At 36.6% G+C, this 288,358-nt stretch overlaps 8 protein-coding genes across 14 annotated transcripts in view; 5 read left to right on the top strand and 3 right to left on the bottom strand.

The window, feature by feature from the left end:
* LOC121422556 (tectonin beta-propeller repeat-containing protein 1-like) overlaps positions 1–23,211 on the bottom strand; it is a 45,114-nt gene extending 21,903 nt beyond the window's left edge. Inside the window, exons 1-10 of the mRNA XM_041617700.1 lie at positions 22,886–23,211; positions 19,720–19,908; positions 18,486–18,614; positions 17,305–17,427; positions 10,959–11,139; positions 9,553–9,650; positions 8,136–8,258; positions 3,421–4,702; positions 2,384–2,517; positions 1,838–1,993 (exon numbers count right to left, since the gene is read on the bottom strand). Of these exons, the coding sequence (XP_041473634.1) occupies positions 1,838–1,993; positions 2,384–2,517; positions 3,421–4,702; positions 8,136–8,258; positions 9,553–9,650; positions 10,959–11,139; positions 17,305–17,427; positions 18,486–18,614; positions 19,720–19,908; positions 22,886–23,125 (2,655 nt within the window). The 5' untranslated portion in view covers positions 23,126–23,211. The remainder of the gene's footprint in view (positions 1–1,837; positions 1,994–2,383; positions 2,518–3,420; positions 4,703–8,135; positions 8,259–9,552; positions 9,651–10,958; positions 11,140–17,304; positions 17,428–18,485; positions 18,615–19,719; positions 19,909–22,885) is intronic.
* A 9,876-nt stretch (positions 23,212–33,087) lies between these two features.
* Positions 33,088–38,171, top strand: LOC121422756 (brain protein I3-like). 2 transcript variants are annotated; one of them, XM_041617934.1, is made up of 3 exons: positions 33,088–33,191; positions 35,998–36,129; positions 37,447–38,171. In XM_041617934.1, exons 2-3 carry the CDS (start codon positions 36,027–36,029, stop codon positions 37,761–37,763), a joined length of 420 nt encoding a protein of 139 aa, XP_041473868.1. In that variant the 5' UTR covers positions 33,088–33,191; positions 35,998–36,026; the 3' UTR covers positions 37,764–38,171. The 2 variants fall into 2 exon arrangements, with proteins under 2 accessions (XP_041473868.1, XP_041473869.1); XM_041617935.1 differs by lacking the exon at positions 33,088–33,191 and adding an exon at positions 35,791–35,873.
* A 14,675-nt stretch (positions 38,172–52,846) lies between these two features.
* On the top strand, positions 52,847–178,487 carry LOC121422843 (SH3 domain-containing protein C23A1.17-like). Of its 4 annotated transcripts, XM_041618054.1 has the most exons (21): positions 52,847–53,945; positions 83,928–83,979; positions 85,433–85,536; positions 99,875–100,020; positions 110,394–110,614; positions 117,668–117,776; positions 119,581–119,689; positions 128,126–128,220; positions 130,042–130,159; positions 157,710–157,865; positions 160,192–160,328; positions 160,863–160,998; positions 162,943–163,115; positions 164,418–164,556; positions 165,832–165,908; positions 166,435–166,545; positions 169,967–170,068; positions 171,440–171,578; positions 172,128–176,243; positions 176,637–176,832; positions 177,660–178,487. In XM_041618054.1, the coding sequence occupies exons 1-21, from the start codon at positions 53,855–53,857 to the stop codon at positions 177,751–177,753; spliced, it is 6,621 nt and encodes a 2,206-aa protein (XP_041473988.1). In that variant the 5' UTR covers positions 52,847–53,854; the 3' UTR covers positions 177,754–178,487. The 4 variants fall into 4 exon arrangements, with proteins under 4 accessions (XP_041473988.1, XP_041473989.1, XP_041473990.1 ...); XM_041618055.1 differs by lacking the exons at positions 52,847–53,945; positions 83,928–83,979; positions 85,433–85,536; ... (4 more) ...; positions 128,126–128,220; positions 130,042–130,159 and adding an exon at positions 143,833–145,072; XM_041618056.1 differs by lacking the exons at positions 52,847–53,945; positions 83,928–83,979; positions 85,433–85,536; ... (4 more) ...; positions 128,126–128,220; positions 130,042–130,159 and adding an exon at positions 143,833–145,172.
* An 11,292-nt stretch (positions 178,488–189,779) lies between these two features.
* On the bottom strand, positions 189,780–191,957 carry LOC121423107. Its single transcript, XM_041618397.1, has 2 exons — positions 191,891–191,957; positions 189,780–190,461 (listed from the first exon to the last, which is right to left on the bottom strand). Exons 1-2 carry the CDS (start codon positions 191,918–191,920, stop codon positions 189,823–189,825), a joined length of 669 nt encoding a protein of 222 aa, XP_041474331.1. The 5' UTR covers positions 191,921–191,957; the 3' UTR covers positions 189,780–189,822.
* A 507-nt stretch (positions 191,958–192,464) lies between these two features.
* Positions 192,465–224,685, top strand: LOC121422784. Its single transcript, XM_041617972.1, has 25 exons — positions 192,465–192,657; positions 195,293–195,323; positions 196,358–196,474; positions 197,274–197,391; positions 198,183–198,248; positions 198,792–198,857; positions 200,223–200,364; positions 201,100–201,139; positions 202,076–202,226; positions 202,977–203,134; positions 204,108–204,312; positions 205,575–205,636; positions 207,624–207,683; positions 208,407–208,518; positions 209,868–210,026; positions 211,273–211,317; positions 213,108–214,124; positions 214,676–214,798; positions 217,715–217,832; positions 220,010–220,163; positions 220,549–220,611; positions 222,837–222,909; positions 223,218–223,271; positions 223,618–223,833; positions 224,058–224,685. Exons 1-24 carry the CDS (start codon positions 192,471–192,473, stop codon positions 223,780–223,782), a joined length of 3,486 nt encoding a protein of 1,161 aa, XP_041473906.1. The 5' UTR covers positions 192,465–192,470; the 3' UTR covers positions 223,783–223,833; positions 224,058–224,685.
* A 5,353-nt stretch (positions 224,686–230,038) lies between these two features.
* Positions 230,039–232,986, top strand: LOC121422237 (hematopoietic prostaglandin D synthase-like). The gene is made up of 5 exons (XM_041617145.1): positions 230,039–230,343; positions 230,838–230,942; positions 231,338–231,453; positions 231,933–232,034; positions 232,701–232,986. The coding sequence occupies exons 1-5, from the start codon at positions 230,202–230,204 to the stop codon at positions 232,866–232,868; spliced, it is 633 nt and encodes a 210-aa protein (XP_041473079.1). The 5' UTR covers positions 230,039–230,201; the 3' UTR covers positions 232,869–232,986.
* Positions 232,987–237,294: 4,308 nt separating this feature from the next.
* Positions 237,295–245,092, bottom strand: LOC121422861. Of its 2 annotated transcripts, none has more exons than XM_041618083.1 (6): positions 244,908–245,092; positions 243,951–244,176; positions 243,143–243,532; positions 242,129–242,227; positions 240,825–240,946; positions 237,295–240,157 (listed from the first exon to the last, which is right to left on the bottom strand). In XM_041618083.1, the coding sequence occupies exons 2-6, from the start codon at positions 244,171–244,173 to the stop codon at positions 239,990–239,992; spliced, it is 1,002 nt and encodes a 333-aa protein (XP_041474017.1). In that variant the 5' UTR covers positions 244,174–244,176; positions 244,908–245,092; the 3' UTR covers positions 237,295–239,989. The 2 variants fall into 2 exon arrangements, with proteins under 2 accessions (XP_041474017.1, XP_041474016.1); XM_041618082.1 differs by lacking the exon at positions 244,908–245,092 and adding an exon at positions 244,622–244,703.
* A 213-nt stretch (positions 245,093–245,305) lies between these two features.
* Positions 245,306–266,996, top strand: LOC121422830 (DNA polymerase delta subunit 2-like). 2 transcript variants are annotated; one of them, XM_041618043.1, is made up of 11 exons: positions 245,306–245,384; positions 252,557–252,750; positions 255,528–255,649; positions 257,049–257,172; positions 258,338–258,452; positions 260,647–260,842; positions 262,487–262,567; positions 263,156–263,313; positions 263,925–264,052; positions 265,585–265,689; positions 266,794–266,996. In XM_041618043.1, the coding sequence occupies exons 2-11, from the start codon at positions 252,561–252,563 to the stop codon at positions 266,922–266,924; spliced, it is 1,350 nt and encodes a 449-aa protein (XP_041473977.1). In that variant the 5' UTR covers positions 245,306–245,384; positions 252,557–252,560; the 3' UTR covers positions 266,925–266,996. The 2 variants fall into 2 exon arrangements, with proteins under 2 accessions (XP_041473977.1, XP_041473976.1); XM_041618042.1 differs by having other exon boundaries at positions 245,306–245,393.
* Positions 266,997–288,358: the final 21,362 nt, after the last annotated feature.

The following is a 288,358-nucleotide window of genomic DNA, read 5'->3' as shown; positions in this document are numbered from 1 at the left end:
GCAGAGCTTCTCAGCCAATCAAAAGCAAGGATTTCACTGAAATAGTCAGCATTGACAATTTAGATGGTGCTGACAACTTTCATGAAACACCCCCCCCCAGATCTCTTACAAGTAAATTTAATTAATGTGGTCCAAACTGTGTTGCTTTCTTTTTATGAAGCGAATTTGTATCAAAATATTCTTCACCCAACAGCAATTCTTTGTTCAGATGTGACTCACATAATATGAGATCTCACAATATAGCTGAATAAGGGCGATCCTTTCTTCTTTTTTTACATCAACATGTGCAAGTTTTATACAAATATTGAGGGCTTGAAACTACATGTATAACATGCAAACAAGTTTCAATAGCAGCCTGGTAATATAACACTAATACACAAACAGGAAAAGACATGAAAATATTGAAGACCGAGGTTTCCTTCTCTAAGACACAAATGTTATTTTGACTATACAGTGCGTCCCACAAAAAACAAATTTAGCAATGATTTATCATAACTTAATCATAAATACAATACACAAATGACCTGCCATTGTAAAGCTTAGAATCTCCTCTTTCGTCTGATATTACTTAGATTATCTGTAAAATGTTAATCTGTAAAAAGTGGAATGCCTCTGGCCGTCTCACCTGCATCACGTGATTCAATATAGCAGCAGTGCTGACTCTGACAACTACTATAACTCGCACAAGATGTTCAGTGGTACTTAGTTACTCTCATGTCCACGTTTTATGAACTAGACCAATTACACTTACAGAGATGTATGACGGTAATTCAACAAATACCCCCAACATGGCCAAAGTTCATTGACCTTACATGACCTTTGACCTTGATCATGTGACCTGAAACTTGCACAGGATGTTCAGTGATACCTGATTACTCTTATGTCCAAGTTTCATGAGTCAGATTGATAAACTTTCAAAGTTATGATGGTAATTCAACAGATACCCCATTATAGCCAAAGTTCATTGACATTTGACCATGGTCATGTGACCTGAAATGTGCACAAGATGTTCAGTGATACTTGATTACTCTAATGTCCAAGTTATTTTAACTAGACCAATATACTTTCAAAGTTATGATGGTAATTAAACAAATACCCCCAATTTGGCCAAAGTTCATTGACCCTAAATGACCTTTGACCTTGGACATGTGATGTGAAACTCATGCAGGATGTTCAGTGATACTTGATTAACTTTATGTCTAAGTTTCATGAACTAGGTCCATATATTTTCTAAGTTATGATGACATTTCAAAAACTTAACCTTAGGTTAAAATTTAATGTTGACGCCGTCGCCGTTGGAAAAGCAGCGCCTATAGTCTCACTCTGGTATGCAGGTGAGACAAAAACCACCTCTGTAAATTCAGGACAATCTGTTTCATACTCAGGGAGCCTTTAGTTCAAATTTATTAAGAATAAAGAATGGAGTACCCTATCAAGAGGCAGATCCAAGAAAGAAAAATGTGAATATTTTTGGAAAAAGACAACAGAGAGTCATTAACAAAAATGACAAAAATGGGCCACTTGCAACCCCCACCCAACTTTCTACTGCTCAATCCTGGATCTGGGCCCCACCTTCCAAAGGGATATGATTGATCCAATCAATCATAACTCTATGGAAATCCATCAGTGTCATAATTTTTTCTCCAGTAAATTTGCAAAATGTCCATTGTAAAGAAAAGTGAACACACCAAATTGTCAAGAAAACAATGAATTTATGAATATACGTATCTAGAAAACATTTTGAACATGCATTTTGGATATAGGCATTGCTGGCTTTCCATAGTTGTGGCTGACCGAATCTATCAAAACTCTTTGTAAGACGGGGTGCTGGTCTTACCTTCTGTTTACCAAACGACTGATAATGAAGGGAGAATCTACTCTGCTGCCTCCCTGTACCATCAACACCCCTCTCAAGCTCAATGGTACAGTCCATCCATTGACGTCTCCTCCCTTCACTGTACCATTGGAGGCGACCTACTTTAGCCCAGGAACTCTGCATTTGAACCATGGGTATGCGTAATAAGTAATCCTATTGTGATATATTATTCATTTATTTTGGAATGATGAAAACCTATAATTCATGATCAAACTTAAAACGAAATGGCCTGAAGTCTTTAATATCCTAACGCAGACCATTCACTGCTGATCTACATACAGTATTTGTTAGACAAAACATATATAATACACTATAATGGCTAAAGACATAATGACACCACAAACTATATATAGGAAAGCCACATTAAGTTGATAATGTCCAAAAAATACAAGTTCTTCTGTACACACACCAAAAAAAATTATGGTCTGAAAATACATTGCTATACGGTAAATAAAGGTTTTTGCCAGAAAAAAATTACATTCAACTATTACTGGATTGAAGTCTTACCCTTTCAACTGCATTAGGATAGTGCTCAAATGACATGGCCTCTTCTTCCCTACGTCGCCTCAAAGAATTGAGGATTAAACTACGCCAAGGCCCTTCTTGTAAGCGATGACGGAAGCTCTGTTGACTAAGGGTTGCTATATGGTATATAAAACAAATCATATTAATAGATAGAAATATTTCTTTCCATCCAAGAGCTGGAAGACAGACAAGAAATTTATCTGTGCATCTATCTTAGAGTCTGCTTACATAAAATATAATTATTTGTAGCTATTAATGATTACACATGAATTATTTGTTAAGGGCCTATCCACAACAAGCTTTTGCTTTACTTTAGGTCCATCCACTTAGAATCTGCTTTTATATTGTAATTATTCATACTATTTCGGAATGAGTTGTATGTTTTTCTTTGTATTTTGATTGATTTGTGGAAAATAAAATGAAATGAAATAAAACTGGTTTCTTGAAAGAAATCAATAAAATGTGTTTAACGGTGCTTGGAATTTATTTCAATGTAATATATTTAAAACAAGAATTACATCTTTCATAAATAAAACTTATTGCATGATGGAAATAATCTATAACCCAATTTTCACTAAGTTAACAAATTTAAATGTATATCTTATCATCTAGAGTCCGTCCCTCACAAACGATTTGCAAAATATTACAATCAATTTGATTTTATTTAATCTGTACAGAAAATATCAAAGATGCAAAGTGAATTGAATAAAAATTATTTCAATTATCTCAATAAAACCCTCTTAGGGGGTGTTGCAAGAAAATATTTGCGATCAATTGCAAGTATTCTGTTGCAATTTAACAACTGATAGATCAATTTTAACTGTAGCAAATGAGATTACACTCCATGTTTCAAGGAGCAGATTAGCAATCAATCACGGACTTGCAATTAAATGCAAGACATATGATTGATTTGGGGACCAAAAATAGACTTGCGATTGATCGCAAGTTTCTTGCAACAGTCTTTGCCCATACCTTGGGTCCATGCTTAGAGATATGAAATAAAGAGAAGGGTAAGATACCTTGGAAAAACCATTTTGGGAGTGATGTCGGCTCTACTACACACCCTCCACCACTGACCCACATCCAGAGCGGTTCCTCTTCCTCCGTCTCATCTCCTGCTTGACATAGCTCTGCCATGCTGTCATTACGGATAGGCAAAGATGAATCGGCTGTCCTAGAGAAGGAGTGTGTGACAACCCGCGGCCGCGCGTGTAATAGCGGTCTACGCCTGCTATCAAAGTCATCAACTGTAATGGAAGGTGTAGTCCTTAATTCACTGTCGCTAACGGATCCAGAGTCGATCTTATGTTCCTTGTCATTTAAACTGAATTTCACGCTGCCAAAAGAATGTGTACGATTGTCTACTAGGTATTTATGTCTCTTGTCTTCCTGCTCCACACAGTCTGGGATTCCTGTCGTAGATGTTGACTGGTTGTTCTGCAGTTGCAATTGCCTCACCAGGTCCACTGTGATATCTGGACCAACTAGCCCACCTTGGTGAAGGTTAATGCAGTCTGGTAGAGTTTCTGTTTGCGTACCTTTCTCGCTTCCACTATCTTGCAAATTCTCACAAGAGTCTTCCTCGTTGAAGTCTGTGATGTAGTCAATGGTGTTGTCTGAGACATCTGTGTGATAGCTTGGCTGCCTGGTGATAGGGTGTGCAGGCATTGTTACAGGAGTCAGGTTATGAATGTCTTCCACTGTTAAACCCTTTGCTGGGTCAGATTCTGATGGAGGATCGTCTTCGGGAAAAACTAACACCAGTTCTTCGACATCAGGCACATTCAAAGGACTCGAAGACACAAGTTCTGGGACATCTGGTACATTCACAGGACTGGCAGAAGCTGATCTACCAACACTGCCCCCGTCCACTGGCAGGAAGGTCGAGTTCATGCTATCTTCAAAACCCGAGTTAAGGGCCCCGGAACTGTTTGCCTTGGATATATCAACCGTCTGTGCACACATTGTCCTCATCAACTTCCCATTGTGCATGAACTCATCTCCTAGAACTGAAGGCATACTAGCATCGTACCCCATGACTGACAACGCAGACGGTTCACTGGCACTCCTCATGAAGCGGCAATCGGCATCAAGCAAATGCTGGGTTTTAGCGCAGATGCTGACAGAGTTTGAAACCATACTGTCTGCCACACTGATAGTATCAATTGGTTGGTACATGTACCTCTGATCGTTCTTCTCAATGATAATCACTGCTTTCCATTCCCTTCCGCTAAGCTCTTCATACGAAACACCGGATCTGAAAACAATAGAACGGCCTTCCTCTGCAGTCAGAGCCCAAACCTAGAATTCCATATCAAATGTAAACAAAAATATGCTTTATAGGTTTTACCAATGGTATCTTTGTTTAGTGGATGCATAAAAAAGCAAATTGCACTGAACACACAACTAGACTTGTTCATAACATGATAGGAATGGTCAAGATATCCTAAATTGATCTGGATACTAATGATTTTGCTGTGATAATAAATATTCAAGTAAAAAAAAAGACATGCAGAGAATCCAACAATTTATTTGTACACGTGATCCTTGACAAACTAAATGGACATATTCATAAATTGTAGTCACAAATTGGAAACCTTATCTATAGGACTATCCATATACAGATAAAATAGGATCTGTGTAAGTCAAATGTTAGAAATCTGTTTGACTTTACAGAAGATGTACATTAAACTTGATAAGTGATTACGAGACTTAGGCAGGCCATCAAAAATCCCTTAATATATATGCATTGTCATTCATCTCTCCTTGTAGCTTCCTGGTAGAGTATGTTAGCTTTTTTTTGTTCAGCTGAGGTAAATATTGATTGGGTTTCAGGACGCATTGCAACAGCCCAATTAACAGTACAAATCCAATAAAACGCAACCTGGTTGCGAGGCTCGCCACTTCAGCTGTACTGAGGTGGAAGCGCGTGGTGTAGTGGTTCTGACTCTCGCCTTGTAATCAGAGGGTCATGTGTTCGAATCCCACCATGGCATGGCACCCTTTGGCAAGGCATCAATCCACACTTTGCCACTCTCACCCAGGTACTAATTGGGTACCGGTAGGAAACAACCATCATTGTGGTTGGTTTAGCAAGTTTGCGCCTAACACACTGCTTGGAATGCTATGAATCCAGTGACCGGGTAATAATTGTGAAGCACTTTGAACAGTGGAAAAAGCGCAATATAAATCCAATTATTAATATTATTATCATTGTTATCATTATTATCATTATCATCATCATTATTATCATTATTATTACTGAAAATCTGTCTTTGATCAGGAAGAAAGCAGTAGCAGGTGTTGTCAAGCATAGGTCCATTCTTTTCTTTTCTTTCATGAATCCTTTTTGGTTTATGTATTTCCTTCTCTGTCTGTTTATATTACGTTAATAACAATATTCTTCTAAAATATTTTTCCCTTTCTGACTTTGTTGGGAAGTTATATATACTAGATTTCTTTCAGGATATTAAGAGTTTGTTCTGCTGCAAGGTATAAAAGATTAATTAGAGTTTGCGGCTCAAACAAATTTCAGAATATTTTCCAACTGATCAAGAATTAATTTGAACAAACAGCCATTTCTATTATGCAAGAGTGAAGTATGCCTCGGAGATGGCTTCGAAGATAGGGAACCAGGCATTTGTGTACTCGGTGGACAACATACCACCTTGGCCATCAATAGACAAATTCAGCTTGGGTATCACTTCTCGACCAACGATGAACCCAATTACGACAACCATGACTTTCCAGTACCTGGTTATCTGCTGACTCCATTGGGCTACCTATTATGGAGCCAACGCAGTCACTGGACTTGGATCAGCTTGGAAGAGAGAGGTATGGGTAATTTAATTACTTAATGGGTAATTTAAATACCTAACTTTCAGATTGCAACCAACAGCCATTATTACCTTGTAGTTTAATTATTGCCACTGTTACAGTCATTTGTGCCTCAGAAAAAAAAAATTACTGCTGTTTCTGTACAACAAAACCTTTCATGGAAGAAAATGAGAACTACATGTAAAAAATATCTTGCTCCAGTGAAAGAGACGGCAAACTTTCCTCATTAAATCAAATGCAGTTAAATCATAGAATTTACTACAACTTTATTACAAATATATACAACTCTGCAGTTTTCTCAGAAATTTATATTAAAATAGTGAGAGTTTTCATACGCCAATGTCATGCTTAATGGCTATCATATTAACAATTAAATAATGTAAAATAATTCCTGATATAATAATGGTCAAAACAATTTTGATTTATATGCAGTGTAGATTAAATCGCAGAACTTGAAATTGACAGCTTTTCTTTTCTCTATTTATTAATTACAGAATGCCCATCAAGACGACATCGACAATAGTGTGCTGTGGACCCCATTCAGGGATGAACTCCTTCCTCGATATCAGCCAGTTCAAGTTCTACGTTCTGCTCTCAATCTCTTCTTTCTCGATCTCATACCTCTTACAAACAATACGGTCAGCGTTCTTTCTCTTATGCAGCTTCATTTATTTGGAACAATCTCCCCCTACAAATTAGCAATGCTAACAGTGTTAATACATTTAAAGTTATGCTTAAAACCTTTTAATCTTTTTAAATCTTAAATTGATCATATCATATGTTTATTGGCCCATTTAATGGTATTTCTTTATTCATGATCTGGTGAAAAAGTTGTAAATTGTAATATTAGTAGTGATAAATTTTGTTCTGCAAAGCATTTCTATTTCTATTTCCTTTATACTTCATTTTCCTTTCTCTTAACCGCTTGAAGGCAATTTTGCAGTAAATAAAATTTTTATTATTATGAACATCACTGCACACCTCAATGATCTCAACAACCATTGTAACAATCCAGCTGCCATCCAATGCAGAAAACGTTCTCCTTGTAGATGGTGGTCCATATGAAACGTCAACCATGACATCGACGAGCTGTACTATGGATGCTTTTTCAAGTACTCTTGCCTGGATGCTCTGTTGGTAACATCATATTGTCCCAGTGACTGGGAATTGGATCCTGTGGAACATTTGTAGGGGCCATGCACTAAGGCACTCAAGGGAGTTTATCTACCATCAACGCTGCCAGGAGAGGACAGACCACCAGTTCAGCAACCGAGACTCTCTGAAGGGGAGAAGTTGGTTAAAGAACACCAAGTCCTCAAAAAGGCGATGAGAAGTGTGAAAGAGGCCTAATGGAAAGACCTTCAGTTTGCCGGTGGTGTGGTTACCAAGGTGGGGCTAAATAGAGAATGTACACTCGTGCCTGATCTAACAACTTGTGCGTGAGCAGCTTGGGACAAGAGCAACATGTACTATTATATAAGTATACTTCACACAACCTTGATATTTTCAGCAGTTCTATCGATCCATCATTATTATTTGTGACAAGGCTAGACTCTCCAATTAGCGAGTCGGCAACATAAGAGGATGCAAAGGGATGGGATGTCAACCAAAATGAATGGGAAAAGGGGGGTCGGCGTGTTGTGTTGGCTCTCGTCACTCCGTCTGGAATCATACCTGGATACTGAGATTCCATTGAGCCAGGTCACATTGCACAAAGGATTTTTGATGGCCTGCCCTAGAATATGTGAATAACGTTTTACGTTTTGCATATTCTAGTCTGGAAAAATGCTTTGACAGTTGATTATTTAATTTAGGGAAGTGTGACTTGTGCAGACTCATGTATCAATTCTAATTACCAATGATTAAAAATGACCATAATGAAGTAAAATCAGACTACCTGATCATTGGGTCCAACAGAGAGTTGGGCCACCTGACCACACATTTCAATCCAGCTAGTCCCTGCTCGATTGCTTCTATTCTCCTTCATATCAGTCGACATATAACCTTTCCTGAACCAAACCTACAACAAAGAACAGGGATCATGACAGAAAGAGAGAAATGATTATGATGATACGTGTCAGCCTTAAAGGTCAAGTCCACCCCAGAAAAATGTCAAAAAAGTCAAACTAGCATAACCCTGAAAATTTCATCAAAATCAGGTGTAAAATGAAAAATGTATGGAATTTTAAAGCTTCACTTATGTTTCACAAAACTGTGATATGCACAATTAGGTGAGTCAGTCGATGATGTCTATCACTCACTTTATCTTTTGTTTTTTATTGTTTGAATTATGCAATTTTTCATTTTTACAGATTTGACAATAAGGACCAACTTGACTGAACCATATAGTATAAAACAATGCTATCTCCACATGTTCAGGGAGGAATTAATCATTGTTTCACTTGACAATGAGGAGAAAATTAGAATATTTCATATTTCATATAATAAAATACGAATGAAATAGTGAGTGGATGACATCATCAGTCTCCTCATTTGCATACCGAACAGGATGTAATAGAACTGTTTTGTGAAATTAAGCAAAACTTTAAAATGTCATAACTTTCTTATCTTACATCCGATTTTGACGAAATTTTCAGTCTCATGCTTCTTGGATTTTTCTCTTTTTATTCAAATCAACTTTTTGTTGGGGGACTTGTCCTTTAATTAAACTAATCTGATTTACAGCTTGATATCACTAATAAGCAAGTCTGTTTTGAGTACATCAAATCGATTCTGAAAGGTGTTATACAAGAATTTTATGAATATATTAAGATTAGAAAATGAGGGTCGAATAAAAAGATTAATTTCATCTTGATATATTTAATCGAAATTTTTATTCCCACAGCATGCGGGTCAGAACCGCAAGCCATTGTAAAAACCTGAAATGATACGCACACCAACAATATACGTCATAATAAAGACAACGCTGGATCCGTGCACTTACAATTACATCACAATGGTAAATGAAATGTATATCAATTGCCGATGCAGAATCGGCTTTCTGTTTACACGTAGTAAAGAAAGCCGATTCTGCATCGGCTCGCGGTTCTGAAACTACTACTTTGGTGGTGCAAAATTGCCGGTTCTGAACCGCTAGCCGATGCAAGTTAATCGCGTTTACACGCTATGAAAAAGCCGATTAAGTGTAAACACGGTATTAGTTGCCATGTAATCATTGTATGTTCTATTCTATTACAAACCAAGATTGTAGAATACAAATAATGTGCAACATACCGGCTATCAAACAATGATAGAATTAGCTGGTGCACACATTGTGCTATAGGTCTAAGATCTGATTGATCGAATGTTGATACCTTTTGATCTCTTGTAATCGCCCATACCACATTGTTACCCACGGTAACACTAGTTAGGAGAGACTTCTCAGGTGGATTCACATACGTCCAATTGGTCCCTGGTCAAAAGAAATAAAAATAGAATAGAATGTCTGATTACTCACAACATACAGTGTACACATACTTTTGCATCAGGGCCCCGTCATTCAAGGAGTTGCAACTGACCGGATTGCTCTCATCTATGAAAAGCAAGTGACCAAAATATCTACTATGCATATTTTTTTTTTCAAATATGATATATAGTCAAGCATGCATCTTTGTCATGTTGAATCAGTGTGCTCATCATCGTTTGCAAAAGGATTTGAAGTAAATTTTCCATATGATAATAATGAAATTGATAGATTTCCATAGTTAAGTCTGGTCTGATTATTCATAACTTTTGGTAAGACGGGGCCCAGAGATATGTCCAAGGCTGGTCTATTTCTGAGATCTAGGGTCCTGAAAAAAAGGTTGATTACATATGATATGCTATGCTATTTACACATGAGTGATGCCTGGTGGGTGTTTCATAAAGCTGTTTGTAAAGTTATGCAAAATTTAACGCACGACTGGAACATGTTCTTGGGTCATAAATCAATTATATAGGGATATCACATAGCACAAAAAAGGATCACCAGTCGTGCGTAAAGTCATTCGTATCTTACGAACAACTTTATGAAACACCCACCGGGACTTGAAGAAGGGTCCTTGAATTCAGACGTAGAGAGATCTTTCTCCATGTAACTAACAGTAGTAAAAGAATAGGAAAGTCATAAATGACAGTTCCCTTTATACTAACAAGATAATACATGTATACTTGTATTCATGATATAACACCCTGTCCATCCCAAACACACCCCACACCACTCCTGGAGGTCCTACAGACAGCTGGACAAGACCCTAGCATTTAGAGGTGGGACCCTGTCATTGAGGACTTTTACTTACCTAGAGGATGATCCCTTGACACTCCCATTTGTATCACACCTTGGCCGTCCCATGTCACACCCCACACCACTCCTGTAGGTCCTACAGATAGCTGGACAAGACCCTTGCCTTCAGAGGTGGGACCTGTCACAGAAGACTTACTTACCTAGAGGATGATTCCTTGACACTCCCATTTGTATCACACCTTGGACATCCCATGTCACACCCCACACCACTCCTGTAGGTCCTACAGATAGCTGGACAAGACCCTTGCCTTCAGAGGTGGAAACCTTGTCATTGAGGAGTTTTACTTACCTAGAGGATGATCCCTTGACACTCCCATTCGTATCACACCTTGGCCATCCCATGTCACACCCCACACCACTCCTGTAGGTCCTACAGATAGCTGGACAAGACCCTTGCCTTCAGAGGTGGAAACCTTGTCATTGAGGACTTTTACTTACCTAGAGGATGATCCCTTGACACTCCCATTCGTATCACACCTTGGCCATCCCATGTCACACCCCACACCACTCCTGTAGGTCCTACAGATAGCTGGACAAGACCCTTGCCTTCAGAGGTGAACACCTCCCTCCAGAGGGAACCTTCAGGGTTCTTCCTTGACACACCTACTCGGAAGAATACCTACAAAGTACAAACAGAGAAGGCTTATCAAAGTTGCTGCAGCATTATAACAAGTAAATTCAATTATGCGGTACATCAATGACCAAGAGCAGGACTCCATGTTTTAATATTGGCAATTATCACCCGTATCAGACATCTGAGCTGGTCATTTACAAAACCATATTGCCCTACAATTTCTCAATATCGGGAAGGGATAGGTATATTGTTTGTATTTTCCTTGGTCTCAATGCGCTTATTGGCTTTGCATGCAGAGACGACGCAAAATATACCTTTGTATTTTCCCAGGTCTCACATCAGGGCTTTTGAGGATGTATATGAAGAGATTCGCTTCGTAATGCTGAGCGCACCACCAATCTAAGTCATAATAAAGGCAACGCTGGATCTGGGGGCTTGCAAGTACGTCATTATGCTAAAGTGCAGAGCCTAGACCCTGATATTACCATGACATAATAGAACTCTAGTATTAAATATGTTGTTCAGTAGTGAACACCATATCTACGAAGTAGCCATACTTACCTATTCCCTTAAATGCCATTCGATCGCCACGCTCGAATACACCCGGCAAAAATTTCTCCTATAAAAGGAGAAAAAGTCTGCAACGCAGACTAGAGCCCTGCACGACAAGGAGGGAAACCCCGCCCTATACTATAAGTACCTTGCGTGCGTGGCTCACTTCCTCTTTCTTAGGCAAACGAACCTCAGATACAGAAAGAGGGGAGGTGGGAGGGTAGCATAGGTAAGTATGGCTACTTCGTAGATATGGTGTTCACTACTGAACAACATAATCTACTTCAGATACGCCATACTTACCTATTCCCTTAAATGCCAGATTCCCACGGAAACAACTATGGGAGGTGGTCAGGCCAAAGGTCAAAGCCAAGAGGCCCTACAGATCAATTCTATTATACAAGATACTAATGACAAGCTTGTAAAGTTAAACTCATACCTTGGATTAGCGATGGGGACCGGACAGGGTGGCCCTCGCAAACTTGGATTCATCACCGAGGACATCCGAGAGGTAGCAGGATGTGAATGTATTAGCGTTGGACCAATATGCCGCTTTCATTATATCCTCCATGGGTACGCCCTTGAATAAGGCCCAGGAAGCAGCCAATCCTCTTGTGTCATGGGCTCTAATTTTCTGGTGAATGGTGAATGATGACTGGATCACCAGCAGACTTCACTGCCTCCACAATCCGAGAGATAGTATCCGGCGAGACAGCCCTGTGAGGGGGAATGAAACTAACAAAAAGTTGATCGGAAGCACGAAATTGTTTAGTCTTATCAAGATACCATTTTAAAGGTAAATGCTAGTTTTGGTAACGATATCAAAATGAGTTCGTACAGAATCCAATGAAATGACCACCAAAGTGTCTGTTTGTATAAATAAAACGCATGTGCCAAAGAATTCTGGAAGAAATTGTGAAATTTCTGAGAAATCAGCAAAAAAGCACAGGAATCGGGTAGGGCGTCGGGCCCGACGCCCTAAGCAATAATTATAAATTGTCCCACGTGCGCTTATCTGTGTTGGGGATCTTCGGTGTGAACATTTTTCAGCGTAAATTTAAAGATTTCACAAAGTTCAGTTAATGTAACTGTACCAGATCTAGATCCTCGGTGATATACTGACAATTAAGCCTTGTTTTACAGACTGTCTCATGAAATCAGTGTTTACTGCAACTACTGGAATTTCTCTTTAATGCTCTTACCGGGCACCAAAATCTATCCTCCCTAACTGAAGAAAAGGAACTTATGGATGGTAGAACAATTTCAAGAGGGAGAGAGGACTCCCGTTGGTTCTTAGCAAGAAAACGGCCATGAGGAATAAGTCTAATCTTGTTTTTCTCCCAACGAATATGCCCAGGAGCTGTGGTAAGAGCATGGATAGAGCTACGCCTCTGACCAGAAGCCGCTGCCAGAAGGAAAACAGTTTTTATGGTTAAATCCCGCAAAGATGCATTATGCATTGGCTCAAAAGGGGGCTGACTGAGGGAGACTAACACCTGGGGAAGGCTCCAAGCAGGAGCAAGAAGCCTTCTACTGGGTCTGTTAAGAAAGGACCTTAATAACCGTGACAGAAAAATAGACGAGGAAACAGATTCACCATTGTCAAAGCCTTCGTGTAGGACAGCTATGGCAGACCTGTAACCCCGAATAGTATTACATGCCAAATTCTTGTCATACAAAGATATAAAAAATTCAGCAATCTCACCTACAGATGCCCTGCATGGATTAGTCTTAGGCTGCCGACACCATCTCACATAGTGACTGAGTCTGGAGTCGTAGGTTGATCGTGTGGAAGACCGTAAACGTTCTGCTGAGAAATTGGCAGCCCGTTCAGAAAGTCCAGCCTTGATTGCTGCTGCCCTGTAATGGGCCACAGTGTGAGCCTCAGTTTGTTGGGCTCGGGGTAGTAGTGCTGGGTCCCTGGTAGTGTTGAGGCAAATAGATCTATCTGTGGGTTGCCGAAATGATTGAATATCTCCCTGGCCACAGCCTCGTGGAGCATCCATTCCGAGGGGAGATAGCGCCCCCTCGAAAAGAAGTCTGCTATGTGATATGTTACCACCGTCTGGTTGTCTGACTTTATCAGGACACACTTTTCCACTATCTCGGATGCAAAGTGTTGGAGGGCTAACTGCACCGCAATCATCTCCAAACTGTTTATGTGAAAATTCATCCTCAGTCTGCAAGGGGGAACTGTATTCACTAAGCTTGCTAAGAGTCCCAGAAAAATCTGCCAAGTCTTCGCAGTCGAGAGACGACTGGACAGGAGTTGCTCCGCGACTGCTCTCATTCTCTGAACCCGGTGGGGAAGGGGGGCTGCCACCTGACGCGGGATGTCTATAAATGCTCCAAGGAAATCCGGAGTCTGAGTTGGAGTCAATCTTGATTTTTCCCAGTTTATGAGAAGGCCTAAAGGGAGGGCCTGGTACTGGTAAGTGTCCCCTCCTATTGCGAAACCTAGGAGATGCTGAGAGGACCTTGCTATTGGAACGTGAAGATACGCGTCCGATAAGTCTATAGATGCCGCCCACTCGTGGGGGCGAAGCAGGGGCAGGATCTTGGAGAGGCATTCCATCTTGAATGGCTCGTTTTCGATGAACCTGTTTAGTTTCTTTAGATTCAGGATCATCCTGAATTTTCCGGACCGTTTCCGAATTAGGAAGACATTTGACAAAACAATCTTTCGGCTGGAGGGCACCTTGGAAATTGCACGCTTTCTCTCCAGTTCGTTGATTTCCCTTAAAAGAGCCTCTCTCGTTTCGAGAGAGTGGGGGAGGGCAGAGGTGGTTAATTGTGCGAACGCATCCCGATAATCTGGGTCGATCTCGACCCAATATCCCTCCCACACTATCCTGAGAATTAATTTGTCTCTTGTTATGAGGCTCCAATTTTTTGCAAAGAAAATGAGCCTTCCTCCTACGGGGGCGTGTAAGTCTGGGGAAAACGGTCCGGCCAAGGAGTCACAAGTGTTTAGGGGGGTACTGAGAACCGCGGGACAATCTGCGTCGACCCCGAAAGGGTGTAGGGGTCCTTTGATTGGTCTGGGGGCTCCTATCCCTGACCTCGCGTTGTGGGGGGCCTTGTGGTTGCTGGTTACTCGGCCCAGAGGCCTGCTGACGTGAGGAGGAACGTTGGCCATAAGAATGTGAAGACAACCTGTACACTGTCTTATCAGCCGTGGAAGAGGCAGATATGGAAGATTCTAAAACTTCCTGAAAACGACCACTGAAAAGGTCATCCCCCCAGGCTGGCAGTCTTTCGAGTAGTCGAGTAGCATTTTTTTCAATCTGAAGTAGGTCAATGACCTGTGAACGTCTTGCTCTCGTGCAAAGTATGGCCGTTCTCGACGCCTGTTCAAACTGGTATTCTGCAATCTTCAGAACACACTCCCATATGTCTCTGCGATCCTCTGGGGAGATACCTAGTCTCTCAGATTCCCGAAAGGCTGTCAAAAGATATGTGTGATAGGTTGCTAGGCGCATAGATGCCCTGGCTGCCTGGTCAATAGAGGTCAACTGACTCTCCATACGCTTAAATCTACGTGACCCGAGTGGATTCTGATTAGAGTAGCGCGATCTCTTAGCCTTAGCATCACCAACACAAAAGGCTGCATCTGGGACTGTGGGAGTCTTGAAAGCGTGCTTAAAGTCTCGTTCCCCAAAGCGAAAATGCTTCTTAACCACTCTGTTGGTAGGGCGTAAGTCCCTTCCCCTGTCATTAAGGTAATTCAGGCAGGATGAGAAGGGTTTGTCAAGCTTCACCGCAGCTGAGTTGACAGATTGTCTCCCAAGCTCCGAATCGAGACAGAAAATAGGCTTAGATTCCTCTGAGTCGGTAGTCTCTGCCTTAAGCTGGGGGCAGTATTTCGTAATCAAATCTGCAGCCGAAACAGGCTTGCTTTCTACGCTATCATGGCGAGAGCTGGGTCTGGAAGCAAAAATAGCTGAAGAAAAACCCTCACTAATCACTGAAACCCCCTCCTTCTCATAACGACCGCTAGCAATGCTCTGTCTCTCTGATCCTGAAGTGGAAAGTTGAGACAGCAAAGAGTCTGCCCATTTTCGCTTGCGGGATGCTATGGGCCGATGGTAGCCATATTCAGAGTTTGAATCATCCTCATTTATATCAATAGAGGGAGCATGCGGGTACTCGGGCTTCTCCCCCGAGTACGGCTTTCAATGTCCCGTTGTCCTGGCCGTGGCCGCTTCGCCGGTACTCCGTCACGCCTCAGCGGCCCGTCCGGCGTCGGGGCGCCTGGGCTGTCGGGCCGAGTTTTGGTCTGCGCCGCTGCTCTGGTAGGGGCGCTGGTGTCGCCTGCAATCGGCTGATTCGACAAGTTCATACATTTTTGCGCCGCCTGGAACATCTTCATGAACCATGCCGCCGAGGTAATGTCCGTGTCGTCAGGGGGATGAAAACCCGTTTTTACGTCCTTCCCTGATTCCCCCATCTTCGCTTTCTTGGTGACGGGAATCGTCTCGAATTTATCCGAGTCGTCCAAAGAAAACTCGGCCCCCTTAACCTTCGGTATCTTTCCCAGTAAGGTGACGGACGTCCCGAGGGTTAATTCGTCCGAAGTAGGGGTTTTAGCTGTCTTCCCCTTGGGTTTGGCCTGGGAGGGGGTCTTGACTTTTCCTTTGAGGGGGATTTTGAACCCTGTACCTCGTTTAGACCTGGCTATATTGGGGGTTTTCTTTCCTCCATCATCTTTCATAGCTCCATCCTCTTTCGTATTGTTCTGGGAAGTGTTATTACTGGCTTGATTGGGGCCCTGACGGGGAGAGTCTTTCGATCCAGTTGTTTGGCTCATTATGGTGGATAATATAGACGTGGGGCCTGAAACGTACCTCCGTCTGGTTATGGCTGTGGGATCGGATGAGGCGTGGGTACCGAGACCTCTGCCTACTTCTGTGATGAGACGTGGGTTCTGAGACCTCTGTCTACTTTTGTAATGAGACGTGGGTTCTGAGACCTCTGTCTACTTTTTGTCATGAGACGTGGGTTCTGAGACCTCTGTCTACTTTTTGTCCCGAGACGTGGGTTCTGAGACCTCTGTCTACTTTTGGGAAAAGTCTTTTACTGTTTGGGTGTATAGAAACTCTAACTGAGCGTAAGCGCCACACAACCGTTAGGTTCGGGCGCCGGCAAAAGAAAGAGGAAGTGAGCCACGCACGCAAGGTACTTATAGTATAGGGCGGGGTTTCCCTCCTTGTCGTGCAGGGCTCTAGTCTGCGTTGCAGACTTTTTCTCCTTTTATAGGAGAAATTTTTGCCGGGTGTATTCGAGCGTGGCGATCGAATGGCATTTAAGGGAATAGGTAAGTATGGCGTATCTGAAGTAGATAGAAATATCACCATTATCATGATTTTTGCTCTAGATATCTGATTTTGATGATAATACAAATATTGACTGGCTCTTCTTTCAGGGAACATCAAATGTATTGCCCTTAAAAGACCCATATTGCACTTGTCTAAAGACTCGGGCCAATATGATTTTTTTTTGCTGGCAATATATTTGATGTTCCCCTCAAGGCCAGTCAATATCTTATAAATATTGTGACATTGAAACTTCATATTGTGCAGCCCTGAACATAAGAGCAGAATGATCAAGGCTCAACTCTCCATTCTGTTACATTTTGATCGTTCTGTACATGCTCACCTTTCCTAATGCTGATATAGCCCAAACTGAAAGATATCCCTCCTGTTGACCAGGAAGTTCATGGCCACCTATAGACAACTCCATCAATGGTTCTTCAAGAGGATCAGCATTGATACTTTGTACCTGTCAATCAACAATCAATAGAGAATTAAAGAATGAGTGGACGAAAATGGCATAAAAATCCACGTCCACTGATCACGCATGTTAATGTCATTGACTGTCCCTGTTCATCTCAATATTTTGTCTTTTCAAACTTTCATTGAGCTAACCGGTGTGTTGGCTCAGTTGGTAGAGCATCCGTCTCACAAATGGGAGGTCAGGAGTTCAAACCTCGGCTGCGTCAGAACAAAAGACGTAAAAAGATGGGAGTTGCTTTTACCCTGTTTGGCGTTCAACAATTCAAGGGATACAGCTACACTGATCTGGCGGTGCACAGTGGCTGCCGGCCGGGCCCACGATCAATTGGGCAAAACAAATTTTCTGACTATATCTATTTCAGACTTCATTTTGAACAATAATATATAGATTTTCAACATTTCAATTTACAAACTCTATCCTGAATGCCAAATGGGCTGTCATTTATCTCATGAGGTGGTCTAATTTCAACTTAATCTACTTATTTTGGATTTTTTTTCAAAATGAAACTTTGAGATACAAACAGTTCATCTAATTGTACAAAATTAGACCACGTGGACATTGGATGCAAAACGGGTAATGGAATAACCTAAGTGGAAAATAAACAAATGACATTATGGCAATAAATCCAAATGGTTTAGTAGACAAACTGGTTGAAGACAAATTATGAAAAGATCATGTGAGATGCGACTAAACAGGAAGAAGACAGAAGTAAAGACCAAATTGCAATTCACTAATTTCTCTACCGGTGAAGAAAAAATAGTAATATAAGTTTCAATAAATTCAAACTATTATGTGCTTCCAAATTTTCACTGCATGGAAATTATACTAATACAATCATCAAAATGATTAAAATGACTGAGATTGGCAGGGAACCCAATCTCTACTTTCATTCAACAAATCCCATCACAATTACAATGAATACATCTTACGCACATAATAGATAAAACCCAAATGTAATTTCACAGATTGAAAGATGCATAAATGATTTCAATACAATCATAGTAGCATTTTTTAATCCCTAAAAGATGATTTGTGCAGATCACCTGTGCCCAAGCATCAGTAGCAATATATTTCCTGTATCGAATCCATTTTCTCCTCCGAACGCAAGAGTTCCATTTCTTCTCAGATGTATAACTCTCATTTGTATTGAAGTTCACTGCATACTGCCATCCCTATAAACAAGTAATATGAGACACAAATAATCACATAGGCCCATTATCTGAAGTCGGGTTTAACTTAAACACTGGTTTAAAGTTGTGGTTTAAGTATGGATAGCCAATTGTTACATAAATCACTAACAATAGAGATATCATATTTCAGCTCATTTGGCTCTGAAATCATTCATAATTGTCTAGGAAGTACAGATAGGTGATTGTCTTCACCATCGATGAATAAGGAAAGAGCACAGTAAACATAAGAAATATACAACTCAACAAAAATTTTGACACTTGGCTTTCCATAATTTTAGCACAGAGTTAGACCATGGCCTAAGTTAAACCTGACTTCAGAATATGGGCCATAGGGGATAAAATATACAAGTGTGTAGAACAAATAGCAGTACATGTCAGTTTTTCATTTTATAATTTGAAGATAACATTTACCGTAGTATACTCGCTAGTGTTAACTGTTATTACCATGTAGACAAATTTTGACATATTCAGTGATGATGATATCATGTGCAATCCATCAAAATGGTGATATTTATTGAAAAGACACAGCAATACCCAAGTCATCAGATTCTGGATGTTCTTGGCTGAATCTCTGATAGTGATGCTTCATGTTTTCAGGATATATATTCTTTATCATTTTAATTTTCATAATTGTTTTTTAGAAGTTTCTCAAAACTTGTTTGTAATGGTTTTCGTTTTTATTTATATTGCCAAATTTAAGTGCTTTCCAAATATAAAACATGATATGTCACAACATATTACTTTGCTTTCTTCATTTTCATTCTCTTTCTGATCGTTAAAAATGATCATCAATATTCAGGTTCTTAGAAAATTAAATCATTTGTGATGGTTCAACAATCTGCATTAACATCATCAATTACCACCACCATCATTATTGCCATTCCTTAAAAAGCTGTGTGTGCTATGAACGCCTAGCTTAGCCGGGTAATATAGGAGTGCCTTGAGCACCTAACAAGGTGGATATGTGTGCAATATAGATACCTCATATTATTATCAACATCATTCATTATCATTGCTAAACAAGATTTGTAATTTTATAAGGTTAGAAAAATTCCAGTATCATTCTCATCATCTAGGAGTAACTTACCTCTTTTCCAGTGGGTTGTCCTTTATAGTTCTCATCTACATGCCAGTCTGATTCCCACTTCCAATGTTTGTTTGGAAGTCTAACATCCCGAGGTCTAGGGAACACCCTACTACCCTTCTCATCGCTCCAAGGAGAACGGTCAGAGAAGATGAGACTCTTATCAGAGTAGCCTCTCACTGGTCCCCATCTCTGAGAAAAAAGAACAGTATAAATAGACTGAGAAACAAAACGGTAGGACCAAAGAACAGCATAGACTCTGAGAGAACAGTCGAAACAAAGAACAGTATTAGACTCTGAGAGAACAGTAGGACCAAAGAACAGTATAGACTCTGAGAGAACAGTAGGACCAAGAACAGTATAGACTCTGAGAGAACAGTAGGACCAAAGAACAGTATAGACTCTGAGAGAACAGTAGGACCAAAGAATAGTAGAGACTCTGAGAGAACAGTAGGACCAAAGAACACCATAGACTCTGAGAGACAGAACAGTAGGACCAAAGAACAGCATAGACTCTGAGAGAACAGTAGGAACAAAGAACATACTCTGAGAGAACAGTAGGACCAAAGAACAGCATAGACTCTGAGCTGAACAGTAGGACCAAAGAACACCATAGATTCTGAGACAGAACAGGGGGACCAAAGAACAATTTAGAATTTTAGAAACAGAACAGTAGGACCAAAGAACAGTAGAGACTCTGAGAGAACAGTAGGACCAAAGAACAGTACAGACTCTGAGAGAACAGTAGGACCAAATAACAGTATAGACTCTGAGAGAATTCATTCATTCATTTCATGGTTTATTTATTTCCAGTAAAACAATCATACACATACTGCAGCTAAAAAAGCTGAAATGTATGTATTTACAAAGGTATTACAATTGAACATGTATAGCATAAAACAATAGTGTAATAATGATAAAATAGTACATTAAAAAATACAGTATACAATGAAATTACAATGAAAATATACACTTTACGAGTTATTAAGGAGGTTAATAAAATATGGTATTGCACTTCGTTTAAAACGGGAGGTCCTTCATTTGTATTGCATATACTTTTGTTTATTGCGTAAATTCATGCCAACAACGTTCCTTTCCGGAAACCATTTTTTACAATGTTGATTTTTGCTTATAGAGACTGCAAAATCAGTGCATAATTGTTGACGTCTATCTTTAAGTGTATCCAGTTTGCATCGTTTTAAAGCATCTTTATATTAAAGTTGAATAACTTTGACCTAAGATGATTTTACAATAGTAGGTTAAAAAAAACGGCATAGACACTGAGAGACAGAACAGTAGGACCAAATAGCAGTTTAGACTTTGAGAGACAGAACAGTAGGACCAAAGAACATTATATACTCTGAGTCTGAGAGACAGAACAGTAGGACCAAAGAACACCATAGACTCTGAGAGACAGAACAGGAGGACCAAAGAACAGTATAGACACTGAGAGAACAGTAGGACCAAATAACAGTATAGACTCTGAGAGAACAGTAGAAAAAAAAACAGCATAGACACTGAGAGAACAGTAGGACCAAAGAATAGTATAGACTCTAAGAGACAGAACAGTAGGACCAAAGAATAGTATAGACTCTGAGAAACAGAACAGTAGGACCAAAGAACATTATACACTCTGAGAGACAGAACAGTAGGACCAAAGAACAGTTTAGACCTTGAGAAACAGAACAACAGGACCAAAGAACAGTTTAGACTTTGAGAGACAGAACAGTAGGACCAAAGAACACCATAGACTCTGAGAGACAGAACAGTAGGACCAAAGAACAGCATAGACTCTGAGAGAACAGTAGGAACAAAGAACATACTCTGAGAGAACAGTAGGACCAAAGAACAGCATAGACCAAAGAATAGTATAGACTCTGAGAAACAGAACAGTAGGACCAAAGAACATTATATACTCTGAGTCTGAGAGACAGAACAGTAGGACCAAAGAACACCATAGACTCTGAGAGACAGAACAGTAGGACCAAAGAACAGTATAGACACTGAGAGAACAGTAGGACCAAATAACAGTATAGACTCTGAGAGAACAGTAGGGAAAAAAAACAGCATAGACACTGAGAGAACAGTAGGACCAAAGAATAGTATAGACTCTAAGAGACAGAACAGTAGGACCAAAGAATAGTATAGACTCTGAGAAACAGAACAGTAGGACCAAAGAACATTATATACTCTGAGAGACAGAACAGTATGACCAAAGAACACCATAGACTCTGAGAGACAGAACAGTAGGACCACATAACAGTTTAGACTTTGAGAGACAGAACAGTAGGACCAAAGAACAGCATAGGCTTTGAGAGACAGAACAGTAGGACCAAAGAACAGCATAGACTCTGAGAGAACAGTAGGACCAAAGAACAGCATAGACTCTGAGAGAAAGAACAGTAGGACCAAAGACCAGTATAGACTCTGAGAAATGCATACGAATATTTAAACCAAAATTCAACAAAATAGGGAAATCTTGGAAAGTATCAATTCTCCGACACTTTTTTAATTTGATATTATCAAGTCTGATATTTTTAAGACATTCAACCAATTACTAAGCCATTTATATTTCCTTAATGGGTAAATTTCTGAACAAAGGTAGTTCTTGACAACTGAAAGGCACTTAAATAGATACAAAGTTTTGTAGTATATAATAGCCAGGTCAAAGGAATACTTAATTATTTGGCTTCCACTAAAGAAACCATTTATTAAATGAGTCAGTCATTCAATCAATCAAATTGTTGTGCTTCTATATGAATGATATTGATGTATTAGTACATGTAAGTCAAAGTTGAGATTTAATCATTTTTTTATCCTGAAGCTCTACTGGTCTGTATACTACATGTACATGTCACACAACAGCATAGATAACATGTGGTTCATAAGCTACGACCCGTCTCAGATTTTCTGAGTTTTTTTTTCTTAGTGTTTCTCTTTCTCATACATATGTCACTTCACATTCATATATACATGTACATACTGATGTTAACAAAGTTCTATGAAGTTCTTTTCACTACATTCTATTTCAATGTTTTAAATATTTCATTTTAAACTGTGTTTTTTAGCAGTTTCTATTTTAATTAGAAATAAATCTGATAGATCATTCAATACTATATCTACATGTAGGGACCTTAAAGCATGCATGCTTTACCGGATTATGACCTACCTGGTTTTCGTAAGTGTATTCCAAGTATCGAATTGGCACATCCATACCAAACACATAGATATAGGGTTGCTGATTATAGGCCAAACCCCAGACGACGTGCTTGGATGCCGAAATCCTCTTAAAGCCGAGAACCCGTTTGACATTGAATTCCATGCTGCGAAGCTCCCATATCTGATTATCTGTGGACATGGCATAGGCCCGGCCCTGGTTGCCGATGGCCCACAGGTATGTGGCTGGCATGGTGGTACCCTTAAAGCCTTTATGAATAGACCACGTACCTCAGATAAGATCAACTTGAAAAAACTTCTCACACATTGTAGAAGAACACACCTTTATGAGCAGAGGAAAGAAAAGATCAAAGAATAAAACAGAACTAAATGGTATTTGACAAAATGTGTGACGATTTCCAATTATAGATCTGTAGACTTGTTTTGATGATAGTGGCACTTGCACACCGCGACTTTCAAAACATGTGCAGTTCAATTAGAAGTCATCTTGCATTTTGCTAATTGTTTTCTGTACAGAAATATAAAATAATTTCTAAAAAGAATATTGTAAAATGGAATGAAAAAAATGTGGTGATAAATTTATTTTTAAAAAAGATTTTTTTCCCAGTATTTCAATGATCGCAGAGCTGTCACCAACCGGCCTTCAAACATGTCCAGTCACCCCTGTGAAATGTGGTGATAAATGAAACGACTAAGAAAAGATTGAGATAAAAATAATCAAAATTATTGTAGCATTGAAATCCCATAGCCATAGACTCCAGCCCGAGAAAACTCACAATATGACATGTAGCAGGGTGCTACATCAGCACTTGCTCGATTGCCCAGAGCAAGTAAAATTTAGAGTTGGGCAAGTGTTTTGAAGTAAAGACCACAAATTGGGCAAGCAGAATTCTCAGAGTAGAATGACCAAAATTAGGGTCGATTACAATAAGGTAGATCAGGTCAAAAGAGAGAAAAAGGTCAATGGTTTATAAAACCGCAATGATTTCTTTTGAAGAGGTGAAACTTTTTTTAAATGATTTTTTTCGGGCAAGTGATATAGATTTTTGGGCAAGAATATTTGAACTGTTTAAAAAAAATTTACTTGCCTGACTGGGCAAGTGCTTCTAAAAAGTTTTGCAGCGCCCTGATATAGCCTTCAGACAGTCACGTGTCTAAGAAATGACAACAATTGAATAAGGGGTTTTCCTGTCTCATTCAGAATAACATTCACCATTGAGACTATTGTCTACTGCTTTTATTGGGAAAACAAAATGTTTGATTTTCAACGATCCGTCGAATAGGTTGAAATCAAGCATGTTTCCACGCAACTTATTCTCGACCATGCTCCATTCATATGCATAAGGTCTCATATGAATGAGGAAAAGATAGATATTCGAGTTATGAAATTTGTTTTCAGAAAAGCAGTAAAAGCCATAAAAACCCACTTAAAAATATAATTTGCTAAGTGTAAATGAAAATTTGGTAACACCACTTTCCATTGTTCTAACTCAATCATGCGTGCATTATGAACAATCAGATGAGCTTTCAATAAAAAAGGGGAAAGCAAATATATCTTTACATTGTAGAGGTGTTGTGGCTTAGTGGATAAGTCTTTGGAATTTGAACCACAGGGTCCAGGGTTCATATCTCACTGCAGCACTAGCATCCTTTGGCAAGGCATTTATCTACATTTGCCACTCTCGACCAAGGAGTAGTAAATGGGTACCCAGTAGGAAGGAATTCCTTGAATGCTTGATGCGCCTGATCAGGGTAGCCGTGCTAAAGCTGGGGTAATAGCATACAGCACTTAGAAACATTTGTATTAAGCGCTATATAAATGTTGCATAGTATTCTATCTCATGAAGCAAATTTACGATTTATGGTGGCAAAAAATTACACTAAACAACAGTTTTCCTAGAAACACTGTATAGGAAAAAGAAATGTTCCATACTGGATTCCATGTATTCAAAGCAAATTGTCAGGATATTAATGTCCATTGAATCACTAGGTTAAAGGTCAAGTCCACCTCAGAAAAATGTTGATTTGATGTAATAGAGAAAAATCAGACAAGCACAATGCTGAAAATTTCATCAAAATCGGATGTAACATAAGAAAGTTAGACATTTCAAAGTTTCGCTTATTTTGAACAAAACAGTTACATCCAAATGAGAGAGTCGATGATGTCACTCACTATTTATTCTGTTTTATATTGTTTGAATTATACAATGTTTCAATTTTTATGAACTTGACGATTAGGACCTCCTTCCCTGAAGCACAAAATGTAATGGAATTCCACGTGTTCAGGGAGGAAGGAAACTTCATTTCACATGACAATGACGACAAAATAAAAATATTTTATATACATGTAATAAAATACAAAAGAAATAGTGAGTGATGTCATCAGTTCCTCATTTGACTACCGACCGAGATGTGCATATAACTTTTTTGTGAAATGAAGCCATAACTTTCTTATTTCATATCCGATTTTTATGAAATTTTCAGTATTATGCTTGTTGGATTTTTATCTTTTTATTCAAATCAGGTGTTTGTTGGGGTGGACTTGTCCTTTAAAGACCAAATCTGACCCTGGAAAGACGGGGGAGTGTGTGAAACGTTATGAAGAACAAAAAGCACTGTTCATTTCAAGAGCTCACATGCACCTTGAAAAATGCATATTCCTTAGACCAATCCATCTCATCTATTTTTGGACACCCCTCTCCCATTAAAATAGATAGATGAAAAAACATCTTCTTTACCCCATCTAGCCAATTCACTTGTAATATACATGTACATGGAAATTAGAAAACAGAAACAATTATTAACACATAACATACATGTAGGTGAAAAATTTTACAAATCATGAAAGCGTATTTAGATTCATGAAATTAAGTACATAGTTTCCTCCCATGACATAACACGTTTTAATTAGATTGATGTTTTGACAAATTTGAATGCTGGAACGTGGATAAATAAATTGAAAAATCGTAAGTGCAGTTATTTTGTATTTCAGTTATAGTTAAAGGTCAAGTCCACCTCAGAAAAATGTTGATTTGAATAAAAAGAGAAAAATCAAACGAGCAAAACGCTGAAAATTTCATCATAATCGGATGTAAAAGAAGAAAGTTATGACATTTTAAAGTTTTTCTTATTTTTCACCAAACAGTTATGTGCACACAACTCAAATGAGACAGTCGATGATGTCCCACACTCACTATTTCTTTTGTTTTTTATTATGAAATATTTCATTTTTTATAGATTTGACAATAAGGACCAACATGACTGAAGCATATATCATTAAACAATGCTCATTCCACATGTTCAGGGAGGAATTAATTGTTGTTTCACTCGACAATGAGGAGAAAAATAGAATATTTCCTATTTCATATAGTAAAATACAAAAGAAATGGATGACGTCATCAGTCTCCTCATTTGCATACCCACCAGGATGTGCATGTAACTGTAAAATTGTAATTGTGAAATTAAGCAAAATTTTAAAATGTCATGACTTTCTTACTTTACATTCAATTTTGGTAAAATTTTCAGAGTTATGCTTGTTGGATTTTTCTCTTTTTATTCAAATCAACTTTTTGTTGGGGTGGACTTGTCCTTTAAAGGTCAAGTCCACCCCAGAATTTTTTTTATTTGAATTGATAGAGAAAAATCAAACAAGCATAATGCTGAAAATTCCATTAAAATCGGATGTAAATCAGAAAGCTAAGACATCCTTAAGTTTTGCTTATTTTTCACAAAAAACATTTCTATATGCAAATGAAAGTCAATGATGTCCCTCACTCACTTTTTCTTGTTTTTTATTGTTATGACTTTATTTTAATTTTTACAGATTTGACAATAAGGACCGACTTAACCATAAACTTTTAAAATAATGGCAATTCCACATGTTCTGTTTTACATAAGGAGAAAATCATAATTTTTCATATTTCATATCATAAAATACAAAAGAAATAGTAAGTGGGTGACATCATCAGTTTGCTCATTTGAAAATTGACCAGAATGTTCATTTAACTGATTTGTGAATTAAGCAATACTATAAAATGTCATAACTTTATTGTTTTACATCCGATTCTGAAAAAAATTCTTTGCTTGTTGAATTTTTTCCTTTTATTCAAATCAACATTTTTGGGGGTGGACTTGTCCTTTAAGTGCATGCTAAAGAAATCAAATTGAACAGCAAAATTTGCCTTTTAATTGTTGATCAACATTGTCAATCAATTTCACATGAAATCAAACCTAAAATACTTATATATGATGCACCACGCCGTACACCGGGGTACCGTAGTACCCCGGGGTACGGCGTTGTGCAGCGCCATCTTGTGTTGTAATAGTGTACAGTTACATTGTTGTCATTGTGATAGGGGAGAGATCAGTGTTGTGATCACGGTCGTACGATCGGTGCGACAATCATGACAATGATGGGGACAATGATCACAAAGCCTATTTCCTTTCTTTGATACAATCTTATGCCAATAATAGTAAACAAATAGAATAAAGTTATCATTTGCATGCATTAATTGTTACATAAGATCACTAAAAAGAAAAAAAAATCTGTACAAAACATTAAAATATACTTGTACACATTTTTGGTAACCCAGGGTACAGCGCAAAAAATAAAATAAATAATTCAACAAAATGGCGGATTATCATTTGGTACCCCAGGGTACCAAATACTGCATCATATTCCAATGATAACTACAGAGACTGCCAGGAAAACATTTCTTTTCATGATTAATCAAGCTCGTAGCTTTAGGACCCCTTCTACATCAGGCAGCGCGAGGTGTTCAGAAAACATGGCAGGATTCTTGTTTTAGGGATTTTTTTTATATTTCTTCTTGGTCAATGATCTTACTTTAATTACAAATTATAGCAAGAAAATATGTTGATTTATTGCTTGTAAACAAAGTGCCATCATGCTTTGTATAATTGTAGCAACTCAGTCCAAGACTCAGTGAATTAATTTGAACTATAGGGCCTATGCTCAAATTCTTTCTTTTCATTCTTTCTGTCTTTGCAGATCCTACTCAAAAACAAAACAAGGTGCCAGCTGCTGAACCCATATAAGCCAAGGCTAGCTCCATCCTGCTGACTCGGCTTTCATGGCTTTGCCTTCAGACAGAGCAATGTTTTATACATAGCAATGTTTTCCCGGCTTTCACTTTTTCAGCCAGGAGCCCCGCATTTAGCGGGGAGCTAAACTCCTTACTTGAAACTAAACTTACTAAGTAAGAAGACAGTAAAACTAGTCGAAAACATCTGTCTGATTCATTTTTATTCAAATTTACTACCTAAATATGTTCAGATGGTATTTTAAAAATGGTATTGTTAAATTCTGATTTCGACTCGCCGTAGAGGGTCCGCCGGCGGAGGAGCAAATGTGACTGGTAATTACTCACATCTGGCAGGCCAAACTCGAGTCGAACTCATTCTCATTGGCCCAGCCATTGTATACTTCTGTTCTTTCCAAATTATTCTTTTCTCCTTTCGAAAAAAGGTGATACTCACCTGTGAATTCCTCAGTACCACAACTGATCACTGTACCATGAATTGAAGACAATAGATCATAGCCGAAAATACATTCTTGTTGGCGATGTGCGCTAATTGACTTTCAGGAGTTATCCGGTTCTCCATTCATTCAATGCCTCACAATTCATTTGCACACAATATATATTTTGCTTCCTATGGATCTATCTATGGCAAGCCATTTATGGCGAGCGGTACTGGACATAATTGTACAGGGTGTTTAAAAAAAGAGTTCAAAGGTCAGCTTTACATGTTTAGGTCTGGCACCCAGCAAGATAATTATTTTGATGTGTATACTACAATACAAGCATTATTTGCATCACCATTCACCTTTGTTTTATATCACAAATACACTGATGGGGGCTAGCTATATGGCCAGACAAATTCAAGAAGAAAAAGGGAAAATGGAAAGAAAAACTGTGAAATATATTATTTTATAAATATCATTTGTAAAATAATATTAATAATAGTATTACAAAATACAATTTTTGTATTAAAAAAGTACAAACAAAATCAATCGCTCTCTTCACTCACTCACATTTTTTTAGAAATTGTGCCCTATATGTCATTTTACGCCACTGATCAGGATCAATTGAAGCTTTATATGGTCATTTTTTTTCCCAAATATTTCTTCGCGTTAGCATAAGTTAGATACAACACTAAGAATGTCTTGTGTGTTTTTTGTTGTTGTTGTCAGGGACCTGTCCACGGAGGATTATACCCTCGAGTAACCGTTAAAAAAAACCTCCCGGCGTGGACAGGTCCACTTGTTTGTAAGTATTTTTTTTCTAAATCTAAACCAACACATAAAGTTAGCTTTGAGCTCGCAAAATAAAAAGAGAGAAACGTTTTTTTTTTCTTCACAACCTTTCTTCATGTTAAACAATGTTTATTCAATTTTGTGATTAAAACTAGCTCGCATTATCCATTCGCACTTTTTGAAAAGTGAAATTCATTATCTTCAGGAGTCTGTGAAAAGAGTTGTTTAAATCAGGGGCATATAGCTTTAGGGGGCTTAGGGGCACGTTTCCCCACAAATTTTGTGTGCCCCCTTTATGTTCCCTCACAAGGAAGCAAATAGGGTAAGAGAAAACAAACGAAGAAGAAAGGGATAAGTGGATTTTTTTAAAAGGAAAGATAAGAATGAAATTAGGGGCAGGGAATAATAAGAAAATAGATATCTTATAAAAATTTCACTTGCCCTTCGCGCTCTGTTCAATGAGATAGGCCTATATATAGTATCCTGGTCAGAAGCAAAGGTATACCGTGATGGGTCACGGCAATGGGGGCAAAAGCAAAAAATTTTAGTCACTTAGTGGGTGCGCGAAGCGTGCTCAATTGCCAGGTATATTTACCTAAAGGTGCTTTCACAATTGCTCGTGAGATCGTTTGCGTTCATTTGGTCACAATTATGTTGCAGCACAGAATCATATCAGTTGTAAACAGTCGCACCGCTATTGTGAAAGGGACTTAATAGAGACATATTAAGGACTGTGCCTTTGAACGGATATGTATCTCACTGATCAAATAATGCGAGAGCGAAGCGCGAGCTGAAAATTTGTGATATTCAGACAAAAAAAGGACATTTTAAGTAAATTTTCAGCATTTTGCTCTGTGAATTTTACTCTATTTGTTGATATATGAATATCATCAGCCTGGAGTTTCCCTTTACATTGTCCCTTTTGGAGATCAATATATTATATTTTAAAATTCAGCTCGCGCTTCGAGCTCGCATTGTTTGCTTAGTGTTCATTTTCTATATTAATGAATCTTTAATTATGTGAAAGATTTTGATATGATATTCAGCAAATAACTCTTTTTCATGGCCATGGAACTTTTGAGGGGGCATTTCCCCAAACCCCCATCTGTACGCGATTGATATCCATAAGCGAAGGCTCCTCCCACCCCCCCCCCCCCGAGAGTTTTTCTTTATAATAATTGGATTTATATAGCGCCTTTTCCAGAGGATACAAAGCGCTGTCGATGGCAAATTAGGTTTTATGGTGATATAGAGGTCAAGAGAAGAGAGGATTCGAAGAGATGAAGGGACTTTGTTCCAAAGACGAGGGGGAAGGGGGCAAGAGATTGAAAGCAGTTGAAACCAGCCTGTTTTCCCAGGCTGGATTTTGGGATGACATAGATCTTTGTTGCTGAAATAAATATGTAAGAAAGTAGAGTGGTTGACAGAGATTTATAGGTTTGAACAAGTATTCGATAATGTATTCTTTCAGAAACAGGTTGCCAGCATGACACCATTTTGGTTTTTGAAGCATAGTATTTGGTTCTAGATTAAAGCCCCAAGTATGGTTCTAGAATCTAGAACCATACTTGGGGCTTTGCATGTTTAGGAGAATAAATTCCTAAGGGTGACGATTTTTTTCTGGGGGTGCCGTTTGTCAGGACCCCCTTCCCAAGTTTACGGCTTTCCCATATTATGTTCTTCCTCCCCCGCCCCTTCCCCCTCAACCGCCCTTCCACCATCCCCTTCCCAACCCCACCCAACCACCACCGATTAGCCCCTTTCTGCATCTGCATTCAGAAGTTTTGGTGCATCAGGGTTTCAGCACAAACAAAATATATCTTCAAAAGGATCTGAAGTTGGAGATTAAAAACATGGGGATAACATATATTGCCATTGACTTTTGCATTACGCTAGTCTTCGAAGTCAGACACCTTGGCCTTGAGATTTATAATTTTTATTTGTTGCATCTGATCCGCACCACAAAAAAGTCTGGTATTATTTTCCAATTACGTACAAGACAGTACCCCTACAGATTTCATGAGGTTTCCTCTTCTGCTATAGGCTAGCCTTTATTTCTTTTTTTTTGGGGGGGGGTCCTTTTCATGGCCACGGCGAAACTGACTACCAACGACAAGCCAGACTATATTGCTACGAAGATAAAAATTTGAAAGTTATTTTCGCTAGGTACAGACACTGCTGGCTCCCGGACTCACCATCCGCGTCAAGAGGGAACAATCGAAAATGGTTTCAGTTACCCGAGTCATCACCTCTTGGGCTTTTTCTTGTCTTATATAGATAATGCACTCGAACAATTAAGGGGCTATATAGACGTGCATGCGGGTTTTATCCGGGCGTCATTTGCATGAATTGGGACAATTAACTGGGGGCCCTAGATTGTGTACGGCATGATGCCTACTTCCTTTAATTCTTTTCATAGAAAAATTCCACTTTAAAGTGGTGCTGCTACGACCCTTGTCTATTATAGTTTGCATCTGCCGAAAACTGTACTCCTTGATTTGATGGGGATTTATTTAGTTTTGCAGATTTCACCTTTAGGCAATGTGAGCAGGGGCGGAGATCCTGGGGGGACGGGGGGGCACAGTGCACCCCCCACACACACACTTTTTGAAGCACTAAAAAGTGCCCTTTTTACGCAAGAAAAATGCCCCCTCATGTACACGTACTGTGCCTTTTTCACCTGAGAAGGATTAGGTGTTACCAAGTGCCCTTTCTCGTACAAGTGCCAATTTTTAACAGAACATTCCCCCCTCGATCGTGTTCTCAACCACTTACACCTGTGGACACTTTTTATAGCAAGTGCCCTTTCTCCTATCAGTGGCGATCTTTAACAAAATGCCCCCTCTCTAATTTGTTCTGTGTCCCTTTCACCTGAGAAGGGGCCGTTTTATAGTGAGCAAGTCCCGGAGCAAGTGCCTCCTTGCCTTCTTGTAAGTGCCTTTTCTCGAATCAGTGCCTCTTTTTACCCCCCCCCCAAATAAAAATGCCCCTCACAAACGTGCTCTGTGCCTCTTTAACCTATGAAGGACCCGTTTTGTGTGTTAAGAAGTGCCCCTTTGAACAAAAAAACAATATTTCATATTTAGATGTTATTACTTATGAAGGAAAGAACTTTGTAAGAATAATCCTACGTGCCTTAATTAAGTCATGTGAGTGGAGTAAATAAGTGGCGTACAGATGTGAGTTCTAACCCCCCCCCCCCAATTTTTCACGACCAAGAAGGGTGAAATACGATGTCATTTTCTGAATATTATGTCAAAATCTATCACAAAATTGGATTTTTATTTTTAAAATGTCAAATTTTTGCTCATTTCCTTGGGCTCACTCGATTCGCTCTCTCGCAGCTTCTTTTTCATGATACAACAAATCCACTCTCACGTATTGTGAGGTTAGTATTAGAATACTGACAACATATCTAGCCCCTCAAATTTTTTTGCTCATTACACCACTGTAGATAAGTTTATTATTTTTTTTTTAAGATAGTGCCCTTTATGGAAGAAAAAGTGCCCTTTTAAAATGCCCCCCACTTTCAAATTCACTCCGCCGCGCCTGAATGTGAGTGAGACCCTTAAATTTCCTTTTGTTTCGGAAAATTTGTGTCTGTGTGTGTGTGTCGGGGGGGTCTTTTTCTATTTTTACTTGGCAATGTATTTTAAAACAACCAAAATGAATCAATTTATCTTTTCAGAGAATTTTAAATTTCTATTTTTTATTATCATTTTTTTGTTTGTTTGTGCCATGAAAAATTGACATGTCGAGTAATCTTTAACGTTTTCTTATAAAAAGAAATTTCAAAAAAGTAATTCTGTGCCTTTATTTTTTCGAAACTGGAACATTTGACGGTCCTCAAATAATTCGTTTTCAACAGTGGAAGAATTGCGTTCCATAATCAATCATTACGTCATCATTGACATCGACATCGTAAACATCTCGTGACATATCTGCCGAGTCTGACTCCGAATTTGATAATTTCTTCTGAATTTATTGACAGCTGTTTTGTCATTGAGATTTTTTCCTGGTGGTGAGTGATTAATTTTTTTTCCTAAAATGAAGGTTTACATATTGTAATGTTTACATTTATCAAACTAATTTTACCTACATCGTGTTACCCGTCTTTGCTCTCGTCGGGGCCAGGCCGGGCCGAGCTGTGCCTGTGTCTGTGACTGGGTCAGTTGTATCGGCTATGCACGACTTGGCCCGGTGTTCCCTGCGCGGCGGCGGTGGAGTTCCGTGATTCCGCTGCATGCACAGTTGCAAGAGCCAGAGGACTCAGCTCCGCCGCCCTTCACCGGCGCGGCGCCGGTGGAGCCCAGCCAAGCACACAAACTAAGTCTAAGAATTGTGGGGCAAGCATCATATTATGACATATTATTGTGTCCTTGTCTGGTTTACGAAAAAAAGGGAAAGGAAAGAAGCACCCTCCTCGAGCTCGACGATTCTATTTACGAGTCATCAAATCTTTAATCAAGCTCAATCTTTTTCTCGAAGAAAAAGAGAAAAACTAAAAGAAAAGATTGGCATTAATTTGGTCAAACTGGTCAACTATTTACACTGGATGCACATGCGTGAGACACGTTTGTATATGTTTGTATATATCATATTCATAACCTGGCCTTTTTCGTAGAATGAGAGGAGTCGATCAAGAATTGTTTTGAAGTAAAGACCTAAATCATGTAAATAGACCAAAAGCTTCGGTCTCTGTTTTGTTGGTTGTTCCACTGAACTCCGTTGGCTCCACTCACCAAATACAGAGACCGAAGTTCTCGATCGTACGGGGACTCAATGGCCATATTATGCACTCATCCAATGAACAAGGTTATGATATAACCTTTTTCTCGGTTACATCTCCATGTGTGGCAATGTTTGGCTTATTTACTTTTAGTATATAGAACAAATGCTTGATTTTCTTACACTGTCAGTTTTCATTACATCTATTAATCATATAACTTGGCTTTTATGTAAATTTAATCCTTTAAATTATTTTTTCTTAATTAAAAATAGAGATTGAAAAATGAAAATTTTCTTGCCATTTTACTTTCCACCAATAGAGGGCGTACACAAAAATATGCCCAAAATTCAAGATTTTGAGCGCTCTAGTGAATACAAAAATTATTCCCAAGTTGCTATTGAAAAATAAATTGCAACTGTATGGAAATGAGTAATTTTGGTCACAAAAGTGATATTTTAATTGATTTTTTTAAAGTGTGTGCTAACAGCATTGGCATACCATAGTCCTACCTGTAGATTCTCCACAGGTAGGATGGTAGCAGTGAACAAGTGATATTATGCACAGTGACAAATTTTGTACAACGGATAGCGGAGAGTGAATGCTAGCGGTCGTGTACATTTTGGGGATTTGACCCTAATTGTAATCGCTTGAATTGTGAGACTTGATGAATGCAATGTAGTTCAGTATTGTTGCATATTTGCCTTTAAATTAATATGTGTTATCCTTGAAAGCACAATTTGAATCATTCTTTCTCTATTTCTTGTGATCTTTATTTCTAAATGAATAAAAAACATGACACTAAAATTATGCCTCACAAACGAACAGTTTACTTGATAGATAGAGCTATTACAGAAGGAGGACTGACTCTTTCGAACGCTTTGCACCATGCGTGGCACCGCTATTCCCCTCACGGCAGGGTGGTCCATCACGGCACTTTCACACTTACAGGCGCAGGCCGCCCGTATATCAGCCCTAAATCAGATAGGGAAAGTTGACCGAATGCAATTTAAAATGCCGTCATTTGGACCCAATGGGTAATATTAATATAAATAAAATTTACAGATCATAATCAACGAAATATGAAAGTTAGGTCTAGATCTATCTCTTCAAATGTGTCAGTTCAAATATTTTTCCGAAAAGGTCCGGAGCTGAGGCCTGTACTGTGTGAATGAGCTAAGCGCGCGAGCTCAGAGCTCCGGCATCACACTCGCCTTTAACTTACACAAATAGGAGTACGTGAGGCACCGGAGGATAGTTGACGATGCATCAATCGATGTAGAAATGCCCCGTAGATTCGTCGTTATATTTTCAAGGCAAACATGACCAAACAAATAATCTTACCATCGAAATCAAGTTTGAAGTACCGGTATGCGTTTCCCCCTCATTGTAATTTTTAAGACGGGCGCACAGGAAAAGGTTTAAATAACGCAAGACAGACATACATAAATGACTAATATCCAACTTTCTCCATACGTACCGTGGCTGGGTTGAATCAGATTGTATTTGGTATGTATGCAAAGGGGATCATCTCAGAAGTTCAACCATACATCAAAGACGTACATCAGGAATCTGTACGAAGCGATATGGATGTTGAAAGTACAGCAAGTCTTGTTTTGATTTTGGAAAAAAACAGAGCTTGAAGGGAAGTTATGTGAAAGAACGTTGTTTACGGCGGTGCCTCGCAGGGACCTTCAAAAAATCACTGACCTCAAATTTTACGAGCGGGCTTATTGCGTTACGTAAGCAGGCTCTTTATTTCACCTGGCAGCATGCCGATTGATGTTAGATATCATTTCTTCGCCAGAGGGAGCAATAACAAAGGATTAACAGAGGAATTGGAAGAAGGATCTCCTTCTGTAATAACTCTGTTAGTTTGATACTCCCTTAGACATCTCATACAGGAAGCTACATTGTTACACTGGGATGATGAATAAAGTGAGCCACTGGAAGGAGTGTCATGAAATGCAGATAATGGTGATCGATTACATTGTTTTACATTCATTTCTAATACCGTACATCTTTTATGTGATGAATGAATGGTTTACCTTCTTAATGAAAAAAAGTTTTTAATCGTGAAAAAAACTTCTTTTCTTTGTAGATCTTGATATCGAGCTCCACAAGTCAAGTATGTCAGCTCCACCTCTATATGCTGGAACAACAAGTAAACCACCTCCATATACTCAACTAAAAGATGAAGGTCCTCCTTCGTATGGATCAATTGCTCAACATCGTAAGTATCTTCTCATAGCAGTACTTTTAATCAGTGGGTCAGGTCTATGGAAATTAGCAATTGCCAACCAACGCAAGCAATACAATTTCAAAGAAAATATGGGAAATTATGGCTCCATTAATAAAAAGGCATATACAGGTGGGGGTAAAAAGAAGATACAAAAGGTGAGATTTGTGCATTTTTGGTTGAAGGGGTTTTTAAAACTATTCCCCCCCCCCCCCGGCCCCCCATAAGTGAACCGTTAATGCCTGTTCATTAATAGAGTTTGAATATTTTTCCAAATAAACGTAAGGACTCAGTCCAAATGTGAAATTTTTGATAGATCTAGATGTGGAAATGAATGCCTGAAAAGTGGTTGATATTCATAGTCTTTTGGTGACACTTAATTTCTATTTTGGTGGTGGCTAGTCTCCGCCGAAAAAAAATCATGGGCAGTCTGTTGTAAAAAACATGAGATGACTCAGGCCTAGTTATGCCCATATCACTTTTTGAAAGTTGTGATTTAAATTAAAAATCAAACATCTGTGTGTCAGGGACCATTTAATCAATGAACACCTGCAATCTTGTACAGTAAAGTTAGTAGATCATTTAGTGTTTATTCTATAGATTCCATTAGATGTACCATCATGTACATTTGATTGCTAGTTTAGTTATGTCAGAAATCATGCCATATCCATGAAATCTTCAGAATATTGAAATCCTGTTGACCTTGATCATAACACGAAGCACAGTGGCACTGCTATTATTCATAATACTTTATAGATTGGAATATAATTCTTGCGCTTTGGAATTCATTATTCAATGAAATAAAAAGCAAAAAACTTTTCACAAAATCATGCTATGAAGGAAATGAAAATTTTACTGTCAGAGTGAATGAAGATAAACCACATTATACAGATGAATGTGGTTTCTAGCAAGCATGTGGTAAATGGTCACAGGTGATGGTTGTTTTTTATTTTCATGTATGACATATTTCCAATCTATCATGATGTATATACATGTATATTTTCTCAGGAATTGAACATCACAAGCTCTTATAGGCATCAAATTTTCATTTTTTTGGCAAGAAGTATCGTTACCTACTGTACATGTATTACATGATATATTGATTTACGAAAAAGCTCATTTTGATATGTTATTCATTTATTTGATTGATTTATCAGTTATGTATTAGTTATTCTACTGTCTATTTTTCTAATGGAAATAGATGAATTCAATGAGGATTTTATTTTTAAGATCAGTTACATTTCACTTCTTTATGATAAAACAATCAGACTAGTCCTTAGAAAACATCCTGATCCTTTCTGTCTGACACAGCTAGTTACCCAGGAGGACAACCACCTGCTACCGGCTACCCCCCACAGGCAGGTTACCCACCCCAAGGTGGTCCCCCGCCCCCACCCAATGGATCTCAGTACTACCCACCCCAACAACCTGTAGTAGCTCGACAGACCACCTACACAACACAAGTAGTGGTGGTTGGGGGTTGCCCCGCATGTCGGGTCGGTACCCTGGAGGATGACTTCACGCTTCTTGGTGTCTGCTGTGCCATTGTCTTCTTCCCTCTCGGTATCCTTTGCTGTTTGGCCATGAGACAAAGAAGGTGCCCTAACTGCGGTGCCACGTTTGGATGATGCAGTTTTGCAGAACTTCGAATGAAACCTGTAATTGTCGTTGATTGATCAAATCTTGTATTAAATCAACATCACTCTTCAGCTTTATTGAAATGTCAGATTTGGTTTATATTGAAAACTGAAAACAAAATTGATGTTTTTATTTTTTTAAATATGTGTACATTGTGGGCCCTACTGCAAGCAAGTTTTGAACGTTTGTGCATGTATGTATGTTTGAGGAGTGAAACTTATTCATTAAACAACAAGTTCATAATTTGTGTAATTTACTTTTACATTTTACATTTATAAATATATAATCACTATTGATAAATAGCCTGGGGGAGGCCACTTGCATTGACGAGTGGATACCATATGCGCAACCAAAAAACATGTAAAAAGGACGTACATAATGTAATAAGGGTGTCAAAAACACTAATATAATTTTTAAAAGGGTATCTATTTCGCTCGGAAAGCTTCGTGTTGAGGGTCAAATTTGCGAGGATATACAAGACAAAAATGTTTTATAAAGGATGTACTTTTTGCCAGAAATAAAGGAGAAGTCCAACCACAAAGAAAATTTATTTGCAGTAAAAGAGCAAAATCAAAGAAGCATAATGCTGAAAGTTTTATACTTTCATTGAAATTTGAAAAAAAAAAAATTAAAAAAATTGATGAGTTGTGTCAGTTATTTTTCCACATATATGGAGATCACAGTGATATTTTTGTTTTGGGGGACTTCCACTTCAACTGGGGAACGTTGAACTATAGCCAGTGTGTTACTTTGAGAGTCTCATCTGTAGCTTTAAAATGAAATCCCTTTTTAATCCCCTTCTTAGTCCACTCTTCCTGTCTTGACACAATAGCAGTGGACCCTGAAAGAAGCCTTGGTCCATGATGTAATCCACTGGTCTAATCCATAGAGTCTTTGTAGAAGTCTCATACTTCAATAACTTCAGAAAGACAAGATACCAGTGTACTATTCTTCCCTTTTTTCATAAGTGGATACAAATTTTCATCTGGATCAGACAAAACAATACAAATAAATATTGTAGAAGAATCAAGTGCAAAGAATAGGGACTACAGCAACATGTACCGTATATATTTTTCTTACGCATACCTCATAAAATCTTGGAGGTTGTTGGTAATTCTGTCCAAGTTCAAACAGCTAACGGTTGTGGTAACACCATGTAACACCAAACTCTACAATAATAAAGTACTCTGATTGCATCAAATTTCAGGGTACACCAGTGATGTTTGATAGCCTCTTAGACCTGTGCTTGATAAAGCATTTCAGGGGCAATATCCAAAGACAGTAGGTGGTTTCAAACCGCCTCGATCACAAGAATCCCCGTTAAATTACGAGAACTTTTTAAGGCTAAAAAATACCCGTTAATTATTCCTGCATTCACACCGCCCCGAAACACATCCTTCGGGATGAGTTCCCGAAGTTACGAGCATGCGCAGTGTGGTCTGATAAGCAGGCAAGGCGCGAGATTCAAAATCACTAGCCCAGCAGCCACCCACGCCGCCGCGCCCAACGACACGTGGGGCTAAAAGTTCCCGTAATTTGCTTTCACATCGCCAAATTACCTGCGACCTTGGAAAAATCCCACGAAAGTTCTCGTAATTTCGCCAAGTACCTATTTAGCGGGTATTTTCTTTCAGGGAAATTACGCGTAGTTTGCTTTCACATTACCAAAATACCTGGTATTTTCTGATCGGGGTAAATTTCCCGATCAGAGAATACCTGGAACTGGCGAACTTCGAGGCGGTCTGAAACCACCTATTGATGTACACGTACTGCCCCAGATTAAACAATAGCAGTACACAACTTTCATCACATCATGATTAATCTCATTTCTGATTCTCAAATTGTCAACTATTCTTTATTTCCGAACGATTGATTTTCATACATTGAAAAAACAAATACGTCGATATACACGGTATCATGGGTCTACATTCAAATGACTAATAAAATCATTTGGTTGCCATGATGATTGTGGACATCAATGGAAAAACCAGACGGGTTGAATTAATCACTTGACAACTCATCATGATCATGGAGATAAACTTTACAACCGAAATCACAAAGAGGGTTTAGAATTTGTAGCCAGAAACCATTGTTTATGCAGATTTCATGCACTTGCTACTAAGATCACACAGCATTAATGAGCTAACCATTTAGTCATCTCATCAAGTCAAAACAGTGGACTTACCGGTATTCATGATGCAACTTTAATAACAAGCATAATTAAAGTTGCATCATGAGTTACCCTTCCTGGTGGAGGACTTCAGGGAATGGAACTACAAGGTACAAGATGTCTATATAGGCCCATATTCTGAAGTCAGGTTGAACTTAAACCACAGTCTAAAACTGTTGAAATTATGGGAAGCCAAAAGTTAAAAAATTCTATTTATATTGTATATTTCTTATGTTTATTATTTTGTTTCCTTTTGCTTTCATGATGAAGAAAAATACTTCAGTTATTATTCCCAGACAATTATGAACCATCTGGGTATTGGGTGTCATAATCCATTGAATGTTTATTCTTAGGGATTTGTGCTCCAATTGGCTATCCATAGCTAAACCACAAATTTAAACCAGGGTTTAATTTAAACCCGAGTTCAGAATATGGGCCCTTGAGTAAAAATGAATAAACTCTTTTATCACAGTGGGCTAAAATGATCGATTTAGCACACTGTGATCATGAAAGCGTGCAATTTAGTGTGCTGTGATGAAAACATGTATTCATTGTTACTCTTTATAGACATCTTGAATTATGCGTAACCAATGCATGTAATTCTACATAATGTATTGTTTCAACCAAAAGATTTAAAAACCACCTTTGTGAATTTGGGTCTTTGTGGATATCTCTATGTCTAGTTAATGACTGTGCAATAGATAAAGTTCAGGCTGTTGTATGAAAAGAATTATTATTCTACATTGATGTAGATAAGCCTGTACTATGACAAAGATTGTAATTCTACATAGATATACTATGAAAAAAGATTATAATTCTGTATAGATCAGGCTGTACTATGAAAAAAAATATAATTTTACAAACCACTAGTATACATGTAGATCAAACTATTATTTTCTCGAAATTAAGGTCCTGTAGGCCTATATACCTGTAGTATAGGTTATTTATATATAACACTGAAATTATTATTTGTTGGACGTTTGATCCGAGCTCTGAATCACAAAAGAGATGTAATAAACGTTTTTGTAACTTTATTTTGCATTATTCAATAGACTTTTAATAAGATATCCTTAATTGTACATAACTGATGTTGTTTACCTGGTTCAGGTCTAATTATACATGTATTAGGCCATCAGTCATTGTTGTAGTGCTCAGTGCTAATATACAAATCAAGCAGCTTTTTTTTTTCATTGTTAATAAACCACCTGTTTTATTCACCATTTTGTATTTTACTCTTCTATACATGTAGTTGCATTTAGAACATTTTACTCAGGATAACAAAGTTCTCTTGCTAAAAGATTCCTTTTCAAGATTGTATTATTTCATTTATTAGTTAGAGATATTATACAGTCATAATTGTTAGGAATGGGAATGAGATTTAAAAGTGGGAAAATAAGAAGGTTTGAAAGCAGCAAATTTACAAGACCTACGACCGATAAAGGCTACATGTACTATTAATGTAAGACTTGGTCTAAAAAGCTGAAAATAGCCTACAATAGTCTAGCTATCATCTATAGATGTTCATCATTTATGTAACTGCCACATGTATGACAGCATTCATTTTTATTCAATATAAAATAAACAAGGCTCCACAGTCCACACTAACCTTTTCATCTTGGTGGCCCGGTCATTCCACCAAAATCTTCAATTTCATATTTTGGTGATGGCCTGCAAAACAAATTTGGTGGCCCTAAAACAATAGAAAACATAACGATTTATCAAAACTTTGGGAGCCCACCCGGGCCACCTAGTGTGGGCTTCTACAGAATTTTGGTGGCCCGAGTCTCATTTTGGTCACCTTAGGCCACTGCTAATGTCGAGCCCTGGTATATATATATATATATATATATATATTTATACCGTATATACATGTATCACTTTGGATGTGGGGTGAGTTCTGTTCATTAATAATGAATTTAAATTTCACACATTTATTTTTCACATCCGAATGAAATGTCAAATTGTATCGTTAACTTATCACAATTGTTTTTGTTTTTTGCTAAAGTTGCATTCCATTTTCATAATGCCTTTTAATGTATGTTATATTGTCGAAACATTAAGAATAAGAATAATGAGCACATATAAAATAATGAGCACATATACTTTGTATGTAGAGGAAATTGTAAATAAGATTATCTTTCTCTAATACATTCATATATTTTTGTGTCATACTTTTTCAATTTATAGATTCAAGATGGCACGTTGACAACAAGATATTTTATATTCATGGAATTTGTTCTAGTTACATATACTGATGTACATGTCTATTTCATGAGAATAGGGCTAGTTGGGGGATTGATTTTTATATTTCCATAATTCTCAATGGTATTTAGTTTAGTGGGAAAACAAATTGCTTTGTTTTAAAGGCAATTAGAACTTGTTAATAAAATTATTTGAGTGAGAGCATACAAGACAAAATGTGACTATGAAAATTTGAAAGAACTTTAACTAGTAGTAAGAAAGTAAGCATGTTTGAAATAAAACATCAACTAAATATCTGTAAGTCTAATGGGGAGATACGGGAAACATATAGGGAATTGCTCTTAAGGCCTTGGATATCTGGAATATCACTTGATTTTGAATTAAATTTGAATTTTCAAATTGTTATACCCCATAATATTGCTTATTTGGTTTATTGACTGTGATAAATGCTAAGGGCATCCCTCATTTTGTTATTTGTTTGCATTTTTCTTAAAGTGTGTCAAAATTCTTCATCTGTTTTTATTGGTCATAAAAAAAATCCTTAGTAAACATTTGTTGATCCTATACAAAGCCTATCAAATTGACAGAATATAGTATTCAGTGGGTTAAAATGGCAACATTTGAGTCATTTTGTGGATTCGAACTTGTTTTGAAGTTACGTCACTTCATTTGGCTAACTTGAAAAACTCCTGTGTAGAGTTAATACAAAAGAGAAAAATAATGAAATTGGTGTTTGAGACCTGATTTCATTCAAATTTTCATTTATTACACGGTAATTCATGCCATTATGGTGGTTGAAAAACCTAAACTTGATGCACTTAAAAGAAAGTAGACCCTTGTTGTGTATATTAAAATCAGTATTACCAACTTAACTACAGCCTAGGCAATAATGTGATACAATGTTTTTAAGTGCAGAAGAGTATATGTTTATACATGTAGTTGCTGTGCTACATAAAGGTACCACCTATTACCATTGAGCTCTGTGTTTGATCCATGCTATTACCATTCAATTATACGTATGTAGTTTATGTGATTGATTTGGGGCATCTTGATAAGGTTGAAAGGAATCGGGTGTAAAACACAGGAAAACTTGACCATTGCCGGATCATCATTTTAATCTAAACTAGTGACTGATGTTTTTAGGATGATAAACCCCTCAAAAAAAGTTATGCAACTCAAGTTTGAGTGCTAATAAATTTCTTAGTGTGCCATCATCATATGGAAAAGTGGTATCATTGGAAAGTATGATTATTCCTCTTTACGATCATGCGTCATTTGTAATGCTAGTGTTATCATGAAATATACAGACATGATAAATATGCAGCAATGTAAAAAATGAAATGTTGCAAAATTCGTTGCCATGTCATGTTTGAGTTCTGCAACTCAAACAATAAATTTCTTAATGTGCCATCATCATGTGTAAAAGTGATATCTTTAGAAAGCATGATTATTCTTCTTTACAATCATGTGTCATTTGTTATGCTAGTGTTATCATGAAATACACAGACATGATAATACGCAGCAATGTTAGAAATGAAATGTTGCAAAATGCGTCGTTTCCAATAGCGAATTTCCAATTGTTTCGAGGATGGACCGAGTGCATTCACTGTCACCTGCATGGTGGAAATTCTATAGAAATGGAGACTCTTGTTAGAAATCAATGCATTTTGCAACATTTCACTTCTGAGTTTTCTCAATGTTCAGGATGACTGCATATTCCATGATTACATAATCGCAGCAAATGGCATGTCATTGTCAAGAGGAATAATTCAGCTTTCCAATGATACCAGTTTCATCTTTTATACTTCATTAACCAAAAAGATATCGTCCCCCAGAACTGAGTTGCAAAACTTTTTTTGAGGGGTTTAGATAAATTGAAATTTATGTTTGTACTCTGATTATGATAATTACAGGAAATAAGTACTAATTGCATATTCCATGATTACATAATCACAGCAAATGGCATGTCATTGTAAAGAGGAATAATTCAGCTTTCCAATGATACCAGTTTCATCTTTTATACTTCATTAACCAAAAAGATATCATCCCCCAAAACTGAGTTGCAAAACTTTTTTTGAGGGGTTTAGATAAATTGAAATTTATGTTTGTACTCTGATTATAATTACAGGAAATAAGTACTAATTGATGTTCAGTGCACAATGGTCAGTTCATGATTTATATTTATTAATCGTTGCATCACGTGTAATATACTCTGCTTTATTAAAGTAATTAAATTTGGTAAATTGTAGTAAATGTGTTTTTCATTGTGTCAGAAAGCTGTGCCAGAAAGAGTGAGAGTAAAGAAAGTTAAAAGGTAGTTCAGCCTTGTGATAGGTTGGTTTGAATAACAGAAAAAAAACGTAGAAAGATTATATTTCCAACAGAAATGACATAAATAATGGTACAAACCATTGTCATTATTATATTCAACAACATCAATAATGATTAACGTATAAAGATATATACAAAATATGGTACATTTTGTAGACAAATTGAAATATATGATTTAAATAGAAAAAAATGGGTATCTGTGGAAATGGGAGATTCATTAATTGTTAAAATCCATCAAAGAATAAGAAAAGATATATTTTGGTAATTTTATTTTTTATTCTTGACATTGTACACAGATGGCTACCCCATGTTTCATATAATATAAATTCCATTTTATTTTTTTTATGCAACATGATGAATAAATTTCTTATAGAAGGGGCTTTTAAATGTGTCAACTGATATATCCCTATCACAACTCCATCACTTTCAAATTATTCGATTTTTTTTTTGGGGGGGGATCTACATTACATGACATAATGGAGGATCTGCTGTGACGTCACAAATCCTCACTTAAAATATCATAACTTGGTTATTCTTTGACACGGGCATTTTCATCAAACCTTCACCAATGTTTTCCTTTATTTTTATATCTCTATTTTTATTAAAACCAACTATCACCTTCATGAATTTCTCCTTTGAAATATGGAGGAAGGATATATTTCATTTTTAAAAAAAAGGTTAAATAGGACTACCTTGTAGGAATGATTCGCATGGAGTTTCTCATAAAGGCATAAAGCTAAACTGGAATAATTATAACGTGCAACATGTTGGCAGTGTGCATATTTGCGACAGCAAGGAGTTTGAAGAATAAGAAAGAGATGAGAGGATGATACAGAGAGAAGAGGGGGAAGGGTAGGAGCGATGAAGAGACGGATAAATGTGTAAGATTTGGGGAATAATTATATAGAGGGAAGGACAATATAGTAATACAAGGTTACAAAAATCCAGTGATTTATAAGAAAGGATGTATGAAGGTTTGCATGGTGTTATAGAAAATCACGGAAGTGGTTTAAAAATGTGGTGAGCCTTAGAAAGGCCGAGGAAAAGTATATAGATAGGGGTGAATAAGACAGTGGAGGTTAGAAAGTAGAGTATCTTTCGGAAATGAGTGGAGGCCTGCAGGGGCGGATCCGGCCTTCGCCAATAGGGGGGCCCGGAAGTTTTTTTCAGCCATATTTTCTCCGTTCGGCCGCTCGAAGATGATTTTTGGTTTCTTTGAAGGGGTAGTCCTAATAGTCAATTCTTAGCTTTATTCTTAAGGATAAATATGTAATATCATAATCCTTATTTATATAATGCGAGCTAAAAAAGAATTTAAATCTCATGTTTATTTTTTCTAAGATTTTGAACATTCTGGGCAATGTTTGTTATCTTGAAAAAGGTGTGTATGCAAATGAATAATTACAACGAACGTGATGCGCGAGCAGAAATAAACTGATGGAAAAGGTACCTGTTATAGACTGCTGAAGACCTTAAATATTTAAAAAATCAAATGATGCGAGCGCGAAGCGCGATCTGATTTTTTTTTTACATTTATACCTAAGGAATGGAAATTCTAAGCACTTTTTGAAACAGAATAGCTATATCACTAAACAATTGATGCGAGCAAAAAAATTCGAGATTTAGACCTACTGAACGAGACAATTCAAGTTTTGTAATTCATGAAAAGGATGATTAAGTGGGGATCTTTCTGAAATTGATAATGCGAGCATAGAAAACTTTTATATACGTTTTGAACTGATCGAAAAGGCACCAGTTAAGGAATACTTCTTAGCCATGAAGACGTTACATATTTCAACAATCAAATAATGCGAGCGCGAAGCGCGAGCTGAAAAGTTTTGAAATTTCTACATAAAGAATGTAAAATTATAATCAATATATTTGATCGTAAACAGGATAGGTATATAACTTAACAACGAGAGGAAAAAACAATCGTGATTTAGACCTAAAAAGGGGACACTCTATTCATGTTTTGTAATTCATGAAAATAATGAGTAATAAGGAATCTTCCTACATTAATAATGCGAGCACAAAGCGCTAGCAGAACATTTTTGATATTGTGATCGAAAACTGGATAATGGTTTAAATAGAGAACAAGTTGACTATCTGAATAAACATGCGCGTGCGCGTTTAATAGACCTAGAATTTAGGCATGCTAAATACATCTTTTATAATGAAAATCAAAGCGAGCGCGAAGCGCGAGCTTAAACTATTGATATTCCGATCTGAAAAAAGTCAATTTCAGCTCTATATTTCAAGCACTTTGTAGGAAAATTGCGAGGTTGGTATAGCTGATGTTTTTTTTAATTATTATTAATTTGAGTTTGAACATATGACCGGGACATTCTTAGGACATGCATAATGAAAGTGACTATTTTCCTATTCCTCTTGCTAAGCGCGAGATGAAACAAAAGGGACAATTTGATTATTTATTAATGCTAATGAGGGCGCGAAATCTGATGACATTATGACCTGAAAACTGGACATTCCAAGCACTTTTGTAATTACAAATAGGATGCATCAGTTAATATATTTAACCATTCATGCGAGCGCAAATCGCGAGCCAAAATTTTTGATTAACTGTCATGAAAAGGGTTTGTTGTATAATCAATTTTGAGACATACATAACTCGCCAATCAAAATGCGAGCGTGCAGCGCTAGCTGACACGTTTGGACAATCAGACCTGAAAAGGGATATTTTGAAAACTTTATGGAATACGCGAAAATAATAGGTACATGACAAATCAAACTTTGCGAGCGCGCGTAGTAGGAGGAGTAGTAGAAGTAGTAGTAGTAGAGTAGTAGTAGTAGTAGTATTACATGTAGTAGTAGCAGCAGCAGCAGTAGTAGCATTACTAGTATAGTAGTAGTAGTAGTAGTATAGTAGTAGTAGTAGTAGTATAGTAGTAGTATAGTAGTAGTAGCAGCAGTAGCAGTATTCAGTAGCAGCAGTAGCAGCAGCAGCAGCAGCAGCAGTAGTAGTAGTAGTAGTAGTAGTATAGTAGTAGTAGATTCTGTTCAGGCTCGCAATCGCTAAATTCAGACAAAACAGTTTCGATATATAGCGCCATCTTTAGCCAGAGTGAAATCACTGTTCTCAATCACTGATCTGTATTGCTCACGATATTGGTCGCATTTTCATAATTGACTTTCGATATTCGTCAATCAAAACTAACTCCCATTAGACACCGCAAGTCAATCGTGAAAGGATTAAAACTTTCTTTACATCCAAGGGTTTAAACGGTATCATGTGCATCATCGATACTCGATAGGCAGTTTTGTTAAAGTTTAAACTTCGAATTTGATATCAGGCATGTATTCCCCCCCTTTTTTAATATGAAACATGGCCTATCATTTTCATATGAAATTTAAATAGTCTACATGCCCATTGGCGGCGGAAGCCAAAAATTAGGAGGGGACAAGCAAAAAAAAAAGGTATTCAACCCAAAAATTTTAGGGGGGACGTAGGAAAATGAATTGACAAGCAAAAAAAAAAAAAAAAAAAAGGGCATCAACAACAAATTTAGGGGGACCGTCCCCCCCTCCTCAAATTTAGGGGGCACGTCCCCCTGTCCCCCCCCCCCGCTTCCACCGCCTACGTACATGCCTGTGCAATATATGCCAATGTAGCCATTGTGCAGTAAAAATGTATCATGCTACCAATATATATGATTATTTTAACTTTATATAAGCCTGTCAAAAGGAAGGAAAATAAGGGCCAATTAGGGCACTTTTTAGCATTCTTTGGGTTTACTTCTTTTGCAATAGCATTTGACAATGTCGGGTGTAAAAAGAAACAAACTGCTTATAATCAGGAGCTTACAAATAATTTGCAAATTTTATAAACATGTTTAAAAGCACACACACACACATCCATCCTAAATGATTTTCGGTTAAAAAAATTACTATTATACGTATTATAAGAATGCCTATTTTCGTCAGGCTATAACGGCCATCTTTTTTTAATTAAAAAATTGCACAAATTAATAATTACCAAGAATGTATATAGCATTTCCATTTATTTAAATGCAGGATAAAGTAAATCGATTAAATGCCTAGCTCTAGTGCATATAGGTGCCGTACGTGACCGGGGATCGAACCCCGGAATTTCAAATGTGTAGTCAGAGGCCTTAGACACTCAACCACGGCACCCCCATTTTACGGTCATCTTGCAATTTTTCATTGTAGCAAGAATGGTCATACGTGCGATTGCCGGCACTCATATGCAGTTACGAATATGTACCTGCGCCTTATAATACGAGCAAGGGCGAAAATCTCTCACCCAAAAAGTAAGGTCATCTTGTCCAAAATACAGGTTTTTTCGATTTGGAATGATGTATTTCTGTCCATCATAAAAAGACCAAAAATAATAGGGGGACATTAGATATTGTGTCTCCCCTACTATTTTGGGTAGGGGGGACACGTCCCCCTGTCCCCCTGGGATTTCCGCCCATGCTTACGAGTACATTACGAGTCCGTTATACAATCGCATAACAAACGCAAAGAGTCGTTTGTAAGGCGCCGTACGAATTTCGGTTCGTTGGGCTTTCTTATAAACGCCGTAAGAGCCCTCGATGACACGGGCGTAAATCCCGGGGGCCTGTGTGGGATACATCCCCCCTCACACACACACTTTTCATAGAGAAGGGTGGCATGTACAATCATCCCCCACTTTTCAAGACAGAAACAATATTTTTTTTAAATCATCAAATTAGTAATTATCTGCGATCAAAGTGCTTAAAGGACAAGTCCACCCCAACAAAAACTTGATTTGAATAAAAAGAGAAAAATTCAACAAGCATAACACTGAAAATTTCATCAAAATCGGATGTAAAATAAGAAAGTTATGACATTTTAAAGTTTCGCTTCATTTCACAAAACAGTGATATGCACATCTCGGTCGGTATGCAAAATTAATGAGGGAACTAATGACATCACTCACTCACTAGTTCTTTTGTATTTTATTATATGAAATATGAAATAGTTTTATTTTCTCGTCATTGTCATGTGAAATGAAGTTTCATTCCTCCCTGAACACGTGGAATTCCATTATTTTAACATTTTGTACTTCAAGCAAGGAGGTCCTAATCATCAAATTCGTAAAAATTGATATACTGTATAATTCAAACAATAAAAACAAAAGAAATAGTGAGTGAGTGACGTCATCAACTCTCTCATTTGGATGTAACAGGCTCGTTCATATAGCTATTTTTTTTTAAATAAGCGAAACTTTGAAATGTCATAACTTTCTTATTTTACATCCGATTTTGATGAAATATTCAGCATTGGGCTTGTCTGATTTTACTCTATTGATTCAGATCAACATTTTTCTAATTTGTAAGTGCAAATGGCAATGGAATTTTGAATATTTATTTTTCGATCTCGAGGGATTTAAATTTTAGAATGAATCTTTAGCATGTTTATGATTCAAACTAACTCCAAAATTTGATTGGTTATTATGTAGGCTATATAGTCCACTTGAATTTACTTTAAATCTGTTAAATACAGGGATGAATTGCAAACCAAACCCCTCCTTCTCAGCACGAGCATATAACTTCAACATGGAGTTTGAAACATATTATTAAGGTCATTGCGTAATTTCCTTCGGCAAGAAATGTATCCACATTGTGCTGTACTCGACCCAGGTGAGGTGAATGGGTACCCGGTAGGAGTTATTCCTTGAACCCTTATTAGCGCTTTAGCACCTATTAATACGGCGGCTCAGATACAACCCGTGGTATGATACCAATCAAAGCGCAGTTGAGTATATGCACATAAAAACTGCGCTATATAAATAGAATATTATTATTATTATTATCATATGTGTATCATGCCCTTTTCCTATGCTAGTTCGTATCAAAAATATATGTCCACCATATATACATTACTGATATTACCCCGGCTGAGCTAGTCTACTGACATGACTGATAGTCACAGCTTTTTTGGTGAATTACTTATTGCCGGTACCCATTTGCCTCACCAGCGTGTGTGTGTGTATTTGAGTTTTGTCAGACGTGTATCAATATCAATCAGATATAATTATTTACGTCTGGGACCGACCTTAAATGTCACCGTCCGAAAGACGTGACCAGTACATCTGCATCAATTTGTAACTTCCCTCGCCACAGTGTTGAGTGTAACAGAATTTTAGTAAATTTCTTGCTGAATGGAAACACGCTGGGAATCGAACCCAGTGCACGTCCCTCGGATTGATAAACGAGAGTCTTAACCACTACACCACGACGCCTCCATCATCATCATCATCATCATCATCATCATCATCATCATCATCATCATCACATCATCATCATCATCATCACCATCATCATCATCTGATCATCATCACCATCATCATTATCATCACCACCACCACCACCACCATCATCATCATGATCATCATCGTCATCAATCATATCATATCATCACCATCATCATCGTCTTGTCATTATCATTATGATGAAGACTATAGCAATGACCATTGGTGTCATAGTCAAATTTTATTCTCATGGTTACTCTGATGATCATCAAGGCCGACATCATCATCCTCATCATCACCATCATCATCACCACCACCACCACCATCATCACCATCATCATCATCATCATTATCATTATCATGATCATCATCATGATCATCACCATCATCTTCATTACCATCATGATCATCACCATCATCATCATCACCATAATGATCATCATCATCATCACCACCACCACGACCACCATCATCACCATCATCATCATCATCACCATAATGATCATCATCACCACCACCACCACTACCACCACCATGATCCCCATCATCATCATGATCATCATCATCATCATCATAATGATCATCATGATCATCATGATCATTATTACCATGATGATGATGATGATCATCATCATCATCGTCATCATCATCATCATCATCCGTCATCAACGTCGTCATAAGATATACAAATGAGTGAATCAATTTAGTGATTCATATTCTCTAGATTTAAACCATATTTTGGTGTGATTTACATGATTTAAAGGACAAGAAGGGTCACTTTAGTTCGTAATCATGGTAAGAGTCACGATCAATGTTGTGGAGGTAGTAAAACTTTTTCTTTATCACCCTTGAGGCTCGGATAATTAATTTATGTATCTATTATTATTTCATTTATTCATTTTAATTTATTCATCTTTTGTTGGGGGGCGGGGCAGTTAATCATAGCTATTATGATTGATATTCATATTTTGAAGAGCTCAGTTACAAAAGGGATTATAGATCAATTTTTCATCAAATTTGATTTTTTTTCTCAATGTATAGACTTTTAGTAGCTATATAAGATAATATCAAAGAAAAGTTGAAGTTCTCATTAAAAAGTAAACAAAATGGGTAAAAACCCCCACTTTTTGTTAAAAAAAGGGTTAGGTGCATTTCAGTTTGGTTGCAATTTTTTTTTTGAAAAGAAAATTAAAAAATATGAAGACAGGTAGATTTATTTTTATCCCCAATATTTTGTTTACATGGTAGGGTATCATGAAAATTTAGTTTCGCATAAGAATATTGCAATATCGATGGGAGAATAAAAAAAAAAGATTTTCTTGGAGTGGCCCTAACCCTTTTTGCATCCAAACTCTCTTGGAAAGCTCATTTGTCAAAAGGGGTTAGATCCATTAACCTGTAGGTTTTTAGTCGCTCTGACGTAAAGAAAATTTGAAATTTACATTAAAAAACGTGAATAAAAGTGGCAAAGTAAAACATTTTTTTTCATTCAAAAGAGATTGGATTCATTACAGTTTACTTGCAAAAGGAGGGGGGGGGGTTGATTAGATCCACAATGACAATTTTAGAAAAAATATATATATAGAAAAAAATTGAAGACAGGACGGTAGATTTCTTTTGTACCCAGTTTTATGTTCACGCGATAGGGTAGTACGTCATCATGACAATTTAGTTTCTCATAAGAATATTGCAATGAGTGAGAATAAAAAACATGATTTTTCTGGGAATGGTCCAAAATGGACCTAACCCCTTTTGCAAACAAACTCTTCATTTGCTATTTATGCTTTATAACGTTTAACGCTGTGAATAAATACGGAGACAAAAACTTTTGCTATACGCAGCATACTGAACCCCCGAGCCAACTCTCATGATCCTGGTTCTCTGTGCCGCGTAGTCGCGTACTATACAATTTCATGAGAAAATAGGGAAAATGAATCGAAATGAGAAAAAATGTAATGACAAACAAAGATAACACCAATTCAAAAATTACAAATATTATACAAGAACTGACAATATAGGGCCGATGCCAAAAACTTATTGGGGCCGAAATATTAGGTGGAGCCAAACTTCAGTAAACGAGTCGTCTAGAATCCCAGGGTAATCAATCGCATCAATTTGGTGTGATGGATGGATGAAAAGGGCCCGGTACAGGTGCATACGTTCAGGATTCTTATCTTCTGGGTGTTTAGCTTACATTAATTTATCGTGGATTGTATAGACAACTTCCTTTATGACACTACTCTGCTCATCTTAATTTGATGAAAAAGTCCTTTGGAAATATTCGAGGAGTTATTGGTACTTTCTTGTTGTACCGCTTGCTTGGTTTACTTCAGTTCGTCAAGTGCGGAGAAGATTTGGAGAAGGGTGTGTTACGTCGGCCAGCGCCAGGCATTGCAAGGGGCACGAACGGCGCGGGATTAGAGCCAATTCAATGAACACTCGATCGCGTATGAATGCATCGCTGGAAGTGCCGATGAATTGAGTGATCCTGCGATTGTTGTGGTTTCTATTCGTGTTTCATGCCCGCCTACAGCGGGTCCTAGGCCATAGTGCTGGATCACCGGTCAGCAATGTTGTCACCCTTCTCACGAGGTTGAGTAGAACTTGTTGTTTAGCTTTGCTTTGTGGAAGGGGTATTTTCAGACTCAGTCAGAGATGTGTTTTACTTAGGCCTAATTTCAAAACAATGGATAAACAGAGTAACAGTGGAGGCTAACTTCAAAATTTAATCTTTCAATCGATTCATTCACTTTACACAACGGCAAGGACAAGGTCATGAAGATCAGAATGGAATGTGGTGGTAGTTTATACAGTGCGACATATTAATGAATTTGTGAAAATTGTACTAATTATAATTATTGAGAGAGAGAGAGAAAGAAACATGAACTGAGAGCTATAAAACATTGACAAGATTAAGAACGAGTCGACCAGTGACAGTGACATCTCCAAGGCAATTGGATTTTAATTTCCTTGGATTCTTGGAAGTTGTAAATTTGACAAGCTTTGGAATAGATTCAACTCCAGATAAATGTAGTACTTGGTGGATATAAAGCAGACTTTTGTTGCAAACTCGTACTGCAGCAGCATCATCATCAGCCAGTTGTCTGTTAACACGCTTTAACATGGGGAAGGAAAGTGAGCTGGTTCAGGCTGTAAAGACTGACGATCTTCTCTCGGTCCAAAGGATTATTACCAAATTAAGATCCAAACACCGTAAGTTAATTATTTAAATTTCTATGTGTAATATTTATTTCTGTGATGTGTTTGTTATATGTTCTTGTATCCCATGCCAAGGGGTTGTGAAATTACATCAACTAGTAGGCCCTACAGTAGTATTAATTTAATAGATCTGGTAGATTTTATTATTTTTTAATATTTTATTTTATATTAGTCTAGTTTTGATAATGTGTTATTTGTTGCATTGTCAAAAAAAATCAATGGTACATAATGAAGGGGAAGAAAATGAAGAAGGGAAAGAAGAGAAGATGGCAGTGATGTGGATGAAAGTCAGTCAAATTGAATGTACAGGTTGTATGGTATTGAATGTACGATTGTACAGTACATGATCGTGTGTAAACTGTAACTTACAGTAGATCTGGTAATAATAAGGTAATATAAATTAAATGCTGTGATTACCTACATGTATTACCAGTTTTAATGGAAAATGCATGTTTTTGCAGTGCAGTCAAATTTCAAGGTCTGTCTACGTTAGTCTTAGATTGATTCCTGTTCTGTGTGTTATGTCTATAATGCTGTGATATTTTGCTCTAAATTTATGATTTTCATCATGGCATGCTTTCAAGGCACTCTCAAATTTATCTGATCTTTATAATTACATGTATTAGTGATTAGCAATGGATGCTTATAGATTGCCATGTTGTTGATAATATGAGTCTCATGAAAATCATCTGTCACTCAGTTTTTACTCTTGATTTCCATTTACCAGATGAAGATGATCTACAAAATGTCAACTGAATTTTTTTGTAGTACAGTACACTGTATTACTAGTGTATGACATGTTTACATACCTATCCTGAATTCAAGTATCTGGAGTTCTCTTGAGACTCATTTGCAACTGAAAACCGATTGAGACAAAATGCACCAATATAATAATTATCGATGAAGCGGAATGTACAGTTACTACAGTAGAAGGGTTGAGTATCATTTGCAAATCTTGTACATGTACATGCATGCATGCATAATTCACTGTCAACTCATGCGAATGTGCACATTGTGCGTGATAGAACTGTTAATCCCAGTCTAGTTAATGGTTATCAGCTTAGTCCACTGTCTGCTTATTAACTTTAAATCTGCTTATCATTCTGAATACATTGTACAGTGTATTGAGATATATATGTGTCGAGATCTACATGTAGGTGAAAGATACATGGATTGGCATGTTCACAATGTACATCTTCCTTTGTATTCATCATCTACAGTACTGCTATTTGATATCTTGGTACACAGAAAAGGGTTTTATTTGTTTAATTAGTCATTGGATGTACATTGTAGTTGATAAAGGATGAATAGTATTTAATACACACAGAACTGTGCAAGCTGGAGGTTGCAGTTGCATTCAGTTGCTTCTTATTCATCAGAGCTCTAAAGCTGGATATTAAAGACAAGATTTACAAAATTGGCTGTAAATTTCAGAGTTTGTTGGATTTTCATTTTTCAAAGAATGTCAAAATGTTATTCCCCCCAATTTTTACAGGCATTTCAAATCAAAGATTTTGTTAGCTGCACTCCTGCAGGACAGTATGCAGATGCACCTTTAAATATAATACAATGTACTTCACATGTATTGTGCTTGAGATAATGTTTAATGTTTATGAAGATATTTTATATATTTCTTTTGAGGGGGGGGGGGGATGTTTTGCCATTGTATAAATTTCTTGTTGTATTTAGGCCAATCGCAGTTTCGAAGGGTTGCATTACTTGCATACGTTCTGTAGGCCTTCATGTACATGTGCAATATACTCAACACTCTTCTGGAGAAGATAGACCTGTACCTGAATGGTACATATTTGAATTTTGAAACTACATCCTTGATTAGAGGTTTATTTCAGCAGACATGATTTAGCATCTCTCCACTGTGCCATTTGATCAGAAAAGTTTATTCCAATTTTCATGGGAGGGTGGGTAAAACAAACACTAACAGGACCTTTAAAGTCCAGTGCTTCTCGTGCAAACACGAAGGAAGGGTCAAGTATGGGGCATCAGGCATTCTTGACAATATGTGACGACTGAAGTGGGATATCCTGGTCGTGCTGTATAGCACAGTCCATTTGCCAAATGCCCAACTTCAATCTCACCGATGACAAACATCGTAGGCTAGGATGGGATGCGGCGGCAAGATGTGTAAATTGGCTGAGCATCTGGTTAGGGTGCCGTGAGCGGATCTGAGGGATTTGTGCATACATTGATCGGGGCATCCTTCCGGCAACATTGTCTTCATAATGAATGCCGTGAATTGGATGAGATGGAGTCACGCTATATATCCAAGGCCGTTTGGCTTGAAATCGCAATATAAAGGGACATGTCTTGCATTTTATTGGTGATTCTAATATGCTGTGGTAGCCTACAGATGAAAGATCAATTTCCCACGTACATGTATATCCTCGACCAGTGTGATTAGGCAAAATCTGATCCTGAATGAATATTGAATGGAGCGTAGGTGAATGAAATTTGAGACATTTGGTCAGAGCCTCAGAGGCAGATTGTAAACTATTGATTTTCATAGATGGGTTGGTAAGGGTTGTAATAGAAGTGTAAATCAATACACCAGGGAACACACTTGGCTAAATTTGACTTTTTTCAAACAAATACATGTACATTTCTGACCAGACAGATGATGTCTGATCGAGTAGTTGGGTCATTTTTATTTTTTTTCTACTTTAAGTACACATTATAGGCTACACTGTATTATACATGTATGCAAATAGTTTTTGTCTCACCTGCATAGCAGAGTGAGACTATAGGCGCCGCTTTTCCGACGGCGGCGGCGTCAACATCAAATCTTAACCTGAGGTTAAGTTTTTGAAATGACATCATAACTTAGAAAGTATATGGACCTAGTTCATGAAACTTGGCCATATGGTTAATCAAGTATTACTGAACATCCTACATGTACATGAAGCCAGTGTTAGGGTAAATCATACTTTCTTTCTACAATGTACATGTATATTTTCTTCATTTTCAATCTCTAATTAAACTTTTGCAATTTATTGATTTGAACGTTGGGATTCATGAATATGAATACATACTGTGAATATGCTATTAAAAGTGTCTCGTATTGCTTAGTATTTGATGGGTTTATGAAAAGGTTTGAAAAAGAATGGAATGAACCAACCCTCTTAAAAATGGATTCTGGTAGAATGGCCGCGGCTCATTCCACAAATAGCCCATAAGAGTAAGATAGCCGACAGCAATCGTTCCTTGAGTCATCTACATCCATTTAGAAGGGGAGGCTACCAAACAAATCTGTCTTCAGCAGCTGTATAGCCAAAACAGAGTTAAGAAAACGAGAGGGACAATGGTATTCTCGTTTCAAATTGAACAGGATTGAAAGCAAATGTTTTGTGGCAACATTCAATTCAACCCCAAAGAATTTATTGATGGGGTGCTTTTCTCTCCATTTTGTTAGGGTGGAATAAAATGGTTGAAAGGTAAAAAGGTGAAGAAAATTCATGCTTCATGACTAATTCACCTGCATACTGTACATGTACCATTTACATGTATTCAAGAGTACTCTTTATTTTACAAATCGAGGTATTCCCAATCATTGCTATCTCTCAGTACGACTGGATTGCTGTTCTGTTCATACTGGTTTTGGGAACCCCTCTAGTCATTATGCATCAATAGAGGATTGTCACCTTTTGCCATGAAATCTGATTTGAAAGCATTTTAAGAGTAGTGCCACTGATAGAAAAATCCGTTTTTCAAATTAAACCTTCACAGGATTTTTTAACCATTTAGGGGTGTAGAGCTCTGTATCTATTGTACAGTACTATTCACCTGCTCAGTTTGCGTTGTTCCCTTCTCTGTGAATAGAGGCTCATCTATAATGGAAGAATGTGTTGTAAAGCTTTTTAAATGGCAGATATTTTATAATCCTTTTCTGTTTGGAAGCCTACATGTACAGTGTACATGGATAATTTGTATATTTTCAACATCAGTTTTTAATAGATCTATGTAAAAGGTGATGGGGGGGGGATATCATAGGGGATCAGGAAGGTGGGGGAATCATGGACCTACATGTACTTTTGGTTGAATCGTACTTGGTAATTAGACAAGTGCTACGTGTACATGTTTTATGATAAGCAATAGTACAGTAGACATTTTGCAAACTTGTTTTAAAATCTTTTCTTTTGGTTCGTGCTCTTTTTCTTCGCTCTTCATTATGCATGCTTGATAACAATAATCATGTCACTATGTACATGTACATGTATAGATGATTAAATTTCATAAGAAAATACCTACAGAAATTTCTTTCCTTTTTTTGCTCAAAATTGATATGTTGATTTATGTACATAATGTATTATTGTTTTCTGTTATTTGTTCAAATTCAGGTTGGTTTTTTGAACAAGTAGGCCTACATGTATGTGATTTCTGTTCAAGTTTAATCTTCAAATATTCATTTTGACAGCAAACATAGACAATGCGTTGACTTTACAGTATAATTTAGGCTTACTGTACATACATGCATTGTAGATTGTACACATTGACATTTTGTACATGTACATGTAGCGCCTTTCACATGGTAAAAAAAAAATTGTAATTTGAATGATGATTCCAGTGCAAAATAAGGCTAATGACCAATATTTAGCACGTGTGAAACCAAACTAAAACATGATTAGAATCACAAAGCTAATCACAGTCACGATTATAATAGCAATCATCATTACAACGATGATTCAAGATTCATGTGTGAAAAGGCCCATAGTTTAAATGTAGGCATTAATTTCTCTCTCTTATTTTGGAAAACTATTCTAGGTGATACATACAGGTTACAGTATAGATGCATTTGTATTTATCTGTATTGTGAACATGATATTCCAAACGCAATACCTGAGAAGCTTAAACACACATTTAGTTGCACAAAAGGCCATTCCGATTGGAGAGAGAGGGTTCAAGTTATCAAAGGCCTCGGGTCATCTAAGGGTGCGTTTATGCGCCACCTTTTTTTTAAAAAGTAGAATAATTTTGAAACATGTTTTAAAACATATTTCTGCTGAATCATGTTTGTGCTCAACGTTCTCGTTACCACGCGTCACGCTTGGCGGGCGCCGACAAATTTCAAATCACAAATCAGAAAGATTCAAAGGTTTGAAAATTCTGTAGTTTAATGGAGGCGCACATGTGGGCATAAACATAAATATTGTAGACATTCATGTGATACATACTGTACGTTATGAATCTTGCCTAGAAAATCCATCCTTTGGCAGACTTTGCTCTGTCCATGGACCTACTAGTGCTCTGTCCCTCTACATGTATTTTATTCTGTATGTTGCATCTAGGTTGTGGCCAAGCAGCTAATATTCATTTTATTAGAAGATACATATATGGCAAGTCATATTGAGAATAAAAAAGTGCAGATATTGTTTATTCTGGGGCCCGTTTCATAAAGGACTTGCAACTGTTGTAACTTTGCCATTACATGTATGGCAATTACCATGGTAACAGGGCTCAGCAGCCAATCAGAATCAAGGTTACCATGGTAGTTGCCATAAAGGCAAAGTTACAACAGTTTCAAGTCCTTTATGAAACGGGGCCCCTGGTAGACCATGATGATTGGAGATGTGATGATTGTCAAATGTGAACACAGCTAGAAGATGAAGAATTGGAGGAACTGTATCCCCTTAGAGGGACAGGTGCAGTACACAGTAAAGCTAAAGAGAGGAATTCTTTAGAGGGATTGTGAGGTATGATGTATCAATGGCTAAAGATCTATAAAGAGATGGGGGCAGAAATACTCTAACATTGCATGGAATTACATCAACACATCCATGGCAGTGAATTTTGAGTGCCCACACACTTTAAATTGGATGAGATGAAGAGGACAAGATGATTTGAGTAATTTTTGAGAATCTCAGCACTGATGTGATTGATTAAAATAGAATAAATTGAAAGTTTATCATGTACATGTATCTACATGTATGTAAATGCTTTTCACACTGCATTTCTTAAAAAAAATCCATACTATCCTCAATCCCGGACTATCCTTAACCCCCCATACTATTTTTTTTTTTTTGGGGGGGGGTTTCAAACTGTTTTTCTTAACCCCATACTATTTTCTTTGTTACAGCCGGGGGTAACGCTTTAACCCCTGATCATTGCACAGCTCATGAATTTGGATGATTTTGCCACACAGATTATGATTAACGTGCAATTTCTACTCCTGTGATTGGCTAATTCTTAACCCCGCTTTTCCTAAAGGCCTGGTCACACCGCCCGAGCATTGTTGGAGCGGTCGTGGAGCGGTAGGGAGAGAGGGTCGAATTTTGCTCACAAAATTGGGGAAAAAATCGAAAAAAAAAAATCGAAAGTGGTGAATGGTAGCGAGCGGTGATGATTTTTTCTCCCCCCGCTCCACGACCACTCCAGCAATGCTCGGGCGGTGTGACCAACCAAGCCTTTAGCCACAGTTTTGATTCATACTGCATCTCAAAGCATCACAATTGTACCCGGCCTTTTTTGCAGATAGTACCGTACTATTTACCGTGCTAGACCATAAACATAGTGTGAAAATGAAATGGGCTTTATAGCCTAACCCGGGAAATCGGTCGGACTAAGACCCCCCCCAACATGGAAATGGAAAAATGAAGAAAAGGCAATATGAAAAGTGATTTATACTGTAGTTTGCTACTTTGCGTACATGTACATGTACAATGAACATGTACACTCACTGTGAACCCTCCAAACACAATAATAGTAAAGTCTGTATCTTGATGGTGGATGAAAAGTTGAAGTGTGACCTACATGTACATTTGTATTGATCAATAAAACAAAGTTCATCAAAGTACATAGCCTACTTAAAGGTATTTGACTAGCTCCATTAACCTTTAAAATTGTACAATGTACACATTCAACATAGAGCATACATGTACATGTACAGTATATTGGCATAAATACTGCAGTTATAATGTCTTTATTCGTGGCTCTTGGGCTTAGCGTTCAAAACAGTTTTAATAAAGAATACAATGTAAAATTAGAATTTGAAAAGATATATATACCCCTGTACCCAATACTATGTCACCAAGGTAATAGTTTGGTATTATTAAACAAGCTAACAATTTGAGAGTGATGCGCACACCTATTAAAATTACTACAGTGGTACAGTACAACGATAACATTTCTAGATATTATATTAAGAGATAGATTTGCATTATGAATCACAGTAAACAACATACATAATGTACAGTTACAATCAGGGGTGGGGCCATAGTGGGGGGGGGGGGAGCAGAACTACTATACCCCATAATTTTCAAGTAAAAAGAAATAGAGCAAGGGGGGGGTATAGACAAGAGGTAAATAACAAATATACATGTACAATATAGGCACACATGAAGAAGAGTATTATTACTAGAGATATCTGGGTGGTGTAATAAGTAAATAACAAAAAAAGTTGGTAATTTTTAGAGTTATCTTGCTTCCCATATCAGAATAACCACCACCCCTGTTTACAGAACTATCTACATGTACATTATTGCCTTGACAATCATGCCAGAGAGGTACATGTAGGGACTAACTACATGTACATGTACATGAAACTTATCTTTTGGTGTGAGACTTTGTTTCCCTTTAATCAATAGTAGAAGTGTATCTTCCTATATGGCCACCAGCAAGGCAAAGACCTCACTTGCAGATCTACAGTACAGACAATTTCAGTCAATCAGGCAGATGCTGTCATCAGAACATTGGGGGTATTCAAGTAATTGAGTTCCTCGGAGGATTGCATGTTTTATGAATCAGTTTATCAAGTATGACAGGCCAGGCATTCTCATAAATCAGATATCAGAGATGAGGATAAAATGTGCTCTTGCTTGAAAGGTCTCACTGTCACATTTCTTCCTTTCTTTTACCCTCTTCTAAATGGCAGCGACATTGTGAGAGGATTGGTTTCAGACCGCCTCGAAGTTCATCAGTTTCAGGTATTCTCTGATTGGGAAATTTACCCCGATCAAAAATACCAGGTATTTTGGTAATGTGAAAGCAAACTACGCGTCATCTCCCCGAAAGAAAATACCCGCTAATAGTAGGTTCAATGTACTTGGCAAAATAACGAGAACTTTCGCGGGGATTTTCCAAGGTCGCAGGTATTTTGGCAATGTGAAAGCAATTTACGGGAACTTTTAGCCAAGTGTGCCGTTGGGCACGGCGCCGTGGGTGGCTGATGAGCTGTAGTGATTTTGAATCTCGCATCTTGCCTGCTTATCAGACCATACTGCGCATGCTCGTAACCTCAGGAACTTATCCCGAAGGGTATGTTTTGGGGCGGTGTGAATGCAGGAATGATTAATGGGTATTTTTTTTAGCCTAAAAAAGTTCTCGTAATTTAACAGGGATTCTTATGATCGAGGCGGTTTGAAACCATCTAGGGATACTGTACATGTATGTTCTTGCCTTTGATAAAATACTCAATCCATGCACGTAAATAAGATATTGGTTTGATAACTTTCCTTCTTGTACTTGATCGGGTCATTTTTGATTGCCCTGTCCCAGTTACTTGAGATTTGTTGGCCTAGATTAGGCAATTGACTTGTTAACGAGGATGTTTTGACATTCAAATTGAATTCAGGAAGAAATTGCTCCTGCAACAATGTTATCAGTTTGTCTTCACTAATACTCCTGTAAATCATGTGCCTTCAGAACTCTATCAGTTTGTACTTTTTAAACCCAGTCCACTATGATTGTACTTTAGTCTTAGTTGGATGTCACTACATTTTTTTTCTATTCCTCCAAGAATGCTCCAGTCAATATTATCAGAATTCACAACCCTGTACATGTTACATTTGCTGGTTTTTCTATAAAATTGGGTTCATTATCATACATGTACATGTATACATGTATGTTTTGAAGCCCAGCTAGCCCACTCAATATGTACTGTACATGTATGTAGATCTGCCCAAGTCTATGCCATCAGTAATCTAAAAGTTCAACTTGCTTGCTTTAATTTATTTGCACGCTCTCTGCGTTTTTTTTGTGATTCACATATTTCCTGTACAAGTATAGCATGTGATCATAAACACATTGGCTTCCTACTTGAAGACCAGCATACATGTATGAATCTATTGTACATTGAACTGAGGGACCTTTGCTCTAAACTTTCATTGGTAAATTTTAAAGTGGAAGTTCTTTGGTGATAACCTGGTTTTAATAATGAAAGCAGAAATGTGACATAAGGATAAACGTAAAAAAAATCTTTTATTTTTGATGTATTTTCATGAAACCTTCACCAATGTTTTTCTCTATTTTGTTTTATTATCATCTGATCACCTACGTAGGTGAACTTCATGGATTTCTTTCAATCACACTCTACATGTACATATGTGAAAGGAAAGCATCCAGGTGGGTGTTTCATAAAGCTGTTCGTAAGATAAGAATGGCTTTAAGAACGACTGGTGATCCTTTCTTTTGGTACATTGTAAATGGTATACACCATAGGCGATGGTTTAGCGCGTAAGAAAGGATCACCAGTCGTTCTTTAAGTCACTCTTAACTTACGAACAGCTTTATGAAACAGCCCCCAGGCATATCTGATTCAAGATGGTGGGATGTGAGTAGAATAGCGCATCCCATTTAAGTATTGAGGGATGGAAATGTAGCACTCTAAACAAATATCCGCTTTGGTTGATGAGCTTAATTAGAATAACCTTACATGAGGCTTGCCCCACTCATTGAAAACCTGAATGGACAACGACTTGTGTAATTTGGCAGTGAATCTTTCCCTCCACTGGAGTATAATCCAGTACTGGATGAGAAAACACACAGAGACTGTTCACACTGACTGAATGTAGACAATCATTCAACGTTTATGCTCATTTGTTTGATTGCTATTCATTTGTATTTAATAATGAACATGACATTGGTTGTGACGTGATTTTTTTTTCTTCTCTTGTTTCTTGTAGATGTAGAGTAGACCACCTTTGGTGCATATTTGGACTTTGTACTTGACATTGTAGGGCCTACATGTACATACATTACATGTAAATGCTTAATAATTTATTTGATTTATAAATTACAATATGACATATATTTATTTTACTCTACAACAAATTTGACTGGACATACATGTAAATATGGGACCAACATTTGCGTCCTTTCCGATGGATAGAGTGTTTTCCAACTGCATTCACACCCACACTGAACACTGCGGTAAGGCACGTTAACACACAACGCTAGCATAAGATTTTTTTGTTAGACGTTTTTCGGCATGCTGCGGGACTCGAACCCACTCACGTTGAGATCTACGATCTTATCCAGAACAGACGCTCTAACCGACTACGCTGCCTCAAAGTGGAAGCCTACACAAACAGGTGCCGGAACTGACCTCTCTTGTGATGGCCCATAAAGCTGTGCGTACGAAAGTGGGAAATTTAAAGATGATCAACATATAAACGGCTTTATATCTTTGTGCGCTGTTTTAGAATCGAGTGTTCAATCACGATTCATGTTGCCATTTAATTTTGAAAATCCGACATAGAACACACCCCTACTTACTCTCCCATGTGTATTTCTAGTTTGCACATCTCAATCAAGAACTGTACGTGACTATACACACCCCTGTAGAGCCCTGCTAACGACTTTGCAGGCAATTGCATCACGTCTAAAGGCACTCCACGAAGCTGACAGCCTGACAAGACTGGCCTGCAAATACTATCATCCAAATTTAGGTTGCTGGGATACGGGGAATCAAGATGGGTTTGGGACCTTCACAATCTTGTACTTGGTACAAGGTGCAAGTCATGGAAGTTCATAATCACTGTAACAACATCTGTGCCATGATGTAGCTCTTCTTGTTGAAGAACCCCTGCATCATGCTATGTACTTTTTTAAGTTGTCTCTGATCATGGTATTAGTAGGGAGGGGTCCATGTTATTCTTAAAGTTGAATTGGAAAGGGCCTTGGTTCTTGGATTATTTGCACTTCAGGTTTCAATGTCCCCCTTTTCATATATGTATACACTGTACATGTACATGTATGTTCCCCTTTCATGGTGAGCTCTTTCGCTCAAACTCACCGCCTAACTTCACGAGCACACGTTTTTTACTGGCAAATTATTAAAGTTTCTCCTTTTTGTACGGCATTCTCTTCGCTGAAGACTGCAAGATGTTTGATGGAGCTCACTGGAAGTGGAAAGGGTGAATTTGCAAAATCTTATTCCAGGGAGGCACTGAGTTGATTTAACCTCTGACCTCATTAAGCAGGGAAACTTGTAGCATCCCTTTCATGCTGCCAGTTCAACCTCTTTATACCCACGTTAACATAATGTAGTATCATCACCTCTTCCCCACCTTGTTAAAAGGAGCTACATGTATTCTCAGCTTAAGGATGTGTTCAATGTCGAGTTTCAAATTTAAACAGAAACATGAATCGTGATTGGAAATTCAATTACAAAACACCGAACACAAACATGATCAGCAGTGCACTGTTTAGTGTTGAAAATATAAAGCTGTTTCTTCATGTAGTGTACATGTGTGTTGATCGTCTTGCTTTCTTTAGGAGTTTAGCGCAGCTTTATTATGCAGTTCGACCCATCACAAGAAAGATCAATTTGGCACCTGCTTGTGTAGGCTTACACTGAGAGCAAGTTCAAAGACATTCCAAAACTCAACCATGTTCAATGTCGCATTCGCGATGCTGAAGGTCATAAAAAATCAGAGGTGATCACGTTTACAAATTTATGCATCTTTTTTGACATTTAAAGTGTCCTCTGAATCGTGATTTGAAAGACGTTTACTTTTACGACAGCGAACGGAGGACATTGAACACACTCTTTGTTTCTCGTATCTGCATTTTGTGATCATGTTTCCAATCACGATTCATGTTGCTTTTTAAATTTGGAAACTGACATTGAGTTGTGGAGTTTTTACCTGTTCCGTTCATACCGCTTCTCACCACCTTTCCACTGGGAAGAGCTGTATACAATGGAAGGGGTACATGTATCAGTCCTCTGGCTGCTAAACCTCCAATTTAATGGGTGATTTCAAGTTTAATGTTGCCTTTTTTTGCATTTTGGTGATCATCAATTTCACACCAGCACAACACCACACTTTCATCACATTGAGGATACAAACAGATAACCTTTCTGGGCTCTGATAAGTATTAAATGATAAAATTTATGAATATTGAATGAACACACACATGTTACTACAGGTACCTTCATTAAGAAAGGGAATCTTCATACATGTAGATATGGGTTATTGGTCTTATATTGATTAAAAATAACAGCGAAGAGACTCACATTACATACAAGGTAGATGTAGTCATCCTTATGGCATCATTTTGTTTGGTACATGTACTGTACATGTACTTCAATAATCAGTTATACATGTACTTTACCCTTTATTTTTTAAAAAATTGTTTATAATTCTTTATGATTTTGAATGCAAGAAAGTCATCTATTTTGTACAATGTTTGTAGTTTTTGTTCATATACAGGTAATTGTTTTTGTTATTAAGAGTGTTAGAAGACTTGTTGAATCAAAGAAAATTGAATGAGTATTGGTGTGATATGTACATGTAGGCCTACATTTAGATGTGTATGTTAATTGGTATATGAGAGATATTTGTGGCAGTGTGAATGAAGCTGTTGTTTGTCATTCCTTGCGTGTGGAGTTCCTTCATGGTAAACATCCCTGATTTATGGTGTGCCAAACATGAAAAGGTTATCCAAACCAGTTACCCATCTTCCGCTGATACTCTACTTTCACGTTTGATAGAGTCCTCTTGATTGTAGCTCAGTCATACCTGAACATAGATTATGAACAAGAGTACATGGACTCAACTGCGCTTTTATACTTACAATTTCATATTATTACCCCGGCTCCTACCTGGTACCCATTCACCTCACCTGGGTATATACATGTACATGTACACCAGCACTACTGTATGTGGATAAATTTCTTGCCGAAGGAAATCCCGTCATGGCTAGGATTCGAACCCACGACCCTCTGTTTCAAGGTCTGGAGACTAATCTACTGGGCCACAACGCTCCACAGATGCATTGCATGGAACTGGGATAGAACAGAAATTTGACAAAGCATCTTATATTTCATTATGTTTTATTTCAGAGCAAGGTCAATTTTCAATAGATCACATAGAGCACAAATAGTACAAATAAAAAAAGGGCGAAATATAATAAAACAAAAATGGTGAAAAGAACGTGGAGGCCAATAAATAGGCCACCTGAGACCATGTACATGTAAGTCCTGCATTTTTACATTAAATTCCAACACCCATCATTCTATTTATGAGTAATCTGAATGTACATGTACACACCTTATTAATGTTTACATGTAGTATATTATTTTCAATTTCATCATTCACAAAGAAAAAAAAGTCTTTCCACATTGAAGCTATCCTTGTGTACAGACCAATTCATACAGAATTTGACACCCGTATTAAACTATCTATTTTAGAGTATTGCTTTTTCCTTTGGGTAAAGACAACATGATATGTTTATTCTAGAGAATTTGATTGAAAAAAAAATGCGGCTGGCACTGGACATGTTTTATCTATGCTGGTATTGAATATGTTTTTGTAAATGAAATTGTAGAAGACTATTGGCTTTATCCTCGGGGGATCACTTGCGCTGCATACTGCCGTGTCGCGAGGGGGCCCCTGAAGTATGCTTTGGCATCTGCAATTCAGAGCAGAAGATAGCCCCAAAATACCCTCAGATGGAGAGAGAGAGATAAGCTTGACTGATGTTCAAGTCGCCTGGATGACTCCATGAAAAAAAAAGGAAATCTTTTGCAAAGTATGTAGACGGAGAAAAATGCCTGCAAGCACATGCGATTACCCTGCCTAATGTGCACATTTTGAGTTGTTTGGAATGGTTATCATTTGCTCATGATGCGAAGTAATTTATATCAGTACATGCATGCATGCTGTCCCCAACAGACATCTTGTGTAGGGTGAGGAGGGGGGGGGGGGTATGTTTTTGTATTTATGAATGTTTGCACATGTACTGTAGCCAAGTGACTGAGTTTGATGGTAAATATTCTTGACACAATAATGCTAGTTTAACAAAAGAAAAGAGCAAATATGACGTATGTATGTAAATCAGAGTGAATGAGCGGTACATGTACATGTAGTAGTTTAGAACTTCTTCCATACACTCTTCATCATGTACTTGTAGGCTTGTATTTTCTTTCAGAGCAAACATTGTTTCATTACATTCCAAATTGAAGATTTTTTTTGCAGAGGTTTAAATTGTCATATTTTCACTTGGAAATCTCTGTATCATTATTGGGGGGGGGGGGGGGTGAAGCTGATGTTGCAATCATGTCATAGGGCCTACATCTGCATGGAACTCATTTTGAATTTTTCCCCATCTAGTCATTTGAGAACTTCTTGGCTTTACATGTACATGTTGTTTTGCCCGAGTATTCCTATGAGTATGCATGCATTATACCAGAAACAGAATGCAATAGAAATCAGAATGTAATATTGAAGCCAGTCGTGAGTTGTACATGTACATGTAGTATGCCTAAAGGATTAAATTCAGCTCCGTTTGACCACATTGTGGTGAACCAAATACATTACTATGGGCAGGCAGCACGGTGACAGAAAACCAAATGGCATCATCCCTCTGCCTTTTTCGAGTTTCCAATTAAAAAGGTAGAATGTCACATATAGCCCGCATGATTGGATTTGACGTTTAACATTCATGTTCATGAGCTGCATGCCTCCTGTGTAGCACATTTAAACCCTGTAGCAACAGATACCCGTTTTCTTTATCATGAACCTGTCAGATTAAATCCTGCGCCAGTTCCATACACAACTCATCCCGAAATACAAGAGAGTGCAAAGTCGTGATTTTGCCAGCATACGACTGAGTGGAGATTGAACACCGTGTGACAACTGGGAATATTGAATCTGTCCTCTCTTCCCCTCTCTCTCTTTCTCTTTCTTCTTGACACTGATTCTGCCAGCCTAATAATCCAATTCACCGAGATGACTGAAGATGAGGCATTACGCTAATGAGTCAAATTGCTCTTTGCTTGGTATAGAGGGCGATGGATTGAACGTAATTAAAAGCACTCTTGGATGAAGGGGTGCGAGTGCGGAGCGACACAGTAGGCATGATAGATTCTTTATGCTAAATTTAGTAATGATTGATTTTGGTTTAATACCAAACTTTAATACTTGGCCAAGGGATACATTATACATGTATCATGTGTGTGAGAGGAAATTTGAATACATTTATAATGCATCTATTTTTATGCATGCATACATGTACACTGTACATGTTTACAAGTATTTGGATCATGTATTGGGTGAATCGTTAGTACTAAAAATTCCAATTTGTGGACTCATTGATATCAGGAAACCTATTTATAGGCCTATATATGGGTTCAGATTTGGAAATGACATTTATTGACATTTTTGATGATTAGCCTGAACAGTATTAGAATGGCCCTGCTGACAGTGTTGAGAGTGTTACTTTGGTGATAGATCTGGAGATACGGAAATGGAATCAATGAATACTGAGAAAAAAAGATGTGGAAATATATTATCTCTGGAACTATTTTTTATTTATTAGAACATTTTTAATCAGGTACAAAAGATCAGCAAAAACTGTGACCTGATGAAAACATACAGATTATAGAACAACAACATAATAATAATAATAGGCATTTGTATAGCGCCATCTATCTAGAAATATTCTATTCCGAGGCACGTTATTGTTATTATTATTATTACCCCGGCTTTAGCTCGAGCTGCCTTTCAGCGCTCGTGCATTCAAGGAATTAATCCTTAACATAAATCATCATATCATACATGAAAATGAAGTAAAAATCTAAGTCAAAGATAACAATACTTAGTAATGTAAATAAACAAATATTGTTACTTAAATGATAATATCATAATATGAATCAAATTAACTTAAATGTTATTTGGAACATTATTCTTACATTAATCTTACATTATTCAGAATAACTACAGTCATAAATGCTCATGTATATAATCATTTAAAGCTCATCAGAGGGGTTTTACAAGTTGCCAGAGGTGCACAAAATAATCGCTGTGGGAGTGTGAGACATGAACTTGTAATTCAGTTGAGATGGCTCATTAAAGCAATATGAAGCTTTCGCCAAGTCACTCTTTTCCATGGATATGAATGAAGCTCTATAAATGTTAATAAAAGTCATTGAAAACTGTGATACATTTGGACATTAATGATGGATTGTATGTCGGGATATTGAACAGGCGATTGTAGAGACTGATTTTCTGTTTCATAAAATGGTCTTTTCCCGTTTCTGAAAATCTGTAATTCTGTTTCAACTTGATCTAAAAATGGAAGTTCTGTTTTATCACTGAAAATGTACACAGCAAAAACCTGAATTCCATTTTGCAAAGTTGAAGTCCATGAATTTTACATTTAACAAACAGAATTTCCGTTTTCTTTACTGGTAAATCACTGTCCCTATGATTGGTCTACACCCCATCATGTGACCAAAGATGGTTCCAACCAAAGTCACAAATTTGGTAAAGATGCCATGAATCCTGACGTTTTCACAAACATTTGTCGTTTCGAAAAGCCGTTCCGAGGACCCTCCTCTTTACAATAAGCCCTCCCCAAGGCCCCGTTTTTTGTCTTGTACTTGATTACATATTCTAAAACATTTTCAGGTTGAAAATTGTACAAGTTTGAAAATTCTTTCATCTCTACATGCCTTTCTGTTTTTTTTTTCTTCCCTTTAACACAATTTTTCACAAGGGTAGGTTTTCTCTTTTAAACAGGCTTTCCGCCCATATTGCATTGTATGATAATGGCTCATGGGGTGCCATCACCAAAATGAAAGTCTCCCCTAGCAAGAGGCATACTGTCCATTCACTACTGGTGAACCATTTTACATACATTGGTGTATTGATGCGCTTAGTTTCTATAGCGCACAAGTGCTTGAGGTACCTATAGTCACACACACACGCTCACTCTTTATGACGACTTACTTGCCTACTGGCATTTTATAAAGGGATTAAAATCTTTCTTTACATACAGACTGCCAAAGTGAAGAAAAAAAAAGATATGTCCTGTGGATTTGGAGGCAATGCTTCCCAGTTTTGTAGTATGGTTGCATGAGTCCTATGCAAGTATCTTTTCAATTTGTAGGCCCACCTGAAGTGATTGATATTTCATAATGCTTGATGTGCCAATGGACCGGTTCAAAAGATGGATTAATTGGATTGATTTGAAGGTTTTTCATTAAAGAGAACTTGCATGTCAAATGTCATGCCTGCCACTTTACATACAATGGATTGTTAAGTTATTATAACCTAGTCTTTAGAAAAGATTCATTGTGCCATTAAAGTGCAAATGTACGTAGCTAATTGCATTAGTACCTCGACTCCTTTTCTCCCCTTTCATACTATACCATTTTATTTTTCTCGGATTCCACCCTTTTGCTCTCTTTCTCTTTATTCATCTCTCTATATATACATGTATAATCAGTACATTTGGGATGGCGTTGCCATTGACACAATTAACCATGGATTTTGTTTTGGAAAGATCTTGTTAATGTTCTGGAATTTTTATTAAGACTTCATTTTCTGTTTGTTTATTTAAGATAATATATTTGTTGATTTGTTATTCATTTGAATTATTCATTCATTGTAAAAATAGCCTATTTATTTCTTATTTTTTGGTTTATTTTTATTTCCATTATTTGTTGAATCAACAATCAATTATATATTGATATTATCATTTCAATACAAATATTTGTCTTCTATTTATTTTCTTATTTTTATTAACCTATAATTTCAAATTTTGTGTCTGCACATTATTGCCAAAGTTCAAGCAATTTTTCAGACCAGATTTTGCAAAGCATTTAGGGCTATACATAGGCCTATATGACTATGAATACAATTTCTATTGTAACTTTCCTGCCTAGGAAGACAGCGTTTTATATATCAAAAGCAAAACTCTGTCTGAAGTTGTGGTGAAAGTGAAACATTCTTTCACCAACCTACTGCATTCCTTTCCTGTATGCTTTTACTCTGTGGGCCTCTAAACCCTTTCCGGTTTCTTACTTCATTGAAAGTCCTAGCTTTCCTTTGGAAAAGAGACGGCAATTAGTGGTCCAATGTGACATTTCTATAAAGCATCCAGACACAGAACTGCTTTAAAAATCATTTAAGCAACTAATCCAGGGAAATATTTGGGAAGAAATGAAGCAAATCATACTTTCTAAAAAGACCAAGAAGTAGAACTAATCCTACCCTCAAAGTCATGGGACTTGAAAATTTCCCTGTCTCCACTCAGCTTTCAGCCATTATGAACTAAGTTAGGAATGTCTTCTTGATTTTACCAAATAGGTGGTACATGTACATGTGTAAAGGGCCTTGATTGAATGGTTTTGGTCTAATCAAGGAGGTGCTGGTAACTCCTTGGTCTAATAAAGCTTCATGCAATTTGCAAAGAAGTGTTTTGAAGATCAGATGGTCAACGAATCTTGAAAGAAGACCTATCTTGTTTTTAGAAGATGAAAAGTGGTGTTACAATTTACATCTGTTAAGTAAATATTTTGGAAATGCTTGTGCAAATTTTGCCCTTGTTATTCAAAAGTTTGTATAACTTTGTGAACAGGAGTGTGAGCATACTGAATTTCAGTGCATGAGGTTCTAATGAAGAGTTAGAACCAGGGGCAGATCCAGCATTTTCCAAGGGTGGGGAAGTATTTTGGTTCAGCATGGACCTATTACGAATGGGTTCAGCAACACTTTGACAAGTAAAAAAGGTCTTCATTCCCCAATGTACAGTGTATGTGATTTATGTTGCTAAATATTTGACCAGAAAAAAAAAGTCTTCACTTGTGTATGCACTATGTTTTCCATTTAAAAATACAGCTTTCAAAGAGAGGGGGGGGGGGGGGGCATGACCCCACCTGGATCCATGCACCACTGGTTAGATCATAATGTATTAAAGGGGAAGTTCACCCTGAAGAAAACTTTGTTGTAAAAATAGCAGAAAAAAAAGTAAAAAATATTGGTGAAGGTTTGAGGAAAATCTGTTAGAAAGTTAGAGTAAGAAAGTTATTATACATGTAGTTCAAAGTTTTGGATTTGTGACGTCATTAACGAGCAGTTGCCCCTTGTTGCCCCGCAATATTTTTAATTATTTTTTCTGCTATTTTTACAATAAACTTTTTCTCAGGGTGAACTTCCCCTTTAAACACAACAAGTTGGCCTACCACCATGTACAGAAGAATATTTTTGAGTGGTTTCATTTTCACCAATTTGCAACCAAACGCAGTTTCATAAAATTTTGCAACCAACTGCAAAAACGTTCATTCCCGATGTGCATGTACACATAAGATGGTTTCAGACTGCCTCAAAGTTCGTCAGTTCCAGGTATTTTGGTAATGTGAAAGCAAACTACGCGAAATTTCCCCGGAAAGAAAATGCCCGCTAAATAGTAGGTACTTGGTGAAATTACAAGAACTTTCACGGGGATTTTTTTCCAAGGTACATGTACATGTAGCAGGTATTTTGGCAATGTGAAAGCAATTTATGGGAAATTTTAGCCCAGCGTGTCGTTGGGCGCGAGTGCCGTGGGTGGCTGCTGGGCTAGTGATTTTGAATCTCACGCCTTGCCCTTGCCTGCTTATCAGACCATACTGTGCATGCTCGTAACTTCAGGAACTTATTCCCGAAGGGTATGTTTCGGGGTGGTGTGAATGCAGGAATAATTAATGGGTATTTCTTAGCCTAAAAAAGTTCTCGTAATTTAACCGGCCGGTTTGAAACCACCTACATGTACATGTATACTGTGTGTGGAAACTGGAAAATTAATGGAAAAAAAAGGACTCCAGTCAACTAGGAAATACTCTCATAATAAAACTTAATGAAAGAAGAAAAGTTTGTGAAAAAAACATGAAACATGGATAAGAGAGAGAGAAGGGGGGGGGGTCATCTCGCTCATTGCAACAGTACATCATACTGTCATCGCCATGGTAACCACCCTCATCACCATCATCCTCATCAATCCTGCCTTCCCCAATTTACAAATTGAGTGAATATTTATCTTCACCTTTGCCCTGTACAAACAATCCCGATGTAATACAAATGTCACATCATCCTTGGTTCCCTACTCTGTGCACCTGTTGTTAGGTGCTTCTAGACTGTCTGTGACCTCACATGACCTCTGCTTCCTTCTACATGCAGAGTTTCTCACCATAATCATATTATATATTACTTCCTGTATTTCATCTCGAGTTATCTCTCTTGTACTATCTAACCTTCTCCATATTGGTCCATGTCATAAAGCCTAGCAATTGATTGTATTTATTGATTGAACTCTGTAGTTATCAAAAGCCATGTGAACATGTATAATCGAGCTTGACAATCTGAACTGTAACCAGTACATTTATTTGTTTATTATTATAAACTTTGTAATTCTATGTTGCCTACTACTGTACTTGTAGGTCTACATGAACACCTGACTTGAGTGATATCACTTTTTCTGTTATGCACCATTGAACAGTTACATTTCGTAATTCCGAAGGATCGTAATTCTGAAGGTTCTATATTCCGAAGGTTCGTAATTCCGAAACACGTAAATTGCCTATACCTCGATGTTCGTTAATCCGAAAACATAAAAGGGTTCATTAATCCTAACATTTGTGGCGTTATTCCGAAGGTTTGAAAATGCGAAAACGAAATAAGGTTCGTTAGTCCGAAAACGAAATAAGGTTCGTCAGTCCGAAAACGAAATAAGGTTCGTTGTTCTGAAGGTTCGTTAATCCGAAAACAAAATAAGGTTCAATGTTCCGAAGGTTTGTTAGTCCGAAAAAATAATCATTACGTTTTCGGACTAACGAACCTTCGGAATTATGAACCTCTTCGTTTTTGGACTTACGAACCTTCGGAAATACGAACCTTCGGAATTACGAATGTATGCGCCATTGAACATGATGGGAATATAAATGTCAGGGAAGTTGACTACGATTCCTCATGATATACTGAAACTGTTACTGTATGTGTTCTTTGCAATCTTCACAATTTGGTCATTTCTCATTACTTTAATGAATTGCTGTGCTGATGTGTACCAGTAGAAAACAGTTGTTTAACTTGTTCGAGAAACTCCATGAATCCTGATCAATAGGCCTTTATGATCATTTTCTTCCTTTTCTCTTCAGTACAAAGTTGGACTAATGTGAGATTTGTATGAAAAGCATGATTACTTGTGACATATTTTGAGCATGATGTTTTTGATAACTTACTGTCTATGTTTCGGTAAATTGTCCATTACTTTAATGAATTGCCATGTGCACAAGATATACCAGGGAGGGAGATGTTTCACAAAAATTCAAGTTTGACTAAAAATCAAACTTAAATAACAAGTTGCATGTGATATATATTGCACGGCGGTTACACTTCGTATTTCCGAAGCTTCGTAATTCCGAAGGTTCTTTATTCCGAAGGTTCGTAATTCCGAAACACGTAAATTGCCTATACCTCGATGTTCGTTAATCCGAAAACGAAAAAGGGTTCGTTAATCCGAACATTTGTGGCGTAATTCCGACGATTCGTTATTCCGAAGGTTCGATAATCCGAAAACGAAATAAGGTTCGTTGTTCCGAAGGTTCGTTAATCCGAAAACGAAATAAGGTTCGTTGTTCCGAAGGTTCGTTAATCCGAAAACGAAAAAAGGTTCGTTATTCCGAAGGTTCGTTGATCCGAAAACGAAATAAGGTTCGTTTTTCCGAAGGTTCGTTAATCCGAAAACGAAATAAGGTTCGTAATTCCGAAGGTTCGTTAATCCGAAAACGAAATAAGGTTCGTTAATCCGAAAACGAAATAAGGTTCGTTAATCCGAAAACGAAATAAGGTTCGTTAATCCGAAAATTAAATAAGGTTCGTATTTCCGGAAATGAAAATAATTCATTTTGGTAACAAAAGCTCTGATAAGCTCTGATCTGATCTAAAGGGGACATTTTAAGAACTTTTTGCAGTTAGCCATGAAGACGATGCGTGTTTTAGCCAATGGCGGCGGAACGTATTTTTTTTTTTTGGGGGGGGGGCAAAGTAAAAAAAACAGGGGCCAATTTGGTGCAAACGGATATTTTCATCATTAGATTATCATCTGTGTAAAGAGGTTGTGTGTTTTTGTAGTAACTAAATTGAGCACAATTTTTTAAGTGATCACTAAACATGCTAAAGTTATATATTTACGTTTCATTTCTGCGAGCGTAGAGAGCAAGCGGTTTGGGGGAAAAGTCAAATCTGAAGATGTTAAATTCACCTTTTTGGTCAATACTGTGAAAAGGGCATCCTTGTGAGATGTTGCGAGCGAATCACGTGCTCAAACTTTTGGAAATTTCATTTGGGCCTAGAATGATGATATTGATAAAGATATCATTTACCCAGGGAAGCCACTTCAGTTCTGAAAACTATTCTCCCAGCTATTATTATTTTTTTTACAAGAATGCTATAGAATGTCCAGTTTTCAGGTTAGCCCACGTTTCTCGCTCGCATCAGGTATTGTTTATTGAGGAACTCATTCTATTCCTGGTTACAAAAAAGAAGTATGAAATGTCCAGTTTTCAGGTTGGAATATCACAAATTTTAAGCTTGCGGTTCGCGCTCTCATTATTTAGCTCGTGAGATATATATTCTATTCATGAGTCACTAAATGCAGTCCTTAAAAGATTACTTTCTGAAGCCTGTTGCATAAAACTTTTTACCTGAGAAAACTCTGGTAAAAACTGAAAACTAAGGTTAGTCTGATTTCCGCCAATTACTTTAGCACAGGGCAAAAACTCCTGTAAAAACAACCTGAGTTTTCTCAGGTAAAAAGTTTCATGCAACGGGCCCCAGGTCAGTATATAAACAAATTACAACTTGCCCTCGCATTAATTCTTTAGAAAGATACACATCTTTCTCACGATTACAAAAAATGCTCCGAATGCTCACTTCACGTCTTGTTACATGACATGTCTACTAGTTTCAGCTTGCGATTCGCGCTTTAAACATCTCACAAGGATCATTATTAGTATTATTTTTATTTTTATTACCAGCAGAAGCTGTTATTAAAAATGACATCCCCTCCAATACAAATCCTATTATCTAGAGGTTGCTCGCACGCTTCCAACACACTTGATCCCCTGCATCTTTAATTAAACCGTTTGCTTATAGGCAGCAATTGCTCAGATAAAATCGAAATTAGCCTATGCTTGATCAGGGCGCCATTCTTAATGAAATACATGCTTTGGCCCCAACACACATCATCGATCGTTATTACTATCATTGCATAATATCGTGTAATCTTGTAATGACAACATCGTTTTTGTTACCAAAATGAATTATTTTCATTTTCGGAAATACGAACCTTATTTAATTTTCGGATTAACGAACCTTATTTCGTTTTCGGATTAACGAACCTTATTTCGTTTTCGGATTAACGAACCTTATTTCGTTTTCGGATTAACGAACCTTCGGAATTACGAACCTTATTTCGTTTTCGGATTAACGAACCTTCGGAATTACGAACCTTATTTTGTTTTCGGATTAACGAACCTTCGGAATTACGAACCTTATTTCGTTTTCGGATTAACGAACCTTCGGAATTACGAACCTTATTTCGTTTTCGGATTGACGAACCTTCGGAATTACGAACCTTCGGAAATACGAACCTTCGGAATAACCGAACCTTCGGAATTACGAAGCTTCGGAATTACGAATGTATGCGTTGCACGTTACTGCATCGGCATGACTTTAAACAGGGTGCTTTAAAGTTGGACTTCAATCTTTGTAAGCCACCATCCTAACAGTTACCTGTTCCAGGTGGGTGTTTCATAACGCTGTTCTTGAGTTAATAGCGACTTTAAGAATGACTGGTGATCCTTTCTTGTGGTAAATGGTACACACCATTGGCGATTGTTTAGCATGTAATAAAAGATCACCAGTCGGTCTTAAAGTCGTTCTTAACTTACGAACAGCTTTATGAAACGGTCCACAGATGTATTGGTTCCTCTAAATCGGCAAATTAATCTCACAGAAACAAGGACTTTATTTGTTGCATTCTTTTGGAAGAAATGTAACTTCTCTACTGAACTGCATTTGCTATTTGTCCGTTTATGAACTTTATCTATCCCTGATTTTGTCTTGTTTTGACGTAGGCAACATTCAAATCTCTCGGCTATTCTCTCTCATTACAATGCACGTCTTGGTGTCTAGAATGGAAACTTGAGTAGTTTGAAAAGTTGTTTTGAGAGGAATGATTTAATTTTGATGTTGTTTGCTGGTGGCATAACCCCTTAGAGGACATCTATGGCAGCACTTATCATGGATGTTTTATTCCACGCACATGTCCTCCCTCAATTCATGCAATCTTCACCCATCCTTCATTCAGACTACAAATAATAAGGATACACATGTAGCTACACATGGAGCTCCTCTAAGCAAGAGCGATCGACGTGCGTTTTAATACTACAGTATTGGTTATCTAGAGATCTTTTTCCCTTCAAAATGTGAAGGTCTAGACTATAGATAAATTGCACATGTCAGTCAATTTTCCTATTCTATACCACATATTCCGCAAGACCAAAATTTGTAATGTTTTTCACCAACAAGTTTTAAAAAATATCTGTGGTTTGAACAGGCTGTATTGGGTATCCCCCTTGAACTTGCATGATTATTCATAGCCATACCCTGCCTGCTGTGTGATCCTACCTATTCCTTTGGCCACCTGAGGTCAATTGCCTATTTTCTTTACAATCTAGTCTCAAATTCAGACACTTTAACTTGTTTACATCATTCGTGACTTTGAGCTTGACATTTTAAAAAGAAACCCCAACTTGGCTCCAAAATCTGTCTGTGTATGATATTGATTAGAACAGAGAAAAATAAAGTTACATTTGCATGATGAGTGCAGCAGCATCCATTGGAATTTGACTGAAAAACATTTGGAGGGAAACCATTTCAGTAATTCTTTCATTCATTACCCTGTATTCTCCCTCATGTCAATCCATCTTATGTATGTTTTCATGATTGTCGGATTTCTAGTAGTATATAGATCTATATGTTAGAAGGGGCATCTACCCTTGGTGCCTAAGGGTGCAAAAAAGTATTGGATTAAAAAAAAATTCAACAAATTCACGCAAAGAGGCACTGTGAACGATGGAAGGGGGCGATTTTGCTCCTGAAGGAGTTCAGTATATGCTTTATGCAAGCATGATTTATGTTGAAAGAAGCACTTTCATGTTTGCCCCAGGCAGTTTTTTTCTTCAACCCCTAAAACAATTGGTAAGATATCTTTAGATAATGTTATGAAGTTCATCAGTTTATGGTGGTTACATTCTCATGGTCTACAGGGCTAGGGGTTCTCACCTGTCTCTTTCAATCAGTGGGCCATAAGTTTGATACCCAGCCAGGGTGTGTTAGGCTGCACTCAACCCAGGTGAGGTGAATGGGAGGGAACCTGGCAGGATTAATATCTTGAATGCGCTGAGCGCTGGAAGGCAGCTTGTGCTTAAAGGGGAATGAAACCTTTGGAACAAGTAGGCTTGTGTCAAAACAGAAAAATCAAAGAATAAGAACAAAGTTTAAAAAAAATGGGACAAATAATGAGAAAGTTATGAGCATTTGAATATTGCAATCACTAATGATATGGAGATCCTCCATTGGCAATGCGACAAGGATGTGTGATGTCACATAGCATTAGTGATTGCAATATTCAAATGCTCATAACTTTCTCATTATTTGTCTGATTTTTCTCAAACTTTCGTTGATCTGTTTCTTTGATTTTTCTGTTGTCACACAAGCTATCTTGTTCAAGGTTTCATTCTCCTTTCAGCTGGGGCATATTGATTCTAGATAGATGACACTGCAAATGCCTCTTACAAAGGAGTTGTAACTCCTTGTTATTACTTGTTCTTTTGTGTGTAATAGAACCATTTTATATTATTTTATTTATAAAGAAAAAAGTTTTGATTTAGATTGGTTAAAAATTCTTATTATTTTAGACAAATCTACTGCAGTATCATGCTAGTTCTTAATCATCATACGTACATGTTGAGAAAAAAATTAGGCTGAAATATTTCAGACTAATCTTCTTCGGCGGCATCACTGCATCAGAAAGTGGGTCCAGGTAGCTTGTATACAGCTCAAAAAACAGCCTTACTTGATTTGTTTTTAGACTTGAAATAGAGACGTGTGGGAAAAAATCCAATTCAATTGTGGAGCGGAGAATTGGCAAAAAGGATTTACAGTCTTATATGGGCAAAGAGGAGGGGGTCCAGCTTTTAGATTGTTTATTGTGGAATCAGTGGTTGTGTATTTTATGCCAACTGCAGAAAAAATGTTCCATTCAACTGGGGGAATTGAAGCTGGACCTCCCCTCTCGTTTCGCGAAACCAAGGAACATGGAATGTGGATTTATTAGTCATCCCTATAGTGAATGGTGCAATAAGTATAACTTTGAAAATTACAGGTATTTAGGAATGTGCTGGGTTATTGTTGCTGTTTGATGGAAAAGGAAATGTTGCCATTTGCTTGTAGGCATTGGGAAAAATGCATTCGAGAATAGGTGTTCGTACATTTTTGTTATGCCATGCATATATTGGAAACTGGTGGGGAACTGGTTTATGGCTTGTTCGTGTTCATGATTGACTGCTGCACTTGTGAAATGAGCTTGCCATGTTGAATGGAAGCACATGTCGAATTCCAGGTGCGTTACACTATGTTCTTGTACATGTAAACTCCATCAAGACATGAATTACATACATGTATGTCATATAAGTTGGGGCTCTGAAAATAAAATGATCCCAAAACTTGAGCTAAATTTTTGAGAAAAATTATCCCCGAAACAGGTGCAGTTTGAATTGGAGACCATTTAGAACCCTGGAGGTTTCAGGGGGCCCTAGTATGGACCCCGGCTGAAAGGGACTTTGCGCTTCCCGCTCGTGATGTGTGCAAAGCGCACATTATTTACCTTCCGAAAAATTTCAAGCCCTGGGACCAATTGCCACTGGCATCCCTGACTGTAACTAGCTTCCACTAAACTAAACTAGTTTTAGGACAGTGACGAGAATGGGGTCTTAGCCCTTGATAGGCAAGGATATTTTGTTTATGATTTAGTCAGTAGAAATTACTGACTATATAATTAAATTCTCCCCAGAAGATACATTAGATATAAAAGAAGATATGTGGAAAAAAATGCATGTTTAATTAATTAGGAGACAACATTAAAGAGAAATTCCAGTAGTTGCAGTTAACACTGATTTCATGAGAAAGTCTGTAAAACAAGGCTTAATTGCAAGTATATCATCGAGGATCTAGATCTGGTACAGTTACATTAACTGGACTTTGTGAAATCTTGAAATCTACGCTGAAAAATGTTCACACCGAAAATCCCCAACACAGATAAGCGCACGTGGGACAATGTATAATTATTGCTCAGGGCGTCGGGCCCGACGCCCTACCCGAATCCCGTGCTTATTTGCTGATTTCTCAGCAATTACACAATTTCTTCCAGAATCCTTTGGCACATGCGTTTTATTTATACAAACAGACACTTTAGTGGTCATTTCATTGGATTCTGTACGAACTCATTTTGATATCGTTACCAAAACTAGCATTTACCTTTAAGAAGCCCAGATAAGTTGTGGTTTTCTCGGGTCACAGAAATGATTTATGAGGGATGCAAATATCAAACAGGAGACAAATCCAACATTTGCATTTTATAGTCCAAACATTTGTTGAACATAAGCTTGGGGGTGAAAAGTTCAGCTGAATTAAGAAAGAAAATGTAAAACACTTTTGTGAACAGTTCCTGAATTTCTTGAACAGCAACTATCAATGCTTCCAAACCTTTACCAAATGCTAGCAATCCTTTTTTCACATTCTTTCACTTATAAAGAGAAATGCCAGTAGTTGCAGTAAACACTGATTTCATGAGAAAGTCTGTAAAACCAGGCTTAATTGCCAGTATATCATCGAGGATCTAGATCTGGTACAGTTACATGTATAAAACTGAACTTTGTGAAATCTTGAAATCTACGCTGAAAAATGTTCACACTGAAGATCACCAACACAGATAAGCGCACGTGGGACAGTGTATTATTATTGCTTTGAATGTCGTGCCCGACGCTTGACCCGAATCCTGTGCTTATTTGCTAATTTCTCAGCAATTACACAATTTCTTCCAGAATCCTTTGGCACATATTTTTTATTTATACAAACAGACACTTTGGTGGTCATTTCATTAGATTCTGAGTGAACTCATTTTGATATCATTACCAAAACTGGCATTTACCTTTAATAGTTGTGTGCATGAAAACTGCACTTTACGATTTATACAGGCAGCTGGGGTGAAAATGATAGAGAAATTGCATGTTTATGATGAAAAGATGAAATGGACATGAGAGAAAAGGAGAGAGAAGAAGGGAGGAAGAAGGCAAGAAATAAAAGAGAACGAGTGAATTCATTTTGAATACATCTCTGTTGTATCATTGACATGCCTCAATTTACTGCTCATGATTTGATAATAACTGCTTTATCCTGCCAGGGCCTAGGGAATAAATTGAAGAGACGAGGGGCCAAATTTTTGTGAGATGATTTTTGAATGACCAGAGAGTGTGTTTTTTATGATGCACTCATTATTTTGCAATGATTTTCAATTTAGTTGAGGCCATGTGGTCATTAGTGAAAGGATGAAGAAAGTATGATTGCCTGATTTTGATTTGTACTGTGAAGTCAATGCGCCGCAGTAGCCTGTATGTTTGAGGGAAAGATATAAGACCCAGTTAACAATGCAGGGCTGGGTCGAGCCCGGGCTGAATTTTGGTACTCGGCCTATTTTGTGCGTTTACTGTGGCGGGCTTGGCCTGGGCTAAATTTCAGCCTTTCAATTCTTTGTTGTAGTGGCGCTCTACATGTAAACAAAAGATTATTTTGTGGTATGCCGGGGTCATGCTGGACAAAATTGCGAAACGTGAAGCTAGAAGTCATTTCCTATAATGTAACGATACTTTCACTTCAGGAGTCGCGTGTAGTACTGCATTTGGCCCTGCATGCATTTAAAGTGAAAAAAGGCTGTGCCAAGCCGCGACAAAGACAGCCTCCAGAGCTGGGCCAAATGCGCGGCCGCTTTTGGTACTGCATTTGGCTTTTTGAGCATTAACAGTGAATTTTAAGCCGGGCTCGGCTGCGACTTGGCCCGGCCTTTTTCTCATTGTAAACAGGGTCTAAGAATAATGGGGTTTGTGACTGGGAATTGCAATTCAGTGAGAGAGGTGCAATCGAGGGATATGTAGGGATGGGGTGTATGGGGATAGAACAAGTTGCTTTATTTCATTTTGCATGGTAATACTGGTGTCATTATCATTGCAGTGCAGATTCAGGTGGGGGCACAAGGGATGTGCACCCCTGTGAATTTTAAGGATCACCCTTGATTGAATTAAGCAGTATATAGCTAAATCAAAGAAAATTGTTATCTGGAAAGTTCGATTTTCAAATCAGTTCCTTCTGCCCCAATTAAAGAAATCCTGGAGAACTGTACATTTGAATGAAAAAGTTGATTCATGTATTCTCATATTTCATAAAGATAGAAACAAGGTAGGCCTACATAAATTCTGAATTATGATTGAGGGTGACGAGGGGGTCATTGGGGACAGGAATAGCGATAATATGATCAAATGGGCAGAGAATCATGCTGTCTGATGTCCAAGAGTTTGATTTTCATTTGGAAAATTCATGCCTCGCGATCATCATCACTCTTCTGTTGTACAGTAGTTGTATATCATAAAATTTTAGAGATGAAATGGCTGTTTACGACTTATTTTATAAGAATAATTGTTATTGTCGCTATGAATCCCTCCCCCCCACAAAAACTGTCCATCATTTGTCATACTGTATGACATCATTTATTTGTCAATTCATTTTACAAATTACAGGAATTTTGATTGTCAAAATAATAATGATGTTTCAAAATTATCAACAATGCTCTTGTTGTTTTTCTCTTCAGGAAAAAGTGTGTCTTCCAAGAAATCGCCTCTCAACTTCCAAGATGACGTTGGGTAAGCAAACATTCCCTTCTAATTCAGCCAAGCATCAATACAATTTTACCGATTGGATGTGAATTGACGGCAGTTGCAATTTTTCATGCTCAAGTCGATAAAGTGACAAAGGAAAAGTAAAGTAAACAACGAATTCATGAAGAAAATCCCTGACGAAATATGAAAAAAGGTTGATAATAGTTGAAGTTCAAGGATTATTTGAATTGCTGATACAAGGGATTTTAGAAGCTGAAAAGGATGAATAATAGAAAAATAGAAATGACAGCTTCGGTTTGCAAACCTTTTTATAGTATGGTGTCTGGGCCCAGCATGAATAGTTTCTTTGAGTGCATGCAGTTGTTCATAAGGGCTGTCAAAAATTTGCTCTTCAAAACATGCCTAAACAACACTTGAAAGAACCTGAATTATTTCACTTTAATATGAATTTGGAAGAATACAATATACATGTAGAACCTCTATTATACATAATTGTTATGCCATATCGGTTTCCAATTTTTCGCTTTGTGCGTGCCATTCCTTCTTTTTTGCTTTATTTGCATGTGATAATTTTCATAAATCCTTGAGAAATTAATGATTCTGATTTTTTCCCTACTAGTTGTAATCCTTTTTACATGAACAAAACTGCTCTTTTCTGCCATTGAATATAAAAACAATGTACATTGATGATAAAGGAACATTGCTGCTGTGATGGCACTTTGGTTTATTTGAATGATTAATTACCTTTGCATAATTAGGCCAATATCATAAAAGATAGTTATTGAAAGTACATGTAACACATTTGACTTGTGCATGTGAACAACCTGTAAATTTGCCCTTTTTAAAGGGGGTGGGGGTGTCGTTTAGGAGAATATGTGAAAGAGAATGTTATGTCTACAAAACTAGAATAAGAAATGAATAGTTTTGAAGGGAAATTGCTCAGAATGGGCTGAATACAATTCTATGCTGATTATTTTCTGGTTTTATCCATAAGTTGCCCTCCGGTCATGTAATTTGTATTGTGCTATTATCAATAGGGGTTTTACATGTATGCTATTCATGCATTACATGTAGGTGTCGTACTGGTTATATTCAAACAGGTATGGTTGTGGTTTACAGATCACAAGAAATACTAACATAAATTTGTGCAACAAAATAAAATCGGATGTGTTTAATAAATTGAAGCTGTAGTGAAAATGTATCAGATACTTTGTTAATATGAAACTTGCATGTTAATCCCCCAAAGACACATCACCTATATATTGATATGTTCTTTAACATTTTCAGATTCTGTGCATAAATGTTTGTATGTTGCATGTGTTTTGTGTATTTCTTGTGTATGTAAAAATTGTCATTTATCTGCTATAAAGTGTCAGTTCCATCTAATACTACATACTTTTCTCTCACTCCTATTTTTTGTCTTTAATTGCATTTTTAACAAATCAAAATAATTATACTTTGATCTCTTCTTGTTTAGCTTCTCTGCGCTTCACCATGCTGCCCTCAACGGCAACTGCGGCATCCTGGGAACCCTCCTGGACAATCACCATCACATCATCGTGGATCTCAAAGACAACAAAGGTGAGAGGAGACCAATCTCCTGCAATGGAAGTGGGAGATGGGGGTCATTAAGGCCATTCGGGGAAAGATAAATGGCATCATTTGGAAGTATCCATACTGATGTCTTCACTCCTATGGGGATTATATTGGTATGATAATGGGTAATGGATCATATGTGTCTAATACCCTTTTTACACGGGCTAAAATTTTCATAACCCCGTACTATAGGTGGGGCTAAATTGCCATTTAGCCCCACCTATAGTACGGGGTTAAGCTTTGCCCACTTTCTTTTTACACAGCATTTTTGCAAAGTGGGCTAACCCCACCTTTAGTACGGGATTATTTGGCCCTGCAAAAAAGCAGGGTTATCCCACCAATTGCGGTGCTAAGAGCGATAGTACGGGGTTAAGATCGCTAGTGTAAAACGAAAGTGGGCTAAGCTTAATCCCGTACTATAGGTGGGGCTAAATAGCAATTTAGCCCCACCTATAGTACGGGGTTAAGGAAATTTTAGCGTGTGTAAAAAGTGTACGAGTGAAGTACTTGTACTATGAATGATCGACAAAAACCACTAGTCCGGGGTTAGCGAGTTTCGTATGTAAAAAGCAAGCATTCCTTATCCGGGGTTAGCAATAACAATTTGGCATGTGTGAAAAGGAAAAAAAATAGTACGGGGTTAAGGATAGTACAGGGTTAGCGATAGTCCGGGGTTAAGAAAATCCTGTGTAAAAAGGGTATAATGGTACTTTAGCTATTCCCTCATCCCCAAGATTCTGTGTGATTTACTGCCCCATGTATCATTTTAATGGAGGCTGAAATTTAATCACAAATGATTCTTCCTGTATGGGATTATATTTTCTACACTACTTTGTATGAATAGAATATTGAATGGGAAGGTAATGGGATAATGATTGCCCACTTTTTCTTTTATACAGTTCTTCTCTGAGCTAGTGGGACTTCAATATTTAGCACACACAAAGAGTTCAACTGCAAAATGTCCATATTTGGTTTGAAATACAGTTTACAAAAACTTCTTATTTTCACATTTAAGTATTTTGAATAATTTCCTTAAACAACCCAATTTTGAGTTAATGGGAATGAAACACTTGATCACACACTCAGATTCACATTTTACTTTTTAATAGTGATGATTTTAAAAAAATCACACATTTTTGCTTCACAAATCACAAATTGCTTCACAAATTTCTTCACAAGTCACAGTTGCTTCACAATATCACAGTAAAAAAAAGTCAAAAAAAGTCACAAAATCACAAGTCATTTGAATAAACCATAATATGGATTTCTATTCAATGTGTGGCAAACATGAATGTCAAGAGCAATAGGGCCGTCTGCACCATCCCGAGTTTTCAAATTAGCGCGCTATTTCTGATCCGGCAAATTGCCCCGATCTGAACAACCTCAAGAATATTTGCAATGGAGACGCAATTATCGCGCTAGTTCGCTAGATTAATCTCGAGATTGCAATCCCAAGTCAACTTGGGATTATTTGCAAAATAGCGCGCTATTTTACAAATTATCGCGCTAATTCGTCGGTGCAGACGCACTCAGGTTTATTTATTCACGGCGTCAGACCATAATGCTCGATGCCTCGCTCGAGCAGGAATCGCTCTTCTTGCGATGGTGGAGACGGGGTTTCTTGAATCTCGAGATTAATCGCGAAGAGGGCCGATCGGTCTAAAATCTTGAGATTGAGCAAACTCGGGATGGTGCAGCTCCGCCTAATGTGAGGCAAACCTGAATTTCAAGAGCAATGAGTGTAGCTGCATGTAAACATTGATATGAGGCATTGTAAAATAACTGCCTTGGATAGTTAACCACAATCCCTTCCCTATTGTTGATAAGCTTCTCAAACCAATTTGTCAGATTTACCTTCAAATCGGGTAATAGATGGTGATCCCTGTATTTCTTCTACATGTACATCAAAAAATCAATTGGATTTTAATTCTTTGTGTTGGAAAAGAACATTTTTTTTTAATCTTCTTTCTTTTATTCTGTAGATATGTAAGTTATATTGTAATATGATAATTCTTATAAGAACACAATTTTAGTTTTCATAAGGATTATATAATTTCATCTCTATTTAAAGTGATTGGTTATCATTGGTTTGACTTATAAAAAATCTGAGCTAGAAGGTCACACTTGTCACCTGTGTCTGCGATATGTTACAAAAATGAAGCCCAGAAAAAATTGCGTTCGAAAATAATTATTTGGTGCTTCAAAAATTGAAATATAAAGTGACCAGAAACACCATCTTAATTTCATCCCATACACTTATGTGTACTATTTAGGTGTCTATAAGACGCCTATTTACATAATCAGGGTTTGCCTTGTAGTTTTAGCTTTTCATTCTCAATAATGGTTGTTTTCAGGGTTTATTAGTTCTAATACATGCACTTGTACACATGTTTCATCTTGGTTTGAGAATTTTTTTAAATTGACTGCTCACAAAGTTTAACAATACCTTAAAAGCATATATGTAGATACATATACATCTCTGCTGAAAATGTTGCTTATGAGATGCAGTATAAAATTAAGATGTGACAAATTCAAATGAATGGCAAGATATTGTGAGATGCAGTATAATCTATATCAAGTCTGTAAAAAGTATATAATACTATATTATATACATTATAGAACTATATTTTTTTTTAAATCTGTAATTCCATTTCAAACTTGATCTAAATGTATATCCTCTGTTGTCATAAAAAATGTACACAGCAAGAAAATGAATTCCATTTTGCAAAGGTAAATTAATGAATTTTCTCATGAAAAGTAAAGAAACAAAGTGGCTTTTCAATTTTTTGATTTAATATCGATAAACGAAAAAATTGCTGTCCCTACATTTTACAGAATTCAAACATAAGAAATATTGAAAGAAGCTGCTCTGACAAACTATGAGTCTCGTCAAAGTATGTAGTACTCGGCATCGTGCTTGGAATACAACTTGTAAGACTTCATGTATTTTTTTGGAAAGGTCACGTTATTATTATTTGAACTCCTTGGGGATTAATTGACCTGCATGCACACCTTGAAGGAGAAGCTTGAGTTTGACACGTGTTCACATGGCAATTTATCAACTAAAAGTATCAGCTTGTGCAGGACAGGGTGCTACATAACTTTTGAATAAAAGCACTTGCCTGGTCGGGCAAGTAATTTTTGAATAGTTCAAATATTCTTGCCCAAAAATCGATTGCACTTGCCCGGAAAAATCATTGAAATTTTTTTTTACCTCTTCTAAAGAAAGTATTGCGGTTTTAATATAAACCATTGACCTTTTTTCTCTCTTTTGACCTGATCTACCTTGTTATTGCCATCGACCCTAATTTTGGTCATTCTACTGTGAGAATTTTGCTTGCCCAATTTGGGCAAGTAGTTTTGGTCTTTATTCCAAAACACTTGCCCGACCAAGTTCAGGAGATCAAATTCAGGATTATTGTTGAGTATATCTGTGTGCTGAGAAATAGTAATTTTATCATGATAAGTAAGTTTCTTTGACTTTATTAATGAAAAGAAATGATTTTTCCACATGTTTAGCTATCAAATGCAGAGTATTAACATTAGTTTTATATTTTCAGTCAAGGTTTAATGTTGTGTAAAGATCGAAATCAAATTCCATGGGAACTTTAGTGTACAACATGTTTTTTTTATTGAATAGATTGTGAGAATAGTCATTTTTCCCATACCTGATAAGAAATATCAGTGGGCCAAACCATTCATTTACCTCGATACAATTTTAAAGGCACTATTCAGATCTCAATCTTGATTTTTATCACTTAACAGGGACATGTAACAAATTATTCACTAGAACACTTAAAACTCTTTTTGGGTTGTTTTCGACTTTTGGCCAATAGTTGGTGCTTGAAGTTACCTTTTTTTTATAATTTCAATAGCATTGCCTTCAGCCAGAGCGGAAGTTTGATCAACAAACCATCCAATCTCTATTCATTAACACAATGAAAGCAAACAATCAAATCAAATTGTAATTTGGTACTGGGAGAAGGGGGCAAAAGGTTGGATGGAATGGGAAACCATCTTCAGTGGTATATTATTATTTGTTGAGGTTGATTTTGAACTTTACTCTCATGGGGTTTGACTTCAAATTGTTCCCCCACAAAGGCTAATTTGTTGTTTTTCAGACTCATAATAGGATGAATAAATGTAAACAGAGATGGATAATGAACAGGGAGACAAGTCTGCTTGATATTTTTGTAGATTGAACAGTTATATAGAATGATCAACATTCATACGGACTATGTTGTCATTGACTGGTATCTGTCTGTAGCAAGGATGTGATTGTAATTAATATCACTGGTGCCATTGCTTTTGTGGGTGGGCATGGGTGCAGCCATTTTGTTGTGTTTGTGATTTCTTGTTAAAAGGGGCAGTAGCAGTGGAGTAACTAAGATCACAAACAAACATACAATGGAACTAATTGGCTGCACCCATGCACCATGATTTTTACATTTTGAACCAATAAATTAATTCAAGAAAACTGAGAAATCCTGCTCAGTACTATTAATTTTATAGAACTTTCTACTTGGTTAATTAAGTGTTTGGGAATCATGTAAAGGTTTTAATATGTCTAGATAAGGAAATAAATAAGAATAATAGACAGTTCTTGAATAGCGCATATAACGTTATGAGTAACGTCCCTATGCGCTTCCAAAGAACTTGGATATCAATCCCCGGGTGTAGCTCAAGCAGCCTTTCAGAGCTCAGTGCATTTCAAGGAGTAAATTCCTGCCAGGTACCCATTCACCTCACCTGGGTTGAGTGCAGGACAATGTGGATAAATTTCTTGCTGAAGGAAACTACACCATGGCTGGGATTTGAACCCACATCCCACTGTTTCAAAGTCCGAAAACTAATAGTTGATATTTCATAGTCTTTGGTTACACTGGATTTCTGATATATATTTTTTATTTTGGGGGTCCACCTGTCTTCGTCAAAAAAGTCACTAGTTAAAAAAAAACCCAGGATGACTCAGGTCTAGTTATTTATGAAGTGCAGGCCATCCATTTGTCACGCTTTTATCACAACCATTCCAATATTTGTAATCATTTACTATATAGGCGCCTTTGAAGAGCAGTTTTGCATAACTGAACAGGTCTACCCTGCAGTGTAAAATATAGAAAACAAGTAAATAAATAAAATCATTTACTGCAGAATTTTCTGGCGAATGCTGTGCTGGGATTTAGTATAGAGTTTTTCCCCATTTAATAATAAAACCAACTCATTTTTTTATGCAATGAACTTGAAACTCAATAATGGTCAAATGTTCTTCAGTGAGCGTGCACACACCATCCAAGGTCATTCATGGCATGAGCTTAGCAACAAATATGATATTATGGAATAACTGAATTTATTTCTTGGAATTAGGTTTCCTTTAACTTGGTATTAATGTAATATCAACGTGCTTCTGGCTCCAAACGACGGATTCTCCTGGACATATTGGGTGTGAAACCAAGGATCAGTAAGCATCGCCAACCTTGAAGCATGTCATTCAAGCGGAATGAACAGATGAAGTAGGCATAGCACAGAGATACTCATCCCATAGACCTATTAATCGACCAATGGAACATATACAAGCCTTATATAGGCCTTCCTCGTACTTCTGGCTCTACATGTGTTTCCCCCAAAGCATCTATTGCTCGATGTTCTTTTTATATCCTTTTCACTTATTAATAGCTGAAGGACCATATGGCATTCCATATGATAATGGCACGTTTTCAACAACAAAAAAAGAAAAGATGTGCAGCACATATATGAACTATTATCAGCTCTGTACTTGTTCATGATTATAATATATGGAATATTTTTTCCATCAAGACTGAAAATGAATTAAGTGATAAAGATGGTATTGTTAATGGAGATATAAAACTTGATCGGGTGATCTAAAACGACTTAAGAGGAATATTTATTTTCCATCCTAAAGGTTAAAGTTGACCCAATCAACAATTTGATTTGAATATTGAAAAATCTAAGAAGCACAACACTGAAAATTTCATCGAAATTGGATGAGAAATATGAAAGCTATAACATTTCAATTTTTACACTTTTCTCAAAACGGCTACATCTATGTATGTATGTATGTATATTGTATGTATGTACATTTGGATTATCTGTACATCATGTGCAACTGTGAAAGCTGTGATGTTTATGTCCTCACTTTTTCATTTGTATTGTACTAATGGTAGAGAATACATTAATTTTGTAGATTTGGCAATAAGGAAGCTCTTAATTGAATTACAATAGATTTCATAATGGCAATTCCATATATTTTTTAGGTATAAAATATATTGCATAGTTTTATAGCATCTGGTCTTTTACTACATGTAGCCATTTATATTTGTCGAAACTTGAAATCTATATTGTGTAGGTGTTTATAAAAGTTTATTGAACTTCACATGAAGATGTGTGTTGTTTGTAGTACACAGAGGCGTGGTATCATGTTTATTTGAATGTCTACCCACCATTTAGAGGAGCGGTTAGATTAGAAATGTTCACACTAAAGTCCTTGAACTTAAAAATCAGTTTGTGGTTTTAATATTCATGGTCATCATGGTATATTTAATCTCAAAACATTGCAATGTTGATAAAACTATAAAATTTGTTAAAATATGCCATTCATTTATCCCTTTTTTACTAATTAGATGAAATATGCTAATATTTAACTACAATGTAAGAAAATAAGAAATAAATGTTTCATATACATGTAAATATAAACGTAAAGAAAGCATTCATATCTTGGTATACAAAAGGCTTTTACGGACCTAATTTTAAATCATCACTGAAAATTAGATGATGTAAATTGTAAAGTGAGCAATATCTGTCATTTTTGTTTTGATCAGATGATCGTTACCCTTGTATTTCTAAATTTCAATTGATCTTCTTTAAATATGTTTACTGTACAGTATGTTAAGGCTTGTGCAAATTTGCACTTTAAACTTGTACTTGAAGCAAATGAATATGTGTGTACTACATACTAAACTATCGTAGCTCAGATACAGACCCCTCATACATGTATGAACATAGTCATTCAAAACCAATAGATCTCTGAACGAGAGAGCTCAAGAAGCTGTGAGCCTATAAAGTGCAGTAGAATATGTTTTGAATGGTCTTCTCCCTCTGATGTTCTTATTGAACTGCTCGGTATGTCAAGTATTAATGAGTACCTATTAAGTGTCTCACTGTGGACAATTTACAAGCTTGTTGTATGAGTAGATGTATCTGTAGTCTCAATTCCAGAAAAGAATGCAGTCAATTTTGTATTGATTGACATACATGTACTATCATATGAATACAATGATATATTGGTAATAAGCTCCGAGTATCACCTTCAGGAGTCAAAGTGAAAATACATTTTCATGATGTTTAAGAATCTTTGTATAACCTGGAGGTTCCCGTACGTCTTTCATCATTCTCGCTACAGTAAATGCGACTGACATTGATTCAAAGTCTGAGATTGTAGACTACTACCATATTGATTTGTAGAGGATCATTAATTGATGAAGGATTAGGAAAGTCAATTCAGTTTAACATGCTCATGAAGGAATGAGATGTTTGCATTCCGACAAACTGAGGAGTGGCTCATGACAGACCTCTGCCATGCATCTGAAAATTAATGATTCAAGATTTATTAAAACAAGTGATTGCAGCTTAAAAGCTGCATTGACTGATGATTTACAAATAAAAAGAAACATCTGAAATTAACAAATAAACAATATTACAAAAAGAATAAAGAAATTACAAAACAACAACAAAATAACAATTACAATGTAAATTCAAAATATTATGCTATATACCATATGCAATATAATAATGGTAATGTGAGATACGATTTGAAAAGCTATTAAGCGAAGATTTTTTTTTTTTTTTTATTTTTTTTTATTTATTCATTTTCCAACACATGGGCTGGATAGCCCTCTTCAGCCTAGCGGCTGTTCTTCTGAGGGGTCCAGATATTAAAAACATACAAAGTAGATAGATTACAAATGAAAAATACTTTACATACGTGAAAAATACATTGTAGCAAACAATAAAATACAAAAACGCATAACAAAAATCATCAAATTATTACCATTAAAAAAAAAAAAAAAAAAAAAAAAAAAAAAAAAAAAAATGGGGAAAGGGGGAGGGGGGGGGGGAGCATGCAAACAGGGAAGTTAATCCTTGAGGTCATTTAGTACGTTTGATAGGCCTAGAGTGTTTATTTTCCGTCTAAATGTATTTAATGGGGTTTCGAATGGAATGTGTTTTGCAAGGGAATTCCACACCTTTGCACCTCGGAAAAGGAAACGTCTTTTTCCGAATTCGGTTTTGGGCAAATTTAATGTTAACTGCATATTACCGGATCTGGAATTATAATTGGATTTACGGTAAACAAATATCTCTTTTAAATAATTGGGACCTAAATCATGTAACAATTTATACATTACTATTGCCAGCTGTTTAGTTCGGCGAATCTCTAAGTCGTCAATGTTTAAAGTTGAAAAAATAGATTTAGTTGGAAATAAATAGTGAACTTGTAGAACGGTTCTTAGAGCCCTATTTTGTAAGGTTTGTAATCTTTTACAATTAGTCTTTGAGGTATTTCCCCATACAGAGGCACAATAGTCAAAATATGATTGAATGACCGATTTATAAAATACCATTGAAATTGTTTTACTGATGTAAGGTCTTATCCTCTTAAGAAGATATAAACTTTTTACAGCTTTTGCCTTAACATGCTCTATTTGCTTATTCCAACTAAGATTCTCATCGATGAATACACCGAGGTATTTGCAAACACTTACTTTCTTAATAACCTTTCCATCAATTTTAATGGTAGGATTTTCGATTTCTTGATTCCACTTGCAAAGTCTCTGTTTACTGCCAATTACAATAGTTTCAGATTTATTAATATTAAGTGCTAGTTTGTTGCGTTTTAACCACAACGAGATGATATTCAAATCTTTATTGATTTTTTCATAAACTTGATAAGGGTTAGTACCTGTGTGAAATAAGCAGGTATCATCGGCGTAAAGAGCCAACTGAGTATTTTTCAGTGAGTTAGGTAAATCATTTGTGTACAAACAGAAGAGAATCGGGCCTAATAATGTACCCTGGGGTACACCGCAGGTTACATTTCTAAGGCTGGAAGATACACCATTGACTTGAGTATATTGTTGTCTTTCGACATGTAAATAATTTTCAAACCATTTCAGGGCAATTCTATCAAAGCCATACATTTCCAATTTTTTAAACAAAATAGAGTGATCTACACTGTCGAATGCCTTTTTTAGGTCAATCATCACAACTCCTACGATTTCTCCCTTATCAATAGCAGACATCCATTTATCAGTAACATTCAAAAGGGCACTCTTTTTGTAGACTTTGTTCTTAGATTTGATAGACTGTGAAGGTTGAGCAGTAATTCAATATGAAATTGTAATGATGCCATATGTATGAGGGGTGAACATTCATTTGCCATATATTTTGCCTACGTTCCTTCCTAACTTACCACTTTAAGAAATATTCATACCCTTTTCTCATGAGCAAGTACATGTAAGCCCCACCTATAGTCCAGGGATAACCTGAGTCCACTTTCTTTTCTCATGACACTTTTGCAAAGTGGGCTAACCCCACTTGCTGTAAGGGACTATCTGGCCCTGCAAAATAACAGGGTTAAGCGGGTGTTAAAGGGATGGTCCAGGCTGAAAGTATTTATGCCTTAATAAATAGAGTAGAATTCACTGAGCAAAATGCCGAAAATTTCATCAAAATCGGATAACAAATAAAGTTATTGAAGTTTAAAGTTCAGCGATATTTTGTGAAAACGGTCGTCATGAATATTCATTAGGTGGGCTGATGATGTCACATTTCCACTTTCTGTTTTCTTATGTTATTACATAAAATCATATTTTTTTCATTATTTCATACTTGTGCGACTGCCCGCCCCTGACGAGTCACAACCCCTGATGAGTCACAACCGATCCCTGACGAGCCACTAGTGGCCCTCTCCTCTTGAAGACCTTTTTTTTTTAATCTGGTACAAAATCCTTTATTTGTGGTTGAAGACCTTTTTTTTTGCTTGTCAAATTTTTTAGCAGAAGAATTTGCCCCCCCCCCTTGGAAAATTCAAGGTATGCCACTGGTTACAGCGCTTTGCATAAATGTAGCATCTCAATGAACAGATCGTCAATCATCCGCTCTGGAGCCGTGGGACGTTGACAGTATGTACTGCATCTAGCAGTAACTCTGTATCAATAGCGCATCAAACTGTGTGGGATTTTTTACAAGTTTTTGAGCTCAGCAAATAATCTTTGCACTTTAATATTTTTCCTGAATTTGGAAAAAAATTTGGATGTGTTATGAAATACACATGCTTTTTCTGCGGAGTTACTCGGCACGAATACATCACAGTGATTTGATACAGCATATTATGCAGCATGTTAATCCAGTGTAAATACGGTCCAAGAATCGACTTTGAGGCATTAACTTGGGAAAGTGGATGCGTAAAAAACTGATCAAACCAAGGAGCTTCTTGATCAAACAAAGATGTCTTATGCTTTGAAACCCTGTCTCATTACGAATCCACCACTCCATCATGAACCTAAGAATGTGGCAGGTAAAGCACTTAGTGAAAGAGTGATGAGAAAGGATTCTCCATTGATCTGCAGTCAGCTATATCCTTTGCATGGCTGTCCAACCAGAACGCTGTATGAGTGAAGGTATTATTATAAGGAAGACCATAACAATACCTTTTATTTATAAATGGGGTATGGATTATACTGACCTTAGCTGGTTTTGCATTTCTTGCTGAAGCTCTGGATTGAAATACCTGTGCTAAGATGAGATGTAATCGTTCTTACATGGTACTGCTCATTTGCCAAGTGTCAAAGGTCAATAGCTTTGATGGTCAGTATGAAAGCTTTACCTTCAGACTTTCCCAGACTCGTTTACAGATGCAAACAGATGCATGTATCTAGGATATGAAATTGCAAACTTAAAGCTTATTTCAAGTTTTTGTAATCTCTCCCCCAAACCCCCCCAAAGGAATGGTACTTTTCCAGTTCATATCTGAATGTGTATGTCCTAAACATGATTTGAAAGAGATATATCTCTCATTTTATGAATTCAGTGATTTTACCTGTTGGTTTACACTCTAAAAAATGGAATGTTAAATCAACATTTTGAAAGGTTGGAGGAGTGACAACCTTTTCTAAATGTTGCATTTACCACTTTAAATGGTTCTACCAAACACTTAAAATGTTGGATTTAGCTTTATACAAAGTTGGATGTAACATTTGGAAAGGTTGTCACTCCTCCAACCTTTCAAATGTTGATTTAACATTCCATTTTGTACAGTTTATATCGATTGGTGCTCAATCTTCAAATAATTTAATGATAGAAATTCTGATATAAAATCACTTCTCATGCATGTACTTGGCTGAAAAAAAAATAGGTTAAAATTTCGTAGATTTCTGATATCTAATCTTTAAAGATAAGTGCTCAAAGTAACATTTTTAAAGAAAAATAAAAACATTTCTTGAGAGGAAACAATTGATACTTAAAAATAAAAGTTCATATAACTTCAGAAATGACGCACCTCACCTGTTTCAATCTGACATGAATTGAGAGCTGGAATAGAAAATACTTCTTCCAGTTATTTAATAATTTTTGCTATCTTACATGTACACCATGTATTTTTGTTTGAAAAGAAAAAAAAGTTTTCAGTATTCAGATACAGGCTGTATTGTATGTCATTGCCGTGTAAATCCCCTCATATCTCAGAAACTAAAATAAATTGCTGCCTAGAAATTTAGATATGAATAGAATAGGACTTGTACTTTCCCTTTCTGCAAAAAATCTCAAAATTGATTTTTGGACCAAAATTGACTAATACGCCGGTTCGGATGAACACCGATAGATGTGGGATGAGATCAAATATAAAGTAGATAAATCAGGTGTAAACCAAGACTGGTAATTATCTGATTGATACACGTACAGTAGCTGTATTTCATGCATGCATTGGAAATATCTTTTTCTGTCAATAGGGCCATCTGTACCATCCCGAGTTTTCAAATTAGCGCGCTATTCCTGATCCGGCAAATTATCCTGATCTGAACAATCTCAAGATTATTTGCAATGGAGAGGCAGTTATCGTGCTAGATAGTAGGATTAATCTCGAGATTGCAATCCCAAGTCAACTTGGGATTATTTGCAAATTAGCGTGCTATTTTACGAATTATTGCGCTAATTCATAGGTGCGGGATTGTTTATTCACGGTATCAGACTATAATGCATCGATGCCTCGCTCAAGCAGGAATCGCTCTTCTTGCAATGGTGGAGACAGGGTTCTTTGAATCTTGAGATTAATTGCGAAGAGGGTCGATCTGGCTAAAATCTAGAGATTGGGCAAACTCCGGATGGTGCAGCACAGCCTAATATTCTCTCATTCATCTGTCATTCAACACTTGAAACTCAAGGCAATATAGCCTCAGTAAAGGCAGGTGGTCACACCGTTCAACTTCAAAATTTTCTGAGTCAAGAGCGGTCAATCACTTGCTGGCCAATGGCCTGAATTATCCAACCATAATTCACACCTGTAAAAGGCATCATCCACTAATGTGCCAATAATGGCAGTCTCTTGTGTGCGTTTGTTATGTCATGTGAGCAGTTGCCAAATTGTTCTTGTGTACACATTCAGAAATATGTTTTGGCATTCCAATGTCACACTTTTTCAAAATATGTCCCTTTCTGTAGGTTTTGTTTTGATGAAGTAAATAGTGATATTTTGTTGTTGCAAATAAGCACATATTCACATGAATTCTAGTTGTTTATGAAAACGAAATGGAGGTCTAAAACTAAATTCCATAAATTTGCAACCTTGCAGGGAGGGTCTTTGTGAAATGTTCTAAATTTGGCAGTAAGAAATGGAACAGTTTAGTGTAATACTGCTGACAAAAGCTCAGAAAATGTGAGTTTCTATTCAAGCTTGCGTTAGGGTTCAGAAGTTCAACCATTTTCCATTGAAGAGGGATGTAAATATGGTGTGGCTCAAAGATTATTTTCACTCAAACGGATTTATTTGGATCAAGAGCTCAATGTGCCAAATACCTATGGATGGGACTACACACAATAAGTCATGTTTTCAAACTCGTAATATGAAAAAACCTTTTTTCATATAGTACCTTCATCTCTTTCAATGTTTTTCTTTCATATACATTGATCATGGATTGTATGCTAGCTTTAAAAATGAAATTGATATGTTCTGATGAAAATTAAAGCTAAATGTTCATGTATACCAGGTAGTACTCCCATCCTGCATGACAAGGTCTTTTGAGAGTTAGAAATGCATAACTAGCAGATTTGAAATTGACAATAAAAGCTTATTGAAGGCTTCTGCATAGAGTGTATATAGGCAGATGATTGAAAATGAATCAAAAACACATTTTGATCCTTCAATTGTTTGCTGTTGTATTTTAAGATAGGTTCATGAACATTTTAATATAAAGTTTGCTCAGCAAATAGGTTTATTGACATTATGTGAAGTCAACCATGCTTCCTGGTTTTCCCTGTTTTAATGTGGCTTTTTTGTGGTAAGGTTAACAAATGGTAGAAAAAAAACAAATGTTTTAACTGTTGAGCTCTACTGAATTTGACTCGAAAAGGCGATTGTTTTACAAATGCTCAAATTCTTATACTGAAAAGTCTCAACCAAATTTGAATGTGGGGGTAATTTTCATTTATTGCTTAATACTTAGGCCTATTTCTTAAGAGAATTGATATATTTGTGAATTTACATGTATTCAGATTCTTGCCTGGTTCAATAGTCTTGTTTTTAGTAATTTACCAATTACTTACCAATTACTTCAAGTTCCGATTATTAAGATGAGAATTGATATTGAACCAGTTGGAAATTGACTGGTTGTTGTTAGATATCAATCCACCACCCAGGAAAATAATGAAATAGATAAAAAAAAATAATTGAATAAATAAATGAATCATGAAAGTTTGACAATGATCAAGTTTTTGTTTCCTTGGTTTTGTTTGACTGTTGAGTATTGTTACCATGGTAATTACATTTAGAAAGCAAAGTTACCACAGTTGTACTTACTTTTATACAATGAGCCCTGGGATCCGTTGCAGAAAGAGTTGCAAGTAAAAAAATCAATCGCAAGTCCAAAATACGCGCTGTTGATTGGTTGAAAATCAAGTTGCGCATGATTTTTAGAGTTGATTGATTGCAATTTTTTTTCTGCAACAGGCCCCTGATTTTTTTAGTAATTAAACCTCTGTGCTGTATTAAAAAAATAAATATTTATTTTGAACTTTTTGAGGTTGCTTTGATTAGGAATGAGACCTGTTCACTATGCAGCATGGCAAGGAAAATTAGAACCAGTGAGATTACTACTACAGGCTGGAGCTAATCCTAATGAGATGTCCTTAGATTCAGAGACACCTCTACACCTTGCATCACAGTATGGTAGCTACTCAGTGGTAAGTTCTATGCCAGAGAAGCTGCTAAGCAAGACTGGTTTTCATAAAAGAAAGTATCATGGAGGTGCGATAGCTCAGTCCGTAAAGCGGGGGTTTTGGATTCCGTTGACCCGGTTTTGATTCCCAAGTGGTGCGCTGGTGCCCTTTGGTAAGGCATTTATCCTCATTACCAGGTCCGTCGGAGAGGACCTTAAGCCGTTGGTCCCCTGGTTGCTTGCTTACAGGCATTCGTGCTTTCTTAGCAGTCAGGTAAAAAACCTTGGTATGAATGATAACCTACCCCATGGGGGGGGGAGAGGCAGACCACTGCCTACAAGTTGGAAACCATGCTCATACCCAAAAGCAAGTACATTTTTTTTGTATGGTCAAGCGATGTACAAGAGCTGAAAAGGGTATGTACATCTTGGGGAAAAGAGTATATTTTTCAACTTTGGATAGGCTTATCATGAAAATGGAATATTTGAGGCATTATTAATAGTGGGGCTAAAGATACTTAGTGGCATTTACACCCTCCGAGACCCCTCTTTGACCTCTCTTGATTGAGAAATGATACTTGTCAAGGGTTCATTTTGAAAGTCCATGTATTACCATGGTGTCCACTTTGCAATGGCAGTACTCCCCCTTCCCTTCCCCTCCCCATTCCAGAATTCCCCGTGTTCCTGAAGAAAATCCACTGGAATCACTAGTGGCACGCTTTCTCTTTAGCTAAATATTGCAGGCACAACTTTTGCTTTTAACCATGTTTATCGAACAACACTTCTCTTTCCTCCAGCCTAGAGAGGCTGACTCGTGGTGTTCTCTTTCCATCAAGATAATGTTTCATTTGCCGTCTTCTCCCATCCCCTAAACCTCATCAAATGGAGAGGCATCTACGAAAAGTAGTCTGGGGTCGCTCGCATTCCATCCATTGACATGGTTTCATGTGGATGTGTTTTGTGCTTGGACGGACACTTGAGGTCCATGTTACAAAATGGTTGCATCCTCAAGGAGGCAACACGATCTTCGTCGCTCTCACGGCGCTGTCTCTCGGAGAAGATGGTAGCGCAATAATAGATGCAGACGGGGTATCGTTGATGGGATAGGGGTGTTGAGGATCAGTTTAAATGTGGAATTATGTAGAAGTGATTGGATTGACTGTCGTCTGGGATTGGTGGTGTTGTTATGTGTGGGCCGAGCCCACCCCCTCAGTGTAAAGAAGGGTCATGCCTGAAGTCATGGCTGGAGCTTAGACAGACTCAACATAGGGCTTGTTCACACTGGTTTTTTGTCGGATGACACTACATGGTGCCATCAGAATAGGGAAATTCTGGCCTTGTTCATACCTGAAATAGACAGTCTGCAGAGCAGCTTTTAAAACTCAATTTACTTCAATGCCTTTTCTAGTAGTTACCTCAATGCATTTTACTAGTAAGCCTATATTCCTTGTTCCCCCAGTTGTCTTTTATATTTTGTACACATTATATTGGGATGACATTGCCTTAAAGAGAAATGCCAGTAGTTACAGTAAATACTATTTCATGAGAAAGTTTGTAAAACCAGGCTTAATTGTCAGTATATCATCAAGGATCTAGATCTGATACAGTTACATAAACTAAACTTTGTGAAATCTTGAAATCTGCGCTGAAAAATGGTCACACTGAAGATCACCAACACAGATGAGCGCACGTGGGACAGTGTATTGCTTTGAATGTCAGCCCGACACTTGACCCGAATCCTGTGCTTATTTGCTGATTTCTCAGCAATTACACAATTTCTTCCAGAATCTGTTGGCACATATGTGTTATTTATACAAACAGACTCTTTGGTGGTCATTTTATTGGATTCTGTTCGAACTCATTTTGAAATAGTTACCACAACTGGCATTTACCTTTATTCCCTGTTTACCTTCTATTGAAAAGCTAGAACCATATTAAACCAACAAATTGAAAAGATATCATTAAAAAATAAGAAATGACATAGTACATGTAAATGTGACATGGACCGATAACAATTATCCGTAACCGGTCATATACTGTACATTCAGACTGCTATACCCTGTTCTAATCTACTTTCTTAAACCAGTAAACTATTGTAACATTCAATAGGAAATATTTCTGTGTAAAGTACACACGGTGGATAGATACTATGCTGCGTTTTCTAATTTTTGTGCGAAAAATGTTACCTCACTGAGAGTGTTCCCATAGCAACTGGAAACCAGTTCAGGAGATGGTGATGAGAATGCCAATGAAGTGAAGTGTTTAAAGGAAACCAGTTCAAGAAAGTGAATGTGAATGGGGTCTTGCCAGTTAAACATAATAATAATAGGTCCATTTATATAGCGCAGTTACTATGTGCATATACTCTACTGCGCTTTGATAATTGGTATCATATTATTACCCCGGCTGTAGCTGAGCCGCCATATTGATAGGCGCTAAAGCGTTCAAGGAAAAATCCTACCGGGTACCCATTCACCTCACCTCACCTCACCTGGGTCGAGTGCAGCACAATGTGGATAAATTTCTTGCTGAAGGAAATTACGCCATGGCTGGGATTCGAACCCACGACCCTCTGTTTCAAAGTCCGAAGACTAATCCACTGGGCCACAACGCTCCACAACGCTCCATAACATGACATGAATACAGTTACCTCAGACTGATGTGTTAAAAGATACCAGTTGTGGTACACAGCAAAAACTGTGGTGTTAACCCATGTACATAGAGGACCACACCAGTTATTTTACACCGGTGTTAAATTGGTGGTGTTAGTTTTACACCTATAGGTGTTATTACAACACCTATGGTTGTTACATTTACACTCTTTGGTGTAATGTTCAATCTCTAGGGTGTTACTTTAACACCTCAGGGTGTGGTCCTCTTTTAACACCAATTGGTGTCAGTTTTAACACCACAGTTTTTACAGTGTATGATCTTAAAATGAGTTTGATTTAAACAGAATCCAATGGAATTACCACCATAGTGTTTGTATAAAAAAAAAAAAATATGTGCCAAACAGCTCTGGAAGAAAATGCGAAATTGCTGAGAAATGAGCAAGATGAGCATGCAATGCTATCAAATTTCGGGTAGTGTTCGAAGCAATATTAATACACTGTCCCGCATATGCTTTTCTGTGTTAGCGATCATCAGAATTATCGATTTTGAGCTAAAGATTTCATGATTTTACATTAATAAATCAGATCTAGATGTATGATAATATTTTGACAATTTCTCATGAAACAATTGTTTTGCTGCAAGTACTGTCTTTTGCCTTTAAATAGAAATCGTCCTTTAATCATAAACATGAATTAAATTGAGTTGAATCACAACTGGAAAGTAGTTTGTCTAATATAAAACTTCAAAGCTCTCTCGTGGCTCACAAATGCAATATGGTTCTTTTAGAGATTGATTGTATTTGTCAGATAGAACATAAAAAGTCAAATGTAGAGGATCAAAATACCTTGACAGGATAAGCCCAGATTGCTTATTTCCTTAGCACCTAACAGATGACAAGTAAAATAAACTTTAAAAAAAGCACAGCTTCAAATGACTTTGAATTGATTTCTTATTTAAAAGTAATTATCAAAATCAACATGGTATCGAAAATGAAGATGAAAATATAACAAATCTTCATGGATCACAAAAATATTTACAAAGTGAAGTATGTGCATTGCATACTGTTGAATTGTAAAGGATTTGTCAAAGTGCATCTTTGATCGTGAGAACAGACAAAAAGGGCTTGGTTGTAGGTCGAGGGTCAGGATCAAAGCTCCGGATAATAAGAAGCAAATGAGGTGAAGTTGAGGCAAGGACTTCCAGATTTGTGTAAACACGATCTTTAAACTTTTTTAAAGTGCCAAGAGGTTGGAGGAAGTGGAAGAGGAGGGTCCCTAGTTCCACCCATATCCGCAGGGCCCAAGTTCTAAGACCTGTAGTCTAGTCTGGTCCTTCTGCAGGTGGAACTGTGTAGTCTAGTCTTTGACAGACTTGTGCAGTTTGATATAACTGCTGCTGTTACTGGTAATAAATAGGTCAGGGTTGTTATGTCTGAGATTGCCATAATGATGTCATGTGACACCTGTTTATGGTGGAGGAGAAGAGAGAAATATGAAGCAAAAAATAATATCATTTTTCAGTCACTCCATTCCGTTTTGTTGACTTGAAAAAAAATGATTGAAAGATCAGTTTATATCATTGACATACATTTTCATCTTGTCATTGGAAAGTTTGATAACCTGAAAGAACATCAACATGCATGTGAATAAAATTGATATGTAATAATAATCACTTCATTGAAAACCTATTATCGTTGGTGTGATATCTTTGATTATATTAATATAACTGTTTTATTTGAAATAAGGTGAACGCTCAACATAAAAAAAACATTTATTAGGATCTCAATCTCCTAAGAATTTGGTAGATTCCATCAAATTATACATAGAAGAAATTACAAGTATCATTTTGTCAGCTTATTGAATAAATCTAAGAATAAATATGTAAATGAATGGATGGATGGATGTATGGATGATGGATGGATGGATGATGGATGGGTGAATAGATAGATCCATAAATGAGTAATTAGAATCTATTGCAATGTTGGAATCTACATTTTTATTTATAAATTGATTACAGTCTAAGCCACCGGTTGATTTAGATCCTCATAGAGGGAACATTATGCTAACAATCAAGAATAGAAATGTTATTTGTTTCGACTCAAAGAGTTCATGAACTCGTGGGGATGGTGAGGTAGACATCAATATTGTTTAATTTAGACAAAAGTCAATGTGAATGAGTACAGAGTGTTGCTCTGCAATATTTATTTGTTATTATACAAATAAGTGTTCTTTAAAGCTGTAGACCCAATCAAAGCTATTAACAAGGTTTTTTTCTTCTAAATCCATTTTCTTTATGTTAATGTTAAAAAATAAAACATATTGCAGAAAGCAATGATACATCACAGTTGAGACCCAATGGTGTGATACCTTATTATTTTCAATGCAGTTTTTGTTCATCAGTCAAGTAATAATCATTTTAATTTTGTTTAGTTGTATGTTGATTTATACTGCTGATGACTATCTCCACCAAGTCTGGCTTAGCTATTGGTGCCATGAGCCTAATTACATCAGGAGGGCTCAAGATATTCGTTCGACCCAACCCATTCAAATTTTTTTCAATTTGATGTTGCTGATTGACAAAACTGTATGAATATGATTCAAAATCTAACACTGATTCTAGAAATGGTAACTACTGAACTTCCTTCGACCAAATTGAGAAGATAAAAAAGTGACTTGGAACTATTTTTTTGACTGGCGGACTAATTAGGGCTATTTTACCGTTTGAGTCGATAAATTTGATCCATTCATAGTTATCTTCATAAATGGCAATTTATTTTTAAAATGAGCTGGCTACGCTACCCTTTCCTGGTCAGATATGGAATGCCAGATATATATCCTATCCAATGGTAGTAAACATTCCACCCTCTAATTTCACATTTATTTTTTATGAATTTTTCAAAAGTGCCATTTTAACACACAAGTCTATGGGGAATGTTTTACGCGCGTGGCACCTATAAGTAATATGGGAAATCCCTAGTAGTGGATGGAATTCCTGGCCAAACTCTTCAGTAGCAAACAATTTCTCACTGATATCAATATGTTTAGTCATCAAGAGGTGCAAAGAATTGATTTAATGGCTAGCAAGGCCATATCAGCTAAAGTTAGTAGGTCTGTGTATATGTAAGCCTATATGTAGACTGGTCAATGTATAGAGCGTCTATGCCTCTTTTTGTTCTGATTCATCATTGGTTTGTGTTAGTGTACATCACATACTTAATATTAGAAAGACCTTTACAAATTGCTCATGTAAAAGGAAGGGGGTAGAGAGGAGCTTTGAGAACTTTACTGAAGAGAACTAGAGTGGTACCTTCAAGAAGGTATTTAGAAAAAGGCACAGAGTAAGGTAAGGTATCTAAGGGCTAATAGTGCTCAACTAAGGAGGGATGGGGGGTGGCTGTGTGCTCCAATCTTAGTCTACCCCCCCCCCTCTTTGTAAGCCATGCCATCTATGAAATTATCTTTCTTTCTTTCTTTCTCTCTTTTTTTTCTCTCTCTCTTCTATCTAATTTTATGTATCTCTTCCTTCTTACATCTGAGAGGCAATAGCCCTAGGAAAATTTTGATATAATAGGTCAAATGCAAATGTACTAAAGTAGTATGTTCTTATACTTTGATTGTTTCCTCATTCAATCTCATGTATATCTGGTAATTTTGTTTGAGGCAGTTCTGGTATCCTGATATCTACACAAAATTTAATACACCTTTATATTACAATTAGTAGGGACCTATTGTCATTACATTCACTGCTGGGCTGTATGCAGGCAGGATATGTATGCATCCAAATAGTGAATATAACATGTATGAGTAATACATTAAAATGGGTCATTGCATAGAAAATAGGCATTTCCAATGCATTTCTTTGTGCTAGTGTGAGTGTACAGATATGAAAGAATAACAAAGTAGCTATTCAATAAAATAAAATTCATAGGTCATATAATATAGGTGCCATGAGCCTAATTACATCAGGAGGGCTCAAGATATTCGTTCGACCCAACCCATTCAAATTTTTTTCAATTTGATGTTGCTGATTGACAAAACTGTATGAATATGATTCAAAATCTAACACTGATTCTAGAAATGGTAACTACTGAACTTCCTTAGACCAAATTGAGAAGATAAAAAAGTGACTTGAAACTATTTTCTTGACTGGCGGACTAATTAGGGCTATTTTACCGTTTGAGTCGATAAATTTGATCCATTCATAGTTATCTTCATAAATGGCAATTTATTTTTAAAATGAGCTGGCTACGCTACCCTTTCCTGGTCAGATATGGAATGCCAGATATATATCCTATCCAATGGTAGTAAACATTCCACCCTCTAATTTCACAGTTATTTTTTATGAATTTTTCAAAAGTGCCATTTTAACACACAAGTCTATGGGGAATGTTTTACGCGCGTGGCACCTATTAGCAATGGTGACAATGTAGTGTCAGTGAACTGTCACGCTGCTATTTGTTGATAATTACATCATAATCATCAAGAATGTTTGTGCATTTCAGCACAATATAGGTGGTTTCAGACTGCCTCGAAGTTCGTCAGTTCCAGGTATTTTCTGATAGAGAAATTTACCCTATCAGAAAATACCAGTTAATATTGGTGATGTGAAAGCAAATTACGCATAATATCCCTGAAAGAAAATACCCACTAAATATTAGGTACTTGGCAAAATTACGAGAACTTTTGCGGGGATTTTTCCAAGGTCGCAGGTATTTTGGCAATGTGAAAGCAAATTACACGTAATATCCCTGAAAGAAAATACCCACTAAATAGTAGGTACCTCGCAAAATTACGAGAACTTTCACGGGGATTTTTCCAAGGTGGCAGGTATTTTGGCAATGTGAAGGCAATTTACGGGAACTTTTAGCCTAGCATGTAGTTGGGCGTGGGCACCGTGGGTGGCTGCTGAGTTGTTTTGAATTTCGCGCCTTGCCTGTTTATCAGACCATACTGCGCATGCTCTTAATTTCAGGAATTTATCTCGAAGGGTATGTTTCGGGGCGGTGTGAATGCAGGAATAATTAATGGGTATTTTTTAGCCTAAAAAAGTTCTTGTAATTTAACAGGTATTCTCATGATCGAGGCGGTTTGAACCACCTTATGTTGAACTGAAAACCAGACATTTGGATGAGGATTCTCAAATGCATTTATTATGAATGCAGTATGTTGAAATTCTAGCTTGCAGGTCTGTTAAAAATGATCTCAATTTCTGTTTGTGTAATGCTATTTTTCACCTGAAGTTCGGCAGAGATCTAGTGATCATTTTTCCAGTTAGTTTGTTTTTTATAGAGTTTTGGTCTGTTACAAAAAATGTTAAGTTTTTGTTCAACTTTGTTCATAGTCGACATGCTTGTGAGTGACATCATTTCAACTGCTCAAGCTCAGCATTAATATCGATCTTTCCCTTTTAAAACACAGTTTTCAGTGACTTTTCACAAAATTAATGTAAGGTGTACAATGCATTATGTTTATCAAAAATGCTTTCTGATCACCAAAATATATATCGATATATATCCTAACTCACGCAAAAAGGAATCAAAGCAAGTGAAAGGGCAAGTATGCACAAGTTGCACCTTGGCATCACCCAATCGGGTCACCAGGCGATGGTACGCCAGATCTTTCTGGTCGAGCAACTGGTCATGACTCGCTGGTTATCGCGCTGTTTCACATGGATATACTACGTAAAAGTAGAGTGAAATCTTAAGTATTCGCATCTGTAGTGAACAAGGGCAGATGACGACGTTGACTCAAATGATCAGATGACTGCTACGTCGTTCTCTGCTCCTTAAACTCTTTATTAATCTAGAGCATTGTTCACATGATTGTTCACATATCTTTTTCTCACCTGCTTGCTCTCTTTGCTCCTTGCATTACCTTTCAGAGGCAAAATTCATAGTTTTGTCTTAACCCTACTTTTTCAAGTCAGCTACTTTCATTCCTACCTAGCAAGAATACCAGTAACCATTCTGAATTGAACAGCTGGCTCTTGACATATTCTAAAACTTTGGGGGATTCCGAATGCCACAGTTGTTCTGGGACAAGTAAATTGGTTCCAGAAACGATTGATATTCAGACCGTAACCAAAGCGACCACACAGGAAAGTAGTTCATTTCCCTATTTCCTATTTATTCTTGGTAATATCCAACTCAAAGACGTTTGTGAGAACAGACTTCTTTCCACATTTTTTCTCACAACTCTCAGAGGTTCACAAGGCTACGAGTCCTCTGGAGAAATCCAGCATTAATTTTGAACTCTGATTGTGGAATGAAACAAAATACACTGTTTATTCTCTTGTTGTACATTCATTTGGGGATCATTTGTCACTGTTTAGGTGAAACATAAGATTGTATTTGTCTGTTTTCTTTGCAGAGGGTTACCTGTAAATGACCTGAATTGATATCATAAAGTCATTTGTTTCTTTAATCGCCTGGGAATTGGAGCATTTGGGAAATTGAACATTAGACCCCAGATAATTGTACAGTTAGCCTTAAATTGGAAAGGGGTGGCAATAGGAAATTCGGGACATGATCCAGTATGATAGTGTGGGCATGCTACATGATTTTAATCTGTACTTTGCACTTAGTTTGAAAAAAAGTCACACAGACAATCTATGTTACCATCTATTGAAATTCATGGATATGGTCCTTGTCTAATACTTTCTTTCATTGCTTTATTGATGATTGATTGCTACTTTTAGGGGTGGGTTGTTACAAAAGTGAGAAAGAGGCATCATAATTCAAAACTAATAATGTTTCTAGGGACAAGTAATGACAGGCATCTCCAAAATGCTGCAGTGAATGTTCGGGGGGGGGGGGGGGGGGGGTAAATATGAGGTGACCAATGAGGGGCAGTTTGATATAGTCAAATTCAAAATCAGGGATGGGTGTGAATGTATTTAATAAAAATATTCTCTTTTCCTGAATATTACAAATGATGTTTTATGAGAACAAAACCTGCTATAGGACCTGAGGTGTAGCATCTAGTATTGTACTTGGTTTGATTCAAAGAGTAAGCGTAAACCAGACCCCATTGCTTGTGTTCAAAGGTTAATAAGTCGGTGAAGGTTAGTTGTACCCGAATGGGAATGGTAGTAGGATTGATTGATTCTCAAGTGGGAGTGACCTAGTGCACTCTTTGACTGTAGAGGGCACCGCTTAGTCAAGGCTCTCAACACTTCCATATTACACATCTATCTGATGAAACCTAAAATTTTGACAGACAAAACTTCAATGTTAATTTTTCGGTCCTTTTTTTTTAAACCCTTTTACAATCTATGTAGACCCTATGTCTTTGAAGACTTTTCAAGAGAAGGTCTGTACACTACTTTAACCTTGGACAAAATTCTTCATTAGGTTTTGTAATATCTGATACTAGTTTGATTTGATTTTCATCTAAAAAAGTGAACTCCTTTGAGATTCAAGCTTCTTAATTTTAAGATATTTGTTTCACTTACACCTGTATACAGGTGCGTTGGCTCAGTTGGTAGAGCGTCCATCTCACAACCAGGAGGTCGGGGGTTAAAACCCCGGCCGCGTCAGACCAAAAAAAAGGTAAAAGATAGAAGTTGCTGCTACCCTGTTTAGCGTTCAACAATTAAAGGGATAGAGCCTCGTCGATCTGGCATGCACAGCGGCTGCCGGGCCCCACGATCAATTGGGCAAAGCAAATTTTCGGAGTATTTCATTTCATGTCTATTTCGAACAATAAATTATGGATTTATCATTTATTCATCATTTATCATATCTTTTTCTTGAATATTGTTTGTTTTCATCCTGTTTTTTTTTAGGTTGAAGCATTACTTCAGTACGATGCTGACCCTACTGCCAAGAACAAGCAAGGAAAGACACCCTTGGATCTAGCAGCAGAGTTTGGGAAAGGAAGCGTGGCAGAGCTGCTGCTGAAAGGAAGGCACTGCACCACTCTTATAGCAAACACGTCACACACGGGTGTTACCATGCATACACCTCTACACCTTGCAGCTAAGAATGGCCATAGTGATGTCATAAGGTAGGTAATTCATGTTGGTAAATTTGTTTTCACCTGCTTCATCTACTCTATTTCGTCCCATCCCTCAGGGTTCAATCCCAGTCCGCCTCTAAAACCAATCGTCTAATTGCAATTTAGCCCATTTTGTTGATTTTCCAATTGGACTTCCCAATTTCAACTAATATTCACTTGGTTTTACAAAACTCAGTCTATATTATGGTTAGATGAACTTTTTATGAGCCAAATTTTCATTCAATGCAGTGCAAATTGATAAGTGGGAAATAGACCAACTGGGCACAAGACTAAATTGGAATTAGACTTGGTACTAGAGAAAGGGTAGTATCTAGACCAAAAAGTAATTGGTCCAAATTGACCAAGTAGACCAAATGGCCTGCATTCTGAAGTCAGGTTTAACTTAGACCATGGTTTAACTCTGTGATAAAATTATGGGAAGCCAAAAGTCTCAAAATTTTTAATATTTTTATGTCTCAAAGTTGTATGTTTCTTATTTTTACTGTGCTCTTTCCGGATTCATCGATGGTGAAGACAATCATCTATTTATACTTCCTACACAATTATGAATGAGAGCCAAATGAGCCAAAATTTGATATCCCTACCGTTAGTGATTTATGTAACAATTGGCTATCCATACTTAAACCACAACTTTAAACCTGAGTTTAAGTTAAACCCGACTTCAGAATGTTTTGCCAATGTGGTATTAGACTATCTGAAAACTATACCAACTGCTTGAAGACCTAGTGATTAAACCTTGCAGTGTTAGTTGGTTTAACTCTATCTCTTAAGGACAAGTCCACCCCAACTAAAAGTTGATTTGAATAAACAGAGACAAATCCAACTAGCATGACACTAAAAATCTCATTTTCATCAAAATCAGACATAATATAAGGAAAGTTATGACATTTTAGAGTTAATTTCACAAAAGAGTCATATGCACATCCTGGTTTCTACGCAAATGAGGGAGATTTTTTTTGTCTGGGGTGGACTTGACCTTTTAAAAATATGACTCCGATTTGTATTCATGGAGCAACTATCAACAGAGTAGAACTTGATCAATATAGATACCTACTTAATTGAAGTTATTCATGAAGCTTTGTTTGCATTAAAAATGCATCAGAGATCCTAATAACTATATAATGAGGTTATTAAACCCTAATCACTCGCTCAATAATTCAGATTCGTCTACACTCATCGGCTCTACAACTTCCATCGCAATCTTCAAAAGTGATTTTCATTTTAAAGGGAGATTATAGGTCAACAAGAAATTAGATACACACATCTGGTAAGATTAAAATAGATCCTCCTCCTTCATAATTCTTAACAAGCAATTATTCAGATAGTTTGTGAACTTTGTAATATGACCTACTTTCTGGAATCAGATCCTTTCTTCAGATTTCTTGAAATTTAACCCTCAAATTAGTACCTAGATAAAATTAGTCATTTCTACTTCTTGGACAGGGTTTTAATTTCAATTTTGTCAGGGAAAGGTCACTTTTCTATTGGGCACATTTCTATATTACAGCAGAAATTTAATAAAAAAGGGGGCACAACACACCTCCAGGGATAATAAGAATGATAATAATGAAAATATTTCTATTGGGCCTTTTCTTAAAAAGATGCAAAGTGCATATGAGAGGGGCATGGAGGCCAATCAAAAGAACATCCACAGACAAGATCTACTGAATTAAGTGAAATTTAATTCGGTAATTGTTTCAAAGAAGATTTCAAGAGTGCCCCAAGAAATAAAAGAGAATGAAAATTCAAGTACCGTTTTGCTGTATTCATATTAAGTAAGATGATTGTTTTCTGGAATGAATAATATCAACACTTGAAAGAATTTGATAGATCCAGGGTCTGCACATAGTAGGGGAGACCGGGGTTAGTTGGAACATTGGCCCGGGGGGGGGGGGCACTTACATTGACGAGTGGATACCATGCGCGACCAAAAAACCACGTAAAAAGGATGTCCTTTTCACGCTAGGGTAACGTGATAAGGGTGTCAAAAACACAAAAATAATGAAAAAAGGGTATCTATTTCGCTAGGAAAATTACGTGTTTAGGGTCGAATTTGCAGGAATGATAAAACAAAATTAAAATGTTTTATAAAGGATGTCGTTTTTGCCCCAACTGTTCGTGTTTAGAGTACGATTTGCGCGAGGTATAGAAGGTGGGGTCGTACTAAACCCAAATAAGGTAAAGCCGACCACCGAAGGACCCGTAACAATAATACATTCCTGTACTTGTTTAGGGGTTCATTTCAGGGAATATTTGCCAAGAGTATCGTTTTGTTTCCAATACTTGTTAAGGGTATGGTTTCACACGCCAATACTTGTTAAGGGGTGCATTTTCAGAATATGGAAATTACGTGTTTAGGGTGCTTTTCGAGACCCCATGGTCGCGCATGGTATCCACTCGTGAATGGAAGAGCCCCCCCCCCCCCCCCCCGGGAACATGGGGTAAGTTGAAACATTGTTATTTTCTTTAGAGCCTGTAAAATAAATTTATGCAATAATTTCCACAATTTATTGCTATTAATGAAACAACAGTGTTGAATTATTATTGAAATAAATTGAGGGCAGTATTGCATAAATTTATTTTGCAGGCGTTAAAGAAAATTACAATGTGTCAACTTACCCCATGTTCCAACTAACCCCGGTCTCCCCTACTGTCTCAAGCAATATTTGTGCACGCATGGCGGCTTGTAGTTTGCATTTTTCATCTCATTTGGTTCTCCATTGATGAGATGCAGTATGTCTCTACCGTACATTGCAAGCAAACATCAACATGCTACACAGAGTGTAATCATATGTTACATAAACGTTGTAGCAACTGGCGGGTATCCTCATAACCCTGAAGGATGGTGACATCTGGCTTGCGTTTCTTGTTATCTGTAGATAGTTATGATTGATGACATACCAATCACAGACAGCTGAACTTCATATCACTATATTATATAGACTTCTGTGGCAATCGCAGGGATGCAGCTCCTTTCATGTATACCTTCTCTTGAGTAGGATATTTTGGTGCTTCAGGGATGACTGATCTATTTGTAGTTAAAGGGTGCATTTATGCGCCACTGTTTTTTACCCTAGAATCATGATTTGAATCATGATTCAAATCATAATTCTGCAGAATCAGAATTGCGTTATGAAGTCAAAAGTGGAAATAAACATCATTCAAATCACAAACATGAAACACGGAAAAAGGGGCATTTGGAAAGACGTTTTTGTAGGATCATGAACGAAAAAGTTCATATAAATGCAATCGTAATTTGAATCACGATTGTATGACGTCACTGTGTCAGGCTTCTTATGGTTTGACTCTTTGCCAAACTCCACACTGTGATGTGCACTGGATTGGCCTGAATCCGAAGAGACAGTATTAAAATGAAGGTCGTCCAAACGCTGATTCTGTGGTATTGTGATTCATGTTTGTGTTTTGAATCATGATTCAAATCATGATTCTGGCTTGAGGTCGCATAAACGCAGCTAAAGTTTCAGGATTGTATAAAAAAAAAAATATGGTTACAATAGATATCCAAATAAAGAGTCTTACTATTGACAGACACAGTTTTCATTATACCTTCTAAAACTAGTTTACTGGAAATTGGTTCAGGAAATCCAGTTTGGAAGATCGCTTCGTGAGCGTTCCCATTTGATCGGCCGAAAGTGGTTTTCAAAACCACTTCACGTAAAGTGGCCTTGTTGCCATGGGAATGCTTTCAGTGGGTTGACATGTTTCACATGAAATTTGAAACTGTAGCGTAGACATTCTATACACAGTGTGTGGAGTAGCGCACTCAAAGTGTGCGAAGTGCTTCCCGAAGATCGGTTGTGTTCTCACTTACGCTAAATCCAGCTAAACGAGGCAAAACTACATCGTGAGGTGGTTTTTCCGAACTGGTTTGGAAGATCGCTTCCAAGACTGCTTCGACCAGTCTCATTACACGTTAAACTAGTTTCCACTAAAACTAGTTTCTAGTAAACCAGTTTTAGGGCGGTAATGAGAATGGGGGTCGTAGATAGATGATGGCAATTTGATGAGTTTGTGTTTGGTGCATTCGATATTGGTTTATGCTGGATGACTACTCTATAGCAGTCCTATCCCAAATTTGAAATCCGCTAAATGGCTTCAATATGATGTACAGCATTGAATCACTCCATTTGCTTTAAAAAAATTTCTGAAGCCTTTTGGCTGAAATTTACAATTCATTTCTGAATATTTGCCATAATAGTGTGGACATACAAGGCAGCCAAGCAATGTGGCTGTTCACATTAGGTCTATATACATGTATGTTCCTGATATGCAGGAGAAAAGAGATGCATCAGGGTTGTCATGGTGATGACTCTCATGACGATACTGCCATAGGGTCTAGATCGATCATCCATTAAAAGAATACATTGCTTTATGTAAGGAAAATTGATTGCAATGTGAGATGTGATAGATGCTGGGCAGTTATCTCAAATGAAATAGATGAAATGATACAAGTATTCTTAACCCGTTTTGTCCTATTCCCAAGATGACTCAATCTGGAGTCTATGGAAAATATAACAGTTCACTTGACTATAATGGTAGTAAATTAAAATTTACATTGAGAATTCTAACTGAGAAGATTGAATTAAAGTCTAGTGTTTATGTAGATAGTTTAAAGCTTTTATTTGGCATGTTCTATGACCATCAAATAAAGTGGCATTTATAATAGGTTTGACAAAAAGATGTAGAGTCCGCAAATATTTGAAATATTCATATGCAAGCATTAAGCAACTCATCTGCTCTATGTGTAGTGATATTTAATCGCAATGCTCACCCTTGCTTGAGTGTTTGTTATTTCTGATAATGTACAGTGTTTGATTATAGTTTGACATAATGATATACTTGTCCGGGGAAACCTGATGGCTGATAAACCAGTATCACTTCGGACAGTTCACTTAAAGGACTAGTCCACCCCAACAAAAACTTGATTTGAATAAAAAAATAAAAATGACACTGAAAATTTCATCAAAATCGGATGTAAAATAAGAAAGTTTCGCTTCATTTCACAAAACAATTACATGTATATGCACTTCTCGGTCGATATGGCAATGAGGAACTGATGACATCTCTCACTCACTATTTCTTTTGTATTTTATTATATGAAATATTTTTATTTTCTCGTCATTGTCATGTGAAGTGAAGTTTCATTCCTCCCTGAACACATGGAATTCCATTATTTTAACATTTTGTAGTGATATTTAGTTTATTTTAAAGATATTTTAAATGCAAATCCTATTCTATTTGATGGATTTTTTTTCCCTGGGTTTCATTATGTTTGAAATTTAGGTAACTCAAAATATACTATCAAGTTTGTGTACCATATTCTTACAAATTACATGTTGGCCTACTACACTTTTACTACATGATTGACCCTATCAGGGCTTATGTATTCCATTGCATAAATATTGTGAATACTGGTAACAAGTTTAAAATTTAGAATATACATGTAAAAAAGTAACATTTTGTTAAAGAATTCTTATTAAACAGAACTCTGTTTTATAATAAATATTGGTTTAAAAATTTTAATGAAAATGTAAAGTTTGCTCTGAGCCAGCTAGATTTGAATGAATCTATGTCCTAGCTATGAATAGACAATATTTAAAGTAAACTATGATTTTAATGTACTATATCAGACATTTTTGAGGAGCGCGATCGCGCCGGCGCTCCTACCGCACTCCTAAAGAAAAATAAGGAGAGCAAAAAAATCGCGCTCCTCAAAAAAAAAAAATTGAAAAAAAAAAATTGCTAAAATTTCACATTTCACATCTTTAAATCCATGAAATTGCCTTCTTTTTTCCTTAATTCCTTGAAATTACTTTGATTTAGTTGAAATCTATCAGAAAAATGAAGGATATTAATCTCTTTCCTGACTCTGATTTTAATTTAATCTCGGTAAATATTGCAGCCTCATGTAGTCCCATATGTAGATTTTCATGGCAACACCATGGAAGTCTACATGTGGGACTACAATATTTACCGAGGTAAGTTCAAATCAGAGTCGGGAAAGTGGTGAATATTCTTCATTTTTCTGATAGTTTTCAACTAAAAGTAATTTCAAGGAATTATGGAAAAAAGGCCATTTCATGGATTTATAGATGTAAAATGTGAAATTTTAGCAATCTTTTTTTTCAATTTTTGTTGTTTTTTTTTTGAGGAGCGCGTATGACATCTTGTAAACGTATTGAAGTGACACAGGCCAAGTTTCACCACAGATTAATAATAGCTAACACAGCTATTACATATATACGATGTTAAGAAAAATCTACAATTTATCATACATGTATTGTAATGAATTGATTTGACTCCTCACGGAGAGCGATTCTTAGTAGCTCAATTGAGCTCCTCAAAAAAATAAGGAGAGCGATTTATTGAGCTCCACGAAATTCTAAACGTGAAGGACTGCTATATACTATACTGCTCAAGTTCTCATTTGTTTTGATATATTGCAAGTAGTGTTTCATTTTATGTAGTTTCATTTTAAGTTTTTACCCACTGTATTTGTTAACAAGTGCTTTATATGGAAGAAATATTATTATCATTACTTTACAGTTTATTTTCACAAGCAGTGGGTCCTGTTTCATATTGCCATCCTTTGTGACCATGTCCAACAGTCAAGGATTCCATGAAGGTTTCCAGTAAAATTTGAAATATATTTGAAATTTTGTTAACCACTTTGATTAAAAAATACAAATGTGGAAAAATGGAATATTTCATATAATTACATATGTGAGAAAATTTACAAGAACAGTGGTAGGGTCATCAAGAAGTTACTATTAAAAACTTAATTGATGATTCCGAAATTATTTTGGAACAAGACAATAACCATTGGAATAGAACAGTTACATGTAGTTTTATGCAATAAAATGAACTGACTGATTAAATGACACAAATGAGTCAGATCTTATAATTGTGAGACAGAATTTACTTGTCTTCACTGCTGAGTACCGCATGGTCTCCAAATCCACCCTGAAGCAGTTTCATTTATTAAGAATACCATTTATTTCTGATTTGTTTTCATATAAGAACCCTCATTGATGCCGGGATCGACTTAAACAGAGAAACGCCTAACGGGACAGCCCTCCACGAAGCTGCACTTGCAGGCAAATCAGAAGTTGTCCGTTTATTGATTATGGTGAGTAGAGCCCCCTGTAAGGTGTCGGATGTCATGGTCGAGTGGTTGGGGTACTTGATGTTTAATTCTTAGGTCATGGGTTCAAGCACTTGGCAGTTCCGTTCATCCTTGAGAATGGCATTCACAATAGAGTTTAACATGCCAGTGCCTTGTGGGGACATACTGAATGAGCGGGATGATTGAATGGATCTACTAGTTACCTGAGGCAGACACTTAAAGCATTTTTCTTACTGGATAGTATCATAAAGTTTGCTTTGATGACTTCACTAGTATTTTTTTGTTGTATTATGGTAACCTGTCTAGACTAATACCAATTAAGTTTGTCATCAGAATCTGAATCTTTAAAAAAATGCTGAAAAATAAGAAGTGCATGGTATTGCCACTGCTCATGCTTTTTTTAAAATACATTTGTTTACTGCTATTAATTTTACTGCCACTTATATTTACTACATTTAGAATTGAGTTTTTGCAATTGTGTTCGATATGATAATTTTGAAAATTACCTAGCTTTGAGTTTGACATGAAATGATTGCATGTTTATTGCTAATATTAGGGTAGTGATCAGCATACAATATTTAGATTTATTTTCTCTGACATTTCTTTTATTCCTTCATTTTGCCTGTCTGCCTGTTTTCTGAAAATATCTCGTTTATGAGCAAGTAAATAAATCAAATTTTTTTAGAGTTGTGTCAAAAAATTTGATTCATTTTTTACTGGATATTGTCATAGTTAGCCTCAAGGCATGATTTGAAAAAAATATTTCAGTGGCAAGTGTTTGATACCAGCATTCAAATTTGAGAAAAACTTTGAATAGTTTATAGGTATTGCATGCAATCAATGAGTGAGACCTTTGCATTGATACAAGAAGATGTGAAATAATAGTTGTTTACCAACATGTAGGCGAACATCTTTCTTACTTTGGTGAACGTAAGTGACGCCCAACTGAGTCTCTCACGCTTTTTTATTCTCAAAGATGAGCATGAATGAGCTGACCTCTCAATCACAATATTTTCAAAGTAGAAGTTTTTGACAATAATGGTAGCAAACTCGATTGCATTAGATTAAAAAAGAAGCTTATGTTTATGAAGTGATTATATCTGCATTGCGATGATTGGAAGGATCTCTTATTCATTTTAGTGTAATTTGCCCTTGACTTTAAACTGACATGTTTCTTCCATTGTAAAAGATCCTTCATGTGACAACTACATTATTTACATACTGATATGATGTAAATATGCAGTTTGCAGAATTTTATGCAATGTATCATTTACACTATTGATTTACTCAGTAGTAATGTAGTAGCATTATGTTCAATCATATTGTTGCAGGTGACGTAGTATTGGCTTATTTACTTTTGACTGTGACGCACATGTATGACCACATTGAATGATTTCTTTTCTTATTGAAATTTCAAAAGAGGTTTACTTCGGAACACCACACTGGTATTTTTCTTCATAAAGATATAGCATGAGGTGAAATTTTAAGATGTAACACCATTAATGATAAAAAGAAAAGTAATTCATATCACTGAATATTGATATGAAAGCTGTGGAATCATTTAGCTTCTAAATGAGGAATTAATTATTTGTTCAATACTGTATCATTTTTTGTGAGTATGACATGGAATAACAGATATAAACTGGATCTGATCAAGCAAAGATTGTAAACATAGTAACTATAGAAACCCACATTTACCTAATTATCAGATCCAATCCAGTCAAAGCCTTATAAGCCTCAATGATTTTTTATTAACATATTCATATTTTTGTTTGTTTTCTCCACTTCCTTCTCTTTGTTTCTGCAGAGTGGCATTGATGTACATAAAAAGAATTCCCACAGCCAAACAGCATTAGACATCGTCAATAAATTCACTCCAACAAGAGCTGCACAGGATATTAAACAGATACTAAGAGGTAAAGAAGATGCAATACTCTCATCCACTTTTATGCTTTTCACACTGCACTTTTTGTCCTTAACCCTGGGAAATTGATGGGGCTAAGGGGGGGGGGTTTCAGCCCCACCAATTTCCCCGGGGGTAAGCTTAGCCCACTTCGTTTTCACACTACGTTTTAGCAAAGTGGGCTAGCACGGTAAATAGTACGGTACTATCTGGCCCTGCAAAAAAGCAGGGTTAGCCGGCTAATTGCGGTGCTAAGAGATGCAGTGTGAAAACGAAACAGGGCTAAGGAAAGTGGGGCTAAGCATTAGCCAATCACATTTGGTCCACTATGTGGACCAAATGGATTTAGCCATGATGGTGTTAGAAGACAATCTGAGAATTAGGTTATCTGCGAAATAGAATGTGCAAAGATCGCTTCCTGAAGAACGGTCGTGTTCTCACGCTAAAACCAGTTTAATAGGCAAACCGGTTCATAAAACTAACTCGCGATGTAGTTTTCAAGATCGCTTTGCCTCGTTAAACTGGTTTTAGCGTGAGGACACAACGCTAAGATCCAAGATCGCTTCGACCGTTCTCATTACATGTTAAACTAGTTTCCAGTATTCAAACTAGTTTTAGGAAGGTAATGAGAACGGTGTCCATGTATGGCTTGCCCCAGTGCAGGCATGAGTCACAAATGCAAACAAACTCCAGTTGACCCTTTCCTCTTTATTCAAAAGCAAGGTTTTCTGGCTGGAAAAAAAAAATTGTCAAAGCCCAAATTGGGCATAATGCTTGGTGATTATCAGCATTACAAATGGATCCAGGGTAATATATTTTTCTTTATTTTTGTATTTCATCTATTTATTCCATCGAAATAAAGGCCTTTTATCATTAAAGTCAATTTGTAAGACATGCATCTTTGATTCCTTTGTTATGTACAAGCTCACTGGGCCTTTGAAGGTCATTAAAGGTCACTTGAAAATACGAGGTTCATCTCCACCAACCAAAGTTTTTCAAATTATCTCACTGTTTGTCATCCAGTAAATCATCCAGATCAGAACGTAGACACAATTATCAAAATGTTTTGTTGGGCTTAATCTCAACGTTGCAATCCCAATATTTGCGATAAATATTTTAAAAATAAATTATGTAGATAAATTACAGGCAGTGATGTACTTTGGTTTTGGCTTGGGTTATTTTAATCATGCTGGTGACATACACTCTCATGATGCCTAGGGATGGTCTGGGCTGAAAGTATTTATAGCTTAATAAATAGAGCAGAATTCACTGAGCAAAATGCCGAAAATTTCATCAAAATTGGATAACAAATAACAAAGTTGTTGAATTTTAAAGTTTAGCAATGTTTTGTGAAAGAGTCATCATGAATATTCATTACGTGGGCTGATGATGTCACATCTCCACTTGTTCTTTTGTATTTTATTATATGAAATTAGGTTTATTCAAACTTTTTCCTCCAAGAACTAGAAAAATTGGATTGACAACTGATTTAGTGCATTAGCTATTTATTGCTGCAACTTATTTCATTATAAAGGAGACATATTATTCACTCAAGTATGAAATAATTAAATAATTATGATTTTATGTAATAACATAAGAAACGGAAAGTGGGGATGTGACATCATCAGCTGACCAAGTGAATATTCATGACGTCTCTTTCACAAAACATTACTAAACTTTAAAGTTCAATAACTTTATTATTTGTTATCCGATTTAGATGAAATTTTCAGCGTTTTGCTCAGTGAATTCTACTCTATAAGTTATAAATATTTTCAGCTCGGACCATCCCTTTAATGCTCATCAGCCTAATATCGCTTTCCACTAGATAAAGATTGGTTTCTAGAATCATTAAGACAAGGATAGAGTCTCGGGCCCTTAATATGAGGTCCAGTTTACGCCATGGTCTAATTCTATGTCAAAATAAAAGAAAGTTTTTCAAAATTGCATTTAAATCGCATTTGAATTAATTATTCAAAATCAAACAGATTCTGTCACTGCAATGGAAGCATAAACACACAATCCATCGTACTCATGAGAAAAGTGGGAGGACCACAAACAGAACTTATATTTTATTTAGGACTCATGAGTCAGGGTGGGGGGATAACATAAAACAAATAGTCAATGATATTTGGTTGCATATTTGTTATAACCTACTGAGCAAATTTGTCAATGACTTTCACCCACAAAATGCTTGATGAAACGCTGAGAATGTCGTCAGATTAGAGCTATGACTCAGATGATAACAGCATGGTGTGAGCATAATCGTGACAATTTATAATCCATTAATAGTCTGCCAAAGAAGTACAAATTGCATTAATAAGGTTCATAAACATATAAACAAAACAATAGGAAGGGAGGACAGTGGTGTATAATTGGTCTAAAGAACTGAAAATAACAGGAGTGTGTGAGTATGTACATTATTTATGAATGTGGGAAAGCGTTAACATGATGATGACGAAACTCTGAATCCTGCGACGAGAGTTGTTGTATATACCAGGAGCGATGCTCCCATAAATGAGAATTTCATTACCTGGGCCCCTGTTACATGATGCTTTGCAATTAATCGTAGGGCTGGTTTCTATGATTGATTGCTTTGATCATTGTGTGTGATGAATCGAAAAAAATCAACCTCATGATCAATTGCTAAGCTTTATGTTATACGGGCCCTGGATGTGTCGCCAGCTATCTCTTTCGGATCAAGGTATCGAGAGATGCGTGATACCTATTATTACCTTTGATGATAGTGGCCTCCTGAAAGTGCATTGGGTTTGGCGTTTGACCCTGATAAAGGGAATATAACCAGGCTGAGAGCAGGAAACTCCTCCTATTAACAGCTTTCCTGTCTCGCTAAGCCCCTCTTTTTTAATCAAAATCCCAGCGATTATGTTGGATCTGTCAATATGCTGATGTTGTTGAAGTATTGTTGTTTATTGTCTCTGCCCAGTAGTAATAGATGAAGCATGGGTGTTGTCATAAAAAACGTTTGTCGATACATCTTCAGCATTGAACGAACAAGCTATGTCTTAATTCATAACGGGAGTGTTTTATAAAGCAAACAGTAGTTACACTGAATTTATTTGTTTTCAGCTAATTAGATGCAATGATTTTAGTAGCTTATAACATTAGTTGTCAGTGAAAATCAATATTTATATCATGAATTGCTCTCCAGAATGTTACCTTCTCATTGAAGTTGAGGAGAACTTTTTGAATTGTCAATTAAAAAATGGCCGCTACCTCTCAGGTAGCGATTCTGATTCAGAAACAATTGTTAACAAATCCAAATTAGGTTCCTAAAGGCCCTGTGACTGAGCTCAAAATCCTCGCACTCGGCTTTTTGCAAACCTTCTTTTCCAGTTGATAGATATGTGATATAAATATCACAACAGACACTGGGCCTTGTTTAAAGGCAATTGTTGGCTTTGGTATCAGTTGTGCTTCAATATTTAGCTATGTTATTGTATTATGATAAACAACAATAATTTTGGGCTTTTATTTTAGTACTTATGACATGGGAAAATGTCTCTAAGCATTTTACAGATCTGTATTCTTACCCTAATAAAAAGAACACAGTTTTATATTGGTCATGCTCTGTTCGTTTAGGGTGTGTATTGAGGTGTAGGTTGAGTTAAGGTAGGTTTAGGTCCCGGGGGGGGGGGGGGGGGGCACTCAGTATATAATTGGGTATGTTCCAAGGCATAGCATTTTTGTCTTATTGAGAAGAAGAACAAAGAAAGCCGCTCCAAGGCATAGCATTTTCTTCTTGTTGAGAAAAAATCCGCTCCAAAGCCTCGCATAATTTTCGTTATGCCGTTCCGATCGCATTTATCTGCTACAGAGCTGCAATTTTTCGCTGTCCTACCATCGCCTCAGCTCTCTGTGAGCACACCCAGCTGAGGCCGCACTAGCTGCACCATGCACACATGACCGTTTCATAGGGATACATACGCACTTACACGCTGGCGATCCATTCCAAGGACCCCCGTTTTTTCACAAACATTTGTAGTTCCAACACCGTTCCAAGGACCCTCCTTTTTACAACAAGCCTGTTCCAAGGCCCCCGTTTTTGTCTCGCCGGCAGCACACCCCCACCATTTTTTTTGGTCGAGTCCCCCCCATGGTTTAGGTGTAGGTGTGTAGGCATACATGTAGTTGAAGGTGTAGGGGAAGGGTGAAGAAGGTATTAAAGGATAAAGTTTATGCTTTGGAGTAGGTTTAGAATATGATCCCAAACTGAAGTAAAACAATGTTAGTATGTGTAAAATATTAGCCAAATAGCTTCTTCATTGCACCAGACCCTTGGGGGTGTTTTCACAAAGATTTAAACGTTTACAGTCACACTTTATTTCAGTGCATGCCTAATGTAACACATCACCACATAGTTCAGATCATGCGCAATGGTGTGTGCACTACCATGTATCAATGGATCAGATTACATGTTAAATAAGATGTGCTTGCATTTAAAAATGATTTTAAGTCACATTTGTGAAACCCCCAGGTTTTCCAAAGTTAATTCATTTCATATGGGTAAGAAGGAATACTTTAAAGTTTTTGGTTGTCTCTAAAGTCATCTTGTTCTCATCATTTTGCTCATATAAACATCATACACACATAAAAAGAAATGCATTAGTTCCTGATACAAGCAGCTAGTTGAATTTCATTCAAATGTCCACTATTAGAGGATCAATCTCATGTGTTCTCTTGATGTATCTGTTGTATTCACAGCAATGGTGCAGGTATCACCGGAAGCGAAATATGGTTGACTAGAGATGTATAACTTTGATAAAGAATGATAGTCATGGGAGGGGGGGGGGGGGATGAATCAGGATTAATTCTTACGAGATCTTTTTTTTGATGAGTCAAAATTTTTTTGGTTTTTATTATCGATAATGGGATAATCGCCTCCAGGAATTAAAAAATCCATTCTTTGCTGTGATCTTTCCCCTCTTCATGTACTCTATCAGTCATGTGTATCAGCTGAAGATCATGCTAAGTATGTCATCACATGACTAACATTTCAAGAATGTATTTGGCAGACTGTAATGACATCCATTTAACCACCTAGTATCATTGGTCTGGCTGTTATAACTAGTTTTAATGTGCCATTATCGGTGATGGATCATTAATGAGTTTAAATTGACAGTAGTTTTAATCACTCCATTAAAATTTGATGGTTGGACATCCAGTGGTCCATAGGAAGAACAATACTTGGGGCAAATGCTGGAATGGTTCCACTTCAGTTTATTAATGATAAAATGACACTCTATCCAAAAATCAATGCTCGGATAAGAGCTAGAATTTCAACCCTTTTAACAATTCAGGCTTCAGATGAATGCAGAGAGTACAGAATTCAGCCACTAGACTACTTGCAAATCATCATTCTTGTGAGTCTGTCACTCCACTGTTGAGGGAGCTTCACATGCTGAGGGTCCAGGAACAAGTTGATTTTAAGATCCTTTTGCTGACTTTTCAATGCTTGACAAAATCAGCTCCAGTTTATCTGTTGGTCCGTTACATATCTTGTGCATCAAACTACTTCCTAAATCTTTAACAAATGTTTGTGAAATTCTGAATTCGCATATGTTGAAAATTATGTTGCCATGGTAACATTATATTACGGCAAAAATCTTGAGATTCAAATTATTTCCTCAGTTTTTAAGCAATTCTCATGAAATTTGGCACACACATTGGTCTTGAGGTAAAGATGTGCAAGGTAAATTTTCTTTGTGTATCAGAAATAATGTTGCCATGGTAACCTATGGTGAAAATTAGGTAAAAACCTGATTCAAACTTCTTCGTTGGTTTTCAACAAATTACATGAAATTTGGCACACACACTAATCTTGAGGCAAAGATTGCAAGACTTTTTTTTTCATTTGTCAGAAATTGCGTTGCCATAGTAACCACATCATAGCCCAAAATCCAGGAAAACTCCTGTGGATCAAACTACTTCCCTAGTTTTTAGTCATGAAAGTTGACACAAATATTTGTCTTGGGGTAAAGACATGCAAGATCTATTTTCTAAATGTGTTCAAACCTGCATTACCATGGCAATTCCATAAGGTGAAGATTTTAATCACCTTCAGTAATATTTCTAGTTCATATAACATGAACAGAATGAATTTGAACTGAGCATAGTAGTAGTTAATTTCCTTGGTGCTCTGTGCAGTATTGTTGATGTTGCCATTTTACCATCTCACATGGTTAATACCTTGCCCTTATTTGTCATTTCATATTATTTTATGACTCTTAAGTGAATGCTATAAAATGTAATATAATTTAAGTAAAGAAAAGTGAATGGAAAGTATACTTACTGCAATTAATGATCTGTATTCTTTTTGCAGATTAGAATTAAAACAAAATTAGTTGCAAATCCATTGGATATAATTCCAACCCCCATATCCATCGTGTGATTATGGAATTTTGTCTGAGATTATTATTTCATGGTACATTCTTTTTTAATTAAAGTTGATTACCAATGATTATAATGAAGGAATTATGTTCCATAAGAAATTGCATTTGAGATACTGTGTTAGCATAGCTAGTGAGTTTTACCATAGCTCAAGTAAGTTTATGTTTATGTTCGAGTGCGTGTAGCGATGCGTGGAGTTCATGACATTATGTTTACATCGGCATGAATGTGATAGTAATTGGCTCCCTCTGGAGTTTGACTGCGCAGCTGAATGCGAGGACCATAAAATTAATCACACGATGGATATGGGGGGTGGAATGCTCGGCCCCAGCGGGACACCCCTCCGCTCTTACAAGCGTACTCTAAGGTGTAAATATTGTCCTCCCCAGTTAGGATTATTACCGGGGTGTTGAAATAGGAAATTACTGTGTGGCCTGTTAATAGAGATTATTATTCTTACGTCTCTCTCTATAAGTGCAATTATCACACGATAGAAAATTAAGATCAAATGGAAATATTTGCATATTTGTTCATGAAAGTTCTTGAATTACTTTATTTGGAGAATGAGTACGATGGTGACAATAATATGCACCTAACAATATTACAATATGCAGGGTGCTACATAAGCACTTGCCCGATTGCCCGGGGCAAGTAAAAGTTAGAGTCGGGCAAGTGTTTTGAAGTAAAGACCAAAACTACTTGCCCGAATTAGGCAAGAAAAATTCTCACAGTAGAATTACCCAAATTAGGAACAATATGATATATTGACCCTTATTTTGGTCATGGTAGGCAAGATAAAATCACTTTGGAAAAAGAAATGCAATAAAGTAGATCACTTCATGTCAACATAGAGAAAAAGGTCAATGGTTTATAATACCACAAAACTTTCTTTTGAAGAGGTAAAAAAAATTTAATGATCTTTTCAGGCAAGTGAAATAGATTTTTGGGCAAGTATATTCCAACTATTTAAAACTCTATTTTCCCGACCAGGCAAGTGCTTCTAAAAAGTTTTGTAGCACCCTGCAATATGAAAATGTATAAACTTGAAAGTTAGGAGCAGAGTATTTTGCGGAAAAGGATACGTTTAGTAGAAATAAAGTTTACATTTATCAGAGATCTCATTTAAGGGATGCGTTAGATTGTTTCCAATAAATGACATTGCTAACCAATGAATGATTGATACATGAAGATACTCCAGGGCCCAGTCTTACAAAGAGCTACGATTGATCCAATTAATCTCAACTGAATGGAAATCCATCCATACCATAATTTTTTTCTACAAGAACTTTGCACAATCTCCGTAGTAAACAAAGAGAATCACACTGAATCTTCAAGAGAATGAAGAATGTATATCATCTCTAGAAAATATTTTGGAAAAAATTTGCATTTTATATGTTTACATTGCTGGCCATCCAAAGTTGTGATTGATCGGATCAATCGTAACACGTTGCAAGACGGGACCCTGGATTCATATTTAACATGAGAGTGGCAGTCAGAAGCAAAACTTATATTGACCGATCAAAATTATTCTTGTATACTATCTTCATAATACTAACCAGTAAAGCATTCAGAATTTAGTTTGCAATTAAATCACAAGCCTTTGTGTTATGGGGTGCAAAGTTTCTATTGATCAAAGATGCAGTGTTTATCAAAATTAGGATTGCACTTCAGTGTAATCAAAATGATATTTCATGTTTGAATAGAGAGATATATAATGAGATATATATCACTTAAGATGAAGGGATTATTAGGTTCATTATATTCAGACTTATCCATACTATGTATGCACATAATCCATTCTCTTGGGAGCAATCAAATGATTAGCCATTTTTAACACGCTCACAAATAGCATACCACTTTCCAATGGATGCTCGATCGTGGTATGATATGAAAGAGCTCTTGACTGCTACATCAGGATAAGGTACTCATTAGTTATTATGGTGTTCAAATTATAACCTATGTTTCAATGATTGTACCTTGACCGATGCAAAGTATTGGATCTATTAAAGTATTGTTGATGTTTTTATTGTTGTAATTACAGAAGCGATAGGAGGCTGTCAAGCTCAAGCGATCAAGGACTATTCACGCATCCATGACAGGTCAGCCATTTCATTCAAGGCTGGGGACATACTAACGGTAAGTAATATCAAGGAGTTCTAGATGAGAAGACATTTAATTACTTGTCTCATGTTAGGCTCAGTTGCTTTATGATATTAGTTGTAATCTATTATAAAATGAAGAGGAATATAGACCATGGGCAGTGATGATTTTATTAAAACAATTTTGATTGCCTGTGGCAGATATTGATTAATTGAAAAATGATATTTTGTTGCTTAGTATACTCATCCATATTTTTTCAGTCACTCATTAATGGTGTGATGAGGGATGCTGAAACATGCCTCTCTGTTTCAATATATCCTACTGGTAGAAGGGGTGCCACAGGGACATGTCTTTGGTCTCTGTCATGTGGACATTTTCTACATGTTAAGAAGTGTTATTCTCCATTTTCACATCATACTTCATTATATTTCCTGTAACTGTGAAAAAAGAATGTGGTAAAGAGAACATAATTAACTTCATTTTTTTCATTCGCATGGAGTACAAAATATCACCCAAAGTTTACAAAATTATTACTAACCAAACTAAACACAAAAACTGGTTTCGTAGGAGATTCCAACTTGTTACAAGGACCTCCATTACTTTTCTACAATGGAAAAGTTAATCATATAGATAGATGTCTATCTTCTTTTAGATGCATCTTGTGACACAGCACACACACAGGGTCATTCTCTCTCCAATGCTGCTGGACTGGTGCTAGATTTGATAAATATTGCCATCTACCCTTTCCCTTGTGATATTGAAAGTTTGTTTAATCGCCGTTTAATCTAGTGTAAGCAAATCAGATGTATGAAAAAGAGCCTTGTTTATTGTTGTTTTTATAGATAGTGTTTAGTGACCTGAAAACATTCAGATGTATCTAGCTCCTGGAGGCATAATATGAACTTGTTTGACATCAATATTTTTACTTCATCCCTCCATGTTATGTTAGCAAAATTTCAGAGTTTCAGAGTCCCTTTCACAACTGGTCGTAGGATTATTTGGGACCATTGTGATTGTGTGCAAAATTGTCTTGTATCAGCTCAAACAGGAGTCAATCTTCACAAAATAATTACAAACGACATGTGAACTTATTGAAAAATATGCAGTAGCATGCGTGTGCTAAGCATAAATTGACCAATACGGCGATGCCTTTTATACCGTACGCAACTGGGAATTTAAGCGAGACTATAAGTCAGATTTATATCTTTGTGAAACACCCCCCTGATTACTCAGTAAATTGTGTATATTATAAATGTTGTTTAAGAGTGTGTCAAACTGTGGTTGTGAAACATTTGCATTACTTTCTTCAACTAATCTGGAATGGATACTTTCTTAAAAACTTCCTCTGCATTTCCCAGGCTAAAAAAGCGGTACTGCACCATCCCAAGTTTGCTCGATCTCGAGATTTTATCCCGATTGGCCCTCTTCGCGATTAATCTAGAGATTCAAGAAGCCCCGTCTCTACCATCGCAAGAAGAGCGATTTCTGCTCGAGCGAGGCATCGATGCATTATAGTCTGACACCGTGAATAAATAATCCAGAGTGGGTCTGCACCAACAAATTAGCGTGATCATTCGTAAAATAGTGCTCTATTTTGTAAATAATCCCAAATTGACTTGGAATCTCGAGATTAATCCTACGAACTAGCGCGATAATTGCGTCTCCACTGCAAATAATCTCGAGATTGTTCAGATCGGGATAATTTGCTGGATCAGAAATAGCGCGCTAATTTGAAAACTCGGGATGGTGCAGACGGCCCTATGAGTTCATCTTGTCAGTTTCAAACACTTCTAGATCATGCTCTGTCATTTAGAATTGATAACACGAGGATGGGAAATCCCCTTTGTTCTCCCCCAGGTTTTAGAGAGACATCCTGATGGGAGATGGAAAGGATCTATCATGAAAGGAGGTACAGAATCTATAGGATACTTCCCTGGTGACTATGTACAACTTATCAGTAGACCGCCCTCTGAAGGTAAGAACTCACATATAAAATGCACATTCTGAGAAAGAGTCTTGTCACACTTTACATTGAGAATGAGAGCAAAGGTTGAATAAAAGACGATGGTTTAGTTTAATGGTCTCGCTACTGTGCTAGTAATGCCATTCATGTTAGAATGAATACTGTAACTTGTAAGGTTATTCTGACACATGGAATTTGAGCTGTGTAAACTTTTCAAGAATTCAAATTTCAAAGTAGGGATTTTCCCTGTTATACAACGTTGTTGAATTGGAAGCAGAACTACATTTTGTAGTGTACAAAGCAAATATTCTGCAAGAAATTGTAAACAAGTGTAAAGGTTGCTGCAGCTGATGAAGATAATGATGATGTTGATGATGATGATGATAACAATGATGAGGATTATTATGATAGGGTGACAACGATGATGATAATGATGATTATGATGACTATGCTGATGGTGGTGGCTGTGTGATGTTTTGTCACTTTTCAGATACAACTCACCCTACTTATAAAGCATACACTTAAATATATTACTCCACTTTCTGATCTTTACAGCAAGTTGATGGTTTGTTGAAACATGACAAATCATACAAATATTCCATTAAAAATGAGCAACAATAGATTATACCCAAATAGTTGAAATTATCTTTGATCACGTCTATGATCTGAAATAGGACACTTTACGCCTAGCTTGGCCTGATAAAAGAAATTCTTAGAAGTTTGTTTTGACCTAAATGTATTTCTGATGTGTTTGAATGGAAGCTGTTCATTTGTAAAGAAAAGGTGTAGGTGAAAATTCTTGAAAAAAATCAGGAAATGCTTCTTTTCTTTGATTTTTATTTTGTTCATGTTTTGTTTCTATAGTGATGGGTTGAGTTGAAACACTGGCACAGCTCATTTGTATGAACATGGAAACATTCTTTTTTTTGTTGTGTTCAAACTTCACACTTGTCAGCCAGTATTTGTCGATGGAAGCATGCGTGCATGCATAGTCATTGCGCTTGTTTGCTCAAGTTCATGCCTGTATGCGTTCATTAACGGATCTGTGAATGAGTAGGTGGTTGTCTACCTGTTTGTCTGCTTGAGTTATCGTTCATGCTAATGTTGTGATTGGCTTCATTTGGATCTTGCTCATTCCTCGCCCCTGAAAGCCAACCTTTAGAAAGGTGAGAGGCACATGCATTTTAAAGTAAAATTGGTGTAAGGTCTATGAATTTATATATATACCTGCACCCCTTGGAATAGTATGTTGGGAAATAATGAAAAAGAAATAAAGTTGCTATTTTCAAATATTTTGACAATCTGAGTATATTTCATTTGAAGCGAAAGATTTCATGAAAATTTTGTTTATAACTGGAATTGCTGATAAATGAATATTTGAATAATTTAACAGTGCATTCAGTGTTCTTTAACTATGTTTGAAAAAAACTGTTTTGTCTTATGATAATGATACAATCAACTTGGGTTAAAAAGAATCGCTTGATAGAAATTAAGATACCAAGAAATCTCGGATAGGAATAATTGTTTCAGGAGTAAATGCCTGGCCATTCTGTTACCACATGGGATTATTTCACGAAACAAATATCGGTTTGTACTGACTTGTTATAAGCTACTAAAATCCTTACATTTGATTTTTATCAAATTTGCAATGTTTTATATATCTGATTTTTCCTTATCTGTTCAAATAATATTTATATTTTCAGCCCAGGGAACCCCTTTGTAATATGAATGGGGGTGATTGTACTAGTGTATTTTCTAATAATAATAATAAACAGTTCTTGTTTAGCACATATCACAATTATAAATAGTGTCTCTATGCGCTTCCAAAGGACTTGGATATTATTATTCCAGCTGTAGCGTGGCAGCCGTAATTACTAAGATGACAGCACACACGCATTTCAAGGAATAAATTCCTGTCAGGTACCTATTCACCTCACCTGGGTTGAGTGCAGCACAATGCGGATAAATTTCTTGCCGAAGGAAATTACGCCATGGCTGGGATTCGAACCGACGACCCTCTGTTTCAAAGTCTGGAGACTAGTCCACTGGGCCACAACGCTTCACCTTTCCACCACCTAGGTTTCTAGGATTCTATTTAACATAATGAGAACCAGGTCATTATGTTCAGGCATGCATTCTCTACTTTCTGATCTTCCATTTTGTTTATTATTATTTTTTTTTAGATCTGTATCATTTTATTCCTGGTATTGAGAATGTGGGTCATTGTATTCAGGTTTATATTCTGTACTACCATGTTGTGATCTGTGCATATATGACCTGAAGGATCATGCCATATTGACATTCTCAACTGATGAAAGATGTTGGCTCCAAGCAAAGCATGATATAGACCCTGTTCTCATTACGTTTTCTAAAACTAGTTTTCTGGAAACCGGTTCAGGAAACAAGTTTGGAAGATCGCTTTGCTAGCGTTTCCACTTGATCACCAGAAAGTGGTTTTCAAAATCACTTCATGTAAAGCGATCTTGTTGCTACAGGAACGCTCTCAGTGTGGTGACATGTTTTGTGTAAACTTCGAAACCGCAGCGTAGGCATTCTACACACACTGTGTGGAGTAGCGCGCTCAAAATTGCGAAGATTGCCTCCTGAAGAACGATTGTGTCCTGACGCTAAAACCAGTTTAACGAGGCAAAGTGATCTTGAAAACTACATCGCGAGGTGGTTTTATGAACTGGTTTGGAAGATTGCTTCCAAGATCGCTTTGACTGTTCTCAATACACGTTAAACTAGTTTAACTAGTTGATGTTGGAAATTGTTGTTTTGGGGACTAACCAATTTGTGTCAAATCTATGTGCATTGATGAACCTATTTTCACACTTGTTTTCCTGCTTAGTAAATGAATGATAAAGTATTTATGATGTAGTGAATATTCATGACCAAATCATCCTAGAATTATCATAATATGTTATATCTTGTGCTCATCATCAACACGAAATGACAGAGAATGTATCGGGTCTCGCATTAGAAATTATTAGCGATCGTGGAGATTATGTTTGAACATCAACACTCACTGATACTTCCTTTTGTAAATCAGACCGGATAGTTCCTAATGACTTTTTCTGTAAGTTATTCCGCAGAGAATCCTTGAACATTGTGTAATTCATATCATAAGTACTCGCAGTATGCCCAGATCTTTGTCTCAATAGGCGGTTTCAAACCGCCTCGATCACAAGAATCCCCGTTAAATTACGAGAACTTTTTAAGGCTAAAAAATACCCGTTAATTATTCCTGCATTCACACCGCCCCGAAACACATCCTTCGGGATAAGTTCCCGAAGTTACGAGCATGCGCAGTATGGTCTGATAAGCAGGAAAGGCGCGAGATTCAAAATCACTAGCCCAGCAGCCACCCACGCCGCCGCGCCCAACGACACGCTGGGCTAAAAGTTCCCGTAATTTGCTTTCACATCGCCAAAATACCTGCGACCTTGGAAAAATCCCCACGAAAGTTCTCGTAATTTCGCCAAGTACCCACTATTTAGCGGGTATTTTCTTTCGGGGAAATTACGCGTAGTTTGCTTTCACATTACCAAAATACCTGGTATTTTCTGATCGGGGTAAATTTCCCGATCAGAGAATACCTGGAACTGGCGAACTTCGAGGCGGTCTGAAACCACCTTCTGTGTGTGGTTTAGTTTGGCTGTATGCCATCTTGTACACTGATGTTTAAAACAAACACACTGATTAATTCCTTGATTAATCCCACAATGCAATTCAGGCAAACGTAAAGGAGGGTTGGACTTTCTCTCACTTTTAGTCACCAGCAGATACTTAACCAATAAGTGGAGAAGGATACTAAGCTCTCTTATTTCTACCGAACTCTCGGTTTCTGGTGAAGATCACGTTATGTTGTGGTGATATTGACTCGGAGATTATTGGAAAAAGATTCTTGGATTCTATAGTTTTGGTTGCATTAATCTTATGATATTATAAAGTGCTTATTGAGCACTAAGGCTTTATCACAATCAGTCCTGTTTGCCAATTGATTGGAGAAGGTACATTGCCCTTCGTTCATGGAAGTTTATTCTGTCCATCATCTGGGGAGCTTTTCATGAAACAAATAGTGATGTTTATTGACAATTGTTGCAAGCTACTGAAATCCTTGCAGCTGATTGGCGCAGAGCAAATTTGACGATTTCTGATGGATTACTTTGATTAATGAATTTGACTCTACAGCACTTCTAAATAGGAATATGGGGTAAGTTGTATTACTTCCTTAATTTGATGTATGTATTACTTAATATGCGTATACAATGAGTATTGGTGGATTCATTCCATCACTTATTGATTGTTTAATACACAGTTGGTGATCAAATTAGTAATGGATTTACAAGTTATTGATTGGATTACATTGAGAATGTAAGTTTCCTTTAATTGAAACATTGTCTCTACTACATGTAGGAAATGGAGCAGAAAATTATATACGGACTTCTAAAATATCATTTGATTCAGGAAATCGGTATAGGAGAAAGTTTGTTTTATTTCATACATTTTTTTTTGAAAATTCACTGTTGTTAGTGAATGAATAAGATATGTGGTTAAAAAGGGAAGATCCTAACCTCAATTTTATTTAGATACATGTACTTAGCAATAGCAAATGCATTGTATATATACAGGAACAGAAAAATATCCAACATATGAAAGGGATAATTCAACCTGACAATATTTGTTTTAATAAAAACAGAAAAAATAAAGAAAATATTGGTGAATTTTCAATGGAAATCCAGCTAAGAATGAGAAAGTTTTGAATTTATATATTGTTTTATTTGTGATGTCAAATGCGAGCAGGTTCCCCATATGATTTGATATCAATTTCAACTTTTTAATAGAATATGTTTGATACAATTTTTACAAATATTTTTTCTTAATGAAGGGGGTATGAAATGATATGCCTGATGACTTATCACTAGCAAAAATAAAATCACTTTTATTTTTTAAAGAACATTGCATTTCGGGTAATATACCATATGACATATGAAGAAGCTGCTTGTCTCCGATGTCACAAAATAACTAAAAAGTAAAAATTCATAAACTTATTCTGTATTATTTTGTGTTAGATTTCCATCAAACCTTCCCCAATATTTTCCTCTGTTTTTTCTTTTATCAAAACCAACTTATCATTATGATGAACTTCCCCTTTGAGGAAACTTTGATAAATGTCCATCAAATTATAATAACGTAAAAGTTACCAATTTTAATGGTTTATGATGAATCAATGGATCATGTTCATACCTGTGTGTAAGGGTAATATATATGAAGATTTATTTGACGTACGGATAAACCAAGTTTATTATTAAGTTTGAATGTGGACTTCAAGTTTATCTTGTCATGAATAGAATCTTTCAACCAATCAATTTGAATTGCTTTATTCTTTTTTTGTATTTATATGTTTTATTGGGTCAACACTGACCAAAAATAAACAAAAATAACAAATCAAACATAATTAGAATATTTACAAGTGATCATGACATCATTAGGGAAAAAAACATATATAATAATAAAAAGAATAAATAAGAAAAAATAAATAAGAAAAAATAAATAATAAAGAAAAAAAGAGCGGAAAGATTTATGCAATGGCACAGATGTGATATTTTTTTTGAATTGCTGTATTCTTATGTACAGGTCCACCTTTCATTGCTCATTGAGCTCCAAGAAAATATACATGAACAAAAATTGAAAATGAAATAGAAAAAGAAAGAGAAAAGAAATGTGAATTCTCCTGAACACAACACATTATTTTTAATGGGAGAGGAACAAATACGTTTTCAGTCGGGACTTAAAATGTTTTTGGCATAATTGGATAGGCAGATGATTCCAGCAAATGGTATTCTGTGATTGACTTTATTACGACCAGGAACTTGCACTTTATAAATGGTAAGCAATGTTTTTTAGTGTTACGGTATGGTTTTATGGATTCTGGTGGTGTACATGCAGAATAGTGGCCTTATATAATACAGTAATCATTCTGGAATTTTTTTATTTGGATGCTGGTTGTTCATACGAAAATTAAATTAATGTGTTTTTGTGATTTTTCACCATCATGAGAAGCAGAAGTTAATTTTCAGACAAGATTCCTTCAACAATCTATACAGATGAGAATCATGGAATGTAATATAATATTTAATATATAAGCACTTCCTTGAAAATAGATCAACTTAACATCTCACCATAATGCTGGTGATCTGGACAGAATGAAAAATTGAAACATGATATATTGAGACCTTGAATATGTTATTTTATGGTCTATGTTTGTTAGTTTGCTCAAAGAAGCAACACTTCAAATATATACCATTTAAATCATAACAAACAAATAGGCATGAATGCAAACATCATAGAATGCTCTGGACATATGGATAAACAGAACATGCAGGACGTTGTAAATGAGAATAAGACACTGTTCTCACTATGTTCCTAAAACTAGTGTACTGGAAACTTTTTTAGTTGAAACCAGTTTAACGCATAGTGAGAACAGTTGAAGCGGTCTTGGAAGCGATCTTCCAAACCGGTTCAGAAAACCACCTCGCGATGTAGTTTTCAAGATCGCTTTGCCTTGTTAAACTGGTTTTAGCATGCGGACACAACCGTACTTCCGAAGCGATCTTCGCACATTTTGAATGCGCTACTCCACGCGATATGTGTAGAATGCCTACGCTGCGTTTTCAAATTTTCGCACAAAATGTGTCACTCCACTAAGAGCATTTCCATAGCAACAAGATCGTTTTACATGAAGTGATTTTTAAAACCACTTTCGTGTGATTAAGTGGGAATGCTAGCAAAGCGATCTTCCAAACTGGTTTCCTGAATCGGTTTCCAGTATACTAGTTATAGAAAGCTTACTGAGAACGGCCTATAACATATCAATTGGCACCGTATATTTTAAACTTTAAAAGAATCCAAAGTATTTGAGCAAGTGTGAACAAAACCTCTAATTTTGCATTGATCATCTGTGAGTAGAACTTTAAAATACACATTTTCTGATATGGTAAGTGCTGAAAGATAATGAAATAGATGGACTCACAAATTAGGAAGTAGGCCTCCACTATACACATTTGCAAGATTTGCATTTTTTACTTGAAATGTTTCAGTGCTAATCGTTTGTGGTGTATGTATGTGTGTGTTTGTCGGGGGGGGGGGGGGGAAGCTTTTATCCAGACAAACAACTTATTATCCACAGTGTCATTCAAAGTATTTCAAGTGCTGTCAATGTATATCAACTTATGATATTATCAGTAATTTATGTTGGTACAAAGCAATTGTCTATTGTCACCTTTGAAACCGAGTTCAGTGATTTTTATCTTGATGCTGTAATTGTCTTTTGATGACGTTAAAAGAATATGATAATCATTAAATGATGTGCTCGTAATGTGCATGTGATAATGTATGCTGCCAGTGTTTGTTGATGTCTTTGAGAACATGAAGGGTATTTGTTGAGGTTTTGGAGAGAATTATTCTTGCGCTGTAATCGCTGCAGCAAGGGTAGCTTTAGAGCTATCTGTCGATGGAATGATGTTAGCCTGTGTTAGATGTTTATTATCGTTGATTCATGTTCACAATTATCTTGTGTGCTTTTAATGTTGTATTAAGTATTTGATTAACTTTTCATAATTGACAATATTTTGGTCATATCGTGTTGCTTCTACATACATGTATAGGCCTATCAACATAATCATAAAACCATTATGCAATATTTTATGGATTTTTCTTGAAGTTTTCCTATAAACCAATTTAATTCATTTATTTTGTTTGCCATTAAACTTTAGGAAAAAACATGGTGATAATTTCCATATTAAAGAATCATAAGTAGACCTAAGTGAGAACCCCAAAATGTATAAGTGTTGACTTGCCTAGTAGGCCTACATCCATACTGTAGAACACATACAATACAGGGGTAGCTTTTTATGTGAATATTTCTCAATTACAAAGAGTCCTCATTTTATTTATTTCTTTTTTGTTGTTAAAGGAGGACCTTTTGTAGCAATTTAGGATTTAAATGCATGAAATCTCTGGGGAATGGTTATATTGTGCAGTAAGATACATTCTGTTCCCATGGGCTTTTGATCAGTATAGAAGCAATTACCGGTATTATTCATGATTCAACCTCTATCTGTGGGAATTCATTCTGATCTGCTAGTAGGTTTTTACCAATTTTATCCTGATTCTTAGGGTTACCAGTCCACCCTATCTAAATTTAATAATTTAGGATGTGTCTTTTTCTTGAGCCTCATATTATTACCATCCTTTGGTGTCCTTCCTTTTCCCATTAAGTGGTTAGATTGTTAGTAGGAGAGAAGGCACTTTGGTTTATTACACTACTTTTGTCAGCTGGAAATAAATTGAGTATATATCACAATCTTGAATGACTACTCAGTGGTGGATCTTAGGTAGTCTGCAGGCACAGACCCTCATTGGAACTTTGATCAACAAGTTGTGCCTCCACGCAAAGACTAGCACATACAAAACTTGCTGTTCCAATATAGGAGCCTTCGGTACACAAGGCATGAGTAGGCTGCACATTCAGACCCTTATTTCGAGTGAAGGGTTTGCCAAGCAGACTAGATCTTAGGGGGGGAGGTAGGGGTTTAAACCCCCACCTCGGGATCCCTTATAAAATGATCTGAAAAATGGAGTGTGGGATCAAACTCAAACACCCCTTCCCTGTTTACAAGGATCCTGCAAGCAAAACACCAGTGGATCTATTTGTCAAACCCCCCTCTCAGCAAAAAGCCAGATCTGCCACTGCTACTTATGTTTTAAATATATGCAGAATTTAATCCAGAAATAGTTGAAATATATAGATACATGTATATAAATTATAAACATGAACTGTTGTCTCTCTTTGCATCAGCATTGTTTAAATTACTAAAATACCAGCACACATAACTACTGGTATAAGAGGAATTCCACTTGCTCATCTGTACAACTCAGCTGCGGTAATCGGAACGGTCGTATCAGACATACAACCGTGCAAACCCATCTCAGAGAAAACCGACTTCTAAGTTTACTGTAATTTTCACACTTAGTTCCCCAGCCTTCAATACAACATAGTCATTGCTAGAAAAATAAATGGTTGGAAATACCATGACGATTGCTTGACATTGGTATCTTTATTTTTACACAAAACCGAGGTTCAGAGAAAATATCGCAAAGCAGCTACATGCTTGTAATTTCGGTTTGAGCGGTTTAGATTTTCCCTGTACAAAAACACCATAAGGGATACAACAACCCTCACCGCGATTTCAATATGTGGTCATTTTCAAACGTGAGTGACACGACAATCGGAGAGGTTTAAGGGCTCATATCTTCAAACTTAAAGGTTATGAATCAATCATGACTACTATATTATATACAATGTAGGACTGGCATGGGCCACTACGAGTTTGATTTGAATTCAACAATTCGTTTAGTAGATATGATTAAAAAACGGTGCGTGAGTGACACGACAAATTTTGGACATGGGTTTCTGACCACTAACACATATGGTTGGATTCGTGCCCAAGTAGTTGTCACGGAGTACTGTGAGTACCAGTAAATGGACATAAATAGTGTACCTATCTAACACATATAGCCAAAATCAATCAAACCTTCTCTATGGAAAATGGTACCCTCCTATATACCGTGAGTGACACGACATCCAAAACGTGAGTGACACGACAAGTGCAAAAATACAACATTTATCTCAACATTGAAAGTATTTTTTGCATGATGTAGAAGAGTAAAATACCATTAACCAAAAAACAATCTTAATTACATAACTGATTTCTTTTAAGTTCATAATATGTCATCCTGATGTTTTATTCTTGGTTTATGGTCATATTTGCCCATCAACTCACATTCCCTATACCATACCACATTGTCACACTAGGGCTTCTACCACTCTCCTCTTTAGAGGAGGAGGGGGCACTTGAAGGAGGTGTTATGAGGTCTTGGCATTGACATCAACTCGAACATTCTTTTTGTGGCCTGATATCATTCAAAACTTTAACTCTTTCTCCCTATCTGTATATGAAAGTTTTATACAGGTTTATACAATTCAGCATCCACAACGGATGGAATAATTTTTCCTTGTAAGAAAGGTATTCTGAATAGTCACATCATCTGGCATGGTCTGGTAGCCAATGATGTCATGTATGACTCCCTTTTCTTGAAATATTGGATTACAATATTATTCTCCTTTAATATTTTTATAGGCATTGTCCAAATAGGACATGGCAGTTTAAATGTCTTTTTTGGTACCAAACCACAATCACGTTGCTGCACACTTCAGATGGACTATCAGCAAATCGCCTTGAGAAAATTGGAAATTCAACTCAACAAGCATAGGTTTTCTCCTGAACACTGCTTGTATGTGGACCCTCCCAAATCAGTACATGTAGGCACTGTACCAAAATTCAGAGCTATGCTTTTTGCTGGAATTTGTAAGCGCCTTTTCATTGCTAATTATTTGATCATATACCATACCATGGGAATCCAGGGAAAGCCACAAGGTGAAAGACGCAGTCAGTACCTGATTCTTGCAGTCTGCTACTATTACATAACAACTACAAGTCATTAGCCTTTCCTTTTCTAAGCCCTTGGATGTCACACTAAAATCCAATTCAACATCCCAATCAGGCTCCCTTTATACCTCAATAGCTTTTTCCCCTGGAGGTCCAGCTCTGTTCTTATCAGGGTTCCCCCCACCAAAAAAAAAAAAAAAATGATCTACTGGTACATGGCAACCCATCCAAAGTTGCTGAAATCAAAATGCGGTCTCGGTTGGGACTTGTTGGGACCTACATGAACATGCATCATTTTGTTGTAATGACTATGTGTAAATGCAAATCTGCTCTGAACACACATCGGCCCACTTACGGTAGTTTGCTGTTCAGACCCTACATGTAGTTAATCACTAGCGGTATGAATGGTGGCCGAACAAATAATGATTTTGAACTTGGCATGTAGCTGCTTCAAGCAATATCCAAAATGTTTGTTTTCTTGCAAATTTGTTTATTTCATGTCCTGGAATACAAGCTTTATGGCAAATGAAAAGGTTGATTTAATCAATCAGAAGGAAAAGAAAAGTATTTTCTTTTCCGAATTTGAAAAAATGTTTGGTGTTCATGGTGATCTCTTATATCTCATGTACACTACTTTACCACTAAAATTTCTGCAAATTTCAAAAAAGGATCCGTGACTTTTCTAGCTGAGTATTACATGTATAACAAAGAAATAACATTACTCAAAAGAAAGGTGAACTTTCTGCTTATTTCTGTAAATGGAGACAGAGAATGTTTGAGTAATACCTAGGTATGACTTGAACCATCACCATCACCAACCCTTTATGCATTGTAAATATGTCCATTGCTTAAGTATAGTGGTTTTTCTCTTGATACATTCATAATTTTGTGTTGATTGATTATGTTGTTATATTCTTAATCACAGTACATTCACCAAAATATGAATTAGGATCTGAGTCTTCACACCAATGAAAAATTGTCAGGATTTTTTAAACCAAGGCAACCACGGAGAGGAGAGAAAATAGATGAACTCAATGTCAAATTCAATATTTCCATAAAAAGGAGTAAAATTAGGAAAATGGAGGAAATTATTAGCCTAGAATAGGCCTAAATGATGTCAGGAACAACATTTTGACTGTATCCCTGGTAAAACGCTTCAAAAATTACTTGATGTCCTTTTTTATACACAATATAATACCGTGAGTGACACGACATTTCGTGAGTGACACGACATTGTGAGTGACACGACGCAACTTTGACAGTTAATTTTAGCTTTACCTTAACACATTGGACCAAGTTACTTTATATACAATAAGGTACAGATAAACTGTATTTGCTCCAGTACTGGGACAAATTAATTTTCAGAATACACAGCTCTAGAAAACTTTTTGCATTTAAAACGTGAGTGACACGACAACCAGTTTTGAAAACTTCGAAACCCAATTTTTTTCAGAAAAACACTTCACAGAATATTTTTTTGCTTTTTAGGAGTTAGATACAATACACAGCTTGTATCTTGCCAACAAATGTGCTTCTAATACAAATTTTATATTGTGATAGGCAATATGTGAATTTTAATGCAAAAATCAACATTTTGTAACATTTAATTTCCCTTGCATTAAATTCACTGTATCTCAAGACATAATTAATAATTTTATGTAAATGAAATGGAAAAATATACTTTAAGATGTCTAGTTTCAAAAAACATTGAAGCCTAATGATTTCTAGCAAGTTTTAATTTTCACCCCCATGTCCACTTTTGTTTGAAAATGACCATGTGCGATCAGTCAAAACGTTGTATCGTTTTTTATGTGCAAAGTCAATGCAGTGCAGATATAACGTTTTACTGACCGCGCATTTGCATATCGTGTGCACGCAGCTGTTGTTTGCTTTACTACAGTACATGTTTCCTATGAGATATGCGCATTTTATCATCAATTTGCATGGCATTGCTGTGAAAATCCCCTCATACATCAGAAACTAAACTAAATTGCTGCCTAGAAAGTTAGTTAATGAATAGAATAGGACTTGTACTTTCATTTTCTGCAAAAATCTTTAAATCTAGTTTTTTTTACCAATATTGACTGGCTGATACGACGGTTCAGATGGGCACCGACGAACTGAAGTACTGTGTGTTTGAATGCTGAGCTTGTAGGCAAGAAGGCATCTCTCACTCGGTTTGTCTGTTATATTGCGCTTCTTGTTGACATATATCCAGAATTCATGGAAAGAATGTCACACAAATTCAAATACATATCCTCCGTGTTTACACATTGACTCGGCTCGGGTGTTGAATCCGCGAGCCGGGTTGAACACTGCGAAGAAGGGATCAGAGATCGCGTTTATACGTACATATAAAAAGGCGAGTTCAACACGGCTCGCGGATCTCGAACGGAAGAAGAATTATGACGTCGCAAATTAAACGAGGGAAATTCACCGCCGGAATCGAATCTTGTCGGTGCGAACAACAACAATGCCAAAAGTGAAAGCGCGCGCAGTGACCTGGTCAAGAGAGTTCGACACGGCTTTCTGTTTACACACGAAAAAATTGCCGAGTCTGACTCGGCTCGCGGGTTGAAACCTACGATTTTGGCGGATCAAAAAAGCCGTGTTCGACACGGCTCACGGATCACACTGATCGCGTTTACACAGCATAAAATTGCCGTGTTGAGCACGGCTCGCGTGTCGAACCCCCGAGCCGTGTCACTGTGTAAACACGGTAATCTTCTAAGAGGCCCTAGGTGTAGATTACAATGAGAGTACTTGGAGCAGGATGTACCACTACTCATCTATCCCTTTAAAGAGAAATTCCAGCAGTTGCAGTAAACTCTGATTTCATTAGAAAGTCTGTAAAACAAGGCTTAATTGTCAGTATATCATCGAGGATCTAGATCTGGTACAGTTATATTAACTGAACTTTGTGAAATCTTGAAATCTACGCTGAAAAATGTTCACACCGAAGATCCCCAACTCAGATAAGCGCACGTGGGACAATGTATAATTATTGCTTAGAGCATCGGGCCCAACGCTCTACCCGAATCCTGTGCTTATTTGCTGATTTCTCAGCAATTACACAATTTCTTCAAGAATCCTTTGGCACATGCGTTTTATTTATACAAACTGACACTTTGGTGGTCATTTCATTGGATTCTGTATGAACTCATTTTGATATCGTTACCAAAACTAGCATTTACCTTTAAAGATTGAAACTCCTCTCTCAATTTTTGAAAACCAATTTTTTTTATTCATATCATTCATACATATGTAGGCCTATATTACATTGTAGTGACACCTTTTCTTCATTTTTTCTGTGAAACTGGAAATGATAATTTTTCTACAATAGTTTGAAGAACAATGCATTGAGAATCTTGTCAGTCCACATACATACATGTACCATGACTAACAAATTTTTCACGCTGATTGAGAAACTTGGAATGTTGTTTAACACCAATATTTCCATGAAAGAATGTTACTTTGCATTGTTTTGATCTACTGAATAGGGAAGCATGTGAGTAAAATTCATATTGCAGAGGTTATATAAACAACTCCCGGTTTGAATAAAGTGAAGGTTAAATCACAAAGTCGTCAAAAATCTTTTCCCAAGATTGCCCATCCAATTGAAATACAAAGTTGTCCTTTGAATCGTTTTGAATGATTTTGTCACAACTTCTATGTCAACCTTTTTTTCTCCTACGATTTGACCACACAGGCTTGTAGCGGTAAATTTGTGCATTCTTTATTGAATCAAAGTGAAAATGAAACCAGAAAATGAAGTTAGAGTCCACTCAAGCAGCTGATAATTGCTCCCTTCGCCTATCTGGGACATCCTTTTCAATCTGGTCACTCTACTCATGCACAGACTATGCTCTTTGTTAGTCTTTGTATCAGACTCTTTATTGGTATACACTGAATCACAAGAGACTACTCATCTAATATAGAGATGGGTGACTTGATAACTAACCTGCGGTAGATGAATTGAAGAGCGCTCGTGTTTTGATAAATCACTCAAGCACTCGTCTTATCTAGAATCGAAATGAGAAGTTATTTTCTGATCAGATAAAGGTACCACGGGTCTGCATATGCAGGCTAAATATGGAAAATGTACCATGCTCTCGAGAGCCAAGCCAATGTAGAGAGACTGTGTATAAACAGCGTATTATGTGTATGTGTGTGTTTACAGGTCAGATTGGAGGCTTTGTCACTGCTTGAATGCAATGAATATCAGTGGTCTTTTCATATGATTTTAAAACATGGTGTGGTGCTGAATCGGAAAAGAGTGTGGTTGGTGGACCGATGGCTCTTGGATCTAAAAAGTGGATGTGTGTTTCATGCTTTGCGCAGTGTTTCACCTGGTTAATTTGATTTGTTCTGTGGTCAGACACGTGTCTACAGAAGGATATACTATACCCAGGTAATAACTTTGTATATGGATGAATCAGCCGCTACCACCACCATCATGATCATGGAATATATCTCTCTCTGCCGCATAGTATTATGGTTCTGATATTTGGGTAACTTCTACTTTTTATAATCTGACCTTCTGTGTCTGCCTTTACCAATACCATGCACTGTTATATATCTCATCAGTGTAATATTTGGTAACTGGAATATATGTAATGATATACTTGTCTGTTACTAATAGGGTTAGGGCCTATTCTCATTTTGCTGCATATTTTGAAAATATTTTAAGTCATGACAAATTCTATATCTTGTCAATATTGTGATGATACGCCATGTATACTACAAGGGAAACCATATTTTTGTCTGTTGTGATATGCGTGTGGAACCATATATATGAATGGACTGGTTGTTGTACAGACATACAGGGGTAAATGCATACAGCCCAGGGGGTGTATTTTATCCCTCTCCAAACCTCCCAACAATGGAGCTATATATTTGGTTTCATTGTGCTCGCTGTACTTTAGAACAGGTAGACATGATAGATCGGGGCCCCGTCTTACAAAGAGTTACGATTGATCCGATCAATCATAACTATGGAAAGCCAGCAAAGTCAACAGATAAAATGCATGTTGGTTCAAACAAATTCTAGACATGAATGTACATACATAAATTCATTGATTTCCTGACAATTTGGTGTGTTCTCCTTTGTTTACAAAGGATATTTTGCAAATTTCCTGTAGAAAAATTATGACACTGATGGATTTCCATAGAGTTACGATTGATTGGATCAATCGTAACTCTTTGTAAGACGGGCCCTGATGTCATGCTTGGATTCTAGGGTTTGGATTGCAATATATTCAGCTTTGAAGATATTTTAGTGTATAGTAGGCCCCCTCTTTATATGTACTTATTCCCTGATTATATAGGCATATCGCAATTATAATGGATTAATAAAGTACATAAACTATTCAACAAAGTATAGGCCTACATGTACATTCTACTGCGCTATAAAAATTACAAGAACTCGTGATATACTTATTAAACTGCGTGAGTTACAAAAACTTGACACCTTAGAAATCCCCAATTTAGGGAAAAAACATGTCATGAACACATAATCATTATATATGACCTGAAAGATTATGTTTTCCCAAATAATTTGATAGCATATTTATGTGGTATGTGTTAAAGCTTGGATGACCAGGAGGTATTGTATTTGCAGTGATGTAAATTTTAAATTGCGCCAAAGTAAGCCATCACAAATCACAAATTCTACACTTTCATCCAATTCAAATTAATTCTTCCTTGGCCATCACTGTATTAAATTTAAAGTGTAATAGATCTCATTTGGTCTCTTCATTCATTTCTACATTTAGTATGGTCAGTGGAGACTTTCTTGGTGCAGAATTGTGAGCAATTTAGATTTGCCCTGCCTTCTTTTATAGAGTGTACCTGTACGATAAATGGTGACGGGAGTCATTTGAAGTGCTTCTCAGTGAATAGATCCTGAGTGATTGTCAGTAGAGACACACTATTCTACCAATTCTTTCCTTTCACATTGTAGCTCTCAGATTGAAACTGCCATGAAACTCAGGTTTTTTTTTTTTGGGGGGGGGGAGTGGTGTAGTGTAGGCCTATTGAACATTGAAAGTTGCATGTAGGCAGTGATTACATGCATGTCTCCCCTTGTTATTGATAGATCACATTGTCTGGGTTGCACTACGTAAACATTCTTACCTAACTCATAAACATTGTATTATGGTCATGTAAATAGTGTTATATAACAGTTGTAGAAATGGACATGGGTGGTAAAGCCAGAGGTGATTTGTAACATCATGTTTCACTGATCTGATAAAAGTTACACACCTCATCATAGGGATGACTTGCTCTGTGTGCAAGAAACCATTCAAATGATTGATATGAAATAGATGCACGGGGTCATCAATACATTCTTGCACAAATCTTGTGTACGTCATGGGTTTGGGTCGCAGGGTCATTCAGTTAAAAAGCAAAAGAACCCCTATAATGATATTTCATCTTAAAGGTAAATGCCAGTTGTGGTAATGATATCAAAATGAGTTCGTACAGAATCCAATGAAATGACCACCAAAGTGTCTTTTTGTATATATAAAAATATGTGCCAAAGGATTCTGGAAGAAATTGTGTAATTGATGAGAAATTAGCAAATAAGCACACGATTCATACAAGCGTTGGGCCGACATTCAGAGCAATAATAATACACTGTCCCAGTGTCCCACGTGCGCTTATCTGTGTTGGTGATCTTCAGTGTGAACATTTTTAAGCGTAGATATCAAGATTTCACAAAGTTCAGTTTATGTAACTGTACCAGATCTAGATCCTCGATGATAAAATGACAATTAAGCCTCGTTTTACAGACTTTCTCATGAAATCAGTGTTTACTGCAACTACTGGTATTTCTCTTTAAACTGCCTAATTAGGTGGTTTCAGACCGCCTCGAAGTTCGCCAGTTCCAGGTATTCTCTGATCGGGAAATTTACCCCGATCAGAAAATACCAGGTATTTTGGTAATGTGAAAGTAAACTACGCGTAATCTCCCCGAAAGAAAATACCCGCTAAATAGTAGGTACTTGGCGAAATTACGAGAACTTTCGTGGGGATTTTTCCAAGGTCGCAGGTATTTTGGCGATGTGAAAGCAAATTACGGGAACTTTTATCCCAGCGTGTCGTTGGGCGCGGCGGCGTGGGTGGCTGCTGGGCTAGAGATTTTGAATCTCCCGCCTTGCCTGCTTATCAGACCACACTGCGCATGCTCGTAACTTCGGGAACTTATCCCGAAGGATGTGTTTCGGGGCGGTGTGAATGCAGGAATAATTAACGGGTATTTTTTAGCCTTAAAAAGTTCTCGTAATTTAACGGGGATTCTTGTGATCGAGGCGGTTTGAAACCGCCTAATGATAGAGTTCATATGCTGGCCCATGCAACATCTACCTCAATTGAAAGTAAACATATCTAGATAGGCCTATATGTCAGGCTGATTTCCCACAGGAAGCTAGCAGACAGGTACTTATACTAATCAGTATGCAAGATTTTTTTAAAAACAGAATAGGCCTATAGGTCTAAATTTATGTCTTTTTACGAACCAACTCTATGGTGAAAAACTACTGAACTTGATTTGTTTAAAAAGCCATCAAATTCAGTATTTCAGAAAGCTGTATGTATTGTTGGACCATATGGGTCTGTATACATCTGCCATGCTGCTGCATTAGTATATTGCGTGAGCTTTGTGGACTTGTATTGTGTTATGACATTGGAAGTTGACATCGCATGCTGTTATGACATGGCGCCGTCATATTTACATCAATTGTTTTCATTGTAATATCAGTTGTTCCTTGTGAAAGGAAATTCCCAGGCTCCCCGTAGATATGACAATCTTTTCCTTTTATTTCTACATAATAGGATGTAGGTCTATAATAGGATGCATTGTACGCCTATTAGTGTCACCAAGTAGCCCATTTTTGTTGATTTAGTAAAGGCATGGAGGTTTAAAATCTCCTTGGTAAAAGTAGTTGTTCTTTGTCTGAATTCATCTACATGTGAGACCTGCCAACCAGTACGTTTTTGGCGAATGTAGTACCTTACATTTTTGCAACCAAAATTGATGTTTTTTCTTTAAAAATGTATTTGTAAAAAAACAAACATTTTTTTGGTGAAAAATATAGTTTTTTTTTAATCACAGAATACAGTTTTTCTTTCCCAGAGGTTGGCAGGTTTGACATGTCATGTAGTTGAATTATCTACCTGTAGTTACAAAAATGATTTCTAAATTCATTGGGTCTGACAAACAAGGGAAACCCTTTTGAAATAATTGATTTAGAACAAAATTAGCAATAGAATGATTGATATATTGCTTCTTTCATCTTGTGTAGCTTGGAACTTGAATTTGAATTTGAAATGAAATCAAAGTAATCAACCAAATCATTTTTAGACTATAGATGCTGCTTGTACATTAATATGTAGGCCTACTACATATACAATAGTTGTTTTCTTAGAAAAGGATCTGGTGATGGATTTCAGGTCAAAGATCAAAAGTCAATGTCCGCAGTCCACTCAAACAATACAGTATCATTTCAATCAGAAGGTAAACCAATACTTATTTAGACTATCCAAACAGTTGGTTTTGTATGGAGTGAATATATTGTGGAGCCTGAAGATGTCTCTAGAAACCATCAGAATTTTCCTGTGATGAATTTAGGAATGGCTATGATCTTAAAAAGTAGTTTGCTAGAATTTTAGCATTTAATAATCCTCGAAAATAGTAGTGGTCACTTGAATCTATTCCATTTTATTTCAGTATTCCAGAATGATGAAATTATTCCATTTAGGGTGCGTTTATGCGCCACTTTTTTACCCTAGAATCATGATCTCAATCATGATTCAAATCATGATTCTGCAGAATCTCAATTGCATTTTAGTCAAAAGTTAAAATATTCAAATATGGAACACGGAAAAAAAGGTTGTTTGGAAAGATGTTTCTGTAAAAGAATCATGAACGAAAAATATAAAAAAGTGTAAACACATAAACCGCAATTTGAATCATGATTCTATGACGTCACTGTGTCGGGCTACTTCTGGCTCGACCCTTACCAAGTTCAAGGCACATGATTAAAGTTAGTTGGAGAAATTCGTATAATTTCACCATATCAGATGCAAAATTAAACAACACACACGATCATGTGACATAATACTGTAATGAACTAGAAGAGTGACACACACTTCAGGGGTAATTACTGAAACTTGATATAGGCTTGATTTTCCCAAAAAAACTTGGTACCCACCCTTTCTCTAATACTGTTTAAACTTTCAAGATTTATAATGAACAGACGATCCCACTCTCTTAAATGGAGGCGTGGGCTGGGAAATGCTTCGAAGATATGATATGATGGATAAATGACAGATGAAATATGTGAATGTGAGAGGATAGATGGTGATAGCGGGATTAGCCAGGATTAGAATGAAATCAGTATACCTCCCACATGTTGTCTAGACATGGACATACTGAAATGGAATGGTTTGAAATAAAACAACATCTGTTTAAAGGCCCCGTCCCACTGCACTTATGCATGCAAAGGGGATGTAAAACATTTTTAAAAATCTTGCCATCCGTTGGAAAACCCTATGCATCCATTGTGTACTCCTTGCATACATGTATGCGTTTCATGTGCTCTATCCATCAAGCATCGGTCCACTGTGATTTCATTCGCGCAAAAAGTTTTGAGATGCATAAACTTTTAGAATGGAAAGTGACATAACATTGAGAATCATGATTTTGTAACTGGGAATATCTCCCAAGATTCTAACTCCAAATCCTTTTGAACTTTCATCCTTGATGAAATATTTTGAATTTTATCTCTCTTTTTAAAGTCATACTTGTTTAAATGTCATGTGAAAGTTTTAAGAGTTCAAGGAAGTGCCCAAACAAGGAAGAAAATTGATGAGGAAAAAATAACAAACAGAAAGTAGACGGCAAGTTCCTCTCTTTTAATGCAGTGTAGAAAATTGTAACTGGATTTGAAACAATGACTTAGTACATGTCAACTTTATTAAATAAAAAAATATGAAATAAAGGATTTCAGTTAAAAGGGATTGGGGATGCTTTCTATTAAGTGAAGTACCTGTAGGTAGGCCATACATCTAATCTAACAAATAAGATTTTTTTTAGGTTCTGACTCTGAAATATCCCAAAATGTGTGTATTTGATTCTTCTTGAGATATATATTACTATGCTAACTGCAGTATGAGTATGTTGTTGTTAGCCCATGTACCTAGTACGTATAGGTCCATGGTTAGCCTTATCTTCTAACAATCTGCCAATGATTCCAGCTATTCAACAAAATAGGTGGTGCTGCACCATCCAGAGTTTGCTCAATCTTGAGATTTTAGATTAGATTTTAGATCTTGAGATTAATCTTCACGATTAATTTCAAGATTCAAGAAACCCCGTCTCCACCATCGCAATAAGAGCGATTCCTGCTCGAGCGAGGCATCCATGCATTATGGTCTGAGGCCGTGAATAAATATTCCAGAGTGCGTCTGCACCTACGAATTAGCGCGATAATTTGTAAAATAGCGCGCTATTTTGCAAAAAATCCCAAGTTGACTTTGGATTGCAATCTCGACATAATTCTACGAACTAGCGCGATAATAGCATCTCCATTGCAAATAATCTCGAGATTGGTCAGATCGGGATAATTTGCCGGATCAGAAATAGCACGCTAATTTGAAAACTCGAGATGGTGCAGATAGCCCCATTGTCTTATTCTAATGGGTGCCTTATGATATATGGTACCTGTGGGAATTGAAGAGGGCAACATAAGCCAAACTTTTTATGGGGTAATATGATCCCCTGCCTATAGGACATTGATCCTGTACTCCCAAACTTTGACCTTTGATGACCTTTTGTGAGTAGTTTTAAATGACATGATTTGGAAAAAAAATCAAACTTGTCATGAAGAGTTTGGGTATGAAGCCCAGGCAAGAAGCATCAAAATATTGTTGCATTCTTGTTGGTATATGGTCATGCTGATAGTGATAGAAGATCAGTTCTTCTATTCTCCTTTTCTTGTCTTCAAGATGTTTTTTACATGGCTCTCTTAGACCAGTTTCATACTGACAACCGAAACTTATTTAAAAGGTGGATTGCTATTTTCCATTTTCAAGTTGTTGGTGCTAAATAATACAATAGATTCCCTTCCCTGACTAAGACATCTAAATTACTTAATTCTAAAGGTGTTTTCATACTGAAGGAGAAGTGGAGTTACTCCGGATTGAGTTGATACACTTGTACTGCGGACCGACATTGCACCCCTTTCAAACGGGCAAACTCTGCAGCGGTGTATCCGCAGTCTTTTCCATGGTTTCCAAGCGAGTCCGCGCCATATGTGTGGCGAGCGGAATCTCCCCCATGCGGTAATAAATGAAGTTACGTGCGAGATAGGCAATAACGCCCTTCTGGTGCAGACTAACTCTGTTTGTAACCTTCTTCTCGAAATAGGTTGAGTACTCCGCCTTGAATCCGGATCGAAATAATCCTAGAATTTTCATACTGCCCTCCAAAGTGGATTAACTCCTTCTGGACTCCGGAATAACTCCACTTTGTCAGTATGAAGTAGTTTAATGAGTGCATGAGAATATTTCAAATCAAATTATTGAAAGCTTGTGAGATCTATGGAGAACCTATTTCAAATGCTATCCATTAATATAACTATTGAATTTGAGGAGTGAGGACCATCAACAGATTTATGGAATAGAGATGCTTTGGTTATTTTTTTGTCTATCAAAGGGAATAATTTTGATAATGCATTTAGGCCTATATCACACATATAAGTTTGTTGCAAATACTGATGAGAATCCTATTGCAATTAGCTCAAGTAATCTCATCATTCTCATTCTTAGATTTATCTGTTTTCTTGCAATCTAACCTGTTCCATCGGTTTCACCATGGATCTGTGTTATCGCCATGGTTTCACCCACTCCCTTATGTTAATGAACCATAGCAAAAAATGATTGAGTAATGGGAGGAGGAGGCTTTCTATGTAAATCTGATGAGCTGTTCTACTTGGAAAGTTAACCTCCATGACAAGCATCATCTTGTATGTTCACCCTGTCGCCTTCAAGGGCATTATTAAACAACATGTAAAATTATGTTTACGTCCTTCTGGCTTTTGAAAGACAATATATACCAGTGTTAATGTAGGAGAAGGGAAATTGAGCTTGCCTAAATTCCTCCATGAAGGTGGATTGTTTATGCCCTGACGTCAATAGAAGTAAGAGGTTCTAAAGCAAGATGACTGGCTCGAATCCAACAGCTCCATTGGCCTCTTGAGATGATTCCATTCACACGAGATGGTATACTGTACTATACAGAACATGATAGATGTGATTAAAACTCACTTTGAACAATATTACAGATAAATTCCAGTATTGGTAACGATCTCAAAATGACTTTTTACAGAATCTAATATAATGACCACCCAAGTGTCTGGTTGTATGAATAAAAAATTTGTGCCGAAGGATTCTGGAAGAAATTGTGTAATTGCTGAGAAATAAGCAAAATAAGCGCGGATTTGGTCACTTCCGTCAGGTCTTTATTCCAACAATAATAATACACTGTCCCACGTGTTCCTATCTGTGTTGGTGATCTTCAGTGTGAACATTTTTCAGCGTAGATTTCAAGATTTCACAAAGTTCAGTTTATGTAACTGTACCAGATCTAGATCCTCGATGATATACTGACAATTAAGCCTGGTTTTACAGACTTTCTCATGAAATCAGTGTTTACTGCAACTACTGGTATTTCTCTTTAAACATATTTTAAGATTCTGAATCGACAGTGTGATGTGGAGTTATATTCTGTTGACGTCTGAATTCTGTAACATAGGTTCTATACATTGATCTCCCAATTTCAATATTCAATTGGTCAAGAAAGAATTTTGTAAGGGACCAAGGATGCTGCTTTCTTGTGCATTTAATTCTGCCTTCTTGAGATCATTGGGAATCTGACGTTTATAACCTGTATACCAAATTTCCATTAAATTATTCAAATTCAACTATTTTAACTAATCCATTATTATTTTTCAATTACAAAAAGAGCTAAGCTGCATTTTCGTATACATTGCGTTGTCATGTTTTATTTTTGTTGTTGTTGATTATTATTAATATTTAATATATTTTTGTTTGCTTTTTATTATATTGATTTAATAAAACACATAAAAAAGAGTCAACAGGATATGATGCATTGCTGGTCAACAGGTGTAGATTGTTGTTCTCTCATGATAATGGCATATGCCTACGTGCTCATCATGGTCCTGTAACACAGAGGTTAGCAATTAATAGTCCACGGTAGTCAATGCAATCAATTGTAAAAAAATGTTCTATGATGATTGCTAACCTTTGTGTTATGTGACTGTTAGAGGGGAAGTTCACCCTGACAAAAAGTTTAGTGTAAAAATAGCAGAAAAAATAATAAAAAATATTGCCAAAGGTTTGAGAAAAATTCATCAAATAATTAAAAAGTTATTAGAATTTCGATTATTTGGTTTGTGATGTCATATGCAAGCAGCATTCCTACATAGCAAATGGTAAAACTTCAAGGAAATGGCATTTTCTCAGAAAATTGAAAATGGTTTTCACTGTACCTTTTGTATATCAATAGACAAATCATTTCACACCCGATCATGAATAGAAAACAAAATTAAGTCATCAGGAACCATACAAAATTTGAAATTCATGCATTTTATATTACATAACACATGGGGCAGCTGCTCGTTTATGACGTCACAAATCCAAAACTTTGAAATCTAATAACTTTCTTACTCTTTAACGGATTTTCCTCAAACCTTCACCAATATTTTTTTACTATTTCTTCTGCTATTTTTACAACAAAGTTTTCTTCAGGGTGAACTTCCCCTTTAATGGTCTTTCCCTTGGTGTGAATGCACCCATAGGAGATGCGCAGGGTGTAGAGTTCAATGAACATGGATAGCGCTTTATTGCTCAGAGTCGTCTTGATGGTCGGTCGGTGAGATCCTACTCCAGGCAATATACATCTCACCAAACAGGAGATAGACAGGGGATTTACATTCAAAAGCTCATAGTCCCTCTTACAAATTATGCAGATGGGTTTGCGTGTATCCCCAACCCCTGTGGCTTGTTTGGCCAATATGGTTTACTCAAATCAAAATATTATGAATACCGGGATGGTATCTAATACCCTTTTCATAAACCTATCCTCCAATTAGCCGCCTAAGAGTAATGCGGATAATTCAATAAAAATTGCGTTCATAAACTCCGAAAATAAGCCGCATTATTTTTACGACCGCCCGTCCTGAAAAAGGCGGATAATCGCCATGACAACTGGACACGCCCCCTCCGATGCGGTTGTGTTGAAAAAGGGTGACCTTGTGACCGCACCATGGCAATTATCCGCATTATTTGGAAATGCGTTCATAAACTCAAAATCTTATCCCGATGCCGCTATTATGCGGATAATAGCAGCATCAGAGTAATGCGGATAATTCTTGTCCTCCAATTTTACGACCAAATTATGCTGCTATTAGCCGCCTAATTCATTTTTATTGGGTTTATGAAAGGGGTATAAGATAGTGATGCATCACTTGAACTTGCACATACATGTGAATATTTGGAAAAATAAAGTAATAAGTGATTGATAGCTTATATGGAAATACACCTGTACATCCATGAAAGTAGGTTTGGAAAGAGAATCATTTAAATAGTAAATTCAAGAGATAAAACAAAGTTCAAAAGAGCCAATTACTTAAGGTAAAGAGTGCAAGACTTTTTATATATTAGAGGTTTTTTTTTTCATTCATTCTGTCTCTTTCAAGGTTGTAACGTAATTTTCACTAATAATGTAAAACGTGATTTGTTTGGTATAGTTACTCTCATCTTGGAGTTTCTTATAGAGAGTTACCTACCATCATCATAAAACACTCTCGTATTGGGTAATTTATGATCATAGATATTGAGAGGTCTTCACATTCTTGCTGGTAATCATAATAAATTAATAGCCATGTAATATTGTCATCCATTACAACTACCCGTAGGTTTATACAGATATTCACTACATGTGTATCAGATTACTGAAGATTCATACAGTCCGACCTCTCTTATCCGGCCTCCCCTTATCCGGATCTCTCTATTATCCGGACGCACACTTGCCGAGATTTTTTTTTTTTAAATCTAGTACAGGTACGTGAGGAAATGAGATTTCAATCTAAACTCAATCCTATACATAAACCCACTCTGATTTCCCAACATAAAAATGCATAGTCACCCTACACCAAACATATTTTTAATGAAAATATCTCACCCAAATCACCAAAAGAACTTTAGGAATGATAATTTCCAGTAAATCAGGGTGCAGCGCAAACATTTCATCACGTTTCTCTTTTTGCTTCGCGGGAAAAACAACACATGTCTTGCTAGCTAACTTTAGGCGTCAATACGGACAGCGCCATCTATCATGTTTGAGCCTACAGTCAGTGGAACAATGGCTGACATTGCGAAGCTGCAATACCCGCCGCGATGATCTAATTTTAAAACTTGGTTTCATCGAGTCATTCACTTTCTTTCGAAGTATGCTCGATGTATACCTCAGTCATTTTAGCAGGTAAATTATCCAAGAGTTTTGGCCATCGATCGATCGATTTCAATAAAAAACACTGCCTATAATTTGCACTGACTCTGCATTGAATATTGTCTTTACCGTACGCCCACTACAATAGTGCAGTGTAGCTACCGCCGGTGGCTTGGGGAGGCAGCCGGCAGCGCAGCTGCGTGTATTTAATATTGGGTCTCCCAGTTCCGGATAAATCCCTTATCCGGATTGATGCTGGTCCCAACGTGTCCGGATAAGAGAGGTCGGACTGTACTTGAAGGTGACATTTCAAATCTTTTCCCCTAAAATTTGTTTTTCGTTGCACCCTCCTCCCATCAGTTGGTCTTGTTGAATGAATGTGACTAACTAAGGGTGTGTTTATGCTTCCATTGCAAGGACAGAATCAGCGATTTCAAACGTCGATTCAAAACGGCGATCGTAAACGTGATTCTGGGAGTGCTGTTTATGCTTAACTTTTCAGAGCAAATCATGAGCCTAAATAGGTCAAAACAATGTAGTGAATGAAGGAAATAACTCAGTGTTAGATCATTAAGAGATAAATACCGAAAATGAACACTCCAAACTCACTATCAGCTAGATCTTTAAATGCACTCTTTGTTTATGAAATAGACTGATATTATGTGAACCGGTAGTCAATCCTTCAAGCTCCGTGCTTAAGATTAAACAACTGTGCATATTAAAAAATTGAGAGCTCTTTCTGTAATGAGTTCAGTATGTCCTTCACACACAAAGAGTAGTTAAGGATTGAGTATGAGTGGAAAAGGACAACATTGACTGATTTTTAGGGTCATTGGTCCAAACTATGTACCTCCAGGACCTCCAAAAAAGTGTATGTTCAACAAGTTGTTGGTCATTGAGCTCTTTATTGGCATTGACCATTAAAATACTTTAATCAATATTTTTTCTTTCAGATGAGATCTTGTAGTTATTTTCATAATTGACATTTACGAGTAATTGATGGGACATTATAGAGATGTGGGCTTGTTTCTAAGCCTTGTTGATATTTGTGCCATATGAGATGGTACCTTAGTAGGGTTGGACTTGCATGTGATGATATGTAGGGAAATTGTTTGAAATCTCTTGCAAAGATTGATTAGCGATGTTGGTTAATTAATTGTTGGTTAAAAGATTGATATCTAGGTTAGTTGATGGTATTAAGGGAGTGATGTTGCATAACTCTGTTGATTAAATCAATTTTTGAAAGGTTATAATTTTAATGATTATAATGAATATCTTCTTTTGTTAGCCATTGATTACTTAATTCTGTAATCGACTTAGGCTTTGAACTTTGACCTCCTGATGCTAGGAGGTTAAAACTGAAGATAGTTGAACGGCTCTGTACTTAGTGAATATTTTAAAAGCACTTCACATCATCATTTTAATATATTATTCAAATGACTGTGCAGTAAAAATCTGTTTTGTTATTCATTTTTTCTATCTTTTTTATCTGTCTTTGATATTTGTCCTCTAGGCCAAGCTTTTCTTCCAAGCTATGGTAGCAACATTATGCCTGCTGGTCCCTACAGGAACCCATCTAGAAGCCCTTCAGTTGATAACATCACCAATCATCGATATTCTACGGGTTCAACAGCATCGGCTAGCTCATCAGGCACCTGGTCAAATAGAGGTAAGCCCCCCTCCCCACTCTCGCTCTGGTCCCGCAAACAATTCATCAATAAGATATAATAAAAAATAGTGCATGTAGCTATGGGAAGTGGTATTTTCAATTCAATTTCAATTTATTTTATTTCATTTTCAAGAGAACAAAGTAATGTGGTCAAAATAGTTACAATGAACTTATACAGACAAAATGAAGCATGTACAGTATATGATATTTTATCTATAAGTAAAACTAAAACAAAACAGAGTATTATACAAGCAAAATGTCATAACCGTTATAAAATAAAATTCTGAGAAAATGGAGGGATCCACTACAGAGTAGTGCTTGTATTGCGTGTATTGTGTGGTATATCTAAGGTACAATGGGATTGGGCGAACCAGGCAGATGCCTCTTTCCAGGGGTAGGGGTTGTAACCCCCCTCCCCACCATTAACTATTTAAGAGCTTTATTATAGTGCTTGCTCTGGCATTATATATTGGAAGATGGTGCTCTATGTCAGGATTTGCTCCATGCATGCTTCCTATACATAGACCTCTGGTTTATGGATACAGTGCAAAAAGGACATGGGTCATTGGAATAGGGCATGTGGGAGAACTCAGAAACTTGTAGGGAAAGAGAATAAGAAGATGCCAAAACTTGTTTCTACCAGATTGGGTCTTAGATCAACGGGAATAACCAGGAATTCCTATTTCTAACCACCACAAAGAGGAACAAACAGACTCTACATACTTAAAGTGGCACAATATTTGATTCCTGTGTCCATTGCTCCTTTTATTTTTAAATTACCAAACAAAGGGCCAAGAAGCAGAAATGTCTTGATGAGACAAGGTTTATATACGGTACTTCAAACAATGTTTAAAAATAGATCATGTATAAAGATATTTAGGTTTGATGAAGTAATGCTTTCAAAGGAACTAATATTTATCAGAGCAGCATAGAATATCTTAATATTGAAATGGATTGTATGAATTAAAATCCTGCAAGTTATTGACTTAGTTAATACCAGAGAGCTAGCTCCATGTTAATACTGGTGATATGTCTGCATGACGATGATACTGCACATTCGACAGCAAATAACAGCTAGGTGATAATAGCCAGAACACTTCAAACCACTTTATCTGTCAGGCATTGCACGCTGTTTCCTATACCGGAGATGGTTAGGTTTTTAGAGGAAAAACAACTAATAACAATACCATATGGTGCAGAGGAAGCGATTGCATTCAGATGGGTCTGTGTGTCTGTATTTTCTTCTTTTGCACTTTCTACATATTGGTTCCATCAAATTTGACTTTGTCTGAAATGAAACAAGGAAATCATAAAAAACTTACAGCATGGCTATAAAGCATCAGCTATACCTTCCTTCCTCAAACCTCCTTAGACTAACAGGTGTTTTATCAACATGACACATTTAAACCTGTCGGGTTTGTAATGATTCTCACATGTCAATGGTGGGTGCATTGTGGTCCAGTGATTCCTGTCTTTCCATCAGAGGGTCATGGGTTCAAATCCCAGGTATAAAGTGTTTTCCTTCTGTGAGTAATTCACCGACAATGTTCTCAATGTGTAGCACTCGCCCAACGCATTAGAAGTGAATGGATACCCAGTAGGATTAATAGTTTGAATTTAGTCAGCCAGGGTAATATGACTTGATTTGGAATAGATTGTATGGAGATAAATGCAGATTAGTGTTAATATTATTGTTATAATGGCTTCTAGCTTTGTCTGTTTTTTTTTTTTTGCAAATGACATATCCCTCTGCCCTTGTAGCATGTAATAACATGCTGCCTTGTCATGCTTATGTAGTGTACAAAGCTTCATTTTCTCTCAGTTGGTCCACTAATCTGGTAGGCATGACCTTTATGCTCAATTATACTTCACATCATATTTGCACTGAGCCAATTACCTACAAGGTTTCACTTTCTACAAACTGGATTGCTTTCTTGAATTGGGTCGAGCTAAACCACTCCTGGAGATTGCTTCCTGAGAATTCACATTATAGTGAGCTGGATGTGGATAACTTTCTTGCTGAAGGAAAACATAACATGGCAGAGGTTTGAATCCTCGGCTCTTTGATAGATGAGAGTCGGGAATTACTACACAACGACACGTCTATTATTGTTCTGTCATGCATGCATTGCATGTGTACTGTAATTGTACATTCATGTTGTGCATTGAGATCTTAAGGCTGGATTGACCATCGTTGGCATGCTCTATTGAAATTGTTTTCTTTTCAAAGTTCTTTTGAGTCTGACCAATGTAAATAGAATATATTGAAAGCATTACACAAACTTATCGAACATTCATTATGAATCTTTGTCCTTGTTTGTCACAGAGAGCACAGAGCACTCGACACCTGTTAGAAACAACCAAGGTGGACAACAACAGCAGCAAGGTTATGAGCAAGACTCATCATCATCTCTAGCCCCACCCCACTCTTACCCAGGGGATCCACCAATGTCCCATGGCATGGTAAGTCATTACCCAACCCCACCCCTACCCAGGGGATCCACCAATGTCCCATGGCATGGTAAAACATCATCCAACCCCACCCCTACCCAGGGGATCCACCATTGTCCCATGGCATGGTAAGTCACTACCCCACTCCTCCCCTACCGAGGGGACCCACCATTGTCCCATGGCATGGTAATTCACTACCTGACCCAACAATGCCCCATGTCGTGGTATAAAGTCACTTCCCAACTCCACACCTACCCAGGGGATCCATCGATGTCCCATCTTATGGTAAGTCATTACCCTATCCACCCCTACACAGGGGACCCACCATTGTCCCATGGCATGGTAAGTCACTACCCCACTCCTCCCCTACCCAGGGGATCCTCCCCCCAAAAAAAAGAGGGAATCTAAGGATTTTTTTTGTCATGATTGAGAATAAACTTATGTTTATATATTTTGTTCTAGTTGTTAAAGTATTACTGGTTATCATTGAATGATATCAAAATTGTATCCATTTGAATGTTAATTTTGATATTTCCATTACTGCAGGATCTACCACCACCACCACCCGAGATGTTGCAGCATGGGGTACAATCACCAGGCGTGGTACCTCCTAGTCCTACCTCAAGGATGAACCACTATGGTGTTCCTAATTCACCTCATTACCCTCCACAATCACCTAGTGGTAAGATCACTCATTCCAAATCCAAACAATGTTTGCAACCATCAGACAAGCAGTTATAAGTCTTATCCGAGGGAATTTTATTAAGGGTTATTTATTATGCCTTGGATAGTACAAAAACATTGCTTGCTCATGAAGATGACTTTGTAAATTATTATTTCCGATGTGCTTTTACTATTGGTCCATCTACCGACCCGATGCCTTGGCCGAAAGGTGATAGAAGGGCTTAGTATGAAAAGCACAGAGGGATTGATGATTCCACTCTCCTCCAAGTACAGAGCAGTCCATATTTTGTTTAATATGCCTTATCGCTATCACAAAGATCCATCGTACACTAACCCTAGATTCAAGGGTTACTGGTATCTATTCTAGGACTACTAGGAAACTAAATCCCAAAGAGAAAATCAATCTTATTGGAAAGAGTAAAATGTGAGGAGCAATATATATTGCGTTTCATCTAAATTGGTTATAAAATGAGAGTTATGAAAGTTTTAAAAAGCTTGCAACATTTTCTATAGGGACCTTCAAATTAGCAAAAATGCTCCAAATGACTGATATTGTGGACAACTCTCCATTTGTTTTCTTTACAATTTGTTTCACATTTCCCCCTTTATGTTGAAAATATATATCTGATTATCTCCCCTGACTATGACATATGTGGTATGAATTTAATTTCCCCATGACATATGTTGTGCTCAGAAGGATGCAAGATACAAATTGACAGATAATGGGGGAAAATCTGAGAATGGAGAGTTGTCCACTAATACCTTGTTCAGACTGTCCCCTGTCACCTGGGACATCCCCGGTGGATCCCCTGGTACCCAAGACATCCACTGGAAAATCGACAGTCTGGACGGTCTGGAGGATTGTCCCCCATCTCCCGGTTCTATCCCCTGGGTGTTTCAAAGGAAGAGCGACCTTGGCTCGAAATCCGAGATCGCGCACCTGTTTTAATCATAAGTGCTGTCATGGTACTGTTTTAGTGCTCGGCTAGCTGCAAGTAATTGCATTTCCTGCGTTATCATGTGCGGGCGCACTTTACGTAACCATGCCTATGACCTAGCCCACTCATCCCCCAGTGCCAATCTCCCGGACACCGGGGGATGTATGAACGGTCGGTCGTAAAAAGATAAGATTTCTCTCCCCCTTCTTCCGGGTGATGGGGGACAGTTTGAACGGCTTGTAATTCACACACATTGAAGCATTTTTTTCCACTTTGAGGATCCCCACAGAAAGAACAACAAGACTTTTTAAACATCCATAAACCTCTTATTTCATAACAGATTTTGATTTAACTTGTTTTAAATTGATCCTTTCATTCAATCAATTCAATTCAACATTTATTTCCAAAGGTATAAGCATTAATATATTTCTAAAAGTTCTAATACAATTAGCTTTTGATATGCCTTAGTATTCTTGTCCAGTTTGGTAGCTCCGAATCGGTGGCGCAGGAACATTCTGGAGAGCATTTCATCAACAATTTTCGTCTGACATGGACAACAGTTTCCTATGGTTACCGTTGGATAAAACAGGACTTGTCTGTTAAAAGGTCTGACAAGTCCTTTCATAAAACGCTCCCCTGATCAAATAAATCTTAGGAGGGGAGAACTCATTCTGTACAGAGCATTCTGGCTCCACTGGCTGCTGGGTATCCAACATTCAGAGCTGCCAAGTAGTACTGATTTTTCAGTATTTAGTACTAAAAAGTGAGAAGAATACTTATAGTTTCATGTAAAATACTGATTTCTAAAGTTTCAGTTGTATGTGTGGTCCTATGGTATTTTTTGAAAATACTGATTTCCTCACCGAAATACTGATTTTCAGCTTCAAAAATACGGAAATGTTCCTTTTCAGGTTGGCAGCTCTGAACATTGTATTGCAACTATTCCAGCTTAGTTGGAGAACAAGAACTAACTCCTGTGTTTGTAATATCTGAATTGATCTTAGGCAATGGTGGTTACTACAACCAGTTTCAGTTTCCTGCATCAGCTGGTAGTTCACCTAGTAGACAGCCGTTTAGAAATAAACCCAGCTTTGATGATCCACCATGGCTTCGCAATCATCAACCTAGGAATAGACCTCCAAGTGGTTCAGACTATCCCGAGGACCATACTGCAAATGTAAGCATTTCCTGTCAAAATATGAACAATGTATGCCCTGTACTGTAGAATGTACATCAGTTGCATGATTGATATCGGTTGTAAGTCTATGATTAACCATGAACGAATCAGTTGATCTTGATATCGGTCATAAGACATTATCAACCTTGGAATAGACCTCCAAATGGTTTGGACTATCCTGAGGACCATACTGTAAATGTAAGCATTTTCTTGGAAATAAAGGGTGACCTGTGCCATGTAATATTATAAAGATAATACACTTCTTCAAGAGCATTAGAAAAACCTGCACAAGGTACCTTTTCAACAGTTCTATCATGCCCAAGGTATAGCCAAAGTGGATTTTTTTAACTCTTGAGAAAAATTATGCATATTATGGCCCGTATTCTGAAGTCGGGTTTAACTTAAACTCAGGTTTAAAGTTGTGGTTTAAGTATGGATAGCCAATTGTTACATAAATCACTAATGGTAGAGATATCATATTTCAGCTCATTCAGCTCTCAAATCATGCATAATTGTCTAGGAAGTAGAAATAGATGATTGTCTTCACCATCGATGAATCAGGAAAGAGCACAGTAAACATAAGAAACATACAACTTAATAAAAATTTTGACACTTTTGGCTTCCCATAATTTTAGCACAGAGTTAGACCATGGTCTAAGTTTAACATGACTTCAGAATACGGGCCTATATGTCAGTGATGTGGATGCTTGATATGTTGTAAACCATATCAGGTGGGTGTTTCATACAGCTGTTTGTTAAGTTACGCACGACTTTACGAACGACTGGAACATGTTCTTATGTCCTAAATGAATGACATATGGATGTATCATTTAGCACAAGAAGGGGTCACCGGTCTTGCGTTGAGTCATTGGTTTCTTGCGAACAGCTTTATGAAACACCCACCTGGTCAATAGAACTAGGTTGTGAAAAACAAAGATTACATATGGATGAAAATATTTGACATTCCTAAGGTTTATTTCATGACCATGTGTATCTGTATATTTCTGTGTTTCTTCTTTAAAAATTAAAACAAACTGATCTTGTCTACATCACTCACCCAGAGCTGCCAAGTAGTACTGATTTTCCGTATTTAGTACTGAAAATAGAGAAGAATACTGATGGTTTCATGCAAAATTCTGATTTCTTAAGTTTCAGTTTATGTGTTGTCCTAAGGTATTCCTGTGAAAATACTAATTTCCTCACCAAAATACTGTTTTTCAGCCTTGAAAATACCGAAATGTTCTTGTTCAGGTTGGCAGCTCTGCTCACCACATTTATTCTGTTTTGTCTTTCTAATGACAGGGTCAAGCAATGAGAGGTCATTTAGGCGGAGGAGGAGGAATGATGGGATATCAATCATTACATCATAACAAGTCTATGATGCACACACACCCCGCACATAGTATGGATAACATGCTGGCTTCAGACTTTCATTGCAATGGTATTTACTTTCGTTTTGATATCTTACTAAAATGATTACATAATCAAAACTGTAAATTCCATGGGTTGATGGCAGTGTGATAATGTAAATTGTTCTTAACTCAGTCTAAAGGCCACCACGCACCTTACGACTGTTCGCGATCCGATTTTGAAACAAATCGCATTTTGCTCATTTTCTGAAAATGTGAATGGAACATATTATTTTATTCGAGGTTAAAATCAATTGAAAGAATACTAATATAACAATTTTGAAAGATTGCAAGCTTTTATTTTGGAGTAAAAGTCAAATTAGTTTCAAATCGTAGCCAGTCGTACGACTGCTATGACGTCATTATGACTAGATATTAAATTCGCTTTTATTCTAAGAAGGATGATAGCAAAGTCACAGATTTGAACGTAGGTATTCGTACAATGATATAGAACTTTACACAGTAATATATTCCAAGTCTCAATATTAGCATCAAATTCTACTACATTTTATTCTGAAATCGGGTCGCAGACCAATCGTAAGGCGTGCGGTCGCCTTTACATGGATCAGTCTGTATTCTGAAATTTGGTCTTAAGTGAGGACATGGTCTAACTCTCTGCTAAAATCATTGGAAGATGAAAATGTCCTAATTGTGTCACATGATGAATTTCTCATGTTATTATGGTGAAGGAAATTATTAATTTATTGTTCCCAGACAGTTACATGTATGAATGATGGGAGAGACAGATGAGCTGATATATCGAACCTGGGGGTCGTTTCATAAAGCTACTTTAAGAATGACTGGTGATATTACCATTAAAGTGATTAGTGAAATAATTAGTGATTATTTAGTGTGTAAGAAAGGTTCACCAGTCGTTCTTAACTTACGAACATCGTCATGAGACACCCACCTGGTCGAGATTTTTGTCACAATTGGCTATGTAGTTAAACCACAACTTTAGACGAGAGTTGAACTTTGAACGTGAGTTCAGAATATGTGCCATAATGGATTAAACAAGGGTAGAAATGATGGATACATTCTATAAATATGTGAAATACCAAAAATATGAACATATTTTCATATTATTAACCAATTATACATTCTCAAAGAAGACATATGGAAAATATATACAAGGATGTTGCAGGAAAATATTTGCAATCCATTGCAAATTTTTGTTGCAGTTTTACAAGAAAAATGATCTTATTTTCGCTGTAATAAATCAGTTTATATTTCTTGTTGCAAGAAGCAGATGACCAATCAGTGGCAAGACAATATACTGACAGGATTTTTGACCTTGTATTCTTTAGATTCCCAAAGACCTCATAGTGATGGTATATCTGACTTCCATGTAGATGCCATATCAGCTCAACATGAAGGTATTAAGGTAAGAATATATATCTATCATTGACATTCACTTTAGATATATGTTGATAAAGTCTTTCCTCTCTAGATCTAGATCAATTTTTTTTTTCATTCATTAAAACAAAAAGTGAATAAAAGTAACTAAATAGCAAAGGAGTAAGGCAAAATTCTGAACCCAGGCCCATGCATTTAATAATGAATAATAATAATCCGCATTTATATAGCGTTTTAAACATCGGAACGACGTCTCTAAGCACTTTACAAATACATTATTACCCCGGTCATCAGATCCTTGCATGCCAGCATACAATGTATGCACCTTCTCCACTCCCTGGGGAGCATTCCAACAATGCTAGACATACTACATAGGCTTTCGCATCCTAACGGATACCCATTTAACACCTGGTTGGAGAGTGGCAAATTGTGGATTGACGCCTTGCCAAAGGATGCTAGACCATATTGGGATTCAAACACACAACCATCTGATTACAAGGCAAGAGTCATAGTTCAGCTTTGAAATAAATGTTTTCATTTCTTCGTGATTTCAGGATGCAGATAGAATATACGAGTGGTTAAGGAGGCAGAGGTTAATGGAGTACACCAACAACTTCACCAGGTCTGGATATGACATGCCAACCATAGCCAAGATGACCCCAGAGGTAAGCATATCAACAGGTGCTCGACAGACAAAAAAACTTTCACCTTCAATTGTTGCTTTATTCCATCCACTAATCTATACCACAAAAAAGCTTCATCCTCTTTGAAAAGTGTTGGAAAGCTGTGGATATGAATTTATGTATGAATTTCCTTTGGTGGGGCATTCTTTTTAAATGCTGACACTATAAAGATGATGTAAATTGTTTCTTTGTAAAAAAAAATGTTACAGAAAACATTGAAATTGTATTATGTAGCATAGTCAAAGTTTTAGTAAAGACTCTATTAACTTAACATGGGAGAAATTGATATTTTGTACGCCGAAATTATGACTAATCAACCTGAATGACATCATCATTACGTTTGTATGACTTCCTCAAAATATGGTTTGTCTTGAGCTGAGGTTATCATCACATCAGTCATCATAATCAGCTATCATTATCAGGTGTTTCAGAGAACCACAAAGTGTGTCTGGAAACATGCCAGGTGGTTGGCACCAAGCAAGATATAAAGGTTTATCAGATTTGGGGCCCGTTGCAGAGAGAGTTACGTTTAAACACAAGCAAGTCCAAAATGCGCTGTTGATTGGTTAAAAATCAAGTTGTGTATGATTTTTAGAGTTGTGATTGATTGCAACTCTTTCTGCAACTGGCTCCTGTTTTATCAGGTCTACTAACTTAAACTTAGGAAAACATTGATGTATTGCAAGAGTGATTCTTGTTCAGGATTGCAGAACATGGATGTCATTAATTACATGGGTGGTTTAAGTTGTGGAACCTCCAGGGGCCCGATGTATAAAATTTTTTACCTGAGAAAACTTGGTTGTTTTTACCAGAGTTTTTGCCCTGTGCTAAAGTCAATGGCAGAAATCAGACTAACCTTAGTTTTCAGTTTTTACCAGAGTTTTCTCAGGTAAAAAGTTTTATGCAACTGGTCCCAGATTTTACACATTGGTTAATAAAGCATTGTGTAACCCTATCTAAACTTGCCTATTTCAGACCAGGACATACGGCGGGGGGATGTCAATTTGACCCCCCCCCACCGTCAGATCACGGCCGCTGATCGCACGATCACAGCTAAAATTTGCACACACGTAGAGCTGGATGTAAACTACAAGACTGTGTAGTAAAATTTTCAAAAAATCAATTGTTTATATTTTTATTAATTAGTTATGCAAATAAGCGTATGAAATTTGCCCTAAATTTGGTTGTGTGTGTGTTTTTCTGCCTTTAACTCAAATTATGTAGCTAGTAGAATTTCTAACAAATATCTACAAATATGTATTATATATATTTTTGAATTCATATTGATTTCTTTGTTGTTGATGTTTTTTTCTGATGAACTTTGTTGGGTAACTGTTTGTGATCATCAATAGCATAAAATAAATCCATTTAAACCAACAAAAGTGAAAATAATCATACAAGTATGATTTTTGGTTGAAAAACACAATTTGCATTAACTTTGTACACGGAATCACGTTTTTGAGTAATTTCGGGTCTGACATGCTCTTACAAAAGGTTGCGTAATTTTGGAATCATGTACCCTGGCATCGTAAATTTGGTCTCAAAATATGTGCAAGACTTGAAAGTAAAAGTAAAAAGTCAGCGAGCGGTGTGGTAAAAAATTGTGCACGATGGCGTAGTGACGAAATTTGTCAAAATGACCCCCTCCCCTGTTTAAGAAGGTTTAAAGGGTAAATTGCTACTTGTTCTAAGACCACTTCGTCTACTCTGTTTGGTCTCTTCCCGCGTGGTCTAGTCCTACATCATCTACTTTCAGTTTGTTTACTAACCATTCAAGGTCTAATTGCCATTTAGCCCATTGTGCCTAATTTCCAGTTTATCGGCTATCCCGGTATCCCCATTTGTCTAATATCTGCAATTATAAGTATATGTAGTGGAAAATAGACCACTTAGGCATTAGACTATGATAGTGAGACCAAGTAATGGTTGAACCAAACGACAATTAGATCAAATGGATAGTAGATGAATTGGGGTTAGCCATGATGGTGTTAGATGATCTGAGAATTAGACCATCCGCTAGTAGACCAAGTGGGGTTAGCCATGATGGTGTTAGACGATCTGAGAATTAGACCATCTGCTAGTAGACCAAGTGGGGTTAGCCATGATGGTGTTAGACGATCTGAGAATTAGACCATCCGCTAGTAGACCAAGTGGGGTTAGCCATGATGGTGTTAGACGATCTGAGAATTAGACCATCCGCTAGTAGACCAAGTGGGGTTAGCCATGATGGTGTTAGACGATCTGAGAATTAGACCATCTGCTAGTAGACCAAGTGGGGTTAGCCATGATGATGTAATAGATTATCTGAGAATTAGACCATCCGCTAGTAGACCAAGTGGGTTTAGCCATGATGATGTTAGATGATCTGAGAATTAGACCATCTGCTAATAGACCAAGTGGGTTTAGCCATGATGATGTTAGATGATCTGAGAATTAGACCATCTGCTAATAGACCAAGTGGGTTTAGCCATGATGATGTTAGATGATCTGAGAATTAGACCATCTGCTAATAGACCAAGTGGACACACAAACACCGTTCTCATTACGCTTTCTAAAACTGGTTTAATGGAAACCAGTCAGGAAACAAGTTTGGAAGATCGCTTTGTTAGAGTTCCCACTTGATCACACGAAAGTGGTTTTCTAGATCACTTCATGTTAAACGGTCTTGTAGCTATGGAAACGCTCTCAGTGGGGTGACGCGTTCCGCCAAAATTTGAAACCGCAGTGTAATCATTCTACACCTGTCATGTAGAGTAGCGTGCTCAAAATCAAGAAGATCACTTCCTGAAGAACGGTTGTGTCCCCACTGACGCTAAAACCAGTTTAACGAGGCAAAGCTATCTTGAAAACTACATAGCGAGGTGGTATTATGAACTGGTTTGGAAGATTGCTTCGACCATTTTCATTACACGTTAAACTAGTTTCTACTAAACTAGTTTCCACTAAACTAGTTTCCACTAAACTAGTTTCCACTAAACAAGTTTTAGGAAGGTAGTGGGAACGGTGTCATATTGACACCTAAAATTGACCTGTCTCTTGATTGAGGTTGAAACCTAATAAACTGATTATTATTTTATTATTTGTTTTGGCGTCACCTGTGCCTGGGAGGCGAAAAGCGAACTGAATCACTGTGACCCGCAGGTCTCTCCTCCCGATATAACTGATTGGGGGGAATGCAGGTGGACCACTACACCGGGGTTTCCCCCTACTCTTATACGAATAGTGCAGTGGGTTCTTAACGTGCAAAGGTGGTGACTCTCCTCTACACGGGGCCTCCATTTAACATCCTATCCGAGGGACGGAGTGTTTTCCATTGTAACATAGCCTGCATCTATGAAACATGGGAGAGACGTTTACACACAACGCTGATACCTAATGAATTGATGTCTTATTGATATTGCAGGATCTGACAGCGATCGGTATCACCAAACCCAGTCACAGGAAACGGATAACAGCAATGATTGCACAGATGAGAGAATCGGATCCAGTACCAGCATATATACCAGTAAGGCTTGTCATGAATAATAATAATAATACTTATATAGTACATAATAAACTGACAGTTTCTCTATGCGCTTTACAATAAAGGTACAAACAAATAAAATAGACTTGTGAATTACAGAATTACTTAATATTTAAACTTACAATTATTACCTATAGAATAAATATCTATACTTATCTTACCTATAAAATAGATATCTATACTTATCTTACCTATAAAACAGATATCTATATGAAGATATCTTATATCTTACCTTTAAAACAAATATCTATATGAAGATATCTTATATCTTACCTTTAAAACAGATATCTATATGAAGACATCTTATATCTTACCTTTAAAACAGATATCTATATGAAGATATCTTATATCTTACCTTTAAAACAGATATCTATATGAAGGTATCTTATATCTTACCTATAAAACAGATATCTAAATGAAGATATCTTATATCTTTCCTATAAAACAGATATCTAAATGAAGATATCTTAAAACTTACCTATAAAACAGATATCTATATGCAGGTATCTTAAATCTTACCTATAAAACCGATATCTATATGAAGATATCTTAGATCTTACCTATAAAACAGATATCTGTATGGAGATATCTGTTCAAGGGGAAGTGAACTGACCCAATACTGTTTGTGGTCTCTCATTAATTGTGTGTTACAAATATGTGGTTTGAAGTGGGATGAGCCATCTCTCCAGTGGGTCTAGTTTACAAGACTACACTGCTTAGACTTGCATTATGGGTAATGAACCTGGCCAGACATGATTAGTTGAGGACTTGAGATGGTGCTATTGGGGCTATTTGTTGGTATCTGCTTTAACCCTAACTAGGCTGGGGGTGGTGGGGGAGAGGCTCAAGATTTTGTGCAATATTTTTGCAACATGAAAAACTCCTGCCTTGATTTTGGGAGTAAAATTTTCCTTCCAAGTCTCCCCTATCTTTTAATAAAAAATTGACAATCTGAATTAAAATCCAAGAGTTTCCAGTTTTGTGTTCAGTTGAGTGCAACTTACAAACAGCTTTATGAAACACCCCCCCCCCTTCCCTGGATACATGATTCCTGCTTTAAAATTTACATCTGACCAATGTATGAAATCATGAGAAAATTATCAAAGAGTTCGACATTGTTTGTAATGAGTAAGACTATGACCCAGACTAATCTACCAATGCTCTTTACAGTACAGAGTTGTGGCGAGTTCAAATATCAAACTGAATTATGCTTGTGATTCTACTGGTTGAGGTTGAGATGGTGTGGCTAGGATTTTTATGTGACTAACTGACGTAGAATCTTGGAAATTCCTTTATTTCAATTGGGATTTTCATAATCATGGATGAAATGAACTTATTTTTTTTATACCACAGGGCGATGTTGGGACATGGCTGAGACTACTAGATCTTAGTCAGTACCATAATACCTTGATGACTAATAGCTATGGAGTTATAGATGAAGTCTTTCATATCACTTGGGAAGATCTTCAGGACATTGGCATTGATAAGCTAGGTATGTATCTTCCTACAATGATCTCATCCTTGAGAGAATGTACCATGAACATTTCAAAGTCGTGTTGATAAAATGAAACTGGTAAATTTTCTTGGGGGTGGAAAAGGGCCTCTTTGTTAGGTGAAATAGATAGGCCTATATTAAACCAATTCATTCATTCGTTCGTTCGTTCGTTTGTTCGTTCATTCATGCATGCTTCATTCATTCATTCATTCATTCATTCATTCAATCAATCAATCATTCAATCAATCAATCCTTCCTTCCTTCCTTTATAATTTCTGCTAGATCTTATTTAGGGCAGGAAAAGATCACTAGTTGGACATTGTGTCCAATCGCTTCATGGAATGGCCCCTGGAGTGATTTTGTACACTCAAAACAAATGTAATAGTCATAGTTGACTACATGGTGCATTACTATCGAGCACTTAGAGCCACCTGATGAAATAAGTGTTAAGCACAAAATGATTTGAAAAAAAAAAAGCTTACAAAGCTTGGTGTGTCTATAAGAAAGGTAACGATATTCCTTTTCCTGCTTTTATTTTCTTCCTAGGTCACCAGAAGAAAATCATGCTTGCTGTTAAGAGGTTAAAGGACTTGAAGAAAAAAGGTTGGGTACCCGGTCATCAACTCAACAGTGACTCCGGTGGCAGTGGATCACCGCAATCCTCGGTGGATGGCATCACTCCACTTCCTGCAGGATTGCACTTACCTCTCCAGGAGAGAGCATCACCACAGTCACCGCAGCAGGAGTTTGTGAACCCACCCCTTGCTAGGAAACATTCAGGAGTTCAGAGCAGTCGTGAGAGTTTAAGTAGTGATATCAGCAACAGGTCAGCAGGCTCATCATCACAGGACACGACAACACCACAGGACCCACACCCACCCATCATGCATCTGAGGCATCCTAAGCATCATGCAGATGCAAGTTATGTACCAGCGACTGCAACAATGAATGTTGGTGATGATGGGAAACGTACTCCTTCCCCGAAAGATACGCCAACATCAGAACCAAAGAATGCTAAAGAAGGACATTATGGTTCGTTTTCAACCTTCAAGCAACCAAATGCCAATACAACACAGACATTGCCAGTACAAAAAGGACCTCAGGGTATTGATAAATTAATTGGTATCCATAAGAGAGAGCAAAGTAATAGAGACTCTATCGAGAGCGCATCAAGTTTTGGGTCAGGGTCTGGGTCTGGTTCAGGGGATCATTCTTCACTGGGTTCAAAGAAATCGTTACCCCCTGCACCACCAAGAAGGACTAACTCAATGATAACGACCGTCCCTGACCCTGAGAAACTAAGAACCGCTACAATAGGTAGGAAAAAGTCCATGAAACCTTTCCACGATAGGGAGTCTGCAGTTGCTGCTGGAATGGCCAGGCATCCAGAGATTACATCAGGGTTTGCGACTATCAAAAGAACTCCATCAAGAAAAACTGATACATTGAAGAGAATGCAAAGATCACAATCTCATGATAGTGAGCCCTTGTCGGCCATCATCAGTCGATCGTCGGAAGTCATTTTTAAACCCCCTGCAGCGCCCTCTGTTCCAAAAGTGACACCAGACATGAGATCTGGAGTCGGACAACCCGGACCACGTGCGGCACCTTCTGATGGACAGGAAGATGCCAATAATAGAAGGATGGAAGCTGAAGAGATAAATGCAATGCAAAGAGGAATGCAAGCTCCAAATCAAATGATGAATGCAGTTATTCCTCCAGTTGAAAGGACTTCCCCAAACCAAATTCAGCATCAGGAAACACATAGTCAACTGGTGAATGAAAATCCCCAGCAAGCTCAAAGAACTCATTCTCCAAAGCATGTCCATCAACAACAAATCCTTAATCAGAATCAAATGATGAATTTTCCTCAACCACAGGTCCAAAGAAATAATTCCCCGAAGCATGTCCAACAACAGCAAATTATTAATCAGATGCAAAATCAAATGATGAGTGCAAATCAACCACAGGTTCAAAGAACGACTTCTCCCAAGGATGCGCAATATCAACAAGCTCAAGATAGGATGAGTAATGAAATGAAAAGTGCTAATCCACCACAGGTTGAAATGAATATTTCTCAAGTTCAAAGGACTTCTCCTAAACATAACCACAATCAAGTAGGGCGCAAGAATTCTAATTCATCCTTGTCTATGCAAGGTGGTATTCAAACACCTTTCATGAGTCCTCAACAGGACACCGCAGTTCACCTTCAAAATGCCCATAATCACCACGTACAAGTACAGCAAGAATCTAGACAAGAGGTTTCACAACCCCAGAATATGAATGCCATGCAAGATCACCCAATTTACTCAACTATAAATGTACCTCAGTCCCCTAGGAAAACCATTGAGCAACCAAAGAATTACCTTGTATCTGATCCAAACCATCCGAGTAATCAAAAGCCTGTTGGAACACAAGCTATACAACAAGCACAGAATATTCTGTCTGAAGCAATAGAATCTCAACAGGCCTCTACTTTCCCAAATGGAAGCTACCCACATTCCAAATTACATTTACGCAATGAGGGTATACTTGACCTACCCAACACGAATACTGGCATATGGGATCAAGGTCGCTCTTTACCCGAAAGCCACACCAAGTCTTTGTCAAGAAACAGGGCAGCAGAGATAGAGAGGAGTTTACAGATTGAGAAACAAGCAAACAGTTACAGCTTTGTGATGCCTCCTCCTTCTACAGCAACTGTATTAGATTCTGGGAGGAGAGCATCCGCAGCATCTGCTGTGTCTGCGACTAGCAGCGAAAATAGTAGCAATAGTTCTGATAGCAGTGGTCAACCTCGAAGACCAGGCAGTGCAGAAGTGCTTTGGAAGAAACAGTCCCAAGCAGATGACAGTACACCAGTATTACAACCTGTTCTTTCAAATCCTCTACAAGGAATATGGAGACCTAGGTCGAGACATCAAAATCGAAACTCAAATACTGAAATTGACGAGGATTTGACAACAGACATCTCATCATCTTCTAAAGGATCCTCTTCCTCCAAAGGTTCAGAGGAAGATTCACCCATCAAGACGCAAGCAACGTTTTTGCAGCTGAAGAAACAGTTTTTGAATACTGACTCTCAACCATTGAATTATCAAACTTTGAAAAGACCTCCAAAGAAACCAGAACCTCTTGCCCCAGAATTCAGATCAAGATCAAGATCGTTTACAGAGCAAGATGAGTATAATCAGTCACCAGTCAGCAAATATGCTCCTTTTAGCTTTGAAACCATGAATCGTAATATGAATGCAAATTCTGTAGAAGATGAATCCTCCTCTCCCAGAGTATATGAAGAAATTGAGGATCGGCCTATGTCTTCCTTTAATAGATCAAGTCCTCTTACATCACCAAGACATTCAACAGTGAGCCAACCACAGCAACCTAAGCCAGTTCCTATCCCTGTGGTTCCAGTCTCTGTTCCTCAGCAACATCATCAACAAATTCCTCATATGCATAATCCATCTGTCCCTGCAATTGGGTCAGTCCCTCCTCCACCAGTTGGTCCACCTCCGGCTGTGCCAGTATTACCCAAATCTGCACCTCCAGTTACACCAGAGGTTCAAACACAAGTACAGGTTTCCAATGCATCTCCTGCTAAGATACCTACTCCTATATCACCTACCCTTCCACCCCCACCACCAATATCTCCAATAGGACCAGCTGAAATGTCATCGGCACCATCACCACCCATGCCACCACCACCAGCACCCATTGCATTTGTACCTCCTGCACCACCAGTAGTACCATCGGTCTCTCATTCAACCCCTCCTCCTGCCCCTCCACCTGCCCCTCCGCCACCAACAAACATGCAGCTGACAAACATAATGCAGAGCAAGAAAGCATCTGCATTAGAACCAGTCAACGGGAAACTAAGTAGCAGTGCACCCAAGAAGATGATGGGTGATGTAGGTGGTGGTGTTGATATGATGGCTGAACTTAAGCTACGGCAGAAGAAAAGACAGAAGGTACCTGTAGTATCGGAGAGCTGGGAATCAAACTCGGACACTATTAAACGTAAACCAGCTTCTCCGAATGAATTGGTTAATGAAGAGGTAGCCGTACATTCTAGCGACTTAAAAGAGTTTCCACCTCCTCCACCGGAACTTACTTCATCACCACCTTCTGTAGAAGTGAAGAAAAGGGCTGTCCCACCAGTAGTCCTGCCAAAGACAAAATCTCCCCCAAAACCTTCCAGACCACAGGAGACGCCAACCCCTGCATCAACAAGTACGCAATCCCCAAGACTTATCCCAATAGAGGAACCAACAAGTAGACTTGTTCCTATCAAGTCTCCTAATAGCAGACTTGTCCCTATTGAAGACCCTAAAGATGTAGACATTTTCTCATCTGACATGGATAAGTTGGAGGATCAAGATGAGGTGGTGGACTCTGATAGCAGTGAGAGTAGCGATACACTTGATACTGGTCTTACTGGTTTTGAAAATGAAAACACGGACACTATCAAGAAACAGCCAATGAGACTTAGCCCTAAGAGACCGACTTCAGGAGAGACTGGCTCTTTTGGTGCAGAGATCATCACTGCTTCTGTGCCTCCATTCTCTGTTGATAGATCTGCTTCTTCTGCTTCTAATCATCCAGCCACCAAGAATTACATGCCAATTGAAGATGCTGCTGCAGATGCAGACTCTCTAGGTGAAGGTGAGTTGTCTTAAGAGCAACAGAAACACAGTCAAGTAGTTTTACGCCACAATACCACTAGTTTGTACATCACTTCCTTAAAACTATGTCGAGGAATATTCCTCATACATGAATTGTCTATTAATAAGATACTTGACGCTAATGAAAAATAATTTGGAATACATTCAAAAGCAAGGATCATGTGTTGACATCCCTGTCTTCCTCATCGAATTACAAGGAAACATTCATCCAAGTTGTGATACAAATTTGTATTTAGAAATGGCTAGAAATCTTTCATCCTTGAGGTAAAGATTGGTTTTAAAGTGGCATCTGCTATGTTTGAAAGGTTACGGTCATGTACATATTCGACAAAAAATTTAATCTCGCTTCCTTTCCATCTTGTTGCGTCTCCAGCTACCCTGAAGCTTGAAGAGATCTTAAGAAGCATGGCAATGGAGGATCCCCTTGGTCAACTCCAGGATGATGACTGGACTCCCCCACCGGCTCCAGTACTCAAACTTCCCCAAACATCTCCTTCACTCCCATCACCGCCACTACCACCACCACCACCACCACCACCTCCATCGTCAGAGCCAGAACCCAACAACAGGTAGGATGACCACACCCATTCCAGATCCCCATCCACTTAGCTTATAAGCTAGGCGGAGGCTGTAGCTTTTGTCTTTGCCTTCACGCCTCTGATGCTGTTACGCGATGCGTCAACAATACGTCTGATGTGGAAGACTAAAAACCGTGGCTGCTTCGCCACTGCCTCTACACTTTCGTTTTGTGTTAGTTGTTTTCCTTCTGGTAGGAAGTAATTCCTCAAGAAGCTGTGTGCGCTGTGAACACCTAGCTTAGCTGAGTAATAGAGGAGCTCCTTGAGCACCTAGCAAGGTGGATACGTGCTCAATATAAATACCCTATATTATTATTATTTACTTTTATTAAGAATGTCCACTAGCAGTTATTCAATACAAAACTTTGCACCAAATCCGTGCCTTCCAATGGTCTTCAGATGTATTGCTAACATTTTCTTTAACAGCAGAGACAAAAGCTGCAGCCTCTGTCTAGCGTATATGCTACTATAGTATGATGGTTTTTCAGCTGAGCTTTCATGATTTCTAATCTCCACTTTCTTGCCTCTCCATTCTGTTTCTACCTCTATTTACTGTAGTCCCTTTCTAGGACTTCACACATGGTTGTACCGTAAACCACTTCCACGATTGTTCATACCACCATGTAAACCTTTAAACATTAGATATCATGGTTTCACTATGTTCAGTGAATGTTACTGTACTAGATCTATTTCTACTATGGTATAGTGACCTTTAGTTGGTTTTACATCATATCAAATCAGTATTACTGCAATTGCTTTAATTTATCTTTCAAGAAAAGTATGACATAGAAATTATGATTTTTTTTTTTCTATTACAGCGAGGAACCAGCAGAGGAAAGCAAAGAGGTTTTCAATGACATTGAATCCATGTTTGCTAATCTAGCTCTGGATTTGGATAGCATGATGGGCTAGAAGATGTTAGATCTATCTTAAGGTAACCTTCAACTCATCTGTCAAGGTCACCTATCTGCCAAGGTCACCTATCATCTGTCAAGGTCACCGATCAATGCTATGAAAACCTGATAAGCTGGTTCTGGATTTATATATCTCCTGGTCCTGTAGGGGGTTCCAACTCCATCTATGATCTTTAGGTCACATATCTCAGACCAGAGGATTGAGGATGTGACATATAGGAAGCATATGAACTGTTATTGATCTTGAGGACATGAAGTTGGGTGTCTTCAGTAAAGGACCTTTCTACTTTTGCCATTGTCATATTTTGCAGAGAACCAAAAGTCTGGGTCAAAAGAAAAGTAGAGCCTGAGTAATATACTACATGGGCTTAGATTCTTGCAGTGGAGAACTGATGGAGAATGAAAGATCAAACCCTCATAAACACGTTCCTAAATTGATTGAACGAATGTTAGGTGATACAGAATCGGAACTTAGATCATCATTTGTGAACCTGTGAGTGGATCTTGTGGTCCTACTAGTACCATATTTTCCATTCAAGTTACAGTGAATGTGCTATTGTCAAATGCTGAAAAGTGAGTGGAAAACGCTCTCAAACAGATGTTTTAATATTCTGTATATAAACTTGAACATCATCATTTACATTATCTTGTACCATTCACACTGCAGGGAATTTGATTTATTTAATCATTCACATTGAAAATAAAAAAATCTGTGAGTGTGATAAGAGTGAAAAAAGATGTGCAGTGAATTCTACATATGTGTCAAATATTTTCCCCAAGTCAAAGTATATTTTCATACCTGGTGGGTGTTTCATAAAGCTATTCGTAAGATACGAATGACTTTACGCACGACTGGTGATCCTTTCTCATGCCAAGTGATATATCCCTATATAATTGATTTATGACCCAAGATCATGTTCCAGTCATGCGTAAAGTCATTCGTGACTTTACGAACAGCTTTATGAAACGCCCACCAGAATGTGAAAATGTGTACTTCCCTCTTCAAAGTTGAAATTAATTCAAATCAAGAAGAATTCTGTGGACTCATGAGATTTGACAAGGGCAGGCTCACCTGAATTTTTAAAATCATGTGATTAACCATGTAATACTTACTGTATATCTCAACAAATGTCAACAATTTATACTTCATAATCGAATCCATTGATATAACTGACTAAGCCTGTGAAGGCCGCCGCACACCTTTCGACTGTTAGCGATCCGATTTTGGAACAAATCGCATTTTGCTCATTTTCTGAAAATGTGAATGGAACATATAATCGTATTTGAGGTTAAAATTAATTGAAAGAATACTAATATAATTATTTTGAAAGATTGCAAGCCTTTATTTTGGAGTAAAGGCCGAATTAGTTTCAAATCGTAGCCAATCGTACGACTGCTATGACGTCATTGCAACTAGATATTAAATTTGCTTTTATTCTAAGAAAGATGATGGAATAGTCACGGATTTGAACATAGGTATTCGTACGATGATTTAGAACAGTACACAGTAAGATAATCCATGTCTCAATATTAAAGTGATTGGTTAACATTGGTTTGACTTTAAAAAAATCTGAGCTAGAAGGTCACACTTGTCACCTGTGCCTGTGATATGTTACAAAAATGAAGCCCAGAAAAATTGCATTCGAAAATGATTATTTAGTGCTTCAAAAATTGAAATATAAAGTGACCGGAAACACCATCTTAATTTCATCCCATACACTTATGTGTACTATTTAGGGGTCTATAAGACGCCTATTTAAAAAATCGGGGTTTGCCTTGTAGTTTTAGCTTTTTATTCTCAATAATGGTTGTTTTCAGGGTTTATTAGTTCAAATACATGCATTTGTACACATGTTTCACCTTGGTTTGAGAATTTTTCAAACCGGCTGCTCACAAAGTTAAACAATACCTTTAACTTCGAATTCTACTACGTTTTATTCTAAAATCGGATCGTGAGCAGTCATAAGGTGCGCGGAGGCCTTTAGATGTCCTGTCAGATTGTAACAATGGGGTTTATAATCAGTTGTAACTGATACACGTTACTTTCATGGTAAACCCATGAAGAAGGTTATCAGACCTATGTGTACATAATGACTATATATGCCTATTAATTATACAAGAAAAAAAGGACCTTAAAGATTAGCATAGTTGATGATTATGGTACACTGTTTCTTGTTAAATATTAGATTACAACCAGGGGGCTGTTTTATAAAGCTGATCGTAAGTTAAGAGCGACTTCAAGAATGACTGGTGATCCTTTCTTGTAATGTTCACTGTTGATTATTTAGAGCATAATAAAGGGTCACCAGTCATTCTTCAAGTAGCTCTTAACTTACAAACAGCTTTATGAAACACCCACCAAACTTACCTAGATAAGATATGCAACAAAATAAATAAATACCAAACTATTTTTTTGTTATTTTGAAATTTTACAGGTTTGATGTCTAAGCACTGCTTGGTTTTGAGATGTGAAACGTCTATGCATGAAAATATGATTGTTTATAAATGAAACATTGCATGTCATTGTTTTTTAAATTTTATTTGTAGTTTGACTAAAAAATGTGCTTCTGCTCCTTGAGTAATGTATTTTTAATTGCATTTTATTTATCTTCCTTTTTATATATTTTGGATCATGGACCAAAGGGACGTGAAATATAATAGAATTATTGATTTTTTATTTTTTTTTGCCAATTTTTTTCCTCTTCCATTTGATAAAGATTGATTTGATCCTCAGGGAATGCATGTTAGGATTGCATACAAATCATCCATATGCTCAGAAACTGTGTCCACTCTAAGATTTAGACTGGGTTTTTGCTTTGTAGGGCATCAGAATAGCTGCAGAGGAGGTGTTTCATTCATAACAAGACCTTACACATTGACTTCTGATCCTTTCTTGGTTGCTATCTTGTTCTCATTTGGTCAATCAGCTATTGAGTGAAAATCAGATTTTTAGAGATGAAATTGTTTTTAAAAAGCATATCAATACAAATTTTTATTTACCGGTACATTAATACTTACATGTGTCTACCTGTTGTGCTAGTTATATGCCTGTCCCAATATATTAAACCTAAACTTTTGTGCAAGGCACCCTCATGTGCCGTCTACCTGCCCTTGTCACTGGTACAATACATTAACTAATTGGGCCGCACTTGACCCAGGTGAGGTGAATGGGTACCTGGTAGGATTTATTCCTTGAACGCTAAATAAATGGACATATTATTATAATTTGATAAGGGTCATACAAATTCAATATTTGTCGAAACACCAGCGGAGGTAAGAACATGAATAGTCCACTGTCATGTGTAAGGTCATTTTTAACTTCTGGGAGGTGTTTCACAAAGATGTAAGTGTGACATAGAGTGGCTCTTAAATTCCCATATAAGTGTAGTACATATTGCATTACTGCATTGATCAGGGCCCCGTCTTACAAAGAGTTGAGATTGATCCAATCAATCGCAACTATGGACGGCCAGCAACGTCAACATATAAAATGCATGATTGTTCAAAAGAATTTGCTAGATATCAATGTATATCCATAAATTCATTGATTTCTTAACAATTTGGTGTGTTCTCCTTTGTTTACAAATGACATTTTACAAATTTCCTGTAGAAGAAATCATGATACTGATGGATTTCCATAGAGTTACGAGTGATTGCATCGATTGTAACTCTTTGTAAGACGGGGCCCAGATCATATGCTTGGGACGTGCACTATGATGGCATCTTACATATCATGTGTGTGTAGGCATTTAAGCATGACTCAAATGGGGTGTTGCAAGAAACTTGCAATCAATTGCAAGTCTATTTTTTCCCTAACTCAATCTCGTAGTTAATTGAAAACTAGTGATTGATTGCTCATCTGCTCCTTGAAACAAGAAGTTTAATCCGGACCCCATCTTACAAAGAGTTACGATTGATCCCATCAGTCATAACTCTATGGAAATCCATCAGTGTCATAATTTTTTTTTGTACAGGAAATGTGCACAATGTCCTTTGTAAACAAAAAAGCACAGTGAATTCTCAAGAAAACAATGAATGCATCTTTGATTTTGAATAAACATGCATAACAGATGTTGACGTTGCTGGCCATTCATGGTTGTGATTGATCGGATCAATCGCAACTCTTTGTAAGACAGGGCCCTGATTTGCTACGGCTTATGTTGATCTATCAGTTGTTAAATTGAAACTTAATATTTTCAATTGATCACAAATATTTCCTTGCAACACCCCCCTTAGTTACACTCAACTCTTTGTGACCCCCCCCCCTCGTGAACAGCTGAATGAAAATGTCACCCTGCATGTATTCATGCTGATGTTTGCTTGTAACTTTGTTTTTATATATGAATAATACAACTTAACATTGTAATTCAGCTATTATACAAAATATTTTTTCTGTATGTGAGAGAAGAGGAACATGCATAACAGAGGTATATAACTATTCAGAGTTTAGATTAGGTCATTTTGTCACTTTGCACTTCCGGTTTAATGAAGATCTAGTTGAAATCATAGTTTCAAGCATTTTTATTGTGTCTCGAAGCTTTCCTGTTTTAATGTAGATTTGTAGATTTTACTCTTTATTTCTATAAATATCTCAAATGGCTTGTTAACTAGAAGATGATATTAATGTACAACTAATATTATGATAGCATACTTCAGATTTGTTGTTGGAAATTCTTGGAAATAAATAAACCTTGAGAGATTAGAATGACTATTTCAAAGAAGTTTAAAAAACTTAAATCAATGCTTCTGTTATTTAAATTACTGGCTAGAAATGTAGTTCTTGATAGATTTACATGGTTTCATAACACATTTGGGTGTTCTGGGAGTATTGTTTATTTCTTAAATAAATTTTCGACTTTCTATGTAGGTTATCTTTCTTTGATTATTAGATTATTATACATGTAAAGTAGACCAATTGTCTACTCAGGACTAAAAACGAAATGATTAATACTTTGAACTTGGGATACAGAGTAATGTCAGCTACAGTTTCTGTCGTTAGCACCAACCATATGTTTCACTCGGGTTCGATTTCAAACTCCATGCACCGAAAGTTCTCTTCACTTGTATTGTGTATTGGGTTATTCAGACCTGAAAAAATTCTGTGTTTCTTTTTGTTACATTGTTCAAATTTGCTTTGGTTGACTTTTCTGATTATTTATGAATCAGTTGTGATGATAAATTAATCTGGATTGATTCATGACAAAAAACTTTTCCAACAGCAAAACCTTGTATCTGAAAACAAGTAAATATTCAAGAATATTTTAAAACCCTATAATACTAACATTATCTCTTATCCGATCCCCTTAAAGTGATTGGTTAACATTGTTTTGACTTTTAAAAAATCTGAGCTAGAAGGTCACACTTGTCACCTGTGTCTGTGATAAGTTACAAAAATGAAGCCCAGAAAAAATTGCGTTCGAAAATAATTTAGTGTTTCAAAAATTGAAATATAAAGTGACCTGAAACACCATCTTAATTTCATCCCATACACTTATGGGTACTATTTAGGTGTCTATAAGACGCCTATTTACAAAATCGGGGTTTGCCTTGTAGTTTTTGCTTTTCATTCTCAATAATGGTTTTCAGGGTTTATTAGTTCGAATACATGCACTTGTACACATGTTTCATCTTAGTTTGAGAATTTTTTTAAATTGGCTGCTCACAAAGTTAAACAATACCTTTAATGTGGTATGATGGTTTCATTGTTTGTGACGTAAGAACTATCAGAATATATCAGAAGTACTATATAGTCAATCATTTATTTTCATTATGCCACAATAGGATTCAATTTTTACATAACTCTAAGATCATGTTTATAAATTTGTGAATGATATCTGTGATAATCTTCATATTGTGTTATCTCTTGTCGTCATATTTCTTTATGAATTTTGTTAAACATTAATACCTTGAGTTAACTTCCAACCTTTTTGAAATTATAACGAGTATTAATATTTATATACTTTCCAGGTTTCGTTAAGAATGAGTAGTCAGTATGTTATCAATTTATATGCGAGAGAAGATGAATACTATACTTACAGTACAAATGTTGTGCTCTTCCATGCTACTATATGTTATTACCTCTGACAAAAACTAACAAAGATATCTATATCATTCATTTATATCAGAACCTACATGTTTAATTATTTATCGATATTTATAATTTTTGAATTCCAATAAAAATAAAAATTGATTTTATAAAAGAATATCAAACTAATACTAATCTTTCCTCGAAAGAAAACTCAATAGGCCTACTCATCTGCTATATAATATATTTGATCCTATGTAGTTTGATCCGTTGTGTTATCTAATGGTTGTATTTATTCTATTAAATCCTCACTATTCTTCTAAGACAAGAGTGGGAACAAACACAATCTATTTGTACGCGGGAGATATATATATATATTGAATTTTAAATGAAGTATATGCACATGCGATACATGTGTGTACACTCAGTGCGTTTGCCATTGCAGCAATAACTTCTATTGATGGACTTTTCCTGTGTTACCTTGCTCAATGTTCTACTTAAGTTATTGTGACTTTTTACATCAGGGGAGTGTTTCATCAATATTTTCATCCGACAAGTTGTCAGATCTGACATCTTTCTTTGATGTTGATTGGCTGAGAAGTACTGTTACTATGGTAACTGTCGGATAAAATGGGACTTGTCGGATAAAACGTCCGACAAGTCCTTTCATGAAACGCCCCCCAGATTTATGACTTTCTTTTGCATGTGTAATTGTGTGAGGCATACAAAGTGACAAGGATATATGTTATTTTATCTCTAGAGATGAATATAGTTCAGGTGCTGGTGTTGGTCAGCTCTTTAAAAGCACAATCTTATTTGAATTTGAAATGTTATCATATACTGTGTAAGATTGTTACTCGTTGGGATAAGACATCCCATTTGAACTGCTTTTATTGGTGCATAGTGTTATGCTAAAGATACTCCTCAAGCCATTTGAGACTTAGTATCAAAAGGCATTTCATTTCTAAGATTCTAAATTGCAAGTGTTATGTTATAAAAATTAGCTTGTGTTCCTTCTCTTAGCTTTTGTATTGACAGAATTATGTGAACAGAATACAAGTGTTGTATGATAGTAATATAGATATATATGTATATTGACCTGGAAATTTGTATAACTTAAAAAATATGTATAGAAAGATCTCATGGCAGTGAATAAGAAATCTTTATTGTCAAATTTTATTATAAAAACAAGGAAAGGACTGATTTTTTTTAATGTGATGTTTACAATGTGGCCGATATGTATAATAATGATAATTTGATATATGAAGGTGAACATGTATTATATTGAGGCTTCTCAAAAAGATGAATGTATATAAAGTATGAATATATTTTGTGGCCTTCCGCTTTCCTATGTACATGTTCATGCTGTTGATATCAAAATGTTCATATGATTGTCCATATGCTTTTTCAGAAGACGAGGAGAAAATGACGCAAAATGGAATAAAAAGCAACACCCCAACTTAACTGTTAGTACAGAGCATTTTGTTAGGAGTATGTGATTACTGAATTTGCTTTTGAGAGATATTTTTAGAATGAGAAAGAGGAATAGATAAAATGCATGCGACATCACATCCACGGCCCTAGAGACTGGAGGGTACCCTCATTCAGAGGACTAGCAAGATAGCTAGAGGTTACTCACTCTCAATTGATTATGTGTAATTTGATTGAGTTCAGACTTAAAGGGATGGTCCGGGCTGAAAGTATTTGTAGCTTAATAAATAGAGTAGAATTCACTGAGCAAAATGCCGAAAATTTCATCAAAATCGGATAACAAATAATAAAGTTATTGAAGTTTAGCAATATTTTGTGCAAATAGTCATCATGAATATTCATTAGGTGGGCTGATGATGTCACATCCCCACTTGTTCTTTTGAATTTTATTATATGAAATTAGGTTTATTCAAATTTTTTTCTCCAAGAACTAGAAAAATTGGATTGACAACTGATACAGTGCTTTAGATATTTATTGCTGCAACTTATTTCATTATAAGGGAGACATATTATTCACACAAAAAATGAAAAAATTATGATTTTATGAAATAACAAAGACAACGGAAAGTGGAGATGGGACATCATCATCCCACCTAATGAATATTCATGACGATTGTTTTCATAAAATATTGCTAAACTTTAAACTTCAATAATTCTACTCTATGTATTAAGATATAAATATTTTCAGCCTGGACCATCCCTTTAATACTTCTTTTAAAAAATGGTGCATTTTTGCTGCGTTTTGGGAGATTCAAACCGCAGTAATGGAGACTAGAACTTGCACTTCTACTCCGTCTACGGCATACTTGCATAAATTCTCAAAAGTATGCATGTTTCAGTGTTTAGATGGCATTGTGATTGGTTATGCTGCACAAGGTCTATAAAGAATGAGGAAACACATTGTGGGGGAATTGTTACGAAGTGGAGAGGGGAAATGTGAGAAAGAGAAGACAAAGGAAGGAGAGATTGGATTGGGATGAAAAAGAGAGTGAAGTAGAAAGGGGGGATGGAGAGTAAGGGACCCATATAGAGAGAGCGGTATGGGCCCGGGGTAGGGGGTTGAGTGAAGATGGGGAAGAGTGCAGGGGGGGGGGCAGAAGATGATTTCACAAAGGGGACATAATAAATGTGCTAAATAACATTTCATGAAATGGAGCCAAGGAAAGAAAATATCTCATAATGCTCTACACTAACACAAGAGTCATGATCAAAACACCTGAACATTTCTCATTGGAAGTTGTAGTTGATTCTTTAATTCCATTATCAATTAAATGGAAAATGAATATAACATTTGAATAAAAGTAAATTATTCATATATTGTACAGTAGATAGCTTGGGAGTAAAGACTAACTGATTCTTGATAGCATTGTCACCTGATATTAAGACTGAAGGGCAAGACTCTCCCTCGGCAATCCCCCCTATTTTTTCCAAGAGATGAAAAAGGGGAAAATTGAAGAGATAAGAAACAAAGGAAGAAACATGAGTGAAAATATAGAATAAGAGATAAATCTATATGTAGCTTAGTCATGTACATGTAAGTTACATAATGTACTCTACATTAACCTCCCTATATATTTTCAACAAACACATTATCAAAAAATGAATACAGGTAACTCTACTTTGAAAAAAATCTGGGTGATTTTTCCGCTTTTCAGATTACGTAGTTTAATTTCTTCATAATCACAAAGAGAAGTCATATATATCTTTCCGGCAAACTTGAATTGATGAAATATAAAGCATTTAAATAGTTTTTACCCTACCTTATTTTCTGCTTATTTGGCGCAGCTTTCTAATTTCTGCATTCAGATAATGTGTAACAACTTTCCCTGACAGAAATTTAGGCCCAATAAGAGCTAAAGAAATCATAAAAGTCTAGTGAAGAGTTGTAGGTTTCTATCCATTTGAGCACTGAATAGTTTTCAGTGCCATTTTTTTCTGCAAATCGAAAAAAACAATCGAAAAAAAAGAAGAAAATATTTCCGTGTCAAACCAATAAATCACGATTCTAACACAAATCATATTTCCCATATTGAATATATTGCACACATTCAATAACTTCACACAAAACCTCTCATTCATGCAGGTCTTAATAAGTATTTGGAAAAAGGTTAGTCATTGTAAAACAAATTTTGCATACATTCGTAATTCCGAAGGTTCGTATTTCCGAAGGTTCGTTAGTCCAAAAACGAAATGATTAGCGAACCTTATTTCCTTTTCGGATCAACAAACCTTCGGAACAACGATCCTTATTTCGTTTTCAGATTAACGAGCCTTCGGATCATCTAACCTTATCTTGCTTTCGGATTATCGAACATGCGGAATAACGAGCCTTTGGAATAACGCCACAAATGTTCGGATTAACAAACCCTTTTATGTTTTCGGATTAACGAACATCGAGGTATAGGCAATTTACGTGTTTCGGAATTACGAACCTTCGGAATAAAGAACCTTCGGAATTACGAAGTGTAACCAAAAATTTAAGGTACCTATCTTTCATATTGATATGTGAATATTTTAATGAACAGCTGTAGGCCTGTACGGCATGAAAATGACAAGAAAGGCATCTACATATTATCAAACAAAGAATGATGAAATATTTGAGTGTCATCACTCACTTCCAATAACGGTATGATGAATCCTGGTAACTATATTCTTGTTTCTACCAGCAAATACAAATAAATCAATAAATAAACAGAAGCAAGCAGCACAAAAAGTCAGTTATAAAGCACTCTGAGAAGTATAAATGTAGTTTGTACATTACAATAAATGAAATAGTAATTCAGGTCTCTCTACAAACTATACTTACGGGACAATATAAAGCCTGTCTTTAGTAAAGGATCAATAAGGTGGATTATATTTGAGTATCATCCAAAAGTCCAGTCTTGAAAATTGATATTTTTTAACTGCCTATTCTCTGTGAACATTTAAATTCTCAAATGAAACATATTTAGTGCCCTCTATTGGCGATATCTATTATTTTCCTAAATTAAGAACAGGCTCTTTAGACATTTATCTTACAAGTTTATAGATAATATATCAAGAAGCTATGAACAAATATTACATCCTGAAATTTTCTGCCCAGTCCATGCTTTGGAATCGGTTTTATATCAAATGGAAAAACCATGCAGATATTTTAATTTGATCGGGCACAAGATCGAAATAATTTTCACGTAAAATTGCGAAATTTATACTTTAAAATCATATTGATTTCATATCCGCCACATCATAACTATTTTTAGGGCATACACATTTATATAATCTACATGTAGTAATGAACTGAAAAGTGATTTTTTGGGATTCACCATTTAAGTTAAATACAGGCTTTAAGTCTAAGTTCAAGTTTATACATTGAAATGCGTCCTATTTAGGATATTATATTATGTTGTGCTTCTTGCTTTAAAAAAAGCTGAAAGTATTGGTTTTCCAGATAAGGGCCTTACATACTGAATAAGCTTTGTGCAATAGAAACTTTACAATTAAGACAATAAAAAATTGGATTTGAATTTCCGATAAACTGTAATAAAATAACAAGCATTAAGATCTTTTGATTCTCTGTTTAAAAACCTATACATTTGATTTCTATACAAAAAGTTTGAAGATGAGAAAGTGTTTAGAGGGGGAAAGAGTAAATTTCATGACAGCTTTTCCCTGAAGTGGCTAAAATAATTGATAGAAAGTACTGTACATGTAGAGATCATACCAGAGGAAACAGTAAAACTTTGTTAATCAAGAAGAAAATGAAGATAAAACAATAAGTTCTATGTTTTTTTTTTTTTTTTTTTTTTATGAATCGAATCTAGTTTAATTTATGCCTTGTTATACCGAAGTAAGAACATAGTGTTTTTGATATATAGATTTTTTTCATGTCAAGTATTTACAGGGTCATTTTCGTGGTGCACTTTGGATGATTGCATTCAAAGTTAATTTTCTACAGGTACCCCTTTTGGGGTGCCTGGAAATGTATTCCTCCTTGCCGAAATTAAGTGCACTGTGAGAGTGACCCCTTAATTTTAATCTAAATTCCTATGTTAATACTTTATATTGCTTTTTGTCTTGTAATTGTTTTAATCTGTAATTCATGTTCATTTCAGTTTTTACTGCGAGACATGATGTTTTTAATAAAATCCATTTATCTATCTATCTATGTAAGAATACATAGATTTGGAATAGTCTGATTGCTTTACATGTATGTCATTGTCCAAAGGCAAAGTGTACACTGTTTTGATCTACCTATAATTTAATTGATATAGATTAATGCTGGAAAAATGAGGTGATAACATATGACTACAGAAACCATGCTCCTCGCCAGCCATCTTGAAGAGGAAGAATTTTTTTATAGATCTATATAAATAGGGGCATATTGCAAGCTTGCATTCAGAATCTTGCCTACATTTACTGTAAATACATGTATCCTTTAAATATAAACATTGCGCCATGCAGTTTACTACACATGTACTTTCCTAGCACTACATCCTGACTTCTGGATCCTGCTGAGTATTGTTGTACATGTAAAAGTAGAAGTACATGTACTATGTCTAGTTGGGGGCGAGACTACTTTTTGATGCCAAGTTCCATCCTGACAAACATCTTGACATTGTAATCTTCAATCGAATCCACAATTTCTTTTAATCTTTCTTGATGATCTGGATAGTAGTCCTTGACCTCTTCAGCATACTTGATCCAGACACAGTTCACGCAACCGCTTTCACAGCAGGTCTCAGGATCTGGGGCCACCGGTGGCTCCTTTCTTCCAGATTTATCATCATGAAGTGTTTTCTCTGACGTGTCATTTGTTGAGTTCTTCCCCTTGATACTATCATCCTGTGTACTACTTGACATTGAACTTTTACTGACCCGAGAGGTATCTGACGTTGATCTTGTCGAATTAGCACCATCTACATGTACAGACTTTGTTGTGTTTTCCTGATTTTCAATTAACGACGGTGATTCAACACTCCTATTCTTTGTTGCAAGGGTGAGTCCATTATCTCCAATATTCATATCACTTCTCTCTTTATGTTTGCCTTCTTTAATTTCTTGCTGTGTTATTCCATTTAAGTCATTGTTGGAAGCATCATGATGACACTGATGAAATTGAGGGTGGTAGGGACTTCCGCCTGTTAAGACAATTGATCCAAGCTGTTTCCATCTCAAACACCTATGATGATGAAGAACCAAACCGTACATAGCCTGGAGTAGAACAATGAAAAAAATATAAGAATATCAAAATTGCAACTCGGTGTTATGAACAAAGAGTTCATGATGTACAACTACAACAATTTGACAGATATGAAGTAATATCATAAATTATGTTTGTTATATGTATATCAAGTTATGAAAATAAAAAAATAACTGAAAAAAAAATCATAAATTACAGTAAACAAAGATCCAGCTACACTAAAGATTTCCACGCACCGTTTTTTTCTCATATTTTTGGTGTCAGCTCTCCACTATCTAATCAATCAACTGAATTTCAGGTGCATTAAGCATCAATTGGTAACAAAAAAGCTGTATTTGGGCTTTGATTTTGTTGTAGCTCAAAGTCTCAATCAGACTTTGTCTAAGTTGTTTACAGGTAGTACTCGACCACAAAAATGGTAGGTATGTGTCATGGGGGGGGGGTACTCGACCACAAAAGTGGTAGGTATGTGTCAGGTGGGGGGGTACTCGACCACAAAAGTGGTAGGTATGTGCCGCGGAAGAAAAAAAAAACGGGGGCTTTAGAACGGGCTTCGGAACTACAAATGTTTGTGAAAACGGGGGTCCTTGGAGCGGGTCCCCTGTGTGTGAGTGCGTATGCATCGCTATGGAATAGGCATATGCGCATTACGTGATTATAAATGATTATTATTATTATAATATAATTATTTATAATCACGTATTAAATTCTAGTAATTGTTAAATAATAATTTTTATCTATAAATTGTTCTTCAAAACGGCATTTTGAAACATCGCTAATTGAATGTACGTCATAATTAGGTGGTTCACAGGTCAGACCTATTGCATTTGCTTTGTTGACAAACGGATCAAGGGATCTACACAAGAAATCGGTCTGGTATGGTAAGAAACCTTAAAATTTTCACTTTTTTACCAACCAATTTTTGGAACCTTCATACGCATTAGGCGTTTGAAGGTTCAAATATCAATAAAATTCACCCGTACAAAACCGATTACACCATCAACTAACTATGGATTTCCTAGGGAAATCGATCCGAGTGTCTAGGTCTCGCTTCTGCGTCTATGGGAAGTGTTAAGGCTCCATGATGAAGAAGTATACCCAGTTGTTTATTGTTGTGTGTCCGGAGGATCAATTTTAGAAAGTCATTTGGAAAAAATTACAAGCGAAGTTTCATCAATTTTTAGTACAAAATGTTGGGAAATATTTTAAAGAACAATATAGAAGATGATTACAAGTATTGAATTCATATTTTTAGTGTAATCCAAATACAAAAAAGAAGGCTTCAAAAAGATAAAGTGTCCGGACACCCGACCATGCCGACCCCCATCCTATATGTCAAAATATTTTTAAAATATGATCATGGAGTCCTCAACCTCAAGGCTAGTCATGCTAGTGTTATCTAGAACGAGGCATCAGTCTCCATCTACATGATATATTTACCTGCCGTGAAAAGGCAATAATTATATCCATGTTTCCTCTGACTCTGTATCTGACCTTCTTGAACTGAATCATGCATGTGTCATGAAGACTTGATATTGTTTTGTAGTCTAACTCTATTTGGCAAGCAAAGACAGGTCGTGCCTAGCCTATTCATGATTTAAAATAGTATTTTCATTCGCCCATGCATGCCATGGCCTGGGCTGGCCACATTATACCGGCACTGCATAAATCTTGATCTCGTCGTTTTTATTAGTAGTCTCAGCTCGGCGATGTAGGAATAGTGTAGGTTGATTAACCGGTCACAACGTTTGCGAATGGAAAAAAAGACCGAATTGTTGTTTCACTGAATGTTCGACATTCTTGTGATTCCGGGATTCCCCTGGCTTGTTCGAATTGTGTTTTTATTTGTTTATTAATAACACAATTAAAAAATAAAAACCCTTCGTTAATATCAACAAAAAATTAATTTTAAATTACTTTTATTTATATTAATGAAATAAAATATCCTACAAAATGATATACAAATGATTTTAGAATCTAAGTCACGAATTTACATTTTGGATGCTAGTGACAAAACAACATGGCAGCGCCCATTGATCAAAAGACTTTGACTCATGGCTCACGATTATTTTATACCTTTCCAAAGGAAAATAACCAAAGTGTGGAAACTTTGCATCGGAAAAATGAAAATGTATTTCTGAAGTATATCAGAGATAATGTTATTGGGCATGATTCAACATTCTCAGGGCCTTTTGGACCCCGAAAAGGTAACTCGTGTCGCGAGCTGCTCAGTCATTGACGCCCCGCCCCGCCCGGCACGCCAGCGCTAGCGCTGTCTGTCATGCCGGCCGGCAGGAGCAGCGCCACTGCGTCCGCGACATTGACAATCTGATGAGAAAATTTACAAAGGTGGTTTTTAGATTTAAAGGGGTGGTCCGGGCTGAAAATATTTATATCTTAAAGTAGAGTAGAATTCAATGAGCGAAATGATGAAAATTTCATCAAAATCGTATAACAAATATGTAAATTTCTAATAAAGTTATTGAAGTTTAAATTAAAAGTTTAGCAATAGTTTGTGGAAACTAGACCAAAAGCTTCAGTCTCTGTATGAATGGGGAATTATAGTAAAATGTCAGAAATTGTTGAATAAATTCCCAGAAATGACGGTTATTCCTGTCTAGTGAAAACGGTCGTCATGACATGAATATTCATTAGGTGGGCTGATGATGTCAGTCACATCTCCACTTTCCGTTTTTTATTTTATATGACATACGGTACATGTACATGTAAAATCATAAGTTTTTCATTATTTCATACTTGTGTGAATAATATGTTTCCGTTTTGTTATAATGAAATAAGTTGCAGCAATAAATACTTAATGCACTAGGAATCAGTTGTCAATCCAATTTTTCTAGTTCTTTGAGGAAAAGATTTTAATAAACCTAATTTCATATACCGGTACAGTAATAAAATAAAAAAGAACAAGTGGAGATGTGACTAGACATTATCAGCCCACCTAATGTCTGATGTCTGTTTTCACAAGCTATTGCTAAACTTAAAATTCAATAACTTTGTTATTTGTTATCCGATTTTGATGAAATTTTCGGCATTTTGCTCAGTGAGTTCTACTCTATTCATTCATCTAGATCTATGTTTGATACTTTTAGCCTGGACCACCCCTTTAAACCATCTGTTGGAGTGTTGAATCCAATAGAATATGCAGATTCATTTAGTAGATGCGCTGGTCATCATGCCATGGTCCGAAATCAAATTTGAAATAGGCAAAAATTAGGATTGTCCCAGACCTAGCCTGGAGGCCCCTGGAGCAGTGCCCAGTCTACAATACGTAAACTTTAATACTCCCAAGGGATGATGGAGCCTGGAATTGCTTCCCATACATCTACACACACTGCCAAAAAACATGAAACTTTTGCCCCCGAGATTTCTGCTTTCCTTCTAAAAGATCTAGCCCTAAATCATAGGCCTACATGGGGTACAACTTCATTTCTGACGTTTCTACAACATTTATTTCATTTTTTAACAAGAATTCATTAAAAATGCGAGAAAAATGTTATGAAAAGATGGTCAAGAACTTGCCACTGTTTATGTCGCCATCTTGATTTCATTGTCTTTCGCTTGGCGACAGCACGCAAACCGTTAATGTTACGTGTATTTTAATCCTAAACACCGGCCCACTTCGCGGGCCGGAGTCCACCGTGCATTTACCATAGAAGGCATAGTCATGACTAGGGTAGATTGTGGTCTCAATAACTTGGAAAGAAAATAGTGAAAACAGAAATTATGCACTTATTACGATTATATGGATGAAGGTCTATCACGTGGCATTATCCTGACATTGAGGCACGGACTGGAACCTAAAAAAAACTGAAAAGTTCTCTCCTACTACAGTACTACCCCAGTCTCGATCGGCCATTTTGTAATAAAATTTGAAAGAATTAGGAGAGGTATCGCGACAGAACTTTTCGTTTTTTTGAGGTTCCAGTCTGTGCCTCGATGTCGGGATACTGCCATACGATAGACCTTCATCCATATAATCGTGGTAAGAGCATATTTTCTGTTTTCACAATTTTATTTCCAAGTTATTGTGACCATAATCTACCCTGGTACCGTGAGTATGAGTAAATGCACGGTAGGCTCCCGCCGGCCATGCATGAGCTCCCTGCCTTCCCTTGGTTATTTTAATCCTAGCACTTGCTGGCTAAAATGTCCAGGTGAATTATTGTTTTAGTGGCCCAAACATGGAGAAGTGTGTATGCAGCGGTTTGTAACTGAAAGGAAATGGCGCTATATCAAATGTCCATTGAATTGATGTCACAGTCCCTATAGGCTATGCTATATGTACATGTAGATGTTAACATAGGCGGCGGGGGGGGGGGGGGTGGGGGGTGGTGTTTGAACCATCCCCCCCACAAAATTCTGGCTTATGACCTCTTTCTTTTTGCTTGTGAATTTTGTTTCTTGGTTCCCTCCCTCAAATTTTTGGTTGACAACCTATTGTTTTTTTTTTTTTTGCTTGTCAAAAATTTTGGTGGTCCCCTCCTAAAATTTTTGGCTTCCGCCGCCAATGGATGTTAAAGGGAAAGTTGAAGCACTTTTCTATTTGAAGAGTTTGAAAGGAAGGAAGAAATATTACAAAACTGTTGAACTTTGTTCAAAAGTGTTTTATTAATAATTGTAACATCCATCACAGATTTTTCAGCTCAGTGGGCCTACATGTACATGTATATTGTAACTCTAACTCTGAGGTCGAGATATAAATGTTTTCTCGTTTTAAAGCCTCTTCATCATTTTTATCAAACTTTTAAAATTTTCTTTCTATAGCAGTTTCGCATATATATACATGTATATATATTTGTTATACATGTATTTTTCTTTTTTCAGTTACCTACAGCGATTACACAGCATCAGGAAAGTAAGTAGTTAAATAAGTAGTTCAACAATTAAGGTTCAATAATGTAAATTACATGTATATCTGATCTTCCAAAAGTATAGGGATTATTGGGTTGTACTGTACCGAGCGAGTTGGGGCATGTCATAATTGCTCCAACTTTCTCCTTATTACATTGAACCTGAGTTGAGTTCATTTGCTGCCTTTAACTTTAATACATGGTCGTGCAGCCCTGATTATTTTTTATGATATCCTTTCAGTATTCTGTATTCATGTGACTCCATTCAATCTCAGTTTATGAGTTACTACCAGTAGTAGTAGCCATACTGTACGACACAAGTTCAAGTCAATGTTTGATTGCTAATGCTATTCAGTCTGTTTTGTGAAGTATGGTATTCAGTCTGAGATCATATATTTCGTAGAATCTTAAACCAATAACAAATGTAAAACATGTACATGTTGCAGAGCTGCCAACCAGTGCTGATTTTCAGTATTTAGTACTGAAAAATGAGAAGAATACTGATGGTTTCGTGCAAAATACTGATTTCTTATGTTTCAGTCTTATGTGTTGTGCTATGGTATGTCTTTGAATATACTGATTTCCTCACCAAAATACTGATTTTCAGCATTTAAAATACTGAAATGTTCGTGTTCAGGTTGGCAGCTCTGATGTTGGCAAAATTTTATCACTCTACTACCACATATATGTCTCATTTTTAAGTATATTTCCTTCAATGTGGGGACATGTCCAGTCTAGGTCAATACTCTTCCTCAAATAAAGAGGATCTATAAAAGTGCTGATACCTAAATTGATATATGCCCCGGGGCCTGTTGCAGAAAGAGTTGCTTTTAAACAAAAGCCCCCAAATTAATCGCAAGTCCAAAATGCGCGCTGTTGATTGGTCGAATTGCATGTGATTTTAAGAGTTGGGCCCCAGTACCAGAATTACATATGATATCAGTACACTAGTAAAACTTATATGCATTAGAATTGAAATGCCTATGTAAACCTTACCATCACATGAACACTTGAATAATAAATGTTTCTTTCTGACTAGGTCATTAGGATTCATAGAGGATTACATCAGGGCTAATGTTTTACCGACCTATGGTAATACCCACACTACCACCTCTGTTACATCTCTTCAGTCAACTCTCTTCAGGCACGAAGCAAGGTACAGTACATTCATTCTTGCAGGGTGCTACATAAGCACTTGCCCGAATGCCTGGGGCAAGTAAAAGTTAGAATCGGGCAAGTGTTTTGAAGTAAAGACCAAAACTACTTGCCCGAATCGGGCAAGCAAAATTCTCTCAGTACTAGAATGACCAAAAATTGGGTCAATATGATATGATATTGACCGTAATTCATAGTCATGGCAGGCAAAATAAAATCTCTTTGGAAAAAGAAATGCAATAACAAGGTCTATCAGTGCATGTCAAAAGAGAGAAAAGGGTCATTGGTTTAAATAACCGCAAAACTTTCCTTTGAAGAGATAAAACTTAATTTTTCAAGGATTTTTTTCGGGCAAGTGAAATACCGGTAGATTTTTGGGCAAGTATATTCCAACCATTTAATAATTTACTTGCCCGACTGGGCAAGTGCTTCTAAATTATTTTGCATCCTAGATTGGATTATTTATCATAACATTTATCATAACATTATCATAACATTTCATAACATTTCTTCAATATAGAGAATTATACTGTATACATAATAACACTGATTGCTGGCTTGATTCGTAACCATACTGCTTAGATGGGAATACATGATGATGTACCTGTGATGACACATATAAGACTTATTTTATAGAATCTTTTATCTTAAATTCTTGAATTTAATTTTTGTAATCAACTCATTATGGTACTTGCTGTTTTTGATTGTCAGTGTTTTGGGATGGTCATGACTGTCATGTTAAAACTGTTTTTCTGTTATTTTTTATTCTAACTTTCAGTGCATTTCCTTTTCTTTGTCAGAGATATCGTGCGGAATGCGGTGAATGCGAGTGAACATGATGCAGTCATCTTTACTGGGACTGGATGTACAGCTGCCATTCATAAACTTGTCAATGCACTCCATCTAACTGACCCTCCTGTACGTAGGTATAGTGCCACTAGGATGATGATGGTGGTGGTGGTGTTTGTTGGTGCTGTGCTGGTAGTAGTGATGGCGGTGGTTGTAGTTGTGGTGGTGATGGTGGTGATGATAGAGGGGGTTGTGGTGGTGATTATGGTGGTAAAAATGGTGGTGGTTGTGGTTTTGAGGGTGGTGGAGGTGGTTTTGGTAGTAGTGGTTATGGTGCTGCAGAGCTACCAAGTCTCACGCATTATGCGTGAGACTCAAGCATTTTGGACTCTTGTTCATCCCCTCGAATCTCTGTCTCACGCAACTATCACAGCCTATCCCCATATACATTGTACACAATGTCTGTGATCTCACTCAGATTCACAGAAAATCTCACGCATAGCTGGTCTTTGAACTTAGCATCTCTGGTGCTGGTACAGGAATAGTAGTAGTCCAGATTGGACCTTGGCATTTGGAAGTGCCCTTTCCAAAGCTAACATAGAGGGCACATGACTGCCACTCTCTAGTCAGCGCCAATCTACTCATCTTTCGAGGAGGGAAGATGAGTGGATTGGCGCTGATTAGAGAGTGGCAGTCATTTGGGTAAGAGAATTTCCAAACACCATTTCGATAAATCAAAAAAAATTGTTCACTTTTAAATCGTTTTTTTCTTTTATTGCCACTATTTATGACCAAGAGTTTTGAAGTTCATCTGAGAGTATGTAAATATTTAGCAGTTTTTTAAAGCGTGATTTATTATTTGTAACAAAATTTTGTGCTAACTATCTCATTTTTTTCTTTTTAACTGACTATATATTAAGGTGGTGTTTGTGGGACCTTATGAGCATCATTCAAACCTGTTACCATGGCGAGAGACAGGAGCAGAGGTAAGCATGTTTCTGTTAATATAATTCTTATAAACATTCTCTACTTCTGCATAGTGTGAATACACTGTCCCCCATATGTTTATCCATGTGAGTTTTTGTTCTAATTGAATCATTTGTTTCTGAGATATCACTACACTGTAATATAAATACTTGATCTGTATTTACATGTAGGTCTATAAACAGTCATAGCTTTTTGTACATGGGTTACTGTAAGATTTACAGCTACAATGCATTAAAGTCTCCGGACTTTAAAACAGAGGGTCGTGGGTTCAAATCCCAGCCATGGTGTAATTTCCTTCAGCAAGGAATTCATCCACAGTGGTCTTACCCGGGTAATAATAGCAGGGCCCACTGGGAGAACAGTTTTCGGAACTGAAGTGGCTACCCTGGGTAAATATACCATTATTATTATTATTTTGATTATAAAGGTTCAAAAAGTAATTCTTATTGTACATATTTACAAAGAGGTATATTTCAGACATGCATGTAGATTAGATGTTAATTTTGTTTAAGTTTGATGTGTAATCTGTCTGTTGTATTCAGATCATAAGGATACCTGAAGATGCTGATGGTCTAGCTGATACAAGAATCCTTGATTCACTATTACAGGTGAGAATAAATATCTCTAGGAATCAAACTAATATCATCAATCCAAATATATATAGCATATGGCTAACAAATAATATGCAGTTGTTGGCTGTCTATATAGTTTGAGATCTTGAAAGGATGGGCCATGTTAAAATAAACATTCATGTTCTCTGAAATGACATCCTTTCCAGGTTTCCCAGCCCATCAGGAAAATCAGGGAAAATTATTTTATTTCTTCCATTCAGGGAAAAATCAGGGAATTGGATTTTGAAAAATGCCTCTGTTTCCGGAGATAAGATGTGGAGGATCATTTCATTTATTTCATTTTCAACAAAATATAAATCAAGTAAATACAATCATAACAAGTCAACATCATAAAAATATATATCAATGTCATAAAATCAACTTGAGAAAGACATGTTAAAAGAAAGTTACATACAAAATAATCATGTGTAAAGGATTTGTGATTTATAATTTGTGAAAATGGAGGATCCCACTAAAAAGCTAAGCTTTTTTATTTTGGGCTCCTCAAAATATGACAAACAAGAAGTAAATTTTATATATACAAATCAAAATAGAAACCATGATTGCCAACAGGAGACATCATTAAAAGAAAAAATAAAATAACCAAAATATACAAAAGTTATGCAAAAAACTCAGGAATGAGAAACTATAGAAAGAAAAGCGGATGAATGAGAGAGAGGGGAAAGGGGGGGGATGGGGAATGAATGTGAGAACTGCATATGAACTATCATTATGATAATGATGATTGACTTTCATGGTTTTTTAAGCCACATTACATGATCCATTTGTGATCCGATTTTGGGAAAATGTGTAATTGCATGTAATGTAAACAATCAAACCTATAAAATCTTTAATGATCAAAGTTACAAATGGTGGTGTGGATACTCAATGTAAATTTTATCTATTGTGAGCCTCCCTGTAGGAATTCAATTCCAAAGCATAGTGATGCCACAGCAATTTGCTATTGGCTACAGTTGGAAGCCTTTATGGACTGACCACAAGACTTACAAGACCACAAGACTTAAAAGACTCCGACCACATGACTTACAAGACCACAAGACTTACAAGACTCTGACCACAAGACTTACAGGACTCTGACCACAAGACTTACAAGACCACATGACTTACAAGACTCTGACCACAAGACTTACAGGACTCAGACCACAAGACTTACAGTAAAGCAAAATTATGATTTTTTTTTATTTGTAGCATTATTTTGAACTTCAAATAAGATGATTTTACTTGTTTGAAATTTTAAAATGGAAAGTTATGAGAAAAGTCGTATGTCAGATTTTACAGTGTAGGACAGGCTTATTGCATTCTTCATATTGACTTTGAAATTCTCTCATGCACTTCTTTCAGACGTGGAGGAGCACAGGACGTCAGCTCATAGGTTGCTTCTCAGCAGCATCCAATGTAACTGGTATCCTAGTTGATACAGTTGCCATAACAACCATCCTCCATCGACACAATGCCCTTGCTTTTTGGGACTATGCTACTGCCGGTTAGTACATTGCTTGATCTCATAATGCTATCTCTTTCAAGATAGGATAGTGCTTTTGTATAAATTTGCTTGATCTTGAAAACAGTATGAACAAGATGTAGGCTTCAACAGATCAATGTTATAATATACAGTAGAATTTAAATGCTTTAGTAGGTGTGTGTTTTAGAGTACTTGAAGAAAAATGCTTGATCCATCTTTCAAAAGTAATTGTCTTGCTTGCAGTATATGTTGTTAGGCTCGGCAATCTATGATGATTTCTAGCCTCTTAACAACTAATTTTTATTTCATTTCATGAGATGTAATCTTAATGGGTGATTGTATTAGTTAGTTTCAAATGTAGTTTGGGTAAATTTAGAAACTTGTCTATAAGCTTGTCTATAAGCTGATGTGTTACTATTCAGATATTTTCTGCATACTTTTTAAACCAAAGGTTGAACTTCACAACTTGTGAGCTTGCCCGAAGCATACCCAATATAGCAGCATGATATCAGCATTCTGCATTCCAAGTAATGTAGTTAATTTGTAAGGAAGAACTTGATGGAAAACTGTATCATTATTTTCCAGGAAGGGAGCATTTATCAGTTACAAGAGCTACTTTTATAATAATTCATCAATGTTGTTTATAAACATTTTACATTTAAACTCTGGAAAAAATGAACCATTCAGAATATCCAGTGATTTCTTCCTTTTGAATTTACCTATTTTTTTATTCAATCTTTTGATTGCATTATTCAGGACCATATGTGGAAATAGACATGAATCCTGTTGTTGCAGGGTAAGTTTTGATTAAAAAAAAACTGATATGTTTGAATTTTACTACGGAATGAGAGAATATTATTGAATTATTCACTGAGACTGCAGAACTTCCCTGATTATCATGGGGATTTCCTTAAAATTGTATTTTTTTTTGCAAAAATCAAAGTTTTTGATGGTATAAATATTAAACCATTGATTACTACCAACAGAGTGTGTGAAATGTAGATGATCTCAGAAAAGCAAAGGGGGAACCATTAAATCATGATGGGATAGAGAATAATATACAAATGGCGAATAGGCGTGAGTGCGATGGTGCGAGATTTCACATGAGGTGAAAGAAAGATGCTCTATTCAATGAGGCGTTAGCCAAGTTGAATAGAGTGTTTCTTTCGCGTACAACTAGCTAAGTAGGCGGTGAACAATAGTGATAAGTACATGTAAGAGGTGCATTCCTTTTATAAGTGATTCTAATGATGTATAAGTCGTATTTTTGTTCCTCCGCCTACAGTGGTTGGAACCTTTATGTTTAAGGTAACAATTTTATTAGAATCATGAAAGCAGTTGAAAGTTCTACAAGTTTATCATGCAATAGATTTCATATCTGGCACTGGTGGAGGTATAATTTATACACTGCATAATCAATAATCCAACTTGCTTTACATTTTTACTTTTTTTTCAATTCAATTTATTCAAATTCCATTCAATAAAAATACAAGATACAATATCAGAGAAAAACATAATTGGTACCAAAGCAATTAAACATACATGAATACAAAATGAAATTCGGGAGACTGCAAAAGTAACAAAAATAACGATTGTTTTATTAGTAGTTCAATCTTTCTCTCATCTCCTGTTATTTGAAATAAAAGTCCACTTACCCCCCCACACTAAAATTAGAAAGTCATAAATTGAGAATGTCCAATCCAATTTCTCTCTTATGCCGTGTATTTTTCAGAATTCTGCCATCTCTGACCTCCAAAGATGCCATCTTCTTGTCTCCTCATAAGTTTGTTGGAGGTGTAGAGACTCCTGGGATATTAGTATCAAAGAAGGCCCTCTTTGTTAATCCTAATCCAACTGGTGGCGGTGGCGGTAGTGTTTTCTTTGTGAGTATACAAACTTTTTATTTCCTGATCTGATTGCCACTTGGTCTTACAACCAGCTCCTCTAATTGCCATTTAGCCTCTTTACCATTTGGTCTAATTTCAAGTTAGGCTATATTTTGCCCGAGTCGATCCGGCCTGCACAAGGCCATCAGTCACCGGTGCAATTTCGTCCGGACCAGTGCACCACTTAAATAATGAAAAACAACAAATTCAGAGTTCCCAAAGACTATGAATATCAACCATTTTTCATGTCTTTATTTTCTTTTCTAGATTTATAATCAAAACTTTCCACCGGTGCCTGCACGAGGCCGTTGGTCACTGGTGCAATTTCTTCCAGACCACTGCACCACTTAAATAATGAAAACATAACAAATTCAGAGTCCCCAAAGAATATGAATATTAACCATTATTCAAGTCTTTATTTCCTTTTTTTAATAGATTAATAATCAAAAATTTTCACATGATATATATTTCCTAACTTTCAATCAACCAATCAGAGCTATGAAACTAATAGTGTAAAGCAGAATTTATCAATTTTCTTGATCAAAGAAAAAAAAAATGGATGAGTCAGGCTTATAGGCTATACCCAATATCGTGTCATATCCACTTGGTCTAACACCACTAAGTAGACACATTGGAAATGAGATCAATTGGGCATTGTACAAAATTGATTTGTGCAAGTATGAATATTTTCTTTGCTTGCAAATCAAGTTCTGTTATCAATGTGGAGTGTTTCTATCTGTGCCATAGGTACGGAGAGAAGCTCATCGTTATCTGAAGCAGATTGAGATGAGGGAGGAGGGTGGGACGCCCTCTATTGTTGGTGCTATCAGAGCAGGACTGGTAATGCAACTCAAAGAAACTATTGGACACGAAATGATTATGAGAAGAGAGAAAGAAATATGGCGGTAAGATTTTGTTGTTGAGTTTGCTAAATGTTTTCTTTAAAGGATGTTTCAATGCATATTTTAAAATTATTTCATCAAAATGCAGAGCTTAATACAGTGATGATAGATAGCAAGACTTGAAGTAAAAAGTCAGCGAGCAGCACAGTCCAAAAAATTCGGGCGGCAAAAATATTGCGCGAATTGTTGAGGGGGGGGGCTTCTGAGGCCCCCTGGCCTAGATAGGGTTAAATGTAGCAGTAATTTGTATGAAAAGATACGCATGATTTTTTTCTTCTATGCCTCAGGAAGTAGAAAAACAAGTTTGAAATTACAAATGCAGTGTACATCCACTTTAATGAAAAATTATAATAAAGGAAAATGCTAGAGGTGTCCGAAATTAACTTTTGTTTACATTAATATTGTTTCAAATCCAGAAACGAGCTGAAAGTTATGTTAACCTAGGCTTAAAATGTTCAGTCAGGATCCAAAATTGTTGTGAAACTTACAACATATCTGTTTTATTTCCATTGACCCAGAATGCCACCCAAATTAGAGAATTGCACAGCATGGTCAGTCCGTTTTTTCTCCCTTGACACACCATGAAAATCCTCATATTCACCCAAACCAAATTCTGTTAGCTTTACATAAATGGATATTGTCAAAGATTCTGTCAAAAATATCAGGGATGTGAGAGTTCAGATTTTTTTTGGTTTTGATTTTCAGCTTTCAGCTTTTTGGGCTTTCTTCTGTACAAAAAGAATGGGAGCTGATTCTATTTCAGACTTTTTCACCACTCAACTTTTTTCAGATCTTTTTGTGACCTCTCACACCCCTGAAATATACTTTCATCTGATACGTGAAAAAAAATATCCCCTTGTATTTTTTTTTTCAATTTGGGGGACTTTTTCAAAGTGTAAACTTTTTATTGATACAGATGGGGATGGCCGGTCACATGTAATATATATATGTTCCATTGGTATCTTGGTCCACACAGCTCTGTTCTAGAACGTTTCTCCTCCTGTCCTAACCTGGTCATCCTAGGGAGTACATCCCAGCCACGCCTTCCTATCATCTCATTCTTGATACGTCATCCTCACACCAAACAATTCCTCCATCATAACTTCATCTGTGCTCTGCTCAATGATGTCTATGGGATACAGGCTAGGGGAGGATGTGCGTGTGCTGGTCCCTATGCACAGGTATGACGGCTTCCTTTTTATTTCATTCTTGACTCTGATTCAGTTACCTTTGTCTCTTTGATTTAGAGTGCATTTAGATTTATGAATATCACAGAGTTTAAACTTAATGTGATACCTTTGAATGAGGAATGAACAATTTTATATCAGCCGCTATTAGTATGTAAAGAAATAAACTGATTTGACATCAGCTTTTCTTATCATAATGACTTTTATATGTATTTTGATATGCCCGTCCAGACGTATTATGGTATCACGCTCGGTGTCCGTACTTCTGTCTGTCCGTCCATAAACTTTTTCATGTAGATGCAATAAATTAAGTTTAACTTAACCTAGGCTCATAGAAATGTGTGTGTGTGATACCAGCCTGGATCCTAGGAAGCTTATTGATTATGAGGTCAAAAGGTCAAGGTCAAGGTTACACTCACATGTTTTCATCTTACCCTTCTGAAGTCCTTGTAAATGCGATAACTTTACTTTAGGCTAGGCTCATATAATTTGGTGTGTATAATACTAGCATGAATCCCAGGAAGCCTATTGAATTTGAGGTCCAAAGGTTAAGTTCACAGTGACATATTTTCATCTTACCTTTTTCAGTCCTTGTAAACATGATAACTTAAGTTTAACTTGAAGGTTTAAGGCTTAAGGCTCATATAGTTTGGTGTGTATGATACTAGCATGGATCCTAGGAAGCCTATTGATTTTTTTAGGTAAAAATGTCAAAGGTCAAGGTCACACCGACATGCTTTTATCTTACCCTTCTGAAATCCTTGTAAACACGATTGATTTAGTTTTATTTAACCTAGGCTCATATAATTTGGTGTGTATGATACTAGCATGAATCCAAGGAAGCCTATTGATTTGAGGTCAGATGGTCAAAGGTCAAGATCACAGTGACATGTTATCATCTTACCCTTCTAAAGTCTGTGTTAACGCGATAACTTTAGTTGAACTTAACCTAGGCTCATATAATTTGGTGTGTATGATACTGGAAAATATCCCAGCAATTTGTTGATTTTGAGGTCAGAAGGTCAAAGGTGAAGTCGCCACCTTCCACTTTTCTTGCTTGACCAATAACTCCATTTTCCGTGGTAAAGGTGGGCATATTATGTGCTCGCCTTAGGTACACTCTTGTTGGTTAATGAAATCACAAATGGAGTTGTGTGATATTTTTGTGTAACAAACTGTTCTAGGAGGAGTTTGTCATCAAAAGTGCATGTACGAACAATATTTCCAAACCTTTATGTGATCATTTCCCAACACAGGACCTGCTTGGTATTGATGAAGATTTGGCAGAGCAATTTGAAGATATGTTACTTGAAGACAGGTAAGTGAATATAATGCACAGATTGGATTAATGAAGTAGTCTTCTTAAAGTGAATTTCATTTGAAAGCATTATACTTTGACCTGATGTGTGGTCAAACAAAATTATTTTTAAAATTTCTTTGAGAAAGGAAGTATTCTGTGTTTCCCCTATTAGGGAGTTTTAGATTAAAAAAAACTCAACCCAGGAAGTGGAATGTTCTCTCCCTACGACCTCAGTCCCATTTTCTCTACAGTGGCCTTACGGTGAATCGAAAACAGCTGTTTTTTCAGTTTTTGTCTCACCTGCGAAGCAAAGTGAGACTATAGGCGCCGCTTTTCCGACGGCGGCGGCGGCGGTGGCGGCGGCGGCGTCAACATCAAATCTTAACCTGAGGTTAAGTTTTTGAAATGACGTCATAACTTAGAAAGTATATGGACCTAGTTAATAAAACTTGGCCATAAGGTTAATCAAGTATTACTGAACATCCTATTAGAGTTTCATGTCACATGACCAAGGTCAAAGGTCATTTAGGGTCAATGAACTTAGACCATGTTGGAGGGATCAACATCGAAATCTTAACCTGAGGTTAAGTTTTTGAAATGTCATCATAACTTAGAAAATATATGGACCTAGTTCATGAAACTTGGACATAAGGTTAATCAAGTATCACTGAACATCCTGCATGAGTTTCACGTCACATGACCAAGGTCAAAGGTCATTTAGGGTCAATGAACTTTGGCCGAATTGGGGATATCTGTTGAATTCCCATCATAACTTTGAAAGTTTATGGATCTGATTCATGAAACTTGGACATAATAGTAATCAAGCATTACTGAACATTTTGTGCAAGTTTCAGGTCTCATGATTGAGGTCAAAGGTCATTTAGGGTCAATGAACTTTGGCCGAATCGGGGGTATCTGTTGAATTACCATCATAACTTTGAAAGTTTATTGGTCTAGTTCATTAAACTTGGACATTAGAGTAATTAAGTATCACTGAACATCCTGTGCGCGTTTCAGGTCACATACCAAGGTCAAAGGTCAATGAACTTTGGCCGAATTGGGTGTATCTGTTGAATTACCATCCTAACTTTGAAAGTTTATGGATCTGATTCATGAAACTTGTACATAAGAGTAATCAAGTATCACTGAACACCCTGTTTGAGTTTCAGGTCACATGATCAAGGTCAAAGGTCATGTAAGGTCAATGAACTTTGGCCATGTTGGGGTTTTTTGTTGAATAACCATCATATCTCTGTAAGTTTATTGTTCTAGTTCATAAAAAGTGGACATAAGAGTAACCACGTATCACTGAACATCTTGTGCGAGTTAGAGTAGTATTCAAAGTCAGCACTGCTGCTATATTGAACCGCGTGATGCAGGTGAGACGGCCAGAGGCATTCCACTTGTATTTTTTTCCACAATTTTATTTGGTACCCCCAAATATTAAAATGTCTGTTTTCTACTCGCCGTAGAGCAAATTTGACTTACATTTTAACACTGTGTTCTCCTTATTAGGGAGCTTTAGATTTCACAACCTAGCCCATGACACGGAATCTTCTCTCCCCTTAAATGCTGCATTCTTCTTGTTATTAATGATCAGTAAAGTTAAAAGATAATGTATCAGGAATGAGAAACATAAAGGTATTGATTTTGAATCAACAGTTATTGTAATAATAATGATATTTATTCATCATCGTTATCTCAAGGAAGCAGATACAAAATGATTTACAGAGTACTGTATAAAATGTTTGAAGTACAAAACATTATTACGATAGCAGAAATTCTGAATTGCAGTAACAATGTTTACACAATAGGTGGCCTGTAACAAATTCCAAATATGTATCATAATTAAATATTAAGAAGTATCAAGAGAATGTGCACTTACAAAAGAAAGATGAATAGAGAGGGGAAAAGAAACGAATGATCGAGAAAGAGAGTTGGGAGATATTTAATAGGAGGGAGAGAGAGTGGTACTCATATTGTGTTTTTCTTTTTTATTTTCCAGTCGTCTTGATAGGGTTCATCTTAGGAGGTACAGTGAATATTCAGAGAAAGAGATTCTCAGGTAAATCATAATGTTTTATACCATTTTATCATGTTCAGTAGAATGTTTATGACTGTAAAATAATTCTATTTTTGTTTTTTCTTAAAAGAAATTGCTGTCTATTGAACTTTACATCTAGGCCCTTCCACACAAAACTTAGGCTTAGCAGTTGCTTGTCAGGCTGAATTTTAGGCTTGATTATGTTGATCATTATGTGTAGCCAAGTATGTAAATCAATTGTAAGTTCAATCGCTAATCTTTGTACTTCTTGTGTTTATAATACTGACTAATCTTTGTGTTATTGTGTTATATTCTTTGTCTAAAAATTTTAAAACCAACCATCCAGCAGTGTCCTAGAATTTTCAGCATGTCATTGAACCAGGGGTGTGAGAGTTGAGATTTTTATCTGATTTCAGATTTTTATGTTTTGATTTTCAGCTTTATTTTAGCTTTTTTGGGCTTTCCTCTGTACAAAAAGAATGGAGCTTGTTCTATTTCAGACTTTTTCACCACTCCTCAGCTTTTTTCAGATCTTTTTATTTGTGACCACTCACACCCCAGTTGAACTCTAGAGCAAATGCAAATCTTTAAAATAAAAGCAAGGAAAATGTCTTTTTGAAAGTTCAGTGTGATTATTTTTTTTTTATTCCCTCTGCTGTCATTAAACCTTTTATTTTTATTTATTACAAAACTCCATTTTCTTTGGGTATGAATATTTTTTTTGAATGGAATTTATTTTTCTAGACCTGGTTTTGCAAGACTCAACTTCCCATTCTTCATGAGCGAGGAAGAGAAAGACTTTGTCATGGAAGCCGTTGCCATGGTTGCAGAAAATGGATGGAAACTTCTACCACAAGTAAGATTTGAAAAAATGCCTTAGTTTGATTTCTATACACCTTCTGACTTTTCATTCTACATGCCTACAAAGAAAGCACTTGTATGTTTGAATAGAGAGGACCTATAGCTTTCTGTTTTTGTTGAAGGAATAAGGGCTACTGGAACTATTGAATTCAATTTGTTTCAAACTAGGGTCATCCTATCAAGCAGTTTTAAAGAAGTTCTTTACAAATTGCAATGACTGATTCTTGATAAAATTCAGCTACTTATGAATGAATTTGACAAAATATCTTGACAACTTTGTCAAATTCAATGTATGTGAAACTGAATATTAAGTATGTGTGATAAACTGAGGAAGAACTGTTTGAATACTATACATTTCAAATTGAGAAGCTGTGCATCTGTCTTTCCACAAGCTTTCATTGCCCATGTTTCAAGGCTCAATAAACAAAATGGAGAAAATGTTTTACATTTCAATGTCATGAGGTCAATACCACTGCTGAATTAGCCTCTTGTCGAGGCCCTGGCGGCTGCTTCCTGAGCGAAGCGAGGGATTTCCTAATTCGCGAAGCGAATTAGGCCTGGGGAGCGCAGCGAGCCAGGGCCTCTTGACATCTTGAGCTGAATTACATATTCATGAGGAGCATCTTCCTAATGAATATACATGAGTCATGAATATTATCGGTCACCTTGTAAACCAATGAAATGTCAAAGCTGTTTCGTCCGGGGTTTGGAAGACTAGTAGTCCACTATTCTGCAGGAGATTTATTTGACTGCGGGACACTAAAGGGGATATAACCAGCAAAATGCTGCAAGTAGTACTAGTACTATCTGTAACAGACCCATCACCGCCCAAAACTTCCCGGGAGATAGGCCAGGTCAGACTCTAGGCAAGGGGAAGCAGCAACTGAACATCTCGTCTCCAGCATTCCCTCTCTGCACCGCGGAGATCGATAATCGACGCATACAGGCATAGTGGACTCGTATGAAAGATTAAATTTTTTCCATATCCTGTGGGTAACATCTCGTCATTTCAGTGCATATTTAATTTCATCGACTTGCAAATCCTTAAATCGGTCAATATTCCGCATGTTAGAGGCATATTCAATGTTCTTTGATATTTCGTCATCTATCTATCTATCTATATTTCTATCTATCTATCTATCTATCTTTCTATCTATCTATCTATCTATCTTTCTATCTATCTATCTATCTTTCTATCTATCTATCTTTCTATCTATCTATCTTTCTATCTTTCTATCTATCTATCTATCTATCTATCTCTCTCTCTCTCTCTCTCTCTCTCTCTCTCTCTCTCTCTATCTATCTATCTATCTATCTCTCTATCTATCTATCTATCTTCCGTAGTACATGTTCAACCCCGAGACAGGAGAGTGGAAGCATCAAAGACATCAGGTCTTTGAGGATCGTCGTTGGCTTGGTTCTATCTCCTATACCTCTGGTCACATGACCTATCCTGAACCTCGTGTGGTCAAGAAGAAAGGTTCCCTGCCCAATGACTATCAGGTAGATAGATTCACAGTATGTTCTGAATTGTAATTGGAATCATTTGTAATAACTGGATTAAATCATGAATAGACTTATCACCAATTGTAGTATCCCATTTCATATTAGATTTAGATTTATTCATTTTCCGTTCACAAAGCACAACAAAATCAAACAATACATAGTCAAATTTAAAGTACAACATCAATCGAAATGAGGTATAAACAATGAGAACTAATGCAAACTAAAGTAACTTTGACTATGATAACTATGTAAAACAGAACGGAGGGGCTTGCCAAGAAAAGCGAAGCTTGAATGGGAGGCAAGCCCCCGTAACTTAGTTTCAATACGTATATTACAAAATCATAGTATAAAGGAGAGACAGAAGACAGTTTAAAAGGAGGCTATACAAAGGAGACTGTTTACAAATATTACTAATGTTGGGACGGTTATTTTCTGTTTATCGGTAAATGAAATTGGAAAATCTATTTTGGTATTTTACTTTTTGTACTGAAAATTCATTGAACTTACTTTGCTATGTACATTTTCTATGCCGAAATGGAATTTCAATTTTAGATCAAGTGGAAAGAAAGAATGACAAGATTTCAGAATGGAAGCTCGCTTTTCTTGACCATAATGCTTCATTTCTGTATCCATCCTCTATTTCATATATATTTGTTATTGCCTGTATAATGAATAGAATTTCCATTGTGGTCAATAGATATTGAATTGAATACGGTGAATTTGTACGAAATGCAATATTGTTTTGAAGTATTAGTTATGGGAAGTTATTAGTTATTAGTTTTAAGTCTCCGGACTGTGAACCACAAGGTCCGGGCTTCAAATCCCACCATAGCACTAGCTTCCTTTGGCAAGGCGTTTATCTACATTTGCCAATTTCGGCCCAGGTGTAGTAAATGGGTACCGGTAGGAAGGAATTCCTTGAATGCTCGATGCGCCCTATCAGGGTAGCCGTGCTAAAGTCGGGGTAATAGTATGCAGCGCTTAGAAACACTTGTATTAAGCGCTATATAAATGTTGCATATTATTATTATTATTATTATGGGGTAGAGAACTGATTTGTCATCATAACAGAGTTGAACTGTATGGTCAATATGAACACTTACATTAACTCACAGGTTTTTATGGTGTTATGAGATGAACTTTGTTTTATTCGATAGTAAGAGAGAATGAGGAAAAACATTTTCATAGGTTGGGAGGATTAGTGATAATTCTTAATTTTCATGTATTAATTGTTTTAATACAGCACTGCCTCCAGCTAGCCGAAGAACTCTTTGTGAAAGCAGCAAAGGTAGGAAGGGATTTTTTTAAATCAATTCTTCTGTCATTATGCCCTCCTCCAAGAAAATATGTTTGTTGCAGTAAAGGGGGTTTAAAAAAGGGGGTCGTTCAGTTGTTTTTTTCCTTCCCATATCATGGTTGATTGAGTAGAAGAAATAACCAGTTGTCTCACGATGTAACAAACGTAGTTTCTCACATCGTGAGACAACTGTTTATTTCTTCTACTCAATGCTTCACCACAATGAACCTCTTCCACATCATCATGGGTGATGTTCAACTGCACCATTCGCTAGTAAAAAAAAAGGGAGAAGCAATGAAAATTAAGGTTAGGGGGGATTGAATTTGAATAAAAAAAAGTGGGCAGGTTTGACAAGGGTCCATCAGGTTACGGCAAACAATTATTTCTTCTTTTGCCCAATAAAACTCTCCTTACAATAATGGAATACCTTGTTTTTATCAGACATCAATGAATTCTGTTTATTCACTGTTGAGATGACTTAAAGAGCTTGTGAACATATCACAAGTTACCTATCAAAGCTTTTTTTTAGCATTGTGGCCCACTGAATTAGTATACAATCACAAGCAGTCCAAAGACTGAAATATATGACTGTTTACAAAGAGAATCATAACAAAGATGTGAGGAAAACATTTACAAGCAAATATTCAAATAAAATACACAAATTCATACAAATAAAAAAAAATTAGTATAAATACATGAACTGAAGGAATGGGAAATGAGACCCAAAGAGAAAAAGGAAAGAGGGGGTTAGAGTACAACCAGGACCCCAAAACTGTCCATCAACAAGAGCCCCAAATCAAACTTAAGGAACCCAAAACCACACACAAATATCCTAATACCCTTTTCATAAACCTATCCTCCAATTAGCCGCCTAAGAGTAATGCGGATAATTCAATAAAAATTGCGTTCATAAACTCCGAAAGTAAGCCGCATTATTTTTACGAGCGCCCGTCCTGAAAAAGGCGGATAATCGCCATGACAACTGGACACGCCCCCTCCGATGCGGTTGTGTTGGAAAAGGGTGACCTTGTGACCGCACCATGGCAATTATCCGCATTATTTGGAAATGCGTTCATAAACTCAAAATCTTATCCCGATGCCGCTATTATGCGGATAATAGCAGCATCAGAGTAATGCGGATAACTCTTGTCCTCCTCCAATTTTACGACCAAATTATGCTGCTATTAGCCGCCTAATTCATTGTAATTGGGTTTATGAAAGGGGTATAAATCTCAGAGGCCCGAAATCACAATAGTGGTTTTGAGAACCCACAGTTGAATCCATGGTTTATGCAGAATTCCAATGCTGATGCACGCTTTTGTCACAGTTACCATGGTTAGATACGCTATTTTATTCAGTCCACTGTTTGAAGAGTGGACTCCTGAATAAAACAGTGGACTCATGAATAAAATAGCGTGGATAACCACGGCAACAGCCGTCAATTTGGCGCACTGTGACAAAGGCGCGCATCAGCATTGTCAGCATAGTCCAATAAAATGACCATCCAAATCTTGTAAATAAAAGATATGTCAAATAATTGTGGTAGAAATTGTGTAATTGCCCAGAATTTAATGTAAACACTGCATTTCTGCATGGCAATAAGTCTTTTTGCAAATGATTATGGTACACTGTCCCATATTGGTTCTTTTCTTTTGGCGATCCTAAGTTTGTCACTTTTCAAGGTGACAATTGACAGAGATTTCAAAGAATTTCTCATGAAATTACCGGTATATATTTTGTGTGATTAGTTAAATTTATCTTTAACTTTGATTTTGTTCCAGACTCAGATCCACCACTTGCCCGATCAGACCATCCTGTTTGATGAAGGAACAACCAAGCTTAGATGGTTTATGCTTCCGAGTGAAGCAAACAAGGTTCTTAAAGGCAATAGGAAGACCATCCAAGCTTCCACTCTTCCTTTTGAACCTCCATCCTATCCCCTGACGGAGGGTGAACTGGGTAAAAGGAGAGAACATCTTCAAAGATGCCAGCCTTCAGTGACATCTACAAAGATTCATGACCGTGTGAAAGGTCAAAGGTCAGTTAGTGGGTCATCATATGAAGACGGATTGGAACAGAATGATAAGGATGTGGTCTTGGGTCAGAAACCGGGAGAGGATGACACCTTGGATGATGGTAAGAATGTTCACCAGAGGAGCAGCAATGCACAGAGATTTGTTGATAGTGTTATTGAAGGGTTTGGAGGGTCATGTGATGCTTCCTCAATATCACCTGATACATCACATGATACATCACCTGGTAGTAGTGAGTCACATACACACTGTGTCATACTGCAAGAGGAATCAGAGAACAAAGGGTCAGGAGATATGGTAGCTGATATATGTGAAAGAATGCCAAGGTTTTCCAAAGGTAATAATGATGTTCCTGATATTCTTGGAGAATCAAGTTTAAGTGACCAAGATCGATTGATGCAATCAGGATGTGAAAACACCCTTTGTAGTGTGAATGATGATACGCTTGACCAAGATGGTTCCGTTTTACCAAGGACGAAAGAAAATGATGGCATAGTGAACAAAGATGCAACTCTTGAATTTTCTCTGCAAAAGGAAAACTCTAGTAGCAATACAAATTCTGATGGTTGCCTACCATGTCAACAACAGAGTAGAGCACCTCAATGTGACAATGCTCAAGGATTACAAGATGACGTCTCAATAGATAGTGATGTTTGTCAGAAACTTCAAACTCCTCCAAAAACAGAAAGTAGTCATGACAGCAAGGGAGAACCTGCAGTGAAATTCAAAGTGCCACCTAAGAAGATCTTCAAACCTACATTACAGGTAAAAAAATTCTACTTTTAGAGTCAGACAAAATGAAAACCTTAAATGTTCTAGCATTCTAGTTATCAAAATATTGGTATTATAAGCATACGTGCTTTTCAGATGTAATTTATGATATATATGATGTTCAAGTAGAACTCCTAGGCTCGTATTCTGAAGTTAGGTTTAACTTAAACTCAGGTTTAAAGTTGTGGTTTAAGTATGGATAGCCAATTGTTACATAAATCACTACAGTAAAGATATATTTCAGCTCACTTGGCTCTCAAATCATTCAGAATTGTCTAGGAAGTATAAATAGATGATTGTCTTCACCATTGATGAATCAGGAAAGAGCACAGTAAACATAAGAAACATACAACGTAATAAAAATTTTGACACTTTTGGCTTCCCATAATTTTAGCACAGATTTATACCATGATCTAAGTTAAACCTGATTTCAGAGTACGAACCATAGTGTGCTGACTTTGTTATAATTTGAAAATGCTAATAATGTATAAATTTTGATATTAATACATACAGCTCCTTGGACATGGTTTATTGATTTATTTCAGGCTTTAGAGGATTATAAGATGTTGCGTGATGGAGATCGTGTTTTAGTTTGTTTATCTGGTGGCAAGGATAGTCTCTCTCTGCTTCATACTCTCAGACAGTATCAATTTGCTGCAAAGAAAAATGTAAGTTTATTATGTAGTTTTCATAATTTTATATATATATATATACAAGTATATACATGTATATATATATATATATATATGTATGTGTATGTGTGTGAACTTATACATGTACAACAGCTTCAGCAACTCTTTTATTTAAATATTGTAAAGAAATGGATAAAGAAAACAGTGGTAGGCATTTCTTTACAATATTTTAATAAAGAGTTGTCAAAGCTGTTGTACATGTATAACTTCACACATTTGTATTCTTTCTCCCATACGTGTACTGTATCAAAGCACTTGCTTTGATCCAGCTGAGGCATAGCGGCTTGTCATTGTTCAAAACCCACCTACACCCGACAAAGGAAATTATAATTGGTATGGTGTCGAATATCTTACTTTCTGACGGTCAGTCGGATCGGGGTAGCCCTAGCCACTAACCAATCTCTGTGAGTCATATCGATTATTTTGAAAACCGGTGTTCGACAGCTCTAATTCGATCGAACATCGATGCATCGAATATTGAAGGCGGGGAAAATTTAGTCTTTTGTTTTTGCGTCGATGCGATGCGCTTTGCATATGCACTACGCACTGACGGTATGCGCTGGCGTTGGCCGGGTGAGCGTTGCACAAGCAGATGACAGAGCAAAGTTCGTTTGTATTTTCCATGATCACAAAAAAGGCCGGGGACCAAAGCAGAATTCTTCCCAAAATATCTTCAACAATGATATTTGCAGATGACAACATATAAGTTTAAAATGAAACAATAATAAAGACATGAATCACGCAGAGTCGATCCGAATGATTTTCGGTCGACTAGCATTCGCAGTCCATTCACCAGCCCCGTCCGCAGCTCCGTACACTCACTCTCCCGAAACGACAGGCGTGCTTGACGTCAGCGCCAGCAAACAAGTGCAATCAACGGAGAGCGCTGTAACTTGCCTGAGATTGTGTAGTTGGATCCAAAATGAGCTCCAAATAAATTTATGGGAATAAATACGTAATTTTCTCTGGATGGTCATTTGATTTGCTATTCAATGATGATATAACGATTGTGAGGAAAGATTGTGGAATATGAGTTATGACGATGTTCGAGAATTAATCCTGATAATGACAATCCAGTTTTTTAGACGCAATTGAGCATGCGATCAAAATAAATACGAATGTTTCGAATCGAGCCCTAAATTCATCTAAATTATTCTATTTAACAAGATTTTATGGTCATACTAAGAATATTGACGATGTCAGCAAAGTATGTTATGTTCATATGGAAGAAATAATAGTGGGATTATTTTTATTGTTATTCCGTCTACGTCTCTGGACGTCTCCTCCAAGCTCCGAGAAAATAAGCACAATGCGCATGCGTGTTTGATGACGTATGACATATTTTCCCATTCATGAAATCAGAGCCCAAAGTTGGGCACAAACTAGCTTCAAATTGGTGGGAAAAAATATCAAACGCAATTTTCTCTGTTTTGTCATGTAAAATGTTATTATATGGTGATATTACGAACTTGAACAGAGTTTTTGCATGTAGACAATGTTCGAGAATCAATCCTGACGTGATGATTATTTTTTTAGACAAGTGCACTAGCTCGACTCAAGAAGTCAAGTCGATCGTCATGAGATGTCCGCCATTGAAAATTGAAACAAAATACAAACGTTTCACATCAAGCTCTAAATTCATATTAATGATCATATGCAAATTATTGTTAAATATTACGATTAAATAATGTTCGATGGTCATGATTTTAATATTGTTCATGAAAGCAAGATTTATTTTACGTTGATCGCGTCAATTTCCGGCCATTTTCTGGTTTGATTAAAGAACAGTACTGCGCATGCACGATCGATGGCCATGACTTCCATATTCATGAATTCATCGTGCATAAATTATCTCTGCACGAGCAGACGAGTAAGACTCGAACTATGATCGAAATAAACTTCAAATTAATGGTGAATAGCATCATAATTACTCAATCGGTTTCATTTTGGGGGCAATAGAAATCAAGTAAGTAGTAGTAAAGTTGGACATTACTGATATTTTGATGATTGATTGTGTAAAGTCAAACGAATCGGCCGGCCGACGTACAGTTGTATTTTTTTTTTTTTCGATGCACCGATTTTGCAAAATCTGCACCGGTGTTCGATGACATCGATCGAACACCGATTTTAAAATCGATTCGACTCAGGCTTAGTCTAGTGGTTAAGGCACAGGCGTTCAAAGCTGGGGTACCGGGTTCGATTCCCGGCAGATACATTTTTTCGGCATCACCAATTTTTCCAAGAGGGTAGATAGCTCTGGGGAACCTTGATTTAAGCTATGCCTACCATTCCATTTTTTACAAGAGAATTGAAAGACAGTGGGCTGACACAAAAAAATTATGTAATAACAAAAATATTTTGATGATTGGTATGAACGTTAAAGGCTAGTTTGAAGGATTGAGGTTTCTTTCATATACATTTACTTTGCAGGGAAGGAATTATTAAGTGATTGCTGAACTTTGGGGCTATTTCTTTCATTTTAAGGAATCCTCCTTTTTTTGCAAGACGAGCAATTATGCAAATAGCATTTATCTGCCATATATATATGTAGATTGATGTATTGATTTTCTAACTATTTTGAAAGCAATATGGTCTGTGACAAGGGTGAAATATCACAGTACCCTTTTGTATTTACTGTTTACTTGCTCAATTAGTGCCTATATGGTTTTTATGTATTGATTTTGTGAACAAGTGATATTGTAATGATGTAAATGGAAGATTGTATTCATTACTTTGTAGATATTGTGACAGTTTGATTAAGCTCATATAGATTTTCAGGAGTTGTCATAAGAACAGATAAAGGAAGACAACAATACATTACATTGTCTCATTGCTGATTTAATTTATATGAATTTAAAAAAAAATCATAATCTTCATCTTTCCTTTCCTCAGGGTATAACCTTTGACCTTGGAGCAGTGACTGTTGACCCACAAACAGCCTCCTTCAATCCTCGACCTCTCATTGGATACCTTGCCAAACTGGGTCTGCCCTACTTTTATGAAGAGCAATGTGAGTAACAGGAGACCTGTTAGGGTCACTTCAATTAAATGGGAAGTTCACCCTGAAGAAAACTTTGTTGTAAAGATGGCAGAAAATATAAGAGAAATATTGGTGAAGGTTTGATGAAAATCTGTTAAAGATTAAGAAAGTTATTAGAGTTCAAAGTTTTGTATTTGTGACGTCATAAATGAGCAGCTGCCCCATATGTTATGTAACATAAAATTTTGTATGGTTCCTGATGACTTAATTTTGTTTTCTATTCATGATCGGGTGTGAAATGATTTGTCTATTGATATACAAAAGGTACAGTGAAAACCATCTTCAATTTTCTGAGAAAATGACATTTCATTGATTTTTTTACCATTTGCTATGTAGGAATGCAGCTCTCATATGACGTCACAAATCAAGTAATTGAAATACTTATAACTTTTTAATTCTTTGATGAATTTTTCTCAAACCTTCAGCAGTATTGTTTATTATTTTTCTACTACTTTTACAATAAACTTTTTGTCAGGGTGAACTTCCCCTTTAAATGGTCATCCTTTGTCCGTCTGACCCCAATTATTTTCCATCATCATTTCACTTCTTCTTCCTCTCTGGTGTATTATCATGCTATTCTGGTTTGCCGGGACCAGCTGGTGCAATACACTGGGTGACCACCTTACTATTTGACGAATGGTGTATTGGTTTTGACTTGCATAGGTTGTGATTCTCCTATATTTGGGATGAACATTTGTGTATTTTCCGATGGGCGGAGTGTTTTCTAACTGCATTCACACCTGCACTGAATTCAGTGGTGAGGCATGCCAACTTGCAATGCTAGCATCAGTTTTTTGTCTCGCCTGAACAAATTTCGGCAGAGACCAAATGATAGCTTTTCCTGTAAGTCTGTTGGTCCACATGTGAGCCCATGAGGATGATGGGGTCAAAGGTCATCTAGGGGTCAACAGTTCGAAAGATATGAGGTCATGTCCATCCTTTTTGGGAACTTTTCATGCAACTTGCTTTCATTTGTTAATTTCTACATCAATTTTGATCACACTTGGTTCAAATGATTCTTGGGTAATACCACACGTGTGTTCATGAGGATGATGGGTCAAAGGTCATCTAGGGGTCAAATGACCACATTGCAAATTCACTGATCGCCAAATCAGGTGAGACTCGTGGTTCATGTACCACCTTATTTTTGTTAGATGTCTTTCGGCATAAGCTAGACTCAAACCCATGCATGTTGAGATCATACGATCTCATCTGAAACAGGTGCTCTTACCAACTGAGCTACATGTACATGTATGTCACTTGATGAACTGCTCTAGCCATTATAATCTGAGAGAATCCCAGCCATAGCGTAATTTCCTTCAGCAACAAATGTATCCACATTGTGCTGCACTCGACCCAGGTGAGGTGAATGGGTACCCGGCAGGATTAATTTCTTGAATGCATGAGCGCTAAAAGGCAGGTCGAGCTAAAGCCGGGGTAATAATGATAATAATAACAACACACCTCAGAATAGAATATTTCTAGATAGATGGTGCTATATTAATGCCTATTATTATTATTATAACCTATTATTTGAACTAGAAAATAGAGAAATAATGGAATACATGTAGCTCTTATGAGAAGAGCATGGCAGACATATCACCCAAAGGTGTGGAGTGAGTGTGATCAATATCATTCACTTGGAAATGATCACAGTTCATACTATGTGAATACAAACGAACACAATCAATCCAACTTTAATTTCAGTGATTGCCACTCCAATTCATCGTACGCACCACGAACCGTCCTCTCTGGAATAGATACAATGCACTATCGCGCCTCGCGATTTCACCACGAACCGTCCGCTCTGTTACGATGCCCACTGTAGCGTAAATAATTCACTTCAAGAATATATAAAGATACGGGATGGAAATTTGGAACCTGAACTTTCAAACGAAGACACCGGTAAATAATTTGCTCTCCTTGTAGGTGCACTTATTGCTGGTTTTAAACAAGCTTTTCTTTAAATGCGTTTTCTGCAACACTAACTTTCGCATTGAAGTACGCAGAGAGGACGGTTCATGATGCGTGTGACATTATCTAAACAATATCTCTGCCTATGATTTACCTTTCATCAAGGAGAAAACAATATATTACAAATATTTTTAGAAACACTAAGGTTTAATATTCTATACGTTGAATCCAAGGTATCATTGATCAAGCAGCCGCTTTGCCTGAAGGATGTGATTCTATTTGTAGTTTCTGCTCCCGTATGAAGAGAGGCAGACTTTATGCATGTGCCAGGAGAGAGGGATACAACGTCCTTGCAATGGGCCAACATCTTGATGACCTCACTGAAAGGTAAAACGTATAAAAAGGGATTATATGGCCCATATTTTGAACTGTGGTTTATTTAATTTAAACCTTGATTTAAAGATATGGGTTAACTATGGGAAGTCAAGTCAAGGGTAAATTTGTCAACTCTGTCGACACTGAAATCATTTATAGTTAGCTGGGAATGATAAATAAAATAGTTTTCTTCACCATGGTAAATTTGATTAAAGTACTTTGATTAATGTTTGTGTTTTATATCTTCTGAAACATTGAAATATTATATTATCATGGACCTAACCTCTGTTTATAGTTTCAATACCACAATATTCTGATATTATCATTACATGTATATCATCCAGTGAAACATGAAATATATGAGAGTATTTTTTTTGTGTGTGTTTTTCATTTCTAGTTTCTTGATGTCTGTTTTCCATAATGGTCTCCTAAGGACAATGAAAGCCAACTACACAGTCAAGTAAGAACCATAATTGACTCAGTATAATAATATTTAGTGTTTTTCTGAATCAGGAAATAAAGAGATTAATCATATATGATAAATAGAATTTCATAGTGGTGGATAAAACTTGATGAGATTTTGATAATTGAAGTCGGTCATTAGAACATGGCATTTAGTAATCAATATTGACATTTTTGAATTGTTATTGTATTTTATGGCTCAGAATGGGATAATACATACCATAAATATTCCAAGAATTGGGGAATATTGGATTCGTAAGGAATTGCACAAAGCAAAGATGAGTGCAATGTTAGACCTAGCAAGTTAAATATTTTGGGTGTCTCATGAAGGAGAGCCATCCAATGATGTTACTTTTATTGATCATTATTCATTAAAGGTCAAGTCCACCCCAGAAACTTGTTGGTTTGAATCGATAGAGAAAAATCAAACTAACATAATGCTGAAAATTCATCGAAATAGGATGTAAAATAAAAAAGTTATGACATTTCTAAGTTTTGCTTATTTTTACAAAACAGTTCAATGAGCAATTCAGCGATATGCAAATGAGAGAGACGATGATGTCCATCACTCACTATTTCTTTTGTTTTTTATTGTTTGAATAATACAATATTTCAATTTTTACAAATTTGACAGTACAGGACCAACTTAATTTAACCATAAACTGTTAAAATAATGGTCATTCCACATGTTCAGGGAGAAATAAAACATGGTTCACTTGACAAGGAGAAAATTAGAATACAGTGTATTTCGTATTTCATATACCAAAATACAAAAGAAATAGTGAGTGGGTGACGTCATCAGTCTGCCAATTTACATACAGACCAGGATGTGCATATAACTGTTTTGTGAAATTAAGCGAAACTTTAAAATGTCTTAACTTTCTTATTTTACATCCGATTTCGATGAAATTTTCAGTATTTTGCTAATCAACTTTTGTTGGGATGGACTTGCCCTTTAAACCTTGCAATACAGTATGATAGTGCACAGCAAGTTTTGTACATTGGCCAATAGGAATCTATCAGGTATCGGTGCATCATGCAGTCTTCTCTGATATTGCATAGGGATATCAAGTGGACCAGATTATACTTTTTGAATACATTACTAAAGACCCAGTATAGATGATATTATTCATTTCTTACGTCAATGTATAGGTATGGTGCATGAAATATGTAAAGTGCCCCAAGTCTGAGGAGTGCCCTTTGTCTGAGCATACACGTATCTGCGCGATTCTATGAATATAAGATACACAACGACCACAAAATTTACATCTGCAATGCTTAGACAGATATTCATGAAAAAATCTTACTCAAAATGGTGGAAAAATATTGAATTTCAGGCATTTCATGTGACAGCCTCAAGGTGCAATGTTTCTCATAAAAATCCCTAAATCGTTTTTTAATGTGAATGGGTGTGCAGACATGGGGCACCACTTTTTTGTTCAATCTGGAAATGATTGGCCAAGGTATTTTCCAAGAAAATCCTACATTTCTCTCAAATTTTTATGAGATTTCTGGCACCAAGGAACATTATCAACTGAGAATTTTCGTGAAATAAAGAAACATAACATGTTTAATCCTAAATTAAATTTCAGGTTTGCAGACATGCCCCCCCCCCTCCATACTCATTTTGTGAATTTACTGCAGGCTCAGTTACATAAGCTTCAGAAGCTTCAGAATGCAGCTGCTCGCATTGTCACTTTGTCAAGTAAACACTCTTATATCACTCCCATCTTGTATTCGCTGCGCTGGCTCTCCATCAAAAATCAGATTATCTTTAAGGGGGGGACCATAATGGCCCCCCCCCCCCCGGAATGACAAGAATCAAAATACCCCGGGAGATTTAGGGTTAAGATTTTGTTGCTTGCTTTTCATAGTATTCTTGGATCAGCACCACAATACAGTCTTTCATTTATCAATCACGACAGACCAAGCAGGTCTTTGTGCTCATCCACTTCTGGCTTACTTGTCATTCCAAAAGTTTCAAAAACTGCGGGGGAAAGATCATTTGCTTTTGCATGCCCCACTTTGTGGAATAGCCTTCCTGAAGACATAAGAAAATGTACCTCTGTTGAAACTTTAAAAACATCTTCTAAAAACTTTTTTTCTTCAACTCTTAGCTCTTTATGCGCCTTGAACACTCTACAGAGTTAATTTGGCGCTTTATAAGTCACATTATTATAATTTATTCCCTATATGTCCTTTATTTCTGTTCTTACTCTACAGAGAAGGTGATCTCAGAGTTATTAGACCATTTGTGTATGTCAGAGAAAAAGATCTTAGGGACTTTGCCGAACAGGTGAGATCTCTTCTCTCTTTCTTCCTTTTTTTGGTGTTGCTGAAAGAGCTGTTGTTTCTATATGAAGTGATCCATTCCTAAATTAGGTTAGGAATATTTCTAAAGTTTTCTTTTCTTTGTCTTAGTATTTATTTTCTTTTGTTTTCATCCTCCCACACCCCTGCCTCTCAATCTTTTCCTTCCTTTTTCTTTCTTTCTTTCTTTCTTTCTTTTCTTTCTGTCTGTCTTTCTCTTTCTCTTACATTTTCTTGTCATTCTTTGTGCCTTGCTTATTACATCTCCCCTTTTATTCTTTTTATTTTTAACAGGCCAAGCTTCCTGTAATACCAGAAAACTGCCCAGCCTGCTTTGAAGCACCAAAGGTAATTGTTCATTCTAATCTTTCAAATATTCTACTAAATATACCAAAACAACAATATGATAAAAATAAATTGATTTATATTTAAATAAATACCGGGTAGATTAAAAATTTGGGGAAACTTAACGATGCAATTATGTTGTTTATATCATGGAATAGTTGCCTGTTAATTTTGCTACAATCGGACACTCGGGGGAGGGTCGTAATGGGAGAACTACGGTAGATAGGAAATCAGTGTAATTGGATGAGAAAGACATATGCCTAAAATCATATAGCTTCCTTATTTATTGAACAAATATCTTCTCATTGTATTCCTACCGCAATCTTGTATCTCTTTCGATGCCACACAGGAACGTCACAGAGTCAAGCAGTTGTTGGCTGCCCAGGAACTTTTGTTTCCACGGTTATACCCCAGTTTACAAACGGCTCTGAGACCTCTCATGTCAAAGAATAAAACTGGGATGGAATCTACCCTAGCAAAGATGAAACATGACGAGGATGATATTGATTTCTGATGGAGGAAGGATATGCTTTACATCAACGATCTTCAAGGGCTCTCAAGTCAAGTCAAGTATGGAGGCGCGATAGCTCAGTCGGTAGAGCGGGGGATTCGTATTCCGGTGACCCGGGTTCGATTCCCACTTGGTGCGCTAGTGCCCTTTGTTAAGGCATTAATCCTCAGTACCAGGTCCTTCGGAGGGGACCTTAAGCCGTCGGTCCTCTGGTTGCTTGCTTACAAGCATTCATGCTTTCTTAGCAATCAGGTAAAAAATCACCAATCGCCAATCAAGTTTCCAGTTGTAAAATGAAATATTTCACTGATCCATGGACCGATTGAGGCACTTAAAGGAAGAATAAGGCTGCAATCAAGCCTTCAGTAGTCACAGGCACTAATGTAACATTGAGTTCTTATTATGTTGGAAAGGCTAGCATACTGGAAGGATCCTTAAAGGAAACAGTGTAGATGCTGACTAACAGGCTTGTTAGATTGTCCTTCCATCTGGGTTGTTTAAAAAATCAAGTTGTGTTTGATTTTGGTTGAAGTTATGTATGATTTCCTGTAGCAGGCCCCAATATATAATAATGAAACAGATTGCCATAAGTCGTGGCCAGAATGAGAGTGCTGATGAACCAGTGACAGGAATAGTTAAAGCAACAGTGTACAAATGACACTACTCTCTGAATAGTATTTTGATTTTACTAATTATTTCAGGATGTTATGTTTCTCAATACAGTATCACAAAAGGCGATAGTTTGCACCCATTTCTAATTAATTGACACAAGTTAGAGGAATACTACTATTGTGAAGGATAATTTGGAATGCCCAGTAGAAGTTAGGATAGGTAAACTTTATAAATTAGAAATTAAAACCTTTCTCTATATCTAAACCTCATTTATTTCCATTTTAACTTCATAAACTTGCCAAAACACGAGATCTTTTTATGTGAAATAGAAAACAGAGAGGGATCATTTCAGGAAGGCCCCACTTCATTTATTTTCCCCACCTGTCCCCACTTAGGGACAGGCGTTCTTAATAGAATTACCTTTTAGCTTCATCTGTGGATGTTCGTCAGCAAAGTTACTTTATAATTCCTTTCTTAGGTGGTCTGTCTATGACAAGTCACCTATTAATTTCATCAGAATTTTGTTATTTATTTTCAAGACCATTGTCACCACAATATGTCAAACGGGCAAAGTCAATTTTATTAAATTTCATGTCATCTATAAAGATATAAAGAATGCATATAGCGTCCTTTGACAAAGCGTTAATCTACATTTGCCACTCTCGACCCAGGTGTAGTAAATTGGTACCTGGTAGGAAGGAATTCCTTGAATGCTAGACGGACCGATCAGGGTAGCCATGCTAAAGCCGGGGTAACAGTATGCAGCGCTTAGAAATATTTGTATTAAGTGCTCTTAAAATGTTGCATATTATCATCATTAAGATAATAACAAGAGGAGCACAATTCACTTTCAGTTGCTATTTCTTTCTAGAATTCCACAACACAAGTAGTTTCAATACCATACTTTATCCGTATTATTTTTCTTTTTGCAATTATCTGTGCTAATGTTTGAATATTTTTGTGTGTGTCATCATTACCTTGTGAATACATCGCAATTTGGCTTTAGCCATGATGATGTCTTGATTTTTATTAATAAACCATTTATCTATCTATCATATACAGTATATTATTTGAATCTTGTGTTATTTCATTCCATTTTATACAAATAAATGATATGGAATGAAGTAAGTTGTTAATTGGCAAACAGGTTTTAAATGTTAATCATGATTATTATTCACAGTATTATTTATCATTTTTTTTATTACTGTTATACACATGAATTTGTTACGATGCTGCAACAAATAACAATGAAAAAAAAACAAAATTTAAACTTGATTTCCTTTTTTTTTATTACAGGAAATATAGGTGGATCAATCAATAACATAAAAATGAAACATCTTACATGTCTTGAAGAATCAGTTCTGATAATTATTCCAAATGATAGTATCCAGATAAAAGTCCAAGTTGGCTGGCGAAAATTCCTTATCCCTATCTAGGCCGGGGTATTTTGGGAGTTCATATGGCCGGGGGGGGGCCTCCTAGGCCCCCCCCTAAGATCTCGGCCGTCGACTGCGCGATCGCGCCGAAAATTGGCACGCGGGTTGCCTGGGACATAATCTACAAGATTGTATAGTAATTTATTTCATGCTAATCACTATTAAGTGATTATGCTAATTTATGCGTAATTAGTATGCGAAATCATACTTTTTCCTCTAACTCCCTAAATAAAGCTCCAAATGTACTAATTTTTGGTATAGCAAATCTTTGTGGTGTTCTTAGCAAGTGTACATGAAAAAAATTGCGATATCAAATCATTTTCTTACGTATTTTATTGTTTTTTGCAATTTCTTATGTATTTCTTTGTTTTTTGGCCTTTTGTTTTTCATTGTTTTTTCAATGAAATTTTTGGGGACTCTTCTGTGATCATAAAAAGCATAAAATAAATACATTTAGACCAACAAAACTAAAAATAATCATACATTTATGCATTTTGGTTGAAAACACAATTTGCATTGACTTTGTACACGAAATCACGTTTTTGATGCAAAGTTGGTCTCAAAAGTTGCGCAAGATTTGGAAGTAAAAAGTCAGCGAGTGGCGCGGTCAAAAAATTTCGCGCGGCAAAAAATTGTGTGATTCGTTGAGGCCCCCCCCGGCCTAGATAGGGTTAAATTAGAGTTCACAATGATGGCAATGATGAAACTGATGTTGAAGCACAATGAATAACAAGAGTCACTGTAACGAGTTGAAATGTCTGCGAAGACGATGTTGATGATGATGAACAGTCAATTTCAGCAATCCATGGGTTGAAGAGTGTTCATTAAAACAGGTTGATGATCTTGATGAAAACTGAGAATTCCGCTCTCAAAGTAACTATATAATTATAATAATAACTATATAATGCATATAATTCCACAGAAGATAAATGTTGTAATCCAGGTGGAAACAAAATATGCTCTGACATGAAGTCTGGCATGAAACTTTGAGTTCTGATCTGATGTGATGTAATATAATGATGTCCTTGAAGAGAAGATAACTAACTTAAATGAATGTAAATGATTTTAAAATTCTTCTTATACATAACAAATGAGTTTAAAGGTTGAAATGAGGGGGTTGACTGTGAGAAGATGATGAGAGGGAGATTGGAGGTGAAAGAAACAGGGAGGAAGAGACGGACAGACAGACAGGGAAAGAGGAAAAACATCTTCATCTTCTTGTTGCTTTTTTGGTATTGACTTGAACCAGAGAATAAACATTTACATCAACATATTTCTTGGTCATCCTTGATAAGAGTTTAGGTAGGTTATCACAGTTTATGTCACCTGATATAACTATGTCACAATTCATTGTGTCAATAACACTAAGAAATCTTTCATGCAAATTAAAAATTCCAATATCTGAAGATGGTGGTCTATACCAAGTTGATACGATGAGAGATTTTGAAAACTTGAGGTAAACCTTGATAACAAGTGCTCCTAAATCATCAAGGATTTAATGAATTATTTTTTCAAAATGTAATGATTTGTGGAGATAAATGGCTACTCCACCACCCTCTAACCCTGTCTTTACGAATCAAATTATGATTGTCAATTATAATTTGGTTTCATTATTTGCGAATACCTGAACCTTGTTAGTCTCAACACATGTTCTCACTTCTTCAATGTGTTTCAGTAGGCTGTTCACATTAAATTTGGCAATCTACAGTCCATTACCACATAATTCTTGGTAGTATAAACCATGTGTACAAGCAATGTTTCGGTTGGTAGTATTTGTACTGACATTGGCCCGTATTCTGAAGTCAGGTTTAACTTAGACCATGGCCTAACTCTGTGCTAAAATTATGGGAAGCCAAAGGTTTCAAAATTTTTATTAAGTTGTAAGTATTTTATGTTTACTGTGCTCTTTCCTGATTCATCGTTGGTGAAGATAATCAACTTTTTATACTTCCTAGACAATTATGAATGATTTGAGAGCCAAATGAGCTGAAATAATATATCTCTACTGTTAGTGATTTATGTAACAATTGGCTATCCATATTTAAACTACAACTTTAAACCTGAGTTTAAGTTAAACCTGACTTCAGAATACGGGCCATTGACTCTGGGATAGTGATATTTTCCTATTATAGAAGGGCATGTCTTTAAAAATACAAAATGTTGCATTGCCAACCGAATAAAGTTCTCTGACTTTTCATTGTACATGTAGATCTCTTCAGGAATGCATGTACCAGCACAAATGATATGTAGCCATTGGTTGCATTTAGTACACTTCAGTCTCTTCTGATTGTTCTTAACTAGTTTCATACAACAGGCACATGGGTATTTGGTAGATACTGAACTTCAACTAGGGGAGCCTATGATACAGTCACATATAAAACGAGTGGATGATTATGGGGGGGGAGTTTTAAAAAAAGTCAATTCGAATGTTCCAGAAAATTTAAAGTCAGTGAGGTAATGGGAAAACAATACAGCCGATGGACGACTGTACGTGTCTGTGGGTGCGCCGTGGTCTAGTAGTTCTGACTCTCGCCTTTGAAACAGAGGGTCGTGGGTTCGAATCATAGCCATGTTGTGTTTTCCTTCAGCGAGAAATTTATCCAAAGTGTGCTGCACTCGACCCAGGTAAGGTGAATGGGTACCCAGCAGGAGTAATTCCTTGCATGTACTGAGTGCCGGTGATGGTAGTTCGAGCTAAAGCCGGGGTAATAATAGCAGTGCTTTGTATCCTCTGGCAAAAATCGGTTTATAAATCTAGCTATAATTATTGTTATTTTTGCAATGCACGCTGGATGATAAACCGTGTGAACAATATAGTCCTGGGTTTCTAGATAGGAGAAAGAAAACAAATTCAAGGATGAAATATGATAAAATGTTAATGCGTATGATTTAAACATGCAATCCATAATCTCTTCCCAATTGGTATGTGAGCCCACTGGCAGATTCACGGGGGTGGGGAGCCACTTTAAAGATGTGCCCATTATCTTTCCACCGTTTTGAATTACCGTTTGAGAACTGAAAGTTGAAAAAGAGGTAATATTAATGATGAAAACACAAGATTCCTCAATTTGCGCAATTTTCATGTCAGCACATATATATAAAATAAAAAGAATCGGCTCGTGATTTGCGCTTGTATCATTATTATGTTACTATACTGCAACAAATAACAATGAGAAAATTAGTTTTAAATTTGATTTCCTTTTCTTTTATTACAGGAAAAGGATCAATCATACACTAAACAAAACAAAATAATGGATTGATGTTAAATCTCTTGAAGTGTCAGTTCTGATTATATTTAAAATGATAATATCCAGGTTGGCTGGCAATGTTCCTTAAATTAATGTCCACAATGATGAAATTGATGTTTAAACACAATGAAAAATAAGAGTCACTGTAACGAATTGAAGTGTCTGCGAAGAATGATTAACAGTCAATTTCCGCAATGGGTAGAAAAGTGTTCATTAAAACAGGTTGATGATCTCGATGACAACTGAGAATTCCTCAAAGTAACTGCAAACAGTTCATTAATGGTGTCAAATAATTCCACAGAAGATAGGTGATGTATTCCAGTTGGAAATAAACTATGCTCTGACATAAAGTCTGGTGTGAAACTCTGAGTTCTGATCTGATATAATGAAGAAACTGCCAGCTTATATATATATAAATTTCCACTATTCTGGAAGCTTCTAGTGTTGTCTTTAAAAGAAAATTCTCCTTTCTAGAATAGTCCACTATCTAGAAGACTCTTGAATGACCTCAGTGAATTAACAATGTAAACAAGATAGCAAATCCTATTGTCATCTGGCAAGGCAGTCGGCATATTGAGACAGGGCATGGCTGTATGCATAAAATTTTTCCTTCGGGTGGCAAGACAACTAACAAAATTCCAAGAAACAAAGCGAGGGACTGAAGCGACTGAGTTGGGCAAGGGGCTCTTTTTCATAGTAAATTGAAGGATGTCATGCACACTTTTGGTGAATTTTGGTGAAAATTTTCGGTTTTAAAAATGTAACTTTTTGCTACATATGGAAATGGGAGAGGAAATGGGTATTATTAACAATATCACTTTAATAGTTTTAGGAAGGGTAATACATATCTAAGACCAACTCAAAGTGTCTGCAATGGGAAACAAAATTATTTATCAGTATGGCACATGTAATTCCTAATCTGCAAAATATATCATATATAGGCTTATAGGACCTATTGTACTTGATTAATAATATAAAGCCAAGGTCATCGTGGATCTCAAGAGATATTAGTGTTTGGTTTTGGTGATCAAAGTTCACGTAATTGAACAAGCTCTAGAAAAATAAACTGATTACCAACACTACACAAACTGCATTAAAATATAAAAATCAAGCTTTTTTATTCACAATGACATCGTACAAGCTGATTTACTTCCCCGATCGATTCCGGACCGAGATATGCCGTCTACTCTTCGTACTCGCCGACGTCGAATTCGATGATCACCGCATCGGCTACGAGGAATGGTCGACGAAGTTAAAGAAAAGTTCGAGTAAGTTGAGAACAGATCAGAACAATGTTGACCAATTCATATAAAAATGCATCGAATAGAGTTTGGAAATATTTTCCATGTACATAGTCAAAAAGAACCACAACATTGGGTATATATGCAATTTTTTGGCTGAAAGTTGTGTAGGGTGTCTACTTCAAGAATCCGACGGGTGCCACTTCGGGCTTATTTTTAATTGACGTCATAGGCCACGCCCACTTTTTTACATACCTCTCAAATATGACTTTCGTGCAATTATTTCAATCATATCTACCCGACTAACTCGCTTATTTTGAAACAAGAAAGGGCATATCATTAAAACAACATGCAACCGAAGAATTAAATAAGTGTCATCCAATAGCCTGTGCCTAATAAAAGGCAACTTGACATAATGACACTTATATAATACACAGAACTTACATAGGTCGCGTTTTTTACACAAATGTATATAGGGTAATATTTAAAAAAAATGATGTTTTTATATTTTTTTAATTCAGATACACCTACTGGGGATTTACCTATCTTAGAGATTGAACAAAAAGAAGGAAAGATTCTTCTTCTTCAGAGTCGAGCCATTCAAAGATACTTGGCAAAGGAATTCGGTGAGTCGATGGTGTTTTCTCATTTCATTTGCTTATCTTATAATTTTAACATATAGTATAGATATGTATATATTGCTATATGTTAAAATGAATATATTTCATATATATATATATATATATATATATATATATATATAGCTCTACTTTTTGCATATCAACCTGCGTTGTCCACAATACGGTTTTGCAAAATCATACAAAACTTTAAAATGTCATTGTTTTCTTATTGCGAGTTTTTTTTCTCCTTCATCTTTCTTCAATCCATTACTCTCATTCTTTCTGTTTCCATGCAATCCGATGTATCTTCATGTTCATCCGCCATCCATATCATCCAGCGATAGTGAAGACCTCTGTCTGCATGATACACAAATGTATTTTTCCTTTACTTTAATAAAAAGGTCTGTATGGAGGTTCAAACGATGAGGCCGTGATCATCGACGTCGTAACGGAATGCTGGGATGAATTCCTCGATGCGGCAGCCAAGATCATGTTTGAAGAAGAGCCAACGAAAAAGGTGAAACAAATTCTTCCTTCATAATTCGTGAATATCGCCTCGATAAAAAAAGAAGAAGTTCATTCGGCTCCTGTGGTGTATATAATGCGCAGGTGTATAGGCCCATTCATAATTAAAATGTCGGCAGAAGTTTTAAAGTTCATGTTTAGAATTAGAGTTTCAATGGCAATTGAACGTGGGGGGTATTGACGGTAATTCTATTTCACTGTTACACATAGGTTGCATCATTCAAAATAATTATATTACAGAGAGTGAGAGAAAGAAAGAAAGGATGGAAGGAAGAAAGAAAGAAAGAAAGGAAGGAATTAGGAAGGAAGGAAGAAAGAAAGAAAAATAGGGAAAAAAGAAAGAAAAAAGGAAGAAAGAAAGAAAGAGAAAGAAAGAATACAAGAAAAAAAAAGAAGAAAAGGGAATTGTAATATAATTGGGCAAAAGTAATTTCTCTTTTGTAATTTTTCTTCTTGTTTTCACTTTACTAGGAATCACTGAGGCAAGCGTTTTTACAAGGAACTGGTCCACGTTTACTAAGCTATCTCGAAATCTTGTTCAAAAACAACAATGAATATTTACTCGGTCAGAATGTACGTATATATATATTAATATATATTTCATTACTGTTCGTTGTTTTAATATATATATACCTTGTCTTTTGTCCGATTCAAGAAAACATTTTCTTGTAAGTAGGGAACAATTAAACCTTGCCATAATTAATATAGAGTTATCTTATACCCTACGCCGACTTGAATAAGTCGACTTGATTTGTAACCTTCACCCCTGTTGTATATCTCACAAAAAAAAATAAAAAGAAAAAAATAGAAAGCTTTTCACCCCAAATCGAAGGTCATTTGGTACACAGAAAATTTGACTTGCAAAAAAAAAGGAATCTCGCTTTCAAAAGGGGAAGGGGGGGCACACTCGTGTTAGAACGGCCGGGTGTGCCCCTCCCCCTGGATCCGCCAGTGGCAATGACCATCACTTCGCTGATTTTATTTAGATTGAACGATCCGGTCCTCTGGTCAATAGTGGGGTCATTTTATTTGACCATGCATGATAAAGCAACATGCCAAGGGCAATGAGCATGTCCTATGCAGTTAACAAGATTTATGCACCAGAAACAACCATGCCTCTCATAGCATGATATAGGCCTATATCTAGAATAAAGATTGAACAAAATACAAGATTTCATAACTGGGGATGTCTACTTCTTTCTCACTCTTTCATTTTCCCTTCCTTTCTTCCATTTTTAGCCATCGTTGGGTGATGTGGCGACCTTCAACTGCATCGATGTGGTCAAAGATTGGGTTGGCGATGAACTCTTCTCTTCTTATCCAAAACTGTTAGCTATAAGAGACAAAATAAGCAAGATAGAAAACGTAGCCGCCTATCTTGCAACAAGACCAAAGTGTTTGTTTTAGACTAGTAGTGTGCATAACCACTGGCGGATCTAGGGGGGGGCGTGTCCCCCTTTTTAAAGAGGCATAATCAAAATTTGTAATGTAAATATGCTGTTAATCTCAAGTGTGCCACCCCCTTTAAAAGCAAGGACTTGGGGGGGGGTTGTCAAATTTTCCTCGGGGAAAATGTGCCCCCTCCCTTTGGAAAATACTGGATCCGCCCTTGTGCATAACAACGATGTCAAAATATGTATTTTTGAGAAGTTGCTTTGTCAGTTTTGGTTGACTTATACGGACTCATCCGTATGGTAAAATTGTTATATTTTGTTCTTTTACCATTTCATTGAGATAAGACATCAAGTTTATGTATCGGGTGAAGAACAGTATAAATACTGGTACTTTGATGAATCCATATAAACTACACCAAAAATCTAAGTTTCATCGAAATGAATAAAAAGTTTTAGGGGGGTCGGAGTAAGTGGTTCACATAAGCAAATTTGATGGGTTTTAGAAATCAAAATGCAAGTTAATTAAAAACAAATGGTAAATTATAACCCATTAAATATCTTGCTTGTGATGCTTGATTCGATTTGAAATTAATACGGGAATATAAATATCACTAATTTAACATTTCTCACAAACGAACTAACCCCAAGGCCCACTCACCCTTAACGCCCCCTAGTTATGGTATTAAAAATTTTGAATAATTTTGGTAACACACATACCCATCCAGGGGCACTACCTCGTTAAAAATTTGGATTTCATTGACAGAAAATATGATCCACCAGAATGGCAAACAACTGTCTCCTCAAGAATTTGACTCTCTCTCAACCGTTTCAAAAAAGTTATCAAGTCCTAAAACTGTTCTGACGAGGCAAAGTTGAAAAATTCAATATAGGCATGATCATTGTTTTAACCAAACTCAGACGAAATTGTTCACGTTTTACTGTTTTTTAGTTTTACCTTTTTGTTAAATAATTAAACATGTTCATTCTCAGGCTTAAATATCAGAAGAGATATCTTCATCATTTTCCTCTCAAATTCAGGAGGGGAATTGTAATTTTTTGTGTTGGTGATTCAGATATTCATGAAACACACAAAGGAAAAAAGTAATATATTTCTCAAAAAAATTTGAGGTCAACATATTGAATTGTTTGTCATGGTATCTGTGAGTTAGCACTGTAGTAAGTTAAGTTGGTATTTTATTCATAGGTCTAGAAAAAAACCTACACAGGCCCCCCCAAAAAAAAAATAGAGGTAATTAAGAAATGAAGGGCACTTTTGGCTCTTTTTCTTTGGCATGTTTGGGGTGGAAATTGTAGGGGGCCTGCACCTTCCATCAATACTCCCACCTGGACTTTTCAAAGACTAAAATTCACATCTTCAACTAAAGAGTGATCTAAAGTATATATCCTAGTCGTTTGTAAAGCCATATGTTACTTGATGAGCAGCCTTACTAAGCAACGATTGACGAAAGAACACAATATGCTTGAATACAAGATAAAATAAGAGAATTCAATATTTATTTACAAATGTACTCTCATCATTCCCTGTTGGAAAAATATACCACGGCTACACTGTTATAACAAAAAGCACACAGGAACATATATACAATTCTTCTTAAAAACGCATTAAAAGCGTGATGAAATATTGCATATCGAGTACGAATACACTTCAAAAGTAGACTTGCACAGCTAAAGGCTAGGATTACAGCAATTTCGTTATGAAATGTTTTTGGTTCTGAGTGCAAACACTGCAAATGTAACATTTAATCGATAGCAATAAAAACAGGATGGATGGCCTGTATAATTTTGACTAGAATGGTAACAGTAGCTGGTAGATAATGTGGATATCATAGATGATAAAAAATCTTGATTAAAACGTAACTAGTCTATAGGAATGGATTTCATTTACAAGGTTCGAAATGGAATATATTACAATCACCATTTACAAGAAAGGTATAACATATTGAATGAAGAATGGATTGCAATGCAAGTGTATACACAAGAAAAATATTGTGAAGAAAAAAAAATTAAAACACATGAATAAAAAATCACTGCAAAAAATACAACTTACTAGACCTGCTAGGCTGTACATTTTTTAATGTATTTCCTTTTTAATGCACTCATTCCAGTTTCATTTAACACCACAATGGTATCGATATAATTGACTTACCAAAGTAATAGTCAAATACCTCTATATATTCAAATTCAAATATGCATAATAATTATTCAGACTAATATTGAATTGTACTTGAGGACATGGAGGAAAGGCAATTATTCTTCTTTTTGATAAAAAAAAGGGGCAAAAAACAATTTAAATGTAAATAATAGGGGTACTATTGTATAATACATGACCAAGTCCTCTGTTTTTAATTGATACTATTATCTCTTATTTTTTCCCTATTTTATTTCTTCCTTTTGCCCTTTCACTACCTGAAATGGGGAGGGGCTGTCAACTTAACGATTGCCCCACCCAACTAACATTTAAACATTTACCTACAGTGTGTGTATATAACTCCAATGATATACATGTACATAGTTTTTGAAGAATTCTTTCGTCGTAGGAAAAATTAACGATCCACGTCACGCTGCTTAAATGTGAATAAATGTTAATCAACCTGTGCGAATGAAGATATATTGCATTGACTATTAGTATCACCATGTCTACAATGTAGCTTTCAAGACTACTTTATTGCAAAGGATGCACTGAAAAAGTGTTTTCATCCAAAATTAGTTTCCGTCACAGATTACTCTTCAAGTCATTTCGACTGTATATTATCCAGTAAGACAACAAAGTGATATAAGAATACAAGTACAGCTAACGAGCTAAGATAAAGATGATGCCGTTCTGTCTTACACTCCCGAGAGGTGTTAATGCAATTTCTTGGATAGAATGCACGATCGTCTGCATCAACGGAGGTAGACATGTATAGTTGTGGCATGTAACGTTGTCATAGCAACGAGCCATGTTGACAAGAAACGAGCAACAGACATTACTTGGTGACGTTCATCACTGCAGCATAACAGTTAAGCGACATGGAGGTGTGAATGAAAGTTGAAACTGATTTTGGCCTCAGTAACGTTTACTCCGCATACATCCGTAATTCCGAAGCTTCGTTATTCCGAAGGTTTGGATATTCCAAAGGTTTGTATTTCCGAACGTTCGTAAGTCCGAAAACGAAATGAGGTTCATAATTCTGAAGGTTCGTTAGTCCGAAAACAAAGTGAGGTTTGTAATTCTGACGGTTCGTTAATCCGAAAATGAAATGAGGTTCGTAATTCCGAAAGTTCGTCAGTCCGAAAACGTAATGATTGACGAACCAATGAACCTGCGGAACAACGAACCTCATTTTGTTTTCGGATTAACAAACCTTCGGAACACTAACCATATTTCATTTTCGGACTAATGTAATTCTGACAGTTCGTTAATCCGAAAATGAAATGAGGTTCGTAATTCCGAAAGTTCGTCAGACCGAAAACGTAATGATTGACGAACCAATGAACCTGCGGAACAACGAACCTCATTTTGTTTTCGGATTAACAAACCTTCGGAACAACGAACCATATTTCATTTTCGGACTAATGAACCTTTGGAACAACGAACCTTATTTCGTTTTTGGATTATCGAACCTTCGGAATAACACCACAAAGGTTCAGATTAACGAACCCTTTTACGTTTTCAGATTAACGAACATCGAGGTACAGGCAATTTACGTGTTTCGGAATTACGAAGTGTAACCGTTTACTCGTACCTCCAAGTATACTACGATTGTAAATCATCATCTCTTGTTTTATGAAAGAGTGATATTTTGGTTCCATAACACAGTCAAGTTTAATTTTGTGGTGTCAATTAACAGAAGCATATAATTATTGTATACATTGTATAATATTCTTCTATAATAGTAGCTCTAAATTTTATAGATATTGTGCTGACATAAGAGTGGCATTTCTATTAACCATTTTTACTGTCATAAATACTATTATCATTTTATTACTATTATTACTTCCATTATATTCATAACACATACAAGATTTTACAGTTCTAAATTGTTAAATCAAATGAAGATCAATTGACACTTGTGAATCAATTCATTGCTACTATTACTAATTACTTAAACAATGGATTAGACACTTTAACTTTATTAGCAAAGTTTTCTGACATAAACCTGAATAAGATTAAACATTCTCACAATAAATACATGTACTTGTACCACAAATTAACTGTTTAATGCATGTACATATATCAACATCATGTTTTCCTTCTAAACATACTTGGCATCATTATAATTATGACTTTCAGCAATTCACAAATTTGGCCCCCAAAAAGGAAGAGAATGACAAAATTTGACAAATTACTAAAGATATTACTGTCCAAATAATGCATACACAAATGAAAAGAAAAGTCAACAGGCAAGAAGTTAATATTGCATTTTTATGTAGCTTACATTAAAATGTTGAATCGGCATTTTGATTAAATATCTTTGCACTTTATATATGTCAGCAATATTAGCAATACTTAATATTAACTCAAAGTCATTCTAACTGCATTTTGTATTCCGATATTAAATAAATACATTCCCTTAAAAAATTAGATTGCCTCAAAAAGTTTATTTTTGGTTATATATTTGGGTTAAGTTGAAATGAAACAATTCCTTAATTCTGAAGCAAGGTACATGTAATCAAATATTTGATTGAACACATATAGACTTTTACTTCAGTACTTAACTTTCAACCTGCATATTTTACATAATTTTTTTACAACTCATATTTCTAAGACAACTTGCCCCTGATAAAAACAGGATATCTTTAACAGTATGAACAATACTATGGCATTTCAACTGTATGTTTGTTTGTGTGTGTGGGGGGTAAGCTAACTCTTAAATTAAACCAATGACAAGCCATGGAATATGACATCTGCAGACTGCAGATTGGAACAAAATTCATACGTTACGACAAAGTTATCTGGGGCAATTGTGCTTTTAGTTGTGCGACTCCAAACCTTTGGAATAAAATGCCTGAGGAAATATTAAAGAAAGACTCCATTATTATTGTTTTTATCAAATTCTTGTTCATTACTTTTAAAGGTTCAATTCAAAAGCTTTTGATTAGTTATTTAAGACTGTTTGGTAGGTTAATACAGTCACAATATCAGGAGCTCCGTAACATACAGTATGTTTATTGCACCCCAATACAGCAAAATGTATGAAATTTCTAATCAAACCATACATGTACAGTGTACAGTACAATCATTACTCAACTCGGTACATAAGCTTAGATCACTCAAGACCAATATTAATAGTAAATTTCTCCCACAAATTAGCAGTCTCTCTAATTAATGCATAAATGATGAAGTATGACCAGAATGTATAACATGTAATTACCTGTGTACAAACGTCATCACATTAAAATTTGATTTTACTTGTATTTTAATTGTGTATATATATATATATTTACAATTTTTTTTTACAAAAATATCTCGTGACACAAAAAATTGAATTCGTTTAGATATAAACATATACAAATATATGTAGGTAGAAATAGTGAAATGTTGTGCATGTGTGCATATTTGGAATGACCAATCATTTTAAACATCATTGACATTTATCTTAATGAGGAAACATATTAACAGGAAAAGAGAGAGGAAATATATTACATGTGAGAAGAGAGATATATGAATAATGAAATAAGATAATAAAAAAATAATCAGAATTTTTTTCTAAAAATACAAATATTGAGTGCAGTTAGTATCTATTTCAGTTGGTCACTAATATCTAATTCTGGAATACAAATAATGGCACCATTTTGTATGTATTCAAGATAAAAAACATGAAAATCGTACCAAAGATCTACACGAGGTCAGACTATATAGCACAAGATTATTACAATTCATTTATAACGACATGTACATGTATGAAAGAGGACTAATGAAGGTTTCAATATCAGTATTGTGTAAATATAATATACATTTTTGGCAGCATTTAGTAGGTCATGTATAAAATAAAGTTTAAAATTTAGTAGAGAAAGTGTTTGAAAGGTATTTATTATAAGTGTGTAACGGTATCCAAATAATGCAAGTGAAATTTTTCTGCAACAATTCTGGTTACATAACATTGAAACCATATGGTCATATATGTATGTTCATTTAGAATTAATATATGATATTGATTTTTTAATCAATTTAGCATCAGTTGTATAATGATAGCAAACTTTCATCTAGCACAAAAAACTTGGGACAAAGATCTTTCAATGTTGGTAGGCCTATCTTGGATTTTTACTATGACCATTCTCTTCCAGAAAATGCAGTTGCGTGCCGGCCAAGACGATACTTCCAATTTTGAGATGACTAGTACAAAACACGTATTTGAAAACTAACTGTTCCACCAGAAGCAGCAACATGTGTGCTCAAGATGACACACATTCAATGCCACTGGTATCTTATCACCAACCTCTTCTCCAGGGTCAAGCAGCTAGCTACTTGTACATGTAGGTTGATGTATTTCATATATATGACTAGTATCTCAATAGCTGGTGCACATTTACATGTACATGCCAAAAAATGTGTGTACTTCATAGAACCAGGTAATAATTTTCCTGGTAAAGCATCGCAATTCGCTCTACATTTTGAAAGACTGCTACGCATAAAGCCTTTTGTATAGCATATTACTACATGTAAGTTGAGAGCTTTTCTTTTATGACTAAAAAATGCTATTCATGAATCTGTAAACCCAAATTATTCCCTGTAGAACTGTATTTCAGAATCAACCTCGTCCCCATGATGCAGCTGCGCTGTGTGCTTGAAATCATATTTTCAACGTCATATGGGTTGTATTTCACATTGTAGAAGCAACCTCGTTACCGGATGAATGTGCATGTGCTCAAAATGATAGTTTCAAATTCTTGGGTTGAAATTTCACCTCTTTGCTAGGATGTAGCTAGTAGAAAGAGCTCCAGATACTTCGATCAATGTAGAACCATCATCATGAAGATACAGCTATGCACTTCAGATTCCAGATGTTACTCTCATAGTCATCAGGTTGCATTTAGTAGCCGACCTTTTCACCATGGTGTAGGTGCATACATGTACTCATAATGAATGTCATTGGATTGACATGTAAAACCAACCTCATCACCAGAAAGTAGCTACGTGCTCAAGGTGATGCTTTCAATGTCATTGGCCTGTATCTTGGCGTCGACCTCTGCTCCAGCGGCTCGAAATGAGATTTCAGCATCGTACGACACACTGACCTGGGCACAAGTGGCATTCCATAACCATCCTTCTCCTCCACGCTTATAGATTGTCACTACCACCTAAACAAATGAATCCAAAGTAATTTCAGAGTCATTCGACACTAATTGCACAAATATTCATTTGAAAAATGAAGTGGTTTCTTTCAAGACAAGAAACTATCTAAAGGAACTCCAGTACCTTTGATTTGGCCAAAAAAATAAATTACAATTCCTTGCAAACTAAACAAATACTTCATTCGTTCAAAATCATACATAAATAATGAACAAGACAAAGGTACCACATTTAATAGATCAAATTTAATATATAAAAAATAATACAGAGAACTATTCATTGAATCACAAAATTCAAATTTGTAGTAGCCCAGAACATTGTAATTAGTCAAGCATGAACACTCAAACATGAACTGCATAATAAAATAGATGATAAATTATATCTGAAAAATAACAAGAAAAAGAAATAAAAGGGTATGATATGATTAATACATGCAAGTTAATACTGATGACTGTATAAATTTAAAGTATTGGGGATTGACCTTGATAGATCAATATGACCTTTGTTAATCCCCTCCACATTTTGATTTTCTATGTCTTTTTTATGTATATATTGTTACTATTTTACTTGTATTTGTTATTATCTATGTACGTACTTGATTGTAATGATATTACAGGATTTTTTACTCAATATGTGGAAATAAATTGAATTGAAAAAAAGGGGATATTTTAATACCTGCGGTGTAAATCCCAAGACTGCCCAAAGAGATCCAAGGACAGAGCTACGCTGATGTTTGAACTCCATCCGAGATGCTGTCTTCCTATTCAGAATGAGGTCTTTATTTCCCTTGTAGTCACCTAATAAATGAATAACAATAATGCAATAACTTCTGAAGGTTTCCATGGCAAAAAAACAAATCAGTATAGAGGCTTCACAGTATTGCATATTTTTTTAGTGTGCAATTTCTGAAAACAAGAACGAAGAACATTCTCGTGAAGGCGACAAGTACACACTTGTCGAAACGTCGAGTTTGGGCGGTCCTTTTCAGGACCAACACTAGCCCAAGAAAGATAGATGGTGTACCGTGAAACCTACTGCACTATTCTTCTTTGCCATGGAAACTTTCAGAAGTAACAAGAACAAACTTCCTGAACAATCAAGTTTGGGTGGCGTTTTTCAGGATCAAGCATGATCCCACAAAAGACCAGGGGGGTGTTTCATATAGCTGTTCGTAAGTTAAGAGCGACTTTAAGAACGACTGGTGATCCTTTCTTGTGGTTAATGGTATATACATTGGTGATGGTTAAGCGCGTAAGAAAGGTTCACCAGTCGCTCTTATCTTACGAACAGCTTTATAAAACGGCCCCCGGGGCTCCGTTGGATAAAAGTTACTATTATTCAGTTGTAACTACCATGGTAACGCCGATCAACAGCCAATCAAAATCAAGGATTCCATGCCAGTTACCATTGGATAGCAAAGTTTCCATAATGGTATTTATGCAACAGGCCCAGGAAACCTCTACATTGATCAATCATGCACATATAGCGATGATCAAAGTTCTAAAATCGACAAGAATACTTATGAAATTGACCATAAGAAAAAAACAAGACATCTTGGCCATTTGGTACATTTTCTATACAGGACAATCAAATATGACAAAATAATATTCATATAAAGAAGGCTTTACCGAGAATACAATCAGCATTTGGAAAAGAGATATTCACAATGTTATTCAACACATTCAAATTAATTTGTGTCTTTTTTTTATTTATCTGCTGATCATCAATTTATTTACTGGAAATGAACTCAAATTGTGAACTTCATTATGAAGGTAGTATTGACCTTTAGAAGGAAGAAAAAAGTAGTTAACTTCTCTCACAAAATGATACAATTAGGTAGGTTCAGTTGGATTATCTTATCAGTAAATAATTCAGTGAATTATTACTTTCATGGTATCTTGTATTCACAAATTAAATTCAATATTCAAGAGCAGAGTACAGAGTGAAAATAATATTACTTCATCCATTGAATTGCTCACCGATTATTTGTTTTCCACCATGTAAATGCACTATGTCCCAAGTTCCTATTTGATTTAACGCATGCCTGGCCGATTCCATAGCACTGTATGATAACTGACCTAAAACAAAGAGAAAAAGATAAATACTGTACTTTATATCCAGGATATGTTTAATCTAAAGTGACCTTAATAGGCCTGTTGATAAATAATTCTGGTCAAATCATTGTTTGAAATAAACAGAGCTAAGTTCAAGTGTTGTGGATTTTAGAAGTATACAAACGATCTGAAAATAAAGAGATCAGTGACTTTTACAAAATGGGTGATATTGATGTAATTGTGTACCATACCCAATCAGACTCAGAAGCAAAGATGGTCTATCTTTATTTCACTGCATCTCAAGATTAACTTGACGTAAAGAAAATTAAAGAAATAAGAACTTATTGAAATAGTTTGTATACATTTACATTTCAAATGAACAAAGCCTATCCATTTGGTACTATAGATACATGCTTACATACATGTATTTGTCTAAAAATCCCCATACATGTACTGTCTACTCTCTTGGTTAAAGATATAGAATGACCATCAACCCCAGATTTTTTTTTTTTTTTTGGGGGGGGGAGTACAAAAGAGGCATATGCCCCATTTTTCACCCTTTTTGTGGATTTTTTACTTCTTTTTGAGGGAGGTACAAAAGAGGCATATGCCCATTACCCCCTTTTGAGCATTTTTAATTATTATTTTTTTTTGGGGGGGGGAGAACAAGAGGCATAATGCCATATTTTCACCCTTTTAAGGATTTTCATTTCTTTTTTTTTGCGAGGAGGGGGTTACAAAAGGGGCATATTCCCACATTTCTCCCTTTTGAGGATTTTTTAATTCTTCATTTTTTTTCTTTTTTAGGGGGGGAGTGCTTCTGATTGTGTTGACCATTGACCACATTTCTCTTTTTTTTTTTAATTTATCATCAAAGAGTTCTTGTCAATGTAAATCTTGCTTCCAGCCCTAATATATGCAATTTAGATTGAATTATACCTGTGATAAAAGAAGGGACAATAGACCCGGCCACCTTGCCTGAGTAGCTCGACTTCAGCGAATCCAGGAACAACGGGTACCTATCTGGGGTCACGATCTCATTCTCTTTCCACAACGAATTATCCAACTCCGATTTGGGATTCATCAAAACTACCCTGGAGAAGAAGAATTTCTCTGCCAGACAGGCTTCATTCCTCAGCAGATGGTTCCTGATTAACTGAGTCTTAGATTTGAGTTCTTGGAGGATATTAGTGTGTGATTCATCGTAGGTTACGCTTGACTGAGTGTTAGAGTCTTTGATGTTTTTTTGTCGGACCCATGATTTGCCGCTTTTGCTCAATGATATCTTCCCAGACCAGTTTTTGACCTCAATGCAGTAGATTCCATACTCTGTCAAAAAGAAAGAATAAACATGCAATAAATTTGAAAATATCTCTTTCATCTGCCAATGTAGTACTAAATCAAACAATTTCTTTTAAGAACTCAATTATTCATTTATTTCATTATATCTTTATTCATCTTTGTTTCATCTTTTATTTCATATCATTTGAAAGAATTTTATCATTCTTAATTATTATCTTTAATATTTCCATTCTTTCTTTTTAAAGGGGAGGGATTCACCTTTAATTTGCAAGGAGCAATCCTTCAGAGATTATATCTGCACATAATCAAATAATGGAAAAGAAAGAGTAGAAAACCTAAGATTTGTGAAGATGGTTGATGTACATAAAAGTATGATCTCTTGATTAAAACCCCATTGGACAATTTTGAAGTGATCAATACAAGTACTATCGAAGGAATATTTTACCTGTCAATATGACAACATCTATTTCATATCGTCTCGTCTGGAATGTATCGGGAACTCTCAGACCTTGGTAGATGCATGAGGACGGCACTCCGGCTTTATGGACAAGGTCTTTGATTAGACTTTCTTCTGCTTGTCTTCCGGCTTTCACCGTTTCATCCTCGTGATGAGAGGCCGGATTACTGGCCTCCTTCGCTTGAACTAAACGGCTGGTGAGATTAAACATGACCTGCAAGAGAATGAAAAGGAAGAAAACAAATAATTAAAAGTTAAGCTTTTTTGAGATATTGTAGGAAATGGATAAAGTCCTCAAATAATAATAATATAATAATATTCCGCATTTATATAGCGCTTAATACATCGGAACGACATCTCTAAGCGCTTTACAGACATATTATTAACAAATAAACAATAGTTTCCCTGCCATTTTGGAAATATATTTAGGCTACTCGTCTCTGTTGTGTAACCGAGATGTGTAAACCTATTTTAGATCATGAATGAAAAAAAAATCAACGACAAAATTTATCAATATCATTCTTACAAATTATTGCTCCAATCAACTAAACCTCGTAGATCTTGAAAATAGCATAAACTACTTATCAAAGGAAATTCCTAAATAACAAAGAGAGGTAAAAGTCATGAAAATCCCTGACTTAATATCAATCAATGTTTACCAAAATATGTTAGTAGATATCCTCGTCTGTGTCCAACAATTTTCAGGTTTGTGTAGAATGATAAAATGGAAACACATAAGTCGGAAAATTTACAATGCAACATTACACATGCACCAGAAGTGTTGTAATACTTGGCCAACCGGGGAAAGCCTTAATTAATTGGCAAAAAGACATTGCGAAATTCATTACATTTGCCAATCCTCATCTTCATCATCGACTCAATAATAATTCGGGCAGGCAGCTAGCAGCTGCAATCATGTCAAGATAACAAATTTGTTATACTTACGACCCTTAGAACAGAAATTGAAAATGTAGCTCTAATTCGTTTTAAATCATCCCGATCTACCGTATGGTAACGTTTGAAGAGTGCTGAAATGTCTTATTTCAAACCTCTTGGAACAAAGAAAGACAACGATCGCCATCGACCAGCTGCGTGATGTAAACAATGATGACGTAACCACAAGAACAAAACATTATTCAATACTATTGTTAAATTTCAATAGCTTTTCTACTCTATGGAGTCAAATATCATTTTTAGATATATTTAAAATATATGAAATATATCAAATTATTATTTAATATGATATGAGTAATAATAATTGATTTTTGAATATTATTTGAAACCATTTTTAAACAACAACTTTTACCAAATTACATGTTGGACGCGGGAAAATCCCTAATTCGCGGAGTTCGCTCGATTAACACGAGTGCGCTCTCAATCCGGGCTCTGCGTCTGGCATCAATTTTACAAAGCGTGGCTGAGGTAGGGACGGTACGTTAATTTAAAGTAGCGAATATTCAGAAATAATACCATATTTTATGATAAATGATAGCTCATTCCGCTCCGCGATCGAGATTTTTAGGAATGGATAATTTAGCTTGCCTGGCTTCATAAAATAAAAAACACAAACATGAATTTCAGTGAGTGGGACTGTACTAGCATGCAGTGCAGTGGGTGCCCCGATTTCAAGTAGGACCTACGCTACGGTCATGACGGTGTTGAAATCTGGTGTTGGTGTTGGGACAACACCAGCTACAACACCGTACTTGAAATCACACTGGTGTTGGGATTGACCTCGGAAAATATGACATATTTCCGGCAGTTTGTGTTGAGCTCTGGTGTTGAATGTCGTCTGCTGAACCGAGCATCTAGGATACAGCTGGTATTGACGATCTACGTGCAATAGACCTTATCGCAAATAGCGTCTGTCGCGTGAGGGCGTCTGTCATCGCAGAGGATCACGGGATGCGAAAGGGGGCAAACGCAGAATCGGCTTTTGGGAAGCCATACAACGCCATATGTTTTGTGCAGTGTCACTCAAAATCCAGGCTTTTTAAAAAGTCTGATTTCTTCGTATTTAAATTACTTTGGATACTTGAATGTGGATTTATAGAACAATCTATGTATCATGATTGCCCAGTGAAAGTATGAACTCAATACTCACCATATTTTCGAAGTTTTATGGGGCTAAACTTGGGAAGATTTTGTGCATATACATATTTTATACATAATGAAGGACATATACAAATGACATGCAGATTAAATAAATCCCTGAATTTGAAACATCCCTCCAACTCTGTAATTTTATTTTGTCTGAAATTTAGTAGATGATGGATATATAATTCATATAAATGATATAAATTTCATTCTTTTGATAAAAAATCTTATTTCAACATTTACATCTTCAATTTATTTCATCGCATTCAGTCACTTCTCTTACAGATCACCTTCCTCATTAATTTTCTTTTTGTATCTTATTTTTCTCTTAATATTATTTTCATCTATTCTCATTTTTTATTTTTTTCTCATTATTTCATTCATTATTTTGTCTAAGCATGCCAATGATTAAACTTCAGAATGTCCGACCACGATCCTGAATAATATGCAACTATTATGTAGCCTACTCTGTGGAGAGAAAAAGAAAACACAGCTCGGTTTTTAGGCCTACTGAATAAAATCATGATTGAGATAATTATTTATGAAACATGTATTCTTGACTATCGATTGATATTACAAACATACATAACTAGAATAAAGTAATCAAATGTACTGCAGAGTTTGTTTTATTGATCATCATTTTATTTTTGCTTGAAATTAGGGACCAATTTCCTCCACTGCCTCGCCGACGTACGTACACTGTCCCCAGGGCCGAGAGTGCATGCCCACTGTCCGTGCATGCAAGCACACTGCACAGCAGCTGCGCAGCTCAAAACACGCACAGACAGTGCGCGAAAATGAAAGAAAATTATACTTTTCTTCATAAAATCTGTGGGAATCCTTGCAGCTATAGACAGCACATCTATCCCTGCCACCCATAATTAAGAAGAAAAGTGATGTTAGACTCTGGAACAAATATGACGAGGCGTTTACTGGAAGTTAGCAAAATGTTGGCTGCGGGCGTCAATCGTATTTTGATACACTATGGAAATCGTACACTTTATTGTCGGCTGCTTGCGCTCGCATGGTCGCATCTGGACAACAGCGGCGGTATTGCCCCCTTTGCGATCCCATGATCCTTTGCGTGAATCTATTTGCGATAAGGTCTATTTCCCTATTCCAGAGCTACCAAGTCTCACGCATTATGCATGAGACTCGAGTATTTTGGACTCTTGTTCATCCCCTCAAATCTCTGTCTCACGCAACTATCACAGCCTATCCCCATATACATTGTACACAATGTCTGTGATCTCACTCAGATTTACAGAAAATCTCACGCATAGCTGGTCTTAGACAGCTGGCAGCCGTCTGTTTCGAGGAGTTTTTTAACATTTTTTTTTTTAATTTCTCCTCGTACACAGACGGCTCGCTATCATGCACCCACCATTGATTAGGGGACTTGCAATGCAAAATCCCCCCGTCAGGGCTCTTCAATTTTTGTCTTCAATGAATTAAAATTTTGAAAATTAATGCGACCAAAATGCAAATTAATATTCCCTCTTGGCATTAATAGCCAAAAAACAGAAAAATTAAGTTAAAAGGAACAAAAACAGTGACTTACCTCGGCTGTCGCGCAAATTCACTTCCCCGTTTTATCCGATCTTAAAGGGGAATGAAACCTTTGGAACAAATAGGCTTGTGTGAAAACAGAAAAATCAAAGAAACAGATCAACGAAAGTTTGAGAAAAATCGGACAAATAGAAAGTTCTGAGCATTTGAATATTGCAATCACAAATGCTGTGGAGATCCTCACATTGGCAATGCGACAAGGATGTGTGATGTCACTGCTGAACAACTTTCCCTTTGATGGACTATAAAATACCCTCAAAATGTCTCTTTTTGCTTTTTCTTATGATGATACAAACTCTTTATCAATGATGCATTCTTAAAAAATATGTATTACATGCCCTCATGTAGAAAGAACAGTACTGTATGATTTATGGATCAGTGTGATAAAAGAGGAAATTCAAGTGAAATATATACTAAAGTAATGGGGAGAGTTGTTCGCAAGTGACATCACATATCTTTGTCGCATTGCCAATTTGCTATCTCCATAGCATATTTAGTGATTGCAATATTCAAATGCTCATAACTTTCTCATTGTCTGATTTTTCTCAAACTTTCGTTGATCTGTTTCTTTTATTTTTGTTTTCACACAAGCTATCTTGTTCCAATGGTTTCATTCTCCTTTAAGTACATAAACATATGGCCATTGAGTCCCCTGTACAGATCGCGCTAGAACTTCGGTCTCTGTATTTGGTGAGAGAAGCCAACAGAGTTCAGCTGAACAACCAACATAACAGAGACCGAAGCTTTTGGTCTAAGCTGGTCTTTGAACTTGGCATCTCTGCTATTCAGATTATTCACCAACCCCCAGGGATTGGGAAAATCGTTATTTCAAGTTCGGTGTTGATGAACTGTAGTTCACGAACGGGAGGTGAACACTGTGAAACACCCCCGTAAAATTATCTATTACAGTTAAGATGAGCGCAAATCATCAGAGTTTTACACATTTTAATGAAAAATAATATGCTTTCTGATTATTGCAGTGATTTTAACCTGTGCATTCTGTACGATAAGATTTTACTGCAATTTCTTCCCGATTTCACTTTCGTCGTCTAGAATTTCTTGCGTAAATTTGAGATGATCAGCAGCGCAGAGGCGTGACATCATAGGATATTGATAACGCGATCGGTATCACTCCTCTGAACTCAGCTCGGTGTTGGGGCTCGGTTCAGCAGCCTTTTCATGCTCTCAACACCGACACCATACTTAATCACCCAGTGACTCTTATTTTTAAAAGACATTGACACGAGTGCGATTGAACTAACGTTAGATCGTTAGTTTTAGATATTACTACCAACCAGTAGAGGCGCACGGCCAATATGGGAGACTCTCCAATAAGGGAGACAATCTCCCATATTGGAGACTTGCTTTGCAAAAGGACAAAAGAAACAACACCAACAAAAGCATGATTTTTTCCACCCAAACTTTTGTCCCACTGAGGTCAGAAGCCCATTTGTTTTGTGTGTGGATGACAACAAAAATCCTTATAAAAACAAAAGTAGACGGTGAATTTTCAAAGTAGACGGTGAAAAGGGGTAATATTTCATGAGGAATCTGCTTATCACATTTTTATCTGCCGCCAAGGTAATCCTTTTTAAGCAAATGTAAACAAAGAAAATTGGTCTCCCAAACTGGAGACTGTCTCTGAAATTGGATACCCAAATTCTTTATAAAAGTCTCTGATATTGGAGATAATCTCTCTCATGGGAGACAGTCTCCAATATTGGCCGTGCACCTCTACTGCCAACTGAGAATTTATGTGGAGACTAACTGTGGTCATGTGGTTAGTTGATAGATCCAATGCCATAGCTATGGATGATAAATGTGTAAAAATTTGAAAACTGGTGAATGAAATAATTCAAATAAAGATGCAATTGCCAATCATTGTTCCTAGCGCCTATGGTCATGATTTCATTTTGAAATCAAGTAATGGTTGATGATGATGGTGATGCGGTGGTAGTGGTGGTGTTGATCATGGTGGTGATGATGAAAAAAAATTTTTTTTACAAAGAATTTGGATGAGAGATAACGTTAGACCTGGAAACTTGACTGCAGACCTACCTCTGCACTTTTTAAGTACGATACATCTGGGAAAAGGTGATGATGATGATAAAGCTGATGATGCAATTCAATTACAATTCGATCACAAATATCCCCTCCCCCCCCTCTCAAAAAAAAAGAGGAAAGAGAAGAGAAAAAGATACTTAGATTTATGGTGTTTGAATATGGTGATCATGCCTAGTTGGACATGTGGATGTGATGCTGATCATAAATGATTTGATTTTGTGTAGACAGAAAGCTTCAGTGCAGTCTTTTCAATTTCATTGTTTATTTTCTGCTGGACTCTGTCTTGCTTCACTACACTTTCTCCCTAAAAGGAGATACCAAAAAGTATAAGTATTTTAAACGTCTTCCAAAAAGAGTACCATACAGATTTCAGCTGTCTAAATTTTGAGCACTCTAAATAAAAAAACAAGCATGACTGATGACTCTTTTAATTAATCTTTTGGGAAGATAAAGATACTATTTACACACATGAGTCATATTGATATTATTTTTCTATCTTAAATTAAAATTCTTTTTGACGAAATACATGCTCAGCAATACAGTCCTCTCTTTTTTTGTTCATTCCTGATAGCTTCAAGACAACACAAAAGCTACCTAGACCCCTATATCTTTTTAGAAGATGACAATAATTTCACAATGTCAGTAATCAATATGATTACATTTCCACTTCAAAACTAAGCAGAGATATGCTTTGTTGTAAGTTCTAGCATCTTTCAACTTTAAAGATAAATTCCAGTATTGGTAACGATCTCAAAATGACTTTTTACAGAATCTAATATAATGACCACCGAAGTGTCTGTTTGTATTAATAAAAAATATGTGCCAAAGGATTCTGGACGAAATTGTGTAATTGCTGAGAAATAAGCAAAATAAGCGCGGATTCGGTCACTTCCGTCGGGTCTTTATTTCAGCAATAATAATACACTGTCCCACGTGTGCCTATCTGTGTTGGTGACCTTCGGTGTGAACATTTGTTTACTGCTACTACTGGAATTTCTCTTGGAAGTCATATTTGCTTGGAGCCAAGCATTGATGACTTTATTATATTGCCTTATATATTTTCTACTGTGGATGGATACATTTTTACTATACATGTCATGTAGTACATGTACATTGTACATTTGTTCTTTATCTTTGCAACTAGGCAATAAAACCCTGGATTGCAAAATCAATAATTTTTCTCCATTTTCGACAAAACATATCTGTAATATTTTTGTTGTGTATTGCATTCATGATGAAGTCACATTTTTGGTTTAGCCTGACTGTATTTGATGCAGATTCCTAGAAATACTTAATGGAAATGAGTATGAATAAAAATGGCAGTTATTGATAATTTGAACAAGTTGATTGAAGAAGATCCAAAGAACTCATTGTCTTAGATATATGTTTAATTGATTATCACTCAGGACCAAGTTGTATGAAATATTAACATTGTTTTAACTTTGCCACCCAGTAGTAATTTCCTGAAAATACTTGATTTGGGTTGGCTGTTGAGCATTTTTGGCAAAGTTTCTGTTATGATGTAGGCCCAACAGATGAATAAAGATACTTAGTCAATCATAGTGAATGATGAAATAAGACTTAGTTTTTCAAGTACATGTACTTCCGTTGAGTAGACATTCTTGATTTTTTTTGTATCTAGGATTTATTTTAAGCATCTATTTTTGTCTCACCTGCGAAGCAAAGTGAGACTATAGGCGCCGCTTTTCCGACGGCGGCGGCGTCAACATCAAATCTTAACCTGAGGTTAAGTTTTTGAAATGACGTCATAACTTAGAAAGTATATGGACCTAGTTAATAAAACTTGGCCATAAGGTTAATCAAGTATTACTGAACATCCTATTAGAGTTTCATGTCACATGACCAAGGTCAAAGGTCATTTAGGGTCAATGAACTTAGACGATGTTGGAGGAATCAACATCGAAATCTTAACCTGAGGTTAAGTTTTTGAAATGTCATCATAACTTAGAAAATATATGGACCTAGTTCATGAAACTTGGACATAAGGTTAATCAAGTATCACTGAACATCCTGCATGAGTTTCACGTCACATGACCAAGGTCAAAGGTCATTTAGGGTCAATGAACTTTGGCCGAATTGGGGATATCTGTTGAATTCCCATCATAACTTTAAAAGTTTATGGATCTGATTCATGAAACTTGGACATAATAGTAATCAAGCATCACTGAACATTTTGTGCAAGTTTCAGGTCTCATGATTAAGGTCAAAGGTCATTTAGGGTCAATGAACTTTGGCCGAATCGGGGGTATCTGTTGAATTACCATAACTTTGAAAGTTTATTGGTCTAGTTCATTAAACTTGGACATTAGAGTAATCAAGTATCACTGAACATCCTGTGCGCGTTTCAGGTCACATACCAAGGTCAAAGGTCAATGAACTTTGGCCGAATTGGGTGTATCTGTTGAATTACCATCATAACTTTGAAAGTTTATGGATCTGATTCATGAAACTTGTACATAAGAGTAATCAAGTATCACTGAACATCCTGTTCGAGTTTCAGGTCACATGATCAAGGTCAAAGGTCATGTAAGGTCAATGAACTTTGGCCATGTTGGGGTTTTTTGTTGTATAACCATCATATCTCTGTAAGTTTATTGGTCTAGTTCATAAAAAGTGGACATAAGAGTAACCATGTATCACTGAACATCTTGTGCGAGTTAGAGTAGTATTCAAAGTCAGCACTGCTGCTATATTGAACCGCGTGATGCAGGTGAGACGGCCAGAGGCATTCCACTTGTTGATTAAAACAATCATTAATCTATTCAAAATCATAGTGTCTAACGGAGTCTTACACTCAAAAGACCCATAACCCTCATTATCAGTTTTCTTATATTGTTTTGCAGGTTTATGATAATAAAGACAGAAATGGCGTCGACTGGACAAGAAACCTTTCAACGTTTGTCTTGCGACTACGAAAATCTGTCTTCTCGATTTATGCTGCAGGATCGGAACTACCAGAGACAATATGCACATCTTTATTCAGAACGGTTGACTCTTATGAGACCTGCCCTTGAGGAAGCAGCTAGAAGGAAATGGGGTAAATTAGTAGTAGTAGTTGATAATAATAAGAAATATCAAAATAGTATTCTACAAATACATTACAAATCATTAATAAACATAAATCATTACTTGTAATACTTGTGGGGGTTAATATGAATGCAAATTAGAATAGTTTCACTATTTGTAAAGACTACAAGTAACTGCAGAAGTTTCAAAATTTGCTTAAAAGATCGTAAACGAGAAAGCGGAAGGGAAGAATTTTTGATGTAAATGAGTTGGATTGGATAAATTTGCCTGTAGAGGATAGGGGAGACCGGGTTAGTTGGAACATGGGGTAAGTTGAAACATTGTAATTTTCTTTAACGTCTTTAGATAAATTTCTGCAATACTGCCCTCAATTTATTGTCATTATCAACAGCCATCCACCATATTACAGACAACACATGTGCAACAAGCCTGGTGAAGTTAGAAACAATTTTTGTTTTTTGACCTTCTGAGTAATTTTTTTCTCGTTCAGAAATGTTTGATTATCTCAGAGAAGTTTATAGATCAAGTTGGCAAGTTTGGGGGTATAATAGACACTTATACCAAGCTACAAAATTAGGTTATTAATATGCCATGGTGAAGTCCCTTTTTTGTGCTGTAAGCTTATAAACGTCAAATGGGCCTCCGGGGTTAGTTGGAACAAAATTGAAGGGGCTAGTTGGAACATGTTCCAACTTACCCCAAACATAAATGTAATTATGAACGAAAACATTGAATATGAGAAAAAAAAAACAAAGTATTTCACACTCTTCTGAACATGTATTGTATACCATGCTATCAGTTAGGTCTGAGTGTGCATTTAAGGCCTATTGTAGGCACCTAATGTAATGTTAACCCTTATCAAAATGGGGGGGGGGTTCAATTTGAGCCCCCTCAAGAAATTTCGTCACTTCTATGTTGCACGAAATTTTTTGACTACACTGCTTGCTGACTTTTTACTTTCAAGTCTTGCGCATCATTTGAGACTAAATTTGCGATGCATGTATGCGCAGTTTCAAAATTATGCAACAAATTGTACGTGCATGTTCGGACCCAAATTTGTTCAAAAATGTGATTTCATGTACAAGGTCAATGCAAATTGTGTTTTTCAACCAAAAGTCATAAATGTATGATTATTTTTTTACTTTTGCTGGTTCAAATAGATTCATTTAATGCTATTGATGATCGAAAAAGACTCCTGACAAAGTCCATCGGAAAAACAAAGTTCGAAAAAACAAAAATACAAAAAAATAAATAAATACATAAGAAACTATATTTTTTGAATTTTTTGGTAGATATTTGTTAAAAATGTGAAAATTGATACTCTCACCAAAAATTAGCATTCTGCTAGCTTAACAAATATAGTTAAAGGCAAAAACATTAATTTAAAAAAAATTCGTTAATATTGTTTATGCTTATTTGCATAATTAATTATGAAAAAAATACAAACAATTAATTTTTGTCTTATAAATTTGATGCAGAAGTACATGAAATTGCTGATAGTACACTTAATTGCATGTAAACTCAAACGCACCCAAATATGTGGAATTCTACTACACAGTCTGCTTGCGTGAGTGGCTGTATAATAGAAAGAATAAAGTTCAACTAATCCACTCTTTAATATTTTGAACTTGAATAAGATAAAGCAAATAGGCTAAAACCATGTAATATTACAGTTTTAAGTAGTTTTAGTATAATTCTTAATTGACCATGCAGTGTTCCAACTTACCCCATACCATGTTCCAACTTACCCCGATATGGGGTAAGTTGGAACGTTTGCGATGGTCTTGTTCAAGGTGGATTTTTTTCAGTAACCATAATAGAGTTAAAAATTTTATGGGGTAAATTTGAAGCCCTGAGATATATGCTTCAAGCTGATGTATTGATTGTTTCTTGAATAAAATCTATTTGGATTTTACAGCCATTTTTGTCAAAAATGTTCCAACTAACCCCGGTCTCCCCTACTTCAATAGCAAAATATATGCCTTGAAATTGTCATTTTGCATCAAAAGGAATGGAATGAATTTGGGTTTCAGGGGCATTCATATCTTTACAAAAAATTGCTTGTCACATTTTTTAAAATTCAGTTTTCGGCATTAAATTCTTTCAATTTAGACTGAATACAATTGAAATATATTAACCGGTCTGTAATTTAGGGTCTTTATCGACTTTGGTTCACTTACATTTTGTGCGGGATATGTACGTTAATCAGAGCATAATTTGTTTTTTCATGAAGTATAAACTGTTCAAACATTGGAATGTACTACATGTTTGCATGACCCCTACCTACAAGAAATGCTGTTTAAAAGTAAAAGAAAGTAATTGCAACAAACAATTATTTCATGAGAAAATCTTTTAAATCAAGGTTAATTGTCACTATATTATCATAGATCTCGATCAGGTACATTAATACTTTGTGAAATCATGAAATCTTAGGTGAAAAGTGCCAAATCTGTTGATGGCTAACACAGAAAAGCATATGTGGGACAGTATTAATATTGATAAGAAAAATATCTGTCATTTGATGGAATGCTGTGCTTATTTTGCTCATTTCTCAGCAATTACACATTTTCTTCCAGAGTCATTTAGCACATATTTTTTTATTCATTCATAGAATTACTTGGGTGGTCATTTTATTGGATTATGTTCGTACTCATTTTGAGATCGTTACCACAACCGGTATTTATCTTTAATGATATTATAGTAGAATCAGTCAATGGGATATTATATATTTTGCATTGCTTGTTCTATTATCCATGATTGATTTGTATGTTTTTTTTTTATGAACAGGTGAAGACGCTCCTTTATGTCATCTGTATCAGCTGGTTGGTGGTGAGAAACGTATTGTTGTAGGAACACTCTTTAAAAGCATGGAGCTCAAACCAAGCATCCTGAAAGAAATAAGTGAAGATGTAAGTATACTAATGAAAGGACAAGTCCACCCCTACAAAACATGGATTTGAATAAAAAGAGAAAAATCCGACTAACACAATACTGAAAATTTCATCAAAATTGGATGTAAAATAAGAAAGTTATGACATTTTTAATTTTCGCTTAATTTCACAAAGGAGTTATATGCACATCCGTTCGGTATGCAAATGAGGGAACTGATGACATCACTCACTATTTCTTTTTTATTTTATTGTATGAAATATTCTAATTTTCTCCTCATTGTCCTTTGAAACAAAGTTTTATTTTGGCCTAAACATGTGGAATTACCATTGTTTAACATTTTATGATTCAGTCAAGATGGTCTTTATTGTCAAATCTGTAAAAATTGAAATATTGTATAATTAAAGCAATAAAACCAAAAAAAGTGAGTCAGGGACATCATCAATTCTCTCATTTGTATGTGACTAAAATGTGCATATAACTATTTTGTGAAAAATAAGAGAAATATTAAAATGTCATAACTTTCTTATTTTACATCTGATTTTGATGAAATTTTCAGCATTATGCTTGTTTGATTTGTCTCTATTGATTCAAATCAACATTTTTTCTGAGGTGGGACATGACCTTTAAGCTCTTACCATTCACAAGTCAAAAACAGGATGGTAATGTATGATGAGGATAGTTTCGTTTTCCGCACTTTCCTCCAAAACTCTTCTCATTTTGATGTTTTCCACTGTAACATAGCCTGCATCTATGGAACAGGGGAAAGACGTTTACACACAACGCACTGGCATCAGTCATCTGCCCGAGGTGGACTCAAACCCACGATCTTTGGTTCGACAGGCAGACGATTTACCGACTGAGCCAACATAGCTCTCTTGGATATTATTACCCTGGCTTTAGTGGCATTTCAAGGAATAAATTCCTGCCAGGTACCCATTCATCTCACCTGGGTTGAGTGCAGCACAATGTGGATGAATTTCTTGCTGAAGGAAATTACGCCATGGCTGGGATCTGAACCACGACCCTCTGTTTCAAAGTCAGAAGACTAATCCACTGGGCCACAATGCTCCATCCACATTCATTAGCCGTGATCGTTGATAGCTCTTTAAATCAGTTGAAACAGAAATCATACTTTCCCTCTTCCTGAGAAACTTGATTTGTATGATTTATGAGCTATACTGCTCCTGGTGGGTGTTTCATATAGCTCTTCGAAAGTTAAGAGCGACTTTAAGAACGACTGGTGATCCTTTCTTGTGGCAAATGGTATACACCATTGGCGATGGTTAAGTGCGTAAGAAAGGTTCACCAGTCGTTCTTAAAGTCGCTCTTATCTTACGAACAGCTTTATGAAACGGCCTCCAGGTTTAAAAGTACGAATCTGTGACAGAATTTTTTTGTTTGCTATTTCAATTTCAGCGTAATCTAACACCCCAGCCTTCGAGAGAAAGGTTCTCCTCCGATTCTGACTTCCTTGTTCTAGAAGATGAACTTCAGAGGGTAGTCCTGACGGGAAATATTGATGCACAGACTGCTATTACAGGTAAAAAAAAACTACGAAGGTCCTCGGTTTATTTTTCAGTTATTTGAAATCAAATCAATATACAGATCATAAATGAGTGAAAATCCTGAATGCATTTTAATGATCAATTCAAGATGCCCCTGTCTTGAAAGCAAAGGCTTGATAAGTGGTACACCCAATACACCATAAAATGTACTTTCACCTGCTTCCATCTCTAAGTGATAGGGCATGGTGTGTACATGTCAAGATTTCTCTTCCATTTCTCTGGTGTGTTGGCTCAGTTGGTAGAGTGTCCGTCTCACAACCGGGAGGTTGGGGGTTCAAACCCCGGCCGCACCAGACCAAAAGATGGGAGTTGCTGTTACCCTGTTTTGCATTCAACGATTACAGGGATAGAGCCTCGTCGATCTGGCGCTGCACAGCGGCTGCCGGGCCTACGATCAATTGGGCAAAGCAAATTTTCGGAGTATTTCATGTCTATTTTGAAAAATAAAATATGGATTTTCATCATTTTTTCATCATTTCTTCCTGTTTTTCTCTCCTCTCTTTTCCATCCTCTTCATTTACTGCATTACACCTTCAGGACTTCTATTGATATTCGTCTAGTTTCCTTCTTTCTTTTCACTCACCTATTACTACACTCCTCTTTTCTCCACTGACTCTATATTTTCTAAGATCACATAATTTACATAATAGGTTTATGTATCATTGAGAAAATGTTACAATAATTTGTATGAAAACTTGATGTGTTTTTAAAATTGATCACAATTCGGCCTTTGGCTGCGATTACCTTTCAATAAACCATTTTATCTATCTATCTATCTAACTGTCTGTCTGTCTGTCTGTCTATCTATCTTACCATACAAAATAACACATAAAACTAAAAACATACGGTTTTGACTGAGAAAGTCTGCACTGCTGCTATTTTGAATCACGTACATGTAATGGAGGCAAGACTACCAAATTTTGAAAAGGCTTTAGCACAAGTATATAAAAAGTTCATATTCAAAACGTTTCCAAGCATTACACACAGTGAATTGATTTGGCAGAATGGTGCTAGTTAATTCCCCGAAACATTCATAAAAACGTAAAGGACTGTACCGTGATTTTAACGGTCATTGCACATATTTATTTTGTTTGTACCCTGAAACCATGACATTACACTATCCTTGTCTTTACCGTCTAGGTGTGGTGCTAGCAGTGAAAGGATTTGAGAATGACGATGGCAAGTTTGAGGTGGAGGATACATGCTATGTGGATTTACCGAGCATTGAGGAATATCCGCCATTAGATGACGATCGGTATGCAATAGAAATACTTCATATGCAATTAAAAGACACTTGAAAAATGTGACATTTGTCTACTAACATACACTACTCAAAAAAAGTTAAGGACCACTTTTTAAAACGTATATAATTTTTTTTATACAAGGTGTTTTATTTCTGGAAATACCTCAGTACAACTGTCCTGAATGTCCTTAAACACGCTGTAATCAATTTCACGCATGGGTGGTTTCAGTTGTTGCACACTGTCGCTCTCATCACTGCACATCCTGAATAGTGGGTTCACAGGGGTATCAACTATCGACATGAAGAGGAAAAAACGAATGTCTGAGTGTCTTTCAGGCAGCCTAGTATCGCGTATGACCTCCTCCTGCAGCAATAACGGCTTCACAGCGCTGTCTCATGGAGCTAATGAGGTGATTAATGTCTCTGACGACCAGTGCATCCCATGCAGCCTCCAGAGCCACACCCAGCTGCTGCAGTCCAAGTGGATGGGCTTCGAGCTGCTGGATACTTCTCCCCATCATGTCCCAGACGTGCTCTATCGGGTTCAAGTCCGGGGACCTCGCTGGCCACTCCATACGCTCAATTCCATGGCCCTCAAGGAACTCGGTCACCACCCTAGCTCGGTGGGGACGGGCATTGTCATCCATCAAAATGAAGTTTTCACCCACATTTTCAGCAAATGGCACCACAATAGGTTCGAGGACTTCATCCCTGTACCTCACTCCTGTCATTGCTCTCCCTGGGACCACGTAGAGACGAGTACGGTTGTCATAGGTGATGCCTCCCCACACCATGATGCTGCCTCCCTCATAACGGTCATGTTCTGCAATACAGGGGTCAGCAAATCTCTCCTGGTCGCCTCCAGACTCTCAAACGTCCATCATTGTGGTCAAGGGAAAATCTGCTCTCATCTGTGAACAGAACTCTACGCCATTGCTGTCTGGTCCATCTTCCATGCTGCCGAGCCCAGTTGAGACGAATTCTTCTGTGAGTAGGGGTGAGTGGGACACACTGAGCTGGCCGTCTGGCATTCAAATTTGCTCTGTGAAGTCGGTTACGGATTGTTTGAGTGGAAACAATCACTCCAGTTGCTGCAGTGAAGTCATTATTGAGGCGGCGTGCACTGTGAAAGCGGTTGCGGAGACTGAGATTCATCAAGTAGCGATCATCTCTAGGGATTGTTGAAACTGGTCGGCCACTACGGGGTCTCTCAGAGTATAGCCCTGTCTCTCGGTGTCTTTCACTTGCTCTGCTAATGACACTGTGTGACACGCCCATCACTCTGGCTACTCTTCGCTGACTGAGGCCAGCTTCGAGCATCCCTAGGGCTCTGGCTACATCTGTTTCACTTAGGTGGTGTCTTGGCATTGTTGTTGTAGGCAAGTTGTTGATTTTAAAGACAGTAATTGCTTTGGAAGCCACTTTTATACGGGCCCACTGCAATGATGTGAGAAACATCGTGAAAGAACTGCATGACCTTGAAATTGATTTATTGTGTTTGAGGATATTCAGGACACCTGTATCCTGGCATTACTGTTGTCAGCAATTTGTTGATTGTAAAGACTAAAGACAGAAAATGCTTTTGAATCCACTTTTGTACCACTTCACAATGGGCCCGCTTTTCAGGATATGCAATGATGTGAGAGACATCATGCAACAACTGAAACCAAATTGATTACAGTGTGTTTGATGGCATTCAGGACAGCTGTATCTTGGCATTGCTGTTGTCAGGAAGTTGTTGATTGTAGAAACACCTTGTATATATAAAAAAAAAAATACATACGTTTTAAAAGTGGTCCTTAACTTTTTTTGAGTAGTGTATAATAGATAATAGACATAATTTATATGAATATCAACAAGTGCAGATAATTGAAATGCAGGGGCCAGCTATCATATAGCAAAATGCTTGAAAGAATAAGCAGTCAGCATTGTACTGCATACATGCAAAATATTCCCCCAATTCAAACCAAATTCATAAAATGTCAAATGACAAAGATATATTTTTAGTTGTCGTATAAAACAAATCATGAATGTCTTTTTATTCATGCATTGCCAGTGGACAGAAAATTTATTTCTGTGAAAGATGAAATGATCCATTTGACTCTACTACACCTACTACGTATGAAGTATTCTGTCCAATGCACTTGTAAAGATTCATTATTTGTGTATTATAGCCTGATCTACTAAGTATTCTGTATCCTCCCAGGTATCTCATCTTGATGTCCGGTCTAGGCATTGGTAATGATCAGACTGACCTGATGAGTCTCCAGCTAATGGTCGACATCATCACCGGTCAACTCGGGACAGCTGACCAACAGAAGATGTTCTCCAAGGTGGTGAGGGTCATCATTGCTGGTAACAGCCTCAGCGAAAGTACTAGGGACAGAGATGTTCTCACTACAGTATGTACATATGTCTGATAATTTGATTCAAGACCATTTTAATGATTTATGAAAATAAGCAATAAAAGAAAATGAGATTGTATAAAGTATATTGGTCTTATTTTGTACTCTGAATCTTGTTCAATACCAACATGCGTTACATAGATACCAAATAATAGCCATCAATATTTGTCACATTTTTTTTTTGCAACAGCAAACCTTATATCACAAGGCAATGCACATACCACAAAATATTAGAATAATATTTGGCAGTTTTTATCCTATTTTTTGTTTACATACTCAATTTAAAATTGTATGTTTGTTTACATACTCAATTTAAAATTGTTGTGAAAATGATGCATATGAGTGGTAATTAATACAAGTTCATAATCATTTTGTGATATAGCTATTCTACGATTTGATTTTCGGAAATCATATAAATATATGTACTTAAACAGGGGGCTGTTTCGTAAAGCTGTTCATAAGTTAAGAGTGACTTCAAGAATGACTAGTGATCCTTTCTTTAGATGGTATACACCAAAAACGTTCATTGGTGATGGGTTTTGTGCGTAAGAAAGGATCACCATTCGTTCTCAAAGTCGCTCTTAACTTACAAACAACTTTATGAAACAGCCCCCTAGTAAAACAAAGAAGACAAAGGGGCATCATTTGAAGAAGTACATATATTTATATGATTTCCGAAAATCAAACAGCCCCCAGGGTGCCATTTCATAAAGCTATTAGTAAGTTGAGAGTGACTTCAAGAATGACTGGTGATCCTTTCTTGTGGTAAATGGTATTCACTGAAACGCTCATTGGTGATGGTTTTGCGCGTAAGAAAGGATCACCAGTCATTCATAAAGTCGCTCTTAACTTAATACGCTTTATGAACACCCACCTGGGGGCCGTTTCATAAAGCTATTAGTAAGTTGAGAGTGACTTCAAGAATGACTGTTGATCCTTTCTTGTGGTAAATGGTATCCACCGAAACGCTCATTGGTGATGGTTTTGCGCGTAAGAAAGGATCACCAGTCATTCATAAAGTCGCTCTTAACTTAATACGCTTTATGAACACCCACCTGGGGGCCGTTTCATAAAGCTATTAGTAAGTTGAGAGTGACTTCAAGAATGACTGGTGATCCTTTCTTGTAAATGGTATTCACTGAAACGCTCATTGGTGATGGCTTTGCACGTAAGAAAGGATCACCAGTCATTCATAAAGTCGCTCTTATAAACACCCACGTGGGGGCCGTTTCATAAAGCTGTTCGTAAGTGAAGAGCAACTTTAAGAACGACTGGTAGATATTTTGTGTAGATATCTTAAGTACAGTAGCTATGAAGTTTTGTTGTTATTGTATATATTATTTTGTTTTACAATAAAAACATAAATACAAAAAAAAAAAGAACGACTGGTGATCCTTTCTTAGGCGCTAAACCATTGCCAATGGTATACCATTTATCATAAGAAAGGATCACCAGTCGTTCTCAAAGTCGCTCTTAACTTACCAACAGCTTTATAAAACGCTCACATGTACTGCTTTCAAATTATCATAGCTTGAGCAGTTCACATATTGATGTAAAAATCAAGAAGAATGGGTCGCGATGCAGAAAATGCAGTTGGATTTGCCATTTTAGTGACATTGTTTAATTTTTCTTTATTTCCAGGCCAAATATTTAACAAGGAAATCTCAAGCAGGGACTGTAGAAGCTATTAAAACCCTGGACCACTTATTAGTACAACTCACGGTAAGATATGATATTTCCAGGATTAATGAGCTTTTATATTTCATATTTACAATAACAGCATCTCCTCTCTTTGTGACAAACAATAATATTTTTTGTAATATTGTATGAACAGTCTAGAATTGTGATAAACTGACTTAAATTTTGATTCATTCCAGAATATTATATATTTAATATGAGAAATAGATATTGTCATCTGGACTTACAATTCCGATCCTAGACACTCCTCTAGCTCATCTTAGTTGGTGGCAAGAAAATCATGATAAATGTTGTCCGTGTAGAATATTGTGTTTTAATTTTTTGTTCAGACATCAAGGAATTCTCCTTTTATAATAGTCTAGAATCATCCATATATCAAATTGATTTAGTCACCCTCAATTAAATTTGGTGCATTTAGATAAAACAATTAAATTATTGAGACCGCAATAGGCAATATATTTGTCATAAAACAAGATAAGTGTATGATTTTCAGACATAAATATCTGAAACCAAAGCTAGAAATTATGTGGATTAATTTCTGAATAAGCAATAGTTGAACCGTGTGTGCAGCTTGATTAAGTAGATGTACTTGTTTTGTCTTTCTTGTTTTAGAGTTGCATTCCAGTAGATCTGATGGCAGGCGATTTCGATCCAGCCAATTCTAGTCTCCCACAACAGCCGTTTCATCGATGCATGTTCCCACAATCCAGTGTCTATTCTACGTTCAACTCCGTCACCAACCCTTATGAGGCGAAGATTGCAGGAATGAGGTAAGCCATGGAGCTGGGTCCCGTAAAAACAGATTTTGGGAATAGAATACATTTAGAATACATGAGAGGACAATTCTGATTGGTACCTTGTTGGTGTTTTGAACAAAACATGCATAGAATAATGATCTTGATTGGCCAGTGCAATGTAGCTATTGTTTGCATAGCTTGGTGTAACAGTGCCTTGAAATTTCAGTATCACCAAGGGGCTTGATAGACTGGCCTGTCCGTAGAATTTAAAAAGTGAATTGAATCTAACCTGTGTTCAAATGGGCTGTGTTGGAAGTCCCTGTTGAACACAGTATCGAGACAGATCTGAACTTGTAGTGGTGATGATGATGATGATGATGGTAAAGATGGTGTCGATGATGGTGGTGGTGGTGATGATGATGATGATGATGAAGATGGTGATTATGATAATGAATGAATATGATGATGATGATGATAATAGTGATGATGATGATGGTGATGATGATAATGATGATGATGAAGATGATGATGGTGGTAATGATGATTGTGGTGGTATTGATAATAATAATGGCGATGATGACACTAATAACAATGACGGTGCTGATAAACGGGTGATTAACTCTAGAATAATTTTATTTTTTCAGAGTGCTTGGTTCATCAGGTCAGAATGTAACAGACATCTATCAGTTTACAACTATGGACGATAGACTTTCAATCCTAGAGCAAACCTTGAAATATGGTCACATTGCTCCATCAGCCCCTGATACTTTAGGTGAGTATGCTGCTTTCTCAAGAAATATAAAATTATCTTAATCTTCATCATCATCAGCAGCAGCTGTATCATCATCTTTATCATCGTCATCCCCATCATCATTCCCATCATCATCACCATCATCATCCCCATAATCATCATCATCATCCCCATCATCATTCCCATCATCATCATCACCATCATCATCCCCATTATCATCATCATCCCCATCATCATCATCATCCCCATCATCATCTTCACCATCATCATCCCCATCATCATCATCATCATCACCATCATCTTCATCATCACCATCATCATCCCCATAATCATCATTATCATCCCCATCATCATCCCCATCATCATCATCATCCCCATCATCATCATCACCATCATCATCATCCCGATCATCATCATCACCATCAGCATTATCATGATCTTAAAAGGATGGTCCAGGCTGGGGATACTTCTATCTCTATAAATGAGTAAAAATCACAAAGCAACATGCTGAAAATTTGATCAACATTGGATAGCAAATAATAAAGTTATTGAATTTTAAAGATTAGCATTATTCCAGTGAAACAGTTCTAGGCTTGTCTTTATGAATATTCTTTAGGTGGGCTGATGATGTCATATCCCCACTTGTTCTTTTGTATTTTATTATAGGAAATAAGGTTTATTCAAAAATTTTCTGCGGAGAACTAAAACAATTGGATTGAGAACTGATTAAGTGCATTAGTTATTTATTGCTGCAACTTATTTCATCATAATGGATATGCATCATTTACATATGAGTGAAAAAACTGAAACAATTATCATTTCATGTAATAACATAAGAAAAAGGAAAGTGGGGATGTGACATCATCAGCCCACCTAATGAATATTCATTCTGATGAGCATATAACTGTTTTCACAAAATATGGATAAACTTTGAAATTCAATAACTTTATTTGTTATCCGATTTTGATGAAATTTTCAGCATTTTGCTCTGTGAATTTTACTCTATTTATTGAGGTATAAATATTTTCAGCCCGGACCATCCCTTTAATCAATATCACCATCCCCATCATCATGGTCATCGTCATCAGTACATTATCATTGTTCCAAAAAATATAATATTGCAAAAGCACTAGATTAGTATAGTAATCCCATGTATGAGATAGAAGTGATATTATCCCCTCATACATTTTAGTCCCTATTAATATTTTAATATTAAAATCCGGTTATTCATGAGGCGCTTCCAACATACATGTAAATTGTACATCTATATCTGAATGCTTACATATTCATTATTACCCCAGTCATCGGATTCAATCAGTCATTCCCGCACACAATGTATGCACATTCTCCACTCCTGGGGAGTATTCCAGCCAGTCGCCAGGTGAGGCACTCGACAATGCTGGACAAGTCGCATAGACTTTCACATCCTACCACGTACTCATGTAGCACCATGGTGGAGTGTCCACAATGTGAATATTCATCCCTATATGTTTACATATATGATCCTTTCTTGATGTGTGATATATATAATTCTCAATGTTTCTTGTCGACAGCATGCTATCCGTACTACAACAAAGATCCTTTCATAATTAAAGATTGCCCAGCCATCTACTTCGCAGGAAACCAACCAAGATTCCAGACCAAGAAAGTAGTGACAGGTCAGTCTCTGAATATTTTTTCATTTTTTATGCGAATGATTACAGACCATGCAACAAATCAATTAAACTCAAAATGGATTAAATTGATTAATGGAAACCGAAAACCAAGGAGAGAATCAGTCTCAGAAAAAAAGAGTAAAATGGTTGAAAAATTTTGAAAGGTCATCTTGTATATTCTTTTGGGAACCTAATATTGGCAAACTTGCTTCAAAATGGCTGATATTTTGGACATCCCATTATCTTTCAAATCGGATCGTGCCTCCTTATTCTGAGTACAAAATATGTGTTGTGGGAAAATATGATTCACACCACATATGTCAAGGTCAGGAGGAAATAATTAGAAATATGCAAAATAAAGGGGAAAATTTGAACATTTGTGTACAAAATAGAGAGTTGTCCACAAAATCAGTCATTTTGAAGCATGTTTGCCAATTTGAGGATCCCTATAGATATGGGTGCAAGACTTTACAAACTACAACTCTCTTATTTTGTATTAACAAATTTTGATGTAAAATGTTTTAAATGGCTCTGTTTACTTTACTTGTGGAGCGTTGTGGCCCAGTGGATTAGTCTCCGGACTTTGAAACAGGGGGTTGTGGGTTCGAATCCTAGCCATGGCGTAATTTCCTTCAGCAAGAAATTTATCCACATTGTGCTGCACTCAACCCAGGTGAGGTGAATGGGTACCTGGCAGGAATTTATTCCTTGAAATGCGTGTGCGCTGTTATCATAGTAATTACGGCAGCCAAGCTACAGCTGGGGTAATAATATCCAAGTCCTTTGGAAACGCATAGAGACATTATTCATAATTGTGATATGCGCTATACAAGAACTGTTTATTATTATTATTATTATTATTACTCTTTCAAATAAGATTGTTTTTCTCCTTGGATTGAATTTTTCTTAAAGCAGACCAACTACAATGAAAAAAAATCATCCTGTGTACTATTTATCATCCACCGTTTAATTAATACACAAATCACAAGACAGGCAATTTCAGATTGTCTCTTTTTATTTTGATTGTGTGCCTCAATATAGAATATTTCAAGATAGATGGCGCCATATGAATGCCTGTTATTTTATTTTACTTCTTAATTATGTAAGGTTCCGATGATGAAGAGGTTCTGCTTGTAACTGTTCCTAGTTTCCAAGAGACCAAGTCCTGTGTGATAGTCAACCTGAGAACAATGGATTGTCAACCGCTTATCTTCTCGGCCGATCTCTCATCTAGTTGAAAATCACATTCTATGCTGATTGAGAGGGGTGTTTCACAGAGATTTAAGTGTGACGTAGCTTAAATGTCTAGTTGCGCGTGGTAAAAGACCCATCACCACATTGGTCAAATCATGCTAAGAGTGCGCATGTTACTGCGTATAAATCAATTGAGATTGCGCGTTAAACTATGTGTGCGTCGGCACTAAGCATGACTCAAGTTAAGTCACACTTTATGAAACACCCCCCTCCCCCTCCCTCCAGGATATAAGATTTAAAATGACTTTCATCTAGGGCTGTTATTGATAACGTCTTTATCGCTAGTCTTGTCGATAATCGCTTGTTTTTTGCCACTTAGCGATATCAACAATGTTTCTCTCGTTGTCGATAATACCCGCTATTATGTAGGGACACAGTGATTGTCCGCAATTTCACAGAATTCACGGCAGCGGCCTTTCCAAAGTGGCTTTTCAAACAGAAAATCACAGAAAGCGCATTTTTTCCAAACTGCACAAAACAGCAACAGAAATTACTCCAAAATCTCAACAAATACGAATACTTACTAGCCACAAATGACGATCTCACACCGCTATAATCATGACAATCCAAACATCGTGACTGCACTCCATTTCGATCGAATCGAAAACATCACAAGCACAAGCACAATTTTAGCGAAGTACCAACTAAAGTAAGTGCATAGAAGGCAGCACACAGCCGTGTGTTGCTGCCCTCTACATTCAAAGATGTACAGCATGATATCCAAATGGCGTATTGGTGAAAGACGTTGACTGCTCTGAAAGATGTCCAAATAGCCCCCAAATTATTAGAAAACTTCATCCAACCCTAAAATAATGCTACTAATGTGAAAGGTGAGGATGTATTTATGGTAAATATGTTTGTTAAAAGATGCTAAGTGATCATTTACATCCGATGAACGCGGATTTTAAAGCGTTCTTGGTACAGTGGCAGATACAAATTTTGACCAATGTGAGTATTGTGACATCACTGTAATGCATAAAAAATGTGTATTTTTTATGTTCTTTTGTCGATAGTTATTGATTTCGGTAAGATCTTTTTAGCGTGATATCGACAGAGAATTTTCTTAACGATAACGATAACAGCCCTACTTACATCATGTTCCTTGTGAAACCTTGGGGTGTTTCACAACCAGAGTTCAGTCATGCTTAAATGCCAACGCGAAAATGGTTTTGTAAACACGCAAGCTTATTGATTGATGCGCAGGAGTGCTCGTCCTCTTACCTTGATTTGACCAATGCGATGAGGCCTATTATGTGAATGGGAATTTAAGTGCAACTCTTAGCTCTTTGTGAAACAGCTCCAGGTCTTGAAATGATTTCCATCCTGCTCCTATTCAACACAGGGTTGTGTTTCAGAAAGCTGCATGTATTTATGAACAACTTTATGCACAAATGGAACATGTATTCAAGTGCTAAAGTTAGAAAAATAGTCAGAAATATGTATAGGGAGATACATGTATCATGTAGCACAAGAAAGGGTCAGCTGTCGTAATAGACTGTGGGATGGTCGCTAAAATTGTGACTTTCCGTGGGGCGGCAAATGCAACTACGGTTCTTGGACATGAAAATATGTAAAATATTATGAGTGAATACATGCAACATGTTGCCATCGCTAAATTCTGCTCCTGACCTCAAAATTAAAATAATAATATGTGAAATCGTACCATTAATTTGACTGGAAATTCCGCCATTCACCCCGTGTGTTAAGGACTTCCGTGAACGCGCGCAAGCGTGTACAATGCATGTAACCTTGTTCGCATTTATTTTTTATTTGTTGTAGAATCTACGATGGCGAATAAGATGTCGTCTTCGTCGTGTTTTGACAGTACACGCTTGTGCGCGTTCGCGGAAGCATTTGCCGCCCCACGGAAATGAAAAACTAGAGACATTTTCCTTGTCCATCCCACAGTCTATAACTTATGAAACAGCTTTGTGAAATGGCCCTAGGTGATTCTAGTCTGGTCATGATGGCCAGTGGTAGTTATTTGGGTTTATTTTCAGTTTGTCTAAATACCAATTTGTCAACTATCATTTGGTCTACCATCAGTTTGTCCATTATCCAAATGGTCTAATTGCCATTTCATTCACTGACAATTTCGTCTAATAACTAGTTGGTCCAATGGTGATTTAGTCCATATACCATATGGTCTAATTAGACTAAGTCTTAATTGGGCGAAAGGAATGAAAATAAAATGGATATTAGACCAACTGGTTATGAGACGAAATGGTCATAGACGAACTGGTGATTTGACGAAATGATGATTGGACCAAATGGTTGTTAGAAGAAATGTTGATGGACGGAATGGCATTAGACTAAACGAAGGTAGAACGTGTGGTGAGTGGACGAGTTGGCGGTAGACCAATAGGTAAATTACCATTATATGCCTGCTCCAGTGGCTGGTCCAGAAAGACACTATATTTTTACAGAAACTTTGCCAGTATGAAATCTACCATGGAAACCTTGCATTTGATTGGCTATCGAGCCCTGTTGCCATGGTAGTTCACATAATGGCGAAGTAACCATAATAGCCAATTCTTTATAAAAAAATTTTTAAATTGTAGTACACTGAACAAGAATATTTAAATGTTTGAATATAAGAATGCTATACATGTCTTGACATTGATTTTGTTCAGCAGAAAAATTCGCACTGTGCCATTAGGTCTTTTTTTTTCATGTTACATTATACGCAGTATGGTACTTTCTGTTTTTAGCGACTCTAAATGTCCAATATTATTTCAATTGTTGACAGGCCTGGTACTGCTAGTTAGGCTGAGATAGGGATTTCATTTCATGAAGCTTTTCAGCACTGACAAGTTGTCATTTTCTGACAATTACCATGGCAACAATCAAAGATCAGATCAGGGGATCGTTGCAGAAATAGTTGCAATTAATCGCTACCATAAAAATCGATTGCAATGTGGGGGCGCCGTGTTCTAGTGGTTAAAACTTGCATCTTTCGATGCGAGGGATGCGGGCTCGATATCCAGCCTTGGTGTGTTTTACTTTCAGCAAGAAATTTACCCGCATTGTGCTGCACTTGACCCAGGTGAGGGAGATGGGTACCGGCAGGAAGTAATTCCTCAAAAAGTTGTGAGCTTCGGAATAGGTAGACTACATGTAGCTTAGCTGGAGTAATATACATGTAGGAGCACCTTACAAGGTGGATACGTGTGCTAAACAAATCCTATGTTTACTATTTAACTTGATTCTCAAGCAATATGCGTATTAGGGACTTTCGCTTGATTTTCATTTGCGTTTTATCACAATACTTTCAGCAATGGGCCCCTGATGGGTGTGTCATAAAGTTGTTCGTGAGTTACGAGCGACTTTACTAACAACTAAGCCCCGTCTTTCAAAGAATTGCGAATGATCTAATCAACCACAACTATGGACGGCCAGCAACATCATCTAAAATGCAAATTTGTTCAAAATATTTTCTAGATATGATTTTTATTCATACATTCATGGTTCTCTTGAAGATTCAGTGTGATTCTCTTTGTTTGCTAAAGAGATTGTGCAAACTTCCTGTAGAAAAAATTATGACGTTGCTGGATTTTAATATATTATTACTTATTATTTGTACTGCGCTTTTCCCAATAGGCCCAAAGCATTTACAATGAATTAATTAAGTGTATTTTAAAAACTACAAAGTACGGAAGAGATGAGATGTATATGAGATCAATATAGCTGAGATTGATCTAATCATTCATAACTATTTGTAAGACGGTGCCGAGGTAACCCTTTCCTTTGGTAAATGAAGTACATTAGATTTTCATACGTGTTGAGTAAGCTCCTAAGACAGGATCACCAGTCGCTCATCAAAGTCACTTGTGAATTACAAACAGCTTTCTGGAAGTAGTCGGCTCAGTGAAATCCTTGATTATGAATGGCTGAGAAGTGCTGGTCTGTGACTGTTACTATGGTTACTGTTGCAGCTGACAATTTAGTCGGTGCTGACAACTTTCATCAAACACCCTCCCGTGCTTCTTGGCCAATCGGAATCATGGATTTCCCTGAAATTTTCAGAGCTGGCAATAAGTCAGCGCCGACAACTATCATGGCTTTTTTTGGCAGTTCAGGGGCACGATCTGTAGGTGGTTGCAAGAGGCTTAATGTTTTTTTTTTTGGTTGTCCATTGTGAATCTGGGCCAATATATGATGAAAGAGCAATGGCCCCACCCCCCCCCCCTCAGCCTCTAAACCTTGACCATCACATATGTGTATGTGTAATATAGTCTTATGTACTCTGTATAAAGCTTATTTGTATAATAAAAATTTGCAAAGCAAATTACAATGACAATGTTTTCTGTGTCATCAATTCCATTTGAAGTGGTATTAATTCCAGCAAATGCTTAACATTTTCAGAATGTTTAAAAAAAATAAAGTTTTCAAGATATTTTTTAAATGTTTGGAAAAATCTTTTATGTTTGCTGGGAATTCTGTTTTACATTCTTTGAAAGAGTGCACAAGTTCTTAACACGTTTGATTAACCAGTTTAGTCTAAATAAGTCAACATTCTTAAAGTTGAATAATGGTTTGAGTGGATGCCGTTTTCATATTGTGCAAAACATAGATGTTCTTCACTTCTTCAAAGTCAAATTGCACCCAAGTTGAACAGATATCTTCGTTCTCAAGAGATCCAAATTAAAGTAGACACGCTTGTATATACTTGTGCTTTTGTACAGGTAACTTTGTCTATTAAAGTCATATCTGTTAGGACCTATTCGACCTAGGAGAAATTTGACTTAGAAGATGTATATAGCTTATGTTTTGTATAATCTGGGGCCCGTCTTACAAAGAGTTGCGATTAATACTCTTTTTTATCAAAAAATATGTTTTTCCATATAAGAATACTTTTTTTGTTGTAGAATGTTGGCAGGTGTGATGTATTCCTCTATAATGGTAGATAAACATGGTATAAACGCCCCAATCTTTCAGATTTATTCTTCCAATTAAAAAAAAAAATAATACTCTCAGGTATTCATTGTCATCACAATAGTTGGAATTGGCCCGATGCCATAGTAATAATGGCTTTTCCCCTAGAAAAATATGAATTTTGATGATAAAATGGAGAATCTGATTTTCACCCCTTTCCCCCTTATTTTGGGTGCAGATCGAAGAAGTGCTTGTTGCTAGCCATTTATATATAGTTAAATAACATTTTAGGCAATTAGTTTTTGTGACACGGGGGCCCTGGTTTGAACAAATCTAAGTAAAAAACGTACATGTATACTAGTATGTACATTGGTGTTATATCTTGTCTTTATTAAAGATCATGTGCAACATAGCATAAGAATTAACATGGGAACCAGGCCCGGCACCTCATTGGCTTAGCCGGCAGATTAAATTTACATAATACTAACTTACAATGATGTTGAATATCAATACATTAATACATTATCTGCAGTGAGTACATACATATTGCGATAACGCATCACAAATAACCAGTTGTGAATGGCTGTTAAGAAAAATTGTAGAGGTTTGCGGTGGTGTTACTACCATGCTACCGCCATGATATTGATTTACAATGAAAATCATAAACACAGCTACTTGCATTGCATGATTTAATTACTCATTACTTTTTTCATATCCAGTAGTTGTGCAAAGTAAATGAGCACAATCGTTAATCATTGAACTTGTGCAAACGAACAATTATATTTCAACTCTTCAATGCGACTCCTACATGGTTCATTTTTCAGCCATCATTTACTGCTTGATATACCAAACCAGGTCTGCCTGAAAAATAACAAAATATGGTTTAGGCTGAAACAACAAAAACAATTTTCCCATGTTACAAGGCAAGCAAACTGACCAAAACTTAGTATGGTTTATCATTGACTCGCTGTGTATAATAAACAACTATTTAAAAATATTTTTTAAGATAACCATTGATAATGATACATGGATTGAATTAGCTTGCACCTTCAGTCATACACAGAGAAACTTTAATGTTTTTGAGTGGAAAATACTTGTTTTAATTGCTACTTGGTAACATGATAGTGTGATAGGTATGAATGTATCAAGTGGCAAGGTAAGTTATCATTCAAGTGGGGCTATATTACAAGACTACACAGCACAGAAAGCTGCATTATGCTGGTCAGATTTGAGAAGTTAAAGGGGTGGTCCGGGCTGTAAATATCTATATCTTAATACATAGGTCCGTATTCTGAAGTCGGGTTGAACTTAAACTCAGGTTTAAAGTTGTGGTTTAAGTATGGAAGGCCAAAAGTATCAAAATTTCATCAAATTGTATGTTTATGTTTACTGTGCTATTTCCTGATTCATCGATGATGAAGACAATCATTTATTTATACTTCCTACACAATTAGTAAATGATTTGAGAACCGAATGAGCTGAAGTATATCTTTACTGTTAGTGATTATGTGACAATTGGCTGTCCATACTTAAACCACAACTTTAAACCTGAGTTTAAGTTACACCCAACTTCAGAATATGGGCCATAGAGTAGAATTCACAGAGCAGAATGCTGAAAATTTCATCAAATTTGGATAACAAATAATCAAGTTATTGAAGTTTAAAGTTTAGCAATGGTTTGTGAAAACGGTCATCATGAATATTCATTAGGTGGGCTGATGATGTGACATCCCCACTTTCCGTTTTCTTATGTTATTACATAAAATCATTTTTTTTTCATTATTTTATAATTGTGTAAATGATATTTCTCTCTTTGTAATGAAATAAGTTGCAGCAATAGAGATCTAATGCACTAAATCAGTTATCAATTCAATATTTCTATTTATTGGGGGAATAAAATAGAATAAACCTGATTTCAAATAATGAAATACAAAAGAACAAGTGGGGAAGTGACATCATCAGCCCACCTAATGAATATTCATGATGACTGTTTTCACAAAATATTGCTAAAGTCTAAAATCCAATAACTTTGTTATTTGTTATCAGATTTTGATGCAATTTTCGGCATTTTGCTCAGTGAATTGTACTCTGTTTATTAAGCTATACAGACTTTCAGCCTGGACCATCCCTTTAAGGACTTAAGGTAGTGCTATTGAGGCTGCTAGTCTGCTTTATGTTATCCTCTTGAAGAACTCAAATGCACTTTTCATTCACCCCATTCACACTTCAATGCATTGATATAAGGATTTTTCTTAGCTCCTTATACCAGTTGTTTTGGCACTATTTGTGTTTTTTTTTTCAACTTCTAAATGGGTACTATGAAAAAAATATCGCTAAGGCAGTTAAATTGAATCCAAAGAAATTTTGGCAATATGCGCATTTCAAAACAAAAATTAGAACTGGAGTGGCATCTCTTAGAAATCCACAAACAGCTGAACTTGTTGAGGGAGATCGTGATAAAGCAGACATTTTACTAGATTATTTTTCTACAGTTTATACCACTGAGCCTCCAGGTGATATTCATATCCCTGCTCAGCACAATATAGTTGAAGATTTTGGTGAAATTGTGATAAATGAAGATAGTGTACTTTCTTTGCTTTCCAAACTTGATGTTTCTAAGTCTCCAGGGCCAGATGGGTTCCATCCAAGGACTTTACTTGAAGTAGCTCCAGCAATTGCTCTACCTTTGAGTATCATTTATCAGACCTCTTTACAGAAAGGTGTTGTTCCCTGTGACTGGAAATCTGCCAATGTGAGTGCCGTTTTAAAAAAGGTGATAGATCGCTTCCATCGAATTATAGGCCAATAAGCCTCACATGTATAGCTTGTAAACTTTTGGAATCCATTTTACGCAATGAGATCCTTGATCATATGAATTCAAATGGATTTTTCAGTGATAGGCAGTATGGGTTTTTGCCTGGTCGTTCTACTATGCTGCAGTTGCTTAATGTCGGTGATGAGTGGTCTAAAGCTCTTGAAGAAAGGGGTACAATTGATGTAATATATAATAGATTTTATGAAGGCCTTTGACAAGGTACCTCACCGTCGACTGCTTGAAAAGGTCCGTAGTTTTGGTATAAATGAACATGTGGTTAGTTGGATCGAGGCATTCCTTGTTGGAAGGAGACAGAGGGTGTGTGTGAATGGCGAGTTCTCAAGTTGGGGTCATGTAGATAGCGGAATTCTGCAAGGGAGTGTCCTTGGCCCCGTGTTATTTTTGTTATACATCAATGAACTTCCAGATGTTGTTACTGAAAGTAATGTTTATGTTTTTGCTGATGATACCAAGCTATTCAAGTCTATAAGAGATCAGAATGATTGCAATTCACTCCAGAGAGATCTTGAACATCTGAAATGCTGGTCAGAAAAATGGCTGCTGAAATTCAACCCCAAGAAATGTAGTGTTCTCTCTATTGGTAACACACAGGACCAGCAGGAAGCCTTTCCATACACTTTAATGAATGATGCGCTTGAACATGTCACCTCCAAAAGGGACTTGGGTGTTGTAATTGATGATAAACTCAGCTTTGAAGAACACATGCAATCAAAGATATGCAAGGCCAACAGGCTTATGGGCTTGATCAGACGAACTTTTGTTTATCTAGACAAAAATAACTTTGTTCTGTTATATAAGTCGCTTGTCCGACCACAAGTTGAGTATGCCCATGCTGTGTGGAACCCTGTACTGAAGAAACATATACATGCACAAAACATAATTAATATTAGGGGGAATTCTGAGTACTAAAAATATCAACCGGCAAACACTTTGAATTAATACACTCGCAATATTCTTACACAATAAGTTTACATGTGATGCCATTCTTCTCACTCTTCCTCTCTCCCGCCCTCTCTATTTTCGAACTTCTTTCCTCTTTATTTCCCTTTCCTCTCCCACTTTCCTTGTGTTTTCCTTGTCCTCTCTTGGACATCTGCTTTTTTTTTTTTAATTCATTGTTAAAATGATTACCCGAATAATGCCTATGTTTATAGTGTATATTTTTATATATAAGTTGCTTTGTTATATTTTGTTTTGATTTTGTTTTGTTTGACAAAAAATACTATTTTGTCTTTGTTTATCTGTTTATGTATATATTTTCTTGTTTTGAACAAAATGTTGGCAATTGGCGGTGACGTTCTGTAATAAATTCAATTCAATTCATTAGAGAATGTACAAAGAAGGGCAACAAAATTAGTCCCTGCATGAATTAAGGAAGCTTTCCTATCCAAAACGACTTAAACAGTTACAAATCCCAACTCTGGCGTATCGAAGAGTTAGGGGTGATATGATTGAAACATATAAACACTCCAATAGTTATGATCAATGTAAAAAACTTAAACTAGATGAAAAATATATTGAACATGCCAGAGGTCACAGTAAAAAAATGTTCATACCAAGGACAAAGACCCAAAAATATAGGAATACTTTTTATGATAGAATACGTAAGACATGGAATAGCCTAAATAATGATGTTGTCACTGCCCCAAGTGTTCACAGTTTTGAAGCTGTCCTTGATAGATGCTGGAAAAATGAGCCAATAAAATATGACTACGAAAGCCCTGTTCCCGGAAGTGCGCCAGTCATCTTGAGGAGGAAAAACCTAGAACTGAATACAGAGGCATAACATGCCTACATTCAGAAACTTCCCTAGGTATGACCCAAATGATTTGAGAGACTCTTGGATAAGAGTCAAGTTAAAATCAAGGTGGTTTCAGTGATAGATCAACTTCAAATTCACTTCAATGCATATGAGAGTGACTCGGATTTTGGTCACGAGGCAGAAGGTCAAAATGTCGCATAGGTCACTGTATATGCGTGAAGACTAAGTTCTTGTTATTTCAAACTTTGGTTGGAGGCGAACAACAGACCAGCAGTCAGCTCTTTAGAACACTATTTACAGACATTTATTAGGTTAGCTGCAACATCACTCCGACAATCTTGGTAGAAACCAGAGCTTCTTGGTAGAAGTGGTCACGTGTAATAACATAGTATAGTCTACATTTGCAGACCTTTATCAGTTATCATCACACTTGTGCTAACAAAAGAATGATGGATGGATCAGATTCAGACTTGTCTCATGCATATGTATACAATACCAATGGTACTGAAAGTGGTCTGATTTTGATAAATTTCAATATTATAGTAACTTGTAGATCCATAAGATAGATAGGAAAAAATAAAAGTACACATAGCCCCAAATCAATATTTTTCGAACATGCCTTGAACTAATGGGTTAGATTTGTTTTACATTTTATCCCATGAGATCATTAATTAGTTACACCAGTGATTTAGCACATCGGTGAATAAGTAGGCCAACATTTTGGAGATAAGAGGTCATGCAATTAAACAGGGATAATGCTATTTAGTTCCCTATTTCCCCTCATGCTCTTCTCAAAGTGAGCCCAGAATAGTTCTTGACCATCTTCATCATCCGTCCACAGCATGTAAGGTTTAACCTTACTGAGGAACAACCTGACTAGGTATGGGAGATCGTCATCATCGATTTCTTCAAGGAAAAACAGTATGACCTTATCCAGTCTGCTGTCATTGACTTCCTCTAGGGCTATGCGTACCTTGGTAATAAACCAGGCTTCATGCACATCAGCATTGTTGCTGAGCAAGAGAGCGGTCTTGAAGCTGTTCTCAACGGCATAATGGAGAGCGTTGATGTAGAACATTCCGAGGTGGAGGCCGTTGTCACCAAAGACCACTCTATCAAGATGTGGAAATCTTTCCTGTAAAACTGGCTTCATGACGTTATCCACCCATTCCTGGTCTTCCTCTTGGTACATCAGGTTGAGCTGAAATTCATAGTCCTGGTCCTCAAAGTCCTGGACCATTTCCTTGTAGCCACAAATGGCAAGTCTAAGTAAGAACACCTTGTAGTTGAACCACCATCGCTTCCAGTATGCCAACAAGGAAAGGGCCACAACCAGAAGAGCTGCGAAAGACAGACTTGTGATAAGAATGATGTTGATGCCACAGTATTTATCGGGGTCGAATGATAGGATCGGTAATTCTACCATGTCTTTGATAGAAGAGTGTGAGCAAATTGTGTGATTTGGATGGTGGAATTCAATATTACTGGAGCCTAGCCAGTCCACAAACCAGCGCAAGTCACACGTGCAGGCCAACGGATTGTCTGATACATCTATTGTGAAACGTTTAGGAATTATTGTTCCATGTTCGATTGAGCTGATTTTGTTGTGTTGAATGAAAAGGCTTTGTAGATATGGATGTCTATTGAATAGAATCTTAGGAATGATATCAAGTTTATTATTGCTGATGTTCAGACCGCTGAGCTGAGATTGTCTTGGAAATATATCTCCAGAAATTGATGAGATATAATTATCACTGAGATCCAATGATTTAAGAGAAGTCAGACCTTCAAAAACACCAGGAAACAACACTTTAATAGATGACTGAGAAAGGAGCAATATTTCAAGCTTGTTAAGGGGATCGAAAGTTCCTGGTGCTAACATATCAAAGTCATTCTCTCTCAAGTCCAGTGTCGACAAAGTTTCAAGACTTGCAAACAGGGATCGAGAAGACAAGGTATCAAATAAATGCTTACTCTGTAATTTGTTTTTACGTAAAAACAATCTCATAAGGGATGTTAAATCTGTAAAGAGCGTGGCATCAGAAGTCATGTGCCATATTGCAGATGATAAATCCAATATGCGAAGATTACTCATATTTTGGAAAGGTTTGGAAAATTGGTCCATAAACAGTTGTTCAGTGGTGAGGTAGAGCTCCTGTAGGTTGGCTAGAATTGAGAAGGTATCAGGATAAATACTATATATATTATTGTTAGACATGTCCAGCATTTTGAGATTAGTATAACTTTGAAGAAAAAAAGCATATACAAATTGAAACGTGTTGGAAGAAAGATCTAGATATTCCAATGAGGGAAGTGTTTGGGTAGCGATATCAATATTTATCATGTTGTTATTAGAAAGGTTTAAGTGATTCAAAGAGCATAGGTTAGAAACTGTACCGCCAGACCAGCTTTCTATCTTATTGTTGTTAAGTCTCAATTTTTGTAATAGTTTATTACAGAAGAACATGCCTTGCGGTAAATGTATCAAATCATTATATGATAAATCTAATTCAATCAACTGGTCTAATCCACAAAATGTATAGTTAGATATAGTAGAAATCCTATTTAATGACAGTCTGAGAATATTTGTTTGATTTAATCCCCAAAACACAAAATCGGGGAAGGAGATCAGGCGATTCATATAGAGATTTATCAGATGTATTTTGGGAGAACTATTAGGATGGTGAAAAGATTGGTTTAGTGGAATTATACTGCCTATGTTGCAGTAGGATAATGTTAGTTCATTTATTTCGTTAATTCCTAAGATGGAAGAGATACGAAATTCCTGCAAGTTATTGTCATCGAGTTTTAAATGTTGAATGCTCTTGAAAGCTGCAAAAGTATTTGTGGAAAGATTGTTTAAGTCACAATGACTCAAGTCAAGTGTCATGAGTGAGCAATCCCGAAGAGGTGCAAAATCGTGGGATTTTAGGGAGGACAGTTTGTCATGAGACAGATCGAGTGATTTCATATTTTTAGCCCGTGGAAGAGCATCTGTGGGGACTGAACTCAGTAGGTAATTGAAATTAAGTTTGAAAACCGAGAGAAGTTTATTTGAGTGAAGTAAACCTGCTGGCAGAGACTTGATTTGATTTCTTCCCAAGTCTAGTTCAGTGAGACTACCCAGAGGGGTAAAGGTACCACCTTCTATCAAAGTGATCTTGTTGACGGACAGGTCAAGTTTGATGATGTCTGGAAGATAGGTGAAAGATTTGTTGTCGAGGGTTTCAATCACGTTTCTCGAGAGATCAAGCACTATTGTGCTGTGTGGAAGGCCTTCAGGAACAGAAAGAAGGCTAAGATTTGTACAACTAGCGTTGACACCTTGGCTGGTATATGTAAGTTGGCACCCACTGGCAGAGACCGAGCTCCAATTCAGAGATCCATTTCTCCGTGATACATCATACATCAAGGACAGTCCTCCAGATAGAAAGAATGGACAGGAAAAAATCCACAAACAGAGAAGGGTATACAGGGGTGTACTAGCCATCTTGACATTGAATGTTGCGATTAGTTAGAATGATGATCAAGGAAATTCTCTTTGAGTCTTAAAATTGATGCGAGTGCAAGATCTTCCTTGCATTATTTGCAGCAATCAAAATTTATTGTCAGTTATTACCATTGGTGGACTAGCTTGCTTTGTGAATAAGTGATTTAATTGCATAAGACCATATTAAAGAGATCATAATTGTTTGAAAATTCCTGCCCAAAAGAACCTGTATCAATAGAATGGGAAGATCCCTCCTATATCACATGGCTCGTCAATCTGTCACTTGATAAAGAGCCAGGTTGTTCCTGACAAGATCGAAATTTAGATGACTTTTGGAGAAAGACTATTCTTGAAGATTGAGAGAGTCTTTTTCATACTGCAATATGATCGACCTTAAATTGTTTTTTTTTAAACTGTTCATGTTTTGTTCTTCTCACCTCATGACTGTCACAAAACCTCAATCAATGTGTACAAACTCTCTTGACACATTATCTCCAACGTTCAACAATCCTACAAGCTCTTAAGACGTGTCCGTACAACAAATCATCCAATCCCTTCTTAACCTTCTGATCGAAGTTTACACCGGCAGGGTGCCAGCGTGCTGCTCTTGTTGAGTCAGGGTGCCGCTCTGAACATTATTCTGAACTCATTATATTCTTTAAATCAGGATCCAATAAATTCCTCGGATTGTCCTTTAAAAGAATGCATTTCTACAAGTTTTAGTCCTGGCAGAAGGTACTTGCGTATACTCTTTGACCATGTCTTCTTGCCGAAATTAAGTTCATGTTTTCCTCTTGTTTTATATCAACAATATTATTCCGGATCTTAAACCTCCAGAGGGAAGGTAAAAGACTGCATGTAAAAGAAATCATGTGAGACAAATTCCCATATTCCAGACTGATAATCATCTAGTATCTGAAAAGAGACAGTCATGCCACGTATTAATGGCTCATTATACCGTATAATTATTATGAGCTATATATGTACTCAGAGCGTCTAGTCTTGGGGTTCATTTCATAAAGACAGGAACTACATTAAACTCTCATAGAAACCTTGATTGTGATTGGCTGCTGAACCCTCCTATACCATGGCCATTGCCGTAATGGCAGTATAATTTTGAATCTTTATGAAACAGACCCCCAAGCTAAAACCAGGAAATAAAATGCTCAAGATCGGATTTCTGTTACAACTTACACAGTAGTAAGCTCCTTCTTGGCAGAGGGAAGTAAGTTTTTTTTTGTAAACAGAAAGGTCAATTTTCTTAAGATATGAAATATTACCTGAGCTTCCTTGTTCTTTTTATATTATTTTTTGGAAGATTAACTAAAGTTGAATTTGGCCTTCGTTGCAATGCAATGCAACATTTTTATTGCGTTTGATACAAATGTTTCCAAGCGTTGCTTAGGGCCTCATTTCTCCGGCTTTAAGCATGGCAACCCTGATCGGATGCTCGAGAATACCACTGGGCCACAACTCCTCTACCTCTACCTCTTTGTTGGTGCGGATATCCCCTAAAACAAATACCCTAAATACGTTTGACCCTGCGAACCATTGACCAGTCTTTAAAAAAATACCTCTTTTTTGGAAAACCAGTGTTTTTGATACCCTTATGAGAGTGCACGCGCGGCCCGCGTAACTGAAAAATACCCATTTAAACGTGTCAGGTTTTTTGGGGGGTCACGCGTGTGTACAGCAATATATTTGACTGCCCCCCCCGGGATTCTTACCATTTTCCACTGATAGGTGAGTCTGAATAAGGTACCTTATCAAGAGTCAGAGCAGCCTCTTTAGTTTATGCGGGAATCCCACAAGCCGCTTTTCATCGGCAATAGTGATGATGATGATGATGGTGATGATGATGATGGTGGTGATGGTGATGGTGGTGATGATGATTATGATGATGATGAAGATGATGGTGATGATGATGATGGTGGTGATGGTGATGATGGTGATGATGATTATGATGATGGTGATGGTGAGTGATGATGATTATGAAGGTGGTGATGGTGAAAATGATTTTATTAGAGCATATAATTTTGTAGAAGAAAGATTGGCGAAAATTTTTAACTTCATAACTTCCATAGTATCCGATTTTTCATCGAAATTCCAGCATCATGCTGTAAATTGATCGAGTCAAAGTGTGGAATTTTATTGAAACGACATTGACGGAGGCAATCACTACGAATCCGTTAACAAAAGACGAGTGATCACTAATAATTGGTCCATTGTAATATGCACTGGGCCGAAACGAGCGCACAATGGCGGGAAATTTTGAAAAGCTGCTGGGCTGGCGAGAGTGAATGTAATTGTGCCGACAGGAATGTGCAAGTCGTGGATACGGAAGAGAACAATGGAAGTACATAAGTGCTGAGGGAAGAAATGGCGTCTAAACAGCAGAAACGTGTTCTAAAATATATCAAATGATTTTCTTTTTCTGCTGTTACTGCGTATGGAAGGAAAGGATGGAAAATTTAGGAATTGATTTCAAACAATAGTTTATGATAACCAGGTAAGTGTAATTATTGTATCTATATGTAGCAGTGTAAAGATTTAAACCTTTTGAAATGAAGAAATAAATGTTTGCCGACGCCCTGTATCAATAAATCACAAGAAAGGCATGGTTAATTGCTAGGATAGTTTAAACGTGAACCGATGACGACAATTGAGACGGTGGCCTGTACTGTAAGAAGAAGGAGGAAGAGGAGGAGGATCAAGATACATAACATATACATGAAGATATTAAGGTAATCCTGCTTACCTTGGTAGTAGAGACGAGAGACATCACCGGTATCCGACGACGAAGTTCCTTGAAGCTCTAAATCTCTGGTATAATCTCTTGTAGTGGTCTCAGTAAATGGTCTCTAGAAATGGTCTCTTGAAATGGTCTCTGCCGTGGCCCGGCGTGGCAGCTCTTTATATACGGGGCTGCCGGGCCTACGGCTGACTGGGCAGCAAGGGCTATTGATCGGGGGAAACCAGGGGAATCAGGGGCAGGGTCTCCTGCCCTACAATGTAATCTTACCGATTACTATATTCCCCCCAACCAACAAAAACCAGGCCCATCTTAAAATCCTTTTAAAAACTTGACAATGTCCTTTTAATAAAAACTGCAAATCTTGCCATATATTAAAAATTGTAAATGACATGGGCCTATTTTCATCATGTACATGTATCATGTCCGTCTCGATAAATTGCGAGTACTGAATAATCATTGATCGACTATTCTACTTCTACATCAGTATATGCCCTAGCACAAGTATATTTTGATGAACATTACAATACACAACTCGAGGGCGTATGCAGTGAGAAATATTGGAGAATGGACAGCATACATGCACATCTGGGATTACCCAATGAGATTCAACTTTCAAGAATGGCCACAATAAATAGTTCACAATAAAATGATCTTTATTCTGAAAGTCACTGTCTACTTACTATTTATAATTCATGATTTCAAAATGATTACATGAATGATCAGTGTCTCATTAATGCGACTCAATGTATAATAATGTGTTTTGTTTTTCGTCTGAACAGGTAGGGAACCTCTTGGGTAAACCCATACATTTAAAAAGTAACTACAGTTAAAATAGAGGAAGGACCTTATTCATATTTAGCAAATTAAATTCGATTTCCTTTGTTTACTTCAAGGGCAATGCAGTCTTTAAAAGGTAAGTGTAAACACAAAACTATATAGCATTTGAACAGTTGGCGGTCCGGCGTATAAAGCCACTTAAATGTTCCTCGAAAGTAATGTTGCCACATTGAATACCACAAGAGGATTCATTATGATTTGCTAAAATATTTAAACTGTCCGCAAACTCCTTGATAAATTTTGTCCTCATATTAAAGTGGGACAATTGATACTTCTGGTTAATGCACATCAAACAAAACATCAAAATGTTTTCGGACTCGTTGAGGTACAAGTTTGACATGTGCATAATTCTAGAAAGACATAAAATTCGAAGAATAAAGTCCTATCCCCATATATATATATATATATATATATAATAAATTTATAAAAAATATTTGCAACAGCAAAAGGCAATTGGTTTACAAAATAAGCAAAGTATAAGAATATTTCATTTATCTTGATAAAGTGTTAGGGATATCATTGCAAAATGTGTAATGTTTACTGTCATAGTTGTTATTTGATTATAATCACCTTCCCAATAAACTTACACTCAGGCCTAAATGACCTAAGGGGGAAGTCCTTTAACTGCATGCAGGTATGTGCCAGAATTTGAGGCATTTGATTGAATGCAAACTAATGCAATTTTAATGTAATTCAAGTAATTTGGAGCACTGAAAAAGACATCTTGTTTGTTGTGCCCTGAAGTAAATCCTAAAATCTGGCTGTCATAGAATATTGCAATGAAAATCCCTTCTACTTTATCCTACAATATAACACTTCTCTCTCCCTCTCCCTTTTTTTATAGGTGGTGGCCAAGGAGGTAGCAGCCAAGGGGTGCAAGAGAGGAATGGAGTATCCCCAAGGGAGAACAAGATATAGGCGTACAAGAGAGTCCCTTCTCCATCATGAGATGTGGAGGGTCTACCATGCATCCCAATTGCATCCCTAATCGTCTGCTGGCCATACATGTACATGTTCAACTGTTTCAATTGATCACAATCATCTGCCGGAAACATTGAAAAACTTCTACCCAGGCAGGAAGAGTTGTTATTTATGATAGTTGTGATCTTTGGCGACTTTGAAACAGGGGGGAGAGGGTTGGTCCTTACAAATTGGGATCGCGGTCGGACCCACTCCTCCGATCCCAGATCGTTTCCCTGACTTTGTTCAGATGTATTGGATACCGATTCATTAAGCAGGGTCTTGGGCTCAAAAGGACCAGGCTTTTCATTTCCATGGCAACAGACACTTTGACCTGGTGTTGATTGCACCAAAATCACAGGTTCCGTCAAGTCCATGGAAGAAGTCCGATTCTTAGCAGCCTCAGGAGGCCCCTTAGGGTTACCCTCGTTAGGTTCTTGTATTGCACTTCTTTCTGAAGTTAGTCGCTCTATTTTATCTTTCAGGTATTCGACAGATGATTCTAGTGCGTCAAGTGCTTTAAGGCGATGAAGCACGAAGTCCATCTTGTACTCCAAAAGAGTAACTCGATTTTCAATTAGCCTCTGATTGATAGAATTAGCACTAACTTTTTCAAGCATTTCTGACTGTTTAGAATGAGCTTCTGAGGGAGGGGGAAGTTGTTCGTTTTCCCTGCCCGGTCCCTTATCATGCTTATTTTCTAATGAACAAGACTGTTTAGTTAGAGCTTCAGAGGGAGGGGGAAATTGTTTGTTTTCCCCATTCGGTCCCTTATATCCTAATGAACCTGGGGTTTCCCTGATCTGCTTGAGTGAGGAGGTGTGTGTAACAGAGGGCAAAGGCTTTGCTCTTTGACATGTTTGCTTTGGTTTTGAGGTTGCCACTGAGCTGACACCACTACTCACATCACTCTGGTATCCATTACTAATACCCTGAAGATGGGCAGATGAAGGGGAACGAGTATCCCTCAAACGCTCATGAGGTGATTGCGGGGTTAACCGTTTACAGTCTTCGACTGCCCATTCTTCAGAAGATGAAGAAGCCCTTGAGTACCCATTGCGGTTTGAAGGACGAGAAGATGAAGGGGACCCAGTCTCACGCCTGTGATCATATTGATTATCATAAAAGGATCGAGGGGGTGAACCATGGTGTCCTTTATTCTTCCGTACTCGGGAATGAGATGTGCTAGGGTGTTCTGTGCTTACTCGAGAATGGACGGGCGAAGGAGAGGGAGTGTTCCACCGGTGAGGATCAGAAAACGATCCTCGAGGGGAAGACTGCCTTTGGCCTTTACCCTTCCTTTCTGAGTAACGGATGGATGAAGGGGAGGAAGCATCCTGCCTGGAAGAATCAGAAAATGATTCGCCAAGAAGATACCAACTATACCCGTCATCCTTCCGTTCTTCATATCGTAATCGAGGACGAACAGGTGAAGAGAAACGAGTATCCCATCCTCGCATCCTTGAATCATAAATCGGGGGATCCCGCCTATATTCTTCACCCCTCCGTCTTTCTTCAGAAGGTGATGGAGATCTATATTTGTTTCGATACCTAGGCGAATGTGATTCACGATCATTGCCCCAACGCCGGATTGGAGATTTGTTACGCTCATAATCATCCCGATAAGAGTTGGGTGAGGATTCGTAACGCCTCCCACGACGTGGAGGAGAATGATCGTGATCACTTGGGTAATCACAATAATGGTAATCATCCCTGTCTCGCGGTGGAGAATTGTAATGACTATAATAATCGTCATCCCTGTATCTTGGTGGGGATTTGTAATGCGATCTATTACTGTGACGAGAGGAAGACTCAGAGCGATCACCCTTTGAATCATATTGATGACGATCGCATTCGCCTCGCAATGGAGTCGCGCTAGAATAATCATCTCCCCTGTAATCATGCCGGAGGGAAATGGAGCGATCTCTCCGAGTGCGGCGCGAATGGGATCTGTCAAGGTAATCCCTAGTTCTGTTAGCCTTAGGTTTTTCCCCTTGGCCGTTGTCATGACTTACTGCATCGCAATGAGCGTTGCGGTAATGCCGTGAACGTTGAGGGGAAGTATCGTGATCTTCCATCGACCTTCTTTTTACATCTCTAGAATTCCTCCTTTCAGGGGAATCTGAATGATTATCATATCTACTTGAGACTTCACGTTCATTCCACCAGCGATGATGATACTTATCTGACATATGGGAGGAATCATCGCTGGAGGAACTTGAATGGTAATGGTCATAGTCCCTTGACCTATGCATGTTATTTTAATGTTTAAACTTGTATTCCAAAAAGTTCAACTGGAGGTGGGACAATGAAATATTACCGAAGTCTCTTGGAGATAACTTGTACAAAATATATCTATATATTACAATTACTAATTCACCTACGAATTAATACTAAGTATTATAACAGATTCTTATAAACAAGCTGCAAATTGTAAATATTCAACCTACAAGTCGCAAGATACGTTGCGAATTGTAAGAATACAAGTCGCAACCGGATTTGCGAATTGTAAGATACAATTAAGTCACAAATCAATTTGCAAGTTAAATAAGAAAGTACAAGCCGCAAATTGTATATGGTATGACCTGTACCCAACTTGAAAATTTGAGTGCACAAAACAATCAGAAAGCTTGACTTTACGCAATTCGCGTAGCTAAAGCCAATTACTGACCTGGGAATACGATCAGCAAAATTGGGGCAAGTAATAAATAAAGCACGCAATTCAAATAAACGCAAAGTGTACTCAGCGCTGTCAAGTTGCATACAACAGTCTTAACTACGATATGAAAATATTTACAAAGAAAACAGTTGAATATAGTGATAATAATATAGATCTGCACTCGGAATACTGAGTAAGTTCAGGATTCCGCTTGCACAAAATGCAAAAGAAATATCAATGTGTATGCTTTATTTACAAATTGATATGTTCATGCACCAATTACGAATTTATGTATGATGTAAGTTCTTGCACTAACAATAACTTGAATGCCTCTTTGTTCTTGGAAAGTGCACGAACTATATTTATTTACAAGTTATACAAGTATCGATTGACAAGGAACTCTTGCTTGTCAACAAACAATAATTAATTGAACTAAACAACTTCAATTAGCCCACTTGGCTTTGATTCAGGCGTTCTTTCACCAACTAAACTAAAAGAACACTCAGTCTACTTGACTGTATAACAAATAAAAATAAACTGTTATGCAAGAGGTAAATTCTTATTGGTACTGAAATTCTTTTAACCGTGCAGCAATAACAAATTATGTCAAATTCTTGAGTATCAGAATTTTAGTTACAATGATGATGATTCTGAAATCCAAGAAACAACAAGTAATCGCAGCAATAAATCCTAAATATTTCCTTGGTAAACCTTAATAAATAATTTCAATGTCTAAAGCGAGTGAGTAGATGAATGGAATCAAGCAATTAAATATAAAGGTATTAAAAACCAAATAATCTCCTACGTTTACTTATTAAACACCCAAGAATTATCGTAATGACCATCGCCAAAAAGGAGAAACAGAAGTCAGGATTATCTAGCTTCAACACTAAAAATAGAAACTTCTAATCTAAGATGGTGTTCTTTGCCACCACAGGAATAGGAAATTAAGCCAAGTCCAAGCTGAAAATACGCTTTAATCAAGCTAATATGTTTTAATAATCCAGTGGACAAAACCTTAAATTCCGAATGCAATCTCCTGTTGAAGCTAATAAATAATATAAATTGCTAACTGGTTAAACCTGCTAATTAGAGGAGCCCACGACTATCTTCATGTAGGGAGGCAACTACAAAATTTAAAGTATTAAATTTACTAACAAGTTCAAACAGTGAAGCAATAATTAATATTAAACAAACCCCAAACTATTAATATTTATCTTTTAATTAGGGGAAAGCTTAATAAA

This window comes from Lytechinus variegatus, chromosome 10 (genome assembly GCF_018143015.1).
Source record: "Lytechinus variegatus isolate NC3 chromosome 10, Lvar_3.0, whole genome shotgun sequence".
In the NCBI taxonomy this organism is placed as follows: Eukaryota; Metazoa; Echinodermata; class Echinoidea; order Temnopleuroida; family Toxopneustidae; genus Lytechinus; species Lytechinus variegatus.
This window is presented reverse-complemented; position numbering and strand designations above follow the sequence as displayed.

Bases quoted from the DNA above. Each gene is read 5' to 3' on its own strand.
- LOC121422756 (XM_041617934.1), top strand. From the start codon at position 36,027: ATGTCAGCTCCACCTCTATATGCTGGAACAACAAGTAAACCACCTCCA. The intron at 36,130-37,446 runs GTAAGTATCTTC...TGTCTGACACAG, and splicing joins TGGATCAATTGCTCAACATC to CTAGTTACCCAGGAGGACAA.
- LOC121422843 (XM_041618054.1), top strand. From the start codon at position 53,855: ATGGGGAAGGAAAGTGAGCTGGTTCAGGCTGTAAAGACTGACGATCTT. The intron at 119,690-128,125 runs GTAAAGAAGATG...TTGTAATTACAG, and splicing joins TATTAAACAGATACTAAGAG to AAGCGATAGGAGGCTGTCAA. The intron at 130,160-157,709 runs GTAAGAACTCAC...TTTGTCCTCTAG, and splicing joins CAGTAGACCGCCCTCTGAAG to GCCAAGCTTTTCTTCCAAGC.
- LOC121423107 (XM_041618397.1), bottom strand. From the start codon at position 191,920: ATGGATATAATTATTGCCTTTTCACGGCAG. The intron at 190,462-191,890 runs GTAAATATATCA...GTTCTACTCCAG, and splicing joins TTATTGCCTTTTCACGGCAG to GCTATGTACGGTTTGGTTCT.
- LOC121422784 (XM_041617972.1), top strand. From the start codon at position 192,471: ATGGCAGCGCCCATTGATCAAAAGACTTTGACTCATGGCTCACGATTA. The intron at 195,324-196,357 runs GTAAGTAGTTAA...CTTTCTGACTAG, and splicing joins GATTACACAGCATCAGGAAA to GTCATTAGGATTCATAGAGG. The intron at 223,272-223,617 runs GTAATTGTTCAT...GATGCCACACAG, and splicing joins CCTGCTTTGAAGCACCAAAG to GAACGTCACAGAGTCAAGCA.
- LOC121422237 (XM_041617145.1), top strand. From the start codon at position 230,202: ATGACATCGTACAAGCTGATTTACTTCCCCGATCGATTCCGGACCGAG. The intron at 230,344-230,837 runs GTAAGTTGAGAA...TTTTTAATTCAG, and splicing joins GAAGTTAAAGAAAAGTTCGA to ATACACCTACTGGGGATTTA. The intron at 230,943-231,337 runs GTGAGTCGATGG...TTTAATAAAAAG, and splicing joins ATACTTGGCAAAGGAATTCG to GTCTGTATGGAGGTTCAAAC.
- LOC121422861 (XM_041618083.1), bottom strand. From the start codon at position 244,173: ATGTTTAATCTCACCAGCCGTTTAGTTCAAGCGAAGGAGGCCAGTAAT. The intron at 243,533-243,950 runs GTAAAATATTCC...TCTTTTTGACAG, and splicing joins AGATGTTGTCATATTGACAG to AGTATGGAATCTACTGCATT. The intron at 240,158-240,824 runs GTATTAAAATAT...TCATTTGTTTAG, and splicing joins TCTTGGGATTTACACCGCAG to GTGGTAGTGACAATCTATAA.
- LOC121422830 (XM_041618043.1), top strand. From the start codon at position 252,561: ATGATAATAAAGACAGAAATGGCGTCGACTGGACAAGAAACCTTTCAA. The intron at 257,173-258,337 runs GTAAAAAAAAAC...TTTACCGTCTAG, and splicing joins TGCACAGACTGCTATTACAG to GTGTGGTGCTAGCAGTGAAA. The intron at 264,053-265,584 runs GTGAGTATGCTG...TCTTGTCGACAG, and splicing joins ATCAGCCCCTGATACTTTAG to CATGCTATCCGTACTACAAC.